The 283386-nt window shown below is 44.2% G+C and overlaps 20 protein-coding genes and 2 long non-coding RNA genes across 53 annotated transcripts; 9 read left to right on the top strand and 13 right to left on the bottom strand.

Annotated features, from left to right (window-relative positions):
- The first annotated feature begins 9437 nt into the window (after positions 1-9437).
- On the top strand, positions 9438-16459 carry LOC110536562 (lipase member H). Its single transcript, XM_036935052.2, has 11 exons — positions 9438-10181; positions 12207-12312; positions 12418-12700; positions 12808-12916; positions 13024-13125; positions 13251-13340; positions 13411-13578; positions 13722-13811; positions 13929-14037; positions 14127-14300; positions 15556-16459. Exons 1-11 carry the CDS (start codon positions 10130-10132, stop codon positions 15638-15640), a joined length of 1368 nt encoding a protein of 455 aa, XP_036790947.1. The 5' UTR covers positions 9438-10129; the 3' UTR covers positions 15641-16459.
- On the bottom strand, positions 10506-12238 carry LOC149979512 (uncharacterized). Its single transcript, XR_016484406.1, has 2 exons — positions 10995-12238; positions 10506-10601 (listed from the first exon to the last, which is right to left on the bottom strand). It is a non-coding gene; the product is annotated as an uncharacterized LOC149979512 (long non-coding RNA).
- Positions 16341-32081, bottom strand: LOC110535387 (uncharacterized). 2 transcript variants are annotated; one of them, XM_021620364.3, is made up of 11 exons: positions 31614-32081; positions 30994-31037; positions 30126-30848; positions 28771-29688; positions 23674-23843; positions 23421-23526; positions 23241-23307; positions 23001-23134; positions 22060-22174; positions 21806-21920; positions 16341-18312 (listed from the first exon to the last, which is right to left on the bottom strand). In XM_021620364.3, the coding sequence occupies exons 2-11, from the start codon at positions 31026-31028 to the stop codon at positions 18299-18301; spliced, it is 2397 nt and encodes a 798-aa protein (XP_021476039.3). In that variant the 5' UTR covers positions 31029-31037; positions 31614-32081; the 3' UTR covers positions 16341-18298. The 2 variants fall into 2 exon arrangements, with proteins under 2 accessions (XP_021476039.3, XP_021476038.3); XM_021620363.3 differs by having other exon boundaries at positions 31419-31814.
- A 2258-nt stretch (positions 32082-34339) lies between these two features.
- On the bottom strand, positions 34340-48110 carry LOC110535385 (MAP7 domain-containing protein 2). Of its 8 annotated transcripts, none has more exons than XM_090189564.1 (15): positions 47986-48087; positions 46557-46676; positions 44449-44584; positions 42898-42987; positions 41605-41694; positions 41307-41425; positions 41099-41220; positions 39498-39694; positions 39118-39256; positions 38050-38230; positions 37635-37739; positions 37494-37551; positions 37124-37268; positions 36763-37052; positions 34340-36621 (listed from the first exon to the last, which is right to left on the bottom strand). In XM_090189564.1, exons 3-14 carry the CDS (start codon positions 44525-44527, stop codon positions 36770-36772), a joined length of 1608 nt encoding a protein of 535 aa, XP_090045690.1. In that variant the 5' UTR covers positions 44528-44584; positions 46557-46676; positions 47986-48087; the 3' UTR covers positions 34340-36621; positions 36763-36769. The 8 variants fall into 8 exon arrangements, with proteins under 8 accessions (XP_090045690.1, XP_090045691.1, XP_090045692.1 ...); XM_090189565.1 differs by having other exon boundaries at positions 41307-41401; XM_090189566.1 differs by lacking the exon at positions 42898-42987 and having other exon boundaries at positions 47986-48110.
- A 13395-nt stretch (positions 48111-61505) lies between these two features.
- Positions 61506-73725, bottom strand: LOC110535384 (eukaryotic translation initiation factor 1A, X-chromosomal). The gene is made up of 7 exons (XM_021620356.3): positions 73479-73725; positions 66274-66357; positions 63936-64039; positions 62371-62421; positions 62184-62265; positions 61870-61961; positions 61506-61772 (listed from the first exon to the last, which is right to left on the bottom strand). The coding sequence occupies exons 1-7, from the start codon at positions 73492-73494 to the stop codon at positions 61767-61769; spliced, it is 435 nt and encodes a 144-aa protein (XP_021476031.1). The 5' UTR covers positions 73495-73725; the 3' UTR covers positions 61506-61766.
- Positions 73726-74098: 373 nt separating this feature from the next.
- LOC110535381 (uncharacterized) lies at positions 74099-90373 on the top strand. The gene is made up of 2 exons (XM_021620355.3): positions 74099-74734; positions 87295-90373. The coding sequence occupies exons 1-2, from the start codon at positions 74447-74449 to the stop codon at positions 88933-88935; spliced, it is 1929 nt and encodes a 642-aa protein (XP_021476030.2). The 5' UTR covers positions 74099-74446; the 3' UTR covers positions 88936-90373.
- A 4-nt stretch (positions 90374-90377) lies between these two features.
- LOC110516493 (ribosomal protein S6 kinase alpha-3) lies at positions 90378-125417 on the bottom strand. 2 transcript variants are annotated; one of them, XM_036935047.2, is made up of 22 exons: positions 124967-125417; positions 123120-123179; positions 104861-104977; positions 104450-104531; positions 101354-101434; positions 101185-101264; positions 100923-101029; positions 100786-100823; positions 100490-100632; positions 99198-99268; positions 97185-97273; positions 96997-97061; positions 96805-96907; positions 96604-96716; positions 94757-94882; positions 94529-94618; positions 94223-94381; positions 93946-94107; positions 93783-93859; positions 93585-93702; positions 93348-93488; positions 90378-93244 (listed from the first exon to the last, which is right to left on the bottom strand). In XM_036935047.2, the coding sequence occupies exons 1-22, from the start codon at positions 125027-125029 to the stop codon at positions 93122-93124; spliced, it is 2208 nt and encodes a 735-aa protein (XP_036790942.2). In that variant the 5' UTR covers positions 125030-125417; the 3' UTR covers positions 90378-93121. The 2 variants fall into 2 exon arrangements, with proteins under 2 accessions (XP_036790942.2, XP_036790941.2); XM_036935046.2 differs by lacking the exons at positions 123120-123179; positions 124967-125417 and adding an exon at positions 110020-110527.
- Positions 125418-128801: 3384 nt separating this feature from the next.
- On the bottom strand, positions 128802-134395 carry LOC110535379 (pyruvate dehydrogenase E1 component subunit alpha, mitochondrial). 5 transcript variants are annotated; one of them, XM_036935040.2, is made up of 12 exons: positions 134209-134343; positions 133222-133242; positions 132632-132700; positions 132322-132495; positions 132080-132206; positions 131785-131876; positions 131616-131708; positions 131378-131533; positions 131236-131307; positions 130480-130547; positions 129973-130081; positions 128802-129827 (listed from the first exon to the last, which is right to left on the bottom strand). In XM_036935040.2, the coding sequence occupies exons 1-12, from the start codon at positions 134269-134271 to the stop codon at positions 129663-129665; spliced, it is 1209 nt and encodes a 402-aa protein (XP_036790935.1). In that variant the 5' UTR covers positions 134272-134343; the 3' UTR covers positions 128802-129662. The 5 variants fall into 5 exon arrangements, 3 of the variants coding, with proteins under 3 accessions (XP_036790935.1, XP_036790937.1, XP_036790939.1); XR_016484404.1 differs by lacking the exon at positions 130480-130547 and having other exon boundaries at positions 134209-134348; XM_036935042.2 differs by lacking the exon at positions 133222-133242 and having other exon boundaries at positions 134209-134395.
- A 2367-nt stretch (positions 134396-136762) lies between these two features.
- Positions 136763-161142, bottom strand: LOC110535377 (acyl-coenzyme A thioesterase 10, mitochondrial). 8 transcript variants are annotated; one of them, XM_090189557.1, is made up of 17 exons: positions 159391-159517; positions 151039-151143; positions 145448-145542; positions 145208-145234; positions 144447-144492; positions 144130-144300; positions 144003-144040; positions 143622-143705; positions 143347-143450; positions 143197-143270; positions 143027-143094; positions 142839-142950; positions 140779-140869; positions 140597-140682; positions 138747-138834; positions 138503-138653; positions 136763-138091 (listed from the first exon to the last, which is right to left on the bottom strand). In XM_090189557.1, exons 3-17 carry the CDS (start codon positions 145455-145457, stop codon positions 138033-138035), a joined length of 1209 nt encoding a protein of 402 aa, XP_090045683.1. In that variant the 5' UTR covers positions 145458-145542; positions 151039-151143; positions 159391-159517; the 3' UTR covers positions 136763-138032. The 8 variants fall into 8 exon arrangements, with proteins under 8 accessions (XP_090045683.1, XP_090045682.1, XP_090045680.1 ...); XM_090189556.1 differs by lacking the exons at positions 151039-151143; positions 159391-159517 and adding an exon at positions 160789-161142; XM_090189554.1 differs by lacking the exon at positions 151039-151143 and having other exon boundaries at positions 159391-159574.
- Positions 161143-161234: 92 nt separating this feature from the next.
- Positions 161235-164282, top strand: LOC110535378 (diamine acetyltransferase 1). Its single transcript, XM_021620352.3, has 6 exons — positions 161235-161307; positions 161790-161841; positions 161938-162024; positions 163051-163152; positions 163276-163316; positions 163684-164282. The coding sequence occupies exons 1-6, from the start codon at positions 161242-161244 to the stop codon at positions 163858-163860; spliced, it is 525 nt and encodes a 174-aa protein (XP_021476027.1). The 5' UTR covers positions 161235-161241; the 3' UTR covers positions 163861-164282.
- Positions 164283-170199: 5917 nt separating this feature from the next.
- On the bottom strand, positions 170200-172558 carry LOC149979511 (uncharacterized). Of its 2 annotated transcripts, none has more exons than XR_016484403.1 (5): positions 172472-172558; positions 171973-172089; positions 171550-171672; positions 171369-171401; positions 170200-170939 (listed from the first exon to the last, which is right to left on the bottom strand). It is a non-coding gene; the product is annotated as an uncharacterized LOC149979511 (long non-coding RNA). The 2 variants fall into 2 exon arrangements; XR_016484402.1 differs by having other exon boundaries at positions 171550-171647.
- Positions 172559-172869: 311 nt separating this feature from the next.
- Positions 172870-185607, bottom strand: klhl15 (kelch-like family member 15). Of its 5 annotated transcripts, none has more exons than XM_021620342.3 (9): positions 185351-185607; positions 184875-184962; positions 183689-183827; positions 183405-183593; positions 183008-183232; positions 182749-182910; positions 182431-182640; positions 181057-181247; positions 172870-180901 (listed from the first exon to the last, which is right to left on the bottom strand). In XM_021620342.3, the coding sequence occupies exons 1-9, from the start codon at positions 185409-185411 to the stop codon at positions 180133-180135; spliced, it is 2034 nt and encodes a 677-aa protein (XP_021476017.1). In that variant the 5' UTR covers positions 185412-185607; the 3' UTR covers positions 172870-180132. The 5 variants fall into 5 exon arrangements, with proteins under 5 accessions (XP_021476017.1, XP_021476018.1, XP_021476020.1 ...); XM_021620343.3 differs by lacking the exon at positions 185351-185607 and adding an exon at positions 184388-184490 and having other exon boundaries at positions 184875-184960; XM_021620345.3 differs by lacking the exon at positions 184875-184962.
- Positions 185608-187469: 1862 nt separating this feature from the next.
- Positions 187470-198461, top strand: LOC110535375 (eukaryotic translation initiation factor 2 subunit 3). Its single transcript, XM_021620341.3, has 11 exons — positions 187470-187768; positions 188735-188798; positions 189456-189583; positions 189740-189956; positions 195909-196067; positions 196228-196362; positions 196460-196554; positions 196779-196923; positions 197026-197195; positions 197400-197572; positions 197748-198461. Exons 1-11 carry the CDS (start codon positions 187700-187702, stop codon positions 197809-197811), a joined length of 1419 nt encoding a protein of 472 aa, XP_021476016.1. The 5' UTR covers positions 187470-187699; the 3' UTR covers positions 197812-198461.
- Positions 198462-201150: 2689 nt separating this feature from the next.
- lrrc31 (leucine rich repeat containing 31) lies at positions 201151-208095 on the top strand. Of its 3 annotated transcripts, none has more exons than XM_021620340.3 (13): positions 201151-201250; positions 201870-201922; positions 202238-202408; positions 202543-202698; positions 202830-202997; positions 203087-203251; positions 203344-203433; positions 206172-206312; positions 206435-206602; positions 206685-206849; positions 206961-207116; positions 207208-207485; positions 207607-208095. In XM_021620340.3, exons 2-13 carry the CDS (start codon positions 201910-201912, stop codon positions 207724-207726), a joined length of 1791 nt encoding a protein of 596 aa, XP_021476015.3. In that variant the 5' UTR covers positions 201151-201250; positions 201870-201909; the 3' UTR covers positions 207727-208095. The 3 variants fall into 3 exon arrangements, with proteins under 3 accessions (XP_021476015.3, XP_021476014.3, XP_090045676.1); XM_021620339.3 differs by having other exon boundaries at positions 201151-201619; XM_090189550.1 differs by having other exon boundaries at positions 201151-201922.
- Positions 208096-213357: 5262 nt separating this feature from the next.
- Positions 213358-225106, bottom strand: lrrc34 (leucine rich repeat containing 34). Of its 2 annotated transcripts, XM_021620336.3 has the most exons (10): positions 224882-225106; positions 224642-224754; positions 222732-222796; positions 222545-222628; positions 220624-220752; positions 219219-219314; positions 218868-219022; positions 218568-218723; positions 218241-218367; positions 213358-213671 (listed from the first exon to the last, which is right to left on the bottom strand). In XM_021620336.3, exons 1-10 carry the CDS (start codon positions 224983-224985, stop codon positions 213450-213452), a joined length of 1251 nt encoding a protein of 416 aa, XP_021476011.3. In that variant the 5' UTR covers positions 224986-225106; the 3' UTR covers positions 213358-213449. The 2 variants fall into 2 exon arrangements, with proteins under 2 accessions (XP_021476011.3, XP_090045675.1); XM_090189549.1 differs by lacking the exons at positions 224642-224754; positions 224882-225106 and having other exon boundaries at positions 222507-222628.
- A 4874-nt stretch (positions 225107-229980) lies between these two features.
- Positions 229981-235439, bottom strand: LOC149979510 (uncharacterized). The gene is made up of 9 exons (XM_021620334.3): positions 235312-235439; positions 234793-234839; positions 233896-234188; positions 232657-233498; positions 232388-232547; positions 232108-232286; positions 231713-231796; positions 231207-231308; positions 229981-231136 (listed from the first exon to the last, which is right to left on the bottom strand). Exons 3-9 carry the CDS (start codon positions 234156-234158, stop codon positions 230703-230705), a joined length of 2064 nt encoding a protein of 687 aa, XP_021476009.2. The 5' UTR covers positions 234159-234188; positions 234793-234839; positions 235312-235439; the 3' UTR covers positions 229981-230702.
- Positions 235440-235920: 481 nt separating this feature from the next.
- LOC110535372 (uncharacterized) lies at positions 235921-240588 on the bottom strand. Of its 2 annotated transcripts, XM_021620335.3 has the most exons (13): positions 240169-240588; positions 239489-239562; positions 239044-239248; positions 238807-238876; positions 238558-238716; positions 238343-238460; positions 238168-238218; positions 237917-237994; positions 237274-237330; positions 237044-237103; positions 236891-236943; positions 236645-236750; positions 235921-236449 (listed from the first exon to the last, which is right to left on the bottom strand). In XM_021620335.3, exons 2-13 carry the CDS (start codon positions 239519-239521, stop codon positions 236087-236089), a joined length of 1353 nt encoding a protein of 450 aa, XP_021476010.3. In that variant the 5' UTR covers positions 239522-239562; positions 240169-240588; the 3' UTR covers positions 235921-236086. The 2 variants fall into 2 exon arrangements, with proteins under 2 accessions (XP_021476010.3, XP_036790928.2); XM_036935033.2 differs by lacking the exon at positions 240169-240588 and having other exon boundaries at positions 239489-239782.
- Positions 240589-241168: 580 nt separating this feature from the next.
- On the top strand, positions 241169-242149 carry apodb (apolipoprotein Db). The gene is made up of 6 exons (XM_090189197.1): positions 241169-241183; positions 241313-241415; positions 241522-241640; positions 241684-241696; positions 241823-241897; positions 241989-242149. The coding sequence occupies exons 1-6, from the start codon at positions 241169-241171 to the stop codon at positions 242147-242149; spliced, it is 486 nt and encodes a 161-aa protein (XP_090045323.1).
- Positions 242150-253390: 11241 nt separating this feature from the next.
- Positions 253391-255470, top strand: otos (otospiralin). Its single transcript, XM_021622361.3, has 4 exons — positions 253391-253568; positions 253951-254019; positions 254710-254736; positions 254977-255470. The coding sequence occupies exons 2-4, from the start codon at positions 253959-253961 to the stop codon at positions 255162-255164; spliced, it is 276 nt and encodes a 91-aa protein (XP_021478036.1). The 5' UTR covers positions 253391-253568; positions 253951-253958; the 3' UTR covers positions 255165-255470.
- Positions 255471-262222: 6752 nt separating this feature from the next.
- Positions 262223-268140, top strand: cops9 (COP9 signalosome subunit 9). Its single transcript, XM_021620333.3, has 3 exons — positions 262223-262587; positions 263029-263101; positions 268031-268140. The coding sequence occupies exons 1-3, from the start codon at positions 262525-262527 to the stop codon at positions 268066-268068; spliced, it is 174 nt and encodes a 57-aa protein (XP_021476008.1). The 5' UTR covers positions 262223-262524; the 3' UTR covers positions 268069-268140.
- A 680-nt stretch (positions 268141-268820) lies between these two features.
- Positions 268821-274525, top strand: and1 (actinodin1). Of its 2 annotated transcripts, none has more exons than XM_021620332.3 (8): positions 268821-269263; positions 269624-269710; positions 270914-270958; positions 271034-271176; positions 271735-271958; positions 272035-272191; positions 272297-272545; positions 272645-274525. In XM_021620332.3, the coding sequence occupies exons 2-8, from the start codon at positions 269638-269640 to the stop codon at positions 273971-273973; spliced, it is 2220 nt and encodes a 739-aa protein (XP_021476007.3). In that variant the 5' UTR covers positions 268821-269263; positions 269624-269637; the 3' UTR covers positions 273974-274525. The 2 variants fall into 2 exon arrangements, with proteins under 2 accessions (XP_021476007.3, XP_021476006.3); XM_021620331.3 differs by having other exon boundaries at positions 269088-269263; positions 271031-271176.
- A 5283-nt stretch (positions 274526-279808) lies between these two features.
- On the bottom strand, positions 279809-283056 carry adipoqa (adiponectin, C1Q and collagen domain containing, a). Of its 2 annotated transcripts, none has more exons than XM_036935031.2 (5): positions 282700-283056; positions 282393-282598; positions 282145-282225; positions 281850-281990; positions 279809-281577 (listed from the first exon to the last, which is right to left on the bottom strand). In XM_036935031.2, exons 1-5 carry the CDS (start codon positions 282884-282886, stop codon positions 281455-281457), a joined length of 738 nt encoding a protein of 245 aa, XP_036790926.2. In that variant the 5' UTR covers positions 282887-283056; the 3' UTR covers positions 279809-281454. The 2 variants fall into 2 exon arrangements, with proteins under 2 accessions (XP_036790926.2, XP_036790927.2); XM_036935032.2 differs by having other exon boundaries at positions 281862-281990; positions 282700-283019.
- Positions 283057-283386: the final 330 nt, after the last annotated feature.

Genomic DNA, 283386 nt, shown 5'->3' with positions numbered 1-283386 from the left:
AACACTAATGGTACAGGGTAACCCCAAACAGTTTCAGCTGGACTTTCACCTAATCAAAGAATTAGACCAGCAGGAGAAGCTCTCCCTTGATAAAGATACCCCCACCCCGAGCGGGTCAGACCAGACCTTTTCATTATGTAACCCCACAGACAAGCAGCCCCCAGCGGAGAGTCAACCTCCCAGCACAGATTACCACTCCCTCATTGAAATGAAGGACAAATTCACCCAGCTGGAGGTAAGGCAGGTGGAGCTGGAACAGCAGGTGATTACACTTCAGTCAGCACAGACCCAGACAACAGTCCAGCACAACCACACCCCCTTAACCAGACCCGGAATGCTGGAGTTGGAGAGAGACATATCTGCACTCTGGACAGTGGTGAGACAACTTCAACAGGAGAAAGAGCAGGATCAAGAGAAGAACAGAGCACAAGAGGAGAGGATCAGACTGCTGGTGGAGGAGAGGTTGAGGGGGATGGAGGAGAGGGTGAGAGGGACGGAGGAGAGGTTGAGGGGGACGGAGGAGAGGTTGAGGGGGACGGCGTGTGACAGAGAACAACCCACTAGAGAGGTGGCCACCCCCACAGAGAAGCCAGCAGAACAGCCCACCTCAGCACCCAACAAAAGTCTCGACACCACAGCAGAACAGTCCACACCAGACCCTGACCATAGAGTCGACATCGCAGCAGAACAGACAAATGAAGAACCCCAAGCCCAGCAGCTCTCACCCCCTCTGAGCACCCCCCCTGTCAGCCACCCTGATAGCCCTTCTGACAACCCCCCCACACCCACTGAGGACAAACACAAGACACAGATTGTACTACTTATGGACTCAAATGGGAAATGTATAGAAGAAAAAAAACTTTTTCCCAAACACAGTGTGTCTAAACTCTGGTGTCCAAACACCCAGCGTGCCCTTCTGTCTGAGGACCAACTAGGCTCACCTAGCCACATAATAATACACACAGGCACAAACGACCTGAGAGCACAGCAGGAAAGGGTGGCCACAGCACTGAAGGGAGTGATTGAAAAGGCTTCTTCTACTTTCCCCAAGGCACAAGTGGTTATCTCCACCCTGCTACCACGAAAAGACTTCCACCCTGCCACAATACAGCAGGTAAACGCAAGTATTTCTCATGACTGTGCCTCAAAACCAAATGTTTTCCTGGCCCACCACTCCACCCTGGACTTGAACAGCCTCTATGACCAGGTCCACCTCTACAAGGCAGCAGTGCCCACCTTTGCCCGAACTCTAAAGGACATCGCTCTCAAACGTATCCCCAACACTTCACACAGGAGCAACAGATCAATAGACACCCCACCCAGACCAGCGAGACACCCTCCCAGACCTGCAGGACCCCGCCCTGGACCTACACATAGAGGACCTACGCCAAGAGGAATTACATCCAGACCACAGCACCCCCAGACACATCCACACCCCCACCCCAACCAATCAACACCCCCCCATGTCAACCATGCCCACACCCCATTTAGGCCCCCTCAGATCAGACCTATGCCACTCCTGCCCACCGCATGCACCCCACCCCCGCAAAGAGGGCCTCAACATGGAAGCCACACATACGCCCAGGTAGTGAGCGGGCAAACAGTCCCAACCCCCACTCTCACACTCGCCCAAGCCAATGGCATGTACCAGATGCTCAGCAGGCTCTGCTCACACTTACTGGCCTGAGGACAAACCACGACCAACAACATTGGACACTCTATGGAACAAAAAGCCTTCACTATATCATCCTGGAATATCCAAGGCCTGGGGTCATCTGCCTTTGGCCTAAAGAGCAGAAACCCAGACTTCACCAAAGAAATCGGTAATACAGACATTGTCATCCTGCAAGAAACCTGGTATAGAGGAGACATACCCACTGGTTGCCCTCTAGGTTACAGAGAGCTGGTAGTCCCATCCACCAAACTACCAGGTGTGAAACAGGGAAGGGACTCAGGGGGTATGCTAATTTGGTATAGAGCAGACCTAACTCACTCCATTAAATTAATCAAAACAGGAACATTCTACATTTGGCTAGAAATTCAAAAGGAAATTATCCTAACAGAGAAAAATTTCCTCCTGTGTGCTACCTATATCCCCCCACTAGAATCCCCATACTTTAATGAAGACAGCTTCTCCATCCTGGAGGGGGAAATCAATCATTTCCAGGCCCAGGGACATGTACTAGTCTGTGGCGACCTAAATGCCAGAACCGGACAAGACCCTGACACCCTCAGCACACAGGGGGACAAACACCTGCCTTTAGGTGACAGCATTCCCTCCCACATATGCCCCCCTAGGCACAACTATGACAACACAACCAACAAAAACGGGTCACAACTCCTGCAGCTCTGTCGCACGCTGGGTATGTACATAGTCAATGGTAGGCTTCAAGGGGACTCCTATGGTAGGTACACCTATAGCTCATCTCTTGGCAGTAGTACTGTAGACTACTTTATCACTGACCTCAACCCAGAGTCTCTCAGAGCGTTCACAGTCAGCCCACTGACACCCCTATCAGACCACAGCAAAATCACAGTCTACTTAAACAGAGCAATACTCAATCATGAGGCATCAAAGCCAAAGGAACTGAGTAACATTAAGAAATGCTATAGATGGAAGGAATGCAGTTTGGAAACCTACCAAAAAACAATTAGGCAACAACTAATTCAATCCCTTTTAGACAATTTCCTGGGTAAAACGTTCCACTGTAATAGTGAAGGTGTAAACTTGGCAGTAGAAAATCTTAAGAGTATATTTGACCTCTCAGCTTCCCTATCAAATCTAAAAATCTCAAATAGAAAACCGAAGAAAATTAACAATAATGACAAATGGTTTGATGAAGAATGCAAAAATCTAAGAAAGAAATTGAGAAACCTGTCCAACCAAAAACATAGAGACCCGGAAAACCTGAGTCTACGCCTTCACTATGGTGAATCACTAAAACAATACAGAAATACACTACGGAAAAAGAAGGAACAGCATGTCAGAAATCAGCTCAATGTAATTGAAGAATCCATAGACTCTAACCACTTCTGGGAAAATTGGAAAACACTAAACAAACAACAACACGAAGAATTATCTATCCAAAATGGAGATGTATGGGTAAACCACTTCTCCAATCTTTTTGGCTCTATAACAAAGAATAAAGAGCAAAAACATATACATGATCAAATACAGATCTTAGCATCAACTATTAAAGACTACCAGAACCCACTGGATTCTGCAATTACATTGAATGAGTTACAGGACAAAATAAAAACCCTCCAACCCAAAAAGGCCTGTGGTGTTGATGGTATCCTCAATGAAATGATCAAATATACAGACAACAAATTCCAATTGGCTATACTAAAACTCTTTAACATCATCCTTAGCTCTGGCATCTTCCCCAATATTTGGAACCAAGGACTGATCAGCCCAATCCACAAAAGTGGAGACAAATTTGACCCCAATAACTACTGTGGAATATGCGTCAACAGTAACCTTGGGAAAATCCTCTGCATTATCATTAACAGCAGACTCGTACATTTCCTCAATGAAAACAATGTACTGAGCAAATGTCAAATTGGCTTTTTACCAAATTACCGTACAACAGACCATGTATTCACCCTGCACACCCTAATTGACAACCAAACAAACCAAAACAAGGGCAAAGTCTTCTCATGCATTGTTGATTTCAAAAAAGGCTTCGACTCAATTTGGCATGAGGGTCTGCTATACAAACTGATGGAAAGTGGTGTTGGGGGTAAAACATACGACATTATAAAATCCATGTACACAAACAACAAGTGTGCGGTTAAAATTGGCAAAAAACACACACATTTCTTCACACAGGGTCGTGGGGTGAGACAGGGATGCAGCTTAAGCCCCACCCTCTTCAACATATATATATCAACGAATTGGCGTGGGCACTAGAAAAGTCTGCAGCACCCGGCCTCACCCTACTAGAATCCGAAGTCAAATGTCTGCTGATGATCTGGTGCTTCTGTCACCAACTAAGGAGGGCCTACAGCAGCACCTAGATCTTATGCACAGATTCTGTCAGACCTGGGCCGTAACAGTAAATCTCAGTAAGACCAAAATAATGGTGTTCCAAAAAAGGTCCAGTCACCAGGACCACAAATACAAATTCCATCTAGACACTGTTGCCCTAGAGCACACAAAAAACTATACATACCTTGGCCTAAACATCGGCGCCACAGGTAACTTCCACAAAGCTGTGAACGATCTGAGAGACAAGGCAAGAAGGGCATTCTATGCCATCAAAAGGAACATAAATTTCAACATACCAACTAGGATTTGGCTAAAAATACTTGAATCAGTCATAGAGCCCATTGCCCTTTATGGTTGTGAGGTCTGGGGTCCGCTCACCAACCAAGACTTCACAAAATGGGACAAACACCAAATTGAGACTCTGCACGCAGAATTCTGCAAAAATATCCTCTGTGTACAACGTAGAACACCAAATAATGCATGCAGAGCAGAATTAGGCCGATACCCACTAATTATCAAAATCCAGAAAAGAGCCGTTAAATTCTATCACCACTTAAAAGGAAGCGATTCCCAAACCTTCCACAACAAAGCCATCACCTACAGAGAGATGAACCTGGAGAAGAGTCCCCTAAGCAAGCTGGTCCCGGGGCTCTGTTCACAAACACAAACACACCCTACAGAGCCCCAGGACAGCAGCACAATTAGACCCAACCAAATCATGAAAAAACAAAAAGAGAATTACTTGACACATTGGAAAGAATTAACAAAAAAACAGAGCAAACTAGAATGCTATTTGGCCCTACACAGACAGTACACAGCGGCAGAATACCTGACCACTGTGACTGACCCAAAATTAAGGAAAGCTTTGACTATGTACAGACTCAGTGAGCATGGCCTTGCTATTGAGAAAGGCCGCCGTAGGCAGACATGGCTCTCAAGAGAAGACAGGCTATGTGCTCACTGCCCACAAAATGAGGTGGAAACTGAGCTGCACTTCCTAACCTCCTGCCCAATGTATGACCATATTAGAGAGACATATTTCCCTCAGATTACACAGATCCACAAAGAATTTGAAAACAAATCAAATTTTAAACTCCCATATCTACTGGGTGAAATTCCACAGTGTGCCATCACAGCAGCAAGATTTGTGACCTGTTGCCACAAGAAAAGGGCAACCAGTGAAGAACACACACCATTGTAAATACAACCCATATTTATGCTTATTTATTTTATATTGTGTCCTTTACCATTTGTACATTGTTAAAACACTGTATATATATATTATGACATGTGTAATGTCTTTATTGTTTTGAAACTTCTGTATGTGTAATGTTTACTGTTCATTTTTATTGTTTATTTCACTTTATATACTCACTTTATATATTATCTACCTCACTTGCTTTGGCAATGTTAACACATGTTTCCCATGCCAATAAAGCCCTTGAATTGAATTGAGAGAGTACCTGCAAGGTATTTACGACCCTGTTAAGTCATAAAACTCTGGTGGGAGGGAGGGTCTGTCTATCTGTCAGCTCTGTGCGGAGCTGATCTGGCGCCTATGATCCTCACCCAAGAGGGAAAGTCATGACAATACAATACCCCATAATGACAATGCGAAATAGGTTTTTTGAAAATTTTGCAAGCATGGGTTAGACCACTGAGCTACAGCCTAGTTTTCAAATCTGAGACCAGCACCACCTTGGTCTTCCCATTCACCACAGGACTGGATCAGCCCACTGAGATTATTATTTCAAAAATGACATTAGAAAATGTTGTACATATATAATATAATCATGTTGATAGATCATATCATGTTGTAATGTAGTGCAGAGATGGGCAACTTTGATGGAGGTGGGGGCATACAAAAATCAGAACTGATCATGATGGGCTGCAGTGGCTCGCAGGTCTGCGTACCCACATCCACACATGCAATCAGAGCTGGGTCTTTCGGGGGTCCTAACTTTATAACTAATTTCCTGCAACTCTACAAATTTTGCCATAGGGTGGAGAGAAATGTTTGTAGTTTTTAAAACGATATCTGAGTGAGAGTGACTAACAAAATCAATGGGGGCCACCCGGTCGGTAGTTTGACCATGATTACTACAAGTTTAGATAGCTAGACACTGTGCTAATTTACTAATCTAAAAATATTTAGCTGACATGGGCTAATTGAGTTACTGTCAGTGAATGACATAACAAGAGAAAAGCTGCTGATGCAAAACCACATAAAAAATGTCACCTTGTGTATTGCACTATTCTAACTCTCAACAGCAAGTTGAGACCCCAACTGAGTTCCCCCCCAAATAAATGGAAATGGAATCACGGCCTACAAAAGGGGTGGGTGATGTTATAGGCTGAACTACTACCCTCTATTCAAAGTGCTCTGAACAAATTAAGGGAATTGTTCACAAACATTGGCACATCCTAAAATCCGATGATTGTCTCGGTAATGTGTTTTCGCACAGTCCCTTGGTCGTATTCTCGCGGGGCAGAAATCTCAGAGACCAATTGGTACACTCTGATTTACCACCCCAAGATATTCCTGAACAACGTCTATTTGCGCCCCTACTGGATGGAAATTACAAATGTAATGGCTGTGCTCAATGCAATGGCACTTATAAATGTAGATCCTTCAAACACCCACAAACAGGGAAATCGATCCCAATAAAAGGTGTTATTACGTGCTCCACTAAGGCAGTTATTTATCTTATAACTTGTCCTTGTGGTAAAAATTATGTAGGTAAAACAAAGCGCGAATTAAAAGTACGTATCTCAGAGCATCGTAGCACCATTAGGTGTAAAAACTTTACTTATCCAGTTGCGGCCCACTTCTTGGAGGCAGGCCACTCGATTTCGTCTCTGCGTTATATTGGCATCGAACATGTCACCCTCCCTAGGAGAGGGGGTGACCTTGATAATTTATTGTTAAAACGAGAGGCTGCCTGGATCTTTAAATTATAGACCCTTGCGCCCTTCGGTCTCAACGTAGACTTTGATCTGAAGCCATTCTTGTGATTATTGTGACTTTGCCATTGTAATTGTTTGTAAACTTGTGTAGTCAAATTAATTTATGATCGTATGCTATCCATTTGTTTGTATGCTGTTCTTTGTATGACATTTTAATATTTGATTATTAACCAATGTTATTAGGCCACTCTTGGCCATGATTACAGACACCTGTGTCTTTTGACACTATATAAACGAGTCATCCCGCAATGTTTGTGATTATACCCTGATGAAGACAGCTTGGCTGTCGAAACGTTGGTATTACATTTTTGCATCTGAGCTCCTAGAGTGTGCGGCTCTCTTTTATTTTCAAGTTTCTACTCCGCTAGCCAGCACCTCGTCTTAATAGGTGTGCGTTTCTTTTTCTTCTAGATCATAGGGTGAACTACAACACACAAACACACCGTTTGTTTGATTGGTTATCTCATGCTCTAGTTCCCCAGAGAGGTTAATATTCTGAGAGGTTTAATCTCTGATTACCTAATCACCTAATGAGACTAATCACTGACTAACTAACCATAGAACATCCACTGAGGTTAGAGGTTAGCCTCGCTATGACCTGCTGGATAACTCCCTCTGACCTGTGTGTGTGTGTGTGTATCCGTGTCTCTGACCAGTGCTGACCAGATGGTAAGAGCTAGAAGGAAGGCCTTAGGCCCATAGACCAACCACTTAGCCAGTCTATGGTAAGTAAACATTTAAATGTTAGTCTACAGCTTCTGTTTACGAAGAATGTGACAAATGCATTGGATTCGACACACACAGTCGCCTACAATCTCTCTGTCTACAGTGTTATCCAGTCATAGCCAGATGACAGAGGAGGGCGTGGCTTCAGGGTTAAGATCTTAATCCAGAGGGGAAACAGAATGGCCTGGTAGTGGCCTCAGCCTGGCTCTTCACCTAGAGAATGATCAGGACCTGACTCTTCAACTGGAGAATGATCAGGACCTGACTCTTCACCTAGTGAATGATCAGGACCTGACTCTTCAACTGGAGAATGATCAGGACCTAACTCTTCACCTAGAGAATGATCAGGACCTGACTATTCAACTGGAGAAAAATCAGGACCTGGCTCCCCACCTGGAGAATGATCAGGACCTGACTCTTCAACTGGAGAATGATCAGGACCTGACTCTTCACCTAGAGAATGATCAGGACCTGACTCTTCAACTGGAGAATACTCAGGACCTGGCTCCCCACCTGGAGAATGATCAGGATCTGACTCTTCAACTGGAGAATGATCAGGACCTGGCTCTCCACCTGGAGAATGATCAGGACCTGACTCTTCACCTGGAGAATGATGAGGACCTGACTCTTCAACTGGAGAATGATCAGGACCTGGCTCCCCACCTGGACAATGATCAGGACCTGACCCTTCAACTGGAGAATGGTCCGGACCTGACTCTTCAACTGGAGAATGATCCGGACCTGACTCTTCAACTGGAGAATGATCCGGACCTGACTCTTCACCTGGAGAATGATCAGGACCTGACAATTCAACTGGAGAATGATCAGGACCTGGCTTCCCACCTGGAGAATGATCAGGACCTGACTCTTCAACTGGAGAATGATCAGGACCTGACTCTTCAACTGAAGAATGATCAGGACCTGACTCTTCAACTGGAGAATGATCAGGACCTGACTCTTCAACTGGAGAATGATCAGGACCTGACTCTTCAACTGGAGAATGATCAGGACCTGGCTCCTCACCTGGAGAATGATCAGGATCTGACCCTTCACCTGGAGAATGATCTGGTCCTAGCTCCTCACCTGGAGAATGATCAGGATCTGACTCTTCACCTGGAGAATGATCTAGTCCTTGCTCCTCACCTGGAGAATGATCAGGACCTGGCTCCCCACCTGGAGAATCAAGGTCCTCTGGAGAGTAGCTCTTCAGGAGGAATGCTGGCTGACCCTGCCCTAAATTTGGTGGTCTAAGACTCCATAGACCAACTCCTTACCCAGTCCATGGTCCAGATCATCGCCCCCCAAAGTCTACAGAATGAACAGAAGGCCACTGCATTGGCCCCTGAACTAAACCATCTCAACTGGCATTAGCCTACACAATTGAAGTTCAACTAGATGGGAAACTTTGAACCAGGCAGCAATGGGACATACAATAAGTATTCATAAGTATACATTACAAATGTGTAAGTATACATGCCCTGCAGCCTGGACCATTATGAAAGATTCTCAGAGGTAACCAGGGAAATGTCCAACCAGGGTTGGACAGCTTCTGATTTGTTGCTTTTGATGCCTCTGCCCTGTACTCTGCCTTTAAATTATATGTATTTAAAGCCCATACTGTACATTTAATGCTGTAGTCAGTAAATAGTAGTCAGTAAATAGTGGGTATAGGCAGGGCCGGTTAGTGTTACCACAGCTCTGATGCTATTAATAACCCTGCTCATGTGGAACTCCATAGGGAGATGCTCCTGTCAGAACACAGCTGCCCCACAGAGAGCACTCCTGCCTGGGCTGGCCAGCGACAACCCCGGTCCTCACATGTATGGGAGAGTTGCGATTGATGGAATTGAGTACATAGAGGCAGATAGTATGAGAGAGGGATGGAGAGAATAGAGCATAAAGGAGAGGCAAGGAAGGAGAGATGGAGAAAGACTGATTAGGAGGTACATGGTGACTCATTGGAAACAGAGGATAATAATAGTAAGTGTCATGTCTCAAGCCTTCTCTTTCCCCTCTTGCAGTACAAGTCAATAATGCTTTATTAGCACTAAATATTACCAAAGACAAAAAAGTATGGGATCCAGTAGGAATAAAGAAATAGTTAGAATGACTATAATATACTGATGTACTTCGTCTCTCTCCTTCCATCGATCCTTCTCCTCTGTGTACAGTGAGATGTGTAATGAGTGGGGTGTTGTTGGCAGTGTGTTTGTGTTTTGTTGGCAGTGAGCGTGTTGCTCTACTCAAGAGTTTTATTGGTTCACCCAGATACCAACACACCTAGTCACCTCAACATCTCTCTGCTCTGGTCAGTTAGCTCTTCCCTCCCCTGCTCCCTCCCTCCCTCCCGCTCTCTGTATTACTAAGAGCTCCCATTCTTTCCTCTCTCAGACAAACCACCCTCTAGTATCTCCCTCCTTCTTTCCCTCTGTCTTGGTTGTAAGGATGTTACTCTGGCAACTCCTCGGTTTGGTGGGCTCCCTCATGCTCTGCAAAGGTAAGATTCATATTTCCATGATCAAAGTGTGTGTGTGGGTGTTGAGCTAGTTGTGTGAGGTCTGCCTGTTCTGACCCTATCACCCCTCTATCCCACAGTTTACAGAGAGAGAAAAGTGTTGTTTTCTGTCTCGCATCTGTTAGCACAGTGTTTCTCCAACCTCTCCCCCGGGACTTCCAGCCGTTCCATGTATTTCATCTATTCCACAGCTAGCACACCTGATTCAACTTGTCAACTAATCATCAAGCCCTTGACTAGGTGAACCAGAGCTGAAAAAAGCTAAAAAATAAAAAAAAATAACAATTAAACACAGCACACTGCTGCTCATGTTCCCAGGTGATTTTATAATAAGAATGTTTTTGACACGCAGGTCTTCATCAGGCATCCGTATCCCAGATGGGCAGTACTCAGTGATACTTCCTGAAACAGGAGGTACAAATATATAACATAAGTGCACAATATCAACATTGTGCACAATATCAACATTCATCAAAACATATGACCATACACCAGGAATGTGATCAATATTTACAGTAAAATATATTTACAGTAAAATATATACACACACACAGAATATTCAATTTGGGTGAAAAAGTACACAAATCATTTGGACATTTTGGAACTATAAAAATGGTTTTAAGTCGAATTAAGGCCAAGAAGAGACTGTGGATCCAGAAAGATTCCCTTTGAAGTTTCCTCTCCGTCTTCCTCCCCTCCGTGACATCTTGACCATTTCTATTCCAATGTATCTCAGAGAACTAACAGGATGTCCAGCTTGAACAAAATGAACAGCAACAGGGTTTTTTGTCTCACCTGTCCGTATATGCGGCGGTGCTCACTGATCCGCGTCTTAATGCTTCTACGGCTTTTCCCTGTGCAAGACAGACCACAGGGACATTTCAACATGTAAACTACACTGGTGGGCATGCAGGTAATCAGGCCTCTGATCTGAAATCTTAGTCCTGTGCGGGGGTGGTTAAATGAGTCACATTTCTACGTGAAACTGCATTGAGCACATTGGCCATTGGCCACATTTTGAATTAGTTCAGAGCTACAACAAATTTGTTAAAACAACGGGGGTCACTGAGGAGTTTTGAGAACCACGGTGTTAGCAGACTCCAGGTTTCAGACGTCATTCTACACTCCCTCCAGAACAGACTCAAATAACTGGCATGTATGTGCCTTCTCTTCCCCAACTATCCCTGAGTGGAGAAATTAGAGTGTGCAGTGTGTGTGCATGGGCGTAAGTGTGTGTGTGTGTGTACTTCTGTGAGGTCACGGGTCATGAATTGAGGACAGGAAGATTGTTGAGAAAGGGGATTGGGGCCACAGAGGAAGATAGAAAGCTGTGACAGGATGAGCTGCTTTTTTTATAGCACCTTGATCCAATTGAGAGTAACAGCAGAGGACAATCTGCTAATTAGAGAGCATGGATCACCACTAAAGCCGCTAGCATGACACTGAGAGCTAGCCTACATGCTAACACTAATAACCTGTGGTTTGAACGTTAACATGCTACATGCTAATGCTACCGAATCATGACACTCAATGCTACATGGTAAAACTCATGATGCAGTCTTGTAGTTAATGCTACATGGTAAAAGGCTAAAGCCCCTAGCGCCATACAGTCAAAGCCTGGCTGCAGTCAAGGAGGGACACTACAGTATCACAAAGCAAAACAAACCACAGAGGAGGATAATTTTCCAGAGCAAGGTTCAGACCGGCACCTTTAACCTTTCACCTGTGACAAAGAACAGTGGCTAGGGGAGGGGGAGAAAGTGAGACAGAATGGTAGGGGTGAATAGCAATGTAAAGAGGTCAGAGTTAGGCCAGTGCTTATCTATCTTTTATAAATGCAAATCTTTGGTATTCACTCTGTCTTCATTCACCAGCTGTCTGCTCATGTTTAAATGCATAAGGAAAGAAGAATGCGTTGGGGTTCACAGTAAGATCAGAGAATGACCTGATGCCGACCTAGCAGGGTATCAATGAGCACATGTACACATCCTCCCCTTCTCTCCCCAGGCCAGAATAATGGTGTAGGTGAACTGTGTGATGACTTTACAGACCTGGACTTCCATGAGTGCTTCCTTGGGACCACCCTGAATGTTAAGCTGCTGCTCTATACCAAGTAGGTTAGAGTGTGTGTGTGAACATGAATGTGTGTGCCTGTGGTTCGGTTAAAAAGTAAAAATGACACATTTTCCACATAAAAGTATTCCCCTCCTTCCACTAGGTCTAACCTGCGCTGCGGAAGAGAGGTGAACCACCACCACCTGTCCTACCAGCCACTCTTCAACTTCTCCCTGCCCACGGCCTTCGTCATCCATGGCTACCGGCCCACTGGGGCCCCTCCGGTCTGGGTGGATCACATCGTCCAGCTGCTGTCTGAGCAGGAGGACATGAACATCCTGGTGGTGGACTGGAACAGAGGAGCTGCTAACCTTAACTACTTCACTGCTGTGGCCAACACCCGACAGGCTGCCAACAACCTCACCGGCTTCATACTCAGCATGCAGGTGTGTGTGTGGGGGGAGGGGGATATTGCTAGTTTTCTGTGACTCATTAATCAGTTGTTCTATGAGTCTTGTGTCAATGTTGCTAATTGTTCACTGTGTGTGTTTAGGAGGAGGGAGCGCCTCTGAGTTCAATCCACCTGATCGGGGTGAGTCTAGGAGCTCACCTAGCTGGGTTTGTAGGAGCAAACCTGAAGGGCAAGATTGGCCGCATTACAGGTAGGAGAGAGAGACTGTTTGTGACTGAAAAGCTACTATTTGATTGATTGATTGACTTAATTTATTGATGCATTAATGAATGTATTAATTGATTCATTGTTGTCCAGGTCTGGACCCAGCAGGGCCCATGTTCACTGGAGCGACTGCTGAGGAGAGACTAGACCCTTCAGATGCCATGTTTGTAGACGTACTACACACTGACATGAACTGCAAGTACTGACATGCTGTGTGTTTGTGTGGGGGGCGAGGGATTCTCTAGGTGTTTTTGTGATAAGTGTAATTTCATGTCCTGTATTATCTGTAACTTTGGGATCTTCCTATTTTTTTCACGTAGCGTTTGGGCTCAGAGGTCAACATGGCCATATTGACTACTATGCCAACGGAGGATCTGATCAGCCAGGCTGCCCCAAGACCATCTTCTCAGGTGAGACTAACACACACACACACCACACACAATAACTCATGTTATAACTCAAAGCTTTTCTCTTTCGTAGGGAAGTCGTATTTCGTGTGTGACCACCAGCGCTCTGTGTTCCTGTACCTGTGTGCTCTCAACCGGACCTGCAGCCTCACAGGCTACCCTTGCTCCTCCTACAGCGACTTCCTGGATGGGCGGTGTCTGCAGTGTGAAGCCTTTAAACCCGCCCCCTGTCCCATGCTAGGTGAAAGGACAACCTTCCAACTAAACCCAGAATCTCACTCAATCTGTAAACATGGGAAAATGTGTTTGTCATCAAATCTTCTATCAAGTAGTTTGATTGCCATACCAACCATCCTGAATGATGTATCCATGGTTACCCCGCAGGTTACGACATCAGCAGGTGGAGGGATACTCTGTTGCGATTGGGTCAGACCAAGGCCTATTTCACCACCACTGCCACATTACCTTATCAAAGTAAGTCCCACACCCCTTACTATCAATCAGTGATTAACATACATAATGCTTCTATAGCAGTGATTTCTCAAATATGAATTGTGTGTGTATAACACAGTGTGTGTCCTGTGTGTGTAGAGACCAGCTACAGGGTGGACATGGTGACATGGAACCAGTACCTGCGCTGGGGAGTCATCATCCTCAGACTACACAGTGGCAGGAACTTCAGTGAGGCACGCATAGACCGGTAAGTCTCTCACACACACATATACACATTTGACAGTAAGACCTCTAACTCTCTATCCCACTTACCCTCTCCATTCCTCTCCTCCACAGTAAGCGGTTCAAGTTTGAGCAGTATACCTCCACCCGTCTGTTGGTCCAGTTTGATGAGCACCTGCAGCCCGTCCAGAAGATATCCCTCCGCATCGCAAGCGGCAATATGATAGGCCCTCGCTACAAAATCAGACTACTCCACATCCGCCTCACCCCCCTGGAGCAACCCGACAGGTGAGACCCCCCACACACACATACACTTTTCCCTCCCTCCTCTCTCCCCAGTCATCCTCCCTCCCTCACGCCTCTCTCCTCAGTCGTCCTCCCTCCCTCCCGCCTCTCTCCCCAGTCGTCCTCCCCCCTCCCGCCTCTCTCCCCCCCCTCCCGCCTCTCTCCCCAGTCGTCCTCCCTCCCTCCCTCCCGCCTCTCTCCCCAGTCGTCCTCCCTCCCGCCTCTCTCCCCCCCCTCCCTCCCGCCTCCCGCCTCTCTCCCCAGTCGTCCTCCCTCCCCAGTCGTCCTCCCTCCCGCCTCTCTCCCCAGTCGTCCTCCCTCCCTCCCTCCCCAGTCGTCCTCCCTCCCTCCCGCCTCTCTCCCCAGTCGTCCTCCCTCCCTCCCTCCCGCCTCTCTCCCCAGTCGTCCTCCCTCCCGCCTCTCTCCCCAGTCGTCCTCCCTCCCGCCTCTCTCCCCAGTCGTCCTCCCTCCCTCCCTCCCGCCTCTCTCCCCAGTCGTCCTCCCTCCCGCCTCTCTCCCCCCCCTCCCTCCCGCCTCTCTCCCCAGTCGTCCTCCCTCCCCAGTCGTCCTCCCTCCCTCCCGCCTCTCTCCCCAGTCGTCCTCTCTCCCCAGTCGTCCTCCCTCCCTCCCTCCCGCCTCTCTCCCCAGTCGTCCTCCCTCCCTCCCGCCTCTCTCCCCAGTCGTCCTCCCTCCCTCCCGCCTCTCTCCCCAGTCGTCCTCCCTCCCTCCCTCCCGCCTCTCTCCCCAGTCGTCCTCCCTCCCTCCCGCCTCTCTCCCCAGTCGTCCTCCCTCCCTCCCGCCTCTCTCCCCAGTCGTCCTCCCTCCCTCCCTCCCGCCTCTCTCCCCAGTCGTCCTCCCTCCCTCCCTCCCGCCTCTCTCCCCAGTCGTCATCCCTCCCTCCCGCCTCTCTCCCCAGTCGTCCTCCCTCCCTCCCCTCTCCCCAGTCGTCCTCCCTCCCTCCCCTCTCCCCAGTCGTCCTCCCTCCCGCCTCTCCCCAATCGTCCTCAATCCCTTCCGCCTCTCCCCAGTCGTCCGTCCTCCCTCCCGCCTCTCCCGTCATCCTCCCTCCCTCCCGCCTCTCCCCAGTCATCCTCCCTCCCCAGTCGTCATCCTCCCTCCCCAGTCATCCTCCCTCCCGCCTCTCCCCAGTCATCCTCCCTCCCTCCCGCCTCTCCCCAGTCATCCTCCCTCCCGCCTCTCCCCAGTCATCCTCCCTCCCGCCTCTCTCTCCAACTATAACTTTCTCTCATCCCTCCAGCCCGCTGATGTGTCGCTATGACATCATCATGGAGGAGAATATTGAGGTGGCGTTCCGCCCACTGCCCTGCGACCCTCGCCTCTGAGCCATCACCGGCGACCGCTCCCCTCACATACACACAGGGCCTCCAGGGTCTCCCCAGTCACACGCAGAACCAAAAGGGGCAGAAAGTTGACCGCGTTCACCCTCACACTGCCCGTCTTGTCTAGCCAAGCTGCGGGATCACAGGCTTTGGCATACCAGGGGTGTCAAACTCATTCCATGGGGGGCCTAGTGTCTGCTGTTTAGGTCTTGAATTCTTACAAAATCAGTGACCTTAACTCAAGGGAGGAGCGAATACCCGCAGACACTCGGCCCTCCGTGGAACAAGTTGACACGTCATAGAAGGTGAAGACTAGGTGGAGCCATCACCATGTTTCTGACTGCTCTCCAGTTCTTTCAGATGATTACAGAGGGCCTTCCGATTGTTCTTTGGGAGGACAACAGAACACTGGTGGACCATACAGACATTATTTAAGTCATTAATAATGATGCTGCTCAGAGGGATTTAACTTATCATGAGGGTTTTTTGGACTGCTCTCTGCCTTACGAAGGATGGTCATGTTGCTATGACATTTCTGTATTTTAATGCAGACAGAGGGCATTCATAACCTGCTATAGCCAGTCATAGGCTCTTATAACTTCAGTGTAGCTCCTGGTTTGTGTGGGAGTCAGTATATTGTCCATTTGTATTGCAACTCTGACATAACTGAGCAGCTGAAAAGAAAGACTTGAAATAATGGAAATTGATTAAAAAGTCAAGATGTTTTTATTGTGTAAAAGTCTGTGGTACTGTGGTGTAAAGACATTTTTTATGGACTTTGTATTTCTACCTACATTTGAAATAAATGCTGTGTGCGTTTCACTGTGATCGTCTGACTGGATTCTCTGCCAGATCCCATATCACCTCTGCTTGCTCTTGTGGGGTTAAAGGTTAAGGCCTGCCTGTGTTTCTGCTAAGCACTATCCCAACTTGATATCCACCTGTAGAGCTGGGCATCCTCTTCCCCAGTCAGCTCTGGTTAGTCCAGCGGGCATCAATCCACCGGTCAGTCTCCACTGACCATAGAATAGCAGTCTGACCTATCCGTAACTACCTACAAATTTGGCCTAGGTGGAAGTAGGCACCTGTTAAATATCAGCAAGGATCACCTCTGTACCTGACCTTAAGCGCTCACACACAGGTGTACAGGTGAGAGCTGTGGGGAATACTGAGTATTAATACAGGTAATGACCAAATTGTCTGTACTCATGTAAGATGCATTTTTACTACTACGCTCAAGAGGGACTTTTACTACCTTACACTAACACGCTTGCCAACATGGTATTTGAAGTAATCTATTATTTGATATTTTTTTCCATCGGTAAGCAATGCATACAGCCAACAAAAAGCAGCGTTCACTTACTCAGAATATACTTCATGAATGAAAGGACCAATGAATGAATTAGGTGGCTCCTCACTAACAGGATGTTCCCCTTCTGGCTCAGGGTCCTCCCCCCCTGCATTATGACATCACTTCCCCACAACACTACTTTGTCAGGAGACTTTACATGTTCTGTTGGCCAGTGTCAGTACAGGTGTAGGTCAGATAATGGAAAAGGTGCCAGGTAATCAAGCAGCAGAAAATAAGAGATGCCGGTTCTAAGGTCAGGCTGTCTACGTGTGTTATAATATACACCACATGACCAAAAGTATGTGGACACCTGCTCATCGAACATCTCATTCCAAAATCATGGGCATTAATATGGAGTTGGTCCTCCCTTTACTGCTATAACAGCCTCCATTCTTCTGGGAAGGCTTTCCACTAGATGTTGCTGTGGGGACTTGCTTCCATTCAGCCACAGGAGCATTAGTGAGGTTGGGCACTGATATTGGGCGATTAGGCGTGTTCTAATTCATCCCAAAGGTGTTCGATGGGGTTGAGGTCAGGGCTCTGTGCAGGCCAGTCAAGTTCTTCCACACCGATCTCGACAAAGCATTTCTGTATGGACCTTGCTTTCATTTGGCCAGGTAGGGTTCTCCTGGCATCCTCCAAACCCAGATTCGTCCGTAGGGCTGCCAGATGATGAAGCATGATTCATCACTCCAGAGAACGCATTTCCACTGCTCCAGAGTCCAATGGCGGTGAGCTTTACACCACTCCAGCCGACGCTTGGCATTGCACATGGTGATCTTAGGCTTGTGTGCAGCTGCTTGACCACGGAAACCCATTTCATGAAGCTCCCGACAAACAGTTCTCGTGCTGACATTGCGTCCAGAGGCAGTTTGGAACTCTGTATTGAGTGTTACAACTGAGGACAGACGGTTCTGTGAGCTTGTGTGGCCTACCACTTCACGGCTGAGCCGTTGTTGCGCCAAGACGTTTTCACTTCATAATAACAGCACTTACTTGACCGGGGCAGCTCTAGCAGGGCAGAAATTTGACAAACTGACTTGTTGGAAAAGGTGGCATTCTATGACAGTGCCATATTGAAAGTCACTGAGCTCCTCAATAAGGTAATTCTACTACCATTGTTTGTCTATGGAGATTGCATGGCTGTGTGCTCGACTTTATACACCCGTCAGCTACAGGTGTGGCTGAAATAGCTGAATCTACTAATTTGAAGGGGTGTCCACATACGTTTGTATATACAGTTGGCCTGGTCACTCCTCTGAGCTCAACAGCTAACCTCACACAACCCCAGGCTCCATCCAAGAGTCCATTCACCAGTTGGCACCTGAGAGGGCGAGAAAGAGAATATAGGTGTTAAGTTAAAAACAGCAGGTTCAGGTGTGCTATGGTTGTAATGGTCCCATTAGTGGACAAGATGGCTAAATGGGAGGATTTGATTCGCTCAGGGTCAGACATGGAAATGAATGAGATCTAGGAACCAGATGAACAGACTAACAATGTAACCAGACAGGAAGGTAAACAGAGTCAAGACCCTGTCATAGGAATTACATAGTCAATCAATCAATCAATCAATCAACCAATCAGTGATCGATTGAGGTCACTTAACATGGATGGGAAGTTCTGCTCGTCTGAACAGGTCTGTGTGTTACAACAGTCTAACTTCTGTGTCCTTTTGAGTACTTTTGTGAAACATCACAGTTGAAAAATATATGGCAATTAGAAATCCAAAATGGATGGTGTTGAAAGATAGATGGGAGAGGTTGAATGGAGCTGAAGGGTGGGACTAATAACAAGATAAAGAACGTAAAACATACGGGGTCTGTAAAATGTATATAGGTTCAGAAATGTTGTGAAATAGCAGTTACAAATAGAAATATAAATAAAACAAACAATATAACTATTGTAAAATAGATTGTAAAATGTGTGTAATACTGTAATTTCTGGAATATTAAGCACACCTGAATATAAGCCACACCCACTAAATTATAAAAAAAAAAAATGTATTTTGTACATAAATAAGCCACACATGTCTATAAGCCGCAGGTGCCTACCGGTACATTGAAACAAATGAACTTTACACAGCCTTTAAACGAAACACGGCTTGTAACAAAAATTAAAAACAGTAGCCTACCAAGAAAGTCATTGGTCACTATCTTCCTCCTCCTGTGCACTGAAACCACTGAAGTCATCTCCTTCGGTGTCGGAGTTGAATAGCCTCAGAATTGCTTCATCCGATGTTGGATCGTTTTCATTGTTGCTCTCGTCACTTTCATCCGGAGGCAAATTCCCCGCTGAGCGCATGCTGCCCCTTCAACACGCAGCAGTCCAGCCTTTCCAAACCCGTTGATGATAGTGGATTTTTTGACAATGCTCCACGCTGTCAGGACCCACTGGCAGACTTGACCATAAGATGCTCTTCGCCTGTGGCCCGTTTTAGTGAAGGATTTGTCCCCACTTGTCATCCAAGCCTCCCACTGTACAAGGAGCGCCACCTTAAATGCACGATTTACACTGATGTCGAGTGGCTGCAAATACTTTGGGCCATCTGCTTTTCTTCCCTCTGAAAGCTTTTGTCTTTTTGCAGTCAGTTCCTCACGCTGCCGTTTCCAACGTCTTATCATCGACTCATTAAGGCCAAGCTCCCATGCAGCAGCTCTATTTCCTTTTCGAACAGCCAGAGTTATCGCCTTCAACTTGAAAGCTGCATCATATGCATTTCTCCGTGTCTTTGCCATGATGAGGGTGACAAAATGACTACCGTAATCAGAATGATGGGAAGTTTGGGCACGCTCGATTTACGTCACATTATGTGACGGTGCTCAGTTTTTTGGCGGCATGAATCTTGTGAAAGCGGGAAAAATCCATAAATTAGCCGCGTCATTGTATAAACCGCGAGGTTCAAAGTGTGGGAATAAAGTAGCGGCTTATAGTCCGGAAATTACGGTATGTAGAAACTGAAGGTAGAAGCCTAAGTGCTATTGTTTATTAGTTTACTCCAATTGGGGGAGGGGTTGTAGGGTTTGCGGGGAATAATAAAGGTATATTCTAAAAAAGTATGTATGTATATACACACACACACACTGCTCAAAAAAATAAACGGAACACTAAAATAACACATCCTAGATCTGAATGAATTAAATACTCTCATTAAATACTTTTTTCTTTACATAGTTGAATGTGCTGACAACAAATGCATACAAAAATTATCGATGGAAATCAAAATTATCAACCCATGGGGGTCTGGATTTGGAGTCACACTCAAAATTAAAGTGGAAAACCACACTACAGGCGAATCCAACTTTGATGTAATGTCCTTAAAACAAGTCAAAATTAGGCTCAGTAGTGTGTGTGGCCTCCACGTGCCTGTATGATCTCCCTACAACGCCTGGGCATGCTCCTGATGAGGTGGCAGATGGTCTCCTGAGGGATCTCCTCCCAGACCTGGACTAAAGCATCCGCCAACTCCTGGACAGTCTGTTGGTGGATGGAGCGAGACATGATGTCCCAGATGTGCTCAATTGGATTCAGGTCTGGGGAACGGGCGGGCCAGTCCATAGCATCAATGCCTTCCTCTTGCAGGAACTGCTGACACACTCCAGCCATATGAGGTCTAGCATTGTCTTGCATTAGGAGGAACCCAGGGCCAACCGCACCAGCATATGGTCTCACAAGGGGTCTGAGGATCTCATCTCGGTACCAAAAGGGAGCCAGGCTACCTCTGGCGAGCACATGGAGGGCTGTGCGGCCCCCCAAAGAAATGCCACCCCACACCATGACTGACCCACCGTAAAACCGGTCATGCAGGAGGATGTTGCAGGCAGAACGTTCTCCACGGCGTCTCCAGACTCTGTCACGTCTGTCACATGTGCTCAGTGTGAACCTGCTTTCATCTGTGAAGAGCACAGGGTGCCAGTGGCGAATTTGCCAATCTTGGTGTTCTCTGGCAAATGCAAAACGTCCTGCACGGTGTTGGGCTGTAAGCACAACCACCACCTGTGGACGTCGGGCCCTCATACCACCCTCATGGAGTCTGTTTCTGACCGTTTGAGCAGACACATGCACATTTGTGGCCTGCTGGAAGTCATTTTGCAGGGCTTTGGCAGTGCTCCTCCTGCTCCTCCTTGCACAAAGGCGGAGGTAGCGGTCCTGCTGCTGGGTTGCCCTCCTACAGACTCCTCCACATCTCCTGATGTACTGGCCTGTCTCCTGGTAGCGCCTCCATGCTCTGGACACTATGCTGACAGACACAGCAAACCTTCTTGCCACAGCTCTCATTGATGTTCCATCCTGGATGAGCTGCACTACCTGAGCCACTTGTGTGGGTTGTAGACTCCGTCTCATGCTACCACTAGAGTGAAAGCACCGCCAGCATTCAAAAGTGACCAAAACATCAGCCAGGAAGCATAGGAACTGAGAAGTGGTCTGTGGTCACCACCTGCAGAACCACCCCTTTATTGGGGGTGTCTTGCTAATTGCCTATAATTTCCACCTGTTGTCTATTCCATTTGCACAACAGCATGTGACATTCATTGTCAATCAGTGTTGCTTCCTAGGTGGACAGTTTGATTTCACAGAAGTGTGATTGACTTGGAGTTACATTGTGTCCCCTTTATTTTTTTGAGCAGTGTATATATGAATATGTACGGGTGTGTGTGTGTGTGTATACCAAAAAAAGATATGGGGGATTGGAAATGATGCAGACAATTACATTACTGCTTCCATCAATCTTTCTGCAATATTAAGCTGTTCCACAAAGAAAAAGCTTGTGTCCTTGTTTTGAACTCACTATATATTTATGTTTTGGGGTGCTTACTGACCGTTAATATTGCGGTTCTGTTGCCTTATTGGTCCCAGATGGTTGCCGGGGAGATTAGGAGACCGGTTGTTCCTCCGCTGGCCGCCCATGTTTTGTCTAACTATGCCTCCTCTCCTCTGAGCCCGAGAGTTAGAGCAAGAGAGAGAGCGAGAGAAGTCAGAAGCCTGAGAGATATTTCAGAGAAAGACAGATAGTTTCCACTGTTCCACCTACACCCCTACTAAATGTGAACACATACATGCACACAGTTCTCACCATCTCTCCGGGCCACTTCCCTCCTCTCTGTGGTAGGCCTGGCCATCCTGAAGAGAAGCCATCCTCTTCCTCCTGAACCTCCTCTTCCCCACTACCATACTCCTCATGATGGTCACTGTGACAGAAGGTGTGAGAGGGCGGGAGAATGACGAGACTGTGAAGTGTAAAAACGCACCCTTCCTCTACTTCTTGAGGTAATCACTGATCTGACAGATTGGGTGAACACAAGGATCCATAGATCAGTGAAAACTCCAAGAAAGGAATCATTTTCGTACTCAAACAAGGCAACTGTAGACATGCCGTCCCCCATGAATGACGCAGCCCCCCGGCTGAGTGACAATTCAAACTAGAATATACTGACAGTAAAACATCTGCCCGTTTTAGCGCCACCGTGTGGTCGACATTAAAGTTCTTGCATATGTTGAGTCTTGACGGTGTTTGCAACCTGTGTGACTGATTTATATGCAGCGGCCATGTTGTTTTAGGTACTAGTCTGGAAAATATTTTTCCATAGATGCCACATACTGTATCAAGTTTCATGCAGATCGTTCATTCGGTGTCAGCGTAACGTTTTAAGTGTTTTGCACAAAATTCAAAATGGCAGAAAATCCATCATGGCAAACTTGGGACCTATGTACCAAATTGTATGACTTTAGGTCAAATGAGGTGAGGGGCGTGACCTTTTAAAGTTTGAAAATGCAATCGCTTATTATAGTGCCACCATCTGGCCAGTCAATGTAATTTTGTAAATGTCAGATCTCTATGGCAAGACGCATCATTCACTCAAGCTGTTAAAATCACAACAGTGCACTCTGAAAAATCGTGACGAATGTACGAGCGTACTATAGTAAAAAGACAGATCCACTGTCCGCTCCCCGATTTCATTGTGGAGGACCACAAACCCCATCATGGCGTCACTGTGTTTTAGTGTGTAGTAGTACCTCCCAGCAACCAGGGGGCGCTGTGAGAGCCTGCCTCCAGGGATGGTGACCTTCACCCCTTCCAGCCTCTCCTGTCTCCTCCTCTCCAGGTCATGTCTCAGGTCTCCTGGGTCACTCACCGCCTGCTGCTGCTTCTGATCTCACACACACACACATTAATACACCATCAATAAATCCATCAGCCAATGAATCCATCCATCGACATATCAATCATTCCCCATTTAAAAACATGCATTGTACCTGCATGCGGCCAACTTTGGAGAAGAGAGGTTCCATCTCTGGCTCTGACAGACTCATTTTGAACCGCCTAGAGAGGAGAGAAGGAATAGAATATAGATACAGTTTATAAACAGCACATTGAAGACTTAAAAGCCATGGCTCTTAGAGTCTCATCACCGTGGTACCCAGGCATGTGTGTACCTGTTCAGAGTAGGCCTCTCTTCCTCCTGCTCCTCCTCAGGCAGACCATCTTGGGCGCCACAGAAACGCTCGGTCAGCTTTACACTATCACCCCTAAAGTAATGCTCTGGAGAGGGGGAGAGAGAGAAATATCTTTCGGTTCTGTTTAAATGTGTGTGAAGGAGCGTCTATGGGCTGTGCATGTGTGTACAAGTGACTGTGTGCACGCGCATATTTGTGTTGTGTATAGTATTTCTGCATTTCGCATCCTAACCTTTGACCTGGTGCACCAGGGTGATGATCTCCTGGGCAAAAGTCCCAGAGTGCATTGTGGACTCCCGGTAAGTCCCAGAATGCTCTAGCATGGGTAGGAAGTCGAGGCGCTGGCGGCCCACATTGACAAGATCCAACGACAGCTGGCGGTCTGAAGAGTAGCACAGCTGGCTGTAGGGTAGATGAGAGCGAGATGAGCAATGGAGAGGAAAAAAGCAGTAGTCCCTTTACCCTCTTGGATCAGGCCTGAATACCAGGGCTTAACTGTGTTGGACAATCAAGGCTAATTCATAATAGTACTAGTAGCTGGTTAAATAGAGCGTGTACTGCTGTAGCTGGTTAGTGGTGCGTGTACTGCTGTAGCTGGTTAGTGGAGCGTGTACTGCTGTAGCTGGTTAGTGGAGCGTGTACTGCTGTAGCTGGTTAGTGGAGCGTGTACTGCTGTAGCTGGTTAGTGGAGCGTGTACTGCTGTAGCTGGTTAGTGGAGCGTGTACTGCTGTAGCTGGTTAGTGGAGCATGTACTGCTGTAGCTGGTTAATGGAGCGTGTACTGCTGTAGCTGGTTAAATAGAGCGTGTACTCCTGTAGCTGGTTAAATAGAGCGTGAACTGCTGTAGCTGGTTAAATAGAGCGTGTACTGCTGTAGCTGGTTAAATAGAGCGTGTACTGCTGTAGCTGGTTACTGGAGCGTGTACCGCTGTAGCTGGTTAAATAGAGCGTGTACCGCTGTAGCTGGTTACTGGAGCGTGTACTGCTGTAGCTGGTTACTGGAGCGTGTACTGCTGTAGCTGGTTAATGGAGCGTGTACTGCTGTAGCTGGTTAATGGAGCGTGTACTGCTGTAGCTGGTTAATGGAGCGTGTACTGCTGTAGCTGGTTAATGGAGCGTGTACTGCTGTAGCTGGTTAATGGAGCATGTACTGCTGTAGCTGGTTAATGGAGCGTGTACTGCTGTAGCTGGATAAATAGAGCGTGTCCTGCTGTAGCTGGTTACTGGAGCGTGTACTGCTGTAACTGGTTACTGGAGCGTGTACTGCTGTAACTGGTTAGTGGAGCGTGTACTGCTGTAACTGGTTAGTGGAGCGTGTACTGCTGTAGCTGGTTAGTGGAGCGTGTACTGCTGTAGCTGGTTAATGGAGCGTGTACTGCTATAGCTGGATAAATAGAGCGTGTACTGCTGTAGCTGGTTAATGAGAGCGTGTACTGCTGTAGCTGGTTAATGGAGCGTGTACTGCTGTAGCTGGTTAATGAGAGCGTGTACTGCTGTAGCTGGTTAATGGAGCGTGTACTGCTGTAGCTGGTTAATGAGAGCGTGTACTGCTGTAGCTGGTTAATGGAGCGTGTACTGCTGTAGCTGGTTACTGGAGCGTGTACCGCTGTAGCTGGTTAATGGAGCGTGTACTGCTGTAGCTGGTTAATGGAACATGTGGAAAGGGTGTGATTTAAGTAACAACTGTAGTTTGGGACAGCAGTCATTTGTTCTTAATTAAATTTGCTGTAGGGAGTTGTGGTTATCTGCTGGATCTCTTACATAAATATAGCTTAATATTGTACTGAACAACCTTACCTTGACCAAAGTATCTGTAAAACACACTATACTTACCTTTACATTGTAAAGCTTTAGGAAAAATGGCTGATTAAGTACACCATCTACAAGAGCTGTTGGTTTGAATTATTTGTAAGTCCAAATAAGGCCTATAGGAGTTTGAAACGCAACAGGAAGAGAGACATTTCTCGTCTCCAGGGATGTATTAGCGAAACGCTGAATGTCAGTTGAGATAACGGGTGGTAACGTAAATGCCTATGCTAAAAGCGTATGTGGCGTAAAAGGTGTGTTAAATCGCCCTGCAATTTTTATTTTTTTTTACAAGTGAACAGCATTTAACCTCGACTACATCCCTTACCACTTCCTGTGCCAGTGTGAGGTTGTGTAAAGGACACTGGCATGGGTCAAAGGTGAAAGTTCATGCTTCTTCCATTTTTTTCACTCTGCATTTCTCGTCAATCAACTTCTGGATGTTAGTGATCCACTTGCTGTGGTGAAAGGTCAGCATTGTGGTTCTTGTCCTTGATCGGTCTAAATTGGACAGTATGGCTCGTCCTTGAATGGTCCAATGTGGACAGTATGGTCTCTTAAAGGAGTCGTTATCGCTGTGAACAGGTTGCATCTTGAGTATGTAGTGTAGACTGCGAAGGGCAGATCCCATCAGTATAGGAGACCTTATTACTAAGGGCTATTTGAGAGCAATACTCTGTTTTCATAAGGATTCATCCACACTGTACTAACTATTGGCTGATGCATTGGCTGTGTTTGAGGTTTGAACCATTGGTTTTAGTTATTTTTTTCCAAGTGTTAATTCTGCGGCCATTTCACTAGGCTGAGTCCAGTTTCGCTGTCAGGAATACCTTAGTCCTCACTGGGTTGGGTTTCCCCTCACTGTCATAGTACTTTGACAGAGCTCCGTTTCCCTGGTGCAAAATGGATGACAGTTCATCAATAGTCATGGTTCTGAGAGCCTCTTGGAGAAGAGACGTTCTTAGAGCTTGATGATTCTTACTGCATGAGAAGTCCACAAGTACCACTGTCAATAGTGGTGGTACAGTTAGTGGAATAGCTTCTAAGGGTCAAACCAAAAGCTTTATTTTCACGTGTTAAGTCCCAAAGTCGTTTTCACTCTTCATCATGGTGGTTATCGGCAGACATTCATCAAGCACTGCTTTTCTGACTGGACATCATCCTGATCATCGCCAGACCTTCACATTGCCTTCTGCTCTTCTCCACTCTTGCTTGGTCACCCAAGCCTTCATTTCATGGATTACTCTTGAAGGGTTTAATGACTGTGCTTCTCTATCCACTGACTTGGATTCTCCCTCGTCTGTTCACCTCCCTATGAGTTAAGCTGTAGCATCCAGTCTTTACTTGTCGTCATGCATCAAGCGGTGAACTCTGGTCTGGTAGAACTCAAAGCGAGTTGTAGTATGAACCTGTAGCGCTCGGTTGCTTTAAGGCCAACATCGTTACTTTGGATTGTCCTTCAGAGGTGAGATCAACTCAGTGCTGTGCTTTCAATTTCTTTGAGTGAACAGTTCTGTTTAAAGGAGAGCAGGTTGAAACACACTGTGGTCAAAAAAGCCAAGTAGATCAGGGGCCAGGCATCCGAGGATCTGTGGCGTAAACGTTATGGGAATGTTGGATCGATTTTGGCCTCAGAATTAAAGGTTTTGTGATGCAGTGGTTGCATCGAGTCCCAGTCTATTATTAACATTTCTCAAACTCCTTTAGGCTTTGACACTCAAGAGCATCATGGTTGATGAGGGTGAGCAATACCAGGCTTGAGGTCGCTTAAAGTCTTTGGAAAGCTTCACAGTGGGAATGAGTCCATCTCGCATGAACCACTTTGGATGAAGAATGAAAATTGTCCTAGAAAAAAACCTGCCTCTTTAACAGATCAAGTATAATGATCCTCTAGGAGCCTGCAGGATACAATACACACTCAATGACGGAAAGAACATGTTGACTTACCTTTAAACATTGATCTGAATGAAAGACAAAAGTTGAAACTATTTGACTGTCTTGACTAGAGCTGGTGTTTTGGTGTATCATCTTGCAGAACATGAGAAGGGGAATTGCTTATCGCAGTGACTAGCACTAAAACACTGTGCTTCTGAAATAAGTCATTTCACAGGGGTCTTTCTCTGATTAGCTGATCAAGAGTTCCCGGGTGGCACAGCGGTCTGAGGCACTGCATCTCAGTGGTAGAGGCGTGACTACAGACCCATGTTCGATCCCAGGCTGTATCACAACTGGCCATGGTCAGAAGTCCTATAGTGCGGCACAGAATTGGCTCAGCATCGTCCGGGTTGGGGAGGGTTTTTAACGGACTTGCCTAGTTAAATAAAAGGTAAAAAGAAGAAAAAAAAGAAGAAAAAAAAAGAGCTGATCATTCCAAGTGTTTCAAGGCATTGAAAACAAACATGGTGTTTCCAAATGGATGTTCCTGAAGTTCAGGGCACTTTCCCCACCCAAATGGTCTTCAGTCAGCCCCAGACCAAGACATTGATCCGGCCATGCAGTGGGTCAGTGACTGACATCTTATCAGGCTCACCAACACAATATGTATATGTGCAATCCTTCACTATAACAGAAAGACGCTTCTGCAGTTAGCGCAGTTCGGTTAGCAGCAAGACCTTTCCATTTTGTCCAGTAAGCGTGAGTAGCAGAAAGGTCTTCTCCACTCCTCTTCATCCAGTCTTAACCTCCCAGAGGTCCTTCAGCACGTTACACCATGCAGGCTCCTTGCTCTGTATAATTCCCTTGTGCTTGTTAATATCATTTCAGTTGTGTAGGATGAGATGGGTCTGATGACAGTAAATCTTTGCAAACATACAGCTGGTGTCTCTTCACACGTCAGCTGGTTGGTCTCTTGGTTGTCAGGGCTGCTCTTAGGGAAGTTGCAACCACTCCCTTTGTGAGTTGCCAATCATGTTGAATTGGATGAAAGGGAGATTTCTGAAGAACTGATGAGGAAAACCTCTCCCCTGAGCAGATGAGTGTTAGAAGTAGAACTACAGGTCCATTAGGTTATTCAGCCGATAGGTAGCCTTCTACTGTACCATCGCTGTTCTCTATTGTTGTGAAGCTGGTCTAACATTTTCTGCTCCTCTGGATGAGCAAGGAACACATTTTTCAGGAGATCCAGAATTTGTTCTTAACTGCATGCTCGGAGTTGCTGTCAAGAATTGATTCCACCTTCATATAACGCGTTTGAGAATGTGTCGGACAATAATGTAAAATGGCCACTCTGCTGAAAGAAGGCTTTGGCAATTCTCCATGTTTATCACTGAGTGATGCCCAACACCATGAAGGATTAGTTTGACGTAGGTATATAAATTGCATCCCATCACAGTAGAATACTTGCCTTGTAGAATCCTTGCTTTGTACAATCGAGAAATCAGTTTGACGAATCTTTCCTCCTCTAGCTGTCAATATCCTCAGAGCTTCTGACTATATATGTCTTCCTGCAGTCGAAAGCAAGCACTAAAAAGAAGCATGACCTTTCACCCTTGACCCCTAAACGTTGCTGCCCGAAACACCTTACCTGTTCTGGCCCATGGTGCGCTTCATGTCCACTTTGATGGTGAGTGTCTCCTCCTTGCCGGCGCCTATGCGAGGCATTGCCATGTCGTTCTGCTGCTGGTTCCAGTTGGGGTTGAGATCTCTAAGCTGAGGTTTCCTGGGTCCCATCCTGCACCGTGCCGGTGGCCGGCCTCCTCGTGGCCCTTGTCCCTGATCCTGCTCCCAGCGGGGCTCCATGTCGCTCTCTTCTGCCCAGCCGGGCTCCTCCTCTCTGGGCTCCATGTCCCAGTCATCTCCCCTGGGTTGGTACCTCTGGTGCGCCGGAGGGGAGTGCTGGGAGTTGGCACCCCGTGGTTGGTACCCCTGCTGTCCCTGGAGGAGAGGCTGGGGTTGGTTCCTGGAGGGCCCTATCTGTCTCTTGCCACCCCGGGCTGGGGCCTCCCTTGCCCAACAGAATGTACTGTTTCTGGCCTTGGGATCCGTGGGACTACCTCTATCCTGGAAGCCTATAGGCCGGGCTCTCCCCTGACGGTTAGGGCTTCTTTTGGACTCATGTATAGGCCCCCTCCTATTTTCATGGACAGGGCCCCTTTTGGACTCATGTATAGGCCCCCTCCTCTCATGTGCAGGCTGGCGCCTGGCCTCCTCTCTAGTATTGGACCTGCTGCCTGACTTCCTGAACCGATCCTCAGAGGCTCCGACCCGGTTGTGATGGTGACTGAATCGGTCGTGGCTGTGGCTCCGGTCGTGGCTGTGGTACGGTTCTGGCCCTCCGCTGTTCATAATACCATGTTCATGCTCCACGATGAGGGCTTTAGGCCCCCGGCCATTGTGGCCCCCTAGGGGGCCACTGCGCCCCAGTGGCCTCCCTCCTCCGTACCCTTCCCGGGGCCTCTCCAACGAGGGGCGGCGCTCCCTAAACTCTGTCTCCCTCCCGTACCTGTGTCGACATAAAGAGCAGGTGACATGGTTCAGCACTGACAGATGACATACAATTACGCTGACTACAGCTAATAGTTGGATTGATTTGTAATGTAGCTTTTGATTTATTTAGGAAAAAATGTATTATAGGAATAGAATTTAAGGGCCAATAGATCACAGGCTCGCACAGCCTCTAGATTGCAGCGGGTAATAATAGTAACGTTTTCAGCTATGTCATGTACTTAAGTGGTTCTCGAGGATCACAGAGACAATAACATGCGATGCATTTTAAGCCATGCAATAAAATCTACAACTACTATCTCGTTACACTATTGCAGAAGGGACATATTAGCAGGGTGAAGTTTGCACTTAGAAAAACAGGAAGCTGGGTTCTCCTCTCCAATTTTCTTCAGGCTTTTGGTCATAAAATTCCAGCGGAACACTGTTCAAATTTACCCAGGATTCACCGGTTCAACAGTTTCCCTCCGGTTCCGGTCAGAGATGGTGCTCCACTCTCTTTGCATGTCGTCTCTCTTCCTGTCTCTATAGGAACCGGGAGAATCTCCACCCTCACCCCGCCTCTCCCACTTCCCCCCACCCTGAACCCTCTCCCTGGGGCTGCGGTCCCTGGACCTCTCCTGGCTATAGTCCCCCTCTTCTCTCCTCCAACCTGCAGAGGGCGCTCTCTGGTGGTGGCTAGGACTGTAGTGAGTGTGCTGCGGGGCCAGTGATGGCAGCCTCTCTCTGGGTAGCCTCTGCGGGGAGGGGGGCAGCTTTCCTTCGCATCTTTGGAATTCTTCTTTCACTCTTCCTCTGCCACCCCCTCCTCCATCATGGGGGGAGAGCCTCCTGCGCTCGGCGTAGCCCAGCTCGTGGGGGGGCGGTGGGGTCCTGCAATGGTGGAAGTCCTCTGGGGGGAGGTGTTGGTCAGGCCTGTGGAGACCTGGGGAAATAGGTCTTCTGTGGCCCTTTGGCCGAAGGCTCCCTCTAGGCATAGGTCTTCTGTGGCCATCTGGGTGGATCTCGTCCATGAAGCGGACCCACTGGTCCTCGTGAGACTCCCCAGGGTTGCGGTTCTCTTCCCAGGGCAGCCTGCCCAGGTCAGCCAAAACCTGCTGGGGGTCGAAGTCTGGGTCGTCCCAAGGGAACCTCCGGGCATCTTGCCTCCGTGGACTGCCTCTGTAATAACACAAAAAACAATCATATATTTTAACTGTAAAGCACCCTTCATACAGTGTGCCGAGTTGAGCCAACATTGTGAAGGAAATGTATTGACCCACACACTGGACTAGCATGTCAAATGAACAGTGTGCAAGGTATTCACCTGTGAGAATAATGTGGCGATCGTGGCCTTGACATTCTCTCCACCTTGAGAAATCAGTGGACAAAGAGAAAGAGTATGAATGAGTAACATACTGAGATAGTGAAATGACCACCACAAACCGTTGCCTAGCCGTGACACCATACACCATACATCAACATCAGATTTGTTTACATTTTGGCAGTTGATACAGCAAGATAACACCACCAAAACTCCGGTTATGAGAGTCTCCTTCTTTCCCATGTTGCTTAACTTAGGGCAGGCAACAAAGGGCTTGAAATGTATAACATCATAACACTCGCATTAATACAAGCATTTCGCTACACTCGCATTAACATCTGCTAACCATGTGTATGTGACCAATAAAATTTGAATTGACCAAAGCCACGTTACGCTAGCTATCTAGACCAGGCTAAAAACCAACTTACCACGAAGAAAACCACTGGGGACGATGAGAGCAGCTCAAAATAGACCTTTTTTTACAGTGCAGTGGTTTACTGAAGATTGACACAAATAGCTAAACATCTGAATGGTTAATTGGGGACTATTTTGTCGTTGTAGCCAACTAGCTAGCTAACTAGCATTGCTAATATTGCAATGTAGCAAGCTAGCATGGCACTTACCCGATTGCACGTTTCTGTCGAAATTAGAAGATACGAACACCAAAACACCAGTCTCGCACACACGATTACACTACTAGCTAGACAGAAGTAATACGTAGTGATGTTACGTTTGACACCGGAGCACCGATGTATGCGTCGAAATCGCTAAGCTGCAGATAGAACAATGAGACAGATATTTCACCGGATGTATAAATGTGAAGCATCCGCTTGGCGTTTTGAGAGGAAGCCCACTGGCGGGTGTTGTGCCGAAAATCCCCCCACATTGCTGCGACTTGCTTGCTAGTTGAGATATCTGCTCTTCACTCCGTTGTCCGTTTAAACTACATTTCACTGATCTTAGTAGCAGAAATCATTTTTGTCTGCAGTTTTCGGTTTGGCCATTTGTTTCAAGTGTATGTGGCGGTTCTAGCTTTTAGGTACGGCCCGGCAAGATGCCGCCCGTACCTAAATCCGCTACTGATTTGTATTAGTATATAAATAAATATCTTTGCCAAAATTAGTCATCTCTCCCTTGTCTTATTCTACTAGTATTTTTGAAGGCATAAGGGTAATAATTAAGCCATAGTTGTTCGACTCCAGCCACAAAATTAAGGAAATTAGAAGGGGTGGATTTTCTGCACAACACCTGTTCCGACAGTGGGAGAAGGTGAACGCGATAGATTGACAGACAGACAGACAGACATTCCCACTTTCTCATCCATGAAACATTTGATTTCGATACATTTTTCTGTTGCCAAATCTAAAATATGTTTTGAACAAAGTTTGCCAAATCTAAAATATGTTTTGAACAAAGTTTTCTATGTTTTACCATTGCAAACGTTTTTAAGAATCACGTTGTTTAGAAGGATAAGGTAGGCATTCCCTGACGAAAATATGCAGATAATGCTAGAACGCGTCAATAGAATATTGCTAGCTCGTGCTTGTTCTGCCCACTATGACTAATTTGCTCCCGTTGGAAATGACAAGCAGTGGTCTTAGTTAGTTGTAAAACATTTTAGGTTAGCAGTGTATTGATGCCTGTAGCACTTTTTCTTCCATTGGGTTTAACGGTGGTTAAACGGCGGCATCCAACGTTTAATGGCGCATTACCGACAACAGCTTTATTATTTATTTAACTAGGCAAGTCAGTTAAGAACAAATTATTGTTTACAATAACGGCCTACCCCGACCAAACCCTAATGACGCTGGGCCAATTGTGCACCGCACTATGGGACTCCCAATCACGGCCGGTTGTGATACAGTCTGGAATCAAACCTGCGCCTGTAGTGACACCTCTAGCACTGAGATGCAGTTTCTTAGACCACTGCGCAACTCGGGAGCCCCAGCTGGATGGGGTAAGGAACTATTAAATAAAAATAAATGCGGGCAAAGGAGAAAAACGACATCATACAAAATACAGAAAATAGACACGTCAATAAACAAAACCCATCCCACTTCTTCAATCACAGTCCATTCCAAACTACATTCCTACACAGGCCCAGGGGCATGTAATAGCGGAACATTCACTGACAGGATTTCTTGCAAAGCCTCGGCTGTGAAATCATGATGACCCCAAAAACGTTAAGCTGCATTCACAACGATTCCAATTTTTGCAGACTTCTTATTCGCTTGTGCTGTAGTTTACAACCATTGCGACAAATAATACAGAGGCACGTGATCAATGACGTCCAAAACGTCTTATTTCAAGTCACCTTTGCACACAAAACATCAATTACGTTTTTCAAGTAATTGTTTCAGAGGCCGTTTTTTCCATCACGCAAAGTGCTCGTGTGCAGGCATTATCCGCGCTTTTAAACCGGATCTAGAAAGATGGCAACAGCCAGAAACGCTGTATGCGAATGTGAGTAGATTACATTGAAAACAACGTGCTCATAACTCCAAAAACATCAACAGCACATCTGCCTTTGACACTGGAAGTAAGCGTGAATGTTTCCAGAAACTCTATGCAAGTTGTTTCTTCATAGCCCAAGACTAGGGGTGTACTCATTACAGAAACCGTTTAAGAAGCAAAGAGCAAAACAATAGTTTTTATTGGACCAATTCTGGTAGGGCCTGTCCGATTTCTTTCACTTTCCTTCTGTTAAATAAACATTTTCCAACAGAATCAGGCAGAATGAATACACGCTAGGTGTGTCCCATAGAGATACTTTACCTAGAAATAACCTGTTTTTGCATGGACATTGCCATTGAGGGCTTCCACCATTTTTTAAAGTAGTCAACTGGGGGTGGTGATTCCTATGGGTTGGGAGGGATCAGCCAATGATCAGAGCTTTTTCTTCAAATTGGGTTAACTGGTTTGAACATGGCTTTAAGCTATATCACTGCCAATCTAGTGGCCACAGTCAATTAATGACACACACTATTTGGTCCAGCGCTGCAGGTGGCGGTAAATCACCATTATAAGCTTTATGCTTTTTTCCAAACACAATCGAAGAAGAAAATGTACTGGAGATGGCCTCAATGGCGCTGCCCGTGCTCTCACAGATGTAATAATGGGACCGATACAAAGATGAGTCGTCTAACTAAGTCTATGGTGTGTCCCGTACAATTTCGAAATAAACCTCACGGTAAAATAATTTATTTTTCACAAGACATATTTCCTTCCATTACTGTATTCTATATCTCATATCTTTATAAATATGTTTTATATCAAGGTGTACCATGTGAGACGGACCAATGCAGAGGTATCTGTTTGTGCCATTGGTTGATAAACAAAGTCCCAAACATGGCTTGATGATGTTTTATTGTTGTTTTTCAGCAGTTAGAACCATGCACCACATCTACAGTTATATATTCCGCCAAGCTGCAGTGACATCTGTGTTAAGTGACTTTTAGTGAATAACATTCTGACCTTAAGTCTTAAGTTTAACTACATTTTCCCTTAGGATACAATGAATGTTAACAGCCTCTGAACGCATGAGATAATGAACGAGTACAGGAAGAGAGATGGACGGAAATACATGTTAACTAAATCAAGAGTCCAATGCACTGAAGACAGCAAAGATAAGTGGACATTCCAGGCCTTTGCCTACTCTAGTCCAGTAATTGAGATACAGCATCATTATTACAGCCATTAATGCACACAATTCAGAGTGTTCCCCCTCACAGGGTTAGCTGGGTCATGAAGAATGATTGACACCTTACACTGCCCTTCAGGGGGAACTGAAACAGAGATTGAATCAGCGAGGAGAGGGAGCGCACATGCTGAGCTACACCTTACCCCAGAGCAAAGCATAGGCAAGAGTTACAGTAAGACCTGAACCAGACAGTTACAGTACAGCGAGAATGTATGATTATAGAATTCACAGCAGTAGTAGACAGCAGACTGTGAATTGTCCTCTGTAGTGAGATAAATCTCCATGAGTTAAAGCCACAGTCATAGTGAATATAGCGGTTGCACACCAGAGTCTGTTACAGAGTTGACTGACTGAGTGAGTACACAGACTGGTGAGATACTGTAGGACAGGGTTCTCCAACTTTGGTGCTAGAGAACTACTGACCTGGCTATGCAGGCTTTTGTTTCAGCCCTGTCCCAAACCCGCTTGATTCAACTAATCACCGTCTTCAGTATGAACCATGATCAGTGGAATCAGGTGTGAACGAAAGCCTGCACACGCAGTAGCCCTCCAGGACTGCAGGTGAAGACCCCTGCTGTAGGTTGACTGGTAGTTGCAGCATAAACAGTCCAGTTCAGAGCAGAGGCAAGATAAGGAGAGCAGTGTTTCCAAAGCAGAGATTAGTGTTTTCAGAGCTGTTACACAACCACACCGTGCACACTAACTACACCACAGCTAGCGTACACACAGCGAGCCAAAAACACACGCCACATCTTTTCAATATCCCCCAACCCTGTAGATAGCTAAAAAATACGACACCATTCACAGTTTTCATTTGTTTTTGCAGAGATTATATTCAGAGATGCTCCAGTCTTCCACATGTGTTTTGATGCACCACTGTGGAGCGGTGGTGGACAAAAGCATATCAACTGAGGCCAGACCTTTGTCTTACTATATCATCCACATCTGTAGATGAGTAGGTTTCTCCAGTTGCAGGAGGTTAACATATCTAGACTGGCTAGCTGAGTTCTAAGTACCAATAGTAGTCGAATAGACTCCTGAGTTCTGGCAAACAGTAGTCCAGCACATCAGTGGTGGTGGGATATAACCTTCCACCACTAGAAACACTGACAGACAGAAACTCCAAACAAAGTCGTTACAACCTGACGTTCTAACGACTGTTGCCACTAACCACTGATACAGGGTCAGACTATATTTTAATCTCCCCAATAGTTAAAGTCATTGAGGGTTAGAAAGATCTGATCCTAGATCTGTGGTTAGGGGCAACTTCTACCTAGAGCTAGTTAACAGCTGTGTGACTATAGTATATACAGGAGGAGGAGAGGTGTTCTCCAATGAAGTTGCTACAGGGTCACATGATCAGTGTTAACCACATAATTAATGCTACAGGAGGATAACACAACCATACTATTACATCATCCTCCTCTCAACACTGACACACCTTTATGCACAATATCATACAGCCAGGACACAGAGAAAAAGCTTTACTTTACCGGGAGAGTATTAACCATGTGTGTACATGTCAGTGTGTGTGAAGGGGGAATTCAGCGGTAGATATGTTGAGGAGGTTGGTGGCACCTTAATTGGGGAGAATGGCTCATGGTAATGACTGGAACGGCATTAGTGGAATGGTACCGAATACGTCAGGCACATGGTTTCAAGGTGTTTGATGCCATTCCATTTGTGCCGTTCCCGGACATTATTATGAGCCGTCCTCCCCTCAGCAGCCTCCTGTGGTTGAGTTGTATAGATGAGGGCGAGCCATACATTGAGCGGTTGTTGTTCTCTGTGGAAGCCGGGGGTGCATGGTGAGGGCGGAGGTGCAAGGAGCTGGTCTCTCTCTGATGGGGGGAAGCAGGAGGAGAGGAGAGACCCCCTTGCTGCTCCTAGCTCCTCTTTGCACCCAACAGCTAGTTGTCCTACCCAACGCCCTGGAGGAAGAGGATAATAAATATTAGAGCAGAGCTGTATAGTGTGTGTTCGTTTGTGAGTTTTTAAAATGTAACCAGGCAAGTCAGTTTAGAACAAATTCTTATTTACAATGACGGCCTTCCCCGGGCCAAACCCGTTACCTGGTTACTAGATGTCCAGTTTGCCAGAGCTGAGGCTGTGGAGAAGTTGGGCGGAGCTTGGGGAGGAGCTAGTGAAGGAGGAGGGGTTATAATCCTGTATCAGCAGGTTCTTGTTGAGGTCTCCCAGGGCTGCAGCACTGCCGGCCTGCAGCATGGGGTAAAGGGACGTTTCTGGCTGGGCGGTGAGATCCAGGAGGTGCTCAAGGGTTTGGGTGTTACTCATGCTGTTTAACCCATCGCTGATGGGAGAGAACTCTTGAACGCTACCCAACTCATCCCTGGACACTGGACTGGGAAGACACACAGTATGAAAAATGAGTGTTAAGAATTGGGGACCTGTGTGTGTGTGCGTGCAGCTCACCTGACGTCCATAGACTGCACCCCGTCAGACAGCTCGTCCCCTCCACAGCTCTTACTCTCCAGGGGTCCCAGCGTGATGATGGGGGACTCGTCCTGATCCAACTCCCTGACATGTCCTGCCTGGCCCCCGTTCACCTCACACACACCTGAGAGAGAGGAGGGGGTTAGACACACCATATTAATAGTAGCTTAAAACCTTAATGCATTAATGGTCAAGAGTCATATATACTGTAAGGCAAACAATACAACCCAACATACCAACATACCCTCCTCTCCACCACATGGGGGAGCTGTAACCCTGGCCGGTTCACTGTCTGCTGAGTCACCCTGTGTATGTGTGTGTGTGTGCGCACGCTCTTGTTTGTATATACCTGGGCATAAGGAGTCTGTCTCACTCTTACGTGTCCTCTTCATGATCTCCTCAATCCGCTGTGGACACACACACACACACAGGAGTTTAGGAAAACAGCTTAAATGGCAGCGTTCGGGGGAGGGGGGGTAGGTGTGCTAACCTTCTTCCTCTGCAGTCTCTCCTGCTCCTCCTGTACCTGCAACAGTTCTCTCTCCTGCCTCTTCCTATCTGTCTCCCTGTGAGCACGCAGACACGCCTCCTCTCTCTGCACACAAACACAAGCAAAACATTAATGCCCTGAACTGATAAGAACTAAGGAAGCTGTGGGTCAGACATAATGTGGGGTCAGATTGCATGAGATCAGCAGAAGTACGGAGGTTATTCAAGGCTAAAAGCATAATGTAGCAGACAGACCAATATATATAAACCACATGGATTTGAAACTGCTAGCAACATGGCCTTGGAGATATATTTTTTTTTATTGACTATCTGTCATTAGACATCTTAGACAGGCCTACATGCTGCAGTAATGCCTCTTTGGTTTGACATTTAACCCCTGAGACTTAACCCCTGACCTCTCGGTCCAGCTGATCCTGCATGTCTTTCCAACGTCTCTCCTTTGTCCTTCTCTCCTCGTCCTCTCTGGTCTTCCTCTCCTCCTCCCATCTCTCTCTCTCCTCCTCCGCTTGTTGTGCCTCTCTTGCCTGCCGCTCCAGTGCCTCCTGCTCTCTCCTCTGCTCCTCCTCCGCTCTCAGCCTACACACACACACACACACACACTCAGTGAGAAAACGCACACACCTTATACACTCTAAATACCCACATCCTTCTTGCCAGACGCTCTATACCAAGGATCATCAACTAAATTCAGCTGCGGGACGATTTCTTTCTGGAGTGGATGGTCAGGGGGCCGGAACATCATTTCAAATCATGTGTTGTCTGCAAATTGGCCACAAGATATAATATCTGGCTAAAACATATTCATTTCAAGCCTTGCTTACGTTTATATACAATCACATATATATTTCTATTATGCATTGAAATATTTTGGAACATTTTTCCAAAATTACAATCACTTGGAGATGATTTGCTGGTGTTTTGACATTCTTTAATGTCCTACAAAAAATAGTTTGTTTGCTTTTTTGCTCAGAAAACATTGGGAGGCAAATAAAATCACCCGCGGCCTACATTCAGGCCACCAATTGGGGAACACTGCTCCACATGGGCTTCTCGAGTGACGCAGCGGTCTAAGGCACTGCATCGCAGTGTTTGAGGCGTAACTACAGACCCGGGTTCGATCCCAGGCTGTGTCACAGCCGGCCGTGACCGGGACGCCCATGATGCGACGCACAATTGGCCCAGCGTTTCCCAGGTTAGGGGAGGGTTTGGCGGCCGGGATTTCCTTGTCCCATTGCACTCTAGCGACTCCTTCCGGGTTAAGCGAGCAGTGTGTCAAGTGCGAGCAGTATGTCAAGAAGCAGTGCGGCTTGGCAGGGTTTTGTTTCGGAGAACGCGTGGCTCTCGAAATTCGCCTCTCCCAAGTCCGTAGGGGAGTTGCAGCGATGGGACAAGACTATAACTACCAATTGGATATCACGAAAATTGGGGAGAACAAAAATAAAACAAAAATACTCCACACACACCTCTCCTCCTCCTGTCGTAGTTTGTCCTCCTGTTCTTTCTGTATTCTGGCCAGACGACGCCTCTCAGCCAACAGTCTAGAAGCCTCCTCCGCATCCATTGTCCCGGCAACGTTCCTGCCTGTGGGCGTACCTGGAGACTCTGACAGGAGAAGGAGGGAAGCAGTGGGGGAGAGAGACAGAGATGACTTGGGGTACAGCAGACACTGATGAAAGCAGTTCTCTGAAGCGTTCTGTTCTCTCGTCTAGGGTGGCTCAGGTTACAGACCTCTCTCTCCATCCACCTCTCTCTCCTCTCAAGGGCAGAGCATATCAGTAGTGAATTCTGAGCTCACTGATCATCTCTCTAACTGCTCAAACACGCACGCACACACACACCTTACCTGCCGCAAGGTCTCTGCTGGAGGACTTGGAGGTCTTCTTCTCTGGTGTGTCCAGCTTAGAGGACTTCCTCTCTAGGTTTCCATGACCCCTGGCCTCCTGGTTGCCCTCAGTTATCGGGGTTCGCTGGCGGTGGGGGGAGGGAGGATACTGTCCTGGAGAGCAGGGGGACTGGGCGCGACTCTTAGTTGACCTCACCCTGTAATAACAATCAACTTTCATTCAGTGGTGAGTATTCATGGGTGCCAAGGGAAGCCAGGCTTCCCCAAATATTTCACCAAAAAAAACAATACATTTCGATTCTGAATCTCACCGGAGAAATCATCCAAGTGAGGGAAACAGTGCCCCTCTGTCTCAGTATGTATAGCCCATGTATCTGATGCTGTCTGGACCAAAAGAGTATAACATGTTGCTGCAGTAGCATTTGATTGATTGATGCCTTCCTTGATAAAAAACATTAGAAAATAGCCAATCAGCATTGAGCTGAGCTCAACTGTGGGTTGTCCTGGTGCAGAAAAACACCCCAAGGGAGGCCAGTGTGAATTTGGCTTCACACCAATCCTAAGCAAAACTTCCTAAGCAAAACGTCATTTTCAATGTGTTTCTGGTCTGCTTGTGTTGATGTCCTGCAGTAGCTAGCTTGCTAAATCGTCCCTTTCCTAAGCCATGGATGGAGATGTGGATTTGGATTGTGGTTTTGACTTAATCCTTTGTACAGGCCAATGATTATGACGGTGATTCTGATCTAACCATAAATGAACATGTTGTGCCACTGGCCTGACGATTGAAGTTCAATATGTAGCCTAGTAGACTAACTAGCTAGCTAACTTAGCTGGTTCATTGTTGCCCATGCCAGGAAGTTAGGCTAGCAAATATTTTAGCTAGGTAGCCTATGAAAACAAAAACTAAAAGTATACTGTATGACAGAGCCATAGAACATAGACCGTTTTGCCAACACACGTGTGCATACACACGGACAGAAATCATTACCATGGACAGCCACATGATATTTAGAAACATTGTTTGGACAAAATTGTTTTTGGTATTTTTAAGTTTGTTTTCAGTGTATTAAACTAAGCATATATAGCCTTGTTGATGTTTAAATTTAAATTGTGCTGGAATAGTGGAGGCAGTGCTCCTGTTGTCTTTGTGCTGACTTGCGGTAACTCTGTGGTTCTAAATCAGTAGTTGTTTAGTAAACTGTCGGAAACATTAACATGCTTGACCATGCTGCAGGTCATATAACTGTTTGTTTCATGCATTATTTGCTTTGTGGACGTCACCGGACAGATGTTGCTCTCTGGTTTTTGATGAAACAAACATATGTGTAGTTGACTTGTCTTTTTGCTGTGACGACCTTATTGTATATCATGGTGGCGTATGAACAAATAACACAATTATCACAATATAGGTTGTATTATGGCTTTTTTTACTGGCTTGGCTTGCTCAGGGATTTTACCCAAGAACCCTTACTGCTTTAATTGAACCTTTCATACAACCTTGCAGTACTTAACAATAAGCACAATAACAAGGTCAGCAATGGCCCACAACACTCCCACAATGTTCAGATAACCTATGTGTGTGCAACTGCACATTTCTGTACCTTTTGGGCGTGCCCAGTCCTTTGCTCTGGGCTCTGGGGGAGGAGCTTCGGGTCGGAGTGGTTGGAGATTCAAGGCGTCTCATTGAAGAGTCAGTCAGACAGGGGGCGGGGCCTCTCTCTGTCTAAAAACACAACAGAAGAAGTCAGGTTTTGCTCAGAATTCTAATGTGGTAATATAAATGCATGTACAAACACACATGGTACCGACTGTGGGTGTTTTGGGGGTCTTGTCCTCCGGGGGCCCATTACTGGTCTTCCTGGAGGGGGAACCTTTGTAGGCCGGCCGCTGGGGGCTTGGGGACGCTAAACGAGGGGACACACCACACACTGCATAGTCATAGGGCAAACAAAGAGACGGACAACGAAGAAACACACCAACAGAGGGGTGCAGAGAAATACATAAAAGAGAGTCATATTATATACTGTTGCTTGGCAACACTAGACACACGTCCTCATGAATCGACTCACACACACACGCACAGACACACGCGGGCGCACACACACACCTCTATCTGGTGAGTGCAGGGAGGCTGAAGAGTTGGAGAGCCGTTTGGTGATTGGCTGGTCCGAGGAGGGCGGTGTCAGGAAGTCACACACTGCAGCGAGATGCATGATGGGAGAAAGAGTCAGACGTTCCACCCCATAGGGACATGAAGAGGTACAAGTCATCTTTAACCACTAATACTGAATTCACATTATCTACCCTCATCCTTGATGTGTGAACTCATTCACTTCCGCTCATGGGGAAGGTTAGGAATGGGCTGAAATATGGTGGAAAGTCTTAATTGCTTACACCAATCTTCACGAGAGAGAGATGAGTGCACACTTCAGGGAGGTAGGTAGAGAAAATAGCTAAGGTCAGATATGTCTATCTGTGATTAGGGCCAACTTGTACCTGGTGCAACAGTGACACAAATCACATTACACACAAATACGAGACACACAACACGCTTTACAAACACATACCACCAGAACACTCCAACTAAAATGTCACTCTGGTTAGTGAACAGACCATTCAACCAATAAATCACAACACACTCACTATCTAAAACACACAACTACGCCACAAATTCACACACACCAAACCATCAATCCCACCAAACACACACTGATTGGGCTTCAGTTTGACTTCAGTCTTGTATATTAAGAGACTAATGCATGTTCCATATTTACATGGATAAACAAGGATACACAGACCGTCTAGCACAAAGGAGAGAGGAGGGTTTTAACCAGACTGCTGCATATCCTATAAAGTGTGTGTGTTTGGTTAGACTGCTACAGGGGCAGTCTGCTACAGATCCTGATTGGGGGGGGGGGGGGGGTAGTTGGACCCCCTACTGTGAACACTGTGCATCACCAAGCATCGCCATAGGCCAGACAGACAGGAAGTACATCAACTTTTTGTTCTGATTGGGCAAGGATTGGGGGCTGACGGACCCCAAAGACCAAAGGGAGACAACAAACACACACACACACACACACATTTACTTGATGTGTGGGGAACACAACCATAACCATATTCACAAACACTCCCATGCAGGAAGGCAGCAGAACTCACTGCAAAACACATAGCATACCAATGAAATGGGACATAGGCTACTTGGGCCAAAATATACAAAAATGTGAATACGGACAATAGAATACAATGTAATATTTTATTGCCCAGAAGGGGGAATAACGGTCTTGCACTGGCAACACAAAGCACAACATGCATGCAGCCACACAACAACAGCACATGTACGGTATATACACACACATGCAGGCAGCGGATCACGCTAAGGGTGTCAGGTGGTCTGTACCGTTCCTGGATTGGTTGGGGCTGGCAGCGGAGGCGGGATGATGAGGCAGAGCTGAGCCAATAGCATGAGAGGGTGGGGTCTTAGAGTGACCTGGTAGCAGGTGTGTCAGAGCGGAGAAAGCAAAGCGTTACACACACACCCGAGTGTTGAATTTATACTCACTTATGTACTGCGTACCCAAACCTACGTGGAGCATTTGTATACACGCACAGACCTATGAGTCTCTGACACACGCACCCGGTGCACTGCAGTCAGACTGGAGCTGTGTAATCTAATACCCTGCATGATGCAGCATCAACTGATCTCAGTTCAGATCTACTGTCCATCCACTGGTTATCACCCCAGTGAAATATAGTCATGTTTTGATCAGTAATTGAAGAAGAATAGAATGGGTGCTGATACTCCAGGCTTTACCAGCGTTTGTACTCTAGAGACGCTATTCTGTAGGATTCTATAAGGTATTGTTGAAGAATGTGGTAGCCTGTGTATTCTATAAGAGGGGCCGATTCTCCACTTCATCCTAGGCCTGATGGGGTGTGTGAATAATTGATTGCATTATGAATGCGTCACAGAGTCTGGTTACTGCTCCAGTACTGCTCACTGATGGGAGCGTCATCGCTGAAAACAAATAAACGCACGCACGCACTCACACACTCACACACTCACACACTCACACACATACCATGAAAATACACAGATAAAGATACAAATGCAATTGCAAATCCTATAATCCCCTTAGCCTTAACAGTGCCATAACATCAGGCCTACACATATGACAAGGGGTGTGTGTGGAGAGACAAAGAGAGACAGACACTAATGCAACAATGGATGTTTACATACGCAGTAAATATAGTGTCAATGTGTGTGTGTGTGGTTAGATACGTATTTCAGGCCCCTCCCAGGAATCAGGCCTGTTTCCCAACGCACGCAAACACACACACACTACTGAGGGAGTGTAGCAGCATTTCACAGAAACAGAGATATACCCAACACACACAGGATTCCTCGGCTAAACTCACACCTGTAACAGCAGGGTAAACGACAGTGACACAGACAGAATTCTCTTATCATCACAGAGTGATGTTATGAGCCATAATACTATGGGCCCACACACACACACAGCAGCCTCTCCCAAGCTGATGAGTTTAAGACAAAGCGTTGTCCTCCCCTGCATTGCAGCCTCCACACCCTTTTCCTCTTTCTGTCCTCCCCCTCTGGTCTCTGTCCTCCCTCTCTCACCCCTCGTTTCTCTCCTTATTGTCCTTTATCTCTCATTCACCTGCCCCCATTATCTTTATCTTCATCCATCCCTCCCCTCTCTTCTCTAGTTTCCTTTTCCGTGTAGCTGTCCTAAACTGTCCTCACCCTTTCCCCCATCCTGAACACATCCCATCAACCCCTCTCCTTTCTTCCTTTGTCCCCCCTCACACACACGTCATCCCATACCTCCTAAACCTCCATACCTCCTGTCAATCTCTCCCCTCCCCCTCCCGGTCTCTCCCTCCGGTTTGACTCCCATGCCCCCACCCTCCTCCTCCCCAGTGTACTCACCCTCTCCCCCTCCAGGCGGTCCTCCCCAGGTCCAGCGTTTAGGCCTGTTCTCCATAGAGTCTCTGCTGTCCTCCCCCATCGGTCTCTCCCTCTCTCCCCCTCTCTCCCGTCTTCTCACCAAGGCCTCCAGTCTCTCCTGTTCGTTACGTTCCAAAACGGGGAAAAATAGACACTCTCTCACAGAGCCGTCGCTACGGCGACGAACACCCGGTGATGCACATGGAGACGGCTGCGCCATGGTTACCAGAGCAACTGCAGCCTCGCCACTTTTTCTCTCTTCCAAGTGTGTCAGTTCGTTCAATCACTCACACTGTATGCTGCTCACTGATAAATATACCAGAGTCTCAGACTCGCTATCTATCCCTCTCTATCTATCCCTGTCTCCACCGGTGTCTGCCGCTCCCTCTAGGTAGCTCTGTTTCTCTCTCTCTCTTGCTCTGTCACTCTCTCTCCCTCCCCTCACTTGTTCACTCCACCCTTTCTCTCTCTGCTCACCTCTTTCTCCCTAGATTCTCTCTCCTTCCCCTCCCTTTTTTCTCTCTCTTCCCACTCCCCTTTTGCCCCCCCCCCCCCCCCCCCTTAATAACTGATTCTATTTGAGGAAGCATTTAGCCAGCTAGAGGGACAACATATAACCTCTACTCCGTTCCCCTCTGTTGACGACACCCAACTGAGTGCACACAGACACGTCATAGGGACATATTCACACACAGAGGGTACTCTATGGTACTGACACAGGTTGCATTTGTCACATTGCAGATGCTCTTTTTTCCTTTGTTTTCTCCACTCTCTTCCTTTGTTTTCTCCACTCTTTTCCTTTGTATTCTCCACTCACTCCCTCCTTTCCTCCAACCCTCCCTCCATCGTTCCATCTATCCCTCCTTCCTTCTTCATCTGCTCAGTGACTGTATTTCTCTGCTGGGTTAACTCCTGCATGTCTGAGCTACTGAGATCTACAGCAGAGAGAGAGAGAGAGACAGAGGCTCTGATGTCATTTACCAGAGACAGACACACACACCCACTCTCATTTCAATCAATCTCCTATACATATTTCAATTCACATGCATTGCATGAGCTGCTATAAATCTTCTGTATAAGTTGTTGGGTATCTTAAGTATGTTGGGGAAAGGCTGCAGTATTCTCTGTGAGGAAGGGAAAGCCCCACCTCAGATTGGGAGAGAAAGAGGGACTCACACACACCACTGCAGGAGAGGAGAAGGGGAGGAGGGAGGGATGGGTGAGGGGGATGAAGATCAATAAGAGAGAAGAAAAGAGAGAGATAGCGATAAAGAGATCCAGAGAGATAGAGGGAAGCCGAGGGTGGGGGAGAGGGAGAAAGAGGCAGAGGGGGAGGAGAGGTAGAGAGAGAGAGTCATCTGAGGTGATAGCGGACAATATCGCTACGGCAACCCAGAACCCGACCGGTGCCAGGACTAAAATAGAACCTCCACAGAGTTCTACAGCAGAACACACACACACCTAAATAACCAGAGACAGAGTTCTACAGCAGAACACACACACACCTAAATAACCAGAGACAGAGTTCTACAGCAGAACACACACACGCCTAAATAACCAGAGACAGATTAATCAACAGTGTTTTTTATCAATACATTAACTCATATTGTTTGCATATCTAATTGATAATTCTGCAGTAATAAACCAACATCAATTCTATAGGCTAAAACTGGCCTCATATCCTATCACATCCTATTGTATCATATGGAAACTCTATCTGGTCCTACACATAATCAAATATTCATATCCATGTGCGTGTGACAGATATATATCATGTATTGTCTGATTCCAGGAAATGACACATGATACGTCAACGATGACATCATGGTGCAGCCACAGAGACCGCCCAATCATTAATCTATTAACATAAACGGGAGAGTCTGTCTGCAATGATGGGCTGTCTCCCAATCAATTTCAAATCATCAGTTGAGATGTTCACCATTAAAGCACATCTAATCTAACCCAACAGGCAGACCATACTCAACCCAAATCAGAGAGAGAGCGAGAGAGAGGTAAACAGGGTGTGGGGGAGTTGGAAGGAGTCGTTGAGGACAAAAAAAACGAGGGTGCATAGTAGTTTGACCTCTGACCTTCTCCTCCTCTTCCTACTGTTGTCTCCTCTCCTCTCTTTTTTTCTGCTCCTCCATCCTCCTCCCTCCGAAAAACGCTCCAGCTGCTGCTCTTTATCACACAGGAACTCTCCTAGGTCTCTACACACACAGTTCATATTGGTTTATTGAATGTGTGTGTGACTCATACCCTGACTCTTCTCTGTCTCCTCCCTCTCACTAGCTGCACTCTGTCCATCCGCGGTGACCCTTACACACGAGGACGAGAGAAGATGGAGAGTCAGTGAGCACATAGAAGGCAATTATGAACCGAAGAGAAACTCAGAGCATGTGTTTCATACTTATTTAACATCAGTGGAGAGGTTGAAGTATACTGTTGCTGAATGAACAACGAACTACAGTAGATCAGCCAGTATTAGAGGTAGCTACACAGACGCGGATAGCATTTTAGTCCAGGAGTAGGTAGCTTAGCTTGGTCTCTGTTAAGAAACAGATAAGTATGATGCTACAGGTGGCTTACTTGCTGGACAGTTGCGATTGGACGACAGGCGAGAAGGGGACATGTGCCCATTGGTGAGTGGCCTTGTCCTGGTGATGTAAGGCGGGGTCATGACTGCTCATTGGAGGGTAGAATCAGTACCACACTTGACACACACACACAGAGGCCAGAGCTAATGCTTAGGCTTTTGCTCAGTGGGCTCACACAGTCGATCTTTACACACGCATGTGACAAGGGTACGATTCCATAGAAATATATTTTCTAAGTTTGATTTCCGGTCAGTAAGACATCAAATTTCCCTAGATGATTCCTGACCCTGTCTGTGTGTAAGGGGGAAGAGACACACATCCAGCTGACCTGGGGGTCATCCATCCATGTCAGGGTCAGACAGACAGCTCTATAAACCTGCTGTCAATCTGTTGTAGCTAGAGGTCAGAGGTCAGGGCATTGTGTGTGGTTTATGTCTACCTATCTGAAACACTGTTAATCAACATATAAACTACGAAACAAGAGGAGCTGGAGGGTCTTGTCTATGCTCAAACACACACATACAGAGAGATGCACACTTACTATATATGCAGACTATATGCACACAGCACGCAATGAGCTAGTGTTTTTTTTACTTTCATAAGATATGTAAATGCATGCAGAGTCAGATCTGCCCCACAGCTTATGTTAAGAGATAACTCACACACTTTTAACATCAAGACATCCAAACATTTGCTAAACACTACCTGTGTCAGGTGAGTTATAGTAACATTCTCTAGTCACAAACATACCGATGCTTTAATCAATACAGACATATTTCATTTCAATTTAAAGCATTTAGGCTACAGCACAAGAAGAGCAATTTAATAGAGAAAAAAAGTATCCCCTAATAATATTGTTATCCCAAGACTAGTCTCAAAACACCCGCCTGTAACTCCTGAGCCCTCAACATCATCATCTCACCTCGTGCTGAGCACCGGGTGTGACTGTGGTCATCTCTGTTCCCTCCACTCCTGTCCCTGTGTCTGTTCCTGTGTTTGGATGCCTCCTGATTCCTGCCGGCCGCTGCAGAACAGCAGTAACAAATCAAATCAGCCTGAATACGACTGCAGCAAAACCGTACGGAGAGAGATACATGGCAGAGAAACAGAGTTGGAGAGTGGAGGGATGCCAAAAAGAGAGACACCAACAGGAGAAGTTAATATTTGACTGTCTTCGAATGGAATTGAAGTCCTGCCATCTGATGAACTTGACCTCTTTTTATTTTTAATTAGCTTATTTTTGCTAATGACAGTTTAATCCATATTGGCTTGGTTTGTCTATGAGTTTAAGTCACAGAAGAGCACACGTACCAGGCATGCACCCGAAAGCACTGCATTACGTCATTATTTACATCAGAGTGTACGCATGTCTGGTCAGTGGTCTGTCTCTCTCACACACACACACACACACACACACACACACACACACACACACACACACACACACACACACACACACACACACACACACACACACACACACACACACACACACACACACACACACACACACACACACAGCCTTTATTCATAGACTAAAAATAGAGCTGAGGAAACATCAAATAACAACAAGCTGTTAGAATCAGCAGAAGGGTCTATGATAAAGATGTTGGGGAAAATACTCCCACAATGGAGAACATTAAAAGGGTTGAGAGAGACCAACTGACAAGAAAGAAGCCAAAGGGCAAACAGGCTTTAGGCCCTGGTGTAGAGCTAGAGAGAATGGTGCAATTGTGGCCCACGATTTGGGGAGTTCCTGCATGTAGGCATTCCTTCATCTGCAGGAATCCCTCTCTATACTTCTATTGTTCCATTTTTAAGCTAGTCAAGCAGGAGGTGGGGGTGTTCCAGTACAGTAGGTTGCATAATGTTGGATGCCAACTGCCGATAAACCCCACAGAATATGAAGAAGAGGCGAGGGCAACAACGGTAGAAAGTGTCCTCCCCCCGCCTGTCGGGCACCGTTTCCCCGCAGTTCTGTTAATGATGGTGAGAGCAGGCGGGAGCAAAGGACACGATCTACTGGTGTCTCCCGCTGTAGGCTAGCTAGCTAGCTAGCAGAATTCCTGTACCGGGGAGTCGGGGGCCTAAAACTCAGATAATACTTTTATTTCTCTTTTTACCAACATTCAAAAGTGTCACACAAGCATGAAGATGTAGTTCTCAAGGCAGGTATTCATGCAGGAACCAATGAGATGCTTGAGGCAGGGGGCGTTCATGAAGGAGCAGGAATGCTCCCAAGCAAAAACACCCCAATTGCAGCTGCAATCACACACTCCTGGGGCTAACGGCAAACAGGGGCCACATGCATGGTTATGCCTGCAGAGGCTGTTGAGGCACACAGTTTGGCTCCATAAAAATATTTATATTTTATATTTATGGAGCCCTGTGGTCGTTGGGAAAACGTGTAGCAATAGCCTGGGCTTAATGCACTAGATGTGTTTTTATATGTGACCATTGACTTATAATTACATTACCCAGGCTGGCTATTATAGTCCCCTATGTAGTCGTTTGGTCAAGGTGCTGCAATTGACCATTTCTGGGGTGGGATTAATTGAAATGCAATTTACAGGTTCTTTCAGACTTCCGTTTCACGCAGAAATCGGATTATCCCTTCTTTCCAATGTTTTAGGCTAATAATGGTCATGAAAACGCACACAACATTTTTTACCAAGGTCTGATTTCCTATAGAAAACGTGATGCGCAAGAGCTGCAGGGTATATGACACGGGCAGTAAGTGGAAGCAACACCAATTAAAGGTTCACACATGCGCGTGTCAGATCCTATCTGTTGCCCTGGATAAAGAAAATGAGACAAGGCATCTGCCATTTTAAGAAAGGGTTTGTTCACGCTACATTTCTGAAGCAGAAATAGTATAAGATTGGGAGAGGTTAGAGTGAACAGATATCCAGCCGAGTAGGCCTACAGCTTGACTTAATTTGGCTCAGTATTGTGAAAAGTGTCAAATATGTATATTCTATTCTCTCCTGCTGCATCATCCCAACTCTGACCGTGACGAAAGGGTCCGCATACATAGGCTCTGTTTGCTCCTAGCATAACTCATTTTGCTCCTAGGCGAAGCGATATGGAACCCTGTTTGGGTCTTTGCGTGTCAAAAAAGATACGTCAAATAACACTATTTGACCAATCAGGACCTGAATGACTGCACGTCACATAATTTAACACGTTCATGATTTTTTACGTAGTTGTTACACATGTCACAGCGAATCACCGATATGTATGCTATGACGCTGGTAAAGTTTTGACGGACCTGCCGCACGAGCGCAGACACGTCTCCCCAAGCTTCTGGACAGTGCTGGTCATAAAAAAAGCCAGCTAGCTGATGGACGCAAACAATGTTCTTCCCCAAAAACAGTTTTAGCTAAATATCTAGCTAGGTGCCATCATCTAAAATACTCCTAATTATTAAGAAAGTTTGTATTTGATTAATGGTGGTCGGACCCACATATGTGAAGCTAGCCACAATAAGTATTACACACAGGCGGAATTTGCGGTTCACTTTCAAAATAAAAGTACCTCATTCAAAGTGATACAAATGAATACAAATAGTGGAATCATGACATAATGGAATAGATAATGCTAAACAAGTTTGGAATGTTCTTATATAAATTAAGCAAAAGACAATCATTTCTTAATTAGAAAAAAATCTGTTTAAATCAACTGGATGTATTAGACTTTAGAATTGCATTGGGGGCATACTTATTTCACTGTACAGCCTTACCTATGGATTGTGGATCAATGACATGGAGTGTCAGTCTACACAGTGACACCCACAGAACATTAACATCGTAGCTCTTATTGTGGGACATTGAAACCACTGAATTGAGCCACATTTGTATTGAACACTATTCCATAAGGAAAAACAATACAATGTGGATGTTTTGGAGCTTGATAACTCAAGGACTTTGGGGAAAAAAAGCACTTGGGTACTGAGTAGACTGATACCCCATTTCATTGATCCCCAATCCTTAGGTAAGGCTGTACAGTGCAATATGAATGTCAATACACACAATAGGCTGACTGGAGAGTTGATTTCACACAGTTACAGTCCTGCAATAAGAGCCAGGATACTAATATAAACACTTCATAGTTCTGTTCTGTGGGTTTCACCCAGTAGACTGATACCCCATTTCATTGCTCCACATTCCAACACTCCAAACTTGTTCAACATTATCTAGTCTAAATATGTCATGATTCCACCAATTGTAACCTTCTGCATCACTTTCAAATAGGGACTTTTATTTTGAAGACAAAACGCAAATTCCACTATTGTGGCTAATCATTATTGTGGCTAACTTCACAACACACATCCCGGTCTGGCCAAGCCATACTAGCCAGATGAAGATAGCTGGCTGCTTATAACAGTTAGTTTTGGGCAACAGGGTTAAGTAGCTGGCTATCCAGTTATTTCAATAGGAGAACAACAAGTGGCTGCCTAGCTAATACTTACGCACATGGATTCCTAAATCATTGCTAAGAATATTGAAAATGACTGCAGTTTCTACTGGTCATTGTTTTCAGGCTGATTGCTTTTGTGCTAGCTAGGTACCATGCTAAAGCTACCTACCACAGAAGTTGCTAATAACATCTGTATCAAAGATTTTTGGCAACATTTTTGATCCTGTTCATTTGATCTTGATCTAATGTCAAAACAAAGATGTTTTCTCATTCGGTTTAACAAATAATACCTTATTACCAATGCAGTATTGTATATCTTTGATAGCGCTACTGATCGAAATGGTTTTTAATCATTTATTTTTAAATGTAACCTTTATTTAACTAGGCAAGTCAGTTAAGAACAAATAGTTATTTCAATGACGGCCTACCCTGGCCGACGCTGGGCCAATTGTTCGCTCCCAATCACGGCAGGATGTGATGCAGCCTGGATTCGAACCTGGGACTACAGTGATGCAATGTCTTAGACCGCTGCGCCACTCGGGAGCCCCATGGTGGCTCTTGTCAAATAAAAGCTTATTGTATCTGTAAGCTTTTATTTGCAAAGACTCAAACAGCGTTCCATAAAGCGAACACCTGTGCTCGCATACTTAAATAAAATAAACAAATACTCCCTAAAGACCTTTGCTTGAAAAACAAAAAACGGCCATCTTACTGTTTGTCCCTTTTGAGCAACCATGGCAACAACATCGCCAGAAACACTTCCTCAAAATAGTCCAAATGTATCTAAGATAAATCAAGAAATCTGTAATTAATTTCTATGTTTTTCCCAGGAGTTCTTAATGTACAATTGTGCGACTAAGATGCATGGTGCAGTATTTCTCAAGTGAAAAAAATGTGCATGATAACTTGTCATCTCATTGGCTGCATTCCAAACACTTAAGACACACCCTCTCCCCTCAGCCATCAAATTAAGTGGACACTTCTGATGACATATCATGACGTCTGACGAGTATATGTAACAGTTGTTAAAGTACTATGTGAATTTCACCAGGTTCATATATCAATATGTTGTGTTGATTTGTTATGCATGCCTGCATCCTGGGAGAAGGGGAGGTGTACTTACTTGTTGCCCTGCGTACTCGTGCTCAAGTCATTTTGATGCACTGAGAGAGGTAGGTACGCTTTTTCTGTCTTCAGAAAAGTTTGATTCTTTTAAGTACAAAGTCATACACACAGTGTTCTGTTCATGAATAATGATGTATATTTAGAGGTTACTCATAAGTGGATGGTATTGTTAAGATGCACTTGTAATTGTACTTTTTAGGATGATATCAATATTCTGAATTCAACATGTGGTTAATAGCTAGCTAAGGTATTAGCTGGCTATTGTATGTGTGAACGATGGCTAGCTCCTCGAATGATCCCAGTCCCTCTTATTGTGCATCTGTTGTAGAAAGAGGCGACGATTCTCAGAACATATGTGCTCTACAAATGTTTTATTTCCTTTTGGATGCAGATGCAGGATGCAGAGTCAGTTCTGCTTGATTAAAACTACCTGATCTCCAAAGTCCACGTTTATAGTCTCAATCAACCACACACAACGCAGAGTTACAGCGGTGCAGTATAGCACCGGCTACATTGGTGCCGTGACACGGATTCATCGTTGATCGACGTCAGCTCAATCACCGCGGCGCTGCTGCTCTAGAGACTAATTATATCATTGAGGTACTCTTGCCGCCTTGTGGCAAAAAATGGAACTACAGTCTTTTTTTCCTGTTTATATTTTTTTGACAACGATGTATTGAGAGCGCTGTTTATCGTTAACCAACATAGAAGTGTGTTCATCAACAGACATTTTAATGTAACTTTAGTGGCATGGCATCTTATAATGGTGATGAACCCAAATTCACTGCTGGGAGGGGGAGTTTTTTCTCATACTCTGATCAAACCCCTGTAAAGTGTGTAGGTGCAGGAGGTTCCCCCATGTTTTGCTCCACAAAAAAATTGGATGAAAGCCCTTCATCTAGTGTTAATCCAAATGCCCCTGTAGATGGTCTAGCTGAGCTGGTCACTCAGCTAGCCCGGGAAATAGGGAGCTCCATTAGGGAAGAACTACAGAGTGGCAGGTCCAGTACTTATGAGCCACCAGTAAGTACAGAAAAGATAAGTGATCATCATTCAGAGTCAGTAGGATATGTAGATCTCAGTCAAATTAAGTTCATCATGCAATCAGACATAAAGGAACCTCCTACATATAGAGGAGATGGTACAGACAAATGCTCCATTCATGAATGGGAGGAGTTGATGAGAATATACTTGAGGAGGAAGGGATGTCCTGTTGGGGAACAATCAGATGAGATGATTAGTCGATTATCTGGCAAAGCAAGATACATTTACGCAATGAGACAACAGTTGATCCTACAGAGAAGCCAGAGATTGTATTTGACATTCTGAAACAGAATTTCAGCGAATTGGCCTATTCATGCATTCCCTTGGCTGATTTTTACAATACTAAACCTGTACCCGGAGAGGCTGTTAATGGAGTACTGGGTTCGATTGAACAAGGCCGTAGATGTCGCTGACGAGGGCCTTAAGACAAGGTAAGAAGATTGACGGCTCCAACTCTGATGTCATTAGGATGTTTGTAACATACTGCCCTGACCCCAAACTGGCAGCAGTATTCCAATACAAGTCTGCTGAGAAATGGACTGTGAGTGAAGTACAGGAGAGAATCTATGAACATGAACGCCGCAGGAAGGCCACCATGTGTCAATCTACCGCTGTATCCTCAAAGCAAGTAACAGTACATCCCCCAGATAACTCCATGTGAAGGCGGGGTCAATGCTGGTGCGTGCAGTGACACTTCTCTCACATCAAGCGCCAAACAAGATGGGCAGAGTGCAAGTATCGAGAGACTCATTCACCTGCTTGAACGTACCTTAAAGAAGAGCATACAACCCGTTATGGTTTCAGACACAGGCCAAGGCACCATCTTTCCCCACCCAGCCATTCAGGCGTAGGGAATGCAGGGTTTGTGGCTCAACAGATCACTCCACTGTGATGCACTGTAGACATGAGAACCTGTGCCTCCGGTGCTTTTCCCCAGATCATTGGAAGTCAAATTGTCCTAAACCGGGGGAACGCTATGCCAATCCCGGTGGTGAGAGACGCCCACCACAACAGCAGAGAAACTCACCACCACAGCAGCAACCGTTAAACTGACACGCCCACAGGCGAAGGGGGGAAATGTGGGTGTTCAACTGTCTACCCCCAAGAAAGAATTTGATGATCTCGAGAAAACGTATGAGATTTTGTGCTCTGATGCGAAAGAAGGAGAGAAAATTGTTATGTTAGGTTCACAAGAAGTTGAGGCTTTTTCAGATTTGTTTTACACCTCTGTGTCTGTACATGGGAAAGTGCAGCTTAAGGGCATGCTTGACACTGGGTCTATGGCCTGTACATTGAGTGAACATGTGGAGCAGAGACTTTTGGAAGCAGGTGCCCTTCCTCAGCATTATCAGCCTCCCACAGAGTTAGTATTAGTGGGGTGTGGGGGGAAGAAGACCTCAACAAAGTGTTTCTATGATTTGGAGATGCAAATCTATGGGATTGATGTTAATGTGCCCACTCTAGTTGTTCCTGGACAGCGTGATGATCTCATCCTGGGATCGAATGTCATTAAGCATCTATTGCATGAGATGAAAGGCACTGACGAATACTGGAAGCTCGTCAACAACATGGATGGCCAGACCCACTCACCAGAGGGTGAGCAGTTTCTGCAGATGATGACAAGTGTCACAAGATGGAAGGGACAGCAAGTCGATGGCAAGATTGGGACAGTGAAGCTCACTCAAGCTGTGACTATTTTGCCCAAGACTGAACACTTAGTTTGGGGTAAACTTCCTAAAAATGTGGCATTGTCTCCAGGCAGCACTGTAATAGTCGAACCTACCAGGTCAAAGGTCATGCCCAGAAACATACTCGTGGGTAGAGTTATTACACCCATGTGGGGAGATGGCTGGGTCCCTTTAAAGGTAGTAAACTGTTCTGACAAACATCTCACCCTAAGACGTAACATGAAGTTGGCAGATGTGTCTACATGCTTGGCTGTTGAGGATGCAACAATCTTTCAGGGCCTTCATGAAGTGAGAAAACCCCCAATGGAACAGAAGCAGGATGACAATGGCTGCCACAATCTGAAACAAAGACTGTCTGGTATAGGATTAATAGACATTGACATTGATGGATGCCAGGTAGCTGACCAGTGGAAGGAAAAGCTTGTGAATACCATCACAAAAAATTCACAAGACATAATCTGGACTGCGGAGAAGCCAGGGGTTATGTTCAGCGTATCCACCTGGTTGATGACAGACCCTTCCGGCTACCATACAGAAGAGTTCCGCCTGCTCATTACCTGAAGCTGAGGAAGGTATTGACAGATATGGAAGAAGTAGGTCTTATACGCAAGTCAGTTAGTGAGTATGCCTCCCCTTTAGTCATGGTATGGAAGAAAGATGGGAGTCTGAGGTTATGCACTGACTTCAGGTGGATGAATGCACGAACGGTGAAGGACGCTCATCCCCTTCCTCATCAAGCAGATTGCCTCGCAGCCCTTGGTGGCAGTGCATTTTTCAGCACCATGGACTTGACCTCAGGATTTTATAACATTCCAGTTCACGAAGAGGACAAGAAGTACACAGCCTTTACCACACCAATGGGACTTTATGAGTACAATCGCATGCCACAAGGTCTGTGTAACAGCCTGGCCTCTTTCATGAGAATGATGTTGAGTATACTTGGGGACCTAAACTTCTCAAATCTCCTTTGTTACCTAGATGACTTGTTGGTCTTTGCACCCACCGAGGAACAGGCTCTACAGCGACTTGAAGTTGTGTTTAGCCGTCCAAGAGCCAACAATCTCAAGCTAGCACCAAAAAAATGCCACTTTCTATGAAGAACAGTGAAATTCCTCGGACATATCATTAAAGAGGACAGTGTGTCAGTGGATCCTGAGAAGGTGGAGGCCATTGCCAAGATGAGCCAAGCTCAGCTGATGGAGGCAGATGGATGCACTCCCTCTGCTCGGAGGCTGAAATCCTTCTTGGGTATGGTATTATATTACCAGCACTGTTCTGCTATAGCCAGACCTTTGTTTGCACTCACTGGGGGTCAAAAGAGAAGAGGAAGAGATGGGAAGAAGGGCAACAGTGGGATTTTCTGGAAACTGACGCTATCGGATTGGACTGAGGAGTGTGTCGTTGCATTCCAGAAGCTGAAGGATGCTCTTTTGAATTGTGTCGTGCTAGCTCACCCTGATTTCGAGAGGCCGTTCATTCTCTTCACAGACGCTTCCTTGGATGGTCTTGGGGCTGTGCTTTGCCATGTACCTGAAGATGAAGATAAGGCAAGGCCCATAGCATTTGCGAGCAAGACCCTGAGTAAGTCGCAGAGAAGGTGTCCGGCACATAGACTTGAATTTCTAGCACTGAAATGGAGTGTGTGTGAGAAATTCAGTCACTGGCTTAAGGGGCACGAGTTCCCTGTCTGGACCTGTTAACGTACATCATGACAAAACCCAAGCTGGACGCTTGCGAGCAAAGATGGGTTGCCAAGCTGGCACCGTACAACTTTGATTTGAAGCGTATCCCAGGCAGCAAGAATACAGTAGCAGATGCACTGAGCCGCGACCCCTTTGCTGTGACTGTCGCGCAGAGACTGATGAGGGTCCTACCTAGCACTTCTGTCTGAGGCTGTTGGGACGCTGAATGATGATGTCCAAGATGCCTTCCGTTGGGCTTCTTATCCCCAGAAGATAACCTCTTTGACCACTGCTGAAGTGAAGGCCATATGTCAGCTCCATATTGACTGGGAATGTTCAACGGAGATGCAAGCAATCCAGCTTGGTTCCAACACCCAACGGCTGCTTTCTCCTGGTATTGACACTTTGCCTGAACTCTCGCACGAGGAACTTCGAGATCTCCAGCTGCAAGACTCTGTGACTTCCAAGGTCATCCCTTTCGTCTTCAATAAGAAACGGCCCACCAGATGAGATCGGTACAATGTTTCTTCTAAAACGTTGTTGCTGATGAAACAGTGGGATCGCTTGATCCTAAGAGAGGGAGTTCTGTATCGTGTCATTAAGGAGAGTCACACAAACCTGAGAAAGTTCCAGTATGTCTTGCCATAGGTGTTGAGACTCAAAGCGATGACTGGCATTCACAACCTTGCAGGACATCAAGGCCAAGCCAGAACTCTAGCTCTGGCCAGACAGAGATTTTTCTGGCCTGCAATGGAGAGAGACATCAAGGAGTATGTGCGCTGGTGCCAGAGATGCGTTCTAGCAAAGACTCCAGAGCCAGCGGCTAGAGCCCCGTTAGAGAGCATCAAAACTTGCTCTCCCATGGAGTTGGTGTGTTTGGATTTTTGGACAGCGGAAGACAATAAGAAGAACTCAGTTGATGTTCTGGTGGTGACTGACCACTTCACTAAACTTGCCCCTGCATGGCCATGCAGAAACCAGACAGCCAAGCAAGTAGCTCGTAAACTGTGGGATCATGTCTTCTGTGTCTATGGCTTTGCATCAAGGATCCATACTGATCAAGGCGCACATTTTGAGAGTGAGCTAATAGCAGAACTGCTTAAGCTCTCCGGTGTCCAAAAGTCAAGAACCACAGCATATCACCCAATGGGGAATGGAGAAACTGAACGCTTCAACAGGACTTTAGGTAGCATGCTCAGGAGTCTGCCCTTGAAAACCAAAGAACATTGGCCTGAACAAATCCAGTCATTAACATTTGCCTACAATGCCACTGTTCACAAGACTACGGGCTATGCTCCATTCTTTCTCATGTTTGGTAGAGTCCCTCGGCTACCAGTGGATGTTATGTTCCGCAATGTTTTGGACGACTCCAGTGTTGTGGATTGCAACAAGTATGTCGAGACTCTGATCACTGGGCTGAAGGAAGCTATGAGTGTTGCCCAAAGGCACACTGACAAGCAACAGAGACGACAAGGTCGGGAGTATGACAAGCGGGTTAAAGGCATTGGTTGTCCATGGGGGATCGTGTCCTCATCGCCAACAAGGGTGAAAGGGGCCGCCGCAAGTTGGCTGACAAGTGGAACCCCGAGATTTTCACAGTGACTTCAGTCAATCCACAAACTCACACGTACATAATCCAAGACCGTTGCGGCAGAGAGAAAGTGGTTCACAGGAATCTACTGCTGCAGGTGAATTTCCTGCCATTTGAAATTGATGATTCAGTGCACTTCAATGACAGTGATGCTACAGGGCCTTCGAATCAATGTAGATGCAGGAGAGGTCACCCACTCCGGCGATGGACTGGACAGGGAAGACATGGAGGACTCTGGGGAGGAAAGTGCATCCTGGCTGGCGGAGGATTCAAGCGATTACTCCGAGCTCTGGACATCGGATGGAAAGTCAGAGCCAGAAGAACCTTGTTTGCTTGAGGAAAATGACCGGGGAAGCACCTCTGAGATTCTGGAGCTGATTCCTTCAAACCCACCTCTGATCAATGATCTAAGGCCAGAGCCACCGTTAGTTACCATGGCCCCTAGCCCAGTGGTAGGTCGCACAAGGGCGGGGAGGGTAGTTAAAACAGTAAAGAGACTAATAGAGTCAATCCACCAGAAGGTGCAAGTTTAACATAGTACAGAGAGATGATTTAGTACAGGATTCTTTTTTTTTAAGGCTAAGAATGTAGATATAGTGTAAGAGGCACTATGCATCTAGGGGCAGTTGAAGGCCTGACCAACTTTCACTTGCCCTGAACCCTATGGGTAGCTTTGAGCTGAATTCAGAATTAAGCCTTGAGCTTGGTAGGTTATTTTGTTGTTTTACAAGGTTGGTGAAATTCAGGAGGGGTGAATGTAACACTTGTTAAAGTACTATGTGAATTTCACCAGGTTCATATATCAATATGTTGTGTTGATTTGTTATACATGCCTGCATCCTGGGAGAAGGGGAGGTGTACTTACGTGTTGCCCTGCGTGCTCGTGCTCAAGTCATTTTGATGCACTGAGAGAGGTAGGTACGCTTTTTCTGTCTTCAGAAAAGTTTGATTATTTTAAGTACAAAGTCATACACAGTGTTCTGTTCATGAATAATGATGTATATTTAGAGGTTACTCATAAGTGGATGGTATTGTTAAGATGCACTTGTAATTGTACTTTTTAGGATGATATCAATATTCTGAATTCAACATGTGGTTAATAGCTAGCTAATAGCTAGATCTACAGCAAGATGAGATAACAAACCACGAGGTGTTGAAGACAAGACAGATTACCTATAGATTGCTCTGCTTAACTAGCTCAAGTGAATGCCCTCCCGAAGCATTTTACCAGTCGCGCCACGCCAAAAGCCAGCTACTCTGCTGCACAAGTGGGGGACACTTCTGGCTGAGGAGTCAATTTCACACATCTCCATATGCTACATACAAACTTTACAAATATAAAGACCAACAGAATGTTCAATTCAAAAAAAAAAAACCTGTATTACAGAAACATGTTTCTATTACTACGGCATTGTGTAATATTATTAATGTAATAACCACGTGGATAAGGTTTATACAAGGTTTATATAAGGTTTGAATGTGGCGCCACCGCCTGGTTCATACAAACAAGCACAGGTTAACATCTTTCTCAGGGAAGACCTTTTTTGATTTATTTAACTAGGCAAGTCAGTTAAGAACAAATTCTTATTTACAACGAAGGCCAAACCCTCTCCTAACCCTGACGACATTGGGCCATTTGTGTGCCACCCTAACTTTGTATGAAATGCAACTTCAGAAAGATCATGTCAAGCCCATGGAATTAAGTTATTTATTGGAAATCCCTATAGTGAGCCATCAGACATCATAGTACATTATAGCTCAACACAAGCACTGGCAGTGGTGTTCAAGACAGACACAGTCCAGTGATATTTATCTAGGCTAGTCCCATACATTGTATGTGTTGTTGCCAACTCCTCTATAGATGCCAAGCCTTGCATGACATCTTAGGCATGACAGTAAAGGAACAGAGGAATTGACTAGGGCAGCAACAGGCACGTTGATTGTCATGAATCTTGCCCTGGAGGTAGAACTGAGCGATTTCCACTAGATCGTGGATAGGCAACTCCAGTCCTCAGGAGCCTGATTGGTGTCACAGCTAAAATACCTGACTCCAATAAATCATCTAATCATGATCTTCAGTTTAGAATGCAATTAGTTTAATCAGCCATGTATGCTAAGGATGGAGAAAAATTGTGACACCACTCCGGCTGCCGAGGACTGGAGTTGCCCATCCCTGCACTAAATGAACCAACTGCAAAGTAAAAATGGTCTATATCGTAAAAATGTATGAAAACAAAACAGTGCTTTTTGGTCTTAATTGAAGGTTTGAGTCAGGCATTAGGGTTATGACTTTGTGGCTGTGCCAGCTAGCGACCACTGCAGTGCTGCCTCCACGGCAATATTCATAAATTCCAACCTGCGCAACACTGGAGCACCAGGCTAGTTAGCAGCTAGCTGTTTTCTCTGACAGACAGGGAGGTGTCACAAAGCAGGACCGAGGAGATAACAGACAAATAACATTCCATAATATTCTAAAATAAGTTAATATTTTCTAGAAATAGGCATGGAATAATTGATTAGGAATAATTAGGAAAATAACCCCATCTAAAAACATTGTTTTGAATGACCTTAAACCGAGTGATGCTTTGTGACATCCCTCTGGTAGTGGATCAAAACAAACATAAAACCAACAGACAAACCAACCAACATGGGTAAACAATAGAAAAATAAAGACACTGTTGAAAAACAGAAGGGGAGGTAGAGCCTTCAATTAGGCTTTGATCAATACAAACAAATGTCATCGGAATACAATATCGAATTAAACAAACATTTCAAAGGATACAGAGGCAACTTCAGGAGTAATGTGTTTCGTAATAAATAAAAACTCATCCAAACTAATATAAAGAGCAACGTTCACTTTCAACTACAATGATACAGAACGCAAGACCAAACATAAAATGGTTTATCTTTTTATTGCGAATCCAGAGATTCTGTACTTGTAAGTAAATTCCACTCTGCGTGAAATTGATATAAATACATTAAAAAGATAACGCAAGAGATTGTGAGTAGCTGCAGTCATGGTATCAATGAGAAATTGGGAGGGTCAACCTTGAAATTTGGTGTGTGTGTGTGGGAGGGGGGGGGGGTACAGAAGTCCTGTGTTGATTTTCAGCGAGGAGGGGAAAATCGAACCATACCCTCTGGTAGAAAGTCCTTAGATCTGAAGGAAGAGAGGGGGAAAGGAGAAGAGGGAATTAAAAAAACACTTCTAAATTTAAACTTTCAGAAAGCAATACAAGTATAGATTTAGCACCTACATCATCAATGTCCTCGTCATCATCTCCAATGTCATCGAACTGGATGTCTTCATCGTCCCCAGGACCGAAGGTGTCGGTCTCGTTGATCTTGGCTAAGAGAGGGAGGACATAGAAAGGAGAGGTATCAGAGAGTGAACAGGGTAGTGCAAACAAAACAGAAATTGGACAAGAAAGAGCAGTCAACAGTGGATGTCATGTTCTGTGTGCCTCAATCATTTCAACTAGCTTCCTATCCTCGTTTCCTCTCCTACATGACCACTATACAAACCCCATTAGCTGTTACCGTAGGGACAGCTACTCTTCCTGGTACTCACCGTGCTCCGGCAGTTCTCCGTAAGCCTTCAGACTTCTGGCCTCATCTGCATTGTACTTCAGGATCACATCAGCTTTGTTGTCCTATAGGGGAGAGAGAGAAACCCAAACCTCTTTTTATGATACAGTGACGAACAAACAGACTCACACCCTACAACAACTGCAGTGGTATGTTGCTGGTCATCTCACCTGGTAATCTCTCAATCCCACCAGGATGATATCGGACGTGTTAATCCACACCTGAAAGAAGAGAGGCGAGAAACGCAAGAATGCTTTTGAGGAATTAATCAGATGAATGGATAACAATCTAAAGGTTTGGTTAATATACAGTGCATTTGGAAAGTATTCAGACCCCTTGACTTTTTCCACATTGTTAAATTAGCCTTATTCTAAAATGGATTAAATACATTTTTCCCCCCTCAATCTACACACAATACATCATAATAACAAAGCAAACAAGTTTTTAGAATGAGTTAATAAACTAAAAATAAGAAACAAAAATACATTATTTACATAATATTCAGACCCTTTGCTATGAGACTAAATAAATTGAGCTCAGGTGCATCCTGTTTCCTTTGATTATTCTTGAGATGTTTCTACAACTTGATTGGAGTCCGCCTGTGGTAAATTCAATTGATTGAACATGATTTGGAAAGGCACACACCTGTTTATATAAAAGTTCCCACAGTTGCATGTCAGAGCCAAAACCAAGCCATGAGGTAGTTTGTAGAGCTCAGAGACAGGATTATGTCCAGGCACAGATCTGGGGAAGGGTACCAAAACATTTCTGCAGCATTGAAGGCCCCCAAAAACACAGTGGCCTCCATCATTCTTCAATGGAAGAAGTTTGGAACCACCAAGACTCTTCCTAGAGCTCGTCGCCCGGCCAAACAGAGCAATCGGGGGGGAAGGGCCTTGGTCAGGGAGGTGACCAAGAACCCGGTGGTCACTGACAGAGCTCCAGAGTTCCTCTGTGGAGATGGGAGAACCTTCCAGAACAGTCTTTGCAGCACTCCACCAAATCAGGCCTTTATGGTAGAGTGGTCAGAGGGAAACCACTCCTCAGTAAAAGGCACGGCAGCCTGCTTGGAGTTTGCCAAAAGGCACCTAAAGGACTCTCAGACCATGAGAAACAAGATTCTCTGGTATAAAGAAACCAAGATTGAACTATTTGGCCTGAATGTCAAGCGTCATGCCAAGCCAGAGCTCGGACTTGAACCCAATCAAACATCTCTGGAGAGACCTGACAACAGCTGTGCAGTGACGCTCCCCTCCAACCTGAGAGAGCTTAAGAGGATCTGCAAAGAATGGGAGAAACTCCCCAAATATAGGTGTGCCAAGCTTGTAGCATCATACCAAAGAAGACTTGAGGCTATAATCGCTGCAAAAAGGTGCTTCAACAAAGTACTGAGTAAAGGGTCTAAATGTCATATTTAAATGTTTTATATTTGTAATAAATTAGCAACATGTCTAAACCGGATTTAGCTTTTTCATTATGGGGTACTGTGTGTAGATTGATGAGGATTATTATTATTTTTTTTAAATACAATTTTAGAATAAGGCTGTAATGTAAAATGTGGAAAAGGTCAAGGGGTCTGAATACTTAATGAAAACACAAATTAAATTCATTAGATACACTTGAGTCCATACAGTGTAACAGTTGACAGTCCATAGTGAAAAAAGCTTTGAGTCGGCATCAGTCAGGGTTTCCTCTGTTTCAGTGTGATGGGGGTGTGTGTGTGTGTGTGTGTGACCTTTTTCCTGAGTTTTCCTCGGATGTGGCAGAGCCGCTTCACTCCATCAAAACACATGGCTTCCAACCTCCCATTACCCAACATCTTAATCACCTGGGCATACTCTACAGGAGAGAGAGACTCAACATCACCGGAGAGGGACACACCTGCATACACTATGTACTCTACAGCACCGGAGAGGGACACACCTACATACACTATGTGCTCTACAGCACCGGAGAGGGACACACCTACATACACTATGTACTCTACAGCACCGGAGAGGGACACACCTACAGTTGAAGTCGGAAGTTTGCAGAAGCTTAGGTTGGAGTCATTAAAAAATAGTTTTTCAACCACTCCACACATTTCTTGTTAACAAACTATAGTTTTGGCAAGTCGGTTAGGACATCTACTTTGTGGATGACAAGTCATTTTCGCAACAATTATTTACAGACAGATTATTTCACTGTATCACAATTCCAGTGGGTCAGAAGTTTACATACACTGAGTTGACTGTGCCTTTAGACAGCTTGGAAAATTCCAGAAAATTGTCTTGGCTTTAGAAGCTTAGAGGCTATTTGACATTTGAGTCAATTGGAGGTGTACCTGTGGATGTATTTCAAGGCCTACCTTCAAACTCAGTGCCTCTTTGCTTGACATCATGGGAAAATCAAAAGAAATCAGAAAAGACCTCAGAAAAAAATGATAGACCTCCACAAGTCTGGTTTACCCTTGGGAGCAATTTCCAAACGCCTGAAGGTACCACGTTCATGTGTACAAGCAATATAACGCAAGTATAAACACCATGGGACCACGCAGCCATCATACCACTCAGGAAGGAGATGCGTTCTGTCTCCTAGAGATGAACGTACTTTGGTGTGAAAAGTACAAATCAATGTCGGAACAACAGCAAAGGACCTTGTGAAGATGCTGGAGGAAACAGGTACTAAAGTATCTATATCCACAGTAAAACAAGTCCTATATCGACATAACCTGAAAGGCCACTCAGCAAGGAAGAAGCCACTGCTCCAAAACCACCATATAAAAGCCAGACTACGGTTTGCATCTGCACATGGGGACAAAGATCGTACTTCTTGGAGAAATGTCCTCTGGTCTGATGAAACAAAAATAGAACTGGTTGGCCATAATGACCATCGTTATGTTTGGAGGAAAAAGGGGGAGGCGTGCAAGCCGAAGAACACCATCCCAACCGTGAAGCACAGGGGTGGCAGCATCATGTTGTGGGGGTGCTTTACTGCAGGAGGGACTGATGCACTTCACAAAAGAGATGGCTCATGAGGAAAGAAAATGATGTGGATATATTGAAGCAACATCTCAAGACATCAGTCAGGAAGTTAATGCTTGGTCACAAATGGGTCTTCCAAATGGACAATGACCCCAAGCATACTTCCAAATTTGTGGCAAAATGGCTTAAGGACAACAAAGTCAAGGTATTGGAGTGGCCATCACAAAGCCCTGACCTCAATCCCATAGAACATTTCTGGGCAGAACTGAAAAGTTTTTGCAAGCAAGGCCTACAAACCTGACTCCATTATACCAGCTCTGTTAGGAGTAATGGGCCAAAATTCACCCAACGTATTGTGGGAAGCTTGTGGAAGGCTTCCCAAAATGTTTGACCCAAGTTAAACAATGTAAAGGCAATGCTACCAAATACTAATTGAGTGTATGTAAACTTCTGACCCACTGGGAATGTGATGAAAGAAATAAAAGCTGAAATAAATCATTCTCTACTATTATTCTGAAATTTCACATTCTTAAAATAAAGTGGTGATCCTAACTGTCCTAAGACAGGGAATTTTTACTAGGATTAAATGTCAGGTAATGTGAAAAACTGAGTTTAAATGTATTTTCTAAGGCGTATGTAAGCTTCCGACTTCACCTATGTACTCTACAGCACAGGAGAGAGGGGTACACTGCTCCCACTGAATATAGACATGCTGATCATTACGTTTGACTGCCAACACCTTCAATGCAATACGTCTGCTCTAAAACAGGGCTCTAGTTCTATCTGCAATCCAGAACCCTGGACAAAAGAGAGCTGCATATTCAATCTAGAACACTGTTAGGAGCAGTTAAGATATTCTACACAGGGAAGAGACTGGCAGTTGTTATTTTACAACATTAAAAATGACTTATTTTAGAGCTGGTGTAGGTGCAGGCTTTTTCTTCAGCCAAAGCAGTAACACACAAACTAATCAACCAATCATGTCTTGAACAAAGACTTGGTTTGTTTAATCAGCCATGTTACTGCTTTACTGGAGCAAAAACCTGCACCTCACACAAGCCCTGGCAGAGACCCCTGCACTCCCCCATCACTCTCACTCCCTCCACTCACCCTGCCCATCCTCTTTGAACACCAGCTCTCTCTTCTCTGACTCGTTCTCATTCTTTCCACGTCTACGATTCTTTCCTCCCTTACCTGGAGATAGGACAGAGAGAAAGAAATTCCGTCAGACCACTTTTAGTAATTTAGCAGACACTCTCATCCAGACTGTATGAAGTGCCTTCAGAATATATTCACAGCCATCAACTTCTTCCACATTTTGTTGTGTTATAGCCCGAAGAAAAAAAATATATAAAGTAAATTGAGATTGTGTTACTGGCCTACACACACACACACACACACACACACACACACGTCAAAGTGGAATAATGTTTTTAGACATTTTTACAAATTAATAGAAAATATTTAGCTGAAAAGGTCTTAAGTCTAAGTTTGCAACCCCAACAGTGCAGAGTTAAAGACGAGGAATTAACTAGAAATAGTGGCACGAGGCCTCTGAGTGGTGCAGTGGTCTAATACACTGCATCGCAGTGTCACTACAGATTCGGGATAAGTAGGCATTGTGTCAAGAAGCAGTGCGGCTTGGTTGGGTTGTGTTTCGACTCCCGAGGCCGTACAGGAGTTGCAGCGATGAGACAAGACTAACTACCAATTGGATACATCGAAATTGGAGAGAAAAAAGGGGAAAAAAAAGGTATAGATAAAAATAAATAGTGGCATGAGGAATAAATACAGTGAATAACATGGCCATCTATATATGGGGAGTAGAAAATAACATGGCTATATACAGGGAGTACCAGTATCGAGTCGATGTGCAGGAGTACGAGGTATTTGAGGTAGCGGTGTACTGTACATATACAGAAGCCACTCTTGCGTTGTCTTGGCTGTGTGCTTAGGGTCATTGTCCTGTTGGAAGGTGAACCGTCGCCCTAATCTGAGGTCCTGAGCACTCTGGAGCAGGTTCCCATCAACGATCTCTATACTTTGCTCCGTTCATCTTTCACTCGATCCAGACTAGTCTCCCAGTCCCTGTTGCTGAAAAACATCCCCACAGCATGATAATGCCACCACCATGCTTCACTGTAGAGATGCTGCCAGGTTGTCTACAGATGTGACTCTTAACATTCAGGTCAAAGCATCAGGCCTCCTGGGTGGCGCAGTGGTTAAGGGCGCTGTACTGCAGCGCCAGCTGTGCCATCAGAGTCCCTGGGTTCGCGCCCAGGCTCTGTCGTAACCGGCCGCGTCCGGGAGGTCCGTGGGGCGACGCACAATTGGCCTAGCGTCGTCCGGGTTAGGGAGGGATTGGTCGGTAGGGATCTCCTTGTCTCATCGCGCACCAGCGACTCCTGTGGCGGGCCGGGTGCAGTGCGCGCTAGCCAAGGTTGCCAGGTGCACGGTGTAGCCTCCGACACATTGGTGCGGCTGGCTTCCGGGTTGGATGCGCGCTGTGTTAAGAAGCAGTACGGCTGGTTGGGTTGTGTATCGGAGGACGCATGACATTCAGCCTTCGTCTCTCCCGAGCCCGAGTTGTATGAGACAAGATAGTAGCTACTACAACAATTGGATATAAACGAAATTGGGGAGAAATAAAAGGGGTAAAATATAAAAAAATATCATCAATCTTTTTTCTCATGGTCTGAGAGTCAGAAAAGGTGCCTTTTGGAAAACTCCAAGTGGGCCGTCATGTGCCTTTTACTGAGAAGAGGCTTCTGGCCACTCTACCATAAAGGCATGATTGGTGGAGTGCCGTCCTTCTGGAAGGTTCTCCCATCTCCACAGAGGAACTCTGGAGCTCTGTCAGAGTGACCATTGGGTTCTTGGTCACCTCCCTGACCAAGGTGACCCTTATGTGTTCTTGGACCTTCAATGCTGTTCAGAAATGTTTAGGTACCCTTCCCCAGATCTGTGCCTCAACACAATCCTGTCCAATCAATTAAATTTACCACATGTGGATTCCAATCAAGGTAGAAACATCAAGGACGATCAATGGTTAGGATATGTACATACGGTCACTGTGGGAATGACGTCATCAATGCACTTATTAACAGGGGCATCAACCGTCATTGTAACCGCTCATCACGAAGTGGTAGGCCGTCACTGTAAATAACAATATGTTCTTAACGGACTTGCCTATTTAAATAAAAAGTTGAATAGTATTTTAATTGTTTAAACAATGAATGAAGCTGGTGACAAACTCCTCAATGCCATCGGATGAATCCCTAAACATATTCCTGTCTGTGCTAGCTAAACAGTCCTGTAGCATAGCATCTGCTTCATCAGACCACTTCTGAATTGAGTGCGTCACAGGCACTTCCTGTTTGAGTTTTTGCTTGTACGCAGGAATCAGGAAGATAAAGTTATGGTCTGATTTGCCAAATGGAGGGCGAGGGAGACCTTTGTATGAGTCTGTGTAATAGTGTTTAACATTATCTTTTAACTACTACCTCATCTCTGTTCCCCACACATACAGATAATTGTAAGGTCCCTCAGTCGAGAAGTACATTTCAAACACAGATTCAACCACAAAGACCAGGGAGGTTTTCCACTACCTCGCAAAGAAGTGCACGTATTGGTAGATGTTTTTTTTTTTTTCCAAGCAGACATGAAATATCCCTTTGAGCACGGTGAAGTTATTAATGACACTTTGGATGGTGTATCAATACACCCAGTCACTACAAATATACAGATGCCCCTCCTAACTCAGTTGTCGGAGAGGAAGGAAACTAGAGGTCGACTGATTAATCGTAATGGCCGATTTAATTAGGGCCAAGTTTTCATAACAATCGGTAATCAGCATTTCTGGACACCAATCATGGCCAATTACATGTCACTCCACGAGGAGACTGCGTGGCAGGCTGACTACCTGTTATGCGAGTGCAGCAAGGAGCCACGGTAAGGTGCTAGCTAGCATTAAACGGATCTCATAAAAACAATCAATCTTAACATAATCACTAGTTAACTATTACTAGTTTATCTAGCTTGTCCTGCATTGCATATAATCGATGCGGTGCCTGTTAATATATCATTGAATCATAGCCTACTTCGACAAACGGGTGATTTAACAAGCGCATTCGCGGAAAAAGCACTGTTGTTGCATCAATGTGCACCTAACCATAAACATCAACGCCTTTCTTAAAATCAAAACACAAGTATTTATTTTTAAACCTGCATATTTAGTTAATATTGCATGCTAACATGAATTTCTTTTAACTAGGGAAATTGTGTCACTTCTCTTGCATTCTGTGCAACAGAGTCTGGCTATATGCAGCAGTTTGGGCTGCCTGGCTCGTTGCGAACTGTGCCGACTATTTCTTCCTAACAAAGACAGCCAACTTCGCCAAACAGGGGATGATTTAACAAAAGCGCATTTGCAAAAAAAGCATAATGGTTGCACGAATGTACCTAACCATAAACATCAATGACTTTCTTAAAATGAAAACATAGAAGTATATATTTTTAAACCTGCATATTTAGTTAAAGAAATTCATGTTCATGTCATTTCGAAATGATCATTTCCGGATTTGACCATATTAATGACCTAAAGCTCGTATTTCTGTGTGTTATTATGTTATAATTAAGTCTATGATTTGATATTTGATAGAGCAGTCTGACTGAGCGGTGGTAGGCAGCAGCAGGCTCATAAGCATTCATTCAAACAGCCCTTTCGTGCATTTGCCAGCAGCTTTTCCCTGTGCTTCAAGCATTGAGCGGTTTATGACTTCAAGCCTATCAACTCCCGAGATTAGGCTGGTGTAACCTATGAATTGGCTAGCTAGTTAGCGGGGTGCGCGCTAATAGTGTTTCAAACGTCACTCGCGCTGAGACTTGGAGTAGTTGTTCCCCTTGTTCTGCAAGGGCCGCTGCTTTTGTGGAGCGATGGGTAACGATGCTTCGAGGGTGGCTGTTGTCGATGTGTTCCTGGTTCGAGCCCAGGTAGGGGCGAGGAGAGGGACAGAAGCTATACTGTTACACTGGCAATACTGAAGTGCCTATAAGAACATCCAATAGTCAAAGGTTAATGAAATACAAATGGTATAGAGAAAGTCCTATAATTCCTATAATAACCTCAAACTAAAACTTCTTACCTGGGAATATTGAACTCACCTTAAAAGGAACCACCTGCTTTCATATGTTCTCATGTTCTGAGCAAGGAACTTAAACGTTAGCTTTTTATACATGGCACATATTGCACTTTTACTTTCTTCTCCAACACTTTGTTTTTGCATTATTTAAACCAAATTGAACATGTTTCATTATTTATTTGAGGCTAAATTGATTTGATTGATGTATTATATTAAGTTAAAATAAAGGTGTTCATTCAGTATTGTTGTAATTGTCATTATTACAAATAAATAAATAAAAATAAAATTGTCCAATTAATCGGTATCAGATTTTTTTGATCCTCCAATAATCGGTATCGGCGTTGAAAAATCATAATCGGTCAACCTCTAAAGGAAACCGCTCAGGGATTTCACCATGAGGCCAATGGTGATTTTAAAACAGTTTGAGTTCAATGGCTGCGATAGGAGAAACTGAGGACAGATCAACAACATTGTAGTTATTCCACAATACTGTCTGTTTATTGAAAGAAATGTTCTTTCTATGTGAAAATAACATGGTTCAGTCTGCTCTCCAACAGACACTGGGAGACAAATTCACCTTTCAGCAGGACAATAACATAAAACACAAGGCCAAATATACACTGTTGCTTACCAAGTTGACATTGAATGTTTCTAAGTGGGCTAGTTACAGTTTTGATTTAAAAATCGGCTTTCTATTGCAAGACTTGAAAATGGCTGTTTAGCAATGATCAACAACCAACTTGACAGAGCTTGAAGAATTTTAAGAAGAAAAATGTGCAAATATTGTACAATCCAGGTGTGCAAAGCTCAGAGACTAACCCAGAAAGACATTCTTAATGCTGTAACAACAAACTCAACAAATGTGCATTTCTAATAACATGTTGTTTTAACTTTGTCATTTTGGGGTATTGTGTGTAGTTGGTGAGAAAATAAGCAACATTTTATCAACTGAATTCAGGCTGTAACAACTAAATGTGGAATAAGTCAAGAGGTATGAATACTTTCTGAAGGTCCTGGAAGAGTATTTAACTACATTAGCTATGTAAGGTAAAGGTATTGAGTTTTCCCTTGACCTGTGATTATTGAGCCCAATAGCTAGCTAACCTAAATAAACTCAGCAAAAAAAAGAAACGTCCCCGTTTCAGAACCCTGTCTTTCAAAGATAATTCAAGTAACTTCACAGATCTTCATTGTAAAGGGTTTAAAGGGGTGTAAAGGGTTTCCCATGCTTGTTCATTGAACAATAAATAAATAAATAAATAAATAAATAATGAACATGCACCTGTGGAACGGTCGTTAAGACACTAACAGCTTACAATTAAGGTCACAGTTATGAAAACGTAGAGCACTAAAGAGGCCTTTCTAATGACTCTGAAAAACACCAAAATAAAGATGCCCAGGGTCCCTGCTCATCTGAGTGAATGTGCCTTAGGCATGCTGCAAGGAGGCATGAGGACTGCAGATGTGGCCAGGGCAATAAATTGCAATGTCTGTACAGTCAGACGCCGAAAACAGCACTACAGTGAGACAGGACGGACAGCTGATCGTCCTCGCAGTGACAGACCATGTGTAACAACACCTGCACAGGATCGGTACATCTGAACATTACACCTACGGGACAGGTACAGGATGGCAACAACAACTGCCCGAGTTACACCAGGAACGCACAATCCCTCAATCAGTGCTCACATTGTCCGCAATAAACTGATGCTGGACTGAGGGCGTGTAGGCCTGTTGTAAGGCAGGTCCTCACCAGACATCACTGGCAACAACGTCGCCTATAGGCACAAACCCACCGTCGCTGGACTAGACAGGACTGGCAAAAAGTGCTCTTCACTGACGAGTCGCGGTTTTGTCTCACCATGGGTGATGGTCAGATTCACGTTTATCGTCGAAGGGATGAGCGTTACACCGAGGCCTGTACTCTGGAGCGGGATCCATTTGGATCTGTTATGGTCTGGGGCGGTGTGTCACAGAATCATTGGACTGAGTTTGTTGTCATTGCAGGCAATCTCAACGCTGTGCATTACTGGGAAGACATCCTCCTCCCTCATGTGGTACCCTTCTTGCAAGCTCATCTTGACATGACCCTCCAGCGTGACAATGCCACCAGCCATACTGCTCGTTCTGTGCGTGATTTCCTGCAAGACAGGAATGTCAGTGTTCTGCCATGCCCAGCGAAGAGCCCGGATCTCAATCCCATTGAGCACGTCTGGGACCTGTTGGATTGGAGGGTGATGGCTATGGCCATTCCCCCCCAGAAATGTTCGGGAACTTGCAGGTGCCTTGGTGGAAGAGTGGGGTAACATCTCACAGCAAGAACTGGCAAATCTGGTGCAGTCCATGAGGAGGAGATGCACTGCTGTACTTAATGCAGCTGGTGGCCACACCAGATACTGACTGTTACTTTTGATTTTGACCCCCTCTTTGTTCAGGGACACAATTTTCAATTTCTCTTAGTCACATGTCTGTTGAACTTGTTCAGTTTGTCTCAGTTATTGAATCTTGTTATGTTCATACAAATATTTACACATGTTAAGTTTGCTGAAAATAAACGCAGTTGACAGGGAGGGCGTTTCTTTTTTTTTTGCTGAGTTTACCATTTTAGGCAGTGATGTGAACCCCAAATTCCTCTCTCCCTGTATCATAATCTACAAGAGGAACATGTGTTATAGCAACATGTGACGATGTTTTACAGTAATACAGACCGCAGATAAGCCATATGGCCTACTACAGCCAGTACTTGAAACTTTCCTGTTAAATTTCTTCAGGCAAGTGTAACCAGTTGACTGGGGTGTGAATGGGTGTTGTAAGCTGAATAAATAACGTTATCTACCATCTAAATGCCTGTGTTAGTATCGTGAGTGATGAGCAAACCGGTTAACTTAGTTAGCTAAACGACAGAATTATATTAATTTGCTCCACTTAAAAAATACAATATAGCGAGCTGGCTGCTGTAAACTTCACTTAGCTAGCTTGTACGTACCATTACTTCTGAACATGAACTCTAGCTAGTTACTGGTTAACTAGACATTATGCTGGTTAGCTAGCTAAACTAGAAGGTTACGGTCTTTGATTCAATTATGTCACGTTTTCAATGCGTGTAGCTAGTCAGAGATGCCGGACAGAGATAGCCACACATTACGGGAAAAGACGGCAATTCTAACGCTTTACCTTTGTTCTTGGGCATATTTTTTTACAGCTCAGATCTTCTTTTCGTCCAGTGGTGACGTGTTGTCGCTTACTGTTGTATGAACAATATTGAATAAGAAAAACTGGCCAATTTCTCCCTACAGAATTCACGTAAAACCAATTCACCGCTGGTGTACCGGTAAACGCATGCGCACGTCATTTCCTACAGAATTATAAAGTTTTATTTACACATGGTGAAACAGCAAACCACTGAGAGAACTGGAGCTATGCCAGCACAGTTGATTTAAATTCTATTTTGTGCTAGCTAGCTACTGTCTTTCTTTGATTATATCAGTTTCGGAAGGGGCATTAATAGTACACGTTTAAATTGTATTATGTTAATTTGAAAATATATGTGTAAATGTAGAATGGGCGAACTTTCTTGGCAATGTGAATGTACCAGACACAGTGGAAACATATATGGAATGTATTTTACTAATATTTTAACATATTCATATGCTGGAACTGTGTACGTGTTTAGAATAATCAAGCCAATCAATTCAATATACATTTTATGTATTAATACATTTGAGGAAAATAATATAGCCTCCTCGAGTAAATGGTCGTTCAGTAGAAACACTCCACTACAGTAGGTGGCGACCGTGCGACTATTCTGTTACAAAAACATAAGAAGTTGCAACCTTCTAGCTATTTTTGCAATCCATTAATTAGCATTTTAGTACCTGAAAAATATGATTGTACACATATTCACCACTGTTCAAACGGCATAGACAAATAGAGAGAATGTGTAAAGTCCACGTGCGGATATTAATTATTGACAACACTGTAGACAGCTTAGCCACAATGCTAACTTGGTTGTTGTTGCTAACAGTTGGCTAGCAAAGAGCACAACAATCTGGGTCAGTGGTGACGACAAAATTAGTAGCTAAAAGGTATATCAAATTTGGCTCTGTTTCATGTGAAAATAACTGGCTAAAGAAAAGCACCAAATGGAAATCCATAGATGCATTGTTAGAGGATGCGCCAATAAATCGGACGCAATTATTCATTACAGTTTACCAGAGGAGCCACAGAGACGTCAACAGTGGCTACAGTTTATTAATGAAAGCAACTCGGGAGAGAATATTCCAGTTGTGTCCCGTTTATGTGGCGACCACTTTACAGAAGAGTGCTTCACAAAACTTGATCTCGGTTTCACCACGAGGTTAATATTAAATCTTGACGCAGTCCCAACGATTTATTCCACTGATAAAACATCGGCGTATCGGCAACACACAGTGAGTATATTTGCGCTAAGAGGCTAGCCTACAACTTTGTAAATCTGTATGTGTTTTATGAAACTTAACTAATGTAACATTGGATCCAACCTAAACTTGTGTAGGCTACTGCATCAAATACAGTATTCTACAGGCTAGTAAGTTAATCAGACAATCTACTATAGGCTAGTAAGAATACTATATGCTAGTAAATTAATCAAATACAGTATATTATAGGCTGGTAAGTTAATTAAAGATGGTATACTATAGGCGAATAAGTTAAAGATGCACTCTCAAATTTTTGTATAATTTCAGCCAGTAGTTTTTAAAGTGGTGCTCATAAGCCAAAATTGGCCCCCCGCTTTTTGCATACAACGTCATCCATTTGTGTGATATGTTAAGAATTTTGTAATTTGTATGATATCATATGATTTTTGCCATTAGTGTGATCTGTTACGAATCCAATTAGTGCAATGTGTTACGAATTTGTTGTGCTTAAGATCCCGGAGTGCATCTTTAATCAAGAGAGTATGCTGAAAAGGTTATAGATCTTTTCCATGTACAAGGACCCATGAGCACTAACATGTGAAGTTCAAAGGATCATGTCAAATTGGGTGTCAAATGAAAGATAAGAGTCAATATATATATATATTTTAAATTAAAGGCCCCCACCAGAGAGCAAAGCTGACACTATGTCCACGTAATTCCAGTCCTATAGTGGAAATCGTCTTTTAGGTTCTATCTCCGAAAGAACGACGCATACAGCCAACTTGGCTATGGCTGGTTCTGGAGCTGGATTTGTAATAAGCATGTAGAGAACCACTATCTTGGGCTTTGCCATCTATTGACATCTTCCATAGATTGCCACCGCAAATTCTCCATAGAAAGAATAAGATGAATCTCTGGTAATATAGATAGCCTAACTATTGAACCGTTCGGACTAGACACATTTTTCTACATTGTAATGGGCACAGTGCAACCTTTGGTAGGCTCGTGAGGCCATGGTTCTCACAGCTAGGGGAAGTGAAATGACAAGCTACAATGACTTTGCCCATGATGTACGCCGCAAATTATATGTAACACCTTGAGCGCATCGGACACAATGCATAATCTTTCACGGGTGCCTTTTCATTATTCACTGAACAGAAATAGAAACACAACATATGAAGTGTTGGTCCCATGTTTCATGAGCTGAAATAAAAGTTCCCAGAAATGTTCTATACTCACAAAAAGTGGATTTATCTCAAATTTTGAGCACAAATTTGCTTACATCCCTGTTAGTGAGCATTTCTCCTTTGCCAAGATAATCCATCCACCTGACCGATGTGGAATATCAAGAAGCTGATTAAACAGCATGATATTTACGCAGGTGCACCTTGTGCTGGGGACATTAAAAGGCCACTCAAATTTGCAGTTTTGTCACACAACACAATGCCACAGATGTCTCAAGTTTTGAGGGGTGTGCAATTGGTATACTGAGTGCAGGAATGTCCACCAGAGCTGCTGCCAGAGAATGTAATGTTCATTTCTCTACCATAAGCCACCTCCAACATTGTTTTAGAGAATTTGGCAGTACGTCCAACCGGCCTCACAACCGCAGACCATGTGAAACCGCTCCAGCCCAGGACCTCCACATCTGGCTTCTTCACCTGCAGCATCGTCTGAGACCAGCCACACTGACAACTGATGAAACTGTTGGTTTGCACAACCAAAGAATTTCTGCACAAACTGTCAAAAAAATGTTTTAGGGAAGCTCATCTGCATGCTCGTCATCCTCACCAGAGTCTTGACCTGGCTTCGGCATCATAACCGACTTCAGAGGGCAAATGCTCACCTTCGATAGCCACTTGCACGCTGGCGAAGTGTGCTCTTCACTGATGAATTCCGGTTTCAACTATACTCGGGCAGATATCAGACAGCGTGTATGGCGTTGTGTGGGCGATCGGTTTGCTGTGGTCAACGTTGTGAACAGAGTGCCCCATGGTGGGGTTATGGTATGGGCAGACATAAGATATGGACAATGACCACAATTGCATTTTATCAATGGCAATTTAAATGCAAAGAATTACCATGACGAGATCATGAGGCCCATTGTTCGTGCCATTTATTCGCCGCCATCACCTCATGTTATAGCATGATAATGCACAGCCCCCATCTGTACACAATTCCTTGAAGCTGAAAATGTCCCAGTTCTTCCATGGCCTGCATACTCACTGGACATGTCACCCATGCCATGAAAGCATGTTTGGGATGCTCTGAATCAACTTGTGTGAGGGCGTGTTCCAGTTCCTGCCAATATCCAGAAAATTTGCACAGCCATGGAAGAAGAGTGGGACAATATCCCACAGGCTACAATCAACAGCCTGATCAACTCTATGCGAAGGAGATGTGACTCTGAATGAGGTAAATGGTGGTCACGCCATATACTGACTGTTCTTTTGATCCACACCCTATTTAAAACATTTTTACAGGTATCTGTGACAAACAGATGCATATCTGTATTCCCAGTCATGTGAAATCCATAGATTAGGGCCTAATGCATTTATTTCAATTGATGGATTTCCTTATAAATCTAAATTACATTTTATTGGTCACATACACATATTTAACAGATGTTATTGTGGTGTAGTGAAATGCTTGTGTTTCTAGCTCAAACAGTGCAGTAATATCTAACAATACACGCATCTTAAAATAACTTTAACTCAGTCAAATCTTTGAAATTGTTGCATGTTGCATTTATATTTTTGTTCAGTGTAGGATAGACACTTGATTTCTAGCTGCATTAGTCATAGCAGTGAAGTGTGGCCAAAACCATTCATCTTGGGGGAACGGGGTTCCAAAATGCATATCACACGCAATTTGACCATTTACCATATTTTTTTTAGACAGACTAGAGCAAAATAAGTGAAACTTTAAATTTCCAATATATTATGATTAGTTGCTGGTGAAAATGTGGGGGTGCAACCTATTTTAATTTGCTCCATGGCTCAGGCAGCTGTAGCTGGGGCAGAAGTCAGCCTGTTGTTGTGATTCCGGATGGCCAGATTGCTAGCAAGAATGACAAGAAACTGCCATGTGAGGAATCTTAAGTGGCTCGTTATTGATACCATGTCTTAATTTGAGGTGTTTTGACTGATTTCATGTCAATGCTAATATGTCTAAAATTCTCTAGCTAGCTAACCAACAACTGTAACAATATATTTAAGAGACAAGTGGTCAGTGTGCAAATGTATTTATGTTCTCAATTAACATTGGAGACGAAATATAGCTTACATGTTGTCAACAATCGAAGCCAACCTCATCTGTTTTGCCCCATGGTTGTACGCATCGTTTCTGTTGCTAAACAACCAACCTGTCTATGAAAGACCCGGAACTGACCATTTTCTTCAATGGTAAACGGCCTGAGTGAACTACACTACATGACCGAAAGAATGTCACTACCTGCTCATCGAACATCTCATTCCAAAATCATGGGCATTAATATTGAGTTGGTCCCCCCTTTTGCTGCTATAATAGCCTCCACTCTGTTGGGAAGGCTTTCCACAAGATGTTGGAACATTGCTGCAGGGACTTGCTTCCATTCAACCACAAGAGTGAGGTCGGATGTTGGGCGATTAGGCCTGGCTCAGAGTCGGAGTTCCAATTCATCCCAAAGGTGTTTGATGGGGTTGAGGTCAGGGCTCTGTGCAGGCCAGTCAAGTTCTTCCACATCGATCTCGACAAACCATTTCTGTATGGACCTGGCTTTGTACATGGGGCATTTTCATGCTGAAATAGGGCCTTCCCCAAACTGTTGCCACAAAGTTAGAAGCACAGAATCGTCTAGAATGTAATTGTATGCTGTAGTGCTAAGATTTGCCTTCGCTGGAGCTAAGGGGCCTAGGCCGAAACATGAAAAACAGCCCCAGACCATTATTCCTCTTCTACCAAACTGTACAGTTGGCGCTATGCATTGGGGCAGGTAGCATTCTCCTGGCATCCACCAAACCCAGATTCATCCGTCGGACTGCCAGATGGTGAAGCGTGATTCATCACTCCAGAGAATGAGTTTCCACTGGTCCAATGGCTGCGAGCTTTACACCACTCCAGCCAATGCTAGGCATTGCGCATGGTGATCTTAGGCTTGTGTGTAGCTGCTCGGCCATGGAAACCCATTTCATGAACGTCCCGACGAACAGTTCTTGTGTTGACGTTGCTTCCAGAGGCATTTTGGAACTTGGTAGAGTGTTGCAACCGAGGACAGACAATTTTTACGAGCTTCAGCACTCAGGTACTGTTCTGTAAGCTTGTGTGGCCTACCACTTTGCAGTTGAGCCGTTGTTGCTCCTAGACGTTTCCACTTCACAATAATAGCACTTACAGTTGACCGGGGCAGCTCTAGCAAGGCAGAAATTGGAAAAACTGACTTGTTGGAAAGGTGGCATCCTATGACGGTGCCACGTTGAAAGTCTCTGAGCTCTTCAGTAAGGCATTTTACTGCCAATGTTTGTCTATGGAGATTGCATGACTGTGTGCTCAATTTTATACACCTTTCAGCAACGGGTGTGGCTGAAATAGGCATATCAATTCATTTGAATGGGTGTCCACATATTTTTGTGTATATAGTGTATCTTCATTTATAAACTGGGTGGTTCGAGCCTTGAATGCTGATTGGCTGACAGCCTGGTATATCGGACCGTATATCAGGGGTATGACTATGTATTTTAACTGCTCTAATTATATTGGTAACCAGTTTATAATATCAATAAGGCACCTCAGGGGTTTGTGGTACATGGCCAATATACCACGGCTAAGGGCTGTGTCCAGGCACTCCACCTTGCGCCGTGCGTAGGAACAGCCTTTAGCCGTGGTATATTGGCCATGTACCACAAACCCCCAAGGTGGCTTATTGATATTATAAACTGGTTACCAATGTAATTATACCACACCCACTCCTGCATTTATTGCTCAATTATCCATCATCTTTGCTGTTGCCAAAGGTTATCTATTATATTGCTCAGCTCAGTTGCGACTCAAACTTTGCAGGTGTTTATGATTAAGAAACAATGCCATGCTGGTGGGTGGTACCATTCAAATAAAACCCAGCCCTGAAACGAAACCGAGGCTAAAAATAATTTACACATAATTTCATAGGAAAAGATAAGGCATTGGCATGAATTTGCACGAAGCGTGGAGTTCGGGTTTGTCACTTCAAGCCCAACCTAAGTTGTTGTGCAGCATCCTGGGTAAGCTCTGGCCATCGTCTTTCAGCTAGAAAAGTGGCTTTCTACTAGAGGTCGACCGATTTTTATGATTTTTCAACGCCGATACCGATTTATTAGAGGACCAGAAAAAACGATACTGATTAATCAGACAATTTTTTACATATATATATTTGTAATAATGACAATTACAACAATACTGAATGAACACTTTTATTTTAACTTAATATAATACATTAATAAAATCAATTTAGTCTCAAATAAATAATGAAACATGTTCAATTTGGTTTAAATAATACAAAAACAGTGTTGGAGAGGAAAGTAAAAGTGCAATATGTGCCATGTAAAAAAGCTCATATTTAAGTTCCTTTCTCAGAACATGAGAACATATGAAAGCTGGTGGTTCCTTTTAACATGAGTCTTCAAAATTCCCAGGTAAGAAGTTTTAGGTTGTAGTGCAAAAAGCAGAGCTTGTCTGCATATTCCCCTGTCAGTCTGCTCCTCCACTTATCGTAAATGATCCCCACCTCACTGAACACTCTCACTTGGGACTAGAGGTCGACCGATTAATCGGAATGGCCGATTTAATTAGGTCCGATTTCAAGTTTCCATAACAATCGGTAATCGGCATTTCTGGACACCAATCACGGCCGATTACATTGCACTCCACGAGGAGACTGCGTGGCAGGCTGACTACCTGTTATGCGAGTGCAGCAAGGAGCCACGGTAAGGTGCTAGCTAGCATTAAACGGATCTTATAAAAACAATCAATCTTAACATAATCACTAGTTAACTATTACTAGTTTATCTAGCTTGTCCTGCATTGCATATAATCGATGCGGTGCCTGTTAATATATCATTGAATCATAGCCTACTTCGACAAACGGGTGATTTAACAAGCGCATTCGCGAAAAAAGCACTGTCGTTGCACCAATGTGCACCTAACCATAAACATCAACGCCTTTCTTAAAATCAAAACACAAGTATATATTTTTAAACCTGCATATTTAGTTAATATTGCCGGCTAACATGAATTTCTTTTAACTAGGGAAATTATGTCACTTCTCTTGCGTTCTGTGCAACAGGCTCTATGCAGTCAGGCTCTATGCAGCAGTTTGGGCCGCCTGGCTCGTTGCGAACTGTGTGAAGACCAACTTCGCCAAACGGGATGACTTAACAAAAGCGCATTTGCGAAAAAAGCACAATCGTTGCATGAATATACCTAACCGTAAACATCAATGCCTTTCTTAAAATCAATACACAGAGGTATATTTATTTAAACCTGCATATTTAGTTAAAAGAAATCCAGGTTAGCAGGCAATATTAAACTAGGGAAATTGTGTCACTTCTCTTGCGTTAATTACACACAGAGTCAGGGTACATGCACCAGGGTGGGCCGTCTGGCTCGTTGCAAACTAATTTGGCAGAATTTTACGTAATTATGACACAACATTGAAGGTTGCGCAATGTAACAGGAATATTTAGACTTGGATGCCACCTGTTAGATAAAATATGGAACGGTTCCGTATTTCACTGAAAGAATAAACGTTTTGTTTTCGAAATGATAGTTTGACCATATTAATGACTTAAGGCTCTGTGTGTAATTATGTTATAATTAAGTCTATGATTTGATATTTGATAGAGCAGTCTGACTGAGCGGTGGTAGGCAGCAGCAGGCTCGTAAGCATTCATTCAAACAGCACTTTTGTGCGTTTGCCAGCAGCTCTTCCCTGTGCTTCAAGCATTGAGCTGTTTATGACTTCAAGCCTATCAACTCCCAAGATTAGGCTGGTGTAACCAATGGGGAATGGCTAGCTAGGTAGCGGGGTGTGCACTAATAGCGTTTCAATCGGTGACGTAATTCGCTCTGAGAACTTGAAGTAGTTGTTCCCCAAGGGTGGCTGTTGTCGAGGAGAGGGACGTAAGCTATACTGTTACACTGGCAATACTAAAGGGCCTATAAGAACATCCAATAGTCAAAGGTATATGAAATACAAATGGTATAGAGAGAAATAGTCCTATAATAACTACAACCTAAAACTACTTACCTGGGAATATTGAAGACTCATGTTAAAAGAAACCACCAGCTTTCATATGTTCTCATGTTCTGAGCAAGGAACTTAGCTTTTTTTTTACATGGCACATATTGCACTTTTACTTTCTTCTCCAACACTTTGTTTTTGCATTATTTAAACCAAATTGAACATGTTTCATTATTTATTTGAGGCTAAATTGATTTGATTGATGTATTATATTAAGTCAATTACAACAATACTGAATTAACACTTATTTTGTCATTATTATAAATAAATAAATACATTCAAAAAATTGTCCAATTAATCGGTATTGTTTTTTTTTTGGTCCTCCAATAATATCCGTATCGGCGTTGAAAAATCAGAATCGGTCGACCTCTACTTGGGACCGAAGAAGGTGGGGGACAGAAACTTCTTTGCCAGTGGAGCAAGTGATTGAAGTCTGTCTTCATTCTGCTAGTCCATTCTGCTGTGGCTCTGGGATTTGGACTCCGTAGTAGGTCAGACTCCTTCAGCCACTCTTTTGTCTTTCTCTAGTGCTGTCCCTGAGGTGAAGGTCTAGCTCTTGTAACGTGGATCCAGGACAGTTTCTTGGAGCACCGCCTTGTCAGACTGTCCAACATGGTTTTCCGTAAAATGTTGATGCCTTGAGTAGAAGAACCCTCCTGCATCAGCTTCAGCACCGACACACTGGGGATGATGCTTGCTGCTGTAGAGCTGATGAAGTCGCTCATCTCCAGTGTCACCTCCTCCATAGGTGCCAGAGTCTCAATTAGGTTAGAGACAATGTCCCACTGTGTCCGTATTCACCTGCATACACATTCAGTGCACGCCTCTGTTCAAACATCCTCTGTAACATGTGTAGTGTTGAGTTCCAGCGAGTTTGAACTTCTTGGATGATGCTGTGTTTGGGAAAGGCCAAAATCTTCCTGAATGGCCCTCAGCCTCTGTTTGGCCAGTGTAGTGGCTTCCTTTCCTCTTTACCATAGCCACTGCCCAAGCCTGAAGCGGGGTTGTTTGGTAAGCATACAGTCCACACTCAAGGTTTCCAAACGGCCAAACATTCAATGCCATCCAGGGATATGGTGCAACAAAAATGTTTATTCTTCTTATATCTAACAAAGAAATGATTATCCAATCAACTTAAAGCATAGATTACTTGATATGGAAAATACATAATATGACCTGTATGTATGTATGTATGTATGTATGTCTGTATGGTCAAAAAACTATACTGCTCCTGCATCTAGCAAGGACTCCCCCGAAGGCCCAACTTCCTGCCTTTTATCCTAACACACTTACCACAATACAATGAATGGGCAAGAGGGGGGGGCAAAACTGAGTTACACTAACAACAAATGAATATATCTCAATCAGGTAAATATAAATCATAAAGGTACGTACCTAATATTTCATCATGTACATTAATATTTAATATATTTACACAAATGTACATGGAGCTCGGTATGTTCAGTCTTTTAAAGAAATATGTCCAAATCGGCTCTAACAGCCAGTACAGAGTGGTCAAAGTGAGATGCACAGCTCTTCAACATGAGAATAATGTCTAGCACAGCTCTCTGACTGGATAGTCCATCATTGATTACAAGCTATAGGGTGTGTGCACTGCAGCTGAAGTTTGGAAGATCTGCCAGTCTCATACCTTTCACCATGTTTGCCCCACTGTCTCTGAGGACCAGCACTACACGTCCCTGTGTAGATTTCCCAGTATTCCAACATGTTCAAAAACATCTCTCTGATGTAGTTTCCTGTGTGTGATCCAGTCACAGTCTTGACTTTCAGCACAACCTGCTTTCTTGTCCAAATATTGTCAATGATATGTCCAGTAAGGCTCCTCAGGGACTCTGTAGTGCCTGACCAGCAGTCAGTTGTGAATGCCATGTGTGGAGCGTTCACTGGTGCCACCAGATTCTTCACTTTCATCACAACTCTTTTTAATGTGTTTTATCTAGCATTTCTGCGCGGTATAATTTTTCATCTTTGATCCTGTACCGGGGTTCAGCCTCGGAAAACCAACGTCAGACACCACTGTGAATGGCTGGTTGTCCGTATCAATCATCTCAATAATTGCTTCATCCATCTTCTTGGCCATTTTGCTTGTTTATTAAACAGTTGTAAGATTGTAGCCTGCGATGTCTGACGTGTCTGTATCCTTTTTCCTTGTGAAGAATTTGCGTTTGCATTTTTCATCATTGCTTCCTTATGGGCTTTTGGATGGGTGTTCCTAAGGTGATTCCTTATGGGCTTTTGGATGGGTGTTCCTAAGGTGATTCCTTATGGGCTTTTGGATGGGTGTTAAGGTGATTCCCCAGGTTAGTGGTATGTTTTGATTTAGCCGTTGCTGACCTCATGCTTACATCTTTATCACAAATAAGACACCTTGCTTTCCCTGGTGCCAATTCAATGTAATAGTCCCACACTGGTTCTCTGCTTTTCTCTGCCATCTGTAAAATTAATATAATTGTACACACACACGCACAGCTCTCTGAAGTGACAAGGATACTGAAGTGTCTGCTAGGAGACGCATACTCTCAACTGTTTGAATAATAAAACTAGAATTTAAGTTACCTATGATGAATGTTGAAAACAAAAACTGTAATTTCTATATGCAGGAAATCCTATTTTAATCATGTGCATGGTAATAATTGACTACCAAAGTGTGAGTCATAATTCCCATGACACCTTCCAGCAAAATAAATCTGAAAGGCGGTTAATTCATTCATTTATTCCACAGGATGTTTTTAGATTCACTTCAAATAAGGTCTGTTTCGTTTAGGTTTACAACACCTTACCAATTTGATAACTGTGTAGATATCCATAGGATAAGGTAACTCTGATTGGCTAAATATAGGCAAATATTTTTTTGTAGAGTGGATTTATGAAAATATGTTGACAAACGTTACCTTATTCTAGACAGTTTTACATGAGTATCAAAAAGCTGAGGCAGTGTAAGCCTGCACGAAACACAGACCATATTTGAAGTAGATAAAGACATGAACGGTAAAATAACAAAGAAACCCCTTTCAAGTTCAGCCGCAAGTTACTATAGGAATTATGACCCGCCAACCATTTCTCTCTGTACCATCTGTATTTCATTTATCTTTGACTATTGGATGTTCTTATAGGCACTTTAGTATTGCCAGCCTAATCTCTGGAGTTGATAGGCTTGAAGTCATATAAACAGTGCTGTGCTTCAAGCATTGTTAAGAGCTGCTGGCAAATGCAGTAAAGTACTATTTGAATGAATGCTTACGAGCCTGCTGCTGCCTACCACCGCTCAGTCAGACTGCTCTATCAAATCATAGACTTAATTCTAACATAATAAACACACAGAAATAAGAGCATCATTTCGAACCGTTCTGTATTTTATCGAAAGGGTGGCAAACCTAAGTCTAAATATTGCTGTTACATTGCACAACCTTCAATGTTATGTCATTATGTAAAATTCTGGCAAATTAATTAGTCTTTGTTAGGAAGAAATGGTCTTCACACAGTTCTCAATGAGCCAGGCAGCCCAAACTGCAGCATATACCCTGACTCTGCTTGCACTGAACGCAAGAGAAGTAACATAATTTCCCTAGTTAATATTGCCTGCTAACATGAATTTCTTTTAACTAAATATGCAGGTTTAAAAAATATATACTTTGTATTGATTTTAAGAAAGACATTGATGTTTATGGTTAGACACATTTGTGCGACAATTGTTCTTTTTCACGAATGCGCTTTTGTTAAATCATCACCTGTTTGGCGAAGTTGAAGTAAGCTGTGATTCGATGATAAATTAACAGGCCCCTCATTGATTATATGCAACGCAGGACAAGCTAGTTAACTACATATGGATGATGATATTACTAGGTTAACTAGTGATTATGTGAAGATTGATTGTTTTTTATAAGATAAGTTTAATGCTAGCTAGCAACTTACCTTGGCTCCTTGCAGCCACAAGGCTCTTTTGATGCTGCACTCGTGTAACATGTGGTTAGCCTGCCACGCAGTCTCCTCGTGGATTGCAATGTAATCGGCCATAATCGGCGTCCAAAAAGGCCAATTACCGATTTGTTATGAAAACTTGAAATCGTCCCTAATTAATTGGCCATCCCGATTTAATCGGTCGACCTCCTACTTTCTACTGGTGTGGGCTTTAAGGCATATTTACATTTGTCAACCATTTTCCATCACAAATGTTTTTAATAAGCAAAGGCTTTGATTTCTGGTCAAACAGATGGAAAAGAGGTCTTAGAAAACATCTGCAAGAAAAAGTCTTAAAAGGTATTATAAATACATCAAAATACGTTAATATGTTAACGTAAAGACCGTTGCCAACTAATATTAACACTTGCCGAAATGTTGCCTTTTGTAAGTTTAAGAAACATTGCGTTGTGGCTTGAAATTCCATTACCAAAAATCCACATACCGTATCTTTAAGATATTTTCTCATTTCTCTCCCTCATGAGGAGGAAGGATAGTGAACGTTTACAGAAGTAACAAGTAAAGGTAGGCCTATCAATTAGTTAGTGTTTTTACTGAAATCAATTTTGTTTAGGAATTTTTTTATTGATTAGAACTTGAAATCCGTTATCAAATCAGTAACGGAATTTCAGCAATTGAATTGGCTACAATGGGAAATCGTAGTAGTCACAAACGACAGTTGGGTTCACAAATTTGGACAGTAGAGCACAGTAAAGAAAAGTAGAGTATTGTACAGTACACAGAGCACACTAAATTTGAGTACACTAATGTACTGTACTCTAGAGTGCTGTACTTTGTCTGTACAAACTTGTGAAACATAAACGTCTGTGATTGGTTCAGATTTGGTCTGGTCCAGTCTAAATCTGGAGCAGATATTTGGCAGTTTTGGAAAATGTGGACACACAAAAAACAGAGATTTTACCAAAATGATTTGACCAAACTTGGCATCTTGACAGTTCTTCCAGTAAATGTGTTATTGTAAAAATCAGTGTACTTCTTTAAAAGTAGTCCTTGTGCATAGTTTTATGGCTTGTTAAACTTTTGAAATCAATGGGTTTTTGTGTGGCATACATTTTATGTGAACAATGTAAGTTTCAGCACAATTCTGTTACCATGGAATTGCCCTATAGTAAAGAAGATGGCGGCGCAATGCTATAAACATTTGCCGCCAATTAAGTAGTTCATGTCTTTCACCTTTCCCACTCCACACCACCAACAAATCATATTTTTTGTTCTTATAGTATTTTTTTGTTCTTAAACTTTATGGCCATATAAAATGTGTCTTCCAGGCTTAAACCAAGTGTAGCCCAAACACTGTAACTTAAATTAAATAATGAAACACTTCTTGTCCATCTCACAGGTGTCCGCTGAGAGTGCAAAGGGGACTGGGATGTTGGAAGTAAAAAAGACTGGCATCAAGGAGGAGCCAGTGGACAGGGAGGTGGACTCGCAGGCGAATCGCTCAAACAATTTGTTGGGTTCAATCAAGAAGTCGTTTAGTTCAATCAAAGAGGAAAATGTTGGACAGGACGCGAGCATTGCAGGGAGCTATGACCAGATTAGAGTGGTGAAAATAGGAGACTCACACACAGGAGAAAGGAAGAAAGAGGGAGGAGAGTATGGGATGGAATACTCACACTCTCACCAAGATGGAGGCTATGATGCCATGGTAACAGAGATTCACAGGGAAGAGAGGATGAAGGGAAAGGGCAGAATGAAAGAATGGATGATGGAGAAAATGAATGTGACGGCGCATGAGGTGGAGGTGTTTGTGATAGAAAACTCAAAACCAGAGGAGGAGGAATGGAGGGAATATGTGTTAGGGGAGGAGGAGGAGGAGGAGGAGGAGGGATGGAGGGAATATGTGTTAGGGGAGGAGAAGGAGGAGGAGGGATGGAGGATAGAGGAGAGGGGAGAGGGCAGAATGGAAGGGATGTGGGTGAAAAAAGGGAGACGGAAAAAGCTCCCGGGGCCGCAGTGGTGGAGATGGGAGCAAGAGAGGAAGAAAACAGAGGAAGATGAGTGGAAGATGATTGCAGAGAGGGCGAGGGAGGAAGAGCGGGAGAGACAGAAAGGTCAGACTGTGGAGGAAGAAGAGAAGAAGCGAAAGAAGAGAGTGGCAGGGTTCTGCTGCCCACAGTGCAGCAACACCTTCCAGTCCCGAAGTGAGTTAATGGAGCACAAGACCGGCTGCTGCAATGATGCAAAATACACCTGCCCAGTGCCACTCTGCCCCAAACACTACACAACTAAGAGGTCCCTGTGGAATCACATCCGCTTCCACCGTGTAAAGGATGACAAGAAGAAGAAGGCGGCCTTGGAGACTATCCAGAAATCCCAGGGAGCCCAGGAGCAGAAGATGAAGGCCTATGATGCTTACCTGAAAGCCCAGAAAGCCCAGAAATCCCAGCGAGCCCAGAAAGCCCAGAAAGCCCAGAAATCCCAGGTAGCCCAGGAGCAGAAGATGAAGGCTTATGATGCTTACCTGACAGCCCAGGTGCAGCAGAATCAATACCAACCCAGCCATAAGAAGAAATTCTTCTGCCCACTCTGCAACATATACTACAGAAACCAAACTAGCCTGGACAAGCACTCTCGTTGTCATACCAGTGTCCACAAGTTGACGTTCCGCTGCTCCTTCTGCTCACTGGAGATCCTGCGAAAGTACACAACTAAAAAGCACTATGACTTGGAACACCCGGGCAGGGTCCCACACTGTGAGGAGTGTGGAAAAACCTTTAACTCGATCGACAGCTTCCTAAAACATCAGGTTAGACACTTGTCCGTGACACCCTACTACTGTTATGAGTGTCGCATCTACCAGCTGACCCAGAGGGGCCTCACTGCCCACCTGAGAAACCACTCTCTCAGACGAAACCAGGAGCAGCTAGACCAGCAGTCTGGGAAACTCAACAAACCTGATAATACAATGAATCATAGTACAGCCCCTCTACACAACAACCCTGCCTCTCTACAAGAACCACACCCATCTCCAAGATAACCACTCCCATCTCCAAGATAACCACTCCCATCTCCAAGAGAACCACTCCCATCTCCAAGAGAACCACGCCCATCTACAAGAGAACCACGCCCATCTACAAGAGAACCACGGCCATCTACAAGAGAACCACGCCCATCTACAAGAGAACCATGCCCATCTACAAGAGAACCACGCCCATCTACAAGAGAACCACGCCCATCTACAAGACACATCAAAGAAGAAGAACTTATAACCATAGAAATGGAATCTCAATCTGTGCTTTAACCCCTCCTCTTTGTCCCATAACCATACCCCTCCCTCTGACATGAAAAACTGACCTGGGAACTTTATCAGTGACTATTTCTGTACAGGAGAACACTGAGACTGGGGTCAAATCCTCTAAATAGAGACATCTAGTACTTGGTTTTTACAGGAGATGAACTGTTTTATCGATACAGAGCGAATAGGAGAAATGACAGTAGTACCAGAATCAACAACCTCTGCATCATCAAAACAGTTGCTCTGTGAGAAGGTGTTAAAGTTCACAGTTAGCCATTATGTAAATGCCAGCTGAAAAGTACCAGTGGCCTGGCTTTGGCCACAGGTGAGAGTAGGCCCCCTGGAGCCGGCCCCCTGGAGCCGGCCCAGTGAGACACGGGTACCAGCTCACGTAGATGGAAACTGAAAAGACTGAGCCATATGTACAGTATTTGTTTGTCACTGTTACCTTGAAGGCCAGGTGTCTTTAAAACGTTGTAAGCCCTTTATAAGCCCCATAATATCCTATATGATGTGCATTTATCCTTCTATCCGTAATCTAAGATAGAGAGAATTCAGTTTAATCTATAGAGTTGTCTTACACAACATTAACTGTAATTATCTTTACGTAAAATGGGATAGTCACACATTTATAAAATGTAATTTAGTGTTTCTGAGTTAATGTTGGTGTTGAGATGTATTATTAGACCATTCCTGATCCTTTGAGGTTTAATCCATTTTTCCTTCTGGTTCTGCACTTTTCTCTTTATTTGCACTTGTTTATTTCCTACAGTAGTCCAGGGTGAGTAGTACAGCACTATGGGTAGGTTTAGTGGGTGCAACATAGCCATAGAAATGTTTTGTATAGAACAAATACTTTGTTAAACATATGGGTTGTCTGTCATGGAGGATAGGGTATAGTGTCAACTCTATTACATTTCTATCTGCAACAAGAATGTTTCACCTCACTGAATACACCCCATGTATACAGTAGCAACTCTCTGGTCCTATAGGAAGCCAAGTGAACTTTCTCTGGCCAATAGAGATGAACCCGAATGACACTGTAGCCCTGCCCAACAAGGAGCACTTTGATGTCGACTGGTTCCATTACTGAATGTCTGATGCTTTGTTCTCTACACTATTGACATGCTCTCTGAATAAAAAGCCTTTCTATAGTATTTACTGGTCAGTGAAAAACACAGTCGTGTACTGAAGGCCTGTTTATTATGTTCAATACAAAGTCCTACTGTGACTCCACTGAGATACAAAACCAGAGAGAGGAGACGGTAGCAGCAGGATGGATGGAAGGACACTGTATCTCCACAGGGACAGGGGAAAGAGACTGGGACACAAAAGGCTGGTTTCCCGGACATAGATTGTGCCTAGTCTTGGACCGATTCTCCATTGAAATTGCTTTTAAGTCCAGGACGAGGTGCAATCTGTGTCCAGGAAACCGTCCCAAAGAGAGAAGCAATGCATCTCATCTACTCTCAAAACAACATACAAACTGCTCAAACACACAACCTTACAGCTAAACACTTAACAGTCAATCAGAAACTCAAAGACCGTGTGTGTTACAACACATCCAGAAGAGCAGCGGGAGAGAAATTGAATAGGTAGAAGTTCACTATTGATCCAGAATCAGATCATGAGTTCAATAATACCGCTACAAGTCATTGATAGCTACAGTTTTCTTCATTCTATTAGACAGACGGCGCTTTAAAGGGATTGACAAGAAGTCAGCATGTGCCAGCAGGCCCAGACAGTAACATACTGGATTACCTCCACACTGTCATATCATTCCAGACAGTAACATACTGGATTACCTCCACAACTGTCATATCATTCCAGACAGTAACATACTGGATTACCTCCACAACTGTCATATCATTCCAGACAGCAACATACTGGATTACCTCCACACTGTCATATCATTCCAGACAGTAACATACTGGATTACCTCCACACTGTCATATCATTCCAGACAGTAACATACTGGATTACCTCCACACTGTCATATCATTCCAGACAGTAACATACTGGATTACCTCCACAACTGTCATATCATTCCAGACAGCAGGTTAAATTCATTAGAAAATATCATGTCTGTTCCAGCCACATATTTCTACATCCAAGGGCCTCTCCCACCCCCACCTGTGTGCTTACATGACTTAGTTAATGGATTTCTAAAATGCATTGTATTTCATCTCCCAGAACCCTGAGGTGCTGTACTAGTACAGTATTGACAGTTCAGTTCAGTGCCAGACTCAGTCTCTTCACAGCTTCATCCATTCAAATGCTCCTCGGAACCAGGAAATACAGTGTCCTCCGGGATTATTGGGATATCAAACCATGACCATGAGGTTAAAGTGCAGACTGTTGCCTTATTTCGAGGGTATTTTCATCCCTATCGGGTGAACCGTTTAGAACTGACAGTACTTTTTGTATATAGTATTGGGACAAATTCACTTGTGTGTATTAAAGTAGTCGAAGTTAAGTATTTGGTCCCATATTCCTAGCACGCAATGCCTACATCAAGGTTGTGACTCTACACATTTGTTGTAAATAAGAATATAACATGCTAACCTCTCACCATTACAATAACAGGGGAGGTTAGCATTTCTATGCATGCTAACCTCCCCTGCTATTGTAATGGTGAGAGGTTAGCATGTCTTGTGGGTATGATATTTTTGCATCTGTGACTTTCTCACTCATCATTACTCACGATATATTCCTGATTATCTGTGATATTGGTAGCATCCATATTAATGTAGAAGTGTTCAGAAACGTTCTATTCTTATTTACAATCAAAGTCCCTCCAAAATGACCCAATACATTATTTAGCATTAATTTCTATTGGGCACAAAATAATCTGAAACACAACCAAAACAAACAGCAAATGCATCCAACAAGTTTGTAGAGTCACAACCTTGATGTAGGCGTGCTATGAATATGGGACCAAATTACTTAACTTTTGACTGCTTAAAAAATACACACAAGTGAATTTGTCTCAATACAAAAGGGCTATAATTTCTAAACGGTTCACCTGGATAAGGATGAAAATACTCTCAAATGAAAGCTGACAGTCTTCACTTTCACCTCAGTCATTGTTTGATTTTAAATCCAACTTATTGAGTATAGAGCCAATAGAATACAAAATAATAATTACAGAGGGCACTGTATAAGGCAGCAACATGCACACTGGGCAAGCCACAGACTCGTTGCCCAGCTAACCACCGCTTAACACTGGTCCAGGATAATGTTTACCTTAGTGTCTGTAGAGCTGAGTTGGTGTGGACAGGGTAGGCGGTACCCAGACTGGCCTAACCAAAGCCATGATTGGACCTCAATCCCGTCACTCTGATTGGATGTTGTGGCTGACTGGGAGGAGCTTGTCTCAATATAGGGGGCATCGTCAGTGGTCCCATTTGCTCTCACTCTGATGACATCACTAGTTTTGTCCCTGTAATGACTCGGTCACTAAAGAGGCTACTTAAGGTTTACACACAGAGCTACAGTTATACAGTTCATCATAAATTGGGTCTTAAATGCATATGCAGGTATCTCTCAAATGTTCCCAGAAGTACATACACACATACATCTATATACAGCACATTCATGTTCCTGACACGTGTCTCTTGAGTATCTAGAGGCAACGCTGATTGTACAAAGCAAAGACTGGAGAGACGATACAATGTTAGTGGTCACCACCAGCCCTGGTCCAACAGAGCTACAGGTTGTAGTTCTAGCCCTAACTGGTTCTAAAGCCTGCATACTCTGTATCTCTGGCACCAGGGGGGGAAACCACTGGGTTAGTTCCTAACAGAGAAGGGTCAGAGGGGTCCCAGGTGCATCAGAGTTCTGTCCAGGTCACCTGAGGGACCAGGTCTGCCCGTCTGTCTGAACAGACCTCCAGCAAGGTTATAAGTCCGAGGTGAACGGTTAAAGGTCAGAGGGCAGTGGATGTGAGTTTCTTCACCCCCCTCCGTTGGGCCAGAGTGGAACATCCCACAGGGTCCAGGACAGGTGGAACGTTCCTGTTGAGGGCAGAGTAGGTTGCTGCCATGGCGCCCTGCACAAATCAAATCAAACTTTATTTGAAGTCATTAAAATATTGCAACACACATCACTGTATATGAAAAAGACTAAATATAGTGGGACAGAATGTGTGTTACCTTGACCAGGTGTGGAGCATCCTGTCTGGTGAGTGTGAATTTGGGCAGCTGGTCGCGTTGTGTGACCCAGGGATGACGCAACACCTGGCCAGCCGTCAAACGCTGGTGGGGGTCCACGTGTAACATCTTAGACACCAGCTCCTACAGGTCAGAGTTCAAAAACATTACAACATTATCCCCCATTGAATATCGTGTTTGAATGTTGGTAACATTCCCTTGGCTTCGGTGTGTGTGTACCTTGGCCTCGGCTGAGACAGAAATCCAGTATCCTCCGGTCAGAGAGAACTTCCCGCTACCGATCCGAGCCAGGATCTCCTCTGGAGTGTCCTCTAGACCATTGGCAAATGGAGTGAACCTGGAGAGGAAAGAGAAGGGTAAACAATTGCAAATACACAAACAACCATATTCACACAGATAAAACAGACACAGTCTTACCCTGTCAGCATGGTGTAGAGTAGGACTCCCAGACTCCAGATGTCACAGGCAGCGTCATAACCCTGCTTCTTCAACACCTAGTAAACACATACTGTATGATTAGTGGATGAGAGGGTACACACACATAGAGAACATCAGAGAGAGGGAGAGTCACGGTACATACCTCTGGAGCTACAAAGTTAGCTGTGTAGCACGGCGTCATCAGCAGGCCGTTCTCAGCTCTCAGCTGCTTGGCAAAACCAAAGTCACAGATCCTGATGGACTCAGCGTTCCCACTCTCATCCACATACAGGATATTACTGGGCTTCAGGTCCCTGTGCACCACCTGGTAAATTATCAACCAATCAGTCAATCACACCCACGTCTACACATTGAATGAGAACTAGGTATGCTGTAAAAAGAAAGTCCTTGAACGACACAAACACATGAAACACACTCACCCCCTGTACGTGTAGGTATTCAACAGTCTTGGTGATGGTGTATAGGACAGCACTAGCTTCTCTCTCTGAGAAGAACTTCTGTCTCAGTATCTTATCCAGCAGCTCTCCTCCCTTCATCAGCTCTGTGACCAGATACACTGTCCTGCCATCATCAAACACCTACAGCAGAGACAACAGGGTTATAACTGTACCTGTGTGTGTGTGTGTGTGTGTGTGTGTGTGTGTGTGTGTGTGTGTGTGTGTGTGTGTGTGTGTGTGTGTGTGTGTGTGTGTGTGTGTGTGCGTGTGTGCGTGTGTGAGACTCACGTCCTTCAGTGTGATGACGTTGGGATGTTGTCCGTATCTCAGTAGAATCTCCACCTCCTCCGTTGGATCTCTCTTAGCCTTACTGATGATCTGGGTGCAACACACACACACACACACACACACACACACAAAATGTGTTGGAGTTGAAACCAAGACCACTTATGTATGTATAGCTCTGAATACTAACAATCAATGGGCAATATCAATGCTTTCTGCTGTGTGTCTCACCTTGACTGCGTACTCCATGCCAGTGGTCTTGTGTATGCAGCGTTTGCAGACAGAGTATGATCCCAGTCCTATATCCTCCTTCATTTCATATGCTTCAGAAAACTGAGACACATTTCTGTGCAGCTGCTACGTAAACACATGAGCAACACAGATGTCAAACTACACATAACAAGACTGTGTGTGTGGACGTGTTTAACTATACTTCTGGGGACCAGAAGTCCTCACAAGAATAGTAAACAAACAAAAATTTGACCAACTGGGGACATTTTGTTGGTCCCAACAAGGTCAAATGCTATTTCTAGGGGGATTAGGGTTAAGGTTAGAATTTGGTTTGGAGTTAGGGAGTTAGAGGTTATGAGTTAGGAGTTAGGAGTTAGGGTTAGGAGCTAGGGTTAGGAGTTAGGGTTAGGAGCTAGGGTTAGGAGTTAGGAGTTAGGGTTAGGAGCTAGGGTTAGGAGTTAGGGTTAGGAGCTAGGGTTAGGAGTTAGGAGTTAGGGTTAGGAGCTAGGGTTAGGAGCTAGGGTTAGGAGCTAGGGTTAGGAGTTAGGGTTAGGAGTTAGGGTTAGGAGTTAGGGTTAGGAGCTAGGGTTAGGAGTTAGGAGCTAGGGTTAGGAGTTAGAGTTAGGGTTAGGAGTTAGGGTTAGGAGCTAGGGTTAGGAGTTAGGAGTTAGGGTTAGGAGCTAGGGTTAGGAGTTAGGGTTAGGAGCTAGGGTTAGGAGCTAGGGTTAGGAGTTAGGGTTAGGAGTTAGGGTTAGGAGTTAGGGTTAGGAGTTAGGGTTAGGAGTTAGGGTTAGGAGCTAGGGTTAGGAGTTAGGAGTTAGGGTTAGGAGCTAGGGTTAGGAGCTAGGGTTAGGAGCTAGGGTTAGGAGCTAGGGTTAGGAGTTAGGGTTAGGAGTTAGGGTTAGGAGTTAGGGTTAGGAGCTAGGGTTAGGAGTTAGGAGCTAGGGTTAGGAGTTAGGGTTAGGAGTTAGGGTTAGGAGCTAGGGTTAGGAGTTAGGAGTTAGGGTTAGGAGCTAGGGTTAGGAGTTAGGGTTAGGAGCTAGGGTTAGGAGCTAGGGTTAGGAGTTAGGAGTTAGGAGTTAGGGTTAGGAGTTAGGGTTAGGAGTTAGGGTTAGGAGCTAGGGTTAGGAGTTAGGGTTAGGAGTTAGGGTTAGGAGTTAGGGTTAGGAGCTAGGGTTAGGAGTTAGGAGAGGGTTAGGAGTTAGGGTTAGGAGTTAGGGTTAGGAGCGCTGCAGCGCAGTGTCTGCAGTCATATCTTACGATGATAAAATGGTGTCAGAAGTGCTTCAACCTTGTAAAATACAAGATCAACCTCAGAAAATATATATCCGAGTCGACAGCAGAGATAATTTCACAGAAAATAATAATATTCCGTGAGTTTTATCACAGTTTAGAGCTACCAAACAGCTCTCTCAGCCTCTGTCTCTCTCTGTCTCTCTCGTCATGTGAGCAGCCAAGCGGAGCCGTTGCTGTGGATACTCACACACAGAGAGCACATGGAGCAGCGCAGGGAGAGAGCGGGGGACAGACAAAGATGAGCAGAGAGAAAGTTATTTCTGATTTCGTGTTCGGGCAGGGCCGGGCCTTAAATTTGGCAGAAGCAATCGAGCCAGGGCAGAGTAAGGCCTGAATGTCGCGAGCAAGGGTAGGGCTGGGGCTTAAATTTCATGCAGGGCTCGTGTGTGTGTGTGTGTGTGTGTGTGTGTGTGTGTGTGTGTGTGTGTGTGTGTGTGTGTGTGTGTGTGTGTGTGTGTGTGTGTGTGTGTGTGTGTGTGTGTGTTGTGTGTGTGTGTGTGTGTGTGTGTGTGTGTGTGTGTGTGTATGTATATATATATATATATATATACCTTTACTATTGTAGCCTGTAGTGGTTGTGCCTCTTCTTCTGTTGTTATGGCTACAAAACTGAATCCTCGGAACAGCTGGTGGGCGTTGGCACTGGGTGGAACCCCTGGGGAATCTACACACAGAAGACAAGCAAGTGGTTGAAATTCAACAGATGAATGAGTAATTGACAGGTGGAGGAACGGAGAGATGTGTGTGGGTACCTTTGGGTGTTTTAGCAGTGAACTCTGGGTCGAAATAGAAGGTGTCGTCCGGTCGTCCCGTAGCAGGTTTGAAGGGAGGGTGGAGCTCTCTACGGAACAGTTTCTACACACAGAGATAGAGAACACATGATATGGTATATACTGACACTACAGCGTCTGAAACGCAGTGAGAAGAGACGTCACATCACTCACGTTCCAGTCTATGGTGCAGTAGAAGTGGTGTCTCTTGATCTCTTCCACTCCGTCTGGGCCGGCTCCTACAGAGATCAGAACAAGAAGTTACACTTCAACAGATATCTAGGATCATATAAACTCCCCCAACCCTACCTTTAACCATTAGGGGGAAAACGTAACCCAGACCTAAGATCAGATTGTGTTACCTAGCCTGTTAGTAGGGTTGCGTTTGAAAAGGTTCCTCAGGAGACTCTGGGCTTCTGGACTCAGAAACTGTGGCATCCCCAACTTAGCCCTGAGGAGAGTGACAGAGAGAGAGAGAGAGGGAGGTTACGAAAGACAGGTAGGAATACAGAAGAGGAGAAGGCAGTGATAGAGGGGGAAATAGAGAACATTAAAGAGTGTGCATATTGACACAGTCGTCATATATCAACCTGTATTCAGTCTGATTGAATGCTGAAGTCCATTATACAGTATACAGTAATACATACAGGAAACTAACTCAGCGTTTTACAGAAACGATCTCAGCAGCGGAGAGAGACAAACAAACATTCTCAGCATTTTCCCCTGAGAGAGAGATAAATGATTCTCTGTGTTCAAATATCTCTCACCCATTCCACCTCTCCCTTTCCTGCACCCTTCCTCTCTTTCTCATTCCATCTCTCTCCTCCTCCACCCTCCCTCTCTCCTTCTCTCTCATACTCTCCTTATCTCTCTCCCCCTTTCCGTCATAAATGTCAAACATTCCACTTAGCTAGCTCCATTATCTGCTTTTATCACTCTTATAGTCTGTCCATCCATCATGCCCTCCTGCTGAGTGCTCCAAATACCTCTTGTAATATGAATCCCCATCTCTTTCTCCTGGGTTGCCTCAGCATTATAACCTGTGGTCCACAGACCTTCTGAGTTTTTTATTAGATTTGTTTTCTTCCAAAAATAATAACAATTGCGATTGTTAACGGTATTATAAGTAATTTTACATAACTTTTTTTCTAATGTTAATAATAGGCCTTTAATCTGTTACATTCACTGATAACATTGGTGGTCCTCAATAGCCTTTGACAGAGATTTGGTAGTCTCTGGAACAGAAAATACCTTTTGACAGTGATTTGGTAGTCTCTGGAACAGAAAATACCTTTTGACAGTGATTTGCTAGTCTCCGGAACAGAAAATACCTTTTGACAGAGATTTGCTAGTCTCCGGAACAGAAAATACCTTTTGACAGAGATTTGCTAGTCTCCGGAACAGAAAATACCTTTTGACAGTGATTTGGTAGTCTCCGGAACAGAAAATACCTTTTGACAGTGATTTGGTAGTCTCTGGAACAGAAAAGAGCTTTTGACAGAGATTTGGTAGTCTCCGGAACAGAAAATACCTTTTGACAGTGATTTGGTAGTCTCCGGAACAGAAAAGAGCTTTTGACAGTGATTTGGTAGTCTCCGGAACAGAAAATACCTTTTGACAGAGATTTGCTAGTCTCCGGAACAGAAAATACATTTTGACAGTGATTTGGTAGTCTCTGGAACAGAAAATACCTTTTGACAGAGATTTGCTAGTCTCCGGAACAGAAAAGAGCTTTTGACAGTGATTTGGTAGTCTCCGGAACAGAAAAGAGCTTTTGACAGAGATTTGCTAGTCTCCGGAACAGAAAATACCTTTTGACAGTGATTTGGTAGTCTCTGGAACAGAAAATACCTTTTGACAGTGATTTGGTAGTCTCTGGAACAGAAAATACCTTTTGACAGTGATTTGGTAGTCTCTGGAACAGAAAATACCTTTTGACAGAGATTTGGTAGTCTCCGGAACAGAAAATACCTTTTGACAGAGATTTGCTAGTCTCCGGAACAGAAAAGAGCTTTTGACAGTGATTTGGTAGTCTCTGGAACAGAAAATACCTTTTGACAGAGATTTGCTAGTCTCCGGAACAGAAAAGAGCTTTTGACAGAGATTTGCTAGTCTCCGGAACAGAAAAGAGCTTTTGACAGAGATTTGCTAGTCTCCGGAACAGAAAAGAGCTTTTGACAGAGATTTGCTAGTCTCCGGAACAGAAAAGAGCTTTTGACAGTGATTTGGTAGTCTCCGGAACAGAAAATACCTTTTGACAGTGATTTGGTAGTCTCCGGAATAGAAACGGTTGGGAACCGCTGGCATAGAACACACACACACTACTCCAGTGAGATGATAATGGTCAAATGGTCAACCTTGTCAAAGAGACTCACTTGAGGATCATGTTCATGGTCTCCTTGCGGTCTTTCCCCTGGAATGGTAGCGTTCCGGTCAGCATCTCAAACTGGGAGAGACACAACACAAACAACCTAACTACAACCTGTAACACAACACAAACAACCTAACTACAACACAAACAACCTAACTACAACCTGTAACACAACACAAACAACAACACAAACAACCTAACTACAACACAAACAACCTAACTACAACACAAACAACCTAACTACAACCTGTAACAGAACACAAACAGCCTAACTACAACCTGTAACACAACACAAACAACAACACAAACAACCTAACTACAACACAAACAACCTAACTACAACACAAACAACCTAACTACAACCTGTAACACAACACAAACAACCTAACTACAACCTGTAACACAACACAAACAACCTAACTACAACCTGTAACACAACACAAACAACCTAACTACAACCTAACTACAACCTGTAACACAACACAAACAACCTAACTACAACCTAACTACAACCTGTAACACAACACAAACAACCTAACTACAACCTAACTACAACCTGTAACACAACACAAACAACCTAACTACAACCTGTAACACAACACAAACAACCTAACTACAACCTGTAACACAACACAAACAACCTAACTACAACCTAACTACAACCTGTAACACAACACAAACAACCTAACTACAACCTGTAACACAACACAAACAACCTAACTACAACCTAACTACAACACAAACAACCTAAATACAACCTAACTACAACCTGTAACACAACACAAACAACCTAACTACAACCTGTAACACAACACAAACAACCTAACTACAACCTAACTACAACCTGTAACACAACACAAACAACCTAACTACAACCTGTAACAGAACACAAACAGCCTAACTACAACCTGTAACACAACACAAACAACCTAACTACAACCTAACTACAACCTGTAACACAACACAAACAACCTAACTACAACCTAACTACAACACAAACAACCTAAATACAACCTAACTACAACCTGTAACACAACACAAACAACCTAACTACAACCTGTAACACAACACAAACAACCTAACTACAACCTAACTACAACCTGTAACACAACACAAACAACCTAACTACAATACAAACAACCTAACTACAACACAAACAATCTAACTATAACACAACACAAACAACCTAACTACAACCTAACTACAACACAAACAACCTAACTACAACCTGTAACACAACACAAATAAGGAACTGGTAAATAAACCATATAAGGTGTGTGGCCCCGCCCCTCTCACCATGAGCACGCCGTAGGACCACCAATCAGCGCTGGTGGTGTGGCCTCTCCTGTTGACCACCTCCGGAGCCATGTACTCCACCGTCCCACAGAACGAATAGGCCTTGTTCTCATGGTCTATAGACTCCTTACTGAGGCCGAAGTCTACACACACGCACACACACACACACACACACACAGCGAGGAGTAAAGCTTGTTCTCATGACTCCTTATTGTCTGCAGTGAGAATACACACATGATCCATAGAGTACACTCTCACACACAAACACACACACACACAGGTCTGATATTACCCACCTGTCAGCTTGATGTGTCCCTCCTCGTCTAGCAGAATGCTGAAAGGACAGAAATGGATCTTTAGACAAAGATACTAAACAACACACACAATCTGAGTGTGTATGTATGTGTGTTTGTGTGTGTGTGTGTGTATGTACTTCTCTGGTTTGAGGTCTCTGTAGATGATGCCCAGGCTGTGAAGGTGGTCCAGCGCCAGGGCCAACTCTGCCAGGTAGAACTTCACATCCTCCTCTGTGAACATCACCTACACACAGAGAGGAGAGGAGGGTGAGACCCCCCCCCACACACACACACACACACACACACACACACACACACACACACACACACACACACACACACACACACACACACACACACACACACACACACACACACACACACACCACACGCCTTCACCTCTTTAGACAGTCGTGTGAAGAGGTCTCCTCCTCGTAGGAAGTCCAGGATGAGGTAGAGTTTCCCTTCTGTTTGGAACGCTGAGGAGAGACATCTGATTGGTTACCAGAGGACTTGTGTTGTGATTGGCTACCTCACTGTAGTACTAAGCTGTGATTGGCTAACTCACCATAGTGCAGTTTAACGATGAAGGGATGGTTGACCTCCACCAAAATGTCTCTCTCCATCTTAGTCCTCACCCTGTCACGCACTGCAACACACACACACACACACACACACACACACACACACACACACACACACACACACACACACACACACACACACACAAACTAATTAAACATACATACAGAGTACACATCCTTCTAGGAACAAACAACTCACCTCATCTCTATTCCCCTCTACCTCCATCTATCCCTCCCTCTCTATCTCTCTCTTGGCATGGAAGTAATTTGGCTAGATTGATGAGTAATGGAAAATAAAAAACAAATCAAGAAAAGAGAGAGAGAAACAGACACAGAGAGAGAGAGACAGCGAGAGAGAGAGAGAGAGAGAGAGAGAAAATAAATACCTCACTTGCTTTGGCAATGTTAACACGTTTCCCATGCCAATACAGCCCCTTGAATTGAATTGAGTTGAATTGAATTGAGAGAGAGAGAGAGAGAGCGCACTACATTGCTGCCTGCCATAAGTTGAGGGACAGTGTCTGACAGACCAATCAACCTGCACATGTACTCTACTGTATGCTAATTGTTATTGTTCAATGTATGGTTATTTTGACCCTTGGTTATTGTTGTTACTGTTGTCCCGTTGACAATTTTGATTCTCATTTGTAAATATTTTTATATTGTAAATATCCTAAATAAGCTTTGGCAGTATGTACATTGTTACGTCATGCCAATAAAGCAAATTTAATTGAATTGAGAGAGAGAGAGACAGAGAGAGAGACACACACAGAGAGCGAGAGAGAGAGACAGAGACAAAGAGAGAGAGACAGAGACACAGAGATAGAGAGAGAGAGAAAGAGACAGAGACAGAGACAGAGAGAGAAAGAGACAGACAGAGAGAGAGAGACAGAGACAGAGACACAGCGAGAGAGACAGAGAGAGAGACAGAGACACAGAGAGAGAAAGAGAGAGAGAGACAGACAGAGTGAGAGAGAGACAGAGACACACAGAGAGAGAGACAGAGAGAGAGAGAGAGAGAGAGAGAGAGAGAGAGAGAGAGAGAGAGAGGGAGCGAGAGAGAGAGAGAGAGACACACACAGAGAGAGACAGAGACACAGAGAGAGAGACAGAGAGAGAGAGAGACAGACAGAGAGAGAGAGACAGAGACAGAGACACAGCGAGAGAGACAGAGAGAGAGACAGAGACACAGAGAGAGAAAGAGAGAGAGAGACAGACAGAGTGAGAGAGAGACAGAGACACACAGAGAGAGAGACAGAGAGAGAGAGAGAGAGAGAGAGAGAGAGAGAGAGAGAGAGAGAGAGAGAGAGAGAGAGAGAGAGAGAGAGAGAGAGAGAGAGAGAGAGAAGTAGCTGAATCCCTCCACTGTAGGTGAATATGTGGTGTGTGTACAGTCTGTAGCCAGCAGATGGTGATGGTGCTCTCTCTGAGATAAAGCAGTCCTCTCACACACATGGCTTTCGTGTATATTACGCAGGATGACGAGACATTGTATTCCAATAGAGGGGGAGACCCAGGCCTAGAGGTTCATGGGGTTTGTGACTTTTAGGGAGGGGCTGGCTGACCTCAAACTTCAAATGAAAGGTGGAACATTTCACCACTCCAACGCCCAACCGTTCGGCTTGCCATTCTAATGTGAAGCCCTGATAGTTCGTCACACTGACATGATTCCAGGAGAGCAGAGTTGATTTTCTCTGCTCTGAAAACACCTCTCCTCTACCTCCCTTCTCTCTGTCCAACTCACCAGTCGTCCTCTCTCCACCTCCCCACTCTCTGTCTGACTCACCAGCCGTCCTCTCTCTCTACTCCTCTCTCTCCCTCCCCTCTCTCTGTCCAACTCACCAGCCGTCCTCTCTCTCTCCTCCTCTCTCTAACGCCCCACTCTCCGTCCGACTCACCAGCCGTCCTCTCTCTCTCCTCTCTCTAACGCCCCTTTCTCTGTCCAACTCACCACCCGTCCTCTCTCCTCCTCTCTCTACCTCCCCTCTCTCTGTCCAACTCATCAGCCGTCCTCTCTCCTCCTCTCTCTCTGTCCAACTCACCAGCCGTCCTCTCTCCTCCTCTCTCTACCTCCTCTCCCTCTGTCCAACTCACCAGCCGTCCTCTCTCCTCCTCTCTCTACCTCCCCTCTCTCTGTCCAACTCACCAGCCGTCCTCTCTCCTCCTCTCTCTACCTCCCCTCTCTCTGTCCAACTCATCAGCCGTCCTCTCTCTCCTCCTCTCTCTAACGCCCCTTTCTCTGTCCAACTCACCAGCCATCCTCTCTCATCCTCTCTCTACCTCCTCTCTCTCTGTCCGACTCACCAGCCATCCTCTCTCTCTCCTCCTCTCTCTACCTCCCCTCTCTCCTCCTCTCTCTACCTCCCCTCTCTCTGTCTGACTCACCAGCCGTCCTCTCTCTCTCCTCCTCTCTCTACCTCCTCTCTCTCTGTCCGACTCACCAGCCGTCCTCTCTCTACCTCCCCTCTCTCTGTCCGACTCACCAGCCGTCCTCTCTCTCTCCTCCTCTCTCTACCTCCCCTCTCTCTGTCCGACTCACCAGCCGTCCTCTCTCTCTCCTCCTCTCTATACCTCCTCTCTCTCTGTCCGACTCACCAGCCGTCCTCTCTCTACCTCCTCTCTCTCTGTCTGACTCACCAGCCGTCCTCTCTCTACCTCCTCTCTCTCTGTCTGACTCACCAGCCGTCCTCTCTCTCCCCTCCTCTCTCTACCTCCTCTCTCTCTGTCCGACTCACCAGCCGTCCCCTCTCTCTCCTCCTCTCTCTACCTCCCCTCTCTCTGTCCAACTCACCAGCCGTCCCCTCTCTCTCCTCCTCTCTCTACCTCCCCTTTCTCTGTCCAACTCACCAGCCGCCCTCTCTCCTCCTCTCGCTGTCCCCCCTTCTCCATCTTTCTTTCTCTCCCCCTCTCTGTCATTCTACCTCCCCTCCTCCATACAACTCTCCCTCCCTCCTTCATCCCTCATTCTCTCAATTTCTGTCAACCTCCCCTCCCTCTCCCTAAACCTCCCCTCCCTCCATCTACCTCTCCATCCCTCCTTTATTTATCCTTCTCCACCTCCCTCTCTTTCCATCCCCTACCTTTCAGTGTGGCTTTCTTCAGAACCTTCATGGCGTAGAGCTGTCCTGTATCTGGACCTGTAGTCTTCTTGACCAGGAACACCTATATATATATATATATATACACACACACACACACACACACACACACACACACACACACACACACACACACACACAAGATAACATTTATTATACAGTGTTTTTGTGTGCATGGCAATCAGCAACGGGGGAAAAAATGTGAAAGATGAACGACAAACACATCAACACACACGCACAGACACACACACAATCGTTAATTCATAAAGATGACAAGGTGTGAAGGGGCCTTACCATGTGGTTGTTATAGCAACTCTCTGTCATTAGGATAACTAATGGAGACATCAGTGGAAGATGAGAAATCAAACGCTGATGACACACACACACACACACCTTTCCAAAGGAGCCTTGTCCTAGGACCTTGCGGAGCTCGAACTGTCGAGGGTCACCCTTCTCTGACCCCTCCTTGGTATGGTTGGTGATGTTGATCTCATTAACAGTCTCGTCCTCCTGTTGGACAGATACACACAGGTTACACACACACAACACTCCAAATTAAACTTCCACACACACTAAACCAACCACGGACAGTTAACCAAGCAGTTGCCATGGTGCCACCCCCAATCCTCCTGATACCTCCCAGTGACTAATGACTTCTCACTGTGTGCGTGTGTGTGTGTGTGTGTCTCTCCTCTCCATCACTCATTCTAGCTCCTCTTCATCTCTCTCAGGGTTTTGCTCTGTCCTTCTCTCCACCTCTCTCTTTCTCCCTGATAGCGAGAGAGAGTGTGAGAGAGAGAGTGTGTGAGAGAGAGAGGAGGAAGAGGAGGAAGAGTGACACACCAACAGTAGGAAAGAGATGTGATATCACTCTCCACCTATCCCTCTCTCTCCCTCCAACTCCGCTCCACCCCCTCCCGTTTCACAGCTCATGTCATCAAAGCCCAAATATGGAATTTCACACTTATGTATGCAAATGTGTACACATCACCAGACCTCACTAACAGGATGGAGCTCATATACAACCAAACGTTTTTACAACACCCATATGAACATTTTCAACATACATTATGTACATTATAGCATACACCTAGTGTATAAAACATTAGGAACGCCTTCCTAATATTGAGTTGCACCGCCTTTTGCCCTCAGAACAGACTCAATTCGTTGGGGCATGGACTTCACAAGGATATTGAAAGCACTCACCTTCTGAATGGCACTCATACCCAATCCATGGCTGAATTGTCTCAAGGCTTTAAAATGTTTTTTAACCGGTCTCTTCCCCTTCATCGACACTGATTGAAGTAGATTTAACAAGTGACATCAATAAGGGATCAGAGATTTCACCTGGATTCACCTGGTCAGTCTATGCCATGGATAGAGCAGGTTTTCCTAATGTTTTGTGCACTCAGTGTATGTAGTATGTACATTATAGCACCCTTATGGACTTCCGTATAGACCTTGTCATATACTGAACATAGATATACATCATGCTAGTGTAGCAGATTTTACGTGATGAGTATCAGTGCCATCCGGATGTGTGGTAGGGGAGTTTCAGTTGGACACACAGAGGTCTGGACACACACTGTGTTGAGATATTTCCGTCTGTTTGAAGTGTGTGTGTCTGTGAGTGAGTGAGTGAGTGAGTGAGTGAGTGAGTGAGTGAGTGAGTGAGTGAGTGAGTGAATCACACCACAGATGGAAGATCAGAGAGAGGCGACAGGTTGCTCATGTAGCACCTCTTAATCACAGGATAAAAATGTACAGCTCAAATCAAATGCACTGAATACAACAGGTGTAGACTTTACAATGAAATGCTAACTTACGATCCCTTTCCCAACAATACAGAGTTAAAAACAAAGAAACATTTACTCAATAAAAAAAGGAAATTGTAAACACAAAATAACAATAATGGGACTATATACAAGGAGCACTGGTACTGAGTCCATGTGCAGAGTTAGAGGTTATTGAGGTAATATGTACATGTAGGTATGGGTAAAAAGTGACTAGGCAATCAGGATATTTAATAAAAAGAGTAGCAGCAGTGTATGTGAAGAGTGAGAAAGTGTGTCAACAAAATGTGTGTTTGTGGCGTCAATATGCATTTGTGTGTGTGAGCGTATGTAGTGCTTTTTCATGCTTTTATACAAAGACTGCAGCCAACACAGGGCAATGTCCCCAATCACTGCCCTGGGGCATTGGGATATATTGATTTTTGGGGGGGACAAGAGGAAAGAGTGCCTCCTACTGGCCCTCCAACATCACTTCTAGCAGCACCTGGTCTCCCATCCAGGGACTGACCAGGACCAACCCTGCTTAGCGTCTGTGTGTGTGTGTGTGTGTGTGTGTGTGTGTGTGTGTGTGTGTGTGTGTGTGTGTGTGTGTGTGTGTGTGTGTGTGTGTGTGTGTGTGTGTGTGTGTGTGTGTGTGTGTGTGTGTGTGTGTGTGCGTGCGCACAGAGCCAGTGCAAGAGAATCAATGCTCTGCACCTGGTAATCCATTTGGTCCTGCGAACTTGTGAATGTTAAGGTCTTACTCACATCGGCATGATCACACAGTTGTCTGGAACAGCTGGTGCTTTCATGCATGGTTTTGTGTTGCTTCGAAGCGAGCATAGAAGGCATTGAGCTCGTCTGGTAGGCTTGTGTCACTGTGTCACTGGGCAGCTCACGGCTGGGTTTCCCTTTGTAGACAAGGTCCAAAAGGCTCTATCCCCAAGCCATATGAATGCTGAACAATTAATTAAATGGTCACCCAGACTATTTACATTGACACACCCCACCCTTTGTTTATACGCTGCTGCTACTCGCTGTTTATTATCTATGCATAGTCACTTTACCCCTACTTACATGTACAAATTACCTCGACTAACCTGTGCCCCCGCACATTGACTCGGTACCGGTACCCCCTGTATTAGCCTCATTACTTTTTATAAAAAAAATTACTTTCCTAACTCTATTTCTTGAACTGTAGTGTTGGTTAAGGGCTTGTATGTAAGTAAGCATTTCACAGTGTATTCGGCGCATGTGACAAATACAATTTGATTTGTAATCTGTGATAGTTTGCAAGCCCTGCCAAATCCAACGAGCTTCAGAGCCGGTGTAGTAGAAGTCAATCTTGGTCCTGTATTGACACTTTGCTTGTTTGATGGTTTGAGGGCATATAGCAGGATTTCTTATAAGCGTCCGGATTAGTGTCTCGCTCCTTGAAAGCTGCAGCTCCAGCCTTTAGCTCAGTGTGGATGTTGCCTGTAATCCATGGCTTCTGGTTGAGATATGTACGTACGGTCACTGTGGGGAAGACGACGTCGATGCACTTATTAAGCCATCAGGAAGATAGTTATGGAAGATAGTTATGGTCAGATTTTCCAAATGGAGGACGAGGGAGAGCTTTTTATGTGTTTCTGTGTGTGGAGCAATGGTGAACTAGAGTTTTATATGTGTTTCTGTGTGTGGAGTAATTGTGAACTAGAGTTGTGTATGTGTTTCTGTGTGTGGAGTAATTGTGAACTAGAGTTGTGTATGTGTTTCTATGTGTGGAGTAATGGTGAACTAGAGTTGTATGTGTTTCTGTGTGTGGAGTAATTGTGAACTAGAGTTGTGTATGTGTTTCTGTGTGTGGAGTAATTGTGAACTAGAGTTGTGTATGTGTTTCTGTGTGTGGAGTAATTGTGAACTAGAGTTGTGTATGTGTTTCTATGTGTGGAGTAATGGTGAACTAGAGTTTTGCATGTGTTTCTGTGTGTGAAGTAATGGTGAACTAGAATTTTATATGTTTCTGTGTGTGGAGTAATTGTGAACTAGAGTTGTGTATGTGTTTCTGTGTGTGGAGTAATTGTGAACTAGAGTTGTGTATGTGTTTCTGTGTGTGGAGTAATTGTGAACTAGAGTTGTGTATGTGTTTCTGTGTGTGGAGTAATTGTGAACTAGAGTTGTGTATGTGTTTCTGTGTGTGGAGTAATTGTGAACTAGAGTTGTGTATGTGTTTCTGTGTGTGGAGTAATTGTGAACTAGAGTTGTGTATGTGTTTCTGTGTGTGGAGTAATTGTGAACTAGAGTTGTGTATGTGTTTCTATGTGTGGAGTAATGGTGAACTAGAGTTTTGCATGTGTTTCTATGTGTGGAGTAATTGTGAACTAGAGTTGTATGTGTTTCTGTGTGTGGAGTAATTGTGAACTAGAGTTGTGTATGTGTTTCTGTGTGTGGAGTAATTGTGAACTAGAGTTGTGTATGTGTTTCTGTGTGTGGAGTAATGGTGAACTAGAGTTGTATGTGTTTCTGTGTGTGGAGTAATTGTGAACTAGAGTTGTGTATGTGTTTCTGTGTGTGGAGTAATGGTGAACTAGAGTTGTGTATGTGTTTCTGTGTGTGGAGTAATTGTGAACTAGAGTTGTGTATGTGTTTCTGTGTGTGGAGTAATGGTGAACTAGAGTTGTATGTGTTTCTGTGTGTGGAGTAATGGTGAACTAGAGTTGTATGTGTTTCTGTGTGTGGAGTAATTGTGAACTAGAGTTGTATGTGTTTCTGTGTGTGGAGTAATGGTGAACTAGAGTTGTATGTGTTTCTGTGTGTGGAGTAATGGTGAACTAGAGTTGTATGTGTTTCTGTGTGTGGAGTAATGGTGAACTAGAGTTGTATGTGTTTCTGTGTGTGGAGTAATTGTGAACTAGAGTTGTATGTGTTTCTGTGTGTGGAGTAATGGTGAACTAGAGTTGTATGTGTTTATGTGTGTGGAGTAATGGTGAACTAGAGTTGTATGTGTTTCTGTGTGTGGAGTAATGGTGAACTAGAGTTGTGTATGTGTTTCTGTGTGTGGAGTAATGGTGAACTAGAGTTTTGTATGTGTTTCTGTGTGTTTTTTCACCTCTAGTTGCAAAGGTGATTTTAGTTTTCCTGCAATAAAATCACCGGCCACTAGGAGCGCTGCATCTAGGTCAGCAACACCAGCGCTCAACAGACACAGACAGACAGACAGACAGACAGACAGACAGACGCACACACAACCCCTCTCCTCTTCTACAACCACAACACACCATTACTGTTTAATACCACCACAAACAGTGTGTGTGTGTGTGTGTGTGTGTGTGTGTGTGTGTGTGTGTGTGTGTGTGTGTGTGTGTGTGTGTGTGTGTGCGTGCGTGCGTGTGCATAGAGAAAGTCTATTACAGCCTTCCAAGATCACTATAACTCAATCCCACTGTGGCTGCATAGGCCTATTCATTTAATGACATTAATTCAGCTAATGAAGTGATGAGATCTAATCAAGCATCATTGTAAGGAACAGAAGCCTGTAGACGAGATCAGAGAGAAAGAACTACACAGAGAACAGCAGCATCACAAACACAAATTACAATTTTAGCTGGAATGTTCTCTATCTTCCATGGAATATTCTACAGCCAATTCTGAAAGCCACACACATACACAAACACACAAATACACACATTGTACAGAGGCAAGTTTTAGTACTTGTCAGCTTTAGGACAGATAGTGGTAACCTGACACACACACTCCAGGATAGCGTTACTGTACCCGCACACACAGTCCTGTACTTACAGCCCCCTGGGTTTCGGAACACCCGCATCCTGCCCTGGTAAACAAACCCCAGTCCCGCTCCTTCCCGGTAAAGTTTCCGGTGCAGTTCCTGGTAAGGTCTCCGGTAAAGTTTTGGATCAGTAGACATCCTAGGGCCTTGAGTCTGCTAGTCAGAAACACACACACTGCTTTGGCCTCACTCATACCTAATCACACACTGTCCTTCAGACAGCTATGCACTGGATGTGTGTGTGTGTAAGACAGAGGTAGAGTGGGTGAAAATAAGAGTGAAGAAGAGGGAGCATGTTGGAGTGTATGTGAGGGAGGTGTGTGTGTGTGACTCAGTCAGGGGGAACACCGGAAATCCAAACTGGGATCCCCCCTAAACCCCTCTGTAACCTCCTACCCTTAGCTTCCATCATGTGATCTGGAGATTCCCATGAAACACACACACACACACACACACACACCATACACGTGGACCAATGCCTGACTACCACGTACTGCAAAGAATGCACACACACGTGTCTCAGAATATGACAGCGTAGAAGGGATTACAGGCAGCTGTTGTGCAAGGCCTATCACCTTCCCCATGAGTGCAACCTCACTAATTGTCCTCACACAACAAGAACAATAAGTCCCGGGGTTCCTCTGGGGGGACAGACCTCTACAACTAAACAGCTCAGTCTGAGACAGTCTAACCTACTAGTTCTAAACCACACTTTCTTCCCTTGAACAGTGAGACTAGCGAAGATATTAAATACATTACTGTACTGAATACAGTGTGTAGAAGAATAGACTGATAAGTAGTACTACAATATTACTACAATAGTACTACAAAAGTACTAGAGCATTAACAGCTCTGGAGCTGGTCTTTCTGTATTAAACCTCCATGGGTGCGTGTGTCTGTGTGTGCGTGTGCGTTCATACGTGCAGTATGCAGTATTAGGCTCTAAGTCTCTGTGTGGCAGTGGCTTCCATGGACTGTGAGAGAGGAATTCCAGGCAATCTGTGTCCCTAAACCACTTATGCAACCAAACTAACAGTGCACATACAAGCGAGGACACACACACACACAAACACACTCACACACACACAGAGGGCTGATTGATGCACATACTTGGGCCTAGGTTAGCAGAACATAACACATCCGCTAGGCTAGGCCTTAGGACACCGTCTCATAACACACACACACACTGTCCTTTGGTAACTGGTCATGAGGCGCTCTACAGACAGTGATAGGTTAACTAACAACCAATCAGAAAGGCGGCGAGAAAGTGAGAGAGATTATTAAGTATTGATGATGAGGAGCAGAGAGAGGATAGGGCAGCATAATTTATTCAGGAACTGAATTTATCTGAATTAGAATTCAATCTCTGCCTGCTTGGCCCCCTTCTATTCTGTCTGAGTGGAGACTCCACTATGTTCAATACACCTTCTATTCTGACTGAGTGGAGACTCCACCGTGTTCAAAACACCTTCTATTCTGTCTGAGTGGAGACTCCACCATGTTCAATACACCTTCTATTCTGACTGAGTGGAGACTCCACCATGTTCAATACACCTTCTATTCTGACTGAGTGGAGACTCCACCATGTTCAATACACCTTCTATTCTGTCTGAGTGGAGACTCCACCATGTTCAATACACCTTCTATTCTGTCTGAGTGGAGACTCCACCGTGTTCAATATAGCTTCTATTCTGACTGAGTGGAGATTCCACCATGTTCAATACACCTTCTATTCTGACTGAGTGGAGACTCCACCGTGTTCAATACACCTTCTATTCTGTCTGAGTGGAGACTCCACCATGTTCAATATAGCTTCTATTCTGACTGAGTGGAGATTCCACCATGTTCAATACACCTTCTATTCTGACTGAGTGGAGACTCCACCGTGTTCAATACACCTTCTATTCTGACTGAGTGGAGACTCCACCATGTTCAATATAGCTTCTATTCTGACTGTGGAGATTCCACCATGTTCAATACACCTTATATTCTGACTGAGTGGAGACTCCAACATGTTCAATACACCTTCTATTCTGACTGAGTGGAGACTCCAACATGTTCAATAAACCTTCTATTCTGACTGAGTGGAGACTCCACCGTGTTCAATACACCTTCTATTCTGACTGAGTGGAGACTCCACCATGTTCAATATAGCTTCTATTCTGACTGTGGAGATTCCACCATGTTCAATACACCTTCTATTCTGACTGAGTGGAGACTCCAACATGTTCAATACACCTTCTATTCTGACTGAGTGGAGACTCCAACATGTTCAATACACCTTCTATTCTGACTGAGTGGAGACTCCACCGTGTTCAAAACACCTACTATTCACAGATCTGTGCAATAAATTGAACACAGAATTTAACACACAAGTTATCCAGCAGGACAGAGAGAGAGAAAATACAGAGAGAGAGTGTGATAAAGAAATAGACTGAGTGAGAGTGACAGAGGGCGAGAGAGACAGAGAGGTAGAGAGCGAGAGCAAGAGAAAGAAAGAAAAGAGGGGGAACCCCACAGTGCAGTGATCTACACTGGCTCTATTGTTCTTAGTCTTGTCAGTCTGATCTCTCTCTCTCTCTCTCTCTCTCTCTCTCTCTCTCTCTCTCTCTCTCTCTCTCTCTCTCTCTCTCTCTCTCTCTCTCTCTCTCTCTCTCTCTCTCTCTCTCTTGCTTTGTCTGTCTGTCTGTCTGTCTCTCGCTCTGTCTGTCTGTCTCTCTGTCTCTGTCTGTCTGTCTGTCTCTCTCTCTCTCTCTCGGTCTCTGTCTGTCTGTCTCTCTCTCTCTCTGTCTGTCTGTCTCTCTGTCTCTGTCTCTGTCTCTGTCTCTCTTGGTCTCTCTTGTTAGAGAAATCTCACCGCTTCATCTGTTGCCAGCAGCGCTTCTTAGGTCAGAGCCTCGTAATTATATCACACACACACACACAAATACACACATACACACATGCCTTTGTCTTAACATAGAATAAGAATGTTTGCCCTCACCCAAAGAAAGAGACACTGAATGTAATTGCTTGGGAAACTAACACAGTCAGTATGGGAAAGCAAACGCTAACCGTGTGTGTATGTGTGTTTGCGTGTGCATATTGTCAGAGCCCTACCCGTATATGGTTGTGTCTGATCCAAGACAAAAGCATCTTCAGCATTGTCCTCATATCACACACACACATCCACAAACGACGACAGAGAGAAACACATACCCAAGCATTCACAGGCCACTGAGTTGAAGAATGGACAGAGAGAGGAACTCATAGGAGTCTAAACACACACACACAGGAGGAAGGTCTGCCCAGGAAGAGCCTACAGCTGCTGGTCACCGTGGTGATTAGAGCATGTCCTGTCCTTGCTCCCCTGGCAACCACATCTGCACAGGAACACACACATCATTCCTCAGAGGGTTTCCACTACCTCACACAAACACACCCACACCCACACAGACACACGAACATACGGCGTTCCAATAGATAAACATAAAATCCTACACAACGCCCATGAAGATACTCAAAATATATAAATGGTCTGTAAACTGTATACTGTATGTAAACTGTATGTTTCACTAGCACAGACTGTAATATGTAATATGTTCATCGACAAATTCATCCCCCACAGTGACCGTACGTACATATCCAAACCAGAAGCCATGGATTACAGGCAACATCCGCACTGAGCGAAAGGCTAGAGCTGCCACATTTAAGGAGCTGGACACTAATCCGGATGCTTATAATAAATCCTGCCACGACCTACGGCAAGCCATCAAACAGGCAAAGCATCAATACAGGACTAAGATCTAATCTTACTACGCTCGTCAGATGTGGCAGGGCTTGCAACTATTGTATTTGCTCCAGCAGGTATATTTCACTGGTCATCCCCAAAGCCAACTCCTCCTTTGGCTGCCTTTCCTTCCAGTTCTCTGCTGCCAATGACTGGAACGAATTGCAAAAATCACTGAAGCTGGAGTCTTATATCTCCCTCACTAACTTTATGCATCAGCTGATGAGCAGCTTACCTATCACTGTACCTGTACATAGCCCAACTGTAAATATTCCACCCAACCACCTCATCCCCATATTGTTATTTTTTTGTTGTTGCTCATTTGCACCCCAGTATCTCTGCTTGCACATTCATCTTCTGCACATCTATCACTCCCGTGTTTAATTGCTAAATTGTAATTATTTTGCCACTATGGCCTATTTATTGCCTTACCTCCCTAATCTTACTACTTTTGCACACACCGTATATAGACTTTTCTATTGTGTTATTGACAGTACATTTGTTTATTCCATGTGTAACTCCATGTGTTGTTGTGTCACACTGCTTTGCTTTATCTTGGCCAGAACTTGTTCTCAACTGGCCTACTTGGTTAAATAAAGGTGAAATAAATACACTTAAAAAATACAGATTACAAAGGGAAACCCAGCCGCGAGCTGCCCAATGATGCAAGCCTCCCAGGCAAGCTAAATGCCTTCCATGCTCGCTTTGAGGCAAGCAACACTGAACCGTGCATGAGAGCACCAGCTGTTTACGCACCAGCTGTGATCACGCTCTTCATAGATGATTTAAGTAAGACCTTTAAACACTTTAACATTCACAATGCTACAGTGCCAGACAAATTACCAGGACGCGTACTCAGAGCATGCGCTGACCAGCTGGCAAGTGTCTTCACTGACATTTTCAACATCTCCCTGACCCAGTCTGTAATACCTACATGTTTCAAGCAGACCACCATAGTCCCTGTGCCCAAGAACGCCAGGTAACTTTTCTAAATGGCTATCGCCCTGTAGCACTCTCATCTGTAGTCAGGAAATGCTTTGAAATGTGGTCATGGCTCACATCAAAAACATCATCCCAGACACCCTGGACCCACCCCAATTTGCATACTGCCTCAACAGATCCACAGATGACTCAATCTCTATTGCACTGCCCTCTCCCACCTGGACAAGAGGAACACCTATATGAGAATGCTGTTCATTGATTACAGCTCAGTGTTCAACACCATAGTGCCCTCCAAGCTCATCACTAAGCTAAGGACCCTGGGACTAAACACCCCCCTCTGCAACTGGATCCTGGACTTCATGACTGGCCACCCCCAGGTGGTGAGGAAAGGCAACAACACATCCGCCACGCTGACCCTTGACACAGTGGCCCGGCAGGGGTGCATGCTTAGTCCCCTCCTGTACGCCCTGTTCAACCATGACTGCGTGGCTGTGCACAACTCCAACACCATCATTAAGTATGCCGGTGACACGACGGTGGGAGGCCTGATCACCGACGATGATAAGACAGCCTTTAGGGAGGAGGTCAGGGACCTGGCAGTGTGATGCAACGACATCTTCCTTAATGTCAGCAAGACAAAGGTCAAGAGCTTCAAGTTCTTCGGTGTCCACACCACTAAGGATCTATCATGGTCCACACACACCAACAGAGTCATGAAGAGGGCACGACAACGCCTCTTCCCCTTCAGAAGGCTGAAAAGATTTGGCATGGGCCCTCAGATCCTCAAAAAGTTATACAGCTGCACCATTGAGAGCATCTTGACTGGCTGCATCACCACTTGGTATGGCAACTGCTTGGCATCTTACCGCAAGGCGCTGCAGAGGGTAATGCGTAAGGCCCAGTACATGACTGGGGCCGATCTCTCTGCAATCCAGGACTTCGATACCAGGTGGTGTCAGAGGAAGACGCTAAAAATGGTTGAATACTCCAACCACTCAAGTCATAGACTGTTCTCTCTGCTAACGCATGGCAAGCGTTACCGATGCATCAAGTCTGGAACCAACAGGATCCTGAACAGCTTCTACCACCAAGCCATTAGACTGCTAAATAGTTAGTTAAATATTTAACCAAATAGCTACCCGGATTATCTGCAGTGACCCTTTTTGCACTAACTTTTTTGACTCATCACATACGCTGCTGCTACTGTTTATTATCTATCCTGTTGCCTAGTCACTTTATTCCTAGTTATTAGTACATATCTACCTCAATGACCTCGTACCCCTGCACATCCACTCTGTACTGGTACCCTGTGTATGTAGCCAAGTTATCGTTACTCATTGTGTATTTATTATTACTTTCTCTCTACATTGTTGGGAAGGGCCTGTAAGTAAGCATTTTACTGTTAGTCTACACCTGGTGTTTACTAAGCATGTGAAAAATACCATTTCATTTGATTTAAACACTAGCCATTACTGGTGTTTTGTGTGTCTATGTGTTCCCTGTCTAGAGGTTAACTTCCTGCTGACGGTACAGAAACAGAATCTCCCTGTATCTCCATGACAACAGACATCCCTCTATCACCATTTGAGGAAGAAAGAGGGAGTATCAGAATTATGCTCTAAATTTAAACAGTCTGATTTTTCTTAAAGGCAGAATTTGTAGGGGAACAAGACCCGTATTCTCAAAGCGTCTTAGAGGAGGAGTTCTGCTGGGATCAGTTTTGTCCTTTAGATCATAAGTATATGGACGTGGATCAGCACTCTTACTCTGAGACGCTTAATGAATACAGGCCCAGAGTGTGACTGTGACAAGGTCATGTTGATTCAGATGGAGTGGTTCAGTAGATATCTGGCTCTGGGGGACAGGGGGATCCCTGGGTGTGGCTCTGGAGGACAGGGGGATTCCTGGGTGGGGCTCTGGGGGACAGGGGGATCCCTGGGTGGGGCTCTGGGGGACAGGGGGATCCATGGGTGGGGCTCTGGGGGACAGGGGGATCCCTGGGTGGGGCTCTGGGGGATAGGGGGATCCCTGGGTGGGGCTTTGGGGGACAGGGGGATTCCTGGGTGGGGCTCTGGGGGACTGGGGATCCCTGGGTGGGGCTCTGTTTGGCCTGTAGCCCCTCACTTCCTCCTTTGCCCTCTCCTTCTTTCTCTGCATCCATCTCCTCCCTTTTTTTCTCTCCCTCTCCTCTCTCTTTTGTCCCTCCCTTCCTGTGTCTCTCTCATAACTCTCCCCCCTCTCTTTCTCCTCCCTCTTCTCTCGATTAAAAGTGTCTGAGGGAAACTCCTAGAAAACCCCTCTGACCGTGTGTGTGTGTGTGTGTGCATGCAATATAATTGTTCTTAGAGAGTGTTCCATTCAGGAAGTGTGGCGCCTGATACAGAGATTGCATCATCACCTTGTGACCTCACAATAACTATCCCACAATGCTTCACTCTCATGAAGAGCCCAATGCCGGTAACAATCCCACAATGCTTCACTCTCATGAAGAGCCCAATGCCGGCTGTCCCAGTCTCTCAGTACTGTGTTGCACAATGAAATGAAAAAGAATATAGACAGAGTGTGTGCATTGCGTCATCCCCAGGGCAGTGATGAGCATACATATGGCAGGTTCTTTATTTTGGAACAGGCTCATTTGACATTTTTGGTATTATGTATTTATTAGGGATCCCCATTAGTTCCTGCCAAGGCAGTAGCTACTCTACCTGGGGTTTATTATGGATCCCCATTAATTCCTGCCAAGGCAGGAGCTACTCTTCCTGGGGTCCATTAGTTCCTGCCAAGGCAGCAGCTACTCTACCTGGTGTCCATTAGTTCCTGCCAAGGCAGCAGCTACTCTTCCTGGGGTCCATTAGTTCCTGCCAAGGCAGCAGCTACTCTTCCCGGGGTCCATTAGTTCCTGCCAAGGCAGCAGCTACTGTACCTGGGGTCCATTAGTTCCTGCCAAGGTAGCAGCTACTCTTCCTGGGGTCCATTAGTTCCTGCCAAGGCAGAAGCTACTCTACCTGGTGTCCATTAGTTCCTGCCAAGGCAGCAGCTACTCTTCCTGGGATCCATTAGTTCCTGCCAAGGCAGCAGCTACTCTTCCTGGGGTCCATTAGTTCCTGTCAAGGCAGCCGCTACTCTTCCTGGGGCCATTAGTTCCTGTCAAGGCAGCAGCTACTCTACCTGGGGTTTATTATGGATCCCCCATTAGTTCCTGCCAAGGCAGCAGCTACTCTACCTGGGGTTTATTATGGATCCCCCATTAGTTCATGCCAAGGCGGCAGCTACTCTAACTGGGGTTTATTATGGATCCCCCATTAGTTCCTGCCAAGGCAGCAGCTACTCTACCTGGGGTTTATTATGGATCCCCCATTAGTTCCTGCCAAGGCAGCAGCTACTCTACCTGGGGTGTATTATGGATCCCCCATTAGTTCCTGCCAAGGCAGCAGCTACTCTACCTGGGGTTTATTATGGATCCCCCATTAGTTCCTGCCAAGGCAGCAGCTACTCTACCTGGGGTTTGTTATGGATCCCCATTAGTTCCTGCCAAGGCAGCAGCTACTCTACCTGGGGTTTATTATGGATCCCCCATTAGTTCCTGCCAAGGCAGCAGCTACTCTACCTGGGGTTTATTATGGATCCCCCATTAGTTCCTGCCAAGGCAGCAGCTACTCTACCTGGGGTTTATTATGGATCCCCCATTAGTTCCTGCCAAGGCAGCAGCTACTCTACCTGGGGTTTATTATGGATCCCCCATTAGTTCCTGCCAAGGCAGCAGCTACTCTACCTGGGGTTTATTATGGATCCCCCATTAGTTCCTGCCAAGGCAGCAGCTACTCTTCCTGGGGTCCATTAGTTCCTGCCAAGGCAGCAGCTACTCTTCCTGGGGTCCATTAGTTCCTGCCAAGGCAGCAGCTACTGTACCTGGGGTCCATTAGTTCCTGCCAAGGCAGCAGCTACTCTTCCTGGTGTCCATTAGTTCCTGCCAAGGCAGCAGCTACTCTTCCTGGGGCCATTAGTTCCTGTCAAGGCAGCAGCTACTCTACCTGGGGTTTATTATGGATCCCCCATTAGTTCCTGCCAAGGCAGCAGCTACTCTACCTGGGGTTTATTATGGATCCCCCATTAGTTCCTGCCAAGGCAGCAGCTACTCTTCCTGGGGTCCATTAGTTCCTGCCAAGGCAGCAGCTACTCTTCCTGGGGTCCATTAGTTCCTGCCAAGGCAGCAGCTACTGTACCTGGGGTCCATTAGTTCCTGCCAAGGCAGCAGCTACTCTTCCTGGGGTCCATTAGTTCCTGCCAAGGCAGCAGCTACTCTACCTGGTGTCCATTAGTTCCTGCCAAGGCAGCAGCTACTCTTCCTGGGGCCATTAGTTCCTGTCAAGGCAGCAGCTACTCTACCTGGGGTTTATTATGGATCCCCCATTAGTTCCTGCCAAGGCAGCAGCTACTCTACCTGGGGTTTATTATGGATCCCCCATTAGTTCCTGCAGCAGCTACTCTACCTGGGGTTTATTATGGATCCCCATTAGTTCCTGCCAAGGCAGCAGCTACTCTACCTGGGGTTTATTATGGATCCCCCATTAGTTCCTGCCAAGGCAGCAGCTACTCTACCTGGGGTTTGTTATGGATCCCCATTAGTTCCTGCCAAGGCAGCAGCTACTCTACCTGGGGTTCAATCACATTAAAGTAACTTACATTACATATAAAACAAAAGATAAAAAAGAACATCATATAACATTATTACACCACTACATATCTACAATACAACATGTATAATACCACCATACAACAATATTACAATGAGTGTGTGTGCTAGCACTTATGCATATGCGTGTGACTGTACCTTTGTGTGTGTCTCTTCACAGTCCTCGCTGTTCTGTTTTTTAAATCAAATTCTACTGCTTGCATCAGTTACTTGATTTGGAATAGTGTTCCATGTATTCATGTCTCTATGTAGTACTGTACGCCTCCCATACTCTGTTCTGGACTTGAGGATTGTGAAGAGACCTCTGGTGGCATGTCTTGTGGGGTATGCATGGGTGTCTGAGCTATGTGCTAGTAGTTTAAACAGACAGCTCGGTGCATTCAGCATGTCAACACTTCACCATCTCTCCTCCACTTTGAGCCAGGAGAGATTGACATGCATATTTGGGGCGGCAGGTAGCCTAGTGGTTAGAGCATTGGGCCAGCAACCGAAAGGTTGCTAGATCGAATCCCCAAGCTGACAAAAATCTGTTGTTCTGCCCCTGAACAAGGCAGTTAACCCACTATTCCTAGGCCGTCAATGTAAATTAGAATTTGTTCTTAACTGGCTTGCCTGTTAAATAAAGGTAAAAAAACTAAACAATTATATAATAATTAAATATCATTCATGTTAGCTCCTTGTGTACTTTTAAGGTCCAACCGTGCTGCCCTGTTCCCTCTTTGTGGCACCTGACCACATGACTGAACAGTAGTGCTGCTGTGACAAAACTAGGGCCTGTAGGACCTGCCTTGTTGATAGTTGTTAAGAAGGCAGAGCAGTGCGTTATTATGGACCGACTTCTCCCCATCTTAGCTACTGTTGTATCAATATGACAGTTTAGTCACCTCAACTTGCTCAATTTCCACATTATTCATTACTAAATTTAGTTCAGGTTAAGGGTTTAGTGAATGATTTGTCCCAAATGCAATGCTTTTAGTTTTAGAAATACTTATTCCTCGCCACCCATTCTGAAATGCTTTACTCAAAGCCAGTGGCATGTCATTAGTAAAGATTGAAAAAAGTAAGTGGCCTAAACAGTTGCCCTGGGGAATTCCTGAATCTTCCTGAATTATTTTTTCCAAAAGTTTACTAAGGGTTGCTAACAGTCTGATTGGTCAGCTATTTGAGCCAGTAAATGGGGCTTTACTATTCTTAGGTTGCTAAATTACTTTTGCTTCCCTCCAGGCCTGAGGGCACACACTTTCTAGTAGGCTTAAATTGAATATATGGCAAATAGGATTGGCAATATCGTCCGCTAAAAAATTCCCATTCACACATGAGTATAATACACACTTGTACATGTGTGAAATAGGACAAATATAAGCACCCAGCAAATTATGTATTATTATTATTTTACACATACATATATACACGCACAAAAGCACACACATACATACACACACACAAGCACATAGGTCTTAAGGTTGATAAAGGCTGAGTAATATATCCTTCCTGTTTGGCCCTGTCCGGGGGTGTCATCAGATGGGGCCACAGTGTCTCCTGACCCCTCCTGTCTCAGCCTCCAGTATTTATGCTGCAGTAGTTTATGTGTCGGGGGGCTAGGGTCAGTTTGTTATATCTAGAGTACTTCTCCTGTCCTATCCGGTGTCCTGTGTGAATTTAAGTATGCTCTCTCTAATTCTCTCTTTCTTTCTCTCTCTCGGAGGACCTGAGCCCTAGGACCATGCCTCAGGACTACCTGACCTGATGACTCCTTGCTGTCCCCAGTCCACCTGGCCGTGCTGCTGCTCCAGTTTCAACTGTTCTGCCTGTGATTATTATTATTTGACCGTGCTGGTCATTTATGAACATTTGAACATCTTGGCCATGTTCTGTTATAATCTCCACCCAGCACAGCCAGAAGAGGACTGGCCACCCCACATAGCCTGGTTCCTCTCTAGGTTTCTTCCTAGGTTTTGGCCTTTCTAGGGAGTTTTTCCTAGCCACCGTGCTTCTACACCTGCATTGCTTGCTGTTTTGGGTTTTAGGCTGTGTTTCTGTACAGCACTTTGAGATATCCGCTGATGTACGAAGGGCTATATAAATACATTTGATTTGATTTGAATAATTGAAGATAAGGGTGTGAAAAAAGGGTGTCATCATTTTCTACGATTCATTCATGATTATCCATAATCATGGTAGCATCCATGTTAATGTAGAAGTGCTCAGAAACATATTACATTCTTATTTACAATAAAAGGGACTCCAAAATGGCACAATACATTCATATTCATTTCTATTAGGCACAACATCATCCAAAACACAACAAGTTTGTAGAGTCACAACCTTGATGTAGTCATTGTGTGCTAGGAATGGAACAAAATACTAAACTTTTGAATAAATGTAACATTATAAGTGAATTTGTCCAAATACTTATGACACCTTCAAATAGGGGGACTAGATACATAAAGTGCTTACACATGTTTTACCATTTAGAAATGTATGAAAATAACCTAAAATAAAAGGTGACATTCTGTAATGTCGCCTCATATTAAACATTTGATCTCAAATCCAAAATGCTGGAGTATAAAGAGTATAAAAGTTTTAGCTTCACTGTCCAAATAAATATGTAGGGTAGTGTTTGTGTGTGTGTGTGTGTGTGTGTGTGTGTGTGTGTGTGTGTGTGTGTGTGTGTGTGTGTGTGTGTGTGTGTGTGTGTGTGTGTGTGTGTGTGTGTGTGTGTGTGTGTGTGTGTGTGTGTGTGTGTGTGTGTGTGTGTGTGTGCGCGCGCGTGGGCGTTTAAAGACGCCAGAGAAAGTCAGTCCAGATGGCCTGAGAAGATTAAATACCATCTGCCAGCGAGCGCTGGACACAGCCAATCCCTCTCTCTCTGTCTCTCACGGACACATGCACGCACACACACATACGCACACACACACACAAAGTATAATATACATCACATACACACACACTCTCCATAGGGACTACAACACACAGGGTCAAATACAAATTATTTTAGATTTTCTTGGCGTAGCTTCTTTAGGTCTATTCCATTGTTTCCGTCATATCAGGCAATCCAAATCACGTGTGTGAAAGAATTTGACATACATAAATGACCCAGATCTGACACACAGACACACTTCCAGAAAGAGAGGGGGTTTCACAGTCTGTCTCCGTGACAACAGGGTGCGGCATTAAAGAGCTGTGGTCAGAGTGAGAGGAAGACCCCACTAAGATGCCCCTCGATGTCGTGTGTGTGTCCCTCTAGGGATATTAGTAATAATACCTGCTCAGCTCTTCTCAGACGGCAGATCTATAAGCCATCTCCTCTGCATTTAAATGTCTATACATACAGCTGACACATACAGAGAGAATGAGAGAATGAGAGAGAGAGGGAGAGAGAAAGAGAAAGAGAGGGAGAGAGAAAGAGAGAGAGAGAAGACGGGCTATGTGCACACTGCCCACAAAATGAGTTGGAAACTGAGTTGCACTTCCTAACCGGCCAAACGTATGACCATATTAGAGACACATATTTTCCCTCAGATTACACAGACCCACAAAGAATTCAAAATCAAATCCAATTTTAATAAACTTTCATATCTATTGGTGAAATACCACAGTGTGCAATCAGAGCAGCAAGAAGTGTGACCTGCTGCCACAAGAAAAGGGCAACCAGTGAAGAACAAACACCCTTGTGGGGGGGGGGGTGTTTGAGTTTGTAGACTTACGTTACAGGACATAGAATCATCCTCTCCAATAGAATCCTCAAGAACATGCCGATGGGCATCCTGCAAAAACACAATAAACAACTATTAGTTATTGTAATGTGAATTTTTGGTCAATTTTATTTCAAAGAAGTCAACACAATTTCTAAATACCTGGTGTTGCTAGATGTAGTGAATCCCAACGAAACAACGTTGTAATGTATAAGTTATTACTGTGTCATTCCCATTTCACAACGTCGCTAAATACTTGGGAATGGATGTACCGTAAAATATAGTGAAACTGTTGAAGTCATTTTTGTACTGGCGCTGTCAGGTCACATGTTTCTTTAATATGAAAGTGATTGGATCGCTCAGAATAAACTGAGGCTGTAACATGGTTATTATTCATAATAGTAGCACTTATCGTTATTATTACTTAGTTCAGTGCAGCAGTAAGCCTGATAAACATGTAACAGGATGATTGAAAGATAGAGAGAGGACGGGAGAGAGGGGGAGAGAGAGAGGGGGAGGGACAGTGGAGAGGGAGAGGACGGGAGAGAGGGAGGGGGAGAGAGAGAGAGAGGGACAGAAAGAATGGAGAGGGAGAGGACGAGAGAGAGGGAGAGGACGGGAGAGAGGGAGAGGACGGGAGAGGACGGGAGAGAGGGAGAGGACGGGAGAGAGGGAGAGGACGGGAGAGAGGGAGAGGATGGGAGAGGACGGGAGAGAGGGAGAGGACGGGAGAGAGGGAGAGGACGGGAGAGAGGGAGAGGACGGGAGAGGACGGGAGAGAGGGAGAGGACGGGAGAGAGGGAGAGGATGGGAGAGGACGGGAGAGAGGGAGAGGACGGGAGAGAGGGAGAGGACGGGAGAGGACGGGAGAGAGGGAGAGGACGGGAGAGAGGGAGAGGATGGAGTGAAAAGACAGAAAGTAATCTCACGGCCTCTGTCATGAAAGAGTTAATGTCTCTCTGTCATGAAAGAGTTAATGTCTCTCTGTCATGAAAGAGTTAATGTCTCTCTGTCATGAAAGAGTTAATGTCTCTCTGTCATGAAAGAGTTAATGTCTCTCTGTCATGAATTGGTTAACTCTCTCTCACACACATACACTCACTCACACACAGTGTGATACAGTGATGGCTATCTAATGGACCAGTATCGACTGAGGGCCCAACAGTCTAACAGTCAGTCTACCTGCTGCCAAAACTCATTTATTGTTAACTTGCTTAGTTGAGTAGGAATGATTGAGTGAGTGAGAGTGCTGTTGTGCCCTAGAAACATTCTCCCACAAAGCACTGAGAACACACACGTTACCAATAATATGTCCATCCTCTTGTTATCGAGCATGAGATACATACTGAGATAGACAGAGGACAGAGAAAGGTAGAGAGAGAGAGGGAGCTGTGTACAGTAGTACACTAGGGTATAATTATGAATCAAATGTGAATCAGAGAATGTCTTCAGACAATCATACGCGGGCGACTCTACTCACTTCTCTTTAAACACGTCACGCTTGCTTTAACCGCATCATCCAGGAAACACACGCCCGCTGAAAGCCGCATCCTAAATCGTGCGGTCTGTCGGATGACCGCCCACTCGCCTTTCTCTCTCTCTATTATCCGAGGCTCAGCAACTTATCCATTTGGTTTTAGTAGCCAGCCTCAGACCCGTGGTGCTACGCGTTTGTTTATATCTATGAAGTGCAGCTCAGAGACAGTCAACGTGACGCTTCAATATAATAATCTGTTCACATCTTTTCCCGCAGACAGTTTTCTGGTGATGGAAATGAATACTATCTCTCTCTCTCTCTCACACACACTCACTCTCACACACACACACACACACTCTCTCTCACACACACACACACTCACCTCGCTTGCCGCCCGCCCCAGTGCCATCTTCTGCCAGGGATCTGGCAATTGTGCCAGGGGCATCTTGGCGCTCGAGCTGTCCTGGTTTCCTCTGATCTATTCTAGTGTTGTCTATTAGTTAGAGCGCTAAAGCTCCGCTCCAGACAGGACCGTAGGCAATCAATGTAGTAATCTAAAACTCTGTTCTATTCTAGTAGGCTATCGCGTTAGCCCCGAATGGGAGGAAAATGAGTTTCTAAAACAGGGGCCGCCCCGTCGTTCTCTAGCGGAATAATGTTCACTACATTACACTAGCTGAGCTAACGCCTTTTACGGAAAACTGTCTCGCTCTCCACTTTCGCCCTTGTGTCACTATGCCGTGTTTCCACTGCCTATTCTCTCTCTCTCTCTCTCTCTCTCTCTCTCTCTCTCTCTCTCTCTCACTCACTCACTCACTTCCGTTTTGACCCAATATGGCGCCGGGTGTCTTACCTGCCTGTCAGACTGACGAGTCACGCCTGCGTCATATTTGGGGGCGGGGCCCTCTTATAACGGGAGTACGGGACACCTCTTCCGAGCCGGACACAGGCAGGTGAGGGGGCTTGCTCTTGGAGTTACAGTCTAGCCGGGCCGGTCACATGAGACACCGGGTGAGAAGAGAGACTTTATTATTTGGTGAAGGCGGTGCGTTGTAGGCTAATGGATCCGTAACCATGAAGAGCCCACAGTCAGAGTGCAGAATATGACTCTGATCAATACGGAGCTATTCAGGCGATGAACTGAAATATGCTGCAGGTTGTGTGTTGAAAATGATATATGATATAGATAAGGCTATAATAATTATATGATGTAGATAGGCGAATCATGGGCTTTATCATAGGCTACAATTCGCCCCAACATAGTATAGTATACCTTAATATTAGCAGTTTAATTGCCACCCTTGACTTTGGAGGGGTCTGTCTCTGACTGTATGAATCGTTTCTCACCAGTTAAAGTTTGATGTTGGAGGTCCTTAGCGTGAGAGACTGCTTTATTATGAGCTATTTATAGTCCATCCACCTTATGGGCCCTATGAAGGATAATGAGAACCATGAACTGGCACAGAGTCATTATCTATGACTAAAGAGGTGTGTGTGTGTGTGACTGAAGATGTGCTGTGGGCGGGAACAGTATAATTACAACCCAAAGATATTTATACTGAACTGCCAGACTGAACTTGGTGACAGAACATTAATCTCTGCCTTCTCTCCTCAGATACAGCTGTACTGTCTGGGCGTGGACTTCTGGCGCTGTGGTGACATCTGCTGGCAGATGATGTCTTAGATTTATGGATGTAAAATGAACTGGATAGGTGGAAGCAAGATGGCTCCATCTGCCCTTCATAAAACCAGACTGGCTGGGTATGTAATAATATTCGACTAGTATTGGACTTGATAGACTACAATGAGCACATTATGGAAGATAGCTTTATTTTATTTGTAGACTTTTACAAGGCATTTGATACAGTTGAACATTATTTTATTTTTGAGACTCTTCGATTGTTTGGTTTTGTTCAATATTTTCAAATTGTAATTAAGACCATTTACAATAATAGTAACAGCTCTGTTAAATTATCCCACGGAACTTCACAAAGATTCCACATTAGACGTGGAATGCCCAATTTCTCCTTTCTTATTTTTATTGGTCACACAAGTTATGGCACTTCATATAAATAAGGATGGTTTTAGGGGTATTCAGATACAAGACAAAGAGATAAAATGTTCACAATTGGCTGACGACACCACCATTGTTTTTGGAAAGATCATAATGAAGTCAAGAAAGCTATTGAGTGTATTAATGTCTTCACACATGTATCAGGTTTATCTCTGAATATTAGGAAATGTGAATTATTTGCATTGAAAAGATGTGACTGAAACTCAGTATGTAATATCCCTGTAAAAGATGTGACTGAAACTCAGTATGTAATATCCCTGTAAAAGATGTGACTGAAACTCAGTATGTAATATCCCTGTAAAAGATGTGACTGAAACTCAGTATGTAATATCCCTGTAAAAGATGTGACTCAGTAACTCAGTATGTAATATCCCTGTAAAAGATGTGACTCAGTAACTCAGTATGTAATATCCCTGTAAAAGATGTGACTGAAACTCAGTATGTAATATCCCTGTAAAAGATGTGACTCAGTAACTCAGTATGTAATATCCCTGTAAAAGATGTGACTGAAACTCAGTATGTAATATCCCTGTAAAAGATGTGATCACATATCTTGGTATTACAGTTAGCAAAGATCAGAAAGATTTCACTCCTGGTTATTAAGAGATCTTTCTTTATCTGGATGAGTACTTTTATCACAATCTGAAGGTCCAGATGAGTTTATACCTCCTTTGCCTTGGATACTCCTCTGTCAGTAACTAAAATGGTTGATACTAAATTATTTAACTTCATATGGAGGAATAAACCTCATTATTTAAGAAAAGCGGTAATATGTAGCACCCAAAGTGAGGGAGGGTTGAATGCTCTGGATTTCAAAACCTCTAATATAATATTTAAGACCAAATGGATACAAAACTATTTAAGAAATAAGGGTTGCATCTGGAATAGCATCCCTAATTTAATATTCCAACACATTTGTGGTCTAGAATTCTTACTCAAATGCAACTTTGATATGGGTAAAATCCCTATTAAGCTTGCAAACTTTCATAAACAAGTACTTCTAACTTGGAACATCACGTACAAACACAATTTCCCCTCATAGGTATACAATCTGGAATAATAGAGACATAAAATACAAAAACAAGTCTTTGTTTTTCCAGAACTGGTTTGACAACATTATTTGGGTTAAACAATTATTGAATGATGGACAACTATATGATTATCCAGAATTTATTACAACACACAATGTTACATTCACTCCTGAGGAGTATCAAATTGTTGTTAGAGCTGTCCCTTAAGGTGCTATTCTTCTCTTAGAGGAATATAACAGTACTCCAAGTGCAACTGTTGAGGATTTTGTCGCCTCATTACAACTAGAAGGAATTGACATTTTAAACCATAAATGTAATAACATGTATATAAGGACACTATGTCAATATGTTACTATTCCCTCTGCTAAAATGTACTGTAATGTAGCCCTAGGACAAGTGAACTGGAACAAAGCTTCGTTGTTATCTGGTAAATATCGTATATCTAATAAGGTGAAAGAAGTATCATTCAAACTCATTCATAGAATCTACCCTGTAAAGACCTTTATTATACACAGATTGAAAATAGCTGTTGACAACAAAAGTGTATTTTGTAATTGTGACCCAGAGACTCTTGACCATTTATTTTGGGACTGTTCTTATGTCAGAAGATTTGTGTGAGTTAGAATATTTTATTTTAAAGGAAAAAACTATTAATGTTAATTTGAAAGACTCTGTTATTATGTTTTATTTTGAACCAAATGATATGGACCCTGATTTAACATTCATTGTTAATTTGTTTATCTTTCATGGAAGATTCTTTGTCCATAAAATGAAGTGGGCAGAGAACAAACCCCTCTTCCATTATTTCAGATAGAATATAAATATTATTTTGAAATGATCAGTAAATGTAAAAACAAAAAAGCAATACGCACCATAAAAGTATTTAACAAATTGAAAATGAATCTTGATATATAATACCCCTGTCTGTTAGGTTTATGTACTCGTTTGTATATTTCTGTTTTTTTGTATTTGTTGCGTTCATAATAAGATAAAACATTGTTTTTTTAAAGATGGCTCCATCTGAGGAGCTAATCTCATGAGGTTTGGTACATTATTAGCTGTCTGCACACAGAACTCTGCAGTGTTATCAGACACAAACAACTAACATATCACACAGTCTCTGCCAATTTTATTGCTTCAGTCAAATCACAACAAACTGTACAACAATCGTTCAGTTTTTCAGTTCTTCTGTTAGTGCTTGGATCAGTATCCGCTGCTCACAGAAAGAAGGATAGATTGATGCCCGGGAGGAAGTTAAAGAAGGAGAGGAAGAGCAAGAAATAGACCACCATTGATGGTCCCTTTTTCTATGATGACAATAATGACTTGCAGTATGATATCTCATTAGTTTATCTATCTAGTCAAAGTGCTACGGTGCTACAATAACATCTGGGTCAGAGGTAATACATACTAACAGTCTGAAACCTTACAGGGAGATGAACTTGGTTTAACCTAGAACCATCCCCACACACACTCCCTTATCCAGGGGTAGCCAACCCTGGTACTGGAGAGTTAGAGGGTGTGCAAGCTTAGTAAGTACCAGCGTGAACACACCAGATCCAGCTAATCAATGTCTTGATGACTGATTGAATCAGGTGTGTTAGTGCTAGGCTGGAACAAAAGCCTGCCCTAAGCCATACACCTCCAATCTACAGACAGGTGGTCCCTCAGTGTCAGGAGAATACATAAATATAAAACTACATAATATACTCAATACAGTGTCAATAAATACCAGTGACGTCAGTGTCAGAGGTGTCAGACTGGTTTGGATTGCTGCTACAGACTGAACTCCGACCTACAGGGTCATGACCTTCTTTCATATAGTGCATTTAGAGACAATTCATGAGGGAATAAGAGAAGGGAGACAGAGGACAGGAGGAGTAGACTTTCACCCAGGGGTTGGTTGCAGAGGGTAGAAAGGGATGTGCAGCAGATAGACTGTACAGTAGTTTGGTCCATGTGTGTGTGTGTGTCTAACTGACAGACTTCAGTTTGACCCAGGGGTTGGTCCCACGGACCTCCATGGGTGGATTGTTGGCGAAGATGTGGTTGCAGAGCTCGTCCAATGGCGGCTCAGGGTCAGAGATCGCAAACTGGGCCGCATCCTCGATCACTTTCCTGATCTCTACATCTATCTCCTAATGGTAGGGAGGAAGGAAGTAGGTAATGAAGGAAGGAAGAAGGAAAGAAAGAATTGGACCACCTGTGTCTGTATGTTTGTGTGTCTATGTGTATGTTTGTGTGTCTGTCTGTATATTTGTTTGTCGGTGAAGGTGTGAGTACCTTGATCTCCTCCACAGAAGCCATGTTGTTGGACAGCATACGCTCCTTCAGCATGGTTATGGGGTCACTCTTACTGCGCACTTCCTGGATTTCCTCACGTGAACGGTAGCTACAGGACATTACATCACACACAGGAAGAAGAGGAGTTAGACCTTATTAGCAGGGTTCGGATCCAGCCATTCGTTGACGAGAGAGAGAGAGAGACAGAGAGAGAGAAAGAGAAACACACACGCACACAGAGAGAGAGAGAGCGATAGAGCAAGAGAGAGCTAGCACGCGCTGGAATGGAAGCGATGGTAGAGTGTTATTAGGCACGTCCCAAACCAACACTGAACGACACTGGGTGAGCCTACAGGACAGGCTACATTGGAGAGTGAAGTAGAGCGGCTACACAAGGTAGAGGGCAAGAGAGACAGAAAGGAGAGGTGTGGTGAGGAGTGAGGAGGTGGAGAGAAACCGAGGGTCAGGTGACGGTCACAGGGTCAGGGGTCAGAGATCACATCTCACCTAACCCCGGGGTCACTCATGCTGTGTCCATGGTAACGGTAGGTCTCCAGCTCCATCACAATAGGACCCTGGCAGAGAGGTTTCAAAGCCAGGAGACTCAGAATGCTAACCAACGCTCCTATGACACAGCTGAATGTCCTGATCAGGGAATTCTACCCGCTTGGAAAGTGGAGACTTCATAAAACATCAACAAGTTAACATTACTGGTGACACCTTGCAGCAAAGACATACAACTGATATATGGTCTGTCCCTTGCAGTTTTGGAAACTGCATCGACATTTGAGGTGGCTAATTAATGGTAAATAACTTAATTGTTTTGTCCCACAGTTAGCTGATGATTAGCTAGCCAGCTAAAATTGTTTACAGTTAGTAAGCAGTTGCGTCTACACTATTTTTCTAGCTACAGTTGCGCCGCCAAGTCAATAACCTGTCTCCAAAGATGACCTGATGTCTCTATATCTATGCTCTTTGGCCCTGTAGCACACCAGGAGCCCCATAAGTGGTTAAACTGGGAACAGTTACAGCTCTGTCCTATAGTCCCTTCCACAGACTGCCTTTATTCTACTGGTCACTGGGCTGAGCCTCCCTCTGTCAAGCAAGAGACACGTGTGATACTACATGCTGATCAGCCTTCTGAGATTTCACTGTCTGAGACAAAGTGATTCTTAACACTCTTCAAGCTCTTAAATCAGTTATAACTTTCTCTGCCCCAATCAGATCTCATCTTTTCCAGCTCTACAAGCCATTATAGCTCACCTTCCCAGCTCTGCAGTAGTCTGCAGCAAACTTGATGGCCTCCCTCACACACAGAACGTCCATGCCATCCACCTACACCACAGGGACGGAGGGGTTAATATAGCAAAGATACACTCACTCACTGTGTGTGTGTGTGTCCTACCTTGATTCCAGGTATATAGTCTCCTCTCTTGAAGTAGTCAGTGCTCGCGGAAGATCTCTCTACAGACGTCCCCATGCCAAACTTGTTGTTCTCACAGATGAAGATACACGGCAGCTTCCACAGAGCTGCCATGTTGAACGACTCAAAGATCTGTCCCTGATTGGACAAGAGAAGAGACAATGATGATGATGATGATGATGATTTAATAACTTCATTGTAACCGTTAGATAGACCTCACCTGGTTGGCTGCTCCGTCTCCGTACAGCGCCACGCACACCTGGTTGTTGCCTTGGTACTGACAGGCTAGTGCCACACCTGCCCCTAATGGAACCTGTAGACACACACAAACACACAGTGAGAATGCATGGGTGTGTGTTTGTGTGTAAGTGACCTGTTCAGATAGTTACCTGAGCCCCCACGATTCCGTTCCCTCCATAAAAGTGTTTAGCGTACATGTGCATAGAACCACCTTTACCCTTGGCCACACCCCCTCTACGACCTGAGAGAGGGAGAGATAGAGAGAGGTCAGAGAGAGATGGAGAGATAGAAAGAGAGAGAAAAATAATAGAGAAAGAGATTAGAGATCTATTTCAGGTAGAAGTTGCAGAGAGCTAAGATCAGTTTATCTTCCTTAAATCCTGACTGTAACCATTAGGGGGAAATAGAGATCTGACCTCAGATTAATGTCTAGGTGTATCCCACCTGTGAGTTCAGCCAAGATCTCTCTTACAGACACGCCCCTTGTGAAGGTGTAGCCATGGGCGCGGTACGCCGTGATCAGGTGGTCTGTTGGGTTGATGCCTGCCTCGATGCCCATCGCACACGCCTCCTGTAACACACCACCAACAGCAGCTAGGAGTGAGGGGGGGGGGGGGGGGGGTATGTTCTTGTGTCCCTGAGAGTGTGTGTTTATATGCTAATCTAATGTGTGTGTGTGTGGTGACCTGTCCGTCGTAGAGGTGGCAGAAGCCTCTGATGATCTTCTGCTTGTACAGCTGGTCAGCCTTCAGCTCCATGCGTCTCATGGTCTGCATGGTTCTGTAGTACTGGAGGCCCTGTTCTCTGGTCAACACCGCTGTCTCAGAGGGGCCCGCCTCCAGACGGTGCAGCTCACACTTCTATTGGTTAACAACAGGGAAGGGAGGGAGACAGACAGCTCAACCAACCAATCAGATAACAGTTTTAAGAATGAAGTTCCCTTGTCATATCTAGGGCTCGTCCAGCAGGGCGTGTTAAAAGTGTATGTGGACTCACCTTGACGTCAAAGCTGGCCTGTGGGGTGAAGTCAGCGAAGGAGCGTGTGGAAGCCACCATCCTGGCCCCCTGCAGAGAGAGAGAATGACACATGAGAGAGCGATACACACACAGGAAATACAAGTCTAATAGCCAGCCACCCTCCTCCCCAGGCTAAATCCACCCACAGTGTGAAAGGAGGACTGGGAATTCTGCAGAAGAAACGTGGCTGTTTGGGGTTCAGGTTTCTCTGTTAGAGCCAGCCAGCCAGTCAGATACTAACTAGTGGTATTGGTGGTTGTCGGGGTGTTGCTGGGGCAGGCGGTGATCGGACAGACCAATTAGCAGCTGGGGAACAGAGGAACCATCCAATCAGACCAAAGCACGGCCAGAGGTGTCTGACAGCTGCCCTAATAGGGAGGAGCAGAGGGTCGGGACAAAGCAGACTAATCTGTAGTCAGAACTATCACTATCTACCACAGTGCACCAGTCAGGGCCTCTATCAGTACACACACGGGCTGTTTTCTATATGAGCTGTTTTGTGTTCATGGTCTGACAGGCTAAATCAGGCCTACAGGATAGGCTGTACAGCAGAGCTATGAGCTCCTTACCTCTGACACTGTTTGGGCTCCCTACAAGAAAGCCAGGGAGAGCAAGAGAGAAGGGGGAGAGCGAGAGAGAAGGGGGGGGTGGGGGGTGGGGGGGAATAGAGTAAGGGGAAAAGTAGTCATTGGGAGAGAGAGGAGAAAATGAGTGGTGTCTGTAATTAATCTTTAAAACACCAGGGGAACTTGTGCAAAAACTCATATCTCTACAGACTACAGACTCCCAGTTCACAAACCTGGCCTGCTAGGGCCTAATACCTTTTTGACCATGAAAGGTGTGCTGATGAGTTTATGGTGAGAGAATGCGGCTGAGGGGGCTGAAGTTCACAGAGAACATTACAGAGGACAATCTAGAGACCAGAGGCAGACAGCCAAGAGAATAGCCCCAACCATCACTAGCCTACACACCATCCTTACAGCGCCACCGTGCGGCAAACTTGTAGACGCCGCAGGTAAAATGAAGCATCTAACTAGGATGCGGAAATCCCTTGTTGTGCCCTTATACCCGCGCAAAAAACACGAAGCACCATGGACAGCACCAAGATTTTTTTTAAACTGTGGCTGTAGTTCGCGCTTATGTTCTTATTGCCTTTTACCCTGTTCTTTATAAGTGTGAACTTACTGGAAATAAATAGAAGAGAATGCAATAATCGTTGGTATCCCATTACACCCTACACAGCTTTGTTGAAACATTTATCTGGCAGAATAGAGCATGCATGCACAGGCTGTCAATGTATGTAACAACTCATATAAACAATACCCGCAGTAGACAGCGACAGTAAATCGATTTGGTTGTTGTGTCGTTGAGTTCGTACTGACTGACCATGTTACCAGGCCTACAAGGTCAGCACTGCTAGCTGGGGCTGGAGCTACTACCAACCTCTCATCCGGCAAGTCTGGCTGGCTAGCTAGCTTGCTATCTCAGTGCGAAATCACCTCGCTAACTTTCACCATCATGGACAGCGGCACGGAGGTTGTCAGTAGACTACGTACCACATTCTTGCTGGCGTTGCCCAGTCGGAACACGTTCGAGATGAGGGTCAACATATTTTGCATGCTACTGGACACCCTGCTCTACCAGTACAGAACAGCAGACCTAATTAACAGATTAACGCCGACAACACAGATCAGCTGGTCGGGTGGCCAACTACAACTATCCCGGGGTTGGCCAAAACAAAATGAAATTACATGATGATAATAAAGATTATAAACTACAGGTGCATTCCTGTACAGAAGTACCCCCGCATTCTTATCGTTCAATATCTAGGCCTATTCTAAAAGTGCTTGAAATCTATTTCAGTTATTGCCTGGCTGTATCCTTAAATGTTCTAACTTTTCAATGCTCTGACGGTATTTGAAAAATGTATAATGTCCAGCTGCTGTCAGTCTCGGTAGCTACCCAGGAACTTTCTCTGTCATCAGAAGAAAATAGTTTATTCACAGATTTTCTACTTCTGTAACTCTGCTGAATCGTCGGGCAGCTAGAAGGACCATTGCCCATCTGTCCCCAGTCGTTCCCTTCACCTGAGAAAGGCAAGTGAGTCCGACCTAGGCACATAACCATAATTACTCCAGACAGGGTGGGTACAGCAGTGGTTGATGAATGGTTTAAACAGTTCAATCTGTCTGACTATTCCTGGACTTGTGAGTACTTAAATCTATCTGGTTTCAGCTCATCTCTTAGAGATGGAGTCAGAGACACAGATTTTTTTTTTAAATGAAAGTTGTGTGATGGTCCTTCGACAATTCCCTATCCCGTGTGCCCTGCAGTACGTTTGTCTGTCCCACTGAGGGAATAGCATTCAGTGAGTGTGTGGAAGAGTTTAGTGCCATCGGGCAGAGGTGGTCACATGCTCTACAGACTCCCAGTTCACAAACCTGGCCTGCTACAATTTTTAACTCCTGACCCTTAATACCGCAATACAAATATAATTTGATTGGTTGATGTCAACATAATCAAACTCAGGAAGTAGGGTGGGCTGGGACCAATAAGAATCCCTCTTCTCTCTGACATCACTCACCAGATCTCCAAGGACTACGGAGTCTACATGGAAGGCCTGGGACACACACTCAAGACAGGATACACACACTCAACCAATTCCCACACAAAAACATGAACAAATTACCTGTGCCTTCTCTGACCTCACCTCTCTACTCCTCTTCTCCAGGGGTCGGTTCATCATAGACAGAGTAGGCGTTCTGAGACAGGTTACCGTGAATAACCTTCCAATAGAACGTTCTGTAGACGAGACCCTGCGTTGGGCACTCAGCACACCCAGACTACACAGGAGGGCAGTGTTGACCCCAGTGTGTGTTTATGTGTCTCTGTCCTTTTGTGTCCAGTTGGATCATACCATGTGATATGACTAATCAGTCCTGTACCAATACTAACAAAGGGATGTTTTATTCAATCAGATCAACCCTGAGGAGGCATTGAAAGCCCGGTGGCCAAAGTAGGAGCACACCCAGGACAACCCCAACACCCAGTAAGAGTGACACTCAACAGCTGACCAGTCAGATCTAGTCTCGGCTGTTGATTAACCAATTACTTTTAAGCCAAATTGCCAGTTCATATGGTCAAGTAGTTTAGGATGAATCCCCTTTCTCATGTTTGTTCCTGTAACTTCCTTTTACAACCACAAGATAGCAATCAAACTCCTCTCTTTTGTCAGCTTAATCACATCACATTGCAGTTTATACAATTAATCAATTTCATATTTTAATTATGCATTGAAGGTGCAGGAACCCTACAATTATTGTAAACAAAGATGGCATTTCCAGACCAGTTGATGGCGCAATAGCACACTTTAGGGCTATAACTTCTGAACTGTTGACTTTGAGTCATGCAATTTCATAAACATTATGTACATAAAGGACAGTAGAATATGTTATGCAGATATTGTGACTAGATATAGTACAGTTACGACTGGTAGTTACTTTTCATAGCAGGTTAGGAGAGTAATTTAGCTAACCTTAACCTCAGTCTCCTAACCTGCTACAAAAAAGTAACTTCTGGTCGTAGATGTATTCCCCAGTCAGAACCCTATGCGGGACCATAAACAGATCATTGTGGGGCTCCGGCCTTGTACTAGGATGACCCCGGAATGCTGCTTGCAGCTTCAATGAATGTAATATCTATATATCTTTTCCGGGAGAGACTGATGTTTGTGACTCACTCCCTAGATCATCCCAGATCCAGGGGAATTATAATCCAGTATTTAGACCAGTTGATGTGAACGACTGAGTCAAACCAGAGGGATCTGCTCAATGAAGTTAAATGTTCAGAACATAACAGATAGAAATGTAATGAATAGAGCCGACATGATGTCCTTTTCTACATGACAGGCAATCATATCTGTTCTACACAATACATTTCTATCTGAACATTCTGGAACGCTGCACCCTGAACAGACTTTAGCCAACTCAACAACCTTCACTTGAAGAAAATAAAACTCTTATTTGCTCAGTCGAGTTGACTTTTAACAGCTTCCTTCCTTAAAATTGTTGATAGTTGAACATGAGTAAAAGACAGATGGATACACGTGAATCACAATGAAGGATAAATATTTATTGCAAATATGTGTCATTTGTTACATAACTTTGATCGAATCGAGCAAAGATGCCACTTTCCCTTAAATAACCCATACACACCCATTCACTCGCCCTAGTGTACACACAGATGGAGATTATATCAAATAGAATATATAAAAATAAGACCTGTGATGAGTATCTGTGAAAAACACGTTTTAAAGCTGTAAGACCGTGTAGCATGAATAACATTTTGACAAAATATAAAATCCTGTTGATGTAATCATGCTAATCAAATGGCTAGCCAGACTATTTGCATTAACCGCCCATCCTTTATTTTACGCTGCTGCTACTCGCTGTTTATTATCTATGCATAGTCACTTTACCCCTACCTACATGTATATATTACTTCCATTACCTCGACTAGCCGGTGCCCCCGCACATTGACTCTGTACCGGTACCCCCTTTATATAGCCTCCTTATTGTTATTTTATTTTTTAACTTTAGTTTATTTAATTTGAAAAATTCTTCACTCTTATTTGTCTTAAAACTGCATTGTTGGTTAAGGGCTTGTAAGTAAGCATTTCTACACCTGTTGTATTCGGCATGTGACAAATAACATTTAATTTGATTTCATGTCGAAGATATGTAGAAAAAAAGTGATAGCACTATTGACATCTGTGTTCCCAAACCAGGATCCCAGAACGTAAACAGACTCCAGAAGAATCAACCACCAAACAGACCTATACTAGACAGACAGCATGCATATATTTAAGCAATAAGGCATAAGGGGGTGTGTTATATGGCCAATATACCACAGCTAAGGGCTGTTCTTAGGTACGAGGCATTGCGGAGTAACTGGATACAGCCCTTAGCCGTGGTATATTGGCAATATACCACAAACCCCCAAGGTGCCTTATTGCTATTATAAACTGGTTACCAGCATAATTAGAGCAGTAAAATGAAATGTTTTGTCATACCCATGGTATACGGTCTGATATACCGCGGCTGTCAGCCAATCAGCATTCAGGGCCCGAACCACCCAGTTTATAAAAAATATATATATATATATATATATATATATATATATATATATATATATATATATATATATATATATATATGGTACATAGAGGTAAACAAATTAATAGATACCTTGTTATGCAAATAGACACACACATACACATACACACACCGTACGGTAAGGAGGGCGGGTGCGGTGGCTGGACACTAAGGCTTTAGCAGGTAGTTGTTGTGTTGGGTCATGGTTCGTCAGTATTCATCACGTCTCACTGAGACTCCAGGGTCTGGTTAAAGTGTCTCTTTCCATCCAGGTACAACATGGACTCTGGAGATAGACACATACGACCAATGTTAGACTGTGTGGAATCTACAGTAAAAACATTTCAATAACTTTAATCTCTTTCTGTTGGCACAAACGTTCCAGTAACAGTACTTCCGTAGCTCTGCGATGCAATGTTAGAGTTTAAAGGTCCGGGGTTAGAGGTCATACCTCGGTAGCTCTGCGGTATTATTGCTGAGTTCACGTCATGTCGGAAACTCAAACTGACATTTCCAACTTGCTTACTCGTAATATAAACAAACCAGGGTTTCCCACAAGGGAAGTATCCGAATCAACCAATATGAAGCTCTACATAAATAACGTTAATTTTAACTCAGAGGTCGCGAGTTTCCGACATGACTTAAATGCGGCATATGTTAGGGTTAGAGTTAAAAGGTCAGGGCTTAGAGGTCATACCGCCGTAGCTCTGTGGCACTATGTTGGGGACGTCTTTGTCTGTGACGAAGGTGAAGTGGAAGACATTAGTGGTGTTGTGCTGCCGGGTCAGGGGGTCAAGAACCTCTGTATGAACTCTGACCTGGATGTACTTTCCCTCTGTGTAACACACCTGGAGACAGACAGAGGGATGTGTCAGCACTGAAATTGGAGATCATATAACACACAAATGCACATGCTTGCATGCGCACACCCACACACAAACCTGTGATGAGAGCAGGAGTAGGGAGCCAATCTCTACTGGCTTCCGGAAGAGGATATCGTCCACGGCAACCAAGTTAGGCCGACACCCCCTGGAGCAGAGCGAGAGAACACACACACAATGAGGATGCGCAAGTGTACAGTGCATTCAGAAAGTATTCAGACCCCTTGACTTTTTCCACATTTTGTTACGTTACAGCCTTATTCTAAAATGTATTAAATTGTTTTTTTCCCCCCCTCATTAATCTAAACACAATACCCCATAATGTCAAAGCAAATACAGGTTTAGAAATTTTTGCAAATCTATTCAAAATAAAAAAATTGAAATATTACATTTACATAAGTATTCAGACCCTTTACTCAGTACTTTGTTTTAGAACCTTTGGCAGCGATTACAGCCTTGAGTCTTCTTGGGTATGACGTTAACAAGCTTGGCACACCTGTATTTGGGGTGTTTCCCCCATTCTTCTTTGCAGATCCTCTCAAGCTCTGTCAGGTTGGATGGGGAGCGTCGCTGCACAACTATTTTAAGGTCTCTCCAGAGATGTTCGATCGGGTTAAAGTCCGGCCTCTGGCTGGGCCACTCAAGGACATTCAGAGACCTGTCCCGAAGCCACTCCTGCGTTGTCTTGGCTGTGTGCTTAGGGTCGTTGTCCTGTTGGAAGGTGAACCTTCGCCCCAGTCTGAGTTCCTGAGCGCTCTGGAGCAGGTTTTCTTCAAGGATCTCTCTGTACTTTGCGCTGTTCATCTTTCCTTCGATCCTGACTAGTTTCCCAGTCCCTGCCGCTGAAAAACATCCCCACAGCATGAAGCTGCCACCACAATGCTTTACCGTAGGGATGGTTTCCTCCAGAATTCCTCCAGATGTGACGCTTAGCATTAAGGCCAAAGAGAATCTTGTTTCTCCTGGTCTGAGAGTCATTTAGGTGCCTTTTGGCCAACTCCAAGCGGGCCGTCATGTGCCTTTTTCTGAGGAGTTGCTTCCGTCTGACCACTCTACCATAAAGGCCTGATTGGTGGAGTACTGCAAAGATGGTTGTCCTTCTGGAAGGTTCTCCCATCTCCAGAGGAACTATGGAGCTCTGTTAGAGTGACCATCTGGGTTTTGGTCACCTACCTGACCAAGGCCCTTTTTAATTATAATTGTTTTACCTTGATTTAATTAGGCAAGTCAGTTAAGAACAAATTCTTATTTTACATTGACGGCCTACCCCAGCCAAACCCTTCCCTAACCCAGACGACTCTGGGCCAATTGTGCGCCGCCCTATGGGACTCCTGATCATGGCCGGTTGCGATACAGCTCAGGATCGAACCAGGGTCTGTAGTGACGCCTCTAGCACTGAGATGCAGTGCCTTAGACTGCTGCACCACTCGGGAGCCTCGAGTTTCTGCTTTGTCATTATGTGGTATTGTGTGTAGATTGATGAGGGATTTAAAAAAAATCCATTGTAGAAAAAGGCTGTAACGTAACGAAATGTGGAAAAGGGGAAGCGGTCTGAATACTTTCCCGAATGCACTGTAAGTGATGGACCGATACAAACGTAGATCTTCTCATTTGTACCCGTCCACACAACCCAGCAAACTCAAATTGGTTCTGTGAATGTTCAGGGAACGTTATTGGAACAATGATGCATGTCAAAACATTACACTAGAACTTTGAGTCTTGTGGGAATGTTCCTTGTTTGATGTTATGGGTGTTTTAAATACACTAACAGAACATTCCTGTAATATTTCTGCAGAATGATTTGAATTAAATCCAGACATAGTTGCTGAGGTGTGTTTAGGGTACATGTCATAACGTCACACCGTAACTGGGAATGTTCTCGGTTGCTGGGAACACATTCGCTCACTCACCCGTAGACACATGCGTTGGCCCAGCCCAGCTCGTAAGCCTTCCTCATCAGAAACCCTCCAAAGATCCTGTTAAAGATGTTCCTCTCCTGAAAACACACATCTTAGTCAGCACAAATTAGAAATGTTCCAGGTTGTAAATATCTCTGCCTCTCTCTCCCTCCTTCCCTCTCTCGCTCTCTAACCTGTGGATGGCAGATCTCCAGTCCTTTGACTTTGGCATCCTCCATCCATACTGAGTTAGGAGGCAGAAGTCTGCTACGGAAACTCACTGTCCTACAGGACAACACACAGACAGACACAATCACCACACACTCACAAAATGCTTGTGCTGGATTTTATGATGTGTGTGTTCTCATCATTTAATAAGGTAACACTTGTAATTTGACAGTGAAGCAACAAAAAAATCCATAATATTTCGTACAGCTTATGATTCAGTGAGTTTGCTCTTGTATATTTTTATGCCTTACAGTGGGGCAAAAAAGTATTTAGTCAGCCACAAATTGTGCAAGTTCTCCCACTTACAAAGGTGAGAGAGGCCTGTAATTTATCATAGGTACACTTCAACTATGACAGACAAAATTAGAAAAAAATCACATTTATTTGCAAATTATGGTGGAAAATAAGTATTTGGTCAATAACAAAAGTTTCTCAATACTTTGTTATATACCCTTTGTTGGCAATGACAGAGGTCAAACATTTCTGTCTGTTTCACAAGGTTTTCACACACACTGTTGCTGGTATTTTGGCCCATTCCTCCATGCAGATCTCCTCTAGAGCAGTGATGTTTTGGGGCTGTTGCTGGGCAACACAGACTTTCAACTCCCTCCAAAGATTTTCTATGGGGTTGAGATCTGGAGACTGGCTAGGCCACTCCAGGACCTTGAAATGCTTCTTACGAAGCCACCCCTTCGTTGCCCGGGCGGTGTGTTTGGGATCATTGTCATGCTGAAAGACCCAGCCACGTTTCATCTTCAATGCCCTTGCTGATGGAAGGAGGTTTTCACTCAAAATCTCACGATTCATTCTTTCCTTTACACGGATCAGTTGTCCTGGTCCCTTTACAGAAAAACAGCCCCAAAGCATGATGTTTCCACCCCTATGCGTCACAGTAGGTATGGTGTTCTTTGGATGCAACTCAGCATTCTTTGTCCTCCAAACACGACGAGTTGAGATTTTACCAAAAAGTTATATTTTGGTTTCATCTGACCATATGACATTCTCCCAATCTTCTTCTGGATCATCCAAATGCTCTCTAGCAAACTTCAGGCCTGGACATGTACTGGCTTAAGCAGGGGGACACGTCTGGCACTGCAGGATTTGAGTCCCTGGCAGCGTAGTGTAGGCTTTGTTACTTTGGTCCCAGCTCTCTGCAGGTCATTCACTAGGTCCCCCCGTGTGGTTCTGGGATTTTTGCTCACCGTTCTTGTGATCATTTTGACCCCACCGGGTGAGATCTTGCATGGAGCCCCAGATCGAGGGAGATTATCAGTGGTCTTGTATGTCTTCCATTTCCTAATAATTGCTCCCACAGTTGATTTCTTCAAACCAAGCTGCTTACCTATTGCAGATTCAGTCTTCCCAGCCTGGTGCAGGTCTACAATTTTGTTTCTGGTGTCCTTTGATAGCTCTTTGGTCTTGGCCATAGTGGAGTTTGGAGTGTGACTGTTTGAGGTTGTGGACAGGTGTCTTTTATACTGATAACAAGTTCAAACAGGTGGGATTAATACAAGTAACGAGTGGAGGACAGAGGAGCCTCTTAAAGAAGAAGTTACAGGTCTGTGAGAACCAGAAATCTTGCTTGTTAGTAGGTGACCAAATGCTTATTTTCCACCATAATTTGCAAATAAATTCATTAAAAATCCTACAATGTGATTTTCTGGAGAAAAAAAATACTAATTTTGTCTGTCATAGTTGAAGTGTACCTATGATGAAAATGACAGGCCTCTCTCGTCTTTTTAAGTGGGAGAACTTGCCCAATTGGTGGCTGACTAAATACTTTTTTGCCCCACTGTATATGCGTTTGTACAATGGGTCTGAAGTCAGTTAAGATTATTGCTACCTTAAATGAACTTTAATCTCATTTTAATGGGAACATCAATGTGACAACAATTTGATATGACAAAATATGACTGTAGTCATTGTGATCCGTGTGATTTAAAGATAAATTATGGAAGTTTAGTTGCTTATTGTTTACATAAAAACAAATATTTGACGTGTGTGTGTGTGTGTGTTTGTGTCGTACTTGCTGTCCAGGGTGTTGAGGAACAGGCTGTGTACGATCTTCCTCTCCTCAGCAGTAGGGGCCACCTTCAGTAGAGACGCTGTACTCAGCTCTATACGACGCGTCTTATTGACTGGAGGGACACACACAGTAAATAACACAAACACAAACACAGTAATATATACACATAAGGATGTAGTGTGTCTTACTCTCTCCCTGGTGAAACAGTTTCTCCTCCTCAATTCCCTCTGGCTTCAGAGGGTTAACAAACGCTGCCCTGAGAGAGACAGAAACCGACAGAGCAATCGAGACATCAGTCATAGATGGATACTGTGGATGGTTGGTTGAATGGATGGATGATTGGATGGATGTTGTATACCTCTTGTTCTCAGGGTCTCTGGCCACCATAACAAACGTAGCATCCAGAACTGGAGTGTAGGCCCCACCGTGGTACTGTGCATACACACAGACATAACATCACTATTGTGGATATTAGTATATTACTGTGTGTGTGCGCGTGCGTGTATACCTGAGACATGTGCATCTTGGCTTCAATGGAGGTCTTCCCCACCCAGGTCACGTGACCAGTGAACTTGATGTCACAGTCAGGGTGGATGATTTGTTTCCTCATGTCTGTGACATCACATACAGGGGAAATAAGCCACAACTACAAAACTGCAACAGTAACAAACAACATATATTCAATGACACTAGGAAAAAGTGTTCCTGGATTAGATTTGAGAAACACTACACTGGTCTATACGGTACACCCTGGTGTTGTACCAGGACTGCTAGGTGTCATACCTATCTTATCCACCAGGGCAGTGACGATGGACAGAGGAGATCTTTGAAGTGTCTTGTTATGGGTGTGAGAGTAACAGATCAACACTAAGGGGGGAAAGAGAGACAAAGAGAGAGAGAGAGAATCGTAATACCAGTGTAATACCATGCACCAGTGCGTTGTTGAGGTGATGATGTCGGCAGGTTAGAGCGTTGGGCCAGTAACTGAAAGGTTGCTAGATCGAATCCCAGAGCTGACAAGGTAAAAATCTGCCGTTCTGCCCCTGAACAAGGAAGTTAACCCACTGTTCTCCGGTAGGCAGTCATTGTAAATAAGAATTTGTTCTTAACTGACTTGCCAAGTTAAAGGTTAAAATAAAATAAAAAAATGGCATATGGTCATACCTGCTAGACTGTCCAGATCCTCCAGGATACGGCCAAACCTGGAATAGAGACAACAGACAGAGGGGGGAAGGAAGTGTATGTGTGTGTGTTTGAGAAGAATGTGTGAGTGTGTATCTGTATCTGTTACCTGACACCTTTGAGGTAGTTGAGGTATTTCTCTCTAAGGGTAGGGTCTGTGCCCAGGGGAAGGTGGGCCTCTATGTAGCTGTCCTTCATCCTGCGGACAGGAAGCTCATCCTGAGAACCAGCCAGCTGATTGGACAATGACAAACGGTCAGCTAGCGCCTGCTGGTGGTCTCTACAGGATGGGAGATAGCGAGAGATACATCAAGAATGAGCTGTGAGTTTAACAAGGTCATACATCTATAACAAGTAAACACAGGCCTTCCTGTCATGGTATGAATATCTCAATACAAAGTAGCTTTTCTGGTTCTGTTACCGTACCTCCAGTTAGTGGACGCTCCCACAATCTCTCTCAGCCTGTTGCGCACTGAAAAACAACCACACAGTTGATCAGCTCTCAGTGTGTGTGTGTGTGTGTGTGTGTGTGTGTGTGTGTGTGTGTGTACTGATTCTGTGCTCAGAACAGAATGTGCAATGGGAATCATATGATCTCAGACAGAATGACAGCAGCAAGCTACAGAGTACTAGTGAGGTCTGGGTAGGATACACAATATCAGCTCCACTATTGTTCCAGCTAGCACATGGAGCCACTGAGTGGCTTTGCCCTGCAGCTCGAGGGTGTACGCGCAATGCGGCGAAATCACTAGTGCACTGACAACGTAATAAGGTGTCATTTGAGATTTGCCTATTGATTTGTGGCCCACCTGACTGGCATTGCTGTGATGTCATAATGTTGAGACGATATGAAACAAGACACTTGAGAGAGAGAGATGACCAAGACAGGTCCGTATACTATAGAATAGGGTACAGCAGCATCGTTAAGAGGTGCCCGCCACTGCCACAGGCCAGGGGTGCATTCATAGTTCAGTCTGTAAGAAATGGAAGAGAGAATCAAGGCCGTACAACCAGCTCAACAGACCACAGGGTGCTGGATAGAGATAGAGAAATAGAGAGAATGCGTTAAAGGCCGTGTGTTTTAGAGACAATGAGCTAAAATACATGCAGGCAAGATTAAGTTGAATTTAGACTGAATTAAGTAAGTGTTTTATACAATTAGGATTCAGGGTTGGTTACCAACACACCATTGGACATTAGCAAGTGAGCATTTCCTGTGGAGAGTGGAGACACAAAACAAGTAATGGGTTAGAGGTCAGGAGACTAGATGGAGTCTCAATGTCCTCTAGTCTTGTCATCATACCCAAAGAGTAGTATAAATTAAGTTCATAACAGTGAGTCAGTTAATCAATTAATCAATTAACAAACCAATATATAAATATATATATACATAAATCAGTCAGTCAGTCAGTTGTATATGGCCTTACCCTCAGACATGTCTGGGGCCTTCCCCTGCAAAGACACAGGCCCCCGGGAGAACGTCCTGGTTGTCAGGGACGCCACCGACCTTAGGAACCGGAACCTGTGGAATGGAAGGAAGAAACACTGACATGTCAACACAGCAAGCCCACAACATTCACACTCAAGGTTCCAATTACTACAGATTCATCACGTAAACCTATTAATAAATGTGTATGGGAATCCCAGATGTCAGTCAAGTCCCTGGCACATAGCCCACTGAGTTTGGACAGCACATTACAGCACAGTACAGAACAGCACAGTGGACCTCAGTACAGTAGAGTTCACAACTCAATCACTGGTTGAAGAGTGTTTTCTGCCCCTCCCAAAATATTGAATTTGTAGATAACTGACCCTCTTTCTGGGACTCCCCCACAAACAGGACCAAGCCCTGCCTGCTGAGGAGTGACGGACTCCATCCAAGCTGGAGGGGTGCTCTCATCTATCAACATAGACAGGGCTCTGCCAGCCTGCAAGCTAAGTGGAGTCTGCCACTATCACTGTCAGTGTAGTCAGCTCAGCTTTCCCGCTGAGACCGTGTCTGTGCCTCGATCTAGGTCGGGCTGAACTAAAAACATGGCAGCGTACGCCTTAGCAAACTCACTGGAGTAAAGACCTCCTCCATTCCTGTCATTATTGAAAGAGATTGTGATAATATCTCACATCCCAAAATATAACTACTTCATGTTAGATCCATCACTTCCAAGGCAGTCATCGTCAATGAACTAATCACTGATCATAACATTGATGTGACTGACTGAAACAAAGCTCAAGCCTGATTTATTTACTGTGTTAAATGAGGCCTCTCCTCCAGGTTACATTGGTGACCATATCCCTGCGCATCCCGCAAAGGTGTTGCTAACATTTACAACAGTAAACTTCAATTTACCCTTTTTTTTTCGTCTTTTGAGCTTCTAGTCATAAAATCTATGCAGCATATTCAATAACGTTTTATAGCTACTGTTTACAGGCATTCTGGGCCATATACAGCGTTCCTCACTGAGTTCTCTGAATTCCTATCGGACCTTGTAGTCATGGCGAATAATATTCACATTTTTGGTGACTTCAATATTCACATGGAAAAGGCCACAGATGCACTCAAAGGCTTTCGGAGCCATCATCGACTCAGTGGGTTTTGTACAACATTTCTCCAGACCTACGCATTGCCACAGTCATACCCTGGATCTAAACTCAGCAACAACAAAAAAACTCCCCTTTTCAGGACCCTGTCTTTCAAAGATAATTCGTAAAAATCCAAATAACTTCACAGATCTTCAATGTAAAGGGTTTAAACACTGTTTCCCATGCTTGTTCAATGAACCATAAACAATTAATGAACATGCACCTGTGGAACGGTCGTTAAGACACTAACAGCTTACAGACGGTAGGCAATTAAGGTCACAGTTATGAAAACTTAGGACACTAAGAGAGGCCTTTCAATTGACTCTGAAAAACACAAAAAGAAAGATGCCCAGGGTCCCTGCTCATCTGCATGAACGTGCCTTAGGCATGCTGCAAGGAGGCATGAGGACTGCAGATGTGGCGGTGGGCAATAAATTGCAATGTCGGTACTGTTAGATGCCTAAGACAGGATCGTGGCAGACCCCGTGTAACACCTGCACAGGATCGGTACAGCCAAACATCACACCTGCGGGACAGGTACAGGATGGCAACAACTGCCCGAGTTACACCAGGAAAGCACAATCCCTCCATCGGTGCTCAGACTGTCCGTAATAGGTTGAGAGAGGCTGGACTGAGGGCATGTAGGCCATGGGTGATGGTCGGATTCACGTTTATCGTCGAAGGAATGAGCGTTACACCGAGGCCTGTACTCTGGAGTGGGATCGATTTAGAGATGGAGGGTCCGTCATGGTCTGGGGCGGTGTGTCACAGCATCATCGGACTGAGCTTGTTGTCATTGCAGGCAATCTCAACGCTGTGCGTTACTAGGAAGACATCCTCCTCCTTCATGTGGCACCCTTCCTGCAGGCTCATCCTGACATGACCCTCCAGCATGACAATGCCACCAGCCATACTGCTCGTTCTGTGCGTGATTTCCTGCAAGACAGGAATGTAAGTGTTCTGCCATGGCCAGCGAAGAGCCCGGATCTCAATCCCATTGAGCACGTCTGGGACCTGTTGGATCGGAGGGTGAGGGTTAAGGCCATTCTACCCAGAAATGTCCGGGAACTTGCAGGTGCCTTGGTGAAAGAGTGGGGTAACATCTCACAGCAAGAATTGGCAAATCTGGTGCAATCCATAAGGACGAGATGCATTGCAGTACTTAATGCAGCTGGTGGCCACACCAGATACTGACTGTTACTTTTGATTTTGACCCCCCCTTTATTCAGGGACACATTATTCCATTTCTGTTAGTCACATGTCTGTGGAAATTGTTCAGTTTATGTCTTAGTTGTTGAATTTTGTTATGTTCATACAAATATTTATACATGTTAAATTTGCTGAAAATAAACGCAGTTGACAGCTCCCTGGTATACAGAAAATACCCGAGCCCTGAAGCAAGCTTCCTGAAAATTGGAATGGAAATGGCGCTCCATGATACTGGAAGCCTTCCAAGCTAGTCGGAATATGTAATATCGAAGAGTCCTCACTGCTGCTCGATCAGCCTACTTTTCCAACCTAATTGAGAAAAACAAAAACAATCCTAAATGTATTTTTGATACTGTCGCCAAGCTAACTTGGTATTTACTACAGCAGTTTAGAATTCATATATATATATATATATACACACATTTCCTTTATTTAACTAGTCAAGTCAATTAAGAACAAATTCTTATTTACAATGACGGCCTACCGGGGAACAGTGGGTTAACTGCCTTGCTCAGGGGAACAGTGGGTTAACTAACTGCCTTGTTCAGGGGCAGAACGACAGATTTTTACTAGAGGTCGACCAATTATGATTTTTCAATGCCGATACCGATTATTGGAGGACCCCCAAAAAAAGCCGATACCGATTATTGGAGGACCCCCAAAAAAAGCCGATACCGATTAAATCGGACAATTTTTATATACACTGCTCAAAAAAATAAAGGGAACACTAAAATAACACATCCTAGATCTGAATGAATGAAATATTCTTATTAAATACTTGTGCTGACAACAAAATCACACAAATTATCAATGGAAATCAAATTGATCAACCCATGGAGGTCTGGATTTGGAGTGACACTCAAAATTAAAGTGGAAGGATCTCCTCCCAGACCTGGACTAAAGCATCCGCCAACTCCTGGACAGTCTGTGGTGCAACGTGGCGTTGGTGGATGGAGCGAGACATGATGTCCCAGATGTGCTCAATTGGATTCAGGTCTGGGGAACGGGCGGGCCAGTCCATAGCATCAATGCCTTCCTCTTGCAGGAACTGCTGACACACTCCAGCCACGAGGTCTAGAATTGTCTTGCATTAGGAGGAACCCAAGGTCAACCACACCAGCATATGGTCTCACAAGAGGTCTGAGGATCTCATCTCGGTACCTAATGGCAGTCAGGCTACCTCTGGCGATCACATGGAGGGCTGTGCGGCCCCCAAAGAAATGCCACCCCACACCATGACTGACCCACCGCCAAACCGGTCATGCTGGAGGATGTTGCAGGCAGCAGAACGCTCTCCACGGCGTCTCCAGACTCTGTCACATGTGCTCAGTGTGAACCTGTTTTCATCTGTGAAGAGCACAGGGCGCCAGTGGCGAATTTGCCAATCTTGGTGTTCTCTGGCAAATGCCAAACGTCCTGCACGATGTTGGGCTGTAAGCACGTCGGGCCCTCATACCACCCTCATGGAGTCTGTTTCTGACCGTTTGAGCAGACACATGCACATTTGTGGCCTGCTGGAGGTCATTTTGCAGGGCTCTGGCAGTGCTCCTCCTGCTCCTCCTTGCACAAAGGCGGAGATAGCGGTCCTGCTGCTGGGTTGTTGCCCTCCTACGGCCTCCTCCACGTCTCCTGATGTACTGGCCTGTCTCCTGGTAGCGCCTCCATGCTCTGGACACTACGCTGACAGACACAGCAAACCTTCTTGCCACAGCTCTCATTGATGTTCCATCCTGGATGAGCTGCACTACCTGAGCAACTTGTGTGGGTTGTAGACTCCGTCTCATGCTACCACTAGAGTGAAAGCACCGCCAGCATTCAAAAGTGACCAAAACATCAGCCAGGAAGAATAGGAACTGAGAAGTGGTCTGTGGTCACCACCTGCAGAACCACTCCTTTATTGGGGGTGTCTTGCTAATTGCCTATAATTTCCACCTGTTGTCTATTCCATTTGCACAACAGCATATTAAATTTATTGTCAATCAGTGTTGCTTCCTAAGTGGACAGTTTGATTTCACAGAAGTGTGATTGACTTGGAGTTACATTGTGCTGTTTAAGTGTTCCCTTTATTTTTTTGAGCAGTATAAATATATATGTAATTACCGATTGTTATGAAAACTTGAAAATCGGCCCTAATTAAATCGTCCATTCCGATTAATCGGTCGACCTCTAATTTTTACCTTGTTAGCTCGGGGATTTGATCCAGCAACCTTTCGGTTACTGGCCCAACGCTCTAACCATTAGGCTACCTGCCACCCCATTCATGAACGTCTTCAATGAAAATATCATGATCATTAGAAAGCAAATGACAGACTCCTCTTTGAATCGGCATATTACTCCAAAACGCAGTTGTCCTGAGTCTGCACAGAACTGCCAGGACCTAAGGTCAATGGAGACACTCAAGTTATTTAATCCTGTATCTCTCGACACATTCACGAAAATAGTCATGGCCTGTAAGCCTTCCAGCTGCCTACTACTGAAAGAGCTACTTCCTGTGCTTGGTCCTCCTATGTTGAACATAATAAATGTCTCCCTATCCTCTGGATGTGTACCAAACTCACTAAAAGTGGCAGTAATAATTCCACTCTTGAAAAAGTCAAACTTTGACCCAGATTTTTATTTTATTTTTAAATCGGCCTCACAATTTTGGGGGAAAAAGATGTTGCCTTCCTGAAGACAAATAACATATACGAAACTCTCCACTCTACCAAACCTGCTGTCGCAACCTCTGAATGCTCGGAAAAGAAAAGCCAACTAACATTTACTCCTGAGGTATTGACCTGTTGCACCCTCTACAACCACTGTGATTATTATTTGACCCTGATGGTCATCTATGAATGTTTGAACATCTTGAAGAACGATCTGGCCTTAATGACCATGTACCCTTATAATCTCCACATGGCAAAGTCAGAAGAGGACTGGACAACCCTCAGAGTCTGATTCCTCTCTAGGTTTCTTCCTAGGGAGATTTTCCTAGCCACCGTGCTTCTACATCTACATTGCTTTAGGCTGGATTTCTGTATAAGCACTTTGGGACATCTGTTGATTTGAATTGATTTGATTCAGCATATTACAGTATATTATACTGCACTGTACTGTAGTGTGCTCTACTGTACTAAACTCTACAGTACAGTATTGTACTGAGCTATACTCTACTTCACTGCACTTTACTATACTGTACTGTCCAAACTTGTGAAGCAGACGTTTACAAATAGTTCAGACTTGGACTGACCAAATTTCAACGACTTTCAACGTCTATGGACGTCTGGTGTCCGTCAGTGCTCAGTGGGTGAGAGGGCTGGTTACGGTCAGTAAGAGCCAAGAGAGGTGACATTAGCTGGAGAGAGAGAGAGAGAAGAGAGACAGGGAGAGAGAGAGGAAGGGGTTGTCTGGACTGTTTTTACACTATTGCTTTGACCACCACGCGTCAGAAAGAGAAAGAAAACCATTATGCTATGAGCTGAACATAACAATATGCCAGTGGAGGCAGACCCTATGAGCTGAACATAACAATATGCCAGTGGAAGGAGACCCTATGAGATGAACATAACAATATGCCAGTGGAAGGAGACCCTATGAGATGAACATAACAATATGCCAGTGGAAGGAGACCCTATGAGATGAACATAACAATATGCCAGTGGAAGCAGACCCTATGAGATGTACATAACAATATGCCAGTGGAAGGAGAGCCTATGAGATGAACATAACAATATGCCAGTGGAAGCAGACCCTATGAGCTGAACATAACAATATGCCAGTGGAAGGAGACCCTATGAGATGAACATAACAGTATGCCAGTGGAAGGGAGGACAGTAGAATTCAGTTGCAGTCATTCTGTTACTGATTTTTTGGTCACTTAAAGATTTGGTAATCACATTAAGTGATTGACACATTTCAATCATAAACCAAATTATCAGTAAAAAATAAAAACAATAGCTAATTGGTAGGTCTACCTTTACCTGTTACTTCTGTGAACTTATACTATCCTCCCTCCTCGTGAGGGAGAGAAATGCGAAAATATCTTAAAGATATGTGGGTTTTTGTTAACAGAATGACAAGAATGGCGCCGGAAGAAATGGTAGCAGTTTTACGGCCGCCCAACCAATTGTGCTATTATGTGTTTTTTTGCGTTATTTGTAACTTATTTTGTACATAATGTTTCTGCAACCGTATCTTATGGCAAAAAAAGAGCTTCTGGATATCAGGACAGCGATCACTCACCTCGGATTAGACAAAGAGCTTCTGGATATCAGGACAGAGATCACTCACCTCGGATTAGACAAAGAGCTTCTGGATATCTGGACAGCGATCACTCACCTCGGATTAGACAAAGAGCTTCTGGATATCTGGACAGCGATCACTCACCTCGGATTAGACAAAGATTTTTTCTTCAACAAACAAGACATCCTCTAAACACCCGGCAGGGCAGACATCCACGTTATTTGCAAGAGGAAGCGACGCAGGTACAGAGGACAATGGTCAGGACCCGAAAAAGGTCCTGAATGACGACAGGGGCGGTCTGTGCATATTTGTAAACAACAGCTGGTGCACGAAATCTAAGGAAGTCTCTAGATTTTGCTCACCTGAAGTAGAGTATATTGTTAGAAATTGCAGGCCACACTACTTGCCTAGAGAGTTTTCAGCTATACTTTTCGTGGCTGTTTATTTACCACCACAGACAGATGCTGGCACTAAGACTGCACTCAGTGAGCTGTATAAGGAAATAAGCAAACAGGAAACCACTCACCCAGAGGCAGCGCTCCTAGTGGCCGGAGACTTTAATGCAGGAAAACTTAAATCAGTTCTACCAAATTTCCATCAACATGTTAAATGTGCAACCAGAAGGAAAGAAATCCTAGACCACCTGTACTCCACACACAGAGGCGTGTACAAAGCTTTCCCTCGCCCTCCATTTGGTAAATCCGACCACAACTCTATCCTCCGGATTCCTGCTTACAAGCAAAAATTAAAGCAGGAAGCACCAGTGACTCGGTCTACAAAAAAGTGGTCAGATGAAGCAGATGCTAAACTACAGGACTGTTTTTCTATCACAGACTGGAACATGTTCCGGGATTCTTCCGATGGCATTGAGGAGTACACCACACCAGTCACTGGCTTCATCAATAAGTGCATCGAGGACGTCGTCCCCACAGTGACTGTACGTACATACCCCAACCAGAAGCCATGGATTACAGGCAACATTCGCACTGAGCTAAAGGGTAGAGCTGCCGCTTTCAAGGTGTGGGACACTAACCCGGAAGCTTACAAAAAATCCTGCTATGCCCTGCGACGAACCATCAAACAGGCAACGCGTCAATACAGGGCTAAGATTGAATCATACTACACCAGCTCTGATGCTCATCTTATGTGTCAGGGCTTGCAAACTATTACAGACTACAAAAGTAAGCACAGTCGCGAGCAGCCCAGTGACACAAGCCTACCAGACGAGATAAATCACTTCTATGCTCGCTTCGAGGCAAGCAACACTGAGGCATGCATGAGAGCATCAGCTGTTCCAGGCAACTGTGTGACCACGCTCTCTGTAGCCAACGTGAGCAAGACATTTAAACAGGTCAACATACACAAGTCTGCAGGCCCAGACGGATTACCAGGACGTGTGCTTCGGGCATGTGCTGACCAACTGGCAGGTGTCTTCACTGACATTTTCAACATGTCCCTGATTAAGTCTGTAATACCAACATGTTTCAAGCAGACCACCATAGTCGCTGTGCCCAAGAACACAAAGGCAACCTGCCTAAATGACTACAGACTTGTAGCACTCATGTCCATAGCCATGAAGTGCTTTGAAAGGTTGGTAATGGCTCAGATCAACACCATTATCCCAGAAACCCTACACCCACTCCAATTTGCATACCACCCAAACAGATCCACAGATGATACAATCTCTACTGCACTCCACACTGCCCTTTCCCACCTGGACAAAAGGAACACCTATGTGAGAATGCTATTCACTGACTACAGCTCAGCGTTCAACACCATAGTGCCCTCAAAGCTCATTACTAAGCTAAGGATCCTGGGACTAAACACCTCCCTCTGCAACTGGAACATTTGAACATCTTGGCCATGTTCTGTTATAATCTCCACCCGGCAAAGCAAGAAGAGGACTGGGCACCCCTCATAGCCTGGTTCCTCTCTAGGTTTCTTCCTAGGTTTTGGCCTTTCTAGGGAGCTTTTCCTAGCCACCGTGCTTCTACACCTGCATTGCTTGCTTTTTGGGGTTTTAGGCTAGGTTTCTGTACAGCACTTTGATATATCAGCTGATGTAAGAAGGGCTATATAAATACATTTGATTTGATAGGCCTGATCACCGACAACGACGAGACAGCCTATATGGAGGAAGTCAGCGACCTGGCTGGGTGGTGCCAGAATAACAACCTATCCCTCAACGTAACCAAGACTAAGGCGATTACTGTTGACTACAGGAAAAGGAGGACCGAGCACACCCCCATTCTCATCGACGGGGCTGTAGTGGAGCAGGTTGAGAGCTTCAAGTTCCTTGGTGTCCACATCAACAACAAACTATAATGGTCCAAACACACCAAGACAGTCGTGAAGAGGGCACGACAAAGCCTATTCCCACTCAGGAAACTAAAAAGATTTGGCATGGGTCCTGAGATCCTCAAAAGGATCTACAGCTGCAACATCGAGAGCATCCTGCCTGGTTGCATCACTGCCTGGTACGGCAGGCAGGCCCTAAAAATGAAAGGCCCTAAAAATGGTCAAGGACCCCAGCCACCCCAGTCATAGACCGTTCTCTCTACTACCGCATGGCATGCGGTACTAGAGTGCCAAGTCTAGGACAAAAAGGCTTCTCAACAGTTTTTACCCCCAAGCCATAAGACTCCTGAACAGGTAATTTTTTTTTCACCTTTATTTAACCAGGTAGGCTAGTTGAGAACAAGTTCTCATTTGCAACTGCGACCTGGCCAAGATAAAGCATAGCAGTGTGAACAGACAACACAGAGTTACACATGGAGTAAACAATTAACAAGTCACTAACACAGTAGAAAAAAAAGAGAGTCTATATACATTGTGTGCAAAATAATTACAATTTTGCAGATTAACACTGGAGTGATAAATGATCAGATGGTCATGTACAGGTAGAGATATTGGTGTGCAAAAGAGCAGAAAAGTGAATAAATAAAAACAGTATGGGGATGAGGTAGGTCAAATTGGGTGGGCTATTTACCGATAGACTATGTACAGCTGTAGCGATCGGTTAGCTGCTCAGATAGCAGATGTTTGAAATTGGTGAAGGAGATAAAAGTCTCCAACTTCAGCGATTTTTGCAATTCGTTCCAGTCACAGGCAGCAGAGAACTGGAACGAAAGGCTGCCAAATGAGGTGTTGGCTTTAGGGATGATCAGTGAGATACACCTGCTGGAGCGCGTGCTACGGATGGGTGTTGCCATCGTGACCAGTGAACTGAGATAAGGCGGAGCTTTACCTAGCATGGACTTGTAGATGACCTGGAGCCAGTGGGTCTGGCGACGAATATGTAGCGAGGGCCAGCCGACTAGAGCATACAGGTCGCAGTGGTGGGTGGTATAATGTGCTTTAGTAACAAAACGGATGGCACTGTGATAAACTGCATCCAGTTTGCTGAGTAGAGTGTTGGAAGCTATTTTGTAGATGACATTGCCGAAGTCGAGGATCGGTAGGATAGTCAGTTTTACTAGGGTAAGTTTGGCGGCGTGAGTGAAGGAGGCTTTGTTGCGGAATAGAAAGCTGACTCTAGATTTGATTTTAGATTGGAGATGTTTGATATGAGTCTGGAAGGAGAGTTTACAGTCTAGCCAGACACCTAGGTACTTATAGATGTCCACATATTCTAGGTCGGAACCATCCAGGGTGGTGATGCTAGTCGGGCGTGCGGGTGCAGGCAGCGAACGGTTGAAAAGCATGCATTTGGTTTTACTAGCGTTTAAGAGCAGTTGGAGGCCACGGAAGGAGTGTCGTATGGCATTGAAGCTCGTTTGGAGGTTAGATAGCACAGTGTCCAAGGACGGGCCGGAAGTATACAGAATGGTGTCGTCTGCGTAGAGGTGGATCAGGGAATCGCCCGCAGCAAGAGCAACATCATTGATATATACAGAGAAAAGAGTCTGCCCGAGAATTGAACCCTGTGGCACCCCCATAGAGACTGCCAGAGGACCGGACAGCATGCCCTCTGATTTGACACACTGAACTCTGTCTGCAAAGTAGTTGGTGAACCAGGCAAGGCAGTCATCAGAAAAACCGAGGCTACTGAGTCTGCCGTTAAGAATATGGTGATTGACAGAGTCGAAAGCCTTGGCAAGGTCGATGAAGACGGCTGCACAGTACTGTCTTTTATCGATGGCGGTTATGATATCGTTTAGTACCTTGAGTGTGGCTGAGGTGCACCCGTGACCGGCTCGGAAACCAGATTGCACAGCGGAGAAGGTACGGTGGGATTCGAGATGGTCAGTGACCTGTTTGTTGACTTGGCTTTCGAAGACCTTAGATAGGCAGGGCAGGATGGATATAGGTCTGTAACAGTTTGGGTCCAGGGTGTCTCCCCCTTTGAAGAGGGGGATGACTGCGGCAGCATTCCAATCCTTGGGGATCTCAGACGATATGAAAGAGAGGTTGAACAGGCTGGCAATAGGGGTTGTGACAATGGCGGCGGATAGTTTCAGAAATAGAGGGTCCAGATTGTCAAGCCCAGCTGATTTGTACGGGTCCAGGTTTTGCAGCTCTTTCAGAACATCTGCTATCTGGATTTGGGTAAAGGAGAACCTGGAGAGGCTTGGGCGAGTAGCTGCGGGGGGGGTCGGAGCTGTTGGCCGAGGTTGGAGTGGCCAGGAGGAAGGCATGACCAGCCGTTGAGAAATGCTTGTTGAAGTTTTCGATAATCATGGATTTATCGGTGGTGACCGTGTTACCTAGCCTCAGTGGCCTTCAAATGGCCACTGAGGCTAGCTGGACTATTTGCATTGTATGTCCCCCCCCAACCCCTCTTTTTACGCCCCGGCTACTCTCTGTTTATCATATATGCATAGTCACTTTAACTATACATTCATGTACATACTACCTCAATTGGGCCGACCAACCAGTGCTCCCGCACAGTGGCTAACCGGGCTATCTGCATTGTGTCCCACCCACCACCCCCTCTTTTACGCTACTGCTACTCTCTGTTCATCATATATGCATAGTCACTTTAACCATATCTACATGTACATACTACCTCAATCAGCCTGACTAACCGGTGTCTGTGTGTAGCCTCGCTACTTTTATAGCCTCGCTGCTGTATATAGCCTGCCTTTTTACTGTTGTTTTATTTCTTTACCTACCTATTGTTCACCTAATACCTTTTTTGCACTATTGGTTAGAGCCTGTAAGTAAGCATTTCACTGTAAGGTTTACACCCGTTGTATTCAGCGCACGTGACAAATAAACTTTGATTTGAAGACACTAGGCGATATTTCTTAAAGGTCCTGAACAGTCATTCTGATCATGTAAAATTGCCTTTTGGGTGACTAAAATATCCCCCATAATATTATGAGTAACTAAATATCAGCCATAATAACAGCTCTTTGAAGCGCCTATGTCAAGAAACTTGGATGCAGTGAGCAGGGTTGTTTCAGGCTGGCTGAAGACCTAGCTAGCCAGTAAGTAGCTAACACCAGACACAGATGAAAGTGGAAACATAAGTATATTTGCCATAGATTAATAATGTAAACGTTTAATTATATATTTCCTGACACTATATAGTCAAATGTATACACCAGCAAAGTAGCTATCTAGCTACAGTACCTTTGGAAAGTATTCAGACTAGAGGTCGACCGATTATAATTTTTCAACGCCGATACCGATTATTGGAGGACCAAAAAAGCCGATACCGATTAATCGGCCAATTGTTTTATTTTTTTTTATTTGTAATGACAATTACAACAATACTGAATGAACACTTATTTTAACTTAATATAATACATCAATAAAATCAATTTAGCCTCAAGTAAATAATGAAACATGTTCAATTTGGTTTAAATAATGCAAAAACAAAGTGTTGGAGAAGAAAGTAAAAGTGCAATATGTGCTATGTAAGAAAGCTAACGTTTCAGTTCCTTGCTCAGAACATGAGAACATATGAAAGCTGGTGGTTCCTTTTAACATGATTCTTCAATATTCCCAGGTAATAAGATTTAGGTTGTAGTTATTATAGGACTATTTCCCTCTATACCATTTGTATTTCATTAACCTTTGACTATTGGATGTTCTTATAGGCACTTTAGTATTGCAAGTGTAACAGTATAGCTTCCGTCCCTCTCCTCGCTCCTCCCTGGGCTCAAACCAGCAACAAAACGACAACAGCCACCATCGAAGCAGCATTACCCATGCAGAGCAAGGGGAACAACCACTCCAAGGCAGTTGTTCCCCTTGGTACGGTATCGGCGTTGAAAAATCATAAATCGGTCGACCTCTAATATGGACAGGAGTCTGCCTTTCCAAATCCTGTCCAATCAATTTAACTTACCACAGGCAGACTCCAATCAAGTTGTAGAAACATCTCAAGGATGATCAATGGAAACAGGATGCACCTGAGCTCAATTTCAAGTCTCTCATAGCAAAGGGTCTCAATACTTATGTAAATAAGGTATTTCTGTTTTTATATTGTTATTACATTTGCAAACATTTCTAAAAACCTGTTTTCGCTTTGTCATTATGGGCTATTGTGTGTAGATTGAGGGGGGAAAGGATTTAATCCACTTTAGAATAAGGCTGTAGCGTAACAAAATGTGGAAAAGGGTAAGGGGTCTGAATACTTTCCCAAATGCACTGTATATAAACCACGTCCTCTGAAAACATGATGTTGGAACTTATTAAATTAGGTAAGAGCATACCATTGGTGTATTAAAATAAGAGTTAGGGTGATGTCCCCCTATTCCCTTCATGATCCAGGCTCCTGAATCCTATTCCCTTAATGATCCAGGCTCCTGAATCCTATTCCCTTAATGATCCAGGTTCCTGAATCCAAGTGTATAACATGAGGGAGGGAAGCAATAACTTTATGATGTAGAAGCAACAATACTTTTTCTAACTTTGTCATCATACTTTTATCTAGTTTCATCCAAATATAATCAAATTTCACAAAAAAACATGATTTTAACTGTTCATTACCTAGAAAATGATTTCTGCAAAACTTAATATAAATGATGAAATTAGTTGTCAAGGGTCTTTACAACATTGTATTTTTATGTATTTCTAATAGATCTTTTCTAAGACCTCTTTTCCAAATGTTTGACCAGAAATCAAAGCCTTTGCTTATTACACATTTTTGGGATGAAAAATGATTAGAAAATGCATATATGCCTTCTTTTTTCAAAAACATACTCAGCGTTCATTTTACACCAATTTTTATACGCTCCTTTGAACTTCACGTTAGAGCTCATGGTGTTTTTTGTTGTTGTTTTTTTACAAATAAATGCCTTTTAGCTAGCTAACGCTACTACATTAGCAAACTATCGTTAGCTAACTAGTTTTACCATTTCTGTGAAATCGACTGGTTTAGCTAGCTCTTCTACACCCTCACACTCACCTCGGTGACAGCATTTCCGTGTGCTATATGAAGATGTTTGAGAAGTTAGCTGAATTTGCTAAATACCGAAATACAACTCCAAAACGGGGGGACAGATTAAGCTAATTATACAAAGAATGACAACACTGAAATTGCAGATGATTTCCTGTGGACATTTGCCCTTGCCTGTACGTACCGTACTACTAAAAACAAGTGCGCAATTATTTTGCGGATATAATGGATGGCGTAAAAGCGTTCATCAATTCACTCTCAAATTCATAGACAGAGCTATGGATGCAAGGACTTACCATTAAAGATATGTTTTATTTTGTTTTAAGCATTGAGGCTATGTTTGTTAACAATTGTTAAAAAACCATGGAGAAAAACAAGCTTATATTTTGGGTTGTGATGGGGTACCAGTTTAACTTAAAGCTCATGAGGCATTTATAAGTTATATTCTGCTAGAATCAATGGGTATATTCCATATATATTACTTAAAACGTTCAAAAATGTATGTACAAATGGCGGATTGCCCCTTTAACCTCCCTGTATGTGAGTGCATATGGCCTCCGCCAAGAGGTCAGCAACTTTATGGCACAGCTTCCCTGTAACTGCAGTGCCACTGATTCAAGCCCCTCCCTCTGTCTCTTCTCCTTTAGATAGGGCCCAGTTTGAGAGGAACATTAGACCTCTGTTGGCTCCGTCACATACTTTATTTGTTATGACCATTTACAGCTCCTCATTATGCCTGCGTCATGATGAGGCCTTTGTCATTAATAGTAGTATTCCACATTCAATTAGCTATTCTGGGCTGTAACATGGAAAACCCCACATGCCTATCCACACTCTCACCTGTGAGGGTCAGTGGAGGAGGGGCTGGGGGGCAAGGTGAGAGAGAACAAAGTTGTTAGATTTCTGAAGAGAGTACTAATTTTACTGTCCCCACTACAATAACCCTGAAGAAGGCACAGTGATGCCGAAACGTTGGTGATTTACCCAATAAATTACTACGAGTTTTTATATAGTGTGCGACTCTGTTATTTTTATACCCACAACAAACATATTTAAATATATGCAATTTTGTCCTTGAAACATTTAATTGAAATACTGTAGAATTCCATTCATTCCTATGGAGGACTGCTCCTACTAGCACCAGCAATCCAGGGTCTATATAAAAGTAACTGGTCGTGCTGCACTGGCTACAATCCAGTAATTACTGGATAGGCTACTGAGCCTGTTATTATCCGCCATTCCACTGAAGTCTTGGCCTGTGCAAAATCTATGTAACCAATTTCTGTAGATATTTATACTCACTACATTATGTAGAATTCCACTATGTATAAATAGTTAAACACATTTAAAGAAAAAAGTGCTAAAGTACAGACTAGGCTAGATGCAGTGACAAAATATAATGTGCACCTGTTATATCGTTGCCTGGCTACTCATCCACATCGCATGGAAAAACTACGTTATAGCGAGCAGCAGAATGGCCCTACTTCACTTGTGAGATAAGGCCATTAAATTCAGGGTGACTCGTCAGGCAAGTTCTCTCTTGATCGAAGAAAACAACAGAGAAACTTGCGACGTGTCGGAGATCTTTCGTTCCAATTGGCCAGAAACTGCCGAGTTCCGGTTAACCTCCCCAACCCTCTCCGTCCGTATAAAACCGCGGTGCGAGACAAAGCACGATCCAGTCCAGCTGATCCGACCCAGATAGGTTACTGCTGCATGTAAACTCCCCCGACATAGGCGTCAGGATCCCAGACTGACTGTGGAGGTTTAAACTCCTGGGACGCGAATGAAGAAACTTCTCCTGCTTCACTTCACATACAGAGGTTTAGTGAGAAAAGGGAAAAAGAGTAAAAGAAGAAAATGGACCGTTTTAAATTGCGGAAAGCGGAACCCAAAGATGTGCCTGACATACTGCGACTCATAAAGGTAGGCCGTAAACAAAAACAACATTTGACGAGGAGAATAAGTAAATGCACTGTCTAACTACTGTTTTGCGTAGATTCACTACGCTGTTGGTTTGCGAAAGTTGTTGGAAAATATACTGAAGTATGTTTAGCCTACACTACACACCCATTTGGCCCTCGCCCTGAACGTGAGACCATTTGTTGTTGTTTTGTTTTTTTGTATCCCTGCTTAAGCCTAGACGAAATCGTTTTATTTGACTTCATTCAAAGAAACTCTAAACTTGTGTCTGAAGGTGACATAAATACCGACGATTTCCTCTGGATATCCTTCGGTATCACAGTTGGCTCTGTAGTTTAATTGTTTACGTTGGCAAGGAGCCTTGTTTCCTCCGTTTGAGGTGTTGTTCTGTCCGTTGACGGTCACTTATCTCAGTCAGTGATATACTTTCCCCATTTGACTTGCTCTTGGTTTTGAATCTGACAATAGTTTCCACTTCTGTTTAGGAACTGGCTAAATATGAAGACATGGAAGATCAAGTGATACTGACTGAGAAAGGTGAGTCTGAATGAAACTAAAACCAGTATGTCCTGCTTACCGTGTGATTGACTGCACACAGAGCTTAAATTGCATTTATAACGTTTGTAATAACAGATCTGCTCGAGGACGGATTTGGGGACCACCCATTTTACCACTGCCTGGTGGCGGAAGACCCCAGTGAGCAGAGCAACAACAACAATGGTAAGAGATTGTGAATCTCCAATCCCTCCAACATTGCCTCTCAATGCATGTAGTTACTTTCCCTATGCCAAACATAGATCAAACCTGTAAGCCCAGTTTGTGCTGTATACAGACGTATGTCTGTCTTCAGTTATATTGTCAGTGTACACAATAACATGATATTTGATGTCTGGGAGGAGCCCAATGCTTTACTTACACTTTCTGTAAAGAGAAGTATGTAGGTTTGAAACATTGTAGCTGTACACGTCTGTCTCTCTCAGCGAGAGGCTGATGGGTACACATTGTCTTACTTCCTCTTATGGTCTGTGTGTGGGTGTCAGACACATTTGTGTGATAAACTGCATGCGTTCAATTCTCCCAACACAACCCCAACTGCAGTGGTGGTAAAAGTACTGTATTGTGAAAGTCACCCAGTAAAATAGTACTTAAGTAAAAGCAAACCAGACTGCACTATTTTTTTTAAATATTTTTTACATTTACGGATAGCCAGGGGCTTTCGCCAACACTCAATTTACAAATGAAGCGTGAGTGTTTGGTGAGTCCGCCAGATCAGAGGCAGTGGGGATGACCTGGGATGTTTGACCATTTTCCCTGTCCTGCTAAGCATTCAAAATGTAACAAGTACTTTTGGGTGTCAGGGAAAATGGAGTAAAAAGTACCTTATTTTCTTTAGGAATGTAGTGAAGTAAAATTTGAATGGAAAATATAAATAGTAAAGTACAGATACCCCCAAATACTAAAGTAGTACTTTAAAATATTTTTACTTAAGTACTTTACACCACTGCCCAACTGACACAGTTTACACAGTCCTCTGGCCTCACTAAAACCAGACTGAGTTTAGAGCTGAAGGTTGAAGTTATCCTTAATCACAGATCTGTGATCCACAATCCCACATCCTAGCTGCTCATAGCCATTTAGGGCAGAATGCTGAACTGGCTGTCATTCAGTGTTTTGGGGGTAACTCTGGTACAAGCTTTGTTGTACTACGTCAGGCTTGTATTTATGTGATTACTTATTTTTGTCTAGGTCCTGTGGTAATTGGCTTTGCCATGTACTACTTCACCTATGACCCCTGGATCGGCAAGCTGCTTTACCTGGAAGATTTCTTTGTCATGAAAGAGTACAGGGGTAAGCACAAACACTTCCTCTCCTTCTGTCTTTCTTCCTCACTGACCTTACCAATAACCATAAACTCTCATCGTCTGTCCATTTTTACTGCTTTCCCATTGTCTTCTCTTCTTTTTCCACCAGGGTTTGGCATCGGCTCAGAGATCCTCAAGCTCCTCAGTCATGTGAGTAACTTAGGAGTTATTACACAGTACAAACATAGTACCAACTAGATGGTAGATGTCACAGTTTTTACATGGCTCTGGTCAGAATCCTATTGTAGAAGTAGATCAATGACTCAAACAGAATTCCATACTTTCTATAAAGCCCATTTCAGTGAGTTATGATTCTTTGTACAAATAGCTGATTCCACTCCTGTTCTGTTTATTGCTGTTGAAATAATCAATGAATATGTATTGGGGAAAAATAAATGGTGTTGGCAGGGAAAGCTTATTTTTAGATTTGGATGGCTTTGTGTGAGGGGGGGGCGGGGAAAGCTCACAATCACTGTCCGGTACGCTGACGCCTGCTCTCTTCCCCTCTCCCCCTCAGACGGCGGTCAAGTCTCGCTGCAGCAGCATGCACTTCATCGTCGCCGAGGGCAACCAGGCGTCGATAGAGTTCTACAAGCGTCGCGGCGCCGCCGACCTCTCTCTGGAGGAGGGATGGAGACTCTTCAAGATCGACAAGAGCTCCCTCCTCAAGATGTCATCCGGCCCCGAAGAGTGAGCTGGCCCAGAGACACAGAGAAAGATGGGGATTGGAATGAGAGACTTGGGGTCGATTTCAATTCAGTTAATTATTTGCCTGTCTCTCACTTCAGCAGTGGGGTGTGTGACTACTGACAAAAGATTATTATTATTAGTAAAAAGGGGCATTAAACATTACTAATCACTTAATTTAGGGTTCATTAATACTTTTGTTGTAATAGATATATTATTTTATCTAAAGCCATTTTAGTAGTTGATGTAGTTTTTAGTTTATTCTGCCAATCAACAAACCTTAAAGCCTTTTGTGTAGGAATCCTATCTAGAACCTGAAAGGGTGTAGCGTGCTCCTTTTCCTTATAGACCAATCTAGGTAACTCATTCTAAAATAGTGATTTGTAGTTTTAATGTGTTTATTTTTCTGCAATTAAACGGTTCAGAGCATATTTGTGTGGTGACTGACTTTTCTAGATCAAGGAAGCCCGGGGGCTTTACAATGAAATCCCAGAATGGTGATGTCATCAGCCTTTTCCTCTCACCCCCTCTGTCATACTTTCTCTTCCTCTGTGAAAGGGGAATGTGTGGTCTGTTACCAGTCTATGGAGAGCAGAGGAGTGAAACACGCGCAGGCACACAAACGTTCTAGTCAGATCTTGCAGAAACCAGGGGCGTAGAAATGCATATCAATGTGATGGTTTGTTTTTCACTGACTGAACATTCACTACAGCATTGCCTGATCAACAAACACTTTCACAACCAAACAGTAGTGGCCCAGTTTACAGTATACAAACACTGCATCCCCACCCTTTTCCCAGACCGATCCTCTTTACTGTCAACATAGTGGGCCTTTCTCAGGGTTTTCCCCAACACTCAAACTAAACCCAGAGAAAAGGCCTAACGCTCTAATTATGACGTTTCACAGCTCTCCTGTCTATTTGGCTTTTGCCAAATGTGTGTGTTTGAGGACAGCAGTTTCAAGTTCAGTAACCCAACTAAAGGAGTGCTATTAGTCTTCCGTTGTCTTTAGTGGACAGTTGTACTTTACCCTAAACCCTCATATGGACTCTGAAAGCTGGCAGGAAATAGGGCAGGACGGTGCTTAATTGACTTCGTTAACGTTGATCCACGTACAGCACAGACAATTGTAACAGGTGCGTGTTGGTGGCAGGGAAGTCAGGCGCAGGAGAATGAACTTGGTTTAAACGGAGGTTAAGTGCTTACAAAAACTCAAACCAAAATATACACAAATGGGTACAAAACCTGTCGTGCACCAATACATGACTAGCACAAACACAATCTCTGACAAGTGGAAACACACATGGGATTGGAACCAGGTGTGAAGGAAGACAAAACCAATGGAAAATGAATTGGTGACGTCGACCGCCAAACACCGCCCGAACAAGGAGAGGGACAGACTTCGGCGGAAATCGTGACATCTGAGAGAACGAGGGGGAAGGATAGGGGGAAAGAGACAGCATCCTTCATCTTAAAGGCAATATAATATTTTCATAGACTCCAGTGAGCCTAGCTGACCTTTGAACCTGCCCGTTTACTGATTGAAACCTCGGTCTCAGCCAACGGTTAATCTCTTTAAAGACATCAGGGATATTAAAACAACCCTTTCTAAACTAACACAATGTTGGATCACTTGGTTGCACAAATACAGGCATTGTCACACCTCCCACGGCCTCAAGGTCGAGTGTCAAGTCACACCAACAGACACTCCCACCCCCAATATACCTAACCTACTAACTTGCTCACCCTCACTGCAGAGGGAAGCTGGAGTCTACTTCAAAACAACTGCAGTGATCATTTGGTAAGGGTTACAGCAGATTCAGTTTGTACAGTAGAGTGTTAGCCTGGTCCCATTAGTAAGGGTTGGTAGAGGAGTTGGCTAAAGCACATCAAGATGTGGGGCCAGGCTGGAGTTGCAGATGAACAGCTCCCTCTCTTTATGTAAGTTTTACAGGGTGGGAACAGTCCCTGTTTGAACAACTAATTCCACACATAAAAAAAGCCTTCAGACATGACCAGAATATCCCATATAGAGTATGAACAGACTACCCTTTCAGTGAGAATTTAAGTTTATTAACAATAAGATATGAGATTAATTTATTAGGACCATTTCTCTGTTCCTAGAAAGTAGATTTCTGGGGTGGACAATCAATACAAAATCAATCTGAAACACAAAATACTTTAAAAAATATATATATACACACAATGCTCAAATAAATCTTCAACGTTTGAAATAATGTTGGTACTGTGCACTCTGCAGTGGATCCAAAACAAAATACTATGAGCATTAAGATTTGGCTAGACAAACATTCAATTGAGGTCAGAGGACAGCTGACAGGAGTCGAGGGTGTCCGTTGGCATGGTTAGTTGGGATGGTAACAGAGCAGGAGGAAATGGGATGTATCATGTTACAGGAGAGACAGGTGTATGTGTGTGTGTGCCTGTGTTTGTAGTCCACGGAGGCGCTGTGTATATAGGGGTGTTGAATGTGTATTCTATCCACAGGTACAGACCTACATGGTTGATTTCACCTCTAGTAATCCAGGTCATGTCATTGAAAACAAATGGCCTTTACAACAACAACCTGGTTATCAATTGGTTGTTCAAACCACCCAAAACCAATTTAGGCATAGATGATGGTAATAACAGTTACAGCAGGCTCTCAGCACCGGTGGGTGTGATGACATCCTCAAAGTATATGAACATCTAGTTCCAAAATTCAAATAAGGGAGAGTGGGTTAAGTTGAGCCACTCATACATAAAATTAATAATTTGACCAGATATTTAGGAAGAGGTTATCATTTCATGGAGTCTGAAGGAAGAAATCACATGGAAAAAGTGGACCACAAGTGAGGTCCAAAAAAAGTCAAATTAATATATTGTGTTAGAGCAGGGGTATTCAACTCTTACCCTACAAGGTCTGGAGCCTGCTGGTTTCCTGTTCTACCTGATAATTAATTGCACCCACCTGGGGTCCCAAATCTAAATCAGCCCCTGATTAGAGGGGAACAATGAAAAAAAAATGCAGTGGAACTGGCTTCAAAGTGTTAAAAAAAAGTACAAAGTGTTGCTTCAAATGCCTGTGTGCTTCAAATGCCTGTGTGCTTCAAATGCCTGTGTGCTTCAAATTATTAAAAGACAAAAGCGATTGTGATTGTGTTGAACTGTGTTTGGGAAATAAAGATAGACATGGTTTTAAAAAGGTAGTGGTAATATTTCATCCAAGATACCACTTTTTTTGGACAACTATGTTGTCAAACTAAAGTTTAAATGAATCAGATTATTTCCAGGGATACACAACATCCTGAAATGTATGCAGATATCTTTGTTAGAAAGAATACTAGAATATTAAAACAATTAACCAGCACTTGCACTTGACCCCCCCCCCCCCCCCCCCTACTCTCAACTAGTAATGCTCTTGTCCTCGGTCTTCTCAACTTACCTGAGGGGAAACAGGAAGCAGTAATGCACATCATTATTACTGACACATTTCACCTGAATCTCAAACATCTTTCCTCGATTCCTTGTCATGATGATGACTTACCTTGCCCTTGCCAAATGGCAGGTCCTTCCAGAGCGTCTTCCCAGCATCCCGACCCTGCTGACTCCAGCTATACATAGAATACCAGTTCACCTGAGATAAGAGATCCACCACACACGCACAAATTTTGACTTAGGCACAACGGAAATGTGCAATAGAAAAAGGCCAACAGTGTGTGTGTACATGGGGCAGAGGGGTTCCTACTATGAGGTCTGACCTCAACCAATCAAACAAACCATCTGACAGATCTAATGCCCATAAACACATCTACTGTCCCAAAATGGATCATTAAACACCCAATACACACTAAATCACTAATTAAGTGTCTTCGTAGCTGTCTACATATCACCACAGACCAAGGCTGGCACTAAAACCGCACTCAATGAGCTGCATTCCTCCATAAACAAACAGGAAAACACTCATCCAGAGGCAGTGCTCCTAGTGGCCGGGGACTTTAATGCAGGGAAACTTTAATCAGTTTTACCAAATTTCTATCACCATGATACATGTGCAACCAGAGGGAAAAATTATTGACCACCTTTACTCTACGCACAGAGAAGCTCTACCTCGTCCTCCCTTTAGCAAATCTGACCATAATTCTATCCTCCTGATTCCTGCTTACAAGCACAAATTAAAGCAGGAAGCACCAGTCACTCGGTCTATAAAAAAGTGGTCAGATGAAGCAGATGCTAAACTACAGGACTGTTTTTCTATCACAGACTGGAACATGTTCTGGGATTCTTCCGATGGAATTGAGGAGTACACCACATCAGTCACTGGCTTCATCAACAAGTGAATCGAGGACGTCGTCCCGACAGTGACTGTACATACATATCCCAACGAAAAATACGTAGGTACAAAATGGTCAAAGACTCCAGCCACCCTAGTCATAGACTGTTCTCTCTGCTACCACACGGCAAGCGGTACCAGAGCACCAAGTCTAGGTCCAAGAGGCTTCTAAACAGCTTCTATCTCCAAGCCATAAGACTACTGAACATCTGGTCAAATGGCTACCCAGACTACTTGCATTGCCGCCCCCCCCATAATTACCTCGACACCGGTGCCCCTCACACATTGACACATTGTAACGGTACCCCCTGTATATAGTGCCGCTATTGTTATTTATTGTTGCTCTTTAATGATTTGTTATTCTTATCTCTTACTTTTTTCTGGATTTTCTTAAAACTGCATTGTTGGTTAAGGGCTTGTAAGTAAGCATTTCACGGTATTGTTGTATTCGGCGCACGTGACAAATAAAACTTAATTGTATTTGATTTAAACTGACCATAACTCACAAAACTACATCCATTACCCCAGTCAGAGGTCACAGCTTTCCATCCTCCCTCTCATCTGCTGTCTACTCATCACTTTCCTATCTTGCTTCTATAATTACTCCCTCTTCTATCATCCTTCCTGTCTGTCTGATCTGGCTGTGTTGGTGCACACACATACATACACACCTGTATCCTCTCTGGGTGTGTCTCTCAGACAACCACATAAAACAGACCCAAAATATCCCAGACTTCTACACAACAGCATGGGACACCGCTTTAAAATGAAAGGGCAGACTATTAACCACATACCTTCCCCACACACACACGCTTACCTCACAGCCAGAACTCCCTACAGGAAACCACAGCCCTTCCCGTTGGGGGGAGAGAGGGAAAGGGGTGGAAGACACACACTAACATTGCACCCCCTACATACACAGACCTTGGCTAAGGCAGCCTGCTGGGGGTAGAACATGGAAGCACTGAGAGCCATCAACCCTACAGGAAACACCAGCCTCTTCACCCTGGAACCTAGAGAGACTGGTACTGGTACGGTATTCACACCCCTTGACCTTTTCCACATTTTGTTATGTTAAAGCCTGAATTTAAAATTGATTTGAGATTTTTTGGTCACTGGCCTACACACAATACACCGAAACACGTTGGATTTAAAAAAAAACATTGTTTCTATTGAACATGCCATACAAATAAAGGCATTTTAATTAATTATATGAAGAGTGCCTTGGTCCTCCTTTCTTTTTGATATCCCATGTTCCCGATTGGCAGTTACAGCTTTGACATAAATCTGCTTGAAAATCAATGGCAAGACCTGAAAATGTTTGTCAAAGGTGATTCTAACATGTATTGACTCACAGGGTTGAATTCTTATCTAAGCATTATATATATATATATATATATATATATATATATATATTACTTTTTTTTTTACAAATGTTGGAATTTTTCTTCCACTTCGGCATTACAGTATTGTGTAAATCGTTGACAAAAAAAGACAATTCAATCCTGAATTGAGTCACACTTTGTAACAACAAAACGTGGAAAAAGTCAAGGAGTGTGAATACTTTCTGAAGGCACTGTAAATGTCTGTGCGTGTGCACATTACCTTTGGCCAGGTACAGGCCTAGGAAGCCAGAGAAGCCAACCACCCCGACTCTGGGATAGAGGTCAGGAGGAGGATCTTTGAGGAACTCGTACGTCTCTGTGTGTGTGTGTGTGTGTGTAAGAGAGAGAGTCTGAGAACACAATTAAGTATGCATCCATAATATGTCATGTAAATGAAAGTATCAGGATGATGTGTGTCTCCTCACCTCTCACTGTCCTGATGGAGGTGCTCACAGTGGGCTCTACAGTCCTGTAGACTTTCTGTTCCACAGGATATGACATCAAGGAGAGGAGATAGAGAGAACCTTAATCTATGCTTCAGTATGTCCTTTCCCAAAATTAAAAATGGACAGAAAGCTCAATGTGTGTTAGTTATGCGCGGGTCCCAGAAGTTATACATGCGAGGAGGGCAGGTTTAAGGTCATTTATTTATTTTACCTTTATTTAACCAGGAATGGCTCATTGAGATTAAAATCTATTTTTCAAGAGCACCCTGGCCAAGATAGGCAGCACCAAGTCATTACAAAAAAATTAGACAGACAGACAACATGAAAAACTACAAGTAATCTAGTAAAAGCCATTGAATTCACAAGAGTATAAAACAGCAAATTAAAAACATTGACAGGTCAGGGAATCAGCCTCAAAATCCTTCATCAATGATTTAAAAACACCAATTGGGACAAGTTCTTCCAGTTTAAAAGTATTTTGTAAGGTGTTCCAAGACGATGGTGCAGAGTACATAAAACCCCTTTTACCAATTTCAGTTGGGACATTTGGAACAGTTAGCAGGATAAAGTCCAGCGAACGAAGAGAGTACCCACCACATTACTGAACAATAAAAATGCACAAATAAAAAGGTAGTAAACCCAAAATGTCTTTGTAAATAAAAGAATACCAGTGACTGAGTCTACGAGTGACTAGAGAAGGCCAGCCATCCCTGGTATACAAAGTGCAGTGGTGCGTAAGGGTTTTGCAGTATAAAATAAATCTCAAAGTGCCATGGTAAAGAGTGTCAATTGATCTCAAACACTGAGCGGAAGCATTCATATATAAAATATTGTTAAATATTGTGTGGATGAAGGGCGGGTAGGTGGCATGCAGGTTGAATAAAGAGAGAATACATTTAAAATGAATGCATTTTCTCCCCGGTCCCTAAACAAAAGAAGCAGAGATGACAGTGAAAACCTTACAGATGTCAACTATATTGAAGCATTCATTCTACCGATTTAGGACATTATTCTAGTGAGCAAGGGTTTATTTTGTCTTCTAGGGCAACATATGACAAAAGAGTAGCTTCGTGTATCTAATTATAGATAAGTTAACTAAGAACTAGCCAACAAAAATGTTGGAAATTATGAGCCCAAAAAATAGTTCGGCCATCACTGACTGTAGCCTACAACGCATTTTCTATATTAGCGGGTTAGGGCTGGGAGTGGGCCTTAGATTTTCACTTCATCACATATAGCCGGGAGGTTGAGGATGGCTTATTAGCAATTGCAGACGGGTGCAGGTGAACAAACAGTTGATCCGTGCACCACTAGTGTGTGTTTGTATGTCTAGTAGACAGTGTCTGTCACCTACCTCTACTTTCTCCAGGGCAACCAGACCCATTTCCTACAGGAAAACAAACAATTACCAAAACATTCTTAAATCTCAGCATTCAACAAGATAATGAGGGAGATGCCACTTGTGATATCCTAGATACACCCATCTTGTTCCAGATGATAGGTTCGATACATACATCGCTGAGGAAGAGGTATACCTGACACTGGTCGGTGAAAGGTTCGGCCCATTTCCTCAGCTCGGCCACACCCTGTTCCACTGGCCCCGCCTCTGACTCCACTTACTTGAGCTGGGGCTCTGGAGTAGTGTAGAGGGACGGGAGCTGAAACACACACTTTAATCCAGCAGACTACGTTGTCCTGTCTAATAAATGTAATCTGCAAAGGCCCGTGTGGGGGCCAACACAAACACCAAAACAGACATTATTAGCAGATAAGATCTGTCCATTCATATCTGGGTCGTATCCAGAAATTCATTGTTGGGGGGCCAACAGAAATGTGGGCAGGCCTGGCTCCCCAGTTGGTGGGCCTGTGTCCACCCAGGCCCACGCCCCTGCTTCACATAACTGCCACATGTGTTCCTGGACAGGACATTAGAGGGACAGGAAAGCCATACTAGCTACCTCTTCAATACTGAGACTCAGAGCTGCCAGTTTCTCCTTGACCTCTCTAGCAGCCAGGACAGCTGCAGTCCCCGTCATCAAACCCAGGACACCTGACACAGCGGCAGACAGCGGAACCTGGCAGCAGACAGACACATCGTGAGGAGGACAGTTACTTTATGGTAAATGTATGGCAGGAGTCAGGACATTTATGGCAGGTATTTGAGAGTAAGTTACACTAACGTTAACATAAGGTGAATGTTCTACTCAAAATAAAGAATAAAGCTATTAGTCTAGGACTGCTAAAAAAAATACTGTTTCGTCCAGTCATGTCATAGCCATAGTTATGACTAAAAGAGAAGACGTTTTGCTAACGTTGCAGCCAATGCTCAGCCCCACCACCATCATCACGCTTTACAACGGTATTATTACTGTTGTCATACTGTAGTCTGTCATTAACTACGAGTGTAAGTCTATAATAACCCGAATGCATCTTACAAGAATAAAGTTGAGCCATTACCAGTTTCCCAAAGTTTCCTGCCTAGTGACTTTTGTTTTTGTACAGTGACTCGAACGGAAAAAAACCATTAGATTCTACAATTTTAGAACGATGTGCATCTCAACAGCGACATCTGGTGGCACACTATAGTCAGCATCACAGGTGAATACACGACACAAACACCTTTCCCAAACACACCAAATCACCGTTTCTCAAACTCGGTCCTCGAGGCACCTAATGTGTTGTTTGCCCTAACACGACACAGCTGCATAAAAGTACGAAAGAATGATGATTAGTTGATTACTTGAATCAGCTGTGTAGTGCTAGGGCAGAAACCAAAACGTGCAGCCCTTGGAGTTCCAAGGACCGAGTTTGGGAAACCCTGCACTAAATTAACCACAAAAGGAAAGCTGAAAAGCTGAACAGTATGAACATTTATTTCTGGATAGAAATTACAAAGTGTTCCAAATAGCAGTGTCTACTCAGATTATAGTAAATACATTGTTTATCTATTCATTTTTTTTGTCAAATAGTCATCATACAGGGTATTTTTATCCTCAATATTCTATTATTTTATCCTACTGAGACTGAGGGCTGATGAGGATTAAATGCTGAGCAATGACAGACATACAGATAGACAGGCAGGCCATGTCCAAAATAAAAACAGCAGGAGTAGTAGATACACATGTTGACCAGCAGAGGGAGACAGCAGTTTGAAGACAGGAGTTTGGCATAATATGGACCCTTTGGCCAGACGCATACTATTCCTGGACCCAAAAACCGATTTCAATGGAGATTCTCTATTGCACATTGCTTTTCAGTCCAGAAGCAGCCTTACGTCTGGGAAACCAACTGGGCCTTAGAGTTCATGATATTGATAGTAATTTTCACATGGGAAAATATACATTGATACAAAACAAACAGAGATGGGAGATGATGACAGAAGACCATATTAAATCTAACCTGCCTTTGTGATGTGTAAACTGAGACTGTTAACATGACTGCCTACAGCACACACACACACATATATCTCGGTCAAATGGAGACATCTATCTGTGAGGGGGGTCTACCTGCTATTTATACAGTACCGCAAACCGCTCTGAGACTTTATCTGACTGTGTGGGGAAAGGTATGTTTGTAAGCTACTGCATAAATACTGCACTTGGGGGTTTTACTGAATAAAACCATGAATGTAGGCAGGAGGATGTTGCATAGAGGAGAGGAAGGAGAGAAGAGGGAGAGGAATAGCACAGAACAAGTGGCACAATCTCTCTCTCTCTCCCTCTCTAAAAGCATCATAAAGACCATGACCTATTGCAATGCAAATCATATCAACATCATATTCTAAACCACAATCACACCAAGTTACCTGGTGGTGGATGGGTGTTAGATAAACACACATAAAAAAGACTGACAGAACTGCAGAATAATGTGTTTTAGCCCTTTTCATTGTTGCTCATGAAAAGAAGAATGAGATAGAGATGAGCAGGTTCATTCGATGCAACTGGCTCAGTCAGTCAGACAGAGACAGACAGGACTAAGGTCAGGGTAGGGTTTCACAAAGTAGGATTAATAAGTAAGCCAGATAACTGACGCTCAAGATATCAACTCTTGATTAGAAGGCAAAAATAGTTAATGGCGTTGCATTACTGGGAGTATTGAGTAAGGAACGCCTTGTCCATTTCAAGTTCATCTTTAATGTAAACTCATCTTATTTTTTTGTATCAACTTTTTATTTCATTTATTTTTTAATTCAAAAGTTGTTTCTAGTACATTTGTGGCCAACACCCTACTCCTACCTTGCAAAAAAAACCTTCAGCAGTCAGTCACAGTAACACTCAAAGCAGACAGAGTTAACGTCAATAAATCAAGTGTAATCTTACATACAGTACTGCCAGAGAGACCAGGACCTTAACAATTCTGTCATCCCCGACCAGGGTCGGCTCTAGCCTTTTGGGCACCCAAAGCGAGATTTGGTTGGGCCCTAAGCGAGACTTGTAGGGCTTACTTCAAATTCTTGCTAGTAACAACATTAGCGCAGCTTGCTAGTCAGCTTACATTAGGTACAACCGACATAAGCTAGTGCCACCTTGTGGCCTGGAGTATTTAAACTAAGCAAATCGGAGGTAAAACTGTTCTATGTGAACAACAAAAACATAACTGCAGACACTCTGAGCAGAGGTGCCCCCCTGGAGGTCAAGGACCCTGGGCACATGCCCTACATGCCCGGTCGGTATTTGGCCATGATTACTACAGGTTTAGATGACTGGATAGACTTACAATCAAAATAATATTAGCTGACATGGCTAATTGAGTGACTAAAACGAACCAGATTTCCATCTAACCTTTTTATGCGAGTAAGGTACCTTGGATTAAAAATGTCAGGACAGCTTGATGGAAACAGAAAATTGGTCGGTAAACTTTCCAAATGTCGACAAAACCAAATATGTTAGATATGGGGGGACCTTTTTGTGTTGGGAAAAATGAATTATGCAGTTTAAACCTTTTATGTGCAAATATTAATATAATAACCATCATATCTTAGTAAACTTGGAGTCCAGCGATGACATGTTGTGTGGTCCTCCCACTACAACTCATCAGGAAAGCATGCAGTTTATTAGACTACAGATGAAATAAGTTATGATGAACTTCACAGGGTGGTGAACATGCACAGTGATGAGCTTGATGCTCCTTTCCAATAAATAATCGAGGGTCTTATTCTGGTGACATGATCATAGATGCTTGGCTGCCGTTTGTCAAATACAAATAATCCACAATTTGATCCATAATAATCTCATCACATAGGCCAGGGATGGGAAACTCCAGTTCCCTGGGGCCTGATTGGTGTCAAACTTTGTCCCCAGCCCCAGCTAACACATCTGACACCAATAACTGACTAATCATGATCTTCAGTTTAGAATGGAATTAGTTTCATCAGCTGTGTTGGCTAGGGACGAGGAAAGTGACACCATTCCAGACCCTGAGGACTAGAGTTACCCATCCCTGATGTAGGCTATACCAGCAATGTATTGGCGAGCTGTTGGCTAGAGCACACGTGTCAGTACCAGAGTGGGCACACTCGCTATATAGAGCAACATGTTTTGTGAGAAAACCATTAGTAGAGTTGAAATGTGATGGAAACACATTGAACTTCTAGATTTTTTAATTGTATTCGGTACATGGGAATCTAACCGCAAAATGTATTTTATGTGTACTACGTCATCACGCACAGCCTTTTAACTGCAAAGAGTCAATTTCATGGAAACACATCTCTGGTGGGAAAATGCAGTATATTGTTTTTAGGTGGATTTTAGAATATATGAAAATCTGTCGCCAATTGGATGGAAACCTAGCTAGTGACTGATAAAACAAGAGGAAACTTGTTTGCACCTTGAGCATTCTATTATTCTCTTAACAGTAAATTTAGACACAGACTGAGTTCCTAAAAAATATATATAGTTTCTTAAACTCCGTCCTGAGGTCCTCCCTGAGTGCACGTTTAGTTTTTCCCTCTAGCATTACAGCTGATTCAAATCACCAACTCATCACCAAGCTTTGATTATTTAAATTATCTGTGTAGTGCTATGGAAAAACCCAAAGATGCAACCGGAGAGGGGGCAGGACCAAGTTTGGGAAACCTTGACCCAAGTGACCGCTTTGCCTGTAGCCGGCCTGTTCCTGACCTCTGACATGGTTCTCTCAGTCAGCAGATCAACAGTGTTATTGCAATGTAGTCATGACAGCACTAAATCATCACCATGATCATCCTCTTCGTCACTAAAAATTAACTTTCTCACATGCCCACTAGTATGATGTGTGCATACTTTTTTCCCCTCATTCTGCTCATTCATTTATCCACACACACACACACGCTCCAGATCCCCAGACTCAGAGAGGGGGTTACAAAGAAACTGCATGACATCACATGATGGAGAGACAGACAGAGGGTTCAGAGGACTGTAGGTTGAAACTGAATCATAATAATTACAACAATATGAAACTGACCTCAGTCCAAAATAAACCAGCTAAATCATGAAAAACATTTTCTCAATATTTTTCAATTTCTTCTGAGAAAGCTAATTTTGAAAATGATCAGCTTGAGTTACCCACCACCACTGATCACAAGCGAGTCTACCTTTTCTGCCCGTGAGTAGGACAGATTACTATGGCATGTTTAGTCTCGTACAACAGTGACTAGGGTCTAGTTTCAATGCAGGACTCTTTTGGCAAAGAGGAACTATGTCACTGTCGACATCACTACTTTCTCTGTTTTAAAAAACAACTAAATAGTAGCTAGCAAAATGGAAATTATGGAAGCTGTTTTTAAGGAGTGCCTTTTGCAAGTGGCAAGTTTGCATGAACTACCTTAACGATAAAAACATTTGAATTGAACCACTTTTTGACAGAATCCCTTTCGATTTATACAAAAAGTTCCATACATGTTTGCCCATGGAAGAAGTGGTCAGGAAGCGTCTTTTTGGACCTGAAAAAGCATTTCGCTACACCCACAATAACACCTGCTAAATAATGTGTATGTGAGCAATACAATTAGATTTGACTTTAAAAGGTGCTGAAAATTGACCCATTGTGCATACTCCACCATACCATAAGACATCCATGTCTTCTTCACTGGAAAAGAGAAACAGTTGAGTTCGATATCATTTAAAAGCTTTCCTACAGTGATGTCAAACTATTTTATTATTTCAAAAAATAAATAAATGTATTTAAAAAAAATATTTTTTTTAAATCATAAATTACTATTGTTTTTATATTCGCATTCGTTGTAGCTTAGGCCCTATTTCACATGAAGTTGTTGTGTTGTGCCCACCGTCGGTTGATAAACAGCATGCTCTTAAATACAGGGTGGGTGTCTTTTCAATCATAGAATGGACCTATCCCTACAGACCACTGCAATTTAGATGGTACACCATTGAAATTGAAACAACATTTTTACTTCTAAATTACCAGCCCGTCTACCCACCATCGAATGTCAACTTAAAATGGTCAAATCTATTTTATTATCCATATTTCTATGATTTAAACAAGTTTTCTATGGATGATTGACAGTATAACTTACACAGATATTCCCATTCAAATCAACAGGTGTGGACATCTTTGTGGTACCATTCAAAAGTTGACATTTCAATTTTTTCCCAATTATAGAACTTTTATCAGGCCAAACATGACACTCAATCTGTATTCAAGAGCATGTTCTCAACAGATGGCGGTCACAAAGCCTTAGAGGATGTCAAATAGGGTCGAAGCTAAAACATATGACTAGGAGTTTACGTGTTTTTAGATCATTTATGCTAAAATTGAGAAAAGTTATTACCCCCAGAAATGATAAAATAGCTTGACAACCCTGTTTGTAAGCCTTTAAATTATACACATCAATAGTTATCTTTTCCAGTGATGAAGAAGATATGGGTGTCTCATGGTATAGTGAGGTACAGTTGAAGTCGAAAGTTTACATACAATTAGGTTGGCGTCAATAAAACTCGTTTTTAAGCCACTTCACAAATTTCTTGTTAACAAACTATAGTTGTGCCAAGTCAGATAGGACATCTACTTTGTGCATGACAAGTAATTTTTCTTTTTTTTTAACTGTTTGCAGACAGATTATTTCACTTATAATTAACTGTATCACAATTCCAGTGGGTCAGAAGATTACATACACTAAGTTGACTGTGCCTTTAAACAGCTTGGAAAATTCCAGAAAATTGTGTCATGGCTTACTTAAGAAGCTTCTGATAAATGCTGTCAATTAGCCTGAGTCAATTGGAGGTGTACCTGTGGACGTATTTCAAGGCCTACCTTCAAACTCAGTGCCTCTTTACTTGACATCATGGGGAAATCAAAAGAAATCAGCCAAGACCTCAGAAAAAAAATTGTAGGACCTCCACAAATCTGGTTCATTCTTGGGAGCAATTTCCAACCGCTTGAAGGTACCACGTTCATCTGTACAAACAATAATATGCAAGTATAAACACCATGGGACCACGTAGCCATCATACCGCTCAGGAATGAGACGGGTTCTGTCTCCTAGAGATGAACGTACTTGGTGCAAAAAGTGAAAATCGATCCCAGACCAGCAAAGGACCTTGTGAAGATGCTGGAGGAAACAGGTACAAAAGTATCTATATCCACAGTAAAACGAGTCCTATATCCATATAACCTGAAAGGCCGCTCAGCAAGGAGGAAGCCACTGCTCCAAAACCACCATAAAAAAGCAAGACTACGGTTTGCAACTGCACATGGAGACAAAGATCACACTTTTTTGGAGAAATGTCCTCTGGTCTGATGAAACAAAAATAGAACTGTTCGGCCATAATGACCATTGTTATGTTTAGAGGAAAAAGGGCAAGCTTGCAAGCTGAAGAACACCATCCCAACAGTGAAGCAACAGTGAAGCACGGGGGTGGCAGCATCATGTTATGGGGGGACTGGTGCAGGAGGGACTGGTGCACTTCACAAAATAGATGGCATCATGAGGGAGGAAAATTATGTGGATATATTGAAGCAACATCTCAAGACATCAGTTAAAGGTTGGTCGCAAATGGGTCTTCCAAATGGACAATGACCCCAAGCATACTTCCAAAGTTGTGGCAAAATGGCTTAAGGACAACAAAGTCAAGGTATTGGAGTGGCCATCACAAAGCCCTGACCTCAATCCTATAGAAAATTTGTGGGCAGAACTGAAAAAGCGTGTGCGAGCAAGGAGGCCTACAAACCTGACTCAGTTATACCAGCTCTGTCAGGGGGAATGGGCCAAAATTCATACAACTTATTGTGGGAAGCTTGTGGAAGGCTACCCGAAACATTTGACCCAAGTTAAACAATTTAAAGACAATGTTACCAAATACTAATTGAGGGTATGTAAACTTCTGACACACTGGGAATGTGATGAAAGAAATAAAAGCTTAAATATATCACTGTACTACTTTTCTGACATTTCACATTCTTAAAATAAAGTGGTGATCCTAACTGACCTAAGGCAGGGAATTTTAACTTGGATTAAATGTCAGGAATTGTAATATAAAAAAAATAATTAAAAAAACAGAGTTTAAATGTACTTGGCTAAGGTGTATGTAAACTTCCAACTTCAACTGCACATATGCAAAATGGGTTAACTTTGAGCACATTTATCTCGATTGTTTTGAAATTCAGGTCCACAAACTTTCTGAATGCTTATAAGATATGCAAATGTATATGGAAGGTTTTGTTCAAATCAAAAGGGATGCTGTCAAGAAGTGATGGAATTCAAATGGATTCACCCTTAACTAAGTAAAACCACTGCAAAGGTTTTGCCTTCAAACTTTGGATTTGAATCTCGATGTTCTGGCATGTCTGCCTCACGATTTGCTGGGCGAATCCCCAAAATATTTATTTTCCCTTATCGGCGTAGGCAGTGACGTAGTTCCACTATGCCAAAAGCATCCATCATTAAAACCAGACCATAGTCATGGTGTTGCCTAGGATCGGGTTTTTGAGACTGCTTAGTCCATTCTGTGTCTCTAGTTGAGAAGCTTCTGTGTAGTTAGAGCGTTAGTGTCACACCTGTAAACACTTATCCTCCACCGCCCAGCCCACATCTGCCGTCTGGAGCCTGTGGGAGAAGTCTGTCTTAAAAAGGGGGGCATTCCCAAACCTTAAAAAGGAGCATGTCTGAACTGAACCAGACCTCAGCTGCAGCGCCGGACGTGCTCCAGGACGTACTCAGGGAAGTGTAGAGTGCACACCTGCAGCCCGTCCAGTTTGCAAGGCATCCTGGGATACTCGTCTTCCTTCCACTTGTTGTCGTCGGGGTCGAAAGTGAGGATGGAGTCTGAGTAGTGTCCATTATAGCAGAGGCCCCCCAGCACCATGATCTGTCTGTCCAGCACCGCCACACCGTGCCCACTGCGCCCGATGGGCATCGACGCCAGGATGGTCCACTCATCTGTCTCAGGGTCGTAGACCTCTGTGGATGGGCAGCCCTGCGACTCGAATGACGCCCGGAGGATCACACACACCCCCCCGAACACGTACAGCTTCCCGTTATGGGAGATCATCTTATGGAAGCAGCGAGCGTAGTTCATCTTCGACTTGTTCTCCCAGCAGCTGGTGTGTGTGCTGGGGAGGATGGGGGTGCGAGCTGAGCGTGTCCTGTGTGTATCCGTCGTTCCTGCTCCCCCCGAGCCCGCTAAACACACCCCTCCCCCTGCGTCTCGCCCAGGGTCAAACACACACACCTGTTTGGAGGTGGATGAGGATGTGATTCCTCCTGTGATGTAGAGTTTACCGTTTAGGACTGTGCCCTCATGACCGTACTTGTTGACCGGGTACGGGTCCACAAACTCCCAGCGGTCCGCCGTGATGTCATAGCGCTCCGTGGAGTAGAACGTCTCGTCCCGCGTCCGGCCAGCAACAGCGTAGATGAACTTACCAATGACCCCCACTGCAAACTCTGACCTGGAAGTAAAGACAATTGTTTATAAATACATTTTTGCTAAAAAAAAAAAAAAATTATTTACCCCTAGTAGACCTTGTACAAACATGAAACCATGTACCACCTGGGTACAGACAACTACAGACCTGTGTACTGACAACTACAGACAGGTACAGACCTGGGTACAGACATGTCGGCCATGCGTAGCCAGGAGTTCTGGCGGGGGTCGTAACGGTAGACTTTAGAGGAGGCGTGGAACTCCCCGTCAGGCCCTAGCTCCTCCCCACCCAACAGGAAGGCAAAGTTGTTGACGATGGCCAAGCAATCTGGACGGAGAGGGACCTGGGGACCTTCCAACTCCCACCACACCTACAGACAGATCATACAGACATTACACGTCACATATTACACCAGGGGTTCCCAACCTAGGGGCAGCAACATTTCATTGGGGGGGGGTGCGGGAACTTCCAGTTAAACAAATGAACGCATTCAACAGAAATGTGTCTTCCGCATTTAGCCTAAACCATCTGAAGTAAACCGATCTAAAACAATGCCTATATTTACGATGCTTTAGGCTAGAAACAAGCGGTAAATGCCAGAGGAAGACTCTGATGCACATATATTTGGTTAGGCTCTGACGTTCCTAAGCTGAGCTACGACCTTCTAAAGTCGAGGATTCAAAGAAATTTGACTTTGCTTGGGAAGTTTTTTTTATTATTTTTATTACATTTCAAATTACAATAACAACAAAAATTGCTTGGGAAGTAATATTATACAATGTATATCAAAAGAGAATATGTATGATTCAATTGAGAGTTCATATAAATTATCAAAAACATTTGGTAGCGGAATAACATATTCCTTATCCATTATTATTAATAATAATATCAGCCTACTTAAAAGATGTCAAGAGTCTTGTTAAACTATACTGAACAAAAATATAAATGCATTATGCAATGATTTCAACAGTTTTACAGTTCTTATAAAGAAATCAGTCAATTTAAATTAATTCAATGATCTCAGACGATCTCGCTGGTGAAGCCGCCGGATGTGGAGGTCCTGGGCTGGCGTGGTTACACGTGGTCTGCTGTTGTGAGGCTGGTAGGACATACTGCCAAATTCTCTAAAACAACGTTGGAGACGGCTTATGGTAGAGAAATTAACATTAAATTATCTGGCAACAGCACTAAGGTAACATTCGTGCAGTCAGCAAGCCAATTGCATGCTCCCACAACTTGAGACAACTTGAGAGCATTGTGTTGTGTGGAACAACTGCACATTTTAGAGTGGCCTTTTATCAAGCTGGTGGTGTATTTAATATAGGCTACCTCAATAAACAAAATATTTTCAAATGGGAGAAAGGGCACCCTGGGAAAAAAAAAGGTTGGGAACCCCTGTATTAGAGAATGGCTACAACAAAATCCTCCACACTTCAGGAGCGTTGTTCATACCTGCTGGATCTTACCTTGGGTCTGTGCAGCAGTGGGATCTTACCTTGGGTCTGTGCAGCAGTAGGATCTTACCTTGGGTCTGTGCAGCAGTAGGATCTTACCTTGGGTTTGTGCAGCAGTAAGATCTTGCTGTTGACCATGCTGTGTCCGATCATGCCCCTGAACACGGCGGTCTGTGGTCGGACTGAGCGGATGCGGTTGGACCGCGTCTCAACCAGCGGCTGCTCGTTGACGTCGTGAAAGTAGCCGAGAGCCTGGTCCACCTCCTGACGCAGCCGTCGAGAGTAACGATAGAACTCTGACGTCTTCACCTGAGGGAGGGGAGGAGCGGGAGACAAAGAAGAATTAGTAAGAGGTGATGTCATAGAGAGCAGGTTGCACACATGGGAACCATGTGACTCATCTTGTGTGTGTCTTACCTTCTCGAAGACGTTAGCAGCAGTCATCAGACAGAAGCGTAGAGACTGGACGACAGCGTCTGTGTGTCTCCAGCGGCGGCGGTCGTGTCGGAGCCAGGCCTGGACAGACTCATACAGCTCTATCTCCGGGAAGCGACTCAGGGCATCACTGTCCAGGTACGCCTGACACACACAGTTAATAAGAATATATCACCTGTTATAAAGAGCATCACTTTTTAGGTACACACACAACTAATATGTGAGAGTTATTCCAGCCCACCTGCAGTCTCTCAAGGCTGAGGTAGGACAGGAAGTCAGGTCTGCTCATCAGAGGAACAAAGTTCTCCAGCAGGAAGTTGTCAAGCTGCTCCTGCACACCCTCCACCCCCACGCTGAAGTCCTCAAGCAGCCTCAGCACTTCAGCACAGTTCTCCAGACAAATCTTAGACAGCAGGAAGGAACAACAGAACTCTACCACCTCTGTCAGCTGGACATACATGGCTGCCTAGAGGGTGAGGGGAAACAAAGAGAGAGAGTGACAGATCATCAGCAAGAAGGAACAAGAGAATTGGACATACATCACAGCTTAAAGGGTTAAAGAGACAGGTGTGTGTGTGTGTGTGTGTGTGTGTGTGTGTGTGTGTGTGTGTGTGTGTGTGTGTGTGTGTGTGTGTTACCTGTAGTATCTCCTGCACAGTGACCATGCTGAGCTCCAGTGAACCGTAGTACATGAACCTCAGTACGTGGCCGAAGCCGGCAGCTGTTAACCCTTTCATGTGGATCTTGTCCTGGTCTCTCTCTCTCATGTCTGCTGTGAACATGACCCGGAAGTAGTCACTCTGGGTCGCTAGCAGGGCTTTGTGAGCCTGGAGGAGGGGATAACATTACATTAGTGTGAGTGAGTGAGTGAGTGAGTGAGTGAGTGAGTGAGTGAGTGAGTGAGTGAGTGAGTGAGGCTAACCTGGAAGTGGTGTTCCTCTATGAGCAGTGTGACGTCCAATAGGAGTCTCTCCTCGTAGAGCGCCCGAAACCCTGAGGACACGCTCCCATCATGCACCTGGGACAGGTACATCTCCACCTCCCCCGCCGACATCACACACCTGGAGGAGGAGAGAGGAGGTTAATAGCTCACACACACCTCCCCATGGACAACACACACCTGAAGTAAGGAGAGGGGATTAATAACACACTAGTAATATGATGGTAGTAATGCTTTACTGTTCAACCACAGACCAATAAAAGAGTCACTCAAAAGGGATGCATCACACTGCAGTTAAAACACAATGTTGTATTTCTCTTTCTAACACATGGCTGTGTTTTTTCTAACACGTACGTGTGTGTGTGTGTGTGTGTGTGTGTAAAAGTCTGTCTCAGTGGAAGGCTCTAGAATGACGTCAAGCACATTCAACATTCACACCTCAGCGCTCATACAGACAGACATCGAAATAGACACCCACACTAAAATACATACCCACACTAAAATACACACCCACACTAAAATACACACCCACACTAAAATACACACCCACACAGAAACGTGTGCTGCATGCGTACACCCAAACACACCAGCAGACAATTATGCACTCACACACTAGCAGCAAACCCACAGACAATCAGATACAAATGCATGCATTCATTCTCTCACACAATGCACACTCACCTCTGATTGGCCACGGGCATGTCAGAGGGGGTATTCCGAGCCAATCAGAGGACAGTGGCCCTTGTGTCCCGGGAGAAACTAACAACGCCCTTCTCTGAATCACCTGGACGACAAACCCAACATTTTATTGTACATCGAAACTGTATGTTGAAAATCAACTAAAAAAATGTAGCAATAAAAAAAAAAGGTTATTCAAACCAAACCGCAGGCTAGACCTAAAGTTACTGAGTAAGTTAAACAAGCTGTCTGAACAGAACTTTCCCTGATTGAGAAGAACACATACTGAGGCTCCAAGAACAGGCTGCCTTGGATCCCCATTCCAATACTCAAAATTGCACCATTCCCTCCTGCTTTGTCAGATCAATGGCTGGTGGCCCTATTAAGGAAGAAAGGATCCCTCCTTTCGGCCACCAGCCGTGGATGGAGGATGTAGGCTACAGGTAGAAGTAGGAATGGATGGTTGTTATGGTTGTCATGGAGATTGTACCTTTTGGGGGCCTCGAGGACAGTCTCGAACTTAGCTGACAGCAGGCTGAGGGGACTCTCACATTTCCTCTGTTTATGTTTGCCCTGATCTAGAGACAGAGAAAAACATTCTACAACGCTAGAAATTAATTCCCCCCTATGAATTAAATCATAATTGATAATCTAGCTAGTGCATTTAACGTTAACTGACTCAAAAACATTAGATTCGCCGTGTAGGCTAATCTTTGACGTAATCGTGTTGGCTAGCAAACTGACGTTACAACGTAGCTAACCAGTGAGCTCGCGCAGACGGGAAAATCACAGATTGCTTATTTTTCGCGCAAGGCCATGACAGGACAGTCAAAATGATAGCCAATGTAGCTAGCCAACTTCCTAACGGCAATACACATTTTATTGCAAGATTGAATGGACTTGTGGCTCACGACATCCCGTGGAATTATTTATCGCTAGCTAGCTTAGCAGGCTAGTGTCTCTCACCTCGGCGCTGCGAGTCCCCACAACCCCTCTTTGACCAGGCAGACCTGGCTTCTTCTGACATGTGTTGCGGGTTTACATCCGAGATCAAGAAAAAGGACAATAAAAAAACATGGCCGAAGATTCCTTATCGTCCATTTACAATTCCACCGCGGCTTTAATTAGTCGTTATTTTAACTTGATATCAATATACTGTTTGTCTGTAGAGTCCATAGACACTGCAGACGCCATATTCCCCGCACTGACGTCATTTCCTAGGTATAGCCTGTTAGAACGGAACTTTAGTGGCGTCGTTGTGCAGTGCAAGTGAACCTGTCAATCAAAATCATCAGGCAGGTGTTCTAGGGTCAACCTGCGATTATAGAGCTGCAGTGGTGCAGAATAATTGAGGCCTCTCTCTTCATATTATTAATGAGAACTTGTTCTCAACTAGCCTACCTGGTTAAATAAAGATGAAATAAATATATATATATTGACCTTGTAATCAACTATCCTCTCTATCTATCTCTCCCTCACTTTCTTTTTTTTCTCAGCAGTTAAACAGAATGATGGAATGATTTTTGGTGGATCAGCCAGAGCGGGCTGTTCCAGCAACCCTGCTCACACACTTTTGATGTCCCGCCCTCATCCTCCTTACCGGTATTAACATTAAAGCCTTGTCTGAATCTCTGCATCATATCCATGTTAGTTCTACATTGGGGCAGTGTTAATGAGTCTATACCCCAAATAATTTTTCAGGTGGAGCACAACATTTAAAACTCTTTACACTACCGAGAAGCGCTGTAGCTTACTGTTTTGGCCTGGTTAAGCATAAGGTTATCGTTATGCTGATTCAGGGTATATAGGGCATCCTGATCATCCTGGACCTCAGTGCAGACTTTCACATTGTGAACCACAACATCCCACTGGAAAGACTGGAGCAGCTCATTGCTCTCACTGGCCTGGCCATTGGCTAGTTCAAATCCTACCTCACAAACAGACAATTTGTCACCATGGACCAGAGATCATTAACTACTGTAGATTAAGCTGTGGGCAGTGGTGAAAAAAGTACCCAATTGTCATACTTGAGGAAAAGAAAAGATACCTTAATAGAAAATGACTCAAGTAAAAGTCAAAGTAACCCAGTAAAATACTACTTAAGTAAATGTCAAAGTATTTGGTTTTAAATATACTTAAGTATCAAAAGTAAATGTAATTGCTCAAATATACTTAAGTATCAAAAGTAAAAGTATAAATAATTTTATATTATGCAAACCAGACGGCACAATTTTCATATATTTTCTTTTTTACGGATAGCCAGGGGCACACTCCAGCACTCAGACATTATTCACATCTAAAGTATTTGTGTTTGGTGAGTCCGCCAGATCAGAGGCAGTAGAGATGAGCAGGGATGTTCAATTGATAAGTGTGTGAACTGGACCATGTTCCTTTCCTGCTAAGCATTCAAAATGTAACGAGTACTTTTGGGTGTCAGGGAAAATTGATGGTGTAAAAAGTACATCATTTTCTTTAGGAATGTAGTGAAGTAAAAGTTGTCAGAAATATATATGGTAAAGTAAAGTACAGATAACCCCAAAAAACTACTTAAAAATAATTTGTAGACTACAAATTGACAGCAAGAAGCACAAACATATATAATATTTGACTAAAACATAATAATTTCAAACCTTACTTACATTTCTATACGATCACATACAGTGAGTGTAGAAAACATTATGAGCACCTGGTCTTTCCATGACATAGACTGACCAAGCGAATCCAGGTGAAAGCTACGATCCCTTATTGATGGTGGAGGGGCTGTGCTGGTGAAGGATTGACGGGATATGGAGAATGAGATACTATTGAGAAAATGAGAGCGATAATGTATCATTTAACATAGAGCGGGCACTTGACAATAAAAAAATATTAAAAAACTACAAATGGACTAATAACGAGTGACGTCATCAATAAAGGACGGACCCAACGCATGTATCTGAAGTTCTTTCTCACTTATTTTATGATGAGTAAATCAAACAAAAGCACATCGATGAAACGATATTAATTATATGCAGTTACTTCACAGTAGCTGTCAATAGCACCAGTGAATATTGTGTAAAGAAGGGCTTTGAATTGCTAGTGAATTAGAATATTGCATCATCCCTAACGAAAGGACCCTTTTTTGAGTCGTTTACCAAATATATCATACATTTCTATTATACAATTCACGATAACACACGATGAAACATCTAATTTCTGACAACTGTCATGTCTGACTGGTGATATTACAGGAGACACAACTTGCTGAGTAGAATTTGGTGTACTAAATCTTTCAGGCAATCGCCGCAACATACTCAAATTCCTTTTACGTTTAAGATGGCGGGTGACGAGTCTGGAATAACGCTGGGTCAGCCTCATCTTTCCAAACAAGATCTAAATGATCTGGTGAGTGTTGATCTTTTCAACATTGATGATATGGATAGTGATGGTTAGATGCTTTAAAAGTCACCGAACAAAATATGAATAACGATGTTGTTGCGGGCTCTGGGAAAGGGACTGTTTTACCGGCACATGCTAACAGTAACTAGCTAGCTAACATTAGCTTGGCTGTCGTAGCAACGTGGGGATTGTCCATATTCAGCCATGCCCAATGAGTAAAGACAGTTTTCTCTTTTATATATAGTAACGTTCTAGACCAAGTACATTTGTTCCTCCAAGTCAGTCGTGTTTGCATTCAGTTGTGTATGTGCAGTTGTCACTGAAATTAAAAGTAAACAGCTGTTCAGTGCACATCTTCCCTGAATGGACAGGAAATGTCGCAGCATAACTGAACAACAGCCCATTCCTTTGTGTGAATGACCTATACTCAACACTTAAACAAATATATTATTAAGATACGCTGTAATTTAGCTGTTCAATTAGTCGATATTATTGATGGGGATATTTTACCATGGTATCATCAGCACCTGATGGTCACTTCACTAGGAGCACGTCACGTAAACTTCCAGCCGCTCCACAGGTCCCGTTTAATTATGCAGAATAGATTACGCTTCCACTGTCTGCTTCACAATGTCATAGCTCACGATACTCACACAATAAATCATCCATTATTTACTTCTCATGGCTAGCTCTCTCATAATGTTATTAGCCCACTAGATTAAATACCATACTTTTATAACGGACTTCACGCTGCTTGCTTAGCGAGTACCACTCCTGATTCCACCAGACTTGAACCCAGGACCTCTGCCTTGCTAACAGACGTGACAGCTTTCCTGAAGCGTCTTACCAGTCAGCGCAACTTAAAAGTTACAATTTGGCAGTTCAAGTGGCAAGACAAGGTTGAGGAGTAAGTTTCACATCCCCATGTGCTACACGGCATACTTCAATGACCTGTGTGTGTTCTCTCAACAGGATGTGTCCACCCTGACTCCTCTCTCTCAAGAGATCATCAGCAGACAGGCCACCATCAACATTGGTGAGTGAACCAGAACCAATCCCCTACAGTAGTGGTGTCTAACTTGAGACCTGGGGAAATCAGCCATAGATGACACACCCCTCACTTGATCTGATTCTAGCCTGTCTGATTGTATGATGACATTTGCCTTTGTGGAAATAAGGATTCAGACATATTATTGCCAATGTTATGCTGTGGGGCTGCAGCATAGGGGAACAAAATGGACTTGCTTAAAAAAAATATATACCAAATATTGCGATTGCACTTGCAATATAAATCAAAACACTTGGGTGAACTGTTGGAATCATAGAAATAGAATGTTCTGGTTTGGAACAATTGGTTGATGCATTTGACCTAAATAGAACAGCATGCAAACATAGGGTGAATCCAACAGCGAGGAGGAGGAACTGCGCAGCTCGAGTAACATGGGTTTGTGTGTGGGAAGCAACCTTGAGGAGAAAAAACAAAGGAGTAAACTATAAAAACGGACATTACATACTGCTGAGATGCGTTTCAAAATATTGCATGCCACATCTTGCGATATGTGTATTGCACATGTCAGTATTGCGATTTCTGTGAACTTGATCAATAGTGTAGCCCTACGTGTGAGCATTGACCCCTAATACCCTCCTCCACATAGCACCTCCAGTAACACTCTCTGTCCTCCCTGCCCTGTAGGCACCATTGGTCATGTGGCCCACGGGAAGTCGACGGTGGTAAAGGCCATCTCAGGGGTTCACACTGTCCGCTTCAAGAACGAGCTGGAGAGGAACATCACAATCAAGCTAGGTTACGCTAACGCCAAGGTAAGCAACAGTGGCCATTGACCCTAACAGAAATAGGATCACACATGAGGAAGGGCTGTGACATGGGCAGAATACATGTGAGAGAATGGAAATGGCATAGTACCAGTAGCACAGGTGATGTTTCCCTACTGACCTGCCCTCCCCTCCCTGCTCTAGGTGTATAAGCTGGACGACCCCAGCTGTCCCAGGCCAGAGTGCTACAGGTCGTGTGGCTCCAGTACTCCTGATGAGTTCCCTACAGACATCCCTGGAACCAAGGGCAACTTCAAACTGGTCAGACATGTGTCCTTTGTGGACTGTCCTGGTCACGACATTCTGATGGCCACTATGTTGAACGGAGCAGCTGTTATGGACGCTGCCCTCCTCCTCATTGGTAAGACTCCACCTCTGATATGTTAATATGACGTCAATTGTCATTCTCATCCACACACACCTTGTCTATTAATATAATGTCCATGAGGCTAGGAGTATTTATACAACGTTGGGAATTACGTTTAAACAAAGTTGGATCCTTAACGTTAAGAAAAATCCCAAACATAATTTTTTTGACCCCCTACATAATTAAAATCACAGTGCAATTATCACAAAAAATGTAATTTTCTGTGTTATAGGCCTGGAACAGTAGGTTAACTGCCTTGTTCAAGGGCAGAACCACAGATTTTTACCTTGTCAGCTTGGGGATTCGATCTTGCAACCTTTCGGTTACTAGTCCAACGCTCTAACCACTAGACTACTAGGTGCACGGTTTTGTCGGCCCCTCTCACTCCCTTGCGCTGGCCTGCCTGCTCTTTCTCTTTGCTAATGAGGAGAGTGTGTGTTCAGTCTTTGGTCTGTTGCCTTTGATACCATCCAGGACCTATATACTAGGCGGTGTGTGAGAGGAAGACTCAAAAAATGGTCAAAGACTCCAGTCACCCAAGTCATAGACTGTTCTCTATTGTCCTTGAAATTCTAATCAATAATGAGGAAAGACGAGGTCAATCACCGATCGGGATATTACTTTATTCAAAATGTAAGGCAGCCGGTGAGGCTGGTCGACCCAACACTCTTGATTGTCGTGCCAAGCAGCTCTGACATAGAAAGAATACAAATGTATTTTATAGCAGAGATGCACCCTCTTAGCCTACATGACAAACATCAGATGTATGGAATGGTTCAAAAGGTGAGACTTGATATATGAGAAAGGAGGATCCCCCCCCAGTCAGATAGCATTTGTTGTGAAGACTGTTCTTATTGTATAGAAACCAGAGTTTGATTCCTCTCATCGTTATCCAACACCAAATCATTCTATGAAATGCATGCCGTAGGTTATTATCACCAACCCGTTAAATCAATTGTCAGTTCCAGATACCCCTATCTTGTAGAGGTCGACCGATTAATCGTAATGGCCAATTAATTAGGGCCGATTTAAAGTTTTCATAACAATCGGAAATCGGTATTTTTGGACATCGATTTTTATTTTTTATTTTTTACAACTTTATTTAACGAGGCAAGTCAGTTAAGAACACATTCTTATTTTCAATGACGGCCTAGGAACGGTGGGTTAACTGCCTTGTTCAGGAGCAGAACAACCTTGTCAGCTCAGGGATTCAATCTTGCAACCTTAATGTTAACTAGTCCAATGCTCTAACCACCTGATTACATTGCACTCCACGAGGAGACGGCCTATTACGTGAATGCAGTAAGAAGCCAAGGTAAGTTGCTAGCTAGCATTAAACTTATCTTATAAAAAACAATCAATCAATCATAGTCACTTGTTATAACTACACATGGTTGATGATATTACTAGTTTATCTAACGTGTCCTGCGTTGCATATAATCGTTGCGGTGCTCATTCGTGAAAAAGGACTGTCGTTGCACCAAAGTGTACCTAACCATAAACATCAATGCCTTTCTTAAAATCAATACACAGAAGTATATATTTTTAAACCTGCATGTTTAGCTAAAAGAAAGGTTAGCAGGCAATATTAACCAGGTTAAATTGTGTCACTTCTCTTGCGTTCATTGCACGCAGAGTCAGGGTATATACAACAGTTTGGGCCGCCTGGCTCATTGCGAACTAATTTGCCAGAATTTTACGTAATTATGACATAACATTGAAGGTTGTGCAATGTAACAGCAATATTTTGACTTAGGGATGCCACCCGTTAGATAAGATACGGAACAGTTCCCGTATTTCACTGAAAGAATAAACGTTTTGTTTTCAAAATGATAGCTTCCGGATTCGACCATATTAATGACCTAAGGCTCGTATTTCTATGTGTTATTATGTTATAATTAAGTCTATGATTTGATAGAGCAGTCTGACTGAGCGATGGTAGGCACCAGCAGGCTCGTAAGCATTCATTCAAACAGCACTTTCGTGCGTTTTGCCAGCAGTTCTTTGCAATGCTTCAAGCATTGCCCTGTTTATGACTTCAAGCCTATCAACTCCCGAGATTAGGCTGGTGTAACCGATGTGAAATGACTAGCTAGTTAGCGGGGTACGCGCTAATAGAGTTTCAAACGTCACTTGCTCTGAAACTTGGGAGTAGTTGTTCCCCTTGCTCTGCATGGGTAAGGCTGCTTCGAGGGTGGCTGTTGTCGATGTGTTCCTGGTTCGAGCCCAGGTAGCGGCGAGGAGAGGGATGGAAGCTATACTGTTACACTGGCAATACATAAGTGCCTATAAGAACATCCAATAGTCAAAGGTTAATGAAATACAAATGTTATAGAGATAAATAGTCCTATAATTCCTATAATAACTACAACCTAAAACGTCTTACCTGGGAATATTGAAGACTCATGTTAAAAGGAACCACCAGCTTTCATATGTTCTCATGTTCTGAGCAAGGAACTTAAACGTTAGCTTTCTTACATGGCATATATTGCACTTTTACTTTCTTCTCCAACACTTTGTTTTTGCATTATTTAAACCAAATTGAACATGTTTAATTATTTATTTGAGGCTAAATTGATATTATTGATGTATTATATTAAGTTAAAATGAGTGTTCATTCAGTATTGTTGTAATTGTCATTATTACAAATAAATGTAAAAAATCGTCCGATTAATCGGTATCAGCTTTTTTGGTCCTCCAATAATCGGTATCGGCGTTGAAAAATCATAGTCGGTCGACCTCTACTATCTTGAGTAAAACCCATGTCCTTGACCACACGCCTTGACTAGCTGCAGGGAGCTGGAGTATGCACCCTGACGAAAACACAGAATTAGTAGAACTGAAATGTCTTACAGTTTGTTAAGTATATATAATGGTTAACTATTAATATTAAACAAAGCAGGTAAACATGTTAATTTTCCTCTCACACTCTGCTACCGCACGGCAAGTGCACCAAGTCTAGGACCAAAAGGCTCCTTAACAGTTTCTACCCCCCAAGCCATAAGACTGCTGAACGATTAATCAAATGGCCGCCTGGACTATTTACTTTGACCCCCCCCCCCCCCCATGTTTTTACAAATTACCTTGACTAACCTGTACCCGCACATTGACTCTGTACCCGTACTCCCTGTAATATAGCCTTTTTAGTGTTATTTTTTACTTTTATTTATTTAGTAAATATTTTCATAACAATGCAGTTCAAGAAATAAAGTTAAGGGCTTGTAAGTAAGCATTTCACGGTAAGATCTACACGTGTTGTATTCGGTGCTTGTGGCAAATAACATTTAGATTTGATTTAGAATATCCTAGTTTATTCATGGAACCGATGTTGCCAGGATACAGAGGTATCTTCTGGCCAGTCTTGGAAGCACAGGGTACTTACTCTTCGTTGCTGAGTTGGAGGAGGTGTTTTTTTCTCATAATATGAAATGACAGTAGGCTACCGGTAGCCTGTATCGATGACCCTTTTCAGATATAATGGAATGTGGTCTGTTAGGGTAGGCTACACTACGGCTTTTTAAATGCAGACACAAAACCTTCTCTGGAGATATGAACGGCGTTTTTTACTTGTCTGTAAAGTAATGCTGCTTCTGAAGCGGGACTATCGCAATGCGACCAGAACTGTCAATCACATCTTGATCTGCTGCGCGCAGCCTGCCTGCCTGCACGCAGACCACGTTCTCTTAAAATAGTGCTTTAAAGTTATTGAAATACTGTGACTTACCAAGACATTTAGTAGAAATAAAGCACATCTAGCTACCATACCATTAGAAACAACACAGCAGCACATCAATCAGCAATGTTTCTTGTTGTCAGGGAAACAATAGAACATGATATGCCTGAGCAGAATTCTACAGTCTGAAAAGCTACAGACTCTTCTGATGCGGCACTTTTTTTAATTGTCTGAAAAGTTATCACGTGTAGCTGCGTTGTATGTCTGTAGCTGCGTTGTATGTCTGTAAAGGGTTGTAAATATGATATTCATTTCCCGGCCGTTACGGTCAAACATATATACTAGGATCGTTATTCTACATTGTGAATTGACGTGGAATTTTATGATTTTTTCTTATCGTTTTAAACGGAAAACCTATAGTGGTCGTTTTTAAACGATAAACAAAAAATGTCAATTTATCATATCCATACTGTTTATACACACCATTACTTATATGTACAATACCAGTCAAAAGTTTGGACACCTACTCATTTCAAGGGTTTTTCTTTGTTTTAATATTTTCTACATTGTAGAATAATAGTGAAGACATCAAAACTATTAAATAACACATGGAATCATGTAGTAACCAAAAAAGTGTTAAACAAATCAAAATATATTTGAGATTCTTCACCCTTTGCCTTGATGACAGCTTTGCACTCTTTTGGCATTCTCTCAACTAGTTTCATGAGGTAGTCACCTGGAATGCATTGAATTTCACAGGTGTGCCTTGTTAATTTGTGGAATTTCTTTCCTTAATGCGTTTGAGCCAATCAGTTGTGTTGTAACAAGGTAGGGGTGGTATACAGGAGCCCTATTTGGTAAAAGATCAAGTCCATATTATGACAAGAACAGCTCAAATAAGCAAAGGGAAACCACAGTCCATCATTACTTGGGGGTGGCAGGTAGCCTAGTGGTTAGAGCGTTGGACCAGTAACCGGAAGGTTGCTGGGTCAAATCCCCGAGTTGACAAGGTAAAAATGTGTTGTTCTTCCCCTGAGCAAGGCAGTTTACCGTTCTCTGGGCAGCCCCCTGCACCTCTCTCAAAGTTAATGTGGAAGATACATTTCAGTTGAATACGTTCAGTTTGACAATATATATATTTTCCCTACTTTAATCTGGAACATTTCAAGAACTTTTAACATTTCTTCAAGCGCTAGTTCTCATGAGGACCGCCACAGGAAAGGAAGACCCAGAGTTACCTCTGCTGCGGAGGATAAGTTCATTAAAGTTAACTGCACCTCTGATTGCGGCCCAAATAAATGCTTCACAGAGTTCAAGTAACCGACAATCTCAACATCAACTGTTCAGAGGAGACTGCGTGAATCAGGCCTTCATGGTCAAATTGCTGCAAACAAACCACTACTAAAGGAAACCAATAATAAGAAGAGACTTGCTTGGGCCAAGAAACACGAGCAATGGACATTAGACCAGTGGAAATCTGTCCTTTGGTTCCAACTGCCATGTCTTTGTGAGACGAAGAGTAGGTGAACGGATGATCTCCGCATGTGTGGTTCCCACTGTGAAGCATGGAGGAGGAGGTATGATGGTGTGGTGGTGCTTTGCTGGTGACACTGACTCATTTAGAATTCAAGGCACACTTATCCAGCATGGCTACCACAGCATTCTGCAGTGATACGCCATCCCATCTGGTTTGTGCTTAGTGGGACTATAATTTGTTTTTCAACAGGACAATGACCCAAAATACACCTCCAGGCTGTGTGAGGGCTATTTGACCAAGGAGATTGATGGAGTGCTGCATCAGATGACCTGGCCTCCACAATCACCGACCTCAACCCAATTGAGATGATTTGGGAAGAGTTGGACAGCATATGTGGGAACTCCTTCAAGACTGTTGGAAAAACATTCCAGGTGAAGCTGGTTGAGAGAATGCCAAGCCAGTCAAAGCTGTCATCAAGGAAAGGGATAGTTATTTGAAGAATCTCAAATATAATATATATTTTGATTTGTTGTAACACTTTTTTTTTTTGGTTACTGTGTTGTTTCTTGGTTTTGATGTCTTCACTATTATTCTACAATGTAGAAAATAGTAAAAATAAGAAAAACCTTTGAAAGAGTAGGTGTTCTAAAACTTTTGACCGGTATGTGTGTTTGTTTTATTCCGGACTCTGACATTGCTGCGATTAACAGATGTGCATATGTTATGTGACCAATAAACATTGATTTGATACATACATACACTGCTCTGTCTAACACCTCTCCTTCCTCTCTCCCAGCGGGTAACGAGTCCTGTCCCCAGCCCCAAACCTCTGAGCACCTGGCTGCCATAGAGATCATGAAGCTCAAACACATCCTGATCCTCCAGAACAAGATTGATCTGGTCAAGGAGAGCCAGGCCAAGGAGCAGTACGAACAGATCCTAGCCTTCGTACAGGGTCAGTGGCTGGAATAGCTCTGTCCTGTAAAGCATTGTGTGTGTGTGTGTGTGTGTGTGTTTCTGAATGTGTTTGTTTGCCTGAGCGTAGTGAATGTAGATGTTTAACCCCTCTGCCTCTCCTTTTAAAGTGTGTGTAACCTCTCTCCTGTTGTGTGTAGGTACAGTGGCAGAGGGAGCACCTATTATTCCTATCTCAGCCCAGCTGAAGTACAACATAGAGGTGGTGTGTGAATACATTGTCAAGAAGATCCCTGTCCCCATCAGAGACTTCACCTCAGAACCTAGACTGATTGGTAAGAATAGACACGTGATGACTTGTACCAGTTTATCATGTGTTGTGTGTATGTTTTGTGGGTGTGTGTTAATGTGGTTTGAGTTTGTGTGTTTCAGTGATCCGGTCGTTTGATGTCAACAAGCCGGGATGTGAGGTTGACGACCTGAAAGGAGGTGTGGCCGGAGGCAGCATTCTAAAAGGCGTGCTCAAGGTAGGACTCACTTCCTCTTCCCCAAGGCATCATGGGTAAGTGGTCCTATGGCGCAAAGTTCTCATGAAGCTCTCACTCACTTTCATTCCCTGGTCTCTGTCACTCCCTCCTCTCTGTTTCTCCTCTCCTGTGTCATTCACCCTGTCTTTCTCTTTCTTGTTTCATCTCCCTCCTCTTTCTCTCACTACCTGCCTCCCTCCTTTTATATATTGGTCCCTCTCCAGGTGGGTCAGGAGTTGGAGGTGCGTCCTGGCATCGTGTCTAAGGACCATGAGGGGAAGCTGATGTGTAAACCCATCTTCTCCAAGATCGTCTCACTTTTTGCTGAACACAACGACTTACAGTACGCAGCACCCGGAGGACTCATCGGTATGTACTTATGTGTTACTGTGACAGTATGGTGGGTCAGGTGTGTGTTTTTTCTAATATAGGTTTAAATACTCAGGTATGTGTGTTTTCTGTCCTATCCAGGTGTAGGCACTAAGATTGATCCGACCCTGTGCAGAGCTGACCGTATGGTTGGCCAGGTGCTGGGAGCGGTCGGAGCACTACCTGAGATCTTCACAGAACTGGAAATCTCCTACTTCCTGTTGAGGAGGCTTCTGGGAGTCCGCACTGAAGGAGACAAGAAGGCCGCCAAGGTCAGCACTGTACCCTTGGAACTGTAGCCTGATACTCCTAGGCTTGCTGTTGCAATGTTGTGGATGGTAACAGACAGAATTTTAAAATGAAATTTAGAGGAGAAAGTGTCTTTAGAGACGCACCCAGTGAGAGTGTGTCAGTAAGTGAGAGGTTTTGTCTACTCCAACTCAGTCTTCTTTCTGTTTCTGTGTTTTTCCCCTCAGGTCCAGAAGCTGTCTAAGAACGAGGTGTTGATGGTGAACATCGGGAGTCTGTCTACGGGCGGCAGAGTGAGTGCAGTTAAGGCTGATCTGGCCAAGATCGTCCTGACCAACCCTGTCTGTACAGAGGTTGGAGAGAAGATCGCTCTCAGCCGTCGTGTGGAGAAACATTGGCGGTAAGAGAGAGGGGAGGGGGTTGATTTGACTGGATTTCATATATATATATATATATATACATACATACATACATACATACATACACACACATATATGTGTGTGTGTATATATAATATGTGTTTGGCTGTTTACCCTGACTATCGCATCCATTGGTTGTCTATTTTCTCTTTGCAGTCTGATTGGCTGGGGCCAGATCAGGAGGGGCGTGACCATCACCCCTACTGTGGACGACGACTGAGCAACCAAACAGGAAGTGTGTCTCCATGGTGACACCCTCTCAACAAGACTACACACCCAACATACTCTTTTTCATACATACACACACCTGTACAGCTGCCGAGAGAGGGATACCTGACCCGGGAGAGGGAAGGAAGGAAGGAGGCTGCATCTGAAATATCTATACTGGCTTCCTCACTACGTCTCCTCTCCTACATCTGCACTGATAAATAAAGAACTGCGACAGGTGAAAGCAGGTTCCTCATAGATATCTACTGTTTTCATCTGTCTTGTTTTCAGATCAGTGCAGACGAACGAGGAAGACACCGTAAAGTATTGACATGCAGCCAGGGAGTTTAAAGAAAGGTAGCTGGTCTGGGGTTTTAAGATGACTATCTCCCAAAGCAGGACTGGGAATGATGGAACAGGGGGCAACACTCACAACGCTACAGATAGAAATGTAATGGATAGAGCTGAGATTACATGAGTTCCTATTAATTCCACATGACAGAGAATCCTGTCCTTTTCTATTTTATATATTTCTATCTGGCTGTACAGTAAGCGTTGCTCCATCCTGAATAAGCCCTGGAGTAACAGATGGTTGAGAGTGCTGTGTGTTCTGCTGTTAACAGCTTTCAGTGAAATCTAATAAAATACACATTTGGAACAAAAGCCTGTGAGTTTGTTCTTTAATATTCTATAGGGTTTGATTGGATACTTTTTATTATGCAATGATCTATTTACACATGTTTCTGTCCAATTAAAGCAGGCAAGTGGCAAGAATACAAAGAGGGTTTATGAATAATGTATTAACAAAAAAACATGAGAGAAGTCACATGTAAAGCCTGAGTACAGCTAAAAACACACTCAGTAATGATTTATCTGTAAACTCCACCCCTAACTCACCTGTTGGGATAAAGTTCTGCTCAGTGCTATAACATTCAGCTCGGTCTGAATGTTATAGGATAATGGGAAATGCATGAATACTGCCTTCCAAAAACGATAAAGTAAACCACTTTGTGGTCGTCTATCTGGTGAAATCAGTTCCTGAGCTGCTGCTGAACACTTTGGAGGAGCTGAAGAAAGGAGACTAAGATTTAAATGGCACCAGAATAATGGTGTGCTGATTACTTTAGTCACATCCCAAAGGCCCAGTTGGAGCATGCTGAGAGAGAAGACACTGTGGATATCATGATGCAGCCCTATGGTCTTGAGAATGCTGGAGATCCTCAGGAAGATAAACCTCAACATTCTTGCCGAGGGACTACAAATTGACAACCCATCAGGTAATTACTCACATTAGGTTGGAAATATCACTTACTGTACATTTTCCCTCACTGTCTGACAAAGTGAAATCTTGGGGTTCTTATAACCAATATTGAAACGGAAACCTTTTATATCAGCAATTACTGAGGAGACAGATAAACCTCAATCAGAGGAGAACACTGCTCCTGAACCTCTTCCACCAGAGGAGACAAAGCCTCCAAAACCGTCTCTCCCATAGGAGGATCTCTCCTGTCCTCTGTGCCATGACATCTTCAGGGATCCTGACATCCTGCCATGTAGTCACAGCGTTTGCAAGAACAGAGAGGACCTTGTTAGAAAGAGGACCTTGTTCTCCCTGTCTTCAGATCCTGTGATTCTGGACCCCAACACTGTCCATCCAGATCTCACATTGTCTAAGGATCTGACCAGTGTGAGAGAGAGTGAAGAGACACAGAAGCTTCCTGACCACCCAGAGAGATTTGATTACTTTACATGGATCATGGGTTGTGATGGAGTTAACTCGGGGACACATAGATGGGATGTTGAAGTTGTGCAAAATACAAATTGGTACCTGGGTGTGGTCACAGTCTGTGCAGAGGAAAGGAACCATCGAGAGTGACCACTGGCGATTCCGACACTTCGATGGGTTGTGCCGTGGCAGAGATCTTTCTGTCAGTCTGTTATATCTGGAGTATTTCTCCTGTCTTGTCCGGTGTCCTGTGTGAATTTAAGTATGCTCTCTCTAATTCTCTCTTTCTCTCTCTCGGAGGACCTGAGCCCTAGGACCATGCCTCAGGACTAACTGGCATGATGTCTCCTTGCTGTCGACCTGGCCGTGCTGCTGCTCCAGTTTCAACTGTTCTGGCTGCGGCTATAGAACCCTGACCTGTTCACCGGATGTGCTACCTGTCCCAGACCTGCTGTTATCAACTCTCAAAAGCAGAAGCGGTAGAGATACTCTCAATGATCGGCTATGAAAAACCAACTGACATTTACTCCTGAGGTGCTGACTTGTTGCACCCTCGACAACTACTGTGATTATTATTATTTTATTTGTATTTATTTTTTTACCCCCAATTTTGTGGTATCCAATTGTTTTTAGTAGTTACTATCTTGTCTCATCGCTACAACTCCCGTACGGGCTCGGGAGAGACGAAGGTCGAGAGTCATGCGTCCTCCGAAACACAACCCAACCAAGACACACTGCGATACAGCTAGCACTGCGATGCAGTGCCTTAGACCACTGCGCCACCCGGGAGGCAGTGATTATTATTATCTGACCCTGCTTGTCATTTATGAACATTTGAACATCTTGGCCATGTTCTGTTATAATCTCCACCTGGCACAGCCAGAAGAGGACTGGCCACCCCTCATTGCCTGGTTCCTCTCTAGGTTTCTTCTTAGGTTTTGGCCTTTCTAGGGAGTTCTTCCTAGCCACCGTGCTTCTACACCTGCATTGCTTTCTGTTTGGGGTTTTAGGCTGGGTTTCTGTACTGCACTTTGAGATATCAGCTGATGTAAGAAGGGCTATATAAATTTGATTTGATTTAGCTGTAGTCTCCATCCTCTGAGGATCTTACCAATGAAGGCCTCTGTGCAAATCCAGCACAGTTAGTTAGAGAAGATACATAGTTGCGTTTCAGGTCTTCTTTATTGCAGTTGTGTTGCACAAATAATCAGATCTCACAACGCCTGGAAAAGTGTTTGTCGTATATAAATGAGATAGCAATGCCCCTTGTCACTGTCTCATTTCAGATTCATACCCTCTTATGCAGAGGTCGAAAGTTGAATTATTTGCTCGATTTTTGGGAACCATCTTTTACTGTACTTAGATATTTCCAGTAAAAAATGGCCAAATATTTACATTAAGTCCACATATGTTTCCTTTGAGTAGTCTTATAGCATTATTATCCTTGGGTGATATGTAATATAATTATAATTAAGTTATTATATGAATGTAATCCTGTAATAAATAAAATATTTATTGATCAATCCAAATATTTCCGCGTCATTCAATCATCTCTGTTTGACCTAGATGAAAACATGGATTTTAGCTCAATCTTTATTACGTTGCAAGCTGTCGTTTTTGTTTACTAAAGGAGTTCCGAAGTCTACTTCCTGGATGGATGGATGGCACACCTGATGGTTGTAACTCGTTACCACAGCCACAAAGTCAAAATTGGCGAGGCTATATCGTAAGTAAAGAAAACAAAAGTTGCTTTTTGGTCTTTAATGTTAGAGTTTGGCATATGGCTACCAGAGTGGTTAGGTTTAAAATCCTTGTAGAACATTGTAGAAATATGCGGCGATTTGCTGTGATAAAGAACTGAAGACAGCACCTGAAGAGCACGAGACACCACGCGTCAACACGGAGTGACAATATCCAAAGGAGTCGCAAATGTAGACGCTGATCCAAGGTCAATTTGGCGTTTATTGAGCTGAAGGGGGTTTGGGGACGGCAAGCCGATCCTATATCTGTACAGGACAGCCTCTACTTGGAGCTGAAGTAGCCTACACCTGTGACAGACGCAGTTCGGCGGTCAGGCAATATCACGGATCAAAAAGTATGTATCGTAAACTTTGAATGGCGAAAAATGTAATGTTTTTCGCAATAAAAGAGACGAGACGCACGCAGCTTGTGTTTCTTTGGGGGAGGTCGATTGCGTTTTTAATAAGATTTCAGTGTTAAATTCGGTAGGCCTATTACTCAAAAGATTGAATACAGAAGTATTGCTCCTCTTCTAGGCAGAAACTGTCATGTAAAATGGTATCTGTGTCAACGTGTGTGTGATCTGTGCACCGTATGATCATAAGCTGTTACAGAGCTATTTGAGTTGCTGAGCTGCACTGAAGAATGGAATCATCAGGTATGTTGCTTTATGTTTTTGCTCCTATACAGGTCTAGGCTCCAATATTAATCTCCTAGCCAACTGATTATGTCCTACTGATGATTAAAATATGATAAATGTTTGGAATGAGATGGGAAAATCTGATTGATCTGTTGTTATGGCCATACGTCAGTCCTTGACTCAATTGATCACTTGACTGAGTAGGTGTGTTAGAGCTGAGCTGGAACAAAATACTGCACACCCTGTAGCACTCAAGAACTGGGTTGGGGTAGAGGGTAAGGGTCAATTTGGGATTGAGTAGGCATCTAATCATGTCTGTTTGTGATTGGCCAGATGTCCAGCGGGGGCGGGGACGTTCGCCGTTTGACCTCATCATGAACCAGATCCGCAGGAAACGCACGACCTCAGACAGGAAGTCAACGTCTGGCCGCTTCCTGTCCCGCCAAGCGGAGAGTGGAGGGCTTCCTGAGGACAGAGAGGCGGAGGAGGAGAGGGATGGTGCAGGTGAGAGGACTGTGAGAACCTCAATAAGCAGCAAAAGTATTTAGTGCCCATAGTCAGTACCATTTTACTGGAATTGTAGTGTGTCTTAGGATAACTTAACATGTGATATGTTTGGTGTTTGTGTTGTGTCCCAGGTGTCGTTCCTGGCCCAACTGACCCAGCAGAGAGTGTGTGTGATATGGGCTGGGGTCGTGTGTGTGTGTTTGTCAAGAGGCTGGGGAAGAGAGCAGACAGCAGGACTTTGAGTCTGGCTCACTGCGACCTCACTGCTACTGATGTACTGGAACTAGGTTAGTACACCCATACATTTAAATAATTTATTTGGATCCACAAATCAAATGTACATTTCAAGACACACGCACATACTCGTCATATTATGTTGGTGTCATCTTTTAGTGCCCACCCTGTCTCTCTCTCTCAGCTACCTTGCTCCCCTCTCTGTCTCTATTGGAGGAGATGGACCTGTCATGGAACGAGCTGATTGGAGGATGTCTGAGATCATTGACCTCTCACCTCCAGAATGTGGGTGGACTCAGAACCCTCAGGCTCTCCTGCTGTAGGCTGACTGCTGATGACATCACTGCTCTGGGTGGGGCTTAAAAAGAGACTCTAACCTAAACACTTACTGTGTCTTTACATTAGTGTCAATTTTGCAGACTGCCTGTGTGTGTTGTGTAGGTGAGGCATTGAAGTGTGTTCCGATGTTGGAGGTTCTGGACCTATCCTGGAATGCTGGTATTGGTGGCTCAGCTTTGCAAGGCATTGTGGGTAAACTCCACCCAACCCTTAGAGAGCTCTACTTGGTGGCCTGCCAGCTCACTGAAACTGACGCTATTATACTAGGTACGTACACATGCATGCACAGACACACACACAAACACAAAGTTGTACGAGATTAAATTAAAGGTCTCTCTCCCCTCTCTCTCTCATCCCAGGTGGTATAGTGAGTGTTCTCCCCAGACTGTGTGTGTTGGATGCATCTTGCAACCCTCTCCTGGCCCACACACAGACCGAAGCAGAGGACGGTGCTCAACTCTTTATTATAAAAAAACAGTAAAAGGGTGCTAGAAGCCAACAATCCTAAATTGAAAAGGGGGCCAGCCCTTACTCATTTGTTGCAATTTATATACAGTGGGGCAAAAAATATTTAGTCAGCCACCAATTGTACAAGTTCTCCCACTTAAAAAGATGAGAGAGGCCTGTCATTTTCATCATAGGTACACTTCAACTATGACAGACAAAATGAGGAAAAAAAATCCGGAAAATCACATTGTAGGATTTTTTATGAATTTATTTGCAAATTATGGTGGAAAATAAGTATTTGCTCACCTACAATCAAGCAAGATTTCTGGCTTTCACAGGCCTGTATCTTCTTCTTTAAGAGGCTCCTCTGTCCTCCACTTGTTACCTGTATTAATGGCACCTGTTTGAACTTGTTATCAGTTTAAAAGACACCTGTCCACAACCTCAAACAGTCACACTCCAAACTCTACTATGGCCAAGACCAAAGAGCTGTCAAAGGACACCAAAAACAAAATTGTAGACCTGCACCAGGCTGGGAAGACTCTGGGAAGAATCTGCAATAGGTAAGCAGCTTGGTTTGAAGAAATCAACTGTGGGAGCAATTATTAGGAAATGGAAGACATACAAGACCACTGATAATCTCCCTCGATCTGGGGCTCCACGCAAGATCTCACCCCATGGGGTCAAAATGATCACAAGAACGGTGAGCAAAAATCCCAGAACCACACGGGGGGACCTAGTGAATGACCTGCAGAGAGCTGGGACCAAAGTAACAAAGCCTACCATCAGTAACACACTACGCCGCCAGGGACTCAAATCCTGCAGTGCCAGACGTGTCTGGCACGTGTCAGGCCCGTCTGAAGTTTGCTAGAGAGCATTTGGATGATCCAGAAGAAGATTGGGAGAATGTCAGATGAAACCAAAATATAACTTTTTGGTAAAAACTCAACTCGTCGTGTTTGGAGGACAAAGAATGCTGAGTTGCATCCAAAGAACACCATACCTACTGTGAAGCATGGAGGTGGAAACATCATGCCTTGGGGCTGTTTTTCTGCAAAGGGACCAGGACGACTGATCCGTGTAAAGGAAAGAATGAATGGGGCCATGTATCGTGAGATTTTGAGTGAAAACCTCCTTCCATTAGCAAGGGCATTGAAGATGAAATGTGGCTGGGTCTTTCAGCATGACAATGATCCCAAACACACGGCCGGGCAACGAAGGAGTGGCTTCGTAAGAAGCATTTCAAGGTCCTGGAGTGGCCTAGCCAGTCTCCACATCTCAACCCCATAGAAAATCTTTGGAGGGAGTTGAAAGTCCATTTTGCCCAGCAACAAAACATCACTGCTCTAGAGGAGATCTGCATGGAGGAATGGGCCAAAATACCAGCAACAGTGTGTGAAAACCTTGTGAAGACTTACAGAAAACGTTTGACCTCTGTCATTGCCAACAAAGGGTAAATAACTTTTGTTATTGACCAAATACTTATTTTCCACCATCATTTGCAAATAAATTCATAAAAAATCCTACAATGTGATTTTCTGGATTTTTTTTCTTTTCTAATTTTGTCTGTCATAGTTGAAGTGTACCTATGATGAAAATTACAGGCCTCTCTCATCTTTTTAAGTGGGAGAACTTGGTGGCTGACTAAATACTTTTTTGCCCCACTGTGTGTGTGTGTGTGTGTGTGTGTATGTATATATATATATATATAATCACAAAAGTGAGTACACCCCTCACATTTTTGTAAATATTTGAGTATATCTTTTGAGGGGACAGCAAATTTACACTGTTATACAAGCTGTACACTCACTACTTTACATTGTAGCAAAGTGTAATTTCTTCAGTGTTGTCACATGAAAAGATATACTCAAATATTTACAAAAATCTGAGGGGTGTACTCACTTTTGTGATATACTGTGTATATATATATATCTATTAATTGTATTATTTTTTATTATTATAAAAACATTTGTACCTTTTTATTTAACTAGGCAAGTCAGTTAAGAGAAAATTCTTATTTACAATGACGGTCTACCAAAAGGCAAAATGCCTCCTGCGGGGACGGGGCTGGGATTAAAAATGCATTCAATTAAAATATAGGACAAAACGCACATCACGACAAGAAAGACAAAACTACATAAAGAGAGACATAAGATAACAACAGCATGGCAGCAACACAACATGACAACAACATGGCAGCAGCACAACATGACAACAACATGGCAGCAGCACAACATGGTAGCTGCACAAAACAGGGTACAGACAACAAAATATTGGGCACAGACAACAGCACAAAGGGCAAGAAGGTAGAGACAACAATACATCACACAAAGCAGCCACAACTGTCAGTAAGAGTGTCCATGATTGAGTCTTTGAATGAAGAGATTGAGATAAAACTGTCCAGTTTGAGTGTTTGTTGCAGCTCGTTCCAGTCGCTAGCTGCAGCGAACTGAAAAGACGAGTGACCCATGGATGTGTGTGCTTTGGGGACCTTTAACAGAATGTGGCTAGCAGAACGGGCGTTGTATGTGGAGGATGAGGGCTGCAGTAGATATCTCAGATAGGGGGGAGTGAGGCCTAAGAGGGTTTTATAAATAAGCATCAACCAGTGGGTCTTGCGACGGGTATACAGAGATGACCAGTTTACAGAGGAGTGATGTGTCCTATTAGGCACATTGGTGGCAGTTGATCTAGTTGCAGATGATATTTCGATTTTCTTGATGTTGTTTTTCTTTCACAGGCAGCATGTCCAAAACAGAGCCAGGGAAAGGCAGCGTGTGGGGTTTGGGGGGGTTAGTCCCTTCCCTAAGCCACACCCCCTCTCTTACAACCCTACGACTACACGACTGTGGCCTGACCACACAATCCCTCGGCCTGTTGGGTAAGATGCCAGTCAAACACATAAGGGAGAGAAACTGGCCATTCGATTAGTTTTTGTCTAGGGGCTAATTCATCTATCAGTCCTCATAGATCTGGTAATTTGATCAACCCCTCTTTCTACAGGTGGTTCATTCCACTGCCTCCGCTCCCTGTGTCAATTGGACCTGTCCTGTAATAAGGGTGTGGCCGGGGGGCTGTCCCTCCTCTCCCCTCACCTGGCTCTCCTCTCACATCTGGGCGGCCTGGACCTGCACCTCTGCTGCCTCACACACACAGACCTACAGGCCCTCAGTGAGTGTGTGTGTGAGAGAGAGAGAAGTGGTATGTCTTGAGTTGATGCGTACCTTTGAATGTGAGTGTGTGTTGTCTCCAGTCCAGGCGCTGCCCTCGCTTACTGAGCTGACGGAACTGGACCTGTCATCCAATAAGGAGGTTGGGGGTGTGGTCAGTGATATTGTCTCCGCCCTCCCGCTGTCACAGATTAAACTCCTCCCACTCAACGGCTGCAGTCTGAACCAGGAATCACTTAGCGCACTCGGTACTCCACTATTACTGGCTGCTTCTTATTCTAGTCTAGTGTACTTCAAGATGAGGCTTCTGTTTGACGGCTAGAATCCAAAATAAAATATTCTGTATGTGTGTGTTCCAGCTCTAGCTATGCCGTACCTGCAGTGTATAGATGTGTCCTGGAGTAAGATGGTGGGCGGGCGTCTGGCACTGCTACTGGAAGCTCTGCAGCCGTCAGCCACCCAGGAGCTCCGCCTTAGCAGCTGTGACCTCACCACTGTCGACCTGCTTCATCTGGGTACACACATGCATACACACTATCACGCACTCTATACACACCTACTGACACAAATACAGGTGAGTCTAATAATCTTTCCTTCTGCCCCTAGCTGTGGTATGTAAGCGTGGCGTTCTGTCCTCTCTGCGTGTGTTGGACCTGTCCTATAACGGAGGGGTGGGGGAGGAGGGGTGGTGTGGGTTGCTAGGAGAGGGGGGGCTGGGCTCACTGGAGGAGCTGGACCTTAGTCTGCGACCCCTGACCTCTAAGCCTTCACTCCTGACATCCAACCCCTCACCCCTGACCTGGCTGCCAACCCTGCTCTCTGCTTTTCCTCATCTACCTGCGCTGACACGTCTCTCTCTTCAGCGATGGACTCTCACAGCCCAGGTACACACACACACACGTGCACTGACTTGGTACTGACTTTTCATCTATATGGCATAAAATCAGGCCAATTGTAATGGCTGGAACTATCAGATGTATGTTATTACATCCTTCTCTCCTCCAGGAGCGGGAGCAGGTAAACCACGCCCTCAGGAAGAGGAAAGTACTATTAGAGTTGGACCCCGTCCCTTTTGCTTCGTCTGCCAATCAGGAGGGGCTAGAGGAGGAACGCAATGAGGAGTAGAGCTAGAAAGAGGGAAGGGAATTGGAGGGGCTTTTGTTTGTTTTAATTGATTTCATGTAAATGTATCTAATGTTTATTACTTCTAACATATGGGTCAAACACATTAACTATGTTGTCTTTTAGATCAAGCACCCAAAATAATCTTGTGATGTTAAGCACCATGCACATACACCATACTGTTTGCACATTGTTTTCCCGCTGACAATGACTTTGATGAAAGTAAGAAGTTTATATCAGTAAAACTACTAACACTGTGAGTCTACTGATCTGAGCTGTTTGGCCAACTCTGTTCATTTGACTTTTAGCTTCACTCTGACATGCTGATTGTTTCAATAAATTATGCACCGGGTACATGAATAACACCTTTGACATCTTGGAGTGTGTGTAATAATTATGCAGGTGGAAAGTAGAGTGTGTCATATTGTGTTTAATGGGATTCACATTCTCCTCTCATCTCCGATAGAAACAGAACCTGAATCATTTATTCTTCTTGCTGGCGGGTGCTTTCTTCTCCTTCACTGCAAGTTCCTCTCTTCCATCACTCTTCTTCTGTCCTTCTCCAGTTCTCGGAACATTCCGAAGCCCCTCTGGACCATCAGCCCCTGCCACCATGCCTGGATCTGTTCGCAGAAACACTATGTGTGTGACCAACTGGGTTCAAAACCCCAGATCTCCTGTGTGCCACAAGACTGTGTTCACCCTTCAGTTATTTACATGCACCTGTACGTGTGTTTGTATGTTAGTAGTATCTGTATGGCCTTGCGGAGCTTGTATCCAGTCTCATTTAGGTAGAGTTGTATAGCCCTGAGGCATAACTTCTACCAGAGGGTTGTAATTCAGCTGTAGAACCACCAGGTGTCACAGGAGAGGCATATATTTGGGCAGAGCTGATATCCTGCTATCCTGTGTATACAACTCTTTTAAAGCTGGGGGGAAAGGAGAGGAAAGAGGTAGGTGTGTGGTTACCAGGCGGCGGACAGAGTGGTCAGTCCCCTCCTGTACTCCCTGTTCACTCATGACTGCACAGCCAGGCACGACTCCAACACCACTAAGTTTGCAGATGACACAACCGCAGTAGGCCTGATCAACTACCAGATAGCCTATAGGGAGGAGGTCAGAGACCTGGCCGTGTGGTGCCAGGACAAAAACCTCTCCCTCAACGTGATAAAGACAAAGTGTGGACTACAGAAAAAATAGGACAGAGTACGCCCCGCCCCCATTCTCATCGACGGGGCTGTAGTGGAGCAGGTTGAGAGCTTCAAGTTCCTTGGTGTCCACATCAACAACTAACTAATGGTCCAAGCACACCATGACAGTCGTGAAGAGGGCACGACAAAACCTATTCCCCCTCAGGAGACTAAAAATATTTGACATGGGTCCTCAGATCCTCAAAAGCTTCTACAGCTGCACCATCGAGAGCATGGTTCATCACTGCCTGGTATTGCAACTGCTTGGCCTCTGACCGCAAGGCACTACAGAGGGTAGTGCGAACGGCCCAGTACATCATTGGGGCCAAGCTTCCTGCCATCCAGGACCTCTATTCCAGGCAGTGTTAGAGGAAGGCCCTACAAATGGTCAAAGACTCCAGCCACCCTAGTCATAGACTGTTCTCTCTGCTTCCGCACGGCAAGCGGTACCAGAGCGCCAAGTCTAGGTCCAAGAGGCTTCTAAACAGCTTCTACCCCCAAGCCATAAGACTCCTGAACATCTAGTCAAATGGCTACCCTGACTATTTGCATTGTTCTCTCCCCCTCTTTACACCACTGCTACTCTCTGTTGTTATGTATGCATAGTCACTTTAATAACTCTACCTACATGTACATACTACCACAACTAACAGGTGCCCCTGCACATTGACTCTGTATCGGTACCCCCTGTATATGGTCTCACTATTGTTATTTTACTGCTGCTCTTTAATTACTTGTTACTTTTATCTCTTATTCTTTTCCGTATTTTTTTTAAACTGCATTGTTGGTTAGGGGCTCGTAAGTAAGCATTTCACTGGAAGGTCTACACCTGTTGTATTTGTCTGATTCTGCTCCAGCAATTACCATGAGCCCATCCTCCCCAATTAAGGTGCCACCAACCTCTGTGCTCCATATTCCCTAATATAGTGCACAACTTTTGGCCAGAGCTCTATGTGGCAGCATATGAATCTTTGGCCAAAAGTTCAGCACTATATTAGGGAATAGGGAGCCATATAGTAGTGAATATGGTTTCATTTCAGTTTTGCTGAAGGTTGATGACATCACTCTCCAAGTGTGTAAAAATTGTCTATCCTCCTTGGGTGCAACACTCACTACCGAGTTCCAAACTGCCTCTGTAAGCAACGTCAGCACAAGAGCTGTTTGTTGGGTTCTTCATGATATGGGTTTCCATGGGCGAGCAGCCGCACACAAGCCTAAGACCACCATGTTCAATGCCAAGCGTTGGCTGGAGTGGTGTAAAGCTTGCCGCCATTGGACTCTGGAGGAGTGGAAACGCGTTCTCTGGAGTGATAAATCACGCTTCACCATCTGGCAGTCCGATGGATGAATCTGGGTTTGGCGGATGCCAGGAGAACTCTACCTGGCCCAATGCATAGTGCCAACTGTACAGTTTGGTGGAGGAGAAATAATGGTTTGGGCCCCTTAGTTCCAATGAAGGGAAATCTTAATGCTACAGCATATAATGACATTCTAGAGTCTACACGATTCTGTGCTTCCAACTTTGTGGTATCAGTTTGGGGAAAACCCTTTCCTGTTTCAGCATGACAATGCCCCGTGCACAAAGCAAGGTCCATTTAGAAATGGTTTGTCGATATCGGTGTGGAAGAACTTGACTGGCTTTCACAGAGCCCTGACATCAAATCAAAAACCTTTGGGATGAATTGAAACACAGTCAGTGCCCAACCTCACTAATGCTCTTGTGGCTGAATGGAAGCAAGTCCCCGCAGCAATGTTCCAGCATCTAGTGGAAAGCCTTCCCAATAGAGTGGAGGCTGTTGTAGCAGCAAAGGGGGGACCAATTCCATATTAATGCCTAGGATTTTGGAATGAGATGTTCGAGCAGGTGTCCACATACTTGTGTGTGTATTGTATCTGACCTGCAGACATAGTAGAGCTCCATGTGTCTCTGGTACATTCTCCAGCTGGTTCTGGGTAACATACAGCTCCCTCAGCAGTCCCAGGCTGATGACCTCAGCAGGCAGGGTAGTCAGGCTGTTCTTTGATAGGCCCAACAGCTCCAGGTTGTAGAGGTTCTGACAGAGGCCCTTAGATAGCCTCTCCAGCTCATTACCAAGGAACTGCAGCACATTCTGCAGATGATCTCTTCCAGTCTTCCGTACCAGGCTAAGGTCCAGTGGGTTGCGGCTGAGGTCTAGAGAGCGTAGTTGCGGCAAGCATCCCAGCTCTTGGTACACGGTGCCCAGCCGGTTGTAGGTAGAGAACCCACAGGCAGGTAAGGCAGGAGATGCCAGGTGGGATGTGTTGGAGCTGGTCCCTGTCCAGGTGGACTGGGTGGAGCACCGGGGAGGGGAATGCCGTAAGGCCCCATCCAGAACAGTCCCGGAACAGGATTTTAGCTTGCCTGTCCCTAGGCGTTTACGAACCCAGTAGGCTCACACTCCAACCGCCCGTCTCGCACCACCAGCTCTACGATTTCATAGAAGTGGATAGAGAGCATGATGCTACCTTTCATGATACCACAGAGGGGAGTTGGCACTATCTATGTTAGCAACAGAGTTACAATTGCTAGAACTCAATCCAATACAGGTCAACGTTACGTGGTGGCTGAGCAGGCTTTGAGGTACAACAAGGAACATTCAATGGATGTCTCCTTGGGAACGTTCAGGATTCATTGTGTGCTTTGTTAACAACCAACTAACATATGAAAGTTAATGATTGCCATAGTAATTACCAGAGCCATAGCATTGTTCTATAGCGCAATCGAAAAGTATTCAGACTCCTTTTCCTTTTTCCACATTTTGTTACTTTCCAGCCTTATTCTAAAATGGATTAAATAAAACATTTTCTTCAATACTCCACACAGAATAATCCATAATGACAAAGCAAAAACAGTTTTTAGACATTTTTACAAATGTATTAAAAATAAAAAACAGTATTTAGACCCTTTGCTACGAGACTCGAAATTGAGCTCAGGTGGATCCTGTTTCCAATGATCATCCTTGAGATGTTTCTACAACTTGATTGGAGTCCACCTGTGGAAAATTCAATTGATTGGACATGATTTGGAAAGGCACACACCTGTCAATATAAGGTCCCACAGTTGACAGTGCATGTCAGAGCAAAAGCCAAACCATGAGGTCGAAGGAATTGTCCATAGAGCTCAGAGACAGGATTGTGTCGAGGCACAGATCTGGGGAAGGGTATCAAAACATTTCTGCAGCATTGAAGGTCCCCAAAAACACAGTGGCCTCCATCGTTCTTAAATGGATGAAGTTTGGAAACACCAAGACTCTTCTTAGAGCTGGCCGCCTGGCCAAACTGAGCAATTGGGGGAGAAGGGCCATGGTCAGGAAGGTGAGCAAGAATCCGATGGTCACGCTGACAGAGATCCAGAGTTCCTCTGTGGAGATGGGAGAACCTTCTAGAAGGACAACAATCTCTGCAGCACTCCACCAATCAGGTCTTTATGGTAGAGTGGCGAGACGGAAGCCACTTCTCAGTAAAAGGCACATGACAGCTGCTAGGAGGCAGCCAAAGGACTCTCAGACCATGAGAAACAAGATTCTTTGGTCTGATGAAACCAAGATTGAACTCTTTGGCCTAAATGCCAAGCGTCATGTCTGGAGGAAACCTGGCACCATATCTACGGTGAAGCATGGTGGTGGCAACATCATGCTGTGGGGATGTTGTTTAGTGGCAGGGACTGGGATACTAGTCAGGATCGAGGGAAAGATGAACAGAGCAAAGTACAGAGAATATCTTGAAGAAAACCTGCTCCAGAGCACTCAGGAACTCTGGGGAAGACTGGGGGCGAAGGTTCACCGTCCAGCAGGACAACAACCCTAAGCACACAGCCAAGACAACACAGGAGTGGCTTTGGGACAAGTCTCTGAATGTCCTTGAGTGGCCCAGCCAGAGCCCGGACTTGATCGAACATCTCTGGAGAGACCTGAAAATAGCTATTCGTTGCCAAAGGTGCTCCAACAAAGTAATGAGTAAAGGGTGAATACTTATGTAAATGTAATTTTTCTGTTTTTTTAACTGTTTTTGCTTTGTCATGATTTGCTATTATGTGTAGATCGATGGAAAAATGTTTTTTAATCCATTTTAGAATAAGGCTGTAACGTAACAAAATGTGAAAAAGTCAAGGGGTCAGAATACTTTCAGAATGCACTGTAGATGGAGAACATTGAGCAACCTAAACTTTTCTTAGTGTTCTATGCAAAAATGGTCATTACCATGGCAACTATATCACATCAACATGTTGGCCATATTTGGTGTACTAGCCATATTGTAAATGTATTGTAAAAGGATAACTTATTTTTTATTTTATTTAACCTTTATATTACAGGAAAATATATTTCTGAGGTTACAAAACCTCTTTTGGAAGTAGGGCCTGACAAGCGGTCAGCGTAAACATACAACACAAGAGCATGATACAAATAGGACATGAACAGAGAAGTTACTTAAAACAGTTTATTAGATATTTATTAGAGTGCATGTATGCATCAAGTTTAACTGAATGTGCGCCAGGTGGGTAGTATTATTAAGGGTTTAGGGTGTGTGTGAGGAGTTAGGATAGAGTTGTGTATTTGTGAGGGCCACAGCTGCATTGCTAGCAGGATTTACATCCTGTCCGTAGCTGGGTGTCCAGTAGTAGTGCCTCTTCAGCCCATGGAAGACCTCAGCCAGACACACACACCCGTCCACCTCGTACACACACACATCGGTCTGCTCCGACGACAGACGACCACTGGACAGCAGATCACTGAAAGCCTGGTGGAGGGGAGTAAGAGTGTGGCTTCGAGTGTGATTTTGATTTGTGTGTTTTATTATTTTATTTGATTTATTTCACCTTTATTTAACCAGGTAAGCTAGTTGAGAACAAGTTCTCATTTACAACTGCGACCTGGCCAGGATAAAGCAAAGCAGTTCGACACATACAACAACACAGAGTTACACATGGAGTAAAACATACAGTCAATAATACAGTATAAAAGGTCTATACACAGTGTGTGCAAATGAGGTAAGATAAGGGAGGTAAGGCAATAAATAGTGGCAAAGTAATTTCAATATACCAATTAAACACTGGAGTGAATAGATGTGAGAGAAGATGAATGACAAGTTGAGATACTGGGGTGCAAAGGAGCTAGATAAATAAATACAGTATTGGGATGAGGTAGTTGGATGGGCTATTTACAGATGGGCTATGTACAGGTGCAGTGATCTGTTAGCTGCTCTGACAGCTTGTGCTTAAATCTAGTGAGGGAGATATGAGTCTCTAGCTTCAGTGATTTTTGCAGTTTGTTCCAGTCAGTGGCAGCAGAGAACTGGAAGGAAAGGCGGCCAAAGAAGGAATTGGCTTTGGGGGTGACCAGTGAGATATACCTGCTGGAGCGCGTGCTACGAGTGGGTGCTGCTATGGTGACCAGTGAGCTGAGATAAGGCGGGGCTTTACCTAACAGAGACTTGTAGATGACCTGGAGCCAATGGGTTTCGCGACGAGTATGAAGCGAGGGCCAGCCAACGAGAGCGTACAGGTCGCAGTGGTGGGTAGTACATGGGGTTTTGGTGACAAAATTGATGGCACTGTGATAGACTGCATCCAATTTGTTGGGTAGAGTGTTGGAGGCTATTTTGTCGAGGATCGGTAGGATGGTCAGTTTTACGAAGGTATGTTTGGCAGCATGAGTGAGGGATGCTTTGTTGCGAAATAGGAAGCCGATTCTCGATTTAATTTTGGATTGGAGAAGCTTAATGTGAGTCTGGAAGAAGAGTTTACAGTCTAGCCAGACACCTAGGTATTTGTAGCTGTCCACGTATTCTAAGTCAGAACCGTCCAGAGTAGTGATGCTGGACGGGCAGGCAGAGATCGGTTGAAGAGCATGCATTTAGTTTTACTTGTATTTAAGAGCAGTTGGAGGCCACGGGAGGAGAGTTGTATGGCATTGAAGCTCGCCTGGAGGTTAGTTAACACAGTGTCCAAAGAAGGGACAGAAGTATACAGAATGGTGTCGTCTGCGCAGAGGTGGATCTGAGAATCACCAGCAGCAAGAGCGACATCATTGTTGTATACAGAGAAGAGAGTCGGCCTGAGAATTGAACCTGTGGCACCCCAATAGAGACTGCCACAGTCCATCTCATTTGACACACTGAAGTCTATCAGAGAAGTAGTTGGTGAAACAGGCGAGGCAGTCATTTGAGAAACCAAGGCTGTTGAGTCTGCCGATAAGAATGTGGTGATTGACAGAGTCAAAAGCCTTGGCCAGGTTGATGAATACGGCTGCACAGTAATGTCTCTTATCGATGGCGGTTATGATATCGTTTAGGACCTTGAGCGTGGCTGAGGTGCACCCATGACCCATTCTGAAACCAGATTGCTGAGCGGAGAAGGTACGGTGGGATTTAAAATGGTATGTAATCTGTTTGTTAACTTGGCTTTCAAAAACCTTAGAAAGGCAGGGTAGGATAGATATAGGTCTGTAGCAGTTTGGGTCTAGAGTGTCTCCCCCTTTGAAGAGGGGGATGATCGTGGCAGCTTTCCAATCTTTGGGAATCTCAGACGATACGAAAGAGAGGTTGAACAGGCTAGTAATAGGGGTTGCAACAATTTCGGCAGATCATTTTAGAAAGAGAGGGTCCAGATTGTCTAGCCCGGCTGATTTGAAGGGGTCCAGATTTTGCAGCTCTTTCAGAACATCAGCTATCTGGATTTGGGTGAAGGAGAAATGGGGAGGCTTGGCGAGTTGCTGTGGGGGGTGCAGGGCAGTTGACCGGGGTAGGCGTAGCCAGGTGGAAAGCATGGCCAGCCGTAGAAAATGCTTATTGAAATTCTCCATTATAGTGGACTTATCGGTGGTGACAATGTTTCCTAGCCTCAGTGCAGTGGGCAGCTGGGAGGAGGTGCTCTTATTCTCCATGGACTTTACTGTGTCCCAGAACTTTTTTGAGTTTGTGCTACAGGATGCAAATTTCTGTTTGAAACAGCTAGCCTTAGCTTTCCTAACTGCCTGTGTATATTGGTTCCTAACTTCCCTGAAAAGCTGCATATCACGGGGGCTATTCGATGCTAATGCAGTACGCCACAGGATGTTTTTGTGCTCATCAAGGGCAGTCAGGTCTGGAGTGAACCAAGGGCTATATCTGTTCCTGGTTCTAATTTTTTTGAACAGGGCATACTTATTTAAAATGGTGAGGAAGGCACTTTTAAAGAATAACCAGGCATCCTCTACTGATGGGATGAGGTCAATATCCTTCCAGGATACCCGGGCCAGGTCGATTTGAAAGGCCTGCTCGCTGAAGAGTTTTAGGGAGCGTTTGACTGTGATGAGGGGTGGTCATTTGACCGCAGACCCATTACGGATGCAGGCAATGAGGCAGTGATCGCTGAGATCTTGGTTGAAAACAGCAGAGGTGTATTTGGAGGGCAAGTTGGTTAGGATGATATCTATGAGGGTTCCCGTGTTCTATGAGGGTGCCCCCGTAGGTTCATTGATCATTTGTGTGAGATTGAGGACATCAAGCTTAGATTGTAGAATGGCTGGGGTGTTAAGCATGTCCCAGTTTAGGTCACCTAGCAGCACGAACTCTGAAGATAGATGGGGGGCAATCAATTAACATATGGTGTCCAGGGCACAGCTGGGGGCAGAGGGTGGTCTGTCTATAGCAAGCGGCAACGGTGAGAGGCTTGTTTCTGGAAAGGTGGATTTTTAACAGTAGAAGCTCAAATTGTTTGGGTACAGACCTGGATAGTAAGACAGAACTCTGCAGGCTATCTCTGCAGTAGATTGCAACTCAGCCCCCTTTGGCAGTTCTATCTTGTCGGAAAATTTTATAGTTAGGGATGGAAATTTCAGGGCTTTTGGTGGCCTTCCTAAGCCAGGATTCAGACACGGCTAGGACATCCGGGTTGGCAGAGTGTGCTAAAGCAGTGAATAAAACAATCTTAGGGAGGAGGCTTCTAATGTTAACATGCATGAAACCAAGGCTTTTACAGTTACAGAAGTCAACAAATGAGAGCACCTGGGGAATAGGAGTGGAGCTAGGCACTGCAGGGCCTGGATTAACCTCTACATCACCAGAGGAACAGAGGAGGAGTAGGATAAGGGTACAGCTAAAGGCTATAAGAACTGGTCGTCCAGTACGTTCGGAACAGAGAGTAAAAGGAGCAGGTTTCTGGGCACGATAGAATAGATTCAAAGCGAAATGTACAGACAAAGGTATGGTGGGATTGTCATGGCAGAATCAGAATTCTTTAGGTAACATTGATAAATAAGATGTTTTATTAATTTTCATACGCATGCTTATGTGGGGAAAGTTACTTGGGCCCAGAGAGGGGAGAGGTCGGATTAGTCTTATCTGTGAATGTGTCTGTAAACTATTCCTAAACCATGTGAAGGGATGGTGTGATTAATGGGGAACCAGTAAGGTGGCTCCACAATGTCTGTGTGCCAGTCACGTCTCTCTGTAAGCTTGCCCAGGAGGTGGTGTATTTTATATATGCCATTGGATGAGGTAATGTTTTTGGTTCTAAGTGGTACCAAGAATGAGATAAGAGCTTTGGTTTAGGAGATCAAACTGAACGATAATTTATAGCTAATGCTAATGCTATAAATTATAGGATACTCCTTTTTCTGGTAAAAGGTTATTTGTATAATGTTCCTAAGATCTGTTATTCGTCATGTGAGTTTTGATGGGTGTGTCTTGGCTATAAATGATACTAAGAACTGTTTTGTAAGCACTCTCAGAGAATTAATTTACAGAGACTGAATTGATCTGAGAGTCACAGGGTAGTGATGATGCTCATTTAATTAAAGATGGACTTTATGATAACTCTGACTTGTGTGTGGTTTGCTCTCTCATGATTTGGTAATACAGGAAATTTCCACGACAGGATGTGAATACATTGGAGGTAAACCTAGGCATTGTTGATGTCACCGCATGTGTGGGAGGTGGAACTAAAGGTTTGGCTAAGCCATATTGAGCAGGGCTAGAGGCTCTACAGTGAAATAAGACAATAATCACTAACCAGAACAGCAATGGACAAGGCATATTGACATTAGGGAGAGGCATGTGTAGCCAAGTGATCATAGGAGTCCAGTGAGTAGTTAGGCAGCTAGCAGGCCGGGGCTAACAAGCTAGCAGAAGGGCCTTAGAGGGACGTCACGACGGAGGAAGTCTGTTATAGCCTAATCGTGCAGTTACATCGAATAGACCAGTCGTGATGGAGTACTAGGGTTCCATGTAGCAAAGGGGTTCAGTCCAATTGGCAAAATAGGTATAGTGGCTGAAGAAATTGGCCGATGGATCTGTGTGTGTGCGTGTGCTTGCGTGCGTGCGTGTTACCTGACAGACCGGCTCCTCCAGTCTGTTCCCCCAAATGTAGATGTGTGTGAGAGTGTTGTTAGCCTGCATGGCCCGAGACAGAGACACCAGACCAACAGTAGCTATGTTATTATTGGGGATAGACAACCTGGAGAGACAGTAAGAGAGAGAGGGAGAAGAGAGAGTTGGATAAATCCTGGGTTGTGTTCAGTAGGAACGAAAATGTAGGAAAAGTTTTGAAACAAAGTGAAAAATGTAAGCACTAACTGAACTTGTCCAATAAGTAACACTCAAGGGTTGGGGGTGGGTTAAAGGTGAGGTGTGTGTGTGTGTGTATGTGTGTCTCACGCTTTGAGGTTGCAGGTGGGCAAGGCGATAGCCTGGCTGAGGTAGAGGGCACCATCGTCTTCGATGCGATTGGACGCCAGGTCCAGAATCTCCAAGGTTCCATTGTTCTTCAGGACCTTTGCTAGACACCGCGCCCCGTCACGAGTCACACGGTTACTGAGCAAAGGACAGACAGAGAGGAGGGGTGTATGGCGTGAGTAACTATGAGTGTGCTTATGGTGTATGTAAGTATGTGTATGGGCTTTGAGTGTATGACGTTTCTGTGCATGGTGCGTGTGTCTGTGTACGGTGTGTGTGTACCAGCGTAAGTCCAGGTATTTGAGGGTGTAGTTGGTTCTCAGGGCGTCAGTGAGTCTCTCCACTCCATAGTCAGTCATGCCCATCTTTCCCAGGTGCAGCTCCCTCAGACACTGATTAACTACCAACATACCTGACAGATGGACTGCTGTCTCCTCCTATGATAGAGAGAACCTGATGAAGGCAGCGTAGCTGTCGAAACGTGGCTTTACTAAAAGTATTGCATAGTAGCCATTCGAGTTTGCAGCTTTTATTTTCTCAGAAAGAGACAGAGCCACACAAAAGATGCACATATGTTCTGACATGGTAGTCTTTCCGAAGACCACATCTTAGTACACGTTGTGTGCAGTGTACCTGGTGGCTGAAGAGTAGAGGTCTGCTGATGTTGACAGATCGGAGGCTCTTGTTGTTGTTCAAGACGATGGCAAACGCTATCACACTCTGAGTCCCCTATGCAGAGAGAGAGCGCGAGACAGTGGCCATGTCCGAATACCCAAACTTGCATCCTAAATAGTAGGCCGTTTGAGCATGAGAGAAAATGATGTTTAATAGTACGCCAAATTGTTTTTAAAAATGTAATATACTTTAAATGCCCGGATGTCATACTCATTTTGGCTCTGACAACAGCTCATCAATTACATATGGGGATGCACTACTGAAATCAACAAATAGCGGGAAACAACACAATCGCGCATGACAAATTCTCAGTATGCGAAAATAGAATGTTTTATAGTATGTGAATTTTCAAAATTTGTGTATGGTTTAAATGCCAGGATGTTATACTAATTTCAGCTCTTCATCTAGTAAAATTCAAATTCAACGTTTCCACAATGCACAGGAAGATGTGGTCTGCGAGTGATAGGCCCTGGTTCTCTTCAAGTAACCAAACAACAAAACGAAGCTACTTAATTGGGAAGATGACGAATAGTGAAGCTTCTGTGGTGGTGTTCAAATGCAGGCTAAATATTTGTTGTTCTCCTTAAAATCATACTTTTTTTTTTGTGGATTTCTGTTTTCTCATTTAAAAGTGTTGCTTGTTCTCTTGGCCTTCATCAGAGCTTTTAAAGTAAATACTAAACCATCTTTAGATTTGTGAATGTGTCAGCACTGGGGACGCAGGATGTGGCTGCGGTAATGATGTCATGTTAATCAGGCCTTTTGATTTGAACATATGGATTGTTTTCGTTTTGGGCAGATATCTAAGCTTGGACGTCGGCCCACCACCTTAAGCTTAACCTCGACAAGGTGGAGCTGCTCTTCCTCCCGGAGAAAGCCTGCCCGCTCCAAGACCTCCATCATGGTTGACAACTCGATGGTGTCCCCCTCCCAGAGCGCCTATAACCTTGGCCTGACCCTGGACAACACCCTGTAGTTATCTGCAAACATCAAAGCAGTGACTCGCTCCTGCAGGTTCATGGTCTACAACATCCGTAGAGTACGACCCTACCCCACACAGGAAGTGGTGCAGGTCCTAAACCTGGCACTTGTTGTTGGCTGGGCTCCGCGCTTGTACCGTCAAACCCCTGCAACTTATCCAGTACACTGCAGCCCACCTGGTGTTCAACCTTCCCAACTTCTCCCATGTCACCACACTCGTCCACACACTCCACTGGCTTGCATCCACCACAAGACCATGGTACTTGCCTATGGAGCAGCAAGAGGAACTGCTGCCCCCTACCTTCAGGCTCTGCTCAAACCCTACATCCCAACTCGGACACAGCCAGTATGTGTATGTGAGAGTGTGTGGCGCATGTGTTACCAGGTCAGAGTCGGCCACGTCCAGCTCCTGTAGTGTAGAGTTGACCTGCAGCATGCTGGCGAAGTGCATGGCTCCTCCGTTCCCTATCTTATTACCAGTCAGCCTCAGAGACAGGAGGGCATCATTAGACTGGAGATAGTGAAAAACACACACACTTTACATGGTGTATACAAATGGAGAAATCATGTATTGAAGACTTCCTGTATGTTCTTTTATGTGGTCTATATAGCTACTGCATAGTGTGTTTATAAATAATGTATATATACAGTTGAAGTGGGAAGTTTACATACACCTTAGCCAAATACATTTAAACACTGTTTCTTTTTTTTTTCTTTTTACAATTCCTGACTTTTAATCCTAGTAACAATTCCCTGTCTTAGGTCAGTTAAGATCACCACTTTATTTTAGGAATGTGAAATGTCAGAATAATAGTAGAGAAAATGATTTAATTCAGCTTTTGTTTCTTTCATCACATTCCCAGTGGGTCAGAGGTTTACATACCCTCAATTAGTATTTGGTAGCATTGCCTTTAAATTGTTTAACTTGGGTCAAATGTTTCAGGTAGCCTTCCACAAGCTTCCACAATAAGTTGTGTGAATTTTGGCCCATTCCTCCTGACAGAGCTGGTGTAACTGAGTCAGGTTTGTAGGCCTCCTTGCTTGCACACACTTTTTCAGTTCTGCCGACAAATTTGCTATAGGATTAGGGTTGGGGCTTTGTGATGGCCATTCCAATACCTTGGCTTTGTTGTCTTTAAGCCATTTTGCCACAACTTTGGAAGTATGCTTGGGGACAATGCCCAATTGGAAGACCCATTTGCGACCAAGTTTTAACTTCCTGACTGATGTCTTGAGATGTTGCTTCAATATATCTACATCATTTTCCTCCCTCATGATGCAATCTATTTTGTGAAGTGCACCAGTCCCTCCTGCAGCAAAGCACCCCCACAACATGACGCTGCCACCCCCGTGCTTCACGGTTGAGATGGTGTTCTTTGGTTTGCAAGCCTCCCCCTTTTCCCTCCAAACACAACGATGGTCATTATGGCCAAACAGTTCTATTATTGTTTCATCAGAACAGAGGACATTTCTCCAAAAAGTACAATCTTTGTCCCCATGTGCAGTTGCAAACCGTAGTCTGGCTTTTTTATGGAAGTTTTGGAGCAGTGGCTTCTTCCTTGCTGAGCAGCCTTTCAGGTTATGTCGATATAGGACTCGTTTTACTGTGGATATAGATACTTTTGTACCTGTTTCCTCCAGCATCTTCACAAAGTCATTTGCTGTTGTTCTGGGATTGATTTGCACTTTTCGCACCAAAGTACGTTAATCTCTAGGAGACAGAACGCGTCTCCTTCCTGAGCGGTATGACGGCTGCGTTGTCCCATGGTGTTTATACTTGCGCACTATTGTTTTTAGAGATGAACGTGGTACCTTCAGGCATTTGGAAATTGCTCCCAAGGATGAACCAGACTTGTGGAGGTCTACAATTTCTTTTTTGAGGTCTTGGCTGATTTCTTTTGATTTTCCCATGATGTCAAGCAAAGAGGCACTGAGTTTGAAGGTAGGCCTTGATATACATCCACAGGTACACCTCCAATTGACTCAAATAATGTAAATTAGCCAAACAGAAGCTTCTAAATCCATGACATCATTTTCTGGAATTTTCCAAGCTGTTTAAAGGCACAGTCAACTTAGTGTATGTAAACTTCTAACCCAATGGAATTGGGATACAGTGGGATACAATTATAAGTGAAATAATCTGTCTGTTAACAATTGTTGGAAAAATGACGCACAAAGTAGATGTCCTAACCGACCTGCCAAAACTATAGTTTGTTAACAAGACATTTGTGGAGTGGATGAAAAACTAGTTTTAATGACTCCAACCTAAGTGTATGTAAACTTCAGACTTCAACTGTACATACAGTCAAACTCTTTGCAATGTATTCAGCTCCGTCTGTCTGAATGTCGTTACACGTCAGGTCCAGAGAGCGCAGACACACGTTCTCCTGACACAATATAACACACAACAACACACAGCTTAATACACACTTAACAACAGAATGTCTGGATTTTAGGAAATGGGACCAGTGTTCTAATCGACCAGGTTACCTTGAGGAGGTCAGCGAGGTGTCCCGCCCCCTCATCTGTGATGCAGTTGTACCTCAAGTCCAGACCTGTCAATCAACAACACACCTGGATGAACAACAAGACACATGGACATAAGAGTGCATCTCAATATCTACAAGGGAAGTTCTCTCCTTCATCTTCACTGATCTAAGCAGGGTCAGCGTTATGGGCGGGCCTTTGGGGGCCTGGCCCGCCCTACCATACCTCTTTGCCCATCCAAATAAAACATTTTAATATTAATAATTTATTTCACAGAGACGCGCACAGACAGAAAGACATTAATCCAGTTAAAGGATCCAAGCGAGTCAAACAGCTCCCCTCTGTCTCAGTATGTGTAGACCACGTATCTGATGCTGTCTGGACAGTGAAACAGCTCCCCTCTGTCTCAGTATGTGTAGACCACGTATCTGATGCTGTCTGGACAGTGAAACAGCTCCCCTCTGTCTCAGTATGTGTAGACCACGTATCTGATGCTGTCTGGACAGTGAAACAGCTCCCCTCTGTCTCAGTATGTGTAGACCACGTATCTGATGCTGTCCGGACAGTGAAACTGCTCCCCTCTGTCTCAGTATGTGTAGACCATGTATCTGATGCTGTCCGGACAGTGAAACTGCTCCCCTCTGTCTCAGTATGTGTAGACCATGTATCTGATGCTGTCCGGACAGTGAAACATCTCCCCTCTGTCTCAGTATGTGTAGACCATGTATCTGATGCTGTCTGGACAGTGAAACAGCTCCCCTCTGTCTCAGTATGTGTAGACCATGTATCTGATGCTGTCCGGACAGTGAAACAGCTCCCCTCTGTCTCAGTATGTATAGACCATGTATCTGATGCTGTCCAGACAGTGAAACAGCTCCCCTCTGTCTCAGTATGTGATAGTTCCTATTTGAAAAATCTTTCCAACACTCCCAGCCTCGATAATCACCAAGCTTCGGTGTGAAAGAGCAAAATATCATGATCTGATGATCCCATATATCCAGTGGAAACATCATAAAAAAAACAGCTGTCTGTTCTGAGCTAACTGGCTCAGGAAACTCTGAAGGCCAGGGATAAGTTCACTAGTGACAGCTTCGGCAGGGCCCAGTGATGATTTGATACAATGTTGCACTACACTTGCAATTGTTCAAGTCAAGATGGATATAAAGTGAGGCAGACAGGTGGAGTAGAGAGATTAATTCGATTGAAAAAAACGGAACTTTCATCAGGATTTTTATTTTTATTTTTTTTACTGCTTTAGGCGTATGTATTTTACTTGGTTGACACGGAAGTTATAGGCCTACTGCATAATTGCATTGGCTTATAGGTTATAACGGAGTTCTATGCTCTCATTTCTTTAGTCACCAATAGATCACAGTGTACCAATGTGTCCATATGGCAGAGGCTAGTGCTCTCGCCATAGCTGAATTTGAACTTTTAGATTTTTATAATTTTACTTAAGATTTTTATGATTAACCAAGTGACAATGATTTTGAGAACAAAAACGTTATTATTGAAATGAAACTGGTCCACGAAAAAAAGCATATAACAAATAATCACAATTGACATAAATTGTAAGCCAACGTTGCAACTCACGAACTGCCTGGTCTTTACTATTGACACCCGTAACAAAAAATTGTGAACGCGTAAGTGCGTGCACACGTGGGAGGTTCCTCAACAAACGTGCGCAGCTACGAAAATCACCAGTCAAGTCCAACTGATTCGTTCTGGCGCCGGCCGTGGATCTAAGAACCCGACTGGAGAAAGCATATCTCTGTGCTTGCATGTCTACAATGCGTTCGCCTATCCTATCCTCTGACTTCGCAGAACAGTGATGAAGGAGAGGAGGATCCCACTTGAGGATTTTGTTAGAATGCAGGCTATCTATGGTCTCAACAGTACACATGTCTATCTACCTGTCACTGAGTCGTTGTCTCGGAGGGTTCTGGACAGAGCGAGAGCATCTTTGTTGGTCACTTGTTCTACCTTTCTCAGCCTGTCGTTCCCAGTCAGTTTGAGTGTGATGTCTCTACGGAATGCAGACAGGCAGGCAGGGCTTGGTAAAGCTCGTTCGTGAGAAACGTGAATGTCAGTATAAGAAGTTGCTTTTGCGGCTAGAAAATGAACTGCAGCGTGCCATGATGCTGCGAACCTACCCCGTCTTCCCCTCCGTCTCTTGCAGGACTTCTAAAATGTATCGATTAGTTCGTAGTTTTAGTTCTTTGCAGACAGAGGAGTAAACATCTGTAATACTTCCCATAGTAGCGAAACTTTAGGCTAGCTATGAAAGCCAAAACACCAGTCAAGGCCAGAGGACAAGGAAATGTTTACATTCCTATGGCAACACAGGCGCCCCCTCGCGCTTGTAAAATCAAAAATGCAAGCGAAGAAACGCGCACCCAACATTCATTAGAATTATTCAATCTCTGATGATAAAAAAACACATTTTTTTAAAACGTGAACTTTCTTCAATCCACACTAATGTAAAATGTTAAAAGGGTCAAATCTAAGCATAGTGGTGCATCTACAGTGCCTTCAGAAAGTATTCACACCCGTTGACTTTTTCAACATTTTGTTGTGCTACAGCCTGATTTTAAAATACATTAAACTGAGATTTTGTGTCACTGGCCTACACACAATACCCAATAATGTCAAAGTGGAGTTATGTTTTTCCAAAATGTTTACAAATTAAAATCTGAACCAGCTATGACTGAGCAATCTTGATATCAGATATATAAGGGACAGCATGGTCTGTAAAGGGTAGGGACAATAATGACGGGTTTCTATATTGCAATAATTAATCAATATTGAATAAAGATGATTGTTTGAAGAAAAGAGAAAGAATATATATTCCAGGAATCAGTGACAGTGGCTATGTGGTCCCAAATCTGGGATTATGGGGCTCTTTTCCAAATTTAAATAACGTTCAACATTGGCCATGCTGTCAATAAAGCATGATTTGTGCCGCGCTCCAAAACTGTTAACTCGGAGGATCGCCACGCCACCTTCCTGTTCAAATGAGCCGAGTCCAAAAATGACTTGTATGCTGCTTCATAAATTATGTAATATGCCAGGGAGATATGTATACTGTAGCTAAGAAAATAATACTAAGTGTATGTTGTGTAGTAAGATGTTAGCCCATGTGCCTCACCCTAATAATTTGGTCCATTTACCCCTCTTCATTTCGCCAACTGTTTTGACTGTTCTACTGTAGCCTGTAACCTATTTTAGAGCAATGTAATCAAATCAAATTTTATTAGTCACATGCGTCGAATAGAACACCTTACAGTGAAATGCTTACTTATGAGCCCCTAACCAACAATGCAGTTTAAAAAAATACAGATAAGAATAAGAGATAAAAGTAACAAGTAATTAAAGAACAGCAGTAAAATAACAAAAGTGAGACTATATACAGCGGTTTACCGATACAGAGTCAATGTGCAGGGAGCACCTGTTAGTTGAGTTAGTATGTACATGTACATTGGGGCAAAAAAGTATTTAGTCAGCCACCAATTGTGCATGTTCTCCCACTTAAAAAGATGAGAGAGGCCTGTAATTTTCATCATAGGTACACTTCGACTATGACAGACAAAATTAGAAAAGAAAAAAATCCAGAAAATCACATTGTAGGATTTTTTATGAATTTATTTGCAAATTATGGTGTAAAATAAGTATATGCCCCCTTTATTTATCCTACGGTTCTAACTTGGGGTACAGGGAGAGCACTGTAAGAACAGCGCATGCTCTGAATTCTTTCGCTGTACATTTCAAAAGTACAAAACAAATAGTTATATTGACTAACGCTACATGCGTCCTAGTGTGCTCATTGTCTTAATCGAAATTACGGACAATAACCTGAAACACAAGCCCAAATATAAACTCAGCAAAAAACGAAACGTCCTCTCACCGTCAACTGCATTTATTTTCAGCAAACTAAATGTGTAAATATTTGTTTGAACATAACAAGATTCAACATCTAAGACATAACCTGAACAAGTTCCACAGACATGTGACTAACAAAAATGGAATAATGTGTCCCTGAACAAAGGGGGGGTCAAAATCAAAAGTAACCGTCAGTATCTGGTGTGGCCACCAGCTGTATTAAGTACTGCAGTGCATCTCCTCCTCATGGACTGCACCAGATTTGCCAGTTCTTGCTGTGAGATGTTACCCCACTCTTCCACCAAGGCTCCTGCAAGCTCCTGGACATTTCTTGGGGGAATGGCCCTAGCCCTCACCCTCTGATCCAACAGGTCCCAGACGTGCTCAATGGGATTGAGATCCGGGCTCTTCGCTGGCCATGGCAGAACACTGACATACTTGTCTTGCAGGAAATCAAGCACAGAACGAGCAGTATGGCTGGTGGCATTGTCATACTGGAGGGTCATGTCAGGATGAGCCTGCAGGAAGGGTACCACAAGGGAGGAGGATGTCTTCTCTGTAATGCACAGCGTTGAGATTGCCTGCAATGACAACAAGCTCAGTCCGATGATTCTGTGACACACCGCCCCAGACCATGACGGACTCTCCACCTCCAAATCGATCCCGCTCCAGAGTACAGGCCTCGGTGTAACACTCGTCTCTTCGACGATTAACGTGAATTCGACCATCACCCCTAGTGAGACAAAACCGCAACTCGTCAGAGAAGAGCACTTTTTACCAGTCCTGTCTGGTCCAGCGATGGTGGGTTTGTGCCCATAGGCGAAGTTGTTGCCGGTGATGTCTGGTGAGGACCTGCCTTACAACAGGCCTACAAGCCCTCAGTCCAACCTCTCTCAGCCTATTGCGGACAGTCTGAGCACTGATGGAGGGATTGTGCGTTCCTGGTGTAACACGGGCAGTTGTTGTGGCCATCCTGTACCTGTCCCGCAGGTGTGATGTTCAGATGTACCGATCCTGTGCAGGTGTTGTTACACGTGGTCTGCCACTGCGAGGACAATTAGCTGTCCGTCCTGTCTCCCTGTAGCGCTGTCTTAGGCGTCTCACAGTACGAACATTGCAATTTCTTGCCCTGGCCACATTTGCAGTCCTCAGCATGCCGAAGGCACGTTCACGCAGATGAGCAGGGACCCCGGGCATCTTTCTTTTGGTGTTTTTCAGAGTCAGTAGAAAGGCCTCTTTAGTGTCCTAAGTTTTCATTACTGTGACCTTAATTGCCTACTGTCTGTAAGTTGTTAGTGTCTTAATGACCGTTCCACAGGTGAATGTTCATTAATTGTTTATGGTTAATTGTACAAGCATGGGAAACAGTGTTTATTAAACCCTTTACAATGAAGATCTGTAAAGTTATTTGGATTTTTACAAATTATCTTTGAAAGACAGGGTCCTGAAAAAGGGACATTTCTTTTTTTGCTAAGTTTACACTGGAGTTGCTTACCGAGACAACATTGAATGTTCCGGAGTGGCCTAGTTACAGTTTTCACTTAAATCGGCTTGTAAGTCTATGACATTGCTAGCAATGATCAACAACCAACTTGTCAGAGCTTGAAGAATTTTGAAAATAATAATGTGCAAATATTGTACAATTCAAGTGTGCAAAGCTCGTAGAGACTTACCCAGAAAGATTCACAGCTGTAATCACTGCTAAAGGGGATTCTAATATGTATTGACTCAGGGGTTGTAACACTTATCTAATCAAGTTATATACAGTTGAAGTCGGAAGTTTACATACACCTTAGCCGAATACATTTAAACTCAGTTTTGTTTTACAATTCATGACATTTAATCAGTCACAATTCCCCGTCTTAGGTCAGTTAGGATCACCACTTTTTTAAGAATGTGAAATGTCAGAATAATAAAGAATTATTTATTTCAGCTTTTATTTCTTTCATCACATTCCCAGAGGGTCAGAAGTTTACATACACTCAATTAGTATTTGGTAGCGTTGCCTTTAAATTGTTTAACTTGGGTCCCATGTTTCTTGTAGCCTTTCACAAGCTTCCCACAATAAGTTGGGTGAATTTTGGCTCATTCCTCCTGACAGAGCTGGTGCAATTGAGTCAGGTTTGTAGGTCTCCTTGCTCGTACACTCTTTTTCTGTTCTGCCCACAAATTTGCTATAGGATTGAGGTCAGGGCTTTGTGATGGCCACTCCAATACCTTGACTTTGTTGTCCTTAAGCCATTTTGCCACAACTTTGGAAGTATGCTTGGGGTCATTGTCCATTTGGAAGACTCATTTGCGACCAAGCTTTAACTTCCTGACTGATGTCTTGAGACGTTGCTTCAATATATCCACATAATATTCCTTTCCTCATGATGCCATCTATTTTGTGAAGTGCACCAGTCCCTCCTGCAGCAAAGCACCCTCACAACATGATGCTGCCACCCCTGTGCTTCACGGTTGGGATGGTGTTCTTCAGCTTGCAAGCCTCCCCCTTTTCCCTCCAAACATAACAATGGTCATTATGGCCAAACAGTTCTATTTTTGTTTCATCACACCAGAGGACATTTCTCCAAAAAGTGCAATCTTTGTCTCCATGTGCAGTTGCAAACTATAGTCTGGCTTTTTTATGGAAGTTTTGGTGCAGTGGCTTCTTCCTTGCTGAGCGGCCTTTCAGGTTATGTCGATATAGGACTAGTTTTACTGTGGATATAGATACTTTTGTACCTGTTTCCTCCAGCATCGTCCTTTGCTGTTGTTCTGGGATTGATTTGCACTTTTCGCACCAAAGTACATTCATCTCTCGGAGACAGAACGCATCTCCTTCCTGAGCGGTATGACGGCTGCGTGGTCCCATGGTGTTTATACTATTGTTTGTACAGATGAACGTGGTACCTTCAGGCATTTGGTAATTGCTCCCAAGGATGAACCAGACTTGTAGAGGTCTACAAAATGTTTTATGAGGTCTTGGCTGATTTCTTTAGATTTTTTCCATGATGTCAAGCAAAGAGGCACTGAGTATGAAGGTAGGCCTTGAAATACATCCACAGGTACACCTCCAATTGACTTAAATGATGTCAATTAGCCTATTAGAAGCTTCTAAAACCATAACATACTTTTCTGAAATTTTCCAAGCTGTTTAACAGCACAGTCAACTTTGTATGTAAACTTCTGACCCACTGGAATTGTGATACAGTAAATTATAAGTGATGCAGTGAATTATGTCTGTAAACAATTGTTGGAAAATTACTTGTGTCATGCACAAAGCAAATGTCCTAACCGACTTGCCAAAACTATAGTTTGTTAACAAAAAATTTGTGGAGCGGTTGAAAAACAACTCCAACCTAAGTGTATGTAAACGTCCGACTTCAACTGTAAGTGTTGTATTTTTCACATATATATATTTTTTTACTCATCTTAGAATGTTTTTTCCAATTTGACATTACAGAGTATATTGTGTAGATCATTGACACAAAATTACAATTAAATCCATTTTAATCCCACTTTGTAACACCAATTTTGGGGGGAAAAATCAAGGTGTGTGAATAAAGAATAGAGCTGTTGAATTAAAAACCTTGACTTTTCATAAATATCCATCCATCTCAATACTACCTCTAGATTCCATAAGACATTAAACCCCATGTTACTGAGACGTGGGATTAAAACCAGAACATTGAACATAGGACGATTCAGGATGTGTAGAGAAATGCAAAGCCAGGAGATGGTGAGCCTGGCTGTTCTGTGGGTAGGTCCTCAGTGATTATCTCTAGTAATAAACATTTCAAACATACAATAAAATAAATGTTTAGATCTGAATGAGTTCATTTCATTAAAAGATGGAGTGAATTACAAAAGGTTATGCCCTCACTACTGTAAGTCGCTGTGGATGAGAGCGTCTGCTACATTACTAAAATGTAAATGTAATTACATATATGATTTGTCAACATCCACACTATTCACAGTTCTATATCTGACACTACAGCTGATTCATATTGGATCCTGTAGGTCCCGTTGATCCATTCAAAAAGGTTGGATCCACTCCAAGCCTGAGAGAGTTATGTTAGGATCTGGGTGAGGGGGTCAGAGGTGGTTGAGTCAGGGGTCAGGGCAGGGGTCATTGTCCAAAGTTCTAATGATGATGATCTGCTCCATGTCTTCGACAGGGTAGGCTGGATCACAGTGGGAGAGTGAGGAAGAGAAGTTGGAGGAAGATGTACGCAACTGTTCTACTAGAACACTGAGAGGGTTTGGGCTCAAGTTAGGGGTCGTTGGTTCAGGGTTGTCTGGCTCCTCGGGGTCATGGTTGTCTGCCTCCTCGAGGTCAGGGTTGCCTGGCTCCTCAAGGTCAGGGTTGCCTGGCTCCTCAGGGTCAGGGTTGCCTGGCTCCTCGGGGTCAGGGTTGCCTGGCTCCTCGGGGTCAGGGTTGCCTGGCTCCTCATGCATGGGGCTGGGCGCATCGCGGGAGATTAGCCCCTGGTGGTCGATAGGAATGTTGTGGAGGAGAACCCATTCTGGAACCGCCATTGGAACTGGAGAACACACACACAGGTTAACATAGATGGCCAAAAGGATAAGTTGACACACACACACACATCTCACCTAAGTGTTGTCTCTCTTGGTGTTTCTTCAGGCTGCTCAGGCCAGCGTAGGTGTTTCCACACAGCTCACATGTCACACGCTGCTTAACAGCTGAGTCTCCACCTACACACATACAGCAAACACACACACCCAAATCTTTCCCCATTCTTTACAACTAGGCCCAGGAGTTTTTCCTGGTCAAGTCACATGGTCTCATCTATCAGCAACATCTATAATCTCCATATCAACTCCTTTATCAGTCTATCCATCTTCTACCTTCTTCCCACTACACTTCTATATGGTCCCTTCTTCTCCATCCTCTATTCTTTACCTACATCTCTCTCTCTCTCCTCTTCCAAGTGACTCTCTCCATCTTGTGTTTACTCTCCACTCCAGGACAGGTGCCCTTCTAGAACACAGTAGATCTACACAACTAACAGACAGCTTGCTTGTCATCTTTTCCCTTGGATAGATTTAAGTATTCAAAGTGGTTGGTTCTCACATGTGTGTGTGTTCGGTAGACTCACCGTTGTGGATGCGGGAGTGTTTGTTGAGTTCTCGTTTGGTAATGAAGGCCTTCTGACACACCAGACACTCGTGTGGAGCTTCACCTGGAAAACACACAGAAACACAGACGCGCACACACACGTCAGAGAATATAGGGACATATGATCACACACACACACACGTCAGAGAATACAGGGACACATGATTTCACACACACACGTCAGAGAATACAGGGACATATGATCACACACGTCAGAGAATACAGGGCCACATGATCTCACACACACACACACGTCAGAGAAAACAGGGACACATGATCTCACACACACGTCAGAGAATACAGGGACACATGATCACACACACTCAATCAATACTAATTTAACTGGTAATGTTTCTCTTTGCTTCAGTGTGTTACCTGTGTGTTTGCGTTTGTGTGTGATGAGAGAGGAAGAGACGGAGAAGGCCATCCCACAATCGTCACATTGGTAAGGTTTCTCTCCTGTGTGGATCCTCATGTGATAGGTCAGAGTGCTGGCCTGGGCAAAACCCTTCCCACACTGTTCACACACATACGGCTTCTCTCCACTGTGCTTCCTATATGGACACACACATGGACACACACACAGGTAGATAGATACACACAAATAGGTCTTCTCTCCACACATGCATGCACACTCAGACACACACAGTCCTACCTGCAGTGTATCTTGTAGTTAGATGAGGTAGCGAACTGCAGCCCACATTGTTCACAGGTGTAAGGTTTCTCTTCTCCGTGGTACATTCGACAGTGAGCCACCAACTGACACTTCTGGGCAAAACCCTTGTCACACTGAGAACATGCAAACGGCTTCTCTCCTAGAAAGGCAGAGAGACAGTTAGGTTGTCTCACACCTGTACGTGTATGCGGAGGAGTGTGTGTGTGCGTCTTACCTGTGTGTATGCTAGCTATGTGTGTGTCTCTTACCTGTGTGTATGCGGAGGTGAGTCTTGAGCTGGTTTCCCTGTGTGAAGGCTCGGGAACAGAAGAGACACTGGAAAGGTTTCACTCCTTTATGGATCCTCATGTGTCTCCTCAGGCTACTGATCTCAGAGAACTCTTTGTTACACTCAGCACACACTGGCTTCTCTTTCACCTGTTGGTTCTTCAACCCAGCCTTCCACTCATCCCCCTCTCCATTGCTCGATCTGCTCTCCTTCAGTTTCCCTCTTCCTCTGCCTCTCCCTCTCTTCTTTCCTCTCCTCTCTCCACTGCTCCTCCTTTGCCTCTTGACAGGTTTCAATGATGAGCTGAGGTCTGTCTCATTCTCCTCAACGATCTGAAGGTCTGACACCTTCAACGACAGATCCCTCCTCATTCCTCCTCCCCTCCCCCTTCCCCTCCCCCTTCCTCTCCCCCTGCCCCTCTGAGGCTGGGGGACTGTTGCGTCATCTTGGGTGTCGTCATGGCTAGGTGATGTTGGGTTGCTAGGCAAAGTTTGGTTTCGAGGTGTGGCCTTGGGCTTTCTTCCCTTTCTTTTCCTCGCTCCTCTTCGGGGGGATGTTGGGGGGCTTGGGGAGGGAGGGGTGTACTCTGGATCTCCCCGCTCTTCTTCCTCCTCCCTCTCTACCGAGCCCCCTCCAGAAACGCAGGACAGGGGCTTGAACGCCTCTGGGCTGGGGGGTGAAGCTAAGCAATGGGGGGAGGTGGTAGGTGAGGCTGACTCTGTCCTCATCTCCCGTTGGCTGTCAGACTTGTCTATCAGGTGACGCTCTGCCTCCCTCATCCCCAGGAACACCGCCGCTCCCAGCACGGCCTCCGACCCATCACTGTTATCATGGCAACCACAAATAAACAAGAGATCAATAACTAAAACAGATAAACAACAGATTAACAACAATATCGGATCCTACATAGCACAGGAGTTTGGTGGCACCTTAATTTGGGAGGACGGGCTCATAGTAATGGCTGGAATGGTATACAAGGAATGGTAATCGAACTCATCAAACACATGCTTTCCATGTGTTTGATACCATTCCATTCACTCCATTCCTGCCCTCAGCAGCCTCCTGTGATGCATAGTTATTGTGATGGTATGATGGTGGTGTAGTCATATTATACAAAGGGAGTAGTAGGGGCGCTTACACACCTTTTGATTTGATGAATAGTATTGCCACACCTATTGCTAAATTAGCTTCGTACACATCAGTGTAGTGATGTACCTACCTGTCAGTGAGTAGTTCTCCAGAATAGATGTATTTCAGCAGGGTGTTCAGGGCCTGCTCACTGACAAACTCCGGGTTAAGGGTTGTGACCAGGTGACCTCTGTCAGGCAGTGCGGAGAAGAACCCGCTGAACGCCGCCAGGACATTACGGTGCGCTCGGAACAGCGTGTCGCCCACGACGACCGTAATGTCACACAGAACGTTGCTTTCCCGCTGCCAACGCAGCTGCTCCAACAGGTGCTCGCTGTGGGCCAGCTGTGACATTACTGCTTCCGGGTTCACGCTGGGGTCAAACTGCAGGAAGGGGAATTAATTTCAACCGGATAGTTTTTTAACTAACAATGCAATACCTTTACTAAAAGGTCTTCATGTCAGAGGAGATAGTGTGCTTGCAAGGTTGTTGCTGTTTATATTTGAGAAAGGCTAGGACAGGTCCAACCTCAAACTGACAGTATTTAAAGGGGAAATCTACATCCATTTCTGGACGTATAAATGAATTATATATCCTCATGGATTCTTGAAGAATATATCTTAGAAATGCCTAATGAGCTCAGTTCAACTGTCACACTACATCAGAACCCAAAATATAAGCTTGTTTAACTCCAATGTTTGTAAACATTGTAAATATAAACAAACACTGTAAAACCTAAAAACATGATTAAAACTATGTTGATATCTTGGATGGTCAGTCCTTGCATCCATATTCCTATGAATTTCAGAGTGGTTACATTTCTCCATGTCCAGCCCTTATCTTTTTACCAAAACATTATTGTTTAAACAGTCAATCTTTTCTCTCCCAAAATAATAATAGCTTATCCATCTACCATTCTAGTTATTTCCTTCTCTCTCCCTCAGCAAGATACACATAACACATTTACATAAACACACATCTACTCACCCTTTATAATAATGTTAATGTTTGGTTGAAAGTGTGTATCGGGTGTTCTGTTGGGAAAAAAATAAGTGATTGAAAGGAATACACAATTACAACCACAACACTCATCTCATCGAACAGTTTAGCCAACATTATGAAAATAAAAGTTCCTCAGTTCCATAGCTAACTGCCCTACAGCTAACCGCGAAAATAAGCTACGTTCTGTTGAACCATTACTCATATATCAATTTAATTGTGAATCATTTCCTATGCTATAATTATAAATGTACATTAAGATAAACGTTTATTAAGTTTGAAACCATTTAATCTCTCTTAAAATGTTGATTTCGCGGATAAATTACTGTTAATAACAAAGCGCTCTTATTTCGAAATACGACGAGCGCGGTAAACTAGCGAAGTTAGTCCATTTTAATATGACGAGGCATTCAGGAGGGTAACCACATGTGCAAATATAACATTAAAAACCTATGAAATGTAGAAATAGAGCATATAGACGGATTTAAATGTGTAAAATGAAAATACCGTATTTTATAAACCCTTTTACGAAGTAGCCATTTTCGGATGACGTCAGACCACGACTCCAGTCCACTGCTCAGGTCTCGCGTTGTTTGAAAATATACATTAAAACGTTTATATGAAGTGGAAAGACAAACTGGTTCATGTCTCTGTATTGAATAGAAATCATATTTACAATCCAAACAGGAACGTGACAGTGCATTTATTTAGTACTGTACAGAACAATCTCTACTTTCTTGCTGTTTGTGCCCAACAATGTTTGTACCGTTTTGTGCTGCTACCATGTTGTGTCGCTGCCATGCTATGTTGTCGTTTTATGTCTCTCTTGTCATGATGTGTGTTTTGTCCTATATTTTTAATCCCAGCCCCCATCCACGCAGAGGCCTTTTGGTAGGCGGTCATTGTAAATAAGAATCTGTTCTTAACTGACTTGCCTAGTTAAATAAAGATTAAATAAAAAATAAATAAAACAGTGTAGAGAAATAACAAAAACATGAACAACATTGAGTCCAATCTTTAAAATGTAATTGAGCTAATCTTCATAAAGCTAAAAAATAAACATTGTAAAATCAACTCTACTGTTTCCCTTTATTAAAATACAACCAGTTGTCCATGTATGATGCAGTATTCAGTTTTATTTAGTTAACAGCAACATTGCAGCCTGGGAGGGTTGAAGATCAGGGTTGGTGGATTGAGGTTTGATTAGTGTGTGTGTTTTTGTGAATGTGTGCGTGTAGGTAGTATGTAGGTAGGTATGCATGCGTATATATGCATGTATGTGTTACAGAGGAGGAAGGCCTATGTGGTGCACGTTGCAGTATGGCTGTATGAGGTATCTGGCAGTAGACCAGAGGATATCGGTGCAGCTGAGTCCAGTACAGTGGTCGTAGCAGCCAGGGAACATGGATACCAGCACACCCAAAGGAGCCAGGAAACCCAGGGTGAAACCTCCTGCTGCCTTGACACCTCCCACCAGATCTGACAACACACCTCTCTTCTTCTGTAACAGCTGTTTCTCCTCCTTGACCTCCTCATCTTTCTTCTCATTCTCCTCTCTTTCTATCCTCTCCTCCACTCTCTGCTTCTCCTCTTTCTCTACCCTCTCATCTCTTTGCTCCTGCACCTCCTCATCAGAGGACTCATCCTGGGATAGGAAGTGAACACATACATTTCACAACAGAGCATCTCCCTAGTGTGTGTGCTGGCAGCCTCCCTCCCAGCTAAGTCCTACCCAACCCTAAGGCCACACTGTCCTGTAGTACTACCTGATCACCAAACAGTGAAGACAACACTACAGACAAGCACTTCTGCACTTTGGTGTTGTGTGTATGCGACCCACCATCCTACATGGCAGTAGACCCATTTCCTCCGCTAGAGAGATGGAGCGCTGAGTGGCTGCAGACAGAGTCCCATCTAACGCCATGTAACGCCCCTCTCCTCCATTACTAAAAACAGAGAAAGAGAGAGGGAAAGACAGGGGGAAAGAGAGAAAGGGTATTAAAAAAAGAGAGGGTATTACAAAGAACGTGCCAAAATTAGAGAGTGATTGTGTGAGGGATGTTATGATTGAGTGTGTGTGTGTTACACTAGGGCCTCTGCCAGTTGGCTCTCCAGATCCTTCATCTTCTCCTTCAGATCCTGAGAACAGAGAAACACACAACACAAAGCCCACAGTGTGTATCAGTTAGATGTATGAGGTCTACATTAGGCATATGTAAAATGTGTGTGTGTGTTGTACCTGTGCGATGGAGGAGTACTCTGTGAGGGACTGCTCCAGCTGCTCAATAACAAAGTCCTTCTGTAGGGGAGACACACAAAGAGATGTTGGGGACTGGCCAGCCAGCTAATAGACTGCACTGGACCTAATTTAAACTGGCAAGTCATGTGGCATGTCTAAAGAACATTTATTGGGAATTTAGGGAATATTTGAAATGTAAACATTATTTTCAATATGTAGTTATCACATACCTTATGTATGACCTCATACCTCTGATCCAGGGCGAGTCTGCTCTCCTCTAGCCGTAGCTGTTTCACGCACACGCACACACACACACACACACACACATAATAGTTGGGCTGGAACAAAAGCGTGTGGCCTCCCAGGAACACAATCACCGCCCTGTGATCTGGTGGAAGGACCACAATCACCACCCTCTGATCTGGTGGAAGGACCACAATCACCCTCCCGCCACAATCACCCTCCCATGATCTGGTGGAAGGACCACAATCACCCTCCCGCCACAATCACCCTCCCATGATCTGGTGGAAGGACCACAATCACACACACCCCCCCCCCCCCCCTCCCTGTGATCTGGTGGAGGGATATCAATCCCACCCCTGTGACCTGGTGGAAGGATATCAATCCCACCTGTGACCTGGTGGAAGGATATCAATCCCCCCCGTGATCTGGTGGAAGGATATCAATCACCCCCCTGTGATCTGGTGGAAGGATATCAATCACCCCCCTGTGATCTGGTGGAAGGATATCAATCACCCCCCTGTGATCTGGTGGAAGGATATCAATCACCCCCCTGTGATCTGGTGGAAGGATATCATCACCCTCCTGTGATCTGGTGGTATCAGATGATATCCGAGCATGTATGTGTGCTACCTGTAAGGCCTGTAGAGCATTGCTGAGGTCAGCGATCTTCTTCTTGTCAGTGGCTCTATCTGGTATAATACGGGACATCTAAGGAGAGGGAGAGAGACAGAGAGACACACAGAGAGAGAACAGAACATAACAGTTCAGTGATGTTTTGAGGACAACAAATTAATATTATGCATCCATGTTGGCTGGCCAGTGAAACGTTCAGTTTGTCTGTTCTGACAGGGTCAGAGGTCAAGGCTTAGAGGTCATCATACCTCACTGCCAATGGTCTCGATCTGGTCTTCCAAAATCTCCTTCTCTTTCTCCTGCCGGAACAAGGGATGAAAACAACATCAGTTTATCAACACTCTGTATCTTTCCTAGACACTTCCTAACCGTATATATGGTTTCTTGGTTACTATTGCTCTACACCACTTCATGGTAACCCACCAGTTGTTTGATGTAGGACTCCAGGTTGCCCGTAGCGCCGTCCTTCTCAGCTGATAAGCTCCGGATCTCCTCCAGCTCATCCATCAGCTGCTCTGCATCATGGATTGACTGCTTCATCCTGACAAACACACACAAATAATGATGAACATTTTGATTGATGGTTACATTTGACCAGGTTGTGCAGTGCAGTGTGTCTGCATGGTTGCTACTGTTACCCTTTAACTTGGTTGCGCAATGCAGCGTTCTCAGTGCGTAGCAGTGTGTTGTTGTCATCGGCTAACTCCACTGTTCTCTGCAGCTCTGAGTTCAATTGCTTTAGTCTGCTTCGGGAATACACCAACTCTGCTAGAACGTCACTCCTCTCCTCTGCACTCCTACAACACACATTAGAAAGTAGTAAATACACCAACTCTGCTATCACAACAGCACTACAACAGGCAATGGGAGTTGTCTGGGGCACTCACAGGTCTGCAGAGTTGAGGATTCTCTCCTCCTCTGACACGAACAGCCTGACAAACTCATCATTTTGCATTCCTACACAGGGGACAGGAAAGAAGAGAGAAAGGACCAAGAGTTACCAATACTTCACTGATGTGCCAATGAATCTGACTACCAGCTGAATGTTTGGAACATCAAGAGCCATAGAGAGGAAGAATCAGAATTGGAAAGAATGGCCGATTGCCCGACCAGTCGACTCTCACCAGTAGAAGAGGGCGTGACCACTAGCCCTCCCTCATCCTCCCATTGGCCTTCCTCTGCATGCCCCTGGTACCAGCCCCACCGTTCATCCTCCCATTGCCGTTGCCCATGGTGAGCGTTGAGGAGAGCCGGGAGGTCGAGCACCGAGCATGATGTCACACCGTGGGAGCCACAGCCCTGTAGACCCAGCTGCTGCAGCTGTCCCGCCTACATTAGAACCACAACTTCCTTAGGAAAGGCTCTCAGTCTACATACAAAACTCTCAAAGAGCTAACAAATTACTATAAAGCAAAAACAATAGCAGGATACTAGTACAGTATTCAGGTGAGCTTTATTGACATTAAACTGAAATAACCCAATGTTGCCAAAGCAATAAAAAAGGACATTGAAAAAAACATTTGTTGGCAGAATATGAACATATTCTAGCTACAGACTTCTAGATATTACCTCAATGGGGAAGGAGACGGTCCTGCGCAGCATTCTCCTTCCAAGCCTCAATGCCAATGGAAATATTTGTCCCCCTTGAGAGAGAATCAGAACACTTCACACTATTTCTAGGATTCAGACAGTGTTGTTTAGTCAGCTCTACTGATAAAAGTATTGTGGTATAATTTGCAATAAAATCAAGTCTGGAGATAAAGGCATGTTAATAGCTATATACTTGGAAAGCTACATCATTTCTGAGCTTGAAAAAGAATGCCAAATAAGTACAGCGTGCGTTTATGAAGTCATAGTATAAACATCGCCTTGATGTCGTCACAGTAGCTAACAAAGGACAAGCCTCCAAAGGCTAAGCTAAGTAGCTAGCTAGCTGTCATTTTCAACAGCCTGAAAGCGAACAACTGATGTTTTAGCTAGGAAAATGTGTTCAATTTCAGTCTCCAGCTACTTGTATAGCAATGTTGTTACTTGTATCTCTTAGTTAGCTAAGTTAACTTTAGTAAACATTAATTGCGATCCAGATTGCGATCCTGAGCTATCTAAAACTGTTAGCTACCTAACCAAGCTATCTAATCTATGTTTCCATCAATTAGCTATGTAATATATTATTGGCCGATTCATGTCTTTGTTGATTAAATACAATTATTTTAACTAGCTAATTATTCCAGTTCCATGTAACTACTCACCTGTCTCTCTCACCAAACAACCGTGGGCCACTGCCCTGGGCACAAGCAACTCAACAAACTGCTCAGTTTCATTATTGTCCCCTCACTTGACTGATCACCCACCTCAACAGTCACCAGTCCAGTACATTTTGGCCAAGCACTTTACACTCTTTTACGACTTAGAAGTTATTAAATATGTCTAAAGTTTTCAGACTAGCTGCTACGCTCGGTCGACCACAATTGAATGGACTGCCTGAGTTGGACAGTTTGCAGAACTTTTCTCAACACTGCCAATATTTTCACAATGTGGTTGTCGGATTGTTGTTGTGTTAACATATTAAAAACGCATATCATACAGACCTCCGTTTATTTATTTATTTAACCAGGCAAGTCAGTTAAGAAGAAATTCTTATTTTCAATGACGGAGTCAGAGTTATGACCAATTTGCAAACGTTACCAACAGAGGGAATGTGAAAATGGGTTAAAAATGGTCGCCCTCTGCTGGTGATTTGAAGGATGTGTTATGAAGCCAAAGGAGAGCTGTTTTTCGTATTTTTTTTATTTAACCCTTATTTAACTAGGCAAGCCAGTTAAGAACAAATTCTTCTTTACAATGATGGCCTACCACAGCCAAACCCAGACGACACTGGGCCAATTGTGAAATTTCTCAGAGTATAAAAAGGGGCATAACTTTAAAACTATCAGAGATCCCACTCTGGAAATGTGATATGCCTGTACAGTATATTATGTTAAACAATATATAGAAACATTTGCCAAATATTCTTTATATTTTTAAATATTCATATATATATATATATATGAATGTGTATGTAATATATGTGTATGTAATATATGTTTTGTCACATAAATGAATATAATACAATTGTCTGCTACACCAGGTTGATGTGTCAGATGAGAGATATTGGAGAAAGGTTGATCATGGACATTTGGCAGAGTGCTGTGTGATCATGTTAACATCTCGTTTCTCCAAGAGAGCTGAGTGGCTACTGACTGAGAAAATATGCAGCCTTTGCAGGTACTGTGTGTCTTTATATGTATATAATGTATTAACTACACAGTAGTCTCAATTCCATCTCAATTACCACTAACATTATGTGTGAGATTGCTGTGTGTTTTGTGTCTGATCATGTGTTTATGTGGCTAGGTACTGTGTGTTGTCCTGGTCACCTTATCGGTTGCACATGCTCAGACCGTTCACCTGGGAAGATGCCCCACACCCCCAATTCAACAGGACTTCAACGTCATCAAGATAACTGCACGCACAGTGTTAATTGAGATGGAATTTATCACACATTAACACACACACACAGTAAAAAAGTCATAGTAACTCAAAATAACTTCTAGATGGTGTGTAATACCTGGGCAGGTGGTATGAGGCAGAGAAGCTGCCTGCTGTATTTGAGAGAGGGAAGTGCCGACAGGCCACATACTCACTACTCCACGATAGAACTCATACACTCACGTCACAGACTGTATGAAATCGGTCAAACCATAAACATGAACACTCATAACCAGATCTTCTTCAAAGGTGAGATGTGGTACCGGTCCCAGTCCCAACTACACCTAGCTCCTAGCCCCAAACCAACCCTGAAGCCCCTGCCCCTTAGCCCCCAACCCTAGCCCCTACCTCACCTGTCTCTCTGTGTGTGTCTAGGTTCACCAGGTGATCCATACTTGGTTCTGTCTACAGACTACAGAAGTTTCTCTTTGGTCTACTCCTGCACAGACTTCCTTATCAATTTCTAACGGAATATGATTTTGGAATTGACTGCTGTAGTTGAATACATTGATTCTCAATAAAGTATTGGAATGTGAATTGATTTATTTGGTTTGTTCCGTCGACGTTGCCTGGATCGTTTCCCGGACACGATCGTTGCCAAGGGATGTCATCAGCCGTCTCCATAGTGACCTGGAGGCCATCGGTGTCAACCTCAGATGCCTCACAGTGTCAGACCAGACGTCCTGTGACACTGTGGCCTGAGAACAAACAAGCACACACACACAGCTTAGAACGGTAACTACACTCTGAAAAAATTGTTACAAAAGGGTTCTTTGGCTGTCCCCATAGGAGAACCCGTTTTGGTTCCAGGGAGAACCCTTTTGGGTTCCATGTAGAACCCGCTATGGAAAGGATCCTACATGGAACCCAAAAGGGTTCTACCTGAAACCAAAAAGGGTTTCCCTATAGTCCCAGTCAGTATTGAATAGAACGTTGCGGCCGTGCCCGCCTGTGTGGAAAACAACCCGTGGTTACCTTGGTTACCCTATTTGCTCACAGCAAAAACCTGACCTTTTTCAAATTCAATTTTCTTGTTGTCTGCTTGTTTTAGTCAATTACAAAACAACATTTAAGAAAGGCCAATTGAGTCCACTAGTCTTACTCACAGACAACTACCCTATGTCTTGACCTCTTTCTCCAGATGAAATCCTGCGACTCGTGATGTTTGGCCGCCCGACATCCTGCCCACTTGACCCCATCCCCTCATCCCTTCTCCAGACCATCCCTGACCACTGGATGCATCCCCTCTGACTTCAAGATAGCCAGAGTCGCTCCCCTCCTCAAGAAACCAACACTCAACCCTATGAAGTAAAAAAACGACAGAACGGTGTCCCTTCTTTTTTTCAGCCAAAACCCTTGAGTGTGTTTCTAGTGTTTCTGACCAACACTCTAGTTATCTCTCTCAGAACAATCTTCTTGACTCTAACCAGTCAGGCTTCAAGGCGGCTCACTCAACTGGGACCACTCTTCTCTGTGTCACAGAGGCTCTCTTTGGATGTTGGTCCACCACCTTAAACTCAACCTCAAAAAAACAGCGCTGCTCTTCCTCCCAGGGAAGGTCTGCCTGCTCCAAGACCTCTCCATCACGGTTGACAACTCCTTGGCATGACCCAACACCATCATTCACTACAAACATCAAAGCAGTGACTTGCTCCTGCAGTTTCATGCTCTACGACTATGGCTGTTGCATTGACTGTATCACAGCCACACCTGCAGTCACAAACCTTTGGTCACAGTAATCTCATCCAAAACTGTGCAAATTAACGACACTGATGGGTAGCCTACCAAACGGTCCTTGCACTCAGCTATTGTAACTCTCATCAATCTCAAAACACTTCATGATTGAATACATGTACATGTTTGTCATTTAGCAAACACTCGTATCCAGAGCGACATACAGTAGTGCATACATTTTCGTACTGGTCCCACGTGGGCATCAAATCCACAACCTTGGCGTTGCAAGCGCAATGCTCTACCATCGGACCTGTGATAAGGACAACATTGTGATTGGAGTTAAGATCTGCCGTTCCCTAGTTGACACAGTATATCCCCAGACCCAATATGCATAAATGTAGTGTTAAAACCAATTCCGAAAGGACCTAAAGGACAACCGGTCCGTTCCGAGAAAGGGAGAGAGAGAGGCACAGTGCGAGCAGCTGTTGGCTACAAGGGAGCGGAGGCCGTGCGGTGTGTGTGAATAAGACACGGGAGGCTCAGTGCACAGGAGCAGGCACAGAGGGAGAGACCGCAACCATGGTTATCTCGTGCTAGACTAACTTCTTGGTAGTTATTTTTCATACCATCTGATTACATAGCACCTGACTTGACAGCATCAAACCGAGAGAAGCTACCTAAGTAGTCTAATGGAAGCTAGCCATAACGTTATTTCTCACCGTCCTACAGTTTGCCTACACATAAAACAACTCCATTCAGATTATAGCCTAAATTGTAGCCTACCTATTGGCGTTTGGTCATTGGAGCCCTTCTTTCTCATTTCACTTTTAATTTGAATTCCATCTTCCATTGATTGGATCTCCCCTAAATTGCTTGCCACAAGAGCAGCAATGCAATTCTGTTTCTCTCCGCCTCAAGCCCAAAGAGAGTATCAGAGCGCATTACCTTTTAGCTATTTTTTCTCTCCATATCATCAATATTGAGTCGCATGATGCAGTACTTATGTTTTGATTTCTACGACATTCCCAGGCTTATAGGCCTATCACAACTAAATACTTTTATTGGGATGGTGTAAGCTATATTAAATGGATTTACCTATGTTCCAAAGGCACGCGTCAGCAGCATGTATGCGTGGAAGCCCGGAGATGCTGAACATGTTTATATAAATTATTTTTCATGACAATGAATGGCTGGAAGCCCGCTTGTGCCATCATACCCTTGCAATTTATCCAGAATGCCGCAGGCCGTCTGGTGCTCAACCATCCCAAATTCCCCCACGTAACCCCGCTCATCCGCACACTCCACTGGCTTCCAGTCGAAAGCTCACATTTTCTTCGAGACCCTGGTGCTTGTATACAGAGCAACAAGGCAACTGCACCTCCTTTACCTTCTGGGTATGCTCATATGCTCATATGTATATATTCATATCCCATCCTTTTACTTAGATGTGTGTGTATTGGGTAGTTGTTGTGAAATTGTTAGATTACTTAGACATTGTTGGAACTAGAAGCATTCCCTATTCATTCCCTACGCGCAGCTCGCTCTGCATGCACTCCGCTCATGGCGTCTGAGAGCATTTCGCCATACCAACAATAACATCTGCTAAATGTGTATGTGACCAATATAATTAGATTTTCTCAAACCCTATATACCAACCCGAGCACTCCGTTCCGCCACCTCTGGTCTCTTGGCCCTCCCACCCCTGCCGGAGGGCAGTTCCCGCTCAGCCCAGTCAAAGCTCTTCTCTGTCCTGGCACCCCAATGGTAGAACCAGCTTCCCCCTAAAGTCAGGACAGCGGAGTCCCTGTCCATCTCTCGAAAGCCCTACTAGAGTATCTTAAATAATATAACTCTCACCGCTCCCCCGCCCCCCTCAACTCAACTACAAGTAGTGAGTGGAGTGACAAACGGACAATACTAACCCGTGATCAGGGTTGGGGAGTAAAACAATTACATGTAATCCGTTACATGTAAGCGATTACAAAAAAAAACGGTAACTGTAATCAGTTACATTACCAGCAAAATTGTGTAATCAGATTACAAATACATTGAAAAACAACCTTTAAAATCAGAAAGGATGTTTGCGAAAAAAATCTTTGACACTTCTCTGTTTTCTCAATGACATTCAAATCAGCATTGAAATTGCAAATTTAAATTGGTTTCACCTGAGCAAGTCTGACCACAAGTCAGAGACCACTATGATGACACACAAATGTGTTTGATATATCGCGGAAAAAGAGCAGGAATATACTTTTGTTGGCTACAGTCCAAACTATGTCTTCCAATGGTGCGACTGCTGTCGGCATCCAAAGATTATCTAATTTGCTTAAACACTTGGAGGTAAGAATGACAGCAGTGGCGTAGTCTACGGCGATACGGATATCACTTATTATTGATATCTACATAGCGAATTCATGTGAAACACCGATTGTGGTTGTTGTGGATGCCTGTTCACAAATATACATGTGTATTTGAACCCAATAATGGTTGAATTCAAGACATTATTTAAACTGCCTATCAACCATTGTTTATGTGTACAACCAGTGAAAAATGCGCTCTTGCAACAGTGTGGATCCAAGCCTTTTGAATAAAAGTGGGGCTTTTATTGCTCGTTTTTTAAAAATGTTTGTAAACAGTGTAAATGTAAATAAACACCATATAGCCCCATAACATGGTTGAAACAATAATTTTGATATCATGGATGGTCAGTCCTTGCATCCATAGCTCTGTCTATTAATCTGAGAGTGGTTACATTTCTCCAGGCCCAACCCTCAGTTTTTTATTAAAACAGAGGCGGGGCAGGTGTTTTGTTATTGTTTCATCTGTTGATCTGGCCTTTAAACATATTATCAAGATATCATTGTGTCACCAACAAAAAGGTAAATGATAGAGTAAATGCAGCATATGGCATTAATTTTTCACATGTAAATAGCACTTTTCAGTAGTGCTCAAAGCATGCCATTCCATGAGCGCAGCATTTATTTTTCAACTCGATTCAAAGAGCTCAATCAGTCCTCCATGACAACAAAATCAAAAACAGAATAGGGCTGGCTAATAAGTGCTTAGTTTTGGGGTCATGCTAATCTATACTTCCATATCTCCAAGTCCTATTCTTGAACATCAAGAACATTTATATAACATATAACATTTATTGGAATGACTGGAATTCTGATAGACTTTGGTTTTTAATGTAAAGATATCATTTAACCATATGTAGTAGAAAGCGATGGGTTAGAAGAAGCCTACATAACCAACCCATTAAGTAAAATGTAACATCCATATATGGCCAGCTATGTAAACTTTAACATTGATTTATCCTGCAATAGATGTCGTTCAATTTGTAACATACATTTTTGTCTTCTTCTAATGCCTCTTAAGGGGAAAGGAATCTAAAAGTAATGGAATGTAATCAGATTACGATACTGAGTTTGGGTAATGCAAATTTACATTACTGATTAAAATTCTGGACCGGTAACTATTAACTGTAACAGATTACATTTGGAAAGTAATCTAGCCAACCCTGCCCGTGATGAAATGTTTTCCATGTAGCTTACATGGACACCAGGTCCCCACAATTTCCCAATCTTCCACAAGGAATAGCCTGATGTCACAGGGCTCTTCTTACAGGCTCTATTTCCCTATGCGGGACCATTGCGAACCGTAGGTCGGGATTTTGACCTGGTTACACGTACATTGAACAACACGGCAGCTTTTCAGCATGTTTTGTTATTTCTGTATAAAAAAATCAACAACAAAGTTGGCACTTTTATAATGGGTGTAAATAGAAAATACTGTTTGTTCTCCCCAATTTGTGGGCTTGGTCTTCTTCTATGGTATAATGGCGTACCAACAATTAAATGTGCATTCAGCCACCTACTGCGGGTGGATAATAAGGATCCCCAAAAAGGAAAAAACATTTGGGTAAAAATGAAATATCATACTAACTACCCCAAAAAATTAATTAACCAAACAAAATCAAGATGCTTTTCTGTAAAAAACTCATTCTAATCAGATCCCAACACAGCCTCAGAATCCTCCTGTGAGGGTGGGACACTTCCTAGCAACAATAGTCCTTGTAGTGCTTCTGCCTTGAAATCTTGGAACCCCAAACACTTCTCGGTTGCAGATATAATGACATCCAGCTTCTTTGACTTCTTAGACACTTGTGCTGTACAATTAATCACTGTGGCTATACATGCCACAAAATCCACCTTCTTCACAACGAGTGTATCCAGATGACCTGATTTACTTAAAACACTATCAACTGGTTGCAATGCATCTACCACCATATCTTCAACACTGTTGCCTCTCGCCCCTTCGACCCTCTTCACCACCTCCACATAGGAGATCTGCTGGCAGCCCTGATCCTTGACACCTCGGCCTCCTTCACCCTTACAGGGCACTCAAGGAAGTCTGGAGTATGATCCCCACCACAGTCGCAACATTTTCCATTCACAGATTCTTCAATATTATACTCCTCCAGTCTTTAAACATTTGAAATGTGACCATATCCTTTACAATTTCCACACTGTAATAGTTTGGACACACATTTTCGCAATGCATACCTCACATATCCAAGCCTCACATATTCAGGTAGAGTTTCCTCAAACAACAATATCGACAGGATTTTCTCCTTCTTTCCATTTAGTGACGTGCACTGACCACTCCTGGGATTTTCTGACTAAGGTACTCATCTACAGTACCAGTCAAAAGTTTGGACACACCTACTCATTCAAGGGTTTTTCATTATTTGTACTATTTTCTACATTGTAGAATAATAGTGAAGATATCAAAACCTTGAAAAAACACACATGGAATCGTGTAGTAAGCAAAAAAGCCAAGCTTACAGTGTAAATCTACAGTGTAAATCTACAGTGTAATATGATGTTTTTGACTGCGTGTTTCGTGACCTTTAGGAGCAAAGCTTTCTATTGAAATCACACTGGCAGGTTTGAGATGTTGTTTTTCAATGTAGGAGGAAGGTAATAGGGCTGTTGAGGCGTGTATGTTTTGCATCCTGAGAGTTGGACACAGTTACCATGGAGACACACAGGAAATGCTCCAGAATGCTAAACTTCTCTCTCTCCGTCTCTCTACCTCTCTCCCTCTTCCAAATGCCAGAGCCTTCACCCCTGAAGGAGGTAAAATAGGGACACATGCAGGCACAATGCACGCACACATACACACATTTTCACCATTATAGAAACAAGTTCACAGGGAAGGGATAAGAGATAAGAAAAGAGGACTACCTAGATAAAGCAATACCTATGTGAGAAGGCTGTTCATTGACTACAGTTCAGCGTTCAACACCATAGTCCCCTCCAAGCTCGTCACCAAGCTTAGAAGCCTGGGACTGAACACCTCCCTCTGCAACTGGATCCTGGCCTTCCTGACGGGTCGACCCCAGGTGGTGAGGGTAGGCAACATCACCTCCACCACGCTGACCCTCAACACGGGGGTCCCACAGGTGTGTGTGCTTAGTCCCCTCCTGTACTCCCTGTTCACCCATGACTGCGTGGTCAAGCACGACTCCAACACCATCAAGTTTGCTGATGACACGACGGTGGTAGGCCTGATCACCAGCGACGATGAGACAACCTACAGGGAGGAGTCCAGTGACCTGGCAGTGTGGTTCATACTGGGTTCATACCTCTCCCTCAATGTCAGTAAGACCAAGGAGCTGATCGTGGAGTACAGAAAATGGGGGGGTGAGCACGCCTCCATCCCCATCGACGGGGCTGCAGTGGAGCAGGTCGAGAGTTTCAAGTTCCCTCTGTGTCCACAAACCGTAAACAGTTGTGAAGAAGCCGCAACATCACTTCTTCATCAGGTTGAAAAGATTTGGATGGGCCCTCAAATCTACAGCTGCACCATTAAGAGCATCTTGACTGGCTACATTACTGCTTGGTATGGTAAATGCACCACCCTCGATCGCATGGCACTACGGAGGGTGGCGCGGGCAACCCAGTACATCACTGGGCCGAGCTCCCTGCAATCCAGGACCTCTATCAGGCGGTGTGAAAGGAAGGACCCTAAAATTGTTAGACTCCAGCCACCCAAGCTATAGACTATTCTGTCTGCTTCCGCATGGCAAGTGGTACCGAAGCAACAAGTCTGACACTAACAGGCTACTGAACAGCTTATATCCCCAAGCCATAAGACTGCTAAATAGCTAACAAAATGGCTACACAAACTATATGCAATGACCCATTTAATTGTTTCATTGACTCAAACTCACTCTATGCACACTCTATACACACTCACACTGACACTCCAACACACAAACTTATATTTGTGCATGTGACAATAAAAACTAGAAAAACTTGAACTGGAGGAACAGGTGTAGCAGTACAGGTGGTATGTAGACTGCCTGCAGAGTTCTACAGGTCAGATGATGTGTCCTGGGACACTTCATAGGCATACAGCTTTACTATACCTTATGTCTTTACCTCTCGTCCCCTTCTCCCATCTCTCCTCTCATAAGAAAAAGGTTTCCTGTCTCTTGTCCCTCTGGTCTCCGCCCAGACATACTACCACTGGGGTCCATGCCCCAACCCCAGCGTCCAGCCCAATTTCAACCTGCAGCAGGTACACACACACACACACACACACACAGCTTTAAAGCGTACATTCTTAACAACACCGCTCTCCTACCCTTACCAGTACTTGGGCACTTGGTACAAGATAGAGAGCATCCTTTGAGAGAGGGAAGTGCATCCAGGCTGACTACTCTCTGAGGGGAGACAACACCATCAGTCTTCAACTCGCAGTTCTAGTCAGTATTTATTTGTGTGAGTGTGTACAGTAGGTGTGAGTGAGTGAGTACAGTCTGTGTGAGTGCGTACAGTAGGTGTGTGAGTGTGTACAGTATGTGTGAGTGTGTACAGTAGGTGTATGTACAGTAGGTGTGAGTGAGTGTGTACAGTCTGTGGCCTTTGTAGGCCTCCTTGCTTGCACTCGCTTTTTCAGTTCTGCCCACAAATTTTCTATAGGATTGTGGTCAGTGCTTTGTGATGGCCACTCCAATACCTCGACTTTGTTGTCCTTATTAAGCCATTTTGCCACAACTTTGGAAGTATGCTTGGGGTCAATTGGAAGACCCATTTGCGACCAAGTTTTAACTTCCTGACTGATGTCTTGAGATGTTGCTTCAATATATCCACATCGTTTTCCTCCCTCATGAAGCCATCCATTTTGTGAAGTGCACCAGTCCCTCCTGCAGCAAAGCACCCCCACAACATGATGCTGCCACCCCCGTGCTTCACTGTTGGGATGGTGTTCTTCGGCTTGCAAGCCTCTCCCTTTTTCCTCCAAACATAACAATGGTCATTATGGCCAAACAGTTCTATTTTTGTGTCATCAGCCCAGAGGACATTTCTCCAAAACATATGATCTTTGTCTCCATGTGCAGTTGCAAACCGTAGTCTGGCTTTTTTTTATGGCGGTTTTGGAGCAGTGGCTTCTTCCTTGCTGAGAGGCCTTTCAGGTTGTGTCGATATATGACTCGTTTTACTGTGGATATGTTACGTTCACTGTCTTCAAACTCCCTGTCATAGATGAGCATGTAATTCCACATCTTTTAATAAAGTGAAACTTTTACAAAAAAAACAGGTGAACAGAAACCGAACGTGATGCAACCGTGGCACACACAAACACACACAGAAAATAAATAATTACCCACAAACATAGGTGGGGAAAAAAAGGCTGCCTAAGTATGATTCTCAATCAGAGACAATGATAGCTGCCTCTGATTGGGAACCACACTCGGCCAAAAACAAAGAAATAGAAAACATAGAATGCCCACCCAAATCACACCCTAAACTAAGTAAATAGAGAAATAAAAAGGCTCTCCAAGGTCAGGGAGTGACAGGATATAGATACTTTTGTACCTGTTTCCTCCAGCATCTTTACAAGGTTGTTTGCTGTTGTTCTGGGGTTCATTTACACTTTTCGCACCAAAGTACGTTTATCTCTAGGAGACAGAACGCGTCTCCTTCCTGAGCGGTATGACGGCTTTGTGGTCCCATGGTGTTTATACCTGCGTACTATTGTTTGTACAGATGAATGTGGTACCTTCAGTCATTTGGAAATTGCTCCCAAGGATGAACCAGACTTGTGGAGGTCTAAAATGTATTTTCTGAGGTCCTGGCTGATTTCTTTAGATTTTCCCATGATGTCAAGCAAAGAGGCACTGAGTTTGAAGGTAGGCCTTGAAATACATCCACAGGTACACCTCCAACTGACTCAAATGATGTCAATTAGCCTATCAGAAGCTTCTAAAGCCATGTCATAATTTTCTGGAATTTTCAAAGCTGTTTAAAGGCACAGTCAACTTAGTGTATGTAAACTTCTGACCCACTGGAATTGTGATACAGTGAATTATAAGTGAAATAATCTGTCTGTAAACAATTGTTGGAAAAATTACTTATGTCATGCACAAAGTAGATGTCCTAACCAACTTGCTAAAACTATAGTTTGTTAACAAGATATTTGTGGAGTGGTTGGTTGAAAAATGTGTTTAAATGACTCCAACCTAATTGTATGTAAACTTCCGACTTCAACTGTACCAGAGGTGTGGACTCGAGTCACATGACATGGACTCGAGTCAGACTTGAGTCACAACTATGAGGATTTTAGACTCGATTTGACAAAATCAAAAAAGTTACGTGCAACTCGACTTTGACTTTAAGACCAATGACTTGTGACTTAACTTAACCTTGAGCCTTTTGACCCAAACTGATGTAATGGATGTGAAATGGCAAGCTAGTTAGCGGTGGTGCGCGCTAATAGCGTTTCATTCGGTGACGTCACTCGCTCTGAGACCTTGAAGTAGTTGTTCCCCTTGCTCTGCAAGGTTCGCGGCTTTTGTTGAGCAATGGGTAACAATGCTTCGAGGGTGGCTGTTGTCGATGTGTGCAGAGGGTCCCTGGTTCGAGCCCAGGTAGGGGCGAGGAGAGGGACAGAAGCTATACTGTTACACTGACTTGATAATGCCCAAATATTAAAAAGATGACATTATCAAAACTGTGCAGAGCATCAACTCTTCATTTAACGGATTACAGTTTGAATCGGACAGCAGCCAATCAAATTGTGCCAGCGAAGAAAAAGTTGCGCGTGGCAGTGCAGAGGAAGGTCGGCGGGTGAATTCAGACGAAGCCCTTGGAAAGATGTTATTGTTTTCGGATATAAAGACTACGCTGTAGTCAACAAAAAACTGGGGTGGACTGCCGCCACTCTATTTCTTGACAGACTTTTATTGAATTTGGTATTTTGCATCACAGGGCCCTGAGATAAGACAGAACAGGAAAGTGTTTATGTATCACACACGTAGTCTCCATGTTCTGGTTTTATCTCCCATCTTTGGGATCTGTATTTTTTTCTCAGACATTCAGGCCAGTGTTTAAATTGTAGGCCTACAATTTCAGTTCAGTAGCAGTTGTTTTGATGTACCTTTTAATAAATGATTGTAACTTTATGGCAGGATTGTTTTAGGTGTCTAGAGTATATCTGGAGAGAGACAGAGAGCAATATTTTGTTTTTGTTGTCTCTGATGTGTCTTTATCATGGCTACCCATGTATTTCCATGGAAATAGAAAGTTTATTTGGAAAGTAATAAATATATATATTTTTAAAAGCAGTCATGATTTGCGTGAATTTAAAATACTAACTATTACTCTGGTTAAAAATATGAAATGTTATTCAATTTGGTGAAGAGCACCTTGTTTAGGACTCAAAACTCAAAGTTTAGGACTTGAGACTTGACTTGGGACTTGTCGGTCTTCACTTGAGACTTGACTCAGACTTGAGTGCTAAGACTTGAGACTTACTTGTAACTTGTAAAACAATGACTTGGTCTCACCTCTGCTACCTACAGATGTAGGATCTTAATTTGATAACAATTTTTTTGCTTAGAATTTTCATTTTCACTTTGAAATTTCCGACTTGATTTGCCCTAATGGAAAATGTATTAACCCTTACAAAATGGTGCATTAATAATAATCCACATAGTCATTTTAATATACTGTTGCTGCAGGATTATTTTCCTGCTGTAGCAAACTGGCTCAAATTAAGATCCTACAGCTGTACCATCTAAGTTCTACTATCTATCTATCTATCTATCACATGATTTTATATTTATAGACTTTGCAGACTGTAGTGGTAGACCTGTTAGTTTATAATGTGGTTTGATTGATTTATTGTCAAGCTATGTAACAATGGTGATGGTTGCTTCATGGGATGAATATAATGCCGACAGCATGAGTTAGTTCTCTGGCCTCAAACTGAAGACGTGTGGTTGTGACAAGGGTATGTGGGGAGGGCTGTGTGTATGTGTGTATTGGGTGGGACGTGTGATCTTATAACAGGATCCTGCTGCTTCATTCCTGCCGTGAGCTTTAGACTCTTCTAGACCCCGAGACAGACAGCACCTCTGGAACGACACACACAGGTAAAAAGAACAAGACTCTTCTCACTACAACCCAGTGTTGTTGTTTTGATTCTGATTAATATGTACAGTTTAGAGTTAGTAGTTTAGGGGGGTTTTCTTCAATGAACTCTAGGCTATGTGTATAATATGTGTTTTTACAATGTCTACTCGGGCGGTTTAGAGTGTTGATTGAGGACCTAGTAGCTGAGAAATGTAACTGTTTGTTAGGATTGTATTTTTTTATTTTGCGTATTTATGCATGTGTAGTTTTAAATGTGTATATTGTATCTCAATGTGTATTGTGTCCACAGGGCTCACCTGGAAATGAGACCCTCAGTCTCAGTGTTGACTCCGTGTTAAAATAAAGTTTAAAACAATTATAATAATGTGTTTGTGTTTTCAGAAGTCAGGATGAAGTTGCTGGTTCAGCTTAGTATTCTCTTCCTCTGTCTCATCACCTGTAAGCTCACTGGTGAGTCTCTCTGCCTCCATTAAAATGAGGCTGCAAATAGAAGTCTCCATCAGCATTTCTCCATCAGCAACCTCTGGGATAACCTCAGTTATTTTACCTTCTGCTTGCTCTTAGGGGGTTTAGGCCGGGACTGATGTTAAGCATTTTATGTAAAATATAAATCCATATTGTGTGTCGTTGTATGTAGTTAATCCATATTGTGTGTCGTTGTATGTGCATAATCCATATTGTGTGTCGTTGTATGTAGTTAATCCATATTGTGTGTCGTTGTATGTAGTTAATCCATATTGTGTGTCGTTGTATGCAGTTAATCCATATTAAAGTGCTAGAATAAGTACACAGCATTAGAAGTTAACTGACTCAGAGCTGGAGATAACTATGACTTAATGGTGGATTCAGGAATTACCGCTTTCTGCATACATAAGGAGAGGTTTGTTATGAGAACTGCATGTGGACAAAGAGCACTGTGTGTAGGTGTGTGTGTGTGTGTGTGTGTGGGTGTGTGTGTGTGTGTGTGTGTAAACCCAGTGAGGAATAATATTTGAGGAGGAAGGAAGAAAGTTTCTTCAGGTATCCCAGAGTCCTCAGGGAGGGGCTAATTTTTCCGAACTCTCAATCCCTTCTTTGTGTGTGGAATACGTGAAATGCTCCAGAATGCTAAACTTCTCTCCATCCCTCTCCTCTTTACAGATGCCAGAGCCTTCACCCCTGAAGGAGGTAAAATAGACCCCCACACACACACACACACACACACACACACACACACACACACACACACACACACACACACACACACACACACACACACACACACACACACACACACACACACACACACACACACAGAGACCTTCTGTAACATGTGCTGATAGGCCCTACATGATTATTATATTATGTAGACTTCCTTGGGGTTGTCAGTCAGTGAGTGTTGTGATTTGTTTTTGTCTGTGTCTGTAGTTCCATATGATGAGCCCCCGGCAGTCCCATACTGGCCCTACACCACCTCAGACTTCTGGCACTACGTAGAGTACTTCAGGTCTATTGGAGCCTACAACCACATCAATGAAATGGCCCGGGCCTTCTATGCTCACCAACACCTGGGAGACACACTGGGATATGAGACCAACGAGGGACATGAACATTGAGGAGAGAGAGAGAGGGAGGGTAGAGGGAGAATGAGATAGAGAAGGTGGGGAGAGGGGCAGGAAGGGAGAAAATAGGGAGAGAATATAAGGAGAAGGGAGGGAGGAAAAGAGGGCAACATAAGGATAAGTCATATTGTCAATTGAAATGCATTTAAAAAACAAGGTTATATAAATATGTATTTGGCCCTATCATTAAATATATGAATGCATCTCACAGATGAGAAAAAAACCTTAATTCCAAACACTGCTATAATCTAAAAAGTTATATCAATGTAATGTTCAATAATAATACATTTTGACAAGAAATGTGATCTCGTTGTCATAATTTATTGTCTTTAATTTGGATACTTGCAAGGATTAGGGATAGGGATTTTGTATGTGGAATTTTCACAAAATATAGATTTATTTTACAATTACCTATGAGTTTCCAATCCTAGGTATGTTACTCCTTTCATCACCTCGGTGTTTGTCCAATGTTTTACATAGTTTTATCTACATTTTAGCCAACCTTCAATCTCTACCTACACCCAAACCACCGGTTGATTCCTTGTGACAGTCAAGCCCATTATATTGTTACAAAAAAAATAAGTGGTGTTACGAGAAAAGGAGATGAGTGTAGAGCAGGGCTCTCCAATCATGTTCCTGGAGAGCCACCCTCCTGTAGGGTTTCCCTTTAACCCTAGATGTAACTAACCTAATTCAGCTACTCAACCAGCCAATTCTTAGAATCAGGTGGGCTAGATTAGGGTTGGAGTGAAAACGTACAGGATGGTAGCTCTCCAGGAACAGGGTTGAAGAGCCCTGGTGTAGAGGCAAGCGGTGGTGAGGAAGATTGGTGTCAAGCACAAAAATAAAAAAAACTTACTCTGGTAGGTCAGAAATGGAACTTGACAAGAGTGAGAATGAATTACCTGCGAAGGCAGGTAATCGTCCCTATGATGACAAAGATGATTCTGGCCCGGTGGGAGTGAGATGTTTGGAATGAATGGATCCTTGCCTTCTGGCTGGTCCATATGTGGTGTCAGGTTGGGTGGAGAAGAGGTTGGGGACTGTGGAGTCTGTGAAAGTAACTCAAAGTGGACTTGTGATGATTTTTTGCGTTTCTTCCGTCCAGAAGGAGCAGGCACTCTGCACCATGTGCCTCGGGAAAATAACTGACTTAAAGCTCCTCTCTGTTGGCCTTCAATAAGTCAATATATTCACCTTGTCAGCGTAAAATAAGTATGCTATGGGCTATGCAGAGCCGAGGTCGGGTCCATTCAGGTCTATCAGCTGTAGTTACATAGACCCGAGACCTGATGTCAATCAAACAGGACCTGACTAGGACCCGAGGGAAAAGTTAGAATTTTGGACCCACTTAGGTCCCGGGTTGGGTCTCGGGGATTCGGGTTCAGGTGGACCCGTGAAGATGTCAACTGTGACAGTCTGCTGTGACTGCGGAGGCAGTGAAGAGAGTAGTAGAGGAAGATGGGTCCAGGGCGAGGGATCCTAAGAGGCTCCCTGTGAGTAGGCCGAGGCCAATAGAGAGTGATAGGAATAACGTGCTTCTTCAGTAAGGTTGGTTTCTTAGCATTCATAACCAATGGTTATCAACCTTACTGCAGAAATGGAACGTAAATCACAGAAAATAGATGTGGTGGCAGCTGCAGAGAAGTTCTTGGGTGTACAGGATTTTACTGCAGAAGAGTTACAAGGTGTGCTGAACGATAGCGTCCCGTCCTCTCAGATAGGGCCAAGTAGTGGAATAGTGGTGAGGTTAATGGGTGTAGTTGATAGGGATGAATGGAGAGGCCGTGACCCACCTCACACTCCAGTACAGTAGGTGGTGGTGTATGCAAATTTAAAGAAGAATGTCACATTCGTCGTAAGGATCGGACCAAGGCGCAGCGTGAGTAGAGTTCCACATAATTTAATACATCGAAACTCAATGAACAAAACAACCAAACAAAACGTGAAGCTACTGATGTGCACTAAGGCAACTTATACACAGACAAGATCCCACACCAGAAAGTGGGGAAAAGGGCTGCCTAAATATGATATCCAATCAGAGACAATGATAAACAGCTGTCTCTGATTGGGAACCATATCAGGCCAACATAGAAATACAAAACATAGAATATACAAAAACTAGAGTACCCCCCTAGTCACAACCTGACCTAACCAAAATATATAGAAAAACAGGGATATCAAAGGTCAGGGCGTGACAAAGAATAAGAAGAAGTGGCATTGATCTATGCTAGGGGAAACTTTGATGGGGAGGCTGATTGTCGGGAACTTGTTGTTGGAAGATGGCGGAAGCAGATGTTCTGTTTGAATCAGATGGCGTGTCGAGTGGAGATGAGAAGAATTGGAATACAGTGACGAATACATAAAGAAATTAGAGAAGTAAAATAGTAGTGGAATCTTGTAAATCCAAGCCTAGTTTTTTTTTTATGGTCGGAGTAAGGGTTTTGGATCGATGGAGTTACCTGGGAGATCCGTTTGTAGTCTCTATGAAAATCGCGGCTGCATTGGGTAAGGTGGTGTTGGTGAGAGTAACGAGAAGTGGCCTCAAGAAAATATCAGATTGGAATGTGTGATGTGTGGATCTTCGAAGCAGGGCGCCTATGAAGAGTGTTATCTCTGAGGTGCCGCATGAGGTGAATGCAAAGGATATACGTGAAGAATTGGATCAAGTGGTTGGTGCACACCGACTGACCCGCATGGTGGATGGAGCGAGGAAGCCCACTCCATCCATTCTGTTGTTTTCTGAAGAAGAGTCTCTGCCTTCTCACGTGTATTCGGGTTTTATGACATACCAGTGGTGTAAAGTACTTAAGTAAAATTACTTTAAAGTATAACTTAATTTTTGGGGGGTATCTGTAATTTACTATTTATTTTTTTGACAACTTTTACTTCATTACATTCCTAAAGAAAATAATGTACTTTTTACTCCATCCATTTTCCCTGAAACACAAAAGTACTCGTTACATTTTGACAGGAAAATGGTCTAATTCATACACTTATCAAGTGAACATCCCTTGTTATCCCTACTGACTCTGATCTGGTGGACTACCTAAACACAAATAGTTCATTTGTAAATGAATGTCTGAGTGTTGGTGTGTGCCCCTGGCTATCCGTCAATAAAACATGCAATACAAATTATGCCGTCTGGTTTGCATAATATAAGGAATTTGAGACTATTAATACTATTTTACTTTTGATACTTAAGTATATTTTAGCAATTTCATTTACTTTGACTTTGACTTTTACATTAGTCATTTTCTATTAAGGTATATTTACTTTTTCTCAAGTATGACATTTGAGTACGTTTTCCACCACCGAGATACCCTGTGAGAGCCTACGTGACCAAACCCATGCATGTGTAAAGTGTATGTAGACGGGAGGAGTATCATATGCCAGCTAAATCTAAATGCTGCAATTGTGGTAGTGAACATGCACCCAAATTCCTGTAGTTTCCTGTTCGGGTGAAGGAGACAGAGGTGGCAAGAATAAGGCCTGTCCAGAATGTCTCCTATTCGGAGGAAGCGAGAAGAGTGGAAGAAAGGAGTGAAATTGAAGAAATAATGTTAGTAGGCGTAGAGACACTAGAGGGATACTGACATCCTGCATGCTAAGGTGGACTTTGTTGCATTTATTGCATTGGTTTTCAACTGCACAGCGCAAACAGAGAGAAAATCTGAGAAAATAGTCATCATTGTGAGTGCGGCTGAGGCATTACAAGGAATCCTGTGGATTAATGCTTCGTCCTCACAGGCCCCTGAGCCTGTGTATGGATGTGTTTTGAATTGTGACTGAAGGAGTGGGATTATTTATTTATTTTTGTTACATTTTGTATGTCATTTTTGTTTCGCTACCCTGTACAGTAGGTGGCGGCAATACACCAACCTTAAAGATGAAGAAGTGAGTAGGCTCAAATTCCATGTCAGCAGTGAATAGTTTATCATCTGGTAAATATAATAGGAGTGACCTACTATTGGAGGCATTCATGGTATTATAGAGAATTGAGAGACTGGGTGTAGTAGTGAGATTCTGCTGGGTCCCAGCACATTCGGGTGTGGAAGGGAATGAAGTTGTAGACCAGATAGTTAAATCAAATCAAATCAAATCAAATCAAATTTTATTTGTCACATACACATGGTTAGCAGATGTTAATGCGAGTGTAGCGAAATGCTTGTGCTTCTAGTTCCGACAATGCAGTAATAACAAGTAATCTAACTAACAATTCCAAAACTACTGTCTTGTACACAGTGTAAGGGGATAAAGAATATGTACATAAGGATATATGAATGAGTGATGGTACAGAGCAGCATAGGCAAGATACAGTAGATGGTATCGGGTACAGTATGTACAATGAGATGAGTATGTAAACAAAGTGGCATAGTATAGTATAAAGTGGCTAGTGATACATGTATTACATAAGGATACCGTCGATGATATAGAGTACAGTATATACGTATGCGTATGAGATGAATAATGTAGGGTAAGTAACATTTATATAAGGTAGCATTGTTTAAAGTGGCTAGTGATATATTTACATCATTTCCCATCAATTCCCATTATTAAAGTGGCTGGAGTTGAGTCAGTGTCAGTGTGTTGGCAGCAGCCACTCAGTGTTAGTGGTGGCTGTTTAACAGTCTGATGGCCTTGAGATAGAAGCTGTTTTTCAGTCTCTCGGTCCCAGCTTTGATGCACCTGTACTGACCTCGCCTTCTGGATGATAGCGGGGTGAACAGGCAGTGGCTCGGGTGGTTGATGTCCTTGATGATCTTTATGGCCTTCCTGTGACATCGGGTGGTGTAGGTGTCCTGGAGGGCAGGTAGTTTGCCCCCGGTGATGCGTTGTGCAGACCTCACTACCCTCTGGAGAGCCTTACGGTTGAGGGCGGTGCAGTTGCCATACCAGGCGGTGATACAGCCCGCCAGGATGCTCTCGATTGTGCATCTGTAGAAGTTTGTGAGTGCTTTTGGTGACAAGCCGAATTTCTTCAGCCTCCTGAGGTTGAAGAGGCGCTGCTGCGCCTTCTTCACGATGCTGTCTGTGTGAGTGGACCAATTCAGTTTGTCTGTGATGTGTATGCCGAGGAACTTAAAACTTGCTACCCTCTCCACTACTGTGCCATCGATGTGGATAGGGGGGTGTTCCCTCTGCTGTTTCCTGAAGTCCACAATCATCTCCTTAGTTTTGTTGACGTTGAGTGTGAGGTTGTTTTCCTGACACCACACTCCGAGGGCCCTCACCTCCTCCCTGTAGGCCGTCTCATCGTTGTTGGTAATCAAGCCTACCACTGTTGTGTCGTCCGCAAACTTGATGATTGAGTTGGAGGCGTGCGTGGCCACGCAGTCGTGGGTGAACAGGGAGTACAGGAGAGGGCTCAGAACGCAACCTTGTGGGGCCCCAGTGTTGAGGATCAGCGGGGAGGAGATGTTGTTGCCTACCCTCACCACCTGGGGGCGGCCCGTCAGGAAGTCCAGTACCCAGTTGCACAGGGCGGGGTCGAGACCCAGGGTCTCGAGCTTGATGACGAGCTTGGAGGGTACTATGGTGTTGAATGCCGAGCTGTAGTCGATGAACAGCATTCTCACATAGGTATTCCTCTTGTCCAGATGGGTTAGGGCAGTGTGCAGTGTGGTTGAGATTGCATCGTCTGTGGACCTATTTGGGCGGTAAGCAAATTGGAGTGGGTCTAGGGTGTCAGGTAGGGTGGAGGTGATATGGTCCTTGACTAGTCTCTCAAAGCACTTCATGATGACGGATGTGAGTGCTACGGGGCGGTAGTCATTTAGCTCAGTTACCTTAGCTTTCTTGGGAACAGGAACAATGGTGGCCCTCTTGAAGCATGTGGGAACAGCAGACTGGTATAGGGATTGATTGAATATGTCCGTAAACACACCGGCCAGCTGGTCTGCGCATGCTCTGAGGGCGCGGCTGGGGATGCCATCTGGGCCTGCAGCCTTGCGAGGGTTAACACGTTTAAATGTCTTACTCACCTCGGCTGCAGTGAAGGAGAGACCGCATGTTTTCGTTGCAGGCCGTGTCAGTGGCACTGTATTGTCCTCAAAGCGGGCAAAAAAGTTATTTAGTCTGCCTGGGAGCAAGACATCCTGGTCCGTGACTGGGCTGGGTTTCTTCCTGTAGTCCGTGATTGACTGTAGACCCTGCCACATGCCTCTTGTGTCTGAGCCGTTGAATTGAGATTCTACTTTGTCTCTGTACTGGCGCTTAGCTTGTTTGATAGCCTTGCGGAGGGAATAGCTGCACTGTTTGTATTCGGTCATGTTACCAGACACCTTGCCCTGATTAAAAGCAGTGGTTCGCGCTTTCAGTTTCACACGAATGCTGCCATCAATCCACGGTTTCTGGTTAGGGAATGTTTTAATCGTTGCTATGGGAACGACATCTTCAACGCACGTTCTAATGAACTCGCACACCGAATCAGCGTATTCGTCAATGTTGTTATCTGACGCAATACGAAACATCTCCCAGTCCACGTGATGGAAGCAGTCTTGGAGTGTGGAGTCAGCTTGGTCGGACCAGCGTTGGACAGACCTCAGCGTGGGAGCCTCTTGTTTTAGTTTCTGTCTGTAGGCAGGGATCAACAAAATGGAGTCGTGGTCAGCTTTTCCGAAAGGGGGGCGGGGCAGGGCCTTATATGCGTCGCGGAAGTTAGAGTAACAATGGTCCAAGGTCTTTGAAACAAGATATAATTGATATTAATGTTCCACTGGGTAGTGATGAGGCCAAATGTAAGATCAGAGCCATTTTGATAGATGTGTGGCAGAAGAGATGGGACTCTGAGCCCAAGGGACGTCATTTAAATGAAAGAAAGGTCGGTGGACCAAGATTAAAAAGTCAGATTAGGAAGGAAGAGGTGGTGTTTGCTCGATTACACCTAGGACATTGTACTCGTCATTACATCTGGTTGGCAAGCATGTGAATGGTTTGTGTCTGGAGTGTATTGTTGATGAAACAGTAGAGCATGTGTTATTATATTGTTGTTAGTATGTTGGGAGAGAAAGATTGAAGTGTAGGGTCATTGAGGTTGGACGGGTTTGAGGGGGGGGGGGGGGAAGGGATTTGGGGGATGGTCTATTAGAAGTTAGTAGGGCTCTTTTTTTATTTTCTCAGAAGTACTGCTTTAGGTAGGAGGATTTAGAAATGTGGAGCTAATGTTGTAAACCGTGATTGACCACACACTTCAGCACAGTAGGTGGCGGCATGCACCTTTAACGGTTGTTTTCGGGCCGCCATATATCATAGAAGAAGAAAGGTCCGATTTGTTTTGTTTACTTTGACAGAAAAAAGCTTGGTAGCTAACGTTAATATTCTTTACGGTAACTCGTCAAAGACAGAAACTATCATGAAACCAGCGGTGGACGAGATGTTCCCTGAAGGCGCCGGGCCTTATGTGGATCTAGACGAGGTTAGTAATCATCAGGTTACAGGAAAGAATCACCGACCTAGCTAGCTAACGTTACCATGTTAACGCCAACGGTCATCTAGCCACCTACAGTAACTACAGTAAGTGACTCGGATACAAAAAACGCCCGCTGTTATCCAGTCATCTTGTTCAACATACAGTTGTTGGGAACTTGCTACTACTAACGTTAGCTAGCTAGCTATGTTTAGAAGGCATATATCTGCATTTTGTCAGAGGCTAGAATGTTGTGTAGCTGTAGCGTTAGCACATATAACGTTAGTTGTTTTTAACCTAACGTTAGCTAGTTACACGGTTACCCTTTTGTCTGTAGACTGAACGAACTGTCTTTGATTTATTGTACTTTTCTTGTTGAGCTCATATGTGTTTTATGTACGTTGATAAATGGCTAACATTATGAAACTGTACCTGGTGTGTGTTCTTCAGGCAGGGGGCAGCAGCGGTCTGCTCATGGACCTGGCAGCAAATGAGAAAGCAGTGCACTCAGACTTCTTCAACGGTGAGACACACACACACACACACACTAACACGGTAGGCAGGGCAGGAGGCTAGAATAGACCCGTTTTTCTCAAACCTATTCTTGAGTAACTCTAGTCATTACACTTATTTGTTATATTCCGATACTAGAATTCCTGATTTAATCTAATAGTGTGCTGATCACCTGTTGAATCAGGTGTATTGCTGCGGGAATAGATCAAATAAGTGGAATGGCTGGAAATGCTGGAGAATAGGTTGGGGGAGACACTGGGCTAGACTGTGTAGAGGCTATGTCAAGGATCTATGTGACTAGGGAGGGGTCAACTAAAAGTGTTCTGTGTAGGGATGTGCATCTTTCCCTTTCAAGACGGTTCCATACATATCTAGATACATGGGCTCCTATACGATACAGGAAAGATATGTTTTAGTTAGTTTGAAACTAATCGATCCGATTCGGTATAATGTGATATGATGCACTACATTTTTTTGCATAAACACATTCATTTCCCATTCTAAATTCTAATCTGCTGATGATAAAGCTCATGAGGTGTGTGTGTGTGTGTGTGTGTGTGTGTGTGTGTGTGTGTGTGTGTGTAAATGGTCTATGTCTACGTAGGCACCTGAGCTGCGTCATAAGGGAGACTAGGCATCTACCACCCCACTATCAGATGAGTTTTTTGTCCCCACTTTGGTTCTGAAATCACCATCACCCACATTATCTTGTCCTTTTTGCAGATTAAGTGTTTGAGCTAGTAATGGATCAATATTTATCATTTACAAATGCGCTATGACATAGCCAATGAATATATAGCACCATTTTGGATTCCACCCCGATCTCGTTTGGAAGTTTTTACGGAGAGATCTTCTCGTTTCGGTCATGCAAAAGTGCTCGTCACCCAATGTGTAGATATACACACAGTTGAAGTCAAACGTTTACATACACCTTAGCCAAGTAAATTTAAACTAAGTTTTTGATAATTCCTGACATTTAATCCTGGTAACAAATTCCCTATTTTAGGTCAGTTTGGATCACCACTTTATTTTAAGAATGTGAAATGTCAGAATAATATTAGACAATGATTTATTTCAGCTTTTATTTTTTTCATCACATTCCCAGTGGGCCAGAAGTTTACATACACTCAATTAGTATTTGGTAGCATAGCCTTTAAATTGTTTAACTTGGGTCAAACATTTTGGGTAGTCTTCCACAAGCTTCCCACAATAAGTTGTGAATTTTGGCCCATTCCTTCTGACAGAGCTGTTGTAACTGAGTTAGGTTTGTAGGCCTCCTTGCTCGCACATGCTTTTTCAGTTCTGTCCACAAATGTTCTATAGGATTGAGCTCAGAGCTTTGTGATGGCCACTCCAATACCTTGACTTTGTTGTCCTTAAGCCATTTTGCCACAACTTTGGAAGTATGCTTGGGATCATTGTCCATTTGGAAGACCCATTCGCTACCAAGTTTTAACTTCCTGACTGATGTCTTGAGATGCTGCTTCAATATATCCACATAATTTTCCTCCCTCATGAAGCCATCTATTTTGTGAAGTGCACCAGTCCCTCCTGCAGCAAAGCACCCACACAACATGATGCTGCCACCCCCGTGCTTCACGGTTGGGATGGTGTTCTTCGGCTTGCAAGCCTCCAACCTTTTTCCTCCAAACATAACGATGGTCATTATGGCCAAAAAGTTCTATTTTTGTTTCATCAGACCAGAGGACATTTCTCCAAAAAGTACGATCTTTGTCCCCATGTGCAGTTGCAAACCGTAGTCTGGCTTTTTTTAATGGAAGTTTTGGAGAAGTGGTTTCTTCCTTGCTGAGCAGCCTTTCAGGTTATGTCGATATAGGACTTGTTTTACTGTGGATATAGATACTTTTGTATCCGTTTCCTCTAGCATCTTCACAAGGTCCTTTGTTGTTGTTCCAACATCGATTTAAATCGCACTAAAGTACGTTCATCTCTCGGAGACAGAGTGCGTCTCCTTCCTGAGCGGTATGACGGCTCCGTGGTCCCATGGTGTTTATTCTTCCGTACTATTGTTTGTACAGATGAACCTGGTACCTTCAGGCGTTTGGAAATTGCTCCCAAGGATGAACCAGACTTGTGGAGGTCTACAATTTATTTTTTGAGGTCTTGGCTGATTTCTTTTGATTTTCCCATGATGTCAAGCAAAGAGGCACTGAGTTTGAAGGTAGGCCTTGATATACATCCACAGGTACACCTCCAATTGACTCAAATGATGTCAATTAGCCTATTAGAAGCATCTAAAGCCATAACATCCTTTTCTGGTATGTTCCAAGCTGTTTAAAGGCACAGTCAACTTAGTGTATGTAAACCTCTGACCCACTGGAATTGTGATACAGTGAAATAATCTCTCTGTAAACAATTGTTGGAAAAATGACTTGTCATGCACAAAGTAGATGTCCTAACCAACTTGCCAAAACTATAGTTTGTTAACAAGAAATTTGTGCAGTGTTTGAAAAATGACTCCAACTTAAGTGTATGTAAACTTCCGACTTCAACTGTGTGTATATATACATATATATATAAAAATATAAAGACAAATAATATTTTTTGAAAATCAAATGTTATTTGTACACAACAGGTAGACCTTACAGTGAAATGACACTGATTGTGTAAATCCAAACAATTGCTGATGAACCTGAATAATCCAAATAGAATTGGTTCTAAGCCCAACACCATACCTGTTCAACAGGTATAGGCAGAGTTCTGTCTCCCATTCTTTTTGTTCTCTCTGGTAAAACACAATTTTTAACAGCGCATAGATAACAATAACCTAGCAAATGACACCGGTTGTCACTCCACTAATAAAGCCAGATATCACTCAAACTGTTTAAGCATTTGAATGCTGAAGAACAGGCCGCCTACCTGGCCGTTGGTCAGCGAGTGGAACAGGGCACAGTGCGCAGGCAGTTTGACTAGGCTACTGGTATTACCTGGGGTTGTTGCCTGGGGTTGTTGCCTGGGGTTGTTGCCTGGGATTGTTGCCTGGGGTTGTCTGGCATGCAAAATGACTTGTAGATCAATGACTGTCAAAGCAGTTCCACACTGAAACAGAGGAAGCTTCAGTTGTCACAAAATAATAGAGGTATTTTAGGATGGTAGAAATAACGTAATATGTGCAAACACAAAAATGTGAACCGGAGATTCAAAACATTTGAATCGGTTTTCTGACCATTGCATGCTACATTTGGATCAGTTTGGGATCCGCGATACACTTGCATCCTTAAACATTTGAACCGGGGACTGATGCGTGTTGGTGAATCGTTACATCCCTAGTTCTGTTTGTGTTTGTTTTGCCAACAGGGCCGTATCTCAGTAACTAACACACGTATTTTCCATGTAAACCTCAATTTACACAAACGCAGACACACACCACACAATGTAGCTAATGTGTTTTTCATCTGGCAGTTAGCTACAGGACAAACAGTTTGTCTCAGTAGCACATGACCTAGAAACTGATCATTAAAAAGAGGAGAGGAACGCTAAAGAAGGAGATGTAAGGGGTAGTAGTAGGTGAAGGGGGAATGGGAGGAGTGGGGGAGTAGAGGGAGAGAGAGAGCGAGAGGACAGGAGGAATGGCAGATGAGATGGTTAAGTATGTAAAGTAAGCGAGGAGAGGGGGAGTAGGACAAGGAGGAGAAGAGAGGGGAAGGAGGAGAAGAGAGGGGAAGGAGGAGAAGAGAGGGGAAGGAGGACAAGGAGGAGAAGAGGGGGAGGAGGAGAAGAGAGGGGGAGAGGGGGAGGAGGAGAAGAGAGGGGGAGAGGGGGAGGAGGAGAAGAGAGGGGGAGAGGGGGAGGAGGAGAAGAGGGGGAGGAGGACAAGGAGGAGAAGAGGGGGAGGAGGAGGAGAAGAGAGAGGGGGAGGAGGAGAAGAGAGGGGGAGAGGGGGAGGAGGAGAAGAGGGGGAGGAGGACAAGGAGGAGAAGAGGGGGAGGGGGAGGAGGAGAAGAGGGGGAGGAGGACAAGGAGGAGAAGAGGGGGAGGAGGAGAAGAGAGAGGGAGGAGGACAAAGAGAGGGAGGAGGACAAGGAGGAGAAGAGATGGGGAGGAGGATAAGGAGGAGAGGGGAGCAGGACAGGTAGAGGGGGAGTAGGACAAGGAGGAGGACAGGTAGAGGGGGAGGAGAACAAGGAAGAGGGGAGAAGGACAGGTAGAGGAGGAGTAGGACAAGACATAGAGGAGAGGACAGGTAGAGGGGGAGTAGGACAAGGAGAAGGACAGGTAGAGGGGGAGTAGGACAAGGAGGAGGACAGGTAGAGGGGGAGGAGGACAAGTAGAGGGGGAGGAGAACAAGGAGTAGAGGCGAGGACAGGTAGAGGGGGAGTAGGACACGTAGGAGGACAGGTAGAAGGGGAGGAGGAGGACAGGTAGAGGGGGAGGAGGAGAGGGGGGTGATAAAGGGGTTTATGGTTCCTGTTAGACTGAAACTCAGCAGGACACTTAGCCAGCCTGCCGCTTTGAACACACATACACACCACGTATCACACACGCACACCCAGCAGAAAAACACATTCCCCTGTGTTTCTGTGGTGTCTGTGATTGTGTCCTTTAGTGGTTGTAGCTCCCCTAAAGCAGCACTCACATCTGTTAACACCAAACCCCTCCTAGAACCTGAAGTCTTGAGAGCCCAGATACTACATCCCAAATACTAACATATGGTACTACTGCATGATCTGTTATGAATCATATATAACTATTTTAGGATGTTTTCAAACTTCAGCATGCCTATCATGTCAGTCATCTAAGTGTCAGCACATAGGAGCTGTCAATCAAATCAGAAACTCACTGACCTATCCTTTGTCTGTCTCTGTTTCTCTGTCTTTCTCTGTCTGTCTCTTTTTCTCTGTCTCTCTCTGTCTGTCTCTGCTTCCCTGTCTCTGTTTCTCACTCGGTCTCTCTGTTTTTCTCTATCTGTTTCTCTCAGACTTTGAGGATTTGTTTGATGATGAGGACCTGCAGTGAATGAAGACCCCCCCCACACACACACACACTGCCACTGTGTTTGTTAAAAAATAAAGGCTCTTTTAAAAAGCAGATGTGTGTGTGAATTCTGTGGATCCCATACATTCCATAGCTGAGCTAAATGATCAGTGTGGGTTTAGAGTGGTCGTGCTTCAATGTGCTGCGGCAGGCAGGTCTTTAGGCGCTGAGAAACACCTGTTAGTGGACTAATAATTACATACTCCATAATATCACATGCACACTCATACCTAGAATAAATATATAGGACATCCCCAGTTAACATTTCCAGTATGTTGATGGCTACTGGACAGCAGCTCTAAAAGTTTTTTTTAAGGCCTTAGACAGTGTCAAATGGGTTGTATTCAGTAGTGCACACTGTAGCACCATAACAAGTTGGATACAAAACACACCGGTGACAAATGCATATATTTATATCCATCTCTGTGTGGCTGCGACCTAGTTGGAGTGTTTGGTGAGTCTGAAACCATCACCTGTTAGGTTTGGGTGCTATTGCATCTTACAGGGACGTTGCTCGAGAACCACTGTACGGATGTGTACAGTGGTGTGTGTAAACCCTCAGTTACAGGGCAGATGTGTCTGAACAGTAGAACTAATGAGGAAACTAGCACCTGAAATGACTGATGGGCAGACCAGCTGTCAGTGTGTGCCAACAGAGCTGTCTAACAGCAGCTAGCATGCAGGGTTTTGGGCCTTCCTCCTACAAAATGGTGCTTAGTGGTTAGTGCTTATGTGGCGCCTTTACCCTCCTTTCCCCCTTCATTATTTCCCTTCTATTTCCTTGTCTCCCTCTCAGTTGTTTTAGTTCTCTGTCTTTCTTTTCTCTCTCTCTCTCTCTCTCTCTCTCTCTCTCTCTCTCTCTCTCTCTCTTCTCTCTCTGTAATTACGGAGTCTCTGATTGGTCGGGTGGTTGAGCTGGCAGCAGCCAATAGCAGCTCTGGTAGCAGTGCCCCTCGATCTCCTGGAAAGGTTTGTGTGTGTTAATTATTAGGGGTCTGTTTAAAACCAGACCTAACCATTTTAGGGGGCACAGTCTGTCAGTAGAGCCAGAGGGACAGGGTGCACCAGGAGTCTCACATACACACTTAAACATCCAGCCTCTGAACCGGCCAGTGGGCTTCGTCTGATACAGCCTCTCCTCAAGATCCAACAGAGACTCCACTACACACAACTACAGGTAAGACAACATCAAGGTTTGGTTTAAGTCCAGTTTAAGGTCAGGTTTGAGTGCTCTGAAACACCTGTAGCCTGTGTAGGAGAATCAACCAGCTGAGCAGCCTAAACCCCCTGATGAGACTCAGATAGAAGACCCTCTGAGGAAGCAGTTTAGACTGGTGGAAGCAGACACACGGGTGGATGTAGACTGGAAACATTGTTATCATTTTTTCTTATGGGAAGCAAGACAACTAAATGTGATTTAGCAGGATGAGGGTATTAACTGTCTTCTACAGCATTCACTAGTCTTGGTTTGGAATGGCATGGGTATAGGAAACACAGTAAACTGTTTCCACTGGTATTTACCTGAAATTGTCCGTAGGAGAGGAGGAGGCCATGGCTGGAAGGAGCAGAACGTCGTTCTCCGGTGTGTTGACTGCTGCTCTGCTGGCCACCATACTGCTGCCTGGTGAGTCACACATGCAGTCATGCTCAAGCAGACATAGTGGTTTCTGATGGATGGACTTTGTGAATATTGATCCTCTCCTACCGTAGTCCTCCTCTCCTCACCTTGCCTATTCGCAAGCCCTTGACTAGTTGAATCAGGTCTGTTATTGCTGGGCTAGAAGTAAAATGTCCAGTCCTGAGGGTAACCAAAGAACCGATTCAGAAACATTGTCCTAACTAAAACTCATAACAGTCTCTGTCTGCCTCTAATTATTACCTGTTGTAATAACCTCTATTATAACCTCACCATATGGATCTGCCTCGGATATCTGCCTCGGATAGATGCCTCGGATAACTGCCTCGGGTAACTGCCACCAGACCAGCTGTTTCTGGTTCTGCGTTGACATGATTGACAGTTCCCCTCAGGGGAATCTTTAGTTAATCTCCTCTTTCCTCTAAAACTGTTTCTCAACAGACCCATAATCCTAACCTTAACCCATCATGTATTTACAGGGATGGAGGAGGGGGAGGAGAGGGAATTCTTTCATCGTTCCAGCACTTGTAAAAGATTATTACCTGTCAGCATCAGAGTCCCGCCTCCTGCTCTCTCCCCCCCCCCCCCCCCTGTCCCGTAAAGACTGTTGTTTACAGATGTTCCGGTATTTTACTGGCTCATTAAATATAATACAGCGGATACACTGAGACAGCAACATTTACCCCAACACCACACACACCTCCCTCCATCCATGCATCTCTCTCTCCTTCTCTTCCTCCATCCCTCTTTCTCCCTCCTTTCATCTCTTCTCTCTCTACCTCCACCCCACGCTGTCCTTCCCTCTAAAAACTGCTAGCACCATTTTCCCCTGTGGAGATGAAAGAGCATGCAACGCTGTGTCTACTGTTTCTCTCTCACGCGCACACACACACACACACACACACACACACACACACACACACACGGAGCTCTGTAAGGTAGCTAGCCCAGTTGGGGTCCACTGTTACATGCTCACCTATAAAATCTACAAAGGGCCGTAGTCACCGAACATCCAGGCACGGCCAATAACCCCTGCCCTGTAAACCTGTGTGTGTTTATTCCCACACCTTTCCACCTGTATATTACACTTGCAGTGGGGAAAGGTACTTAGTAGTATATGTCAGCATGTTTTGGTCTCTGCTGCTGACTCTGGCAACATCTAGCTCTGACAGTGTGTGTCTGTCTCCTCAGAATTCCTGTCGGCAGGGCCGGTGTTACAGAAGCTCAATGGACAAGGTAAATGCACAACTACCTCACAAACATACTTGACATACACAACAATGTTTTTGATGCTTGATGTCTCACCAGTAGGGGATGCCACTGAAGAGACAGCGGTTGCCATGGCATCGGCAAGGAGGCTTGTCCGTAACCGTAGAAACATCAGCTGGTACAAGCAACACTCAGACTTCTGGAGCTGGTACAAATACTTCACGGACAATGGAAACACGGAGGCAGTGAGTACACTCTGAGGAGATTGGGGTGTTATCCGGGAATGGTCCCAAACCTTCTGGTCCCAAGGGGCCAACACTAACTAACCACAAACCTTCTGGTCCCAAGGGGCCTTTCACTAACTAACCACAAACCTTCTGGTCCCAAGGGGCCAACACTAACTAACCACAAACCTTCTGGTCCCAAGGGGCCAACACTAACTAACCACAAACCTTCTGGTCCCAAGGGGCCAACACTAACTAACCACAAACCTTCTGGTCCCAAGGGGCCAACACTAACTAACCACAAACCTTCTGGTCCCAAGGGGCCAACACTAACTAACCACAAACCTTCTGGTCCCAAGGGGCCAACACTAACTAACCACAAACCTTCACAGTTGAGTATCATCTGCTTAGAGATGAAAAGGGATATTGTGTTTGAGAATGACATGGGAACATTGGGGAACTTCACAGGTATCTCTATTCATGTTCTTTTGGGTTTCCCTAGCTTTGGCTTTCATCTTTATGAACCTCATATACTTCTAACCTCATATCTGTATCCCCTTCTCCCCCCTCCCCCCTTAGGTCCAGGAGCTGGACAGGGTCTACCTGGCCTACCTCCAAAATAAGAACCGTGCTGAGGGACGTCGCTCTTATAAGGCCTACCTGGGCCACCTAGGGGACATCTACAAGGCCTGCGCCGACTCAGAGGACCCAAACTGCGTGGCCTCGGCCACTAGCCGGCAAAAACCTGAAACCCCCAAGGCCCCTCCTAAACCCGCCCCTGTCAAGGCCTGTGACTCCTACAGGTCAGTCATGTTAATTGATGTCTGTGTTATATAATTGTATGCTTGTGAATTGAATCTAATCTAATGTCCTGTGTAGGGACCCATATTGTCTGTATGCTGCCAAGAGCCAGCCCCCACCTTCTCCTGGCCCGGTCAAGGCCCCAGCCCCCAATTATGTGCGCTCCCCTGTGGCTGTTAAAGAACCTCATTCTGGGTACTACTCCTCCCCCGCTGTGCAGCCCTTCTTGTCCAAGGTACAGTATTACTACACTATTACTGCTTTTACTGTACCACTATACTAATGTATAGTGTCTATATCTATAATTAACATACGCATGATTGTTTTTATTCCCGTCCAGGAGCAGAAGGCGGAGCTGCTGCGTATCTGTTCAGCGGAGGATGTGGACTGTCTCCAGTACCACCTGAGAGCTGCTTTCGGCCACAATCCCTCCGCTGGGCCCCTGCCCTCCTACGCCCACCTGGGCTGTGACCCGAAAGACCCCACCTGTAAACCCCAGCTGGTCCAAAAAGCTCCCTCCGGCCTCTTCCTCCGTTACCCCAACTGTGACCCCAGAGACCCTCGCTGCGCCTACGCTGCATCCCTACAGGTAAGATTGGTATTTGTTATCATCGCCATCATCATTGTTATTATATGCGATTATCATTGAATTGTAATATCATGATCATGACTGTCCTTCCATTCCCAGGCTCCCCGTGCCCCTGCTCCCCCCGTCCCGGCAGGTCCTGGTTCCTGCAACCCTCTGTTTGAGGACGGTTGTAACCCTCTCACTGCAACCAAGTACGCCACGGCACCAGAGGAGTTCAAGGAAGAACACAAAGATGAACCCGCCGCAATGCGTGCTGCACCCCCAGCTCCCGAGCAACGCAGCGACCCATTCGCTATGTACAGGGATGCTTATGCTAATGTTAATGGTAACCGCCAAGGCAGTGCTCCAAGCTCTCAAGCTGGTGACCCATATACCATGTTCGGCCAAGGCAGTGCTCTCAGCGCTCAAGCTAGTGACCCATATGCCATGTACCGCCAAGGCAGTGCTCCCAGCACTCAAGCTAGTGACCCATATGCCATGTACCACCAAGGCAGTGCTCCCAGCGCTCAAGCTAGTGACCCATATGCCATGTACCGCCAAGGCAGTGCTCCCAGAGCTCAAGCTAGTGACCCATATGCCATGTACCGCCAAGGCAGTGCTCTCAGAGCTCAAGCTAGTGACCCATATGCCATGTACCGCCAAGCCAGTTCTCCCAGCGCTCCAGCTATTGACCCATATGCCATGTACCGCCGAGCTATCGCTAGTGCTCAAGCTAACGACCCATACACCATGTACAGGCAGGCTAATGCTAACGATCCCTTAGAAATGTACCGTGAAGCTGCAGCCTCCATGCACAGACATGTCCCCCCCTCCCCGCCGCAGCAGGCCCCCGCCCCCCCTCCCCGCTATGAGGAGCCCACACAGGAGGATCGCCACCCGCTGGGCCCCCGGGGAAGGACCAAGGAGGGCTATGAATGCTTCATCGGCTACGACCAGGAGTGCTACCCAATAGCCCGCGCAGAGCCGCGTTCTGGCGTCCACCGTAACACCGCCTACCCCGCCGAGCCCTACGAGCCGCATCTCAATGCCGATGGATCACGGAACGGAGTTCTGGAGCCTTCTGACCCCGACTGTGACCCGGAGTACGACACCAACTGCCGCCTGCGTCGCTATGAACCCCGGGAGGATCTGCTGCCAGACGCCAACGCCCAAGCTGTACACCAGGGAGAGCCACAGCACAGCCGGGACCATAGCTACAACCAGGGGGAGCCAGAGAGAGAAAGCGAGGCAGATTCAGAGCCATACCAGAGTGGCCAGGAGGAGACCTACGGGGCTTACCCCCCTCCCTCGCAGGGGCTGTCATACGGGTCCTACCCCTCAACCCAGCAGGGAATGCCCAGCTTCCAGGACATGCTGAGAGGATACAGAGACCAGTACCCTGAACAGGATAACCACAGAGCATACGCTGCTGACTACCGCCAAAAATAAATACACACATATACACATACATGCATGCATACACACACACACACACACACACACACACACACACACACACACACATGTGTATGTGACAAATAAAATTAGATTTGATTTGATTACATACATAGACACACACTGCATATGCCCTAAAGACTACAACAACAAAACTAACCAACACACCAGCCAAAAACAGGAGCAGATGACATGGAACACTATATTTAATACAAAACAATAAAAGACTGAATGAAGTCTGACACACACACACATGTCACATATGGAAGAACAGGCACACACACACACACACACATAGTAATGTGCTGTTAGCAGTAGAAGCAGGAGGAGTTTCTCTCCACTAGCTGTTTTATCTGTCAGTTTGATAGCTTTTATTCATTGATTAATTGACCCCCTATTCTCACTGGAATATTGAATACATTCTTGCAGCTCTGCTTCACTTCTGAAGCTACAAACTTCACATTATTTTTGTTTGTTTTGTTTATGATGTATTATGTAAAGTTTTTTTTACACTTTGAATGTTTTAAATAAAAGCTTTGAAAAACATGTATTTTACTCTTTGTGTCCATGTTCCATACTGACCCCTATAGGCTAGCAGTGGTAATATTATCTACTGACCCCTATAGGCTAGCAGTGGTAATATTATCTACTGACCCCTACAGCCCAACAGTGGTAATATTATCTACTGACCCCTACAGGCTAACAGTGGTAATATTATCTACTGACCCCTATAGGCTAACAGTGGTAATATCTACTGACCCCTATAGGCTAACAGTGGTAATATTATCTACTGACCCCTATAGGCTAACAGTGGTAATATTATCTACTGACCCCTATAGGCTAGCAGTGGTAATATTATCTACTGACCCCTACAGGCTAACAGTGGTAATATTATCTACTGACCCCTACAGCCCAACAGTGGTAATATTATCTACTGACCCCTATAGGCTAGCAGTGGTAATATTATCTACTGACCCCTACAGCCCAACAGTGGTAATATTATCTACTGACCCCTATAGGCTAGCAGTGGTAATATTATCTACTGACCCCTATAGGCTAGCAGTGGTAATATTATCTACTGACCCCTACAGCCCAACAGTGGTAATATTATCTACTGACCCCTATAGGCTAGCAGTGGTAATATTATCTACTGACCCCTATAGGCTAGCAGTGGTAATATTATCTACTGACCCCTACAGCCCAACAGTGGTAATATTATCTACTGACCCCTATAGGCTAATAGCGGTAATATTATCTACTGACCCCTACAGCCCAACAGTGGTAATATTATCTACTACTGACCCCTATAGGCTAGCAGTGGTAATATTATCTACTGACCCCTACAGCCCAACAGTGGTATTATTATCTACTGACCCCTATAGGCTAGCAGTGGTAATATTATCTACTGACCCCTACAGCCCAACAGTGGTAATATTATCTACTGACCCCTACAGCCCAACAGTGGTAATATTATCTACTGACCCCTATAGGCTAGCAGTGGTAATATTATCTACTGACCCCTACAGCCCAACAGTGGTAATATTATCTACTGACCCCTATAGGCTAATAGTGGTAATATTATCTACTGACCCCTACAGCCCAACAGTGGTAATATTATCTACTACTGACCCCTATAGGCTAGCAGTGGTAATATTATCTACTGACCCCTACAGCCCAACAGTGGTAATATTATCTACTGACCCCTATAGGCTAGCAGTGGTAATATTATCTACTGACCCTACAGCCCAACAGTGGTAATATTATCTACTGACCCCTATAGGCTAATAGCGGTAATATTATCTACTGACCCCTATAGGCTAACAGTAGTAATATTATCTACTGACCCCTATAGGCTAACAGTAGTAATATTATCTACTGACCCCTACAGCCCAACAGTGGTAATATTATCTACTGACCCCTATAGGCTAACAGTGGTAATATTATCTACTGACCCCTACAGCCCAACAGTGGTAATATTATCTACTGACCCCTATAGGCTAACAGTAGTAATATTATCTACTACTGACCCCTATAGGCTAACAGTGGTAATATTATCTACTGACCCCTACAGCCCAACAGTGGTAATATTATCTACTGACCCCTACAGCCCAACAGTGGTAATATTATCTACTGACCCCTATAGGCTAACAGTGGTAATATTATCTACTGACCCCTATAGGCTAACAGTGGTAATATTATCTACTGACCCCTATAGGCTAACAGTGGTAATATTATCTACTGACCCCTACAGCCCAACAGTGGTAATATTATCTACTACTGACCCCTATAGGCTAACGGTAGTAATATTATCTACTACTGACCCCTATAGGCTAACAGTAGTAATATTATCTACTACTGACCCCTACAGCCCAACAGTGGTCATATTATCTACTACTGACCCCTATAGGCTAACAGTAGTAATATTATCTACTACTGACCCCTACAGCCCAACAATGGTCATATTATCTACTACTGACCCCTATAGGCTAACAGTGGTAATATCTACTGACCCTTATAGGCTAACAGTGGTCATATTATCTACTGATGACTATAGGCTAACAGTGGTAATATTATCTACTGACCCCTATAGGCTAACAGTGGTAATATTATCTACTGACCCCTATAGGCTAACAGTGGTCATATTATCTACTGACGACTATAGGCTAACAGTGGTAATATTATCTACTGACCCCTATAGGCTAACAGTGGTAATATTATCTACTGACCCCTATAGGCTAACAGTGGTCATATTATCTACTACTGACCCTTATAGGCTAACAGTGGTAATATTATCTACTACTGACCCCTATAGGCTAACAGTGGTAATATTATCTACTACTGACCCCTATAGGCTAACAGTGGTAATATTATCTACTACTGACCCCTATAGGCTAACAGTAGTAATATTATCTACTGACCCCTATAGGCTAACAGTGGTAATATTATCTACTGACCCCTATAGGCTAACAGTGGTAATATCTACTGACCCCTATAGGCTAACAGTGGTAATATTATCTACTACTGACCCCTATAGGCTAACAGTGGTAATATCTACTGACCCCTATAGGCTAACAGTGGTAATATCTACTGACCCCTATAGGCTAACAGTGGTAATATCTACTGACCCCTATAGGCTAACAGTGGTCAAATTATCTACGGATGACTATAGGCTAACAGTAGTAATATTATCTACTGACCCCTATAGGCTAACAGTGGTAATATCTACTGACCCCTATAGGCTAACAGTGGTCATATTATCTACTACTGACCCCTATAGGCTAACAGTGGTAATATCTACTGACCCCTATAGGCTAACAGTGGTCACATTATCTACTACTGACCCCTATAGGCTAACAGTGGTAATATCTACTGACCCCTATAGGCTAACAGTGGTCATATTATCTACTACTGACCCCTATGGGCTAACAGTGGTAATATCTACTGACCCCTATAGGCTAACAGTGGTCACATTATCTACTACTGACCCCTATAGGCTAACAGTGGTAATATCTACTGACCCCTATAGGCTAACGGTAGTAATATTATCTACTACTGACCCCTATAGGCTAACAGTAGTAATATCTAGTGATCCACCTCTACGCAGACGACACCATTCTATATACTTCCGGCCCGTCCTTGGACACTGTGCTATCTAACCTCCAAACGAGCTTCAATGCCATACAACACTCCTTCCGTGGCCTCCAACTGCTCTTAAACGCTAGTAAAACCAAATGCATGCTTTTCAACCGTTCGCTGCCTGCACCAGCACGCCTGACTAGCATCACCACCCTGGATGGTTCCGACCTTGAATATGTGGACATCTATAAGTACCTAGGTGTCTGGCTAGACTGTAAACTCTCCTTCCAGACTCATATCAAACATCTCCAATCGAAAATCAAATCTAGAGTCGGCTTTCTATTCCGCAACAAAGCCTCCTTCACTCACGCCGCCAAACTTACCCTAGTAAAACTGACTATCCTACCGATCCTCGACTTCGGCGATGTCATCTACAAAATTGCTTCCAACACTCTACTCAGCAAACTGGATGCAGTTTATCACAGTGCCATCCGTTTTGTCACTAAAGCACCTTATACCACCCACCACTGCGACCTGTATGCTCTTGTCGGCTGGCCCTCGCTACATATTCGTCGCCAGACCCACTGGCTCCAGGTCATCTACAAGTCCATGCTAGGTAAAGCTCCGCCTTATCTCAGTTCACTGGTCACGATGGCAACACCCACCTGTAACACGCGCTCCAGCAGGTGTATCTCACTGATCATCCCTAAAGCCAACACCTCATTTGGCCGCCTTTCGTTCCAGTTCTCTGCTGCCTGTGACTGGAACGAATTGCAAAAATCGCTGAAGTTGGAGACTTTTATCTCCCTCACCAACTTCAAACATCTGCTATCTGAGCAGCTAACCGATCGCTGCAGCTGTACATAGTCTATCGGTAAATAGCCCACCCATTTTACCTACCTCATCCCCATACTGTTTTTATTTATTTACTTTTCTGCTCTTTTGCACACCAATATATACCTGTACATGACCATCTGATCATTTATCACTCCAGTGTTAATCTGCAAAATTGTAATTATTCGCCTACCTCATGCCTTTTGCACACAATGAATATAGACTCTCCTTTTTTTCTACTGTGTTATTGACTTGTTACTTGTTTACTCCATGTGTAACTCTGTGTTGTCTGTTCACACTGCTATGCGTTTATCTTGGCCAGGTCGCAGTTGCAAATGAGAACTTGTTCTCAACTAGCCTACCTGGTTAAATAAAGGTGAAATAAAAAAATGTAAAAAAATCTACTGACCCCTATAGGCTAACAGTGGTAATATCTACTGACCCTATAGGCTAACAGTGGTAATATCTACTGACCCTATAGGCTAACAGTGGTAATATCTACTGACCCTATAGGCTAACAGTGGTAATATCTACTGACCCTATAGGCTAACAGTGGTAATATCTACTGACCCTATAGGCTAACAGTGGTAATATCTACTGACCCTATAGGCTAACAGTGGTAATATCTACTGACCCTATAGGCTAACAGTGGTAATATCTACTGACCCTATAGGCTAACAGTGGTAATATCTACTGACCCTATAGGCTAACAGTGGTAATATCTACTGACCCTATAGGCTAACAGTGGTAATATCTACTGACCCTATAGGCTAACAGTGGTAATATCTACTGACCCCTATAGGCTAACAGTGGTAATATCTACTGACCCTATAGGCTAACAGTGGTAATATCTACTGACCCTATAGGCTAACAGTGGTAGTATTATCTACTGACCCCTATAGGCTAACAGTAGTAATATTATCTACTACTGACCCCTATAGGCTAACAGTAGTAATATTATCTACTGACCACTATAGGCTAACAGTGGTCATATTATCTACTACTGACCCCTATAGGCTAACAGTGGTAATATTATCTACTGACCCCTATAGGCTAACAGTGGTAATATCTACTGACCCCTATAGGCTAACAGTGGTCATATTATCTACTACTGACCCCTATAGGCTAACAGTGGTCATATTATCTACTACTGACCCCTATAGGCTATAGGGGTCCCCCTATACACATATAAACCATTATGGTACTTTAAACATTAATGTTGACTCATTTTAAATACAACAGGAGTGGATGAGTGCACACTTTGGGGAGAAGGGTGCAGAGTGAATGAACAAAGAGAAGGGGGAGAAGTTAAAATGAGCTTTAAAAATATCCCTCTCCCCTTTCCTGCCATGCATCTGACCCCTCCCCCAACTAACCCACCTCGCTCCCCAACTCACAGAAAGACAAGAAAAAACCCAGTTTGAAACATCAATACAACTTTATTGATCCAAGAGCACTCTGACTCAGTAACAACAGCTGTGAGCCCAGAGTAAACCCACACACACAGCTTCTCTTTTTGTGTGTGCGTGTTCATGTGTATGTGACAGCCTGTGGCAGGTGACCTTTATCATTACAGAACTAAGATGATTATAAATATAGATTACAGCTACACACACACACACACTGGCCCTTTTGGCTGGAGGCCAGCTGTACACACTCAGGGACAGGAGGAGAGGAGAGTGTGTGGATTGGACATACGGGGGAAGGGAGGGAAAGAGAAAGGAAACAGAGTGAGAAAGAGAGGGGGAAAATAGAGAGAGAGAGGAGTTTTACTTTTAGTATTTAATACAGCTTATCTCAGAGAACAGGGGATAGGTAGAGATGGTAGAGGTGGGGGATAGGTGGTGGTGGGGGATAGTAGAGGTGGGTGATAGGTAGTTAGGTGGGGGATAGGTAGAGGTGGGGGATAGGTAGAGGTGGGGACAGGGAGAGGTGGGGGATAGTAGAGGTGGGGGATAGGTAGAGAGGTGGGGGATAGGTAGAGGTGGGGGATAGGTAGAGGTGGGGATAGGGAGAGGTGGGGGATAGTAGAGGTGGGGGATAGGTAGAGAGGTGGGGATAGGGAGAGGTGGGGGATAATAGAGGTGGGGGATAGGTAGAAGTGGGGGATAGATAGAGTTGGGGGATAGGGAGAGAGGTGGGGGATAGGTAGAGGTGGGGGTTAGGGAGAGAGGTGGGGGATAGGTAGAAGTGGGGGATATGTAGAGGTGGGGGATAGGGAGAGAGGTGGGGGATAGGTATAGAGCTGGGTTAATAGGGAGAGAGGAGGGGGATCGGTAGAGGTGGGGGATGGGGAGAGAGATGTGGGATAGATAGAGGTGGGGGTTAGCGAGAGAGGTGGGGGATAGGTAGAGGTGGGGAATAGGTAGAGGTGGGGGATAGGGAGAGGGGTGGGGGATGTTTAGAGGTGGGGTTAGGGAGAGAGGTGGGGGCTAAATAGAGAGGTGGGGATAGGGAGAGAGGTGGGGGTTAGGGAGAGAGGTGGGGGATAGGGAGAGAGGTGGGGGATAGGTAGAGAGGTGGGGGTTAGGTAGGGGATAGGGAGAGGTGGGGGATAGGGAGAGAGATGGAGGATAGGGAGAGAGGTGGTGGATAGGGAGAGAAGTGGGAGATATGTAGAGGTGGGGGATAGGGAGAAAGGTGAGGGATAGGGATAGGGAGAGAGGTGAGGGATAGGGAGAGAGGTGGGGGTTAGTGAGAGAGGTAGGGGATAGGTATAGGTGGGGGATAGGTAGAGGTGGGGGATAAGGAGAGTGGTGGGGGATAGGCAGAGGTGGGGGATAGGTAGAGAGGAGGGGGATAAGGAGAGAGGTGGGGGGATAGGGAGAGGTTGGGGATAGGTAGAGGTGGGGGATAAGGAGAGAGGTGTGGGATAAGGAGAGAGGTGGGGGATAAGGAGAGAGGTGGGGGATAGGGAGAGAGGTGGGGATAGGTAGAGGTGGGGGATAAGGAGAGAGGTGGGGGAAAAAGGGATGTGATGGAAAATAAGCAACTGCTGCTGTAAGTAGGTATGGTGGAGCAGATTGTCCAATCGGCTGCCTGGTAGGCACAGCTAAAGCAGGAAGTCAGCGTCGGCGGTTGTCCAATGGGCTGCTAGGTAGGCGCGGCTGAATCAGAAAACCAGTAAAGGTGGAGTCGTTGTTGATGTCAGCGTAAATTCCAACTTCTTCCTGTTCCGCACCATACACCTGTAGACAGAGGGATATTATATTAGCTATTAATGAAGTAATAAGTTAGTGACTTGTGGTGAGGAGTAAATGGTCCAATTCTAATGCAAACATACAACATCTAATAGCAGCCATAGGAAATTCACCAGTTTGGTAAAATAGTTCTGTTTGCCTGATTCAGCCATATTGACTTTTTCAACCAGACTTTAGAACTCTAAATAATAAAGAGTTAAAGGAACTAAAGGAAAAAATACCCCTTCATTGTTTCTTTGAATTGGCAGCGTATGACTCACCTGCAGCCATACCTGGTCTCCAGATGAGAGGTTTAGGACCGCCCCTCCAGAGGACTGGTCCAGGTCAGAGGTCAGGAACTGGTCCAGAGTCAGCGACATGACACGGCCGTTACGGTACAGCCCCACCTTACACCCCTGACCCTAAACAACACACACACCGCTACTGTACAGCCCACCTTACACCCCTGACTCTAAACAAAGTTTACAGTAATGTACTGTTTAAACCAAATTTACAGTAAGATATTGTACCTTTTTGTACAGTAACTTACCACTACAGGATTTGTTTGTGTGTTACCTGTACAGTGAGGTGGAAGGTGAAGTAGTACACTCCGGGGATAAAACAACGGAACTTCCCTGAGATGTCATCATAGTGATGCTGCACAGACGGACGGACAGACAGACAGACACAGACAGACAGACAGACACAGACAGACAGACAGACAGACAGACAGACAGACAGACACAGACAGTCTATATATAGTGAAGCTGGAAAGAAGAATCGATATTTGATATTTGCTCTGACATCACACAAACACACAGTACCTGTTCGTTGTAGAAGATCTTGGTGAAGTGAAGGGGTGTGTCTGTCGTGGTAGTGGGTGTGGTTAGTCCCACGCTGAAGGCAGAGCGATACAGGAAGGAACTCTCGCCCCTCTGCCCCTGCAGCCCTGGGGCCCCCGGGAAACCCCGTCGTCCCTGGAATCCGTCCCCCCCAACTTCCCCCACCTCTCCCCTCTCACCTCGCACACCTAGTGAGGACAGGAGAAAGAGCATGAGATGGACGGAGAGAGTGAGTGAGAGAAAGTTTGAGAATCTATATGTTGATTGTTGATTCCCTGATGTGTTCTACCTGGAAGTCCAGTGTCTCCTGTCTCTCCCTGGCGTCCCTCTCTCCCATCTCTCCCATCCTGCCCGTCCAGACCAGGAGTCCCAGGAACACCTCCCATCCAATGGCCGCACCCCTCCTGAACTCCGACCTCTGACCCATACCCCTCTGCCAGCACACACAACAGCAGCATCCAGCTCATTGTTACCATGGTGACCTGACCGCTGATCTGTGACCTCTGAGATTGCACGAAGCAGGGAATCGCTGAAGAGACGGAGTGGAGAGAGAGTAGAAGAGAGTGATGCAAATCTATCTCGTCCTTGTGTGTCTGAGCATGTGTGTGCCTGTGTGAATTGCGCTCCTATATTTATCTCTGACTGCGTGTGACTCCGGCTGGTGACAAAGTCATACCCCCCAAATGACCTGCCAGAAACCCCCCCCCCCCCCCACACACACACACACACACACACACACACACACACACACACACACACACACACACACACACACACACACACACACACACACACACACACACACACACACACACACACACACACGGTGATCCTCTACCTCCCTCTTGTGGTCGGGGCAATATTTTAGTATGATACAGTAGGCTAGTATCCATGTTGACTGAGAGAAAAAGGGAGGGAGGGAGATTAGAGAGATAGATAGATAGATAGATAGATAGATAGATAGATAGATAGATAG

Source organism: Oncorhynchus mykiss, chromosome 11 (genome assembly GCF_057628025.1).
Source record: "Oncorhynchus mykiss isolate SJ-2025 chromosome 11, ASM5762802v1, whole genome shotgun sequence".
Lineage (NCBI taxonomy): Eukaryota > Metazoa > Chordata > Actinopteri > Salmoniformes > Salmonidae > Oncorhynchus > Oncorhynchus mykiss.
Note: the sequence above shows the minus strand (reverse complement) of the source record. Positions and strands in the feature narration are given on the sequence as shown.

What these genes read in the sequence shown, in the direction of transcription:
- LOC110535381 (XM_021620355.3), top strand. Translation starts at nt 74,447, where the DNA reads ATGGAAATCCATAGATGCATTGTTAGAGGATGCGCCAATAAATCGGAC. An exon ending in CGGCGTATCGGCAACACACA is followed by an intron (nt 74,735 to 87,294) that starts GTGAGTATATTT and finishes TCCATCTCACAG; the next exon opens with GTGTCCGCTGAGAGTGCAAA.
- LOC110535372 (XM_021620335.3), bottom strand. Translation starts at nt 239,521, where the DNA reads ATGCTGCGCAGGACCGTCTCCTTCCCCATTGAG. An exon ending in TTGCGCAACCAAGTTAAAGG is followed by an intron (nt 238,461 to 238,557) that starts GTAACAGTAGCA and finishes TGTGTTTGTCAG; the next exon opens with GATGAAGCAGTCAATCCATG. An exon ending in ATGCTCTACAGGCCTTACAG is followed by an intron (nt 237,331 to 237,916) that starts GTAGCACACATA and finishes TGCGTGAAACAG; the next exon opens with CTACGGCTAGAGGAGAGCAG.
- LOC110535385 (XM_021620357.3), bottom strand. Translation starts at nt 44,686, where the DNA reads ATGGCGCAGCCGTCTCCATGTGCATCACCGGGTGTTCGTCGCCGTAGC. An exon ending in CCTGCACTCACCAGATAGAG is followed by an intron (nt 41,426 to 41,604) that starts GTGTGTGTGTGC and finishes ATGACTATGCAG; the next exon opens with TGTGTGGTGTGTCCCCTCGT. An exon ending in GACAGACTCCTTATGCCCAG is followed by an intron (nt 37,269 to 37,493) that starts GTATATACAAAC and finishes CCTCTCTCTCAG; the next exon opens with GTGTGTGTGAGGTGAACGGG.
- LOC110535379 (XM_036935040.2), bottom strand. Translation starts at nt 134,271, where the DNA reads ATGCAAAATATGTTGACCCTCATCTCGAACGTGTTCCGACTGGGCAAC. An exon ending in GAGACGGAGCAGCCAACCAG is followed by an intron (nt 131,534 to 131,615) that starts GTGAGGTCTATC and finishes TTGTCCAATCAG; the next exon opens with GGACAGATCTTTGAGTCGTT. An exon ending in ACTATATACCTGGAATCAAG is followed by an intron (nt 131,308 to 131,377) that starts GTAGGACACACA and finishes CCTGTGGTGTAG; the next exon opens with GTGGATGGCATGGACGTTCT.
- apodb (XM_090189197.1), top strand. An exon ending in ACAGGACTTCAACGTCATCA is followed by an intron (nt 241,416 to 241,521) that starts AGATAACTGCAC and finishes TAGATGGTGTGT; the next exon opens with AATACCTGGGCAGGTGGTAT. An exon ending in GGTCTACTCCTGCACAGACT is followed by an intron (nt 241,898 to 241,988) that starts TCCTTATCAATT and finishes AATGTGAATTGA; the next exon opens with TTTATTTGGTTTGTTCCGTC.
- LOC110516493 (XM_036935046.2), bottom strand. Translation starts at nt 110,202, where the DNA reads ATGAGTGAGGCCAAAGCAGTGTGTGTGTTTCTGACTAGCAGACTCAAG. An exon ending in GGTCCTACGGCGTGCTCATG is followed by an intron (nt 99,269 to 100,489) that starts GTGAGAGGGGCG and finishes TGTCTCTCCCAG; the next exon opens with TTTGAGATGCTGACCGGAAC. An exon ending in ACCATGAACATGATCCTCAA is followed by an intron (nt 97,274 to 99,197) that starts GTGAGTCTCTTT and finishes CACTCTCCTCAG; the next exon opens with GGCTAAGTTGGGGATGCCAC.
- and1 (XM_021620331.3), top strand. Translation starts at nt 269,638, where the DNA reads ATGGCTGGAAGGAGCAGAACGTCGTTCTCCGGTGTGTTGACTGCTGCT. An exon ending in ACAGAAGCTCAATGGACAAG is followed by an intron (nt 270,959 to 271,030) that starts GTAAATGCACAA and finishes ATGTCTCACCAG; the next exon opens with TAGGGGATGCCACTGAAGAG. An exon ending in AAGGCCTGTGACTCCTACAG is followed by an intron (nt 271,959 to 272,034) that starts GTCAGTCATGTT and finishes TGTCCTGTGTAG; the next exon opens with GGACCCATATTGTCTGTATG.
- LOC110536562 (XM_036935052.2), top strand. Translation starts at nt 10,130, where the DNA reads ATGTTACTCTGGCAACTCCTCGGTTTGGTGGGCTCCCTCATGCTCTGC. An exon ending in ACTACACACTGACATGAACT is followed by an intron (nt 13,126 to 13,250) that starts GCAAGTACTGAC and finishes TTTTTCACGTAG; the next exon opens with CGTTTGGGCTCAGAGGTCAA. An exon ending in CCCCTGGAGCAACCCGACAG is followed by an intron (nt 14,301 to 15,555) that starts GTGAGACCCCCC and finishes TCATCCCTCCAG; the next exon opens with CCCGCTGATGTGTCGCTATG.
- adipoqa (XM_036935031.2), bottom strand. Translation starts at nt 282,886, where the DNA reads ATGGTAACAATGAGCTGGATGCTGCTGTTGTGTGTGCTGGCAGAGGGG. An exon ending in AGGAGACACTGGACTTCCAG is followed by an intron (nt 282,599 to 282,699) that starts GTAGAACACATC and finishes TGTCCTCACTAG; the next exon opens with GTGTGCGAGGTGAGAGGGGA. An exon ending in AGATCTTCTACAACGAACAG is followed by an intron (nt 282,226 to 282,392) that starts GTACTGTGTGTT and finishes CCGTCTGTGCAG; the next exon opens with CATCACTATGATGACATCTC.
- otos (XM_021622361.3), top strand. Translation starts at nt 253,959, where the DNA reads ATGAAGTTGCTGGTTCAGCTTAGTATTCTCTTCCTCTGTCTCATCACC. An exon ending in CATCACCTGTAAGCTCACTG is followed by an intron (nt 254,020 to 254,709) that starts GTGAGTCTCTCT and finishes TCCTCTTTACAG; the next exon opens with ATGCCAGAGCCTTCACCCCT. An exon ending in AGCCTTCACCCCTGAAGGAG is followed by an intron (nt 254,737 to 254,976) that starts GTAAAATAGACC and finishes CTGTGTCTGTAG; the next exon opens with TTCCATATGATGAGCCCCCG.
- LOC110535387 (XM_021620364.3), bottom strand. Translation starts at nt 31,028, where the DNA reads ATGTCAAGGCCACGATCGCCACATTATTCTCACAG. An exon ending in CGCACCATGGGCCAGAACAG is followed by an intron (nt 23,844 to 28,770) that starts GTAAGGTGTTTC and finishes TCTACCCTACAG; the next exon opens with CCAGCTGTGCTACTCTTCAG. An exon ending in CCTGGTGCACCAGGTCAAAG is followed by an intron (nt 23,527 to 23,673) that starts GTTAGGATGCGA and finishes CCCCCTCTCCAG; the next exon opens with AGCATTACTTTAGGGGTGAT.
- LOC110535377 (XM_090189554.1), bottom strand. An exon ending in AGAGACCCTGAGAACAAGAG is followed by an intron (nt 143,095 to 143,196) that starts GTATACAACATC and finishes TGTCTCTCTCAG; the next exon opens with GGCAGCGTTTGTTAACCCTC. An exon ending in ACTGTTTCACCAGGGAGAGA is followed by an intron (nt 142,951 to 143,026) that starts GTAAGACACACT and finishes GTGTCCCTCCAG; the next exon opens with TCAATAAGACGCGTCGTATA.
- LOC110535384 (XM_021620356.3), bottom strand. An exon ending in GTTCAAAGAGGATGGGCAGG is followed by an intron (nt 64,040 to 66,273) that starts GTGAGTGGAGGG and finishes TCTCTCCTGTAG; the next exon opens with AGTATGCCCAGGTGATTAAG. An exon ending in GAGGAAAACTCAGGAAAAAG is followed by an intron (nt 62,422 to 63,935) that starts GTCACACACACA and finishes CTCTTCTTTCAG; the next exon opens with GTGTGGATTAACACGTCCGA.
- lrrc31 (XM_021620340.3), top strand. An exon ending in TGATGACATCACTGCTCTGG is followed by an intron (nt 202,998 to 203,086) that starts GTGGGGCTTAAA and finishes TGTGTTGTGTAG; the next exon opens with GTGAGGCATTGAAGTGTGTT. An exon ending in AACTGACGCTATTATACTAG is followed by an intron (nt 203,252 to 203,343) that starts GTACGTACACAT and finishes CTCTCATCCCAG; the next exon opens with GTGGTATAGTGAGTGTTCTC.
- klhl15 (XM_021620342.3), bottom strand. Translation starts at nt 185,411, where the DNA reads ATGTCAGAAGAAGCCAGGTCTGCCTGGTCAAAGAGGGGTTGTGGGGAC. An exon ending in CTGCTAACGTCTTCGAGAAG is followed by an intron (nt 182,641 to 182,748) that starts GTAAGACACACA and finishes CCCCTCCCTCAG; the next exon opens with GTGAAGACGTCAGAGTTCTA. An exon ending in TACTGCTGCACAAACCCAAG is followed by an intron (nt 181,248 to 182,430) that starts GTAAGATCCTAC and finishes ATCTGTCTGTAG; the next exon opens with GTGTGGTGGGAGTTGGAAGG.
- LOC110535378 (XM_021620352.3), top strand. Translation starts at nt 161,242, where the DNA reads ATGGACCGTTTTAAATTGCGGAAAGCGGAACCCAAAGATGTGCCTGAC. An exon ending in ACATACTGCGACTCATAAAG is followed by an intron (nt 161,308 to 161,789) that starts GTAGGCCGTAAA and finishes ACTTCTGTTTAG; the next exon opens with GAACTGGCTAAATATGAAGA. An exon ending in TGTCATGAAAGAGTACAGGG is followed by an intron (nt 163,153 to 163,275) that starts GTAAGCACAAAC and finishes TTTTTCCACCAG; the next exon opens with GGTTTGGCATCGGCTCAGAG.
- LOC110535375 (XM_021620341.3), top strand. Translation starts at nt 187,700, where the DNA reads ATGGCGGGTGACGAGTCTGGAATAACGCTGGGTCAGCCTCATCTTTCC. An exon ending in ACAGGCCACCATCAACATTG is followed by an intron (nt 188,799 to 189,455) that starts GTGAGTGAACCA and finishes CCTGCCCTGTAG; the next exon opens with GCACCATTGGTCATGTGGCC. An exon ending in CTCAGAACCTAGACTGATTG is followed by an intron (nt 196,363 to 196,459) that starts GTAAGAATAGAC and finishes TGTGTGTTTCAG; the next exon opens with TGATCCGGTCGTTTGATGTC.
- lrrc34 (XM_021620336.3), bottom strand. Translation starts at nt 224,985, where the DNA reads ATGGGAAGTATTACAGATGTTTACTCCTCTGTCTGCAAAGAACTAAAA. An exon ending in AGACAACGACTCAGTGACAG is followed by an intron (nt 222,797 to 224,641) that starts GTAGATAGACAT and finishes GTTGATTGACAG; the next exon opens with GTCTGGACTTGAGGTACAAC. An exon ending in ACCTCGCTGACCTCCTCAAG is followed by an intron (nt 222,629 to 222,731) that starts GTAACCTGGTCG and finishes ATATTGTGTCAG; the next exon opens with GAGAACGTGTGTCTGCGCTC.
- cops9 (XM_021620333.3), top strand. Translation starts at nt 262,525, where the DNA reads ATGAAACCAGCGGTGGACGAGATGTTCCCTGAAGGCGCCGGGCCTTAT. An exon ending in CTTATGTGGATCTAGACGAG is followed by an intron (nt 262,588 to 263,028) that starts GTTAGTAATCAT and finishes TGTGTTCTTCAG; the next exon opens with GCAGGGGGCAGCAGCGGTCT. An exon ending in GCACTCAGACTTCTTCAACG is followed by an intron (nt 263,102 to 268,030) that starts GTGAGACACACA and finishes TGTTTCTCTCAG; the next exon opens with ACTTTGAGGATTTGTTTGAT.
- LOC149979510 (XM_021620334.3), bottom strand. Translation starts at nt 234,158, where the DNA reads ATGTCACAGCTGGCCCACAGCGAGCACCTGTTGGAGCAGCTGCGTTGG. An exon ending in AACTACAAGATACACTGCAG is followed by an intron (nt 232,287 to 232,387) that starts GTAGGACTGTGT and finishes GTGTCCATATAG; the next exon opens with GAAGCACAGTGGAGAGAAGC. An exon ending in ACACTCCCGCATCCACAACG is followed by an intron (nt 231,309 to 231,712) that starts GTGAGTCTACCG and finishes GTATGTGTGTAG; the next exon opens with GTGGAGACTCAGCTGTTAAG.